The sequence below is a fragment of the Oncorhynchus kisutch genome, linkage group LG30 (assembly GCF_002021735.2).
Source record: "Oncorhynchus kisutch isolate 150728-3 linkage group LG30, Okis_V2, whole genome shotgun sequence".
Taxonomy (NCBI): Eukaryota; Metazoa; Chordata; class Actinopteri; order Salmoniformes; family Salmonidae; genus Oncorhynchus; species Oncorhynchus kisutch.
In genome coordinates, this window is record NC_034203.2 from 7,501,624 (window position 1) to 7,789,981 (window position 288,358).

General features: G+C 42.9%; 7 protein-coding genes across 10 annotated transcripts in view; 5 read left to right on the forward strand and 2 right to left on the reverse strand.

Annotated features, from left to right (window-relative positions):
- Window positions 1-6,379: 6,379 nt before the first annotated feature.
- Window positions 6,380-172,648, forward strand: LOC109875388 (low-density lipoprotein receptor-related protein 8). Its single transcript, XM_031810710.1, has 18 exons — window positions 6,380-6,498; window positions 7,437-7,559; window positions 79,687-79,809; window positions 103,318-103,446; window positions 123,735-124,130; window positions 130,283-130,405; window positions 130,875-130,997; window positions 138,395-138,514; window positions 139,260-139,385; window positions 141,288-141,459; window positions 143,942-144,175; window positions 144,703-144,821; window positions 151,117-151,256; window positions 161,481-161,622; window positions 162,680-162,832; window positions 164,756-165,052; window positions 167,273-167,341; window positions 168,701-172,648. Exons 1-18 carry the CDS (start codon window positions 6,432-6,434, stop codon window positions 169,045-169,047), a joined length of 3,003 nt encoding a protein of 1,000 aa, XP_031666570.1. The 5' UTR covers window positions 6,380-6,431; the 3' UTR covers window positions 169,048-172,648.
- Window positions 172,649-174,086: 1,438 nt separating this feature from the next.
- Window positions 174,087-216,475, reverse strand: LOC109874631 (KN motif and ankyrin repeat domain-containing protein 1). Of its 3 annotated transcripts, XM_020466629.2 has the most exons (11): window positions 200,482-200,698; window positions 199,793-199,911; window positions 187,992-188,141; window positions 186,178-187,800; window positions 184,163-184,238; window positions 183,574-183,936; window positions 183,247-183,331; window positions 179,302-179,521; window positions 178,931-179,073; window positions 176,781-176,981; window positions 174,087-175,623 (listed from the first exon to the last, which is right to left on the reverse strand). In XM_020466629.2, exons 3-11 carry the CDS (start codon window positions 188,008-188,010, stop codon window positions 175,525-175,527), a joined length of 2,829 nt encoding a protein of 942 aa, XP_020322218.1. In that variant the 5' UTR covers window positions 188,011-188,141; window positions 199,793-199,911; window positions 200,482-200,698; the 3' UTR covers window positions 174,087-175,524. The 3 variants fall into 3 exon arrangements, with proteins under 3 accessions (XP_020322218.1, XP_020322216.1, XP_031666571.1); XM_020466627.2 differs by lacking the exons at window positions 199,793-199,911; window positions 200,482-200,698 and adding an exon at window positions 216,392-216,475; XM_031810711.1 differs by lacking the exon at window positions 199,793-199,911 and having other exon boundaries at window positions 200,482-200,679.
- Window positions 210,648-213,640, forward strand: LOC109874633 (angiopoietin-related protein 3-like). The gene is made up of 7 exons (XM_020466630.2): window positions 210,648-211,360; window positions 211,713-211,823; window positions 211,940-212,063; window positions 212,229-212,342; window positions 212,417-212,512; window positions 212,676-212,948; window positions 213,159-213,640. Exons 1-7 carry the CDS (start codon window positions 210,845-210,847, stop codon window positions 213,368-213,370), a joined length of 1,446 nt encoding a protein of 481 aa, XP_020322219.1. The 5' UTR covers window positions 210,648-210,844; the 3' UTR covers window positions 213,371-213,640.
- Window positions 215,265-223,530, forward strand: LOC109874632 (phosphoglucomutase-1). Its single transcript, XM_031810713.1, has 11 exons — window positions 215,265-215,635; window positions 216,409-216,571; window positions 216,843-216,989; window positions 219,636-219,761; window positions 220,978-221,168; window positions 221,638-221,792; window positions 221,981-222,096; window positions 222,203-222,338; window positions 222,681-222,864; window positions 222,959-223,093; window positions 223,233-223,530. Exons 1-11 carry the CDS (start codon window positions 215,378-215,380, stop codon window positions 223,320-223,322), a joined length of 1,701 nt encoding a protein of 566 aa, XP_031666573.1. The 5' UTR covers window positions 215,265-215,377; the 3' UTR covers window positions 223,323-223,530.
- Window positions 223,531-237,629: 14,099 nt separating this feature from the next.
- Window positions 237,630-259,368, reverse strand: LOC109875139 (tyrosine-protein kinase JAK1). Its single transcript, XM_020467358.2, has 25 exons — window positions 259,080-259,368; window positions 258,497-258,701; window positions 256,369-256,492; window positions 256,041-256,191; window positions 255,766-255,929; window positions 255,415-255,619; window positions 255,091-255,237; window positions 254,781-254,963; window positions 253,795-253,952; window positions 252,725-252,839; window positions 252,258-252,447; window positions 251,659-251,762; window positions 251,263-251,418; window positions 250,666-250,753; window positions 250,099-250,226; window positions 248,875-249,010; window positions 248,652-248,803; window positions 248,238-248,388; window positions 247,998-248,092; window positions 247,309-247,501; window positions 247,069-247,193; window positions 246,575-246,747; window positions 246,144-246,261; window positions 245,633-245,743; window positions 237,630-240,792 (listed from the first exon to the last, which is right to left on the reverse strand). Exons 2-25 carry the CDS (start codon window positions 258,696-258,698, stop codon window positions 240,667-240,669), a joined length of 3,495 nt encoding a protein of 1,164 aa, XP_020322947.1. The 5' UTR covers window positions 258,699-258,701; window positions 259,080-259,368; the 3' UTR covers window positions 237,630-240,666.
- Window positions 259,369-260,050: 682 nt separating this feature from the next.
- LOC109875106 (leptin receptor gene-related protein-like) lies at window positions 260,051-266,657 on the forward strand. Its single transcript, XM_020467297.2, has 4 exons — window positions 260,051-260,179; window positions 262,410-262,485; window positions 262,771-262,957; window positions 266,119-266,657. The coding sequence occupies exons 1-4, from the start codon at window positions 260,164-260,166 to the stop codon at window positions 266,221-266,223; spliced, it is 384 nt and encodes a 127-aa protein (XP_020322886.1). The 5' UTR covers window positions 260,051-260,163; the 3' UTR covers window positions 266,224-266,657.
- Window positions 266,658-270,889: 4,232 nt separating this feature from the next.
- Window positions 270,890-288,358, forward strand: part of LOC109874657 (cAMP-specific 3',5'-cyclic phosphodiesterase 4B) — a 115,763-nt gene continuing 98,294 nt past the window's right edge. The window contains exon 1 of one of the 2 annotated variants that reach the window (XM_031810507.1): window positions 270,890-271,151. The gene's annotated coding sequence lies outside the window, so the exon portion shown is untranslated. Of the gene's footprint in view, window positions 271,152-271,212; window positions 271,347-288,358 lie in introns of those variants that run through there. The other variant, XM_031810508.1, reaches the window with a different exon arrangement.

Here is a 288,358-nt window from a genome sequence, read left to right on the forward strand (position 1 = left end):
CACACTCCTGGGCCAGACTACACTCTATCATAGGACCTACTGAAGAGATGAGTCTTCAATAAAGACTTAAAGGTTGAGACTGAGTCTGCGTCTCTCACATGGGTGGGCAGACCATTCTATAAAAATTGAGCTCTATCGGAGAAAGCCCTGCCTCCAGCTGTTTGCTTAGAAATTCTAGGGACAATTAGGAGGCCTGCATCTTCTGACCGTAGCGTACATGTAGGTTTGTACGGCAGGACCAAATCAGAAAGATGGGTAGGAACAAGCCCATATAATGCTTTGTAGGTTAGCAGTAAAACCTTGAAATCAGCCCTAGCCTTAACAGGAGGGAGGCAAGCACTGGAGTAATATGATACATTTTTTGAGTTCTAGTCAGGATTCTAGCAGCCGTATTTAGCACAAATGGAAGTTTATTTAGTGCTTTATCCGGGTAGCCGGAAAGTAGAGCATTGCAGTGGTCTAACCTAGAAGTGACAAAAGCATGGATAAATTTTTCTGCATCATTTTCGGCCAGAAAATGTCAGATTTTCGCAATGTTACGTAGAAGTAAATAAGCTGTCCTTGAAACAGTCTTGATATGTTCGTCAAAAGAGAGATCAGGGTCCAGAGTAACGCCGAGGTCCTTCACAGTTTTATTTGAGACGACTGTACAACCATCAAGGTTAATTGTCAGACTCAACAGAAGATCTCTTTGTTTCTTGGAACCTAGAACAAGCATCTCTGTTTTGTCCAAGTTTAAAAGTAGAACATTTGCAGCCATCCACTTCCTTATGTCTGAAACACAGGCATCCAGCGAGGGCAATTTTGGGGCTTCACCATGTTTCATCGAAATGTACAGCTGTGTGTCATCTGCATAGCAGTGAAAGTTAACATTATGTTTTCGAATAACATCCCCAAGAGGTAAAATATATAGTGAAAACAATAGTGGTCCTAAAATGGAACCTTGAGGAACACCAAAATGTACAGTTGATTTATCAGAGGACAAACCATCCACAGAGACAAACTGACATCTTTCTGACAGATAAGATCTAAACCAGGCCAGAACTTGTCCTTGTAGACCAATTTGGGTTTCCAATCTCTCTAAAAGAATGTGGTGATCGATGGTATCGAAAGCAGCACTAAGGTCTAGGAGCACGAGGACAGATGCAGAGCCTCGGTCTGACGCCATTAAAAGGTCATCACAAGTGCAGTCTCAGTGCTATGATGGGGTCTAAAACCAGACTGAAGCATTTCGTATACATTGTTTGTCTTCAGGATGGCAGTGAGTTGCTGTGCAACAGCTTTTTCTAAAATTTGAGCGAAATGGAGTCAAGGTTTGGCTTTTTAAAGAGAGGCTTTATTACTGTCACTTTTAGTGAGTTTGGTACACATCAGGTGGCCGTTTATTATGTTCAACATGGGAGGGCCAAGCACAGGAAGCAGCTCTTTCAGTAGTTTAGTTGGAATAGGGTCCAGTGTGAAGCTTGAAGGTTTAGAGGCCATGACTATTTCATCAATGTGTCAAGAGATATAGTACTAAAACACTTGAGTGTCTCCCTTGATCCTAGGTCCTGGCAGAGTTGTGCAGACTCAAGACAAATGACTGTCATTTCTCTTTGCTTATTTGATCTGTTCTTGCCATAATATGGACTTGGTCTTTTACCAAATAGGGCTATGAGAGAATGCCAAGAGTTTGCAAAGCTGTCATCAACGGAAAGGGTGGCTACTTTGAAAATGTAAAATATAAGTTGATTTGATTAACACTTTTTTGGTTACTGCATGGTTGCATATGTGTTATTTCATAGTGTTGATGTCTTCACTATTATTCTACAATGTAGAAAATAGTACAAATAAAGAAAAGCCCTTGAATGAGTAGGTGTGTCCAATTTTTGACATTATAGCCTTATTCTAAAATGTATTAATTGGCAACAATTTCTAAAAACCTGTTTTTGCTTTGTCATCATGGGGTATTGTGTGTAGATTTAAGAAGGAAAAAAACATTCCTTCATAAATCTACACACAGTACCCCATAATGACAAAGCAAAAACAGGTTTTTAGAAATTGTTGCCAATTTAGTAAAAATAAATAACGGAAATATCACATTTACGTAAGTATTCAGACCCGGCCTCCCGGGTGGCGCAGTGGTTAAGGGCGCTGTACTGCAGCGCCAGCTGTGCCATCAGAGTCCCTGGGTTCGCGCCCAATCTCTGTCGTAACTGGCCGCGACCGGGAGGTCCGTGGGGCGACGCACAATTGGCCTAGCGTAGTCCGGGTTAGGGAGGGCTTGGTCGGTAGGGATGTCCTTGTCTCATCACGCACCAGCGACTCCTGTGGCGGGCCGGGCGCAGTGAGCGCTAACCAAGGTTGCCAGGTGCACGGTGTACCCTCCGACACATTGGTGCGGCTGGCTTCCGGGTTGGATGAGCGCTGTGTTAAGAAGCAGTACGGCTGGTTGGGTTGTGTATCGGAGGACGCATGACTTTCAACCTTCGTCTCTCCCGAGCCCGTACGGGAGTTGTAGCGATGAGACAAGATAGTAGCTACTACAACAATTGGATACCATGAAATTGGGGAGAAAAAAATTAAAATTAAAATAAATAAAAAAGTATTCAGACCCTTTACTCAGTACTTTGGTGACGAACCTTTGGCAGCGATTACAGCCTCAAGTTTTCTTGGGTATGATGCTACAAGCTTGGCACATGTGTATTTGGGGAGTTTCTCCCATTCTTCTCTGCAGATCCTCTCAAGCTCTGTAAGGTTGGATTGGCAGTGACAGCTACTTTCAGGTCTCTCCAGAGGGGTTCAAGTCCGGGCTCTGGTTGGGCCACTGAAGGACATTCAGAGACTTGTCCTGAAGCCACTCCTACGTTGTCTTGGCTGTGTACTTAGGGTCGTTTTCCTATTGGAAGGTGAACCCAGTCTGAGGTCCTGAGCGCTCTGGAGCAGGTTTTCAACAAGGATCGCTCTGTACTTTGCTCCCTTCATCTTTGCCTCGATGCTGACTAGTTTCCCAGTCCCTGCCGCTGAAAAACAACAATTGAATTTTCCTTGTTTTACTATCCTTTTGAGAACTTCTGGTCCCCACAAGGATAATAAAACCAGACACACACACACACACAATATATTATGTAGTGCCTCCTACTTAATTCTTTGTGTGCCAAATGCATTTTCATTCAATCTTGATTCACTCTCGGCGGCAAATTGGTTGAAAACTAAATTCCGTCTGCGTTATCTTCAGTAGATGAGATTCCAATTTGATCTAGTGAATTTCTGACACTTACAAATTCCAAGTGATTTCACAACATTGTGCCATCTTTCATCCTTGGTTGTGCTGTGGCCAGCAGTTCTGTTCTATGAGTGGGGTTACAGGTTTGAGACTATTTATATTTAGGTATACATTTGCATATTTTTGCATCCAAACTTTGCCTGTGGTGTTCCCATGCCTATTACATAACTAAGCATTACACCTTAAACCTAACAGTGATTTTTTTTTTTTTTTTAACACTTAAATTACTCAGACGGTGACAACAAGTGTAACATCATCTTTGTCTGAGAATGATTATAATTCACTTATCCTTATATTGGGCTCTCGAGTGGCGCAGCGGTCTAAGGCACTGCATCTTAGTGCCAGAGGCATCACTAAAGACCTTGGTTAGAATCCAGGTTGTATCACAACTGGCCATGATTGGGAGTCCCATAGGGCAGCACACAATTGGCCCAGCGTCATCCGTGTTAGGGTTTGGCCCGGGTAGGCCGTCATTGTAAATAAGAATTTGTTCTTAACTGACTTAAAAAAAATACAAAAATATTGAAGATCATGTGCATGTACCTTTCAAGAGGTCTAGAGTACAGTCCTCCAGTATTTCTCAGCTGGCAAGGGAAGAGATGCCTCTTGCCCATAGCCCTGTGGAGAATGAGACACCCCTAATCAGTGATATTCAGGCCCCCAATTTCTGCTTCTGCTCACTGGGGCGAGAACAGGTTTCCATGGAGGTCTTGAAGTCAGTTATTGTATTTTTCTTTGCCAAGCACTCTGCTCTGTAATCTACTCATTTTTTTTTTTTTGTAGCACTAGAATATAAGTTCCGCTTCAGTTCATCTCCATTAAAATGACGTATTATGCTGTCAGCAATGGTCGTGCCCTAGATTTGACTGACAGCATCGTTTGTTCTGTAGATACGGATTATTGCACTTTTTTGCCACAGTGCAGCAACCTTATTGTGTTGGGCAAGACCAATAACATTTTCTTGGTGGGTAATGAGGGGAAGTAGTAGTGCTGTTCACTCATATGTGGCCATTACCTAGCTGTATTCGAGGAATATTATTTTGCATAATTGTTTGGTGAATAGTCTACTAAGACTAGGGTTGTTAAAAGGATATGGACGTGTCAAAAGGGAATCGATTCTGTAACTATGCACGCAGGTGGGGACAGCAAAGTCACTTAGGGACTCGCAGACCCTTTTTAAAAGATGCCCAAATTGAGTGTTTTTGGTAAACAGGTCTAGACGTGTTTTGAACACCTGCAGGTGCAGAATCATTTAACCTTTGTAACCTCATTTACGACACCTTCTGTACTCCCTCCACTCCTTCCTTCAGTTTTTCAAGGACAAGACACCAAAATAAACTCACCATTGGCCGATCATTCTCCCTCTCTTGGCCAGATCCTCTATCACGTCAACCTTGACTTCCACTGCTATGCCGATGACGCCCAGATCTACCTCAGCACCAAATCTCTCCTCAACCCACCTCTGACCCACATTGAATCCTGCCTCTCTGCGATAAATACATGGATGCAGCAAAACATCCTCAACCTCAACAGTGATACAATGGAACTCCTACTCCTCGGCATCAAGTCCACCCTCAACAAAGCTAAGACCCTCACCATTGATGACACCACTGTGTCTCCCTCCCCCACACAGGCAACGTTGGCGTCATTCTAGACACCACCCTCTCTTTTGACCACCACAAGACAGATGGTCAAATCCTCATTCATCCACCTCCGCAACATTGCCAAAGTCAGGCCCTCCCTCTCCCGTTCTGCCGCTGAAACCCTCATACATACATTGATCTCCTCCCGCCTTGACTAATGCAACTCACTACTCTCCGGCATCAACTCAAACTGCTCCAAATGGTTCAAAACTCTGCAGCTCACCACACTAAGTCTTGGCAGCACGTCGCCCATGTTCTCCGTGAACACCACTGTCTCTGTCTCTCAACACATTGATTACAATATCCTCCTTCTTACCTACAAAGCCCTTCACCACCTTGCCCCTCCTTACCTCTCAGACCTTCTTCTCCCCTACCAACCCACATCCCCAGGTCAAAGCTCCAAAGCTTCAGCGACAGGGACCTCACCAGGGTTGCTCCTAGGCTCTGGAAGTCCCTCCTTTCAGCCATCTGTGACTCTGAGTCCTTCACCATCTTTCAGGGTCCTAAAGCCCCCCCAATCTCGCCCCTTACCCTAAACCGTGTTTGCATCTAAACCCAAATCCTACCCTCCTCATACACAGATACAGTACGTCACACTCGTTCCCTTTCTTGAGCCGACCCCTCTCTTTGTTTTTTGTTTAGTCTGATGTTATATTTTGACTCCTGTTTTTTATTTTATTTCTACAATTGTAAAGTGATTTTGGGTCCTTAAAGTGCTAAACAAGTCCCATGTATTATTTGTATAACTATTTTCCTCTGCCTAGCACCTTCCTCTACCTCACTTAACTGCCTATCATGCCCCCCCAAAGAATCTGGCTGGGTAGATGTGATTGTGTATATCTCGCTCGCTCTGTGTGTGCGTGTGTGTGCCCCAGGGAAGTGTTTCTCTCGCTTAAATATTTATGTGTTGGCCTACATACAATTATTTTTCAGAACATATTAAATTTGACATTCAATTAATGATTTTTTTTTAAATGGTGTATTATTGTGGTAGGAGGAACCTTAATTTTGGTCTGTGTTTTCCAGGGGACTCCAATTAGTAAAATATATTAATTCAACCTTAGACCTGTTGTTCAGGTGAAAGCTTTGTTCTGAAGGTCCACTGTGAAGTTAATAATTTAAAACTTTGGAAATATATTGCTTTCATCTATTGCAAATAGAATAGGCTATTGTAGCCTGATAACGTTTTTTTCATGAGTTCTTGGTCAATGCATCTTCATCTTTTTCTGCCTACTGGCGCGTGTAAAACAAAGTTCAATATTTTCGGCAATTCCCGCCAATGTTTTGACTCGGTGAAGAACATTGTAAAAAATTATTATACTCGACAGTAGGACTGAGCATAATTGAAAAGACTGCTTTATGGTTATTTTTACGAGCACAATTCCCGCCCATACACGCCATCGTCACTGATTCAAATTGCCAGAGAGGTTTTAGTTCGGTGAAGTACCACTGTCGCATCGCTAGAGGAACGGATACTAGGTCAGGCTTTGTTTGTGGATGAGCTCCATCACCTCCTCCCAGAAATGTGGACGGATATAAGGAAACTACTGCTCTTTCATTTGTTAGCCCTGAAACTTCATTCCTCAAAAGGTTTGTCCTATTTGCTTCGATCCTTAAAATGAAGGTAATCGGTTGAAAGTATGCCGGTAATGAGCTAAACGGAGAGGGATCCAGCCTAACGCGGTCTCCTCCGGATGATAGCGAATGATTTCATGCGCTAGCCTACTGTTGCAACGATGTGGGAGAACCACTCATTGTTAGTGGAAAACTGAATGAAAATATCACAATACAAATTGTGGTAATTTAAACTGTATGTTTTATGAAAATTTATGGGAAAATGTATGGGAAATGTGTGCGTCAGCGTTTACTTGGCAATGTTGACATGTGTTCCTTGGATGTGAGAGCATCCATATAATTACAACATAGGTGGTAGTAGCCTAGGCTACATTAATCTTTGTTTCATTGTAACGATACGATGGTTAGGCCTAACGTGCGCCCACTCCCTTTTAAAATGCTATAATTATAAATGACAGAATCGGTCCTTACAATCGGTCCTAACAATGGGCAAAGACATCAGGTCAACTTCTAGTTTCGATTTACATTTGGTTGAGTTGTCAATGTCAACTAACGTGAAATCAATGTGAAATAAACAAACAAAAAATTTACCATGTCATTGCATTTAGGTTAAAAGTTGTGTGAAAAAAAAACGAAATTCCCTTACATTGATTACTTTTTTCAAACCCAATCAGTTTTCCACGTTGATTCAACGTCATCACATTTCTTTTTGTTTGTTGAAATTACGTGGAAACAACGTTGATTCAACCAGTTTGCCAAGTGGGTTATGTGTCTATTGTAGCAAAACAACAGCCCAAAGTGACGCTCATAACGGAATCCTATTTCAATACTGACTGACTGGCTGAATATGCGGCATATCATAGGCATTCATTAGCAAATTACAGTTTGAGCCCATGTGTTAGGTGGATGGCGGGATGTGTGCGTATTATTTATGTTTTTTTCCAACATTGCAGGAGCAGAGGCAGAAGAGTGTGAGGATGGTCAGTTTCAGTGCAATAACAAAAGGTGTATACCGACCATATGGAGGTGCGACGATGATGACGACTGCTCAGACAACAGCGACGAGGAAAACTGTGGTAAGTAAAACAATTCATAATAATGTCTGACATTGCCTTAAAATTGCCTACACGTGACACTTAGGCAACTTTTCAATAAAAAAAAAACACACATGGACACTTGAGAAACAGACCATGACTAGGCTACTCAGAATAATAGTGACTTTTTGGCACATTTGGTGGCGGTGGCGAACTGTGACTATAGGACCATCAGAGGGATCAAAAATCTTCCAATACCTTGTATCAAACTCAAAAATCAAGAAGAAAACATAGCATCATTTAATGTGCCCAACATATCTTCTGTAGATGGAACATTCTAGTTATAGTGAAGGAGGAACAATGCTTTTTGACATTATGAATGAATCAAACAGGCCTGGCCGCGCTTTGGGGCTGCCGCACAAACAGAGATAGAACAGGCATGGACACAACATGTGACACACAGCATAAAATAATTGGACCAGCAAAACAAACAAACACACTTTTTACACAACCTATGGTAGGCCAACACCACTATCACCAAAAGTGACAGCAAAAGTGTCACATCTAAGGTGACAGGCTTGTGGTGCTGAAAGGACAGGGACCGTAATACCTGTGCACTCCATAGCGCTGAAGGAGAGACAGTTTTGGTCAAACAAGACAACAGGGAATCCTGCCAAAAACTAGCTCCGACTGGGATGATTATTTTTTTGAACTGTCATCAAACTCAGATTTCCAACTCAGGAACTCGGGCCTCTTTCTAGAGCTCCGACCTCAAGATCACTGATGTCATGATTTTGACCTCGTTTTTATTTTTTGAGTTCCCTGTTGTCTTGAAAGCACCAATAGACATTTCATTTCCATTAGAATATTTTTTAACAGACCCACCAATTACAAGTGATTGGTTCATTGCACTGTCACTCCAAAATTCTGCTCTAATAGAGTTTAATGGCAGAGGCCTTCTGTCTAGCTTCTGAAGGCCTAGCCAATGGCTAGCTGAGCTAGATTCTTCTAACCATAGACCACCAATGAAAATAAATCCTGATTGGATATAAATCAGTATTAACCCTTGTCTTTCCAACACAAACTGAAGCGATGAAATCAGAAGATCATACAATTGATTGTAAAGATGAAATAGAAATTAAAACAACATTTTATTTGACATTTATTTATAAATCCTTTGGCCTTCTCTGAAGGCTTTGAAGGGGCTCCTTATTCCACGCTATTTTTTAGACTATGGTGGTTTGGTCTCTTTCTATCACCAAAGAAATGTATGCCTATGTCAGATGATGTTAAAAACAAGTAACGTTAATTCTACTCTCCACAGTAGCTATGTTGAATCGGGTGGCTAGTGCCTTGCATGTAAACCATTCCCCTTATTGTTTGAAAGAACAGGTGGATAGGGAGGGACCCATGGCATACAGTTGGGGGAATAACACACAGAGGGGACCGGTGCGACATCACACCTGAGTTGGGACTCTCGAGGGGCCTGTCATGCCAAACAGTGTCCACCTCCCAGAAAAGTGTCCTCCCTGCATCACAATGGGAATCGATATTCTATTAGCGTCCGTATTAGCGTCCGTTGCTATATCAGCGGTGTGTGATGACCTAATGCGTAGAATTTTGGAGATCATTACAGCCACAAACATTTTTTTAAATCCCCGCTCTGTAAACAAATCAGATTTCTGTGACAATTTAGCTGCTTAAACAATTTTTGTTGAGCTAATAAGATGAAAACTACTTTTGGGTACCTTGTTAACATGTCATCAACCTGAAATCTATGTCTTAAAAGTGGCTATGTTTCGGAAATAGCGAAGGAAACGTCTATTCGCTTGACACGTTAATATTGCTTACCTTACAGATCACAAAGTCAGCTAATTTCCACTCCATTCATATGCACATCGATTTGATTCATACTCTGGCTTGTCTGGCTGGCATGTTTTTATTTTGAGCTTGTCTTGTCTACACTGAAACTCTATTATGATAAAAAAAAAAAATCTATATATCTCGCATGGCTCATTAGTACACCCTTGTGGTTGAATATATATGTACCTACTGTCTGTCCTAGGCCAAAAATGAATAATGTTAAACTAACAAATTACCATCAAGGGCTATGTTACAATTTACAACTGTGAACAACTTGTGAAACAGTGAACAGCTTGTGAAACAGTGAACAGCCTTGTGAAACAGGTGCGTCAATCGACTCTAGGGGGTTAAGAGAAGGGGACCGAGATGAAAACAAGCAAACACACAGGTTACAGGTAGATCAGGTATTGATTGATTTAAGTGTTCGATTAGACATGCAATAATGTAAATGGCAGTCAAAAAAGAAAGGATATCTGTCTGTAATTTTTTACACCAGAGGGGTTGATGAGTGCGGTAAGGAATGGGAGGAGGTCTCCAGAGATGGAGAAGGGATGGGATGAGGTCTCCAGAAATGGAGAAGGGATGGGATGAGTGGGCAGATTGTTCTGCAATCAGATGTCACTAGATGCAGAATTTCGTCTGGAGTGAGAGGAGAAAGAGTTGAAGGATGATGGAAGAGACAGAATCAAGAGACAGGAGGTGCTACTGCTTCCTGTCACTTGTAATCGACAGGCAGCCAGTCTCGAAAGAGGGGCTTGAAGCTTGCTCAAGCTGGTCATCGTCTTGTCTCCTCGCCGTCTTGAAACATGGCAGAACCCCTGGAGATCAAAAGCAGAGTAAAGGGAAAATAGGTGGCTGGATGAAAAAGCAAACACAAAGGCTACTTCATTTTCAATATCATGGTCCTGGTTAAGTTGTCAAAGTTGCCTATACCTCACCACGTCAAGGTATAGGCTGTGAGTTTTTTCGTTTTTTAAATGAAGTCCCTTAACCCCCTACTCTATTTTTTCAGTGTTTGATCTGATGGGGCTCAGGTAGGTGTAACAATATGGTGATGACCCCACTCTGCTGTGTAATGGGCTCCGGGACACCTCTGTCATATCATTTACACAAATCTATTGCTTTTAAATTGTTTAACTTGGATCAAACGTTTTGGGTAGCCTTCTACAACCTTCCCACAATAAGTTGGGTGAATTTTGGCCCATTCCTCCTGACAGAGCTGGTGTAACTGAGTCAGGTTTGTAGGCCTGCTTGCTCGCACATGCTTATTCATTTCTGCCCACAAATCATCTATAGGATTGAGGTTAGGGCTTTGTGATGGCCACTCCAATACCTTGACTTTGTTGTTGTTAAGCCATTTTCCCACAACGTTTGAAGTATGCTTGGGGTCATTGTCCATTTGGAAGACCCATTTGTGACCAAGCTTTAACTTTAACTTGACTGATGTCTTGAGATGTTGCTTCAATATATCCACATAATTTTCCTTTCTCATGAAGCCATCTATTTTGTGAAGTGCACCAATCCCTCCTGCAGCAAAGCACCCCTACAACATGATGCTGCCACCCCCATGCTTCATGGTTGGGATGGTGTTCTTCGGCTTGCAAGCCTCCCCCTTTTTTCTCCAAACATAATGATGGTCATTATGGCCAAACAGTTATATTTTTGTTTCATCAGACCAGAGGACATTTCTCCAAAAAAGTCTGATCTTTGTCCCAATCATCAGTTGCAAACCGTAGTCTGGCTTTTTTATGGCGGTTTTGGAGAAGCGGCTTATTGCTTGCTGAGCGGCCTTTCAGGTTATGTCTATATAGGACTCGTTTTACTGTGGATAAAGATACTTTTGTACTGGTTTCCTCCAGGATCTTCACAAGGGCCTTTACTGTTGTTCTGGGATTGATTTGCACTTTTCGCACCAAAGTACGTGCATCTCTAGGAGACAGAATGTGTCTCCTTCCTGAGCGGTATGACGGCTGCGTGGTCCCATGGTGTTTATACTTGCGTACTATTGTTTGTACAGATGAACGTGGTACCTTCAGGCATTTGGAAATTGCTCCCAAGGATGAACCAGACTTGTGGTCCACAATTTTTTTCTGAGGTCTTGGCTGATTTCTTCTGATTTTCCCATGATGTCAAGCAAAGAGGCAATGAGTTTGAAGGTAGCCCTTGAAATACATCCACAGGTACACCTACAGTTGACTCAAATGATGTCAATTAGCCTATCAGAAGCTTCTAAAGCCATGACGTAATTTTCAGGAATTTTCCAAGCTGTTTAAAGGCACAGTCAACTTGGAGTAAACAATTGTTGGAAAAATTACTTGTGTCATGCACAAAGTACATGTCCTAACCGACTTGCCAAAACTATAGTTTGTTAACAAGAAGTTTGTGGAGTGGTTGAAAAACAAGTTTTAATGACTCCAACCTAAGTGAATGGTAACGTCCGACTTCAATTGTACATGTGCCTAACAAGTTGGAAGACATTGGTTGTTGAAATACTAAAGTTTACGTACATCTCCACCCTGTCTTTCTCTCTGTTTTTCTGTTTTTCTCTGTTTCTCTCTCTCTCTTTCTCTCTGTCTCTCACTTGTATCCTCTTTCTCACTTACTTTTGTTCTCTGTCAGTCTGTTTCTCTCTCTCTCTCTGTCTCTGTCTCTGTTTCTCTCTCTGTTTCTCTCTGTCTCTCTCTGTCTCTGTGTGTGTGTGTGTGTGTGACAACTAGTTAAGGGCAGTTGGTGTGACCATAATTGCTTACTATTGCTTAATCCATTTGTTTGATCTGGGTTAACGTATAGCTAGATACCTCAATATGACATAGACATATACTGTAACTAAATGTATAGCTAGCAACATGTAGATGGCTAAGTATTGAAAAATGGCTGTACACTAAATCCTTCCAGTGATCTAATAATAGTTAACTACTTAACGTTTCCCTGAATTGTGAATTTCTCTGCCCCCATACGAATGTTGCGCCTCTTGTCGAGATCACTGGTACCTTCATAGTACTTTTGGCTGGTTAGAAAATAAAAGGAAAACTCCTCGAGGGATGCCATTAAAGTGCAAGCTACATACAAACAGAAAGGAACAATAACAGTTAGCTAGCTAGCTAACGTTAGCTAAATATAACTTTCTGGCTAGCTAGCTGACTAGGCAGGCTGAGTAGCTAGCAATGTCAATATTTATTCTTATTTAACGATATTTTCTTATATAATGACAGAGTACCAGTCAAAAATTTGGACACACCTACTTATTTAAGGGTTTTTCTTTATTTCTACTATTTTCTATATTGTAGAATAACAGTGAAGACATCAAAACTATGAAATGACACATGGAATTATGTAGTAACCAAAAAAGTGTTAAACAAATCAAAATGTATTTTCTATTTGATATTCTTCAAAGTAGCCACCCTTTGCCTTGATGACAGCTTTGCACAGTGCAAGCTGTCACCAAGGCAAAGGGTGGCTACTTTGAAGAATGTAAAATATATTTAGATTTGTTTAACACTGTTTTGGTTACTACATGATTCCATATGTGGTATTTCATAGTTTTGATGTTTTCACTATTATTCTACAATGTAGAACATAGTAAAAATAAAGAAAAACCCTTGAATGAGTTGGTGTGTCCAAACTTTTGACTGGTACTAGCGACATGTGGTAAAGAAAGTTTTGTCTATCCAGTCTTTTCAGTCTTCTGAAGCAGTAGGTAGCAAGCAGGTAGTCACCCTCAAAACACTGTCTTTGGAGAGCGATTTTAAGTTAGTAAATTTGCGCTGACCGAGCGAGCGCTTATGAGGTGAAATAAAACTAGAACTGTCCTCCGCGTCCTCCGTCCTCCACGACCGCTACAGAGGCAAGCAACGGGCGCTTTGGTTCATTACGTAGGCCGGTCAGAATTTTGCCTGTTCTAGAAACTGCCCTAGCAACAGAAGCTAGAGCTCATCGAATCCCCTTGTTACGCGGGGGGTGGGGACACTTTTTTTTGTCAGGTGGACACTATTTGGCATGATGGTCCCGATTTGTGTGCAGGTGATTTAACTCCTTCTGTCGAGAGTTCCTGGCTATTTTTCATTTAGGGCAGTGGTGCTATGTTTGGTTCTCAGGCCTCAGGGGCAATTTGTGGTGGAGGCATGAACGATGATTGGACAGCACATCTTCCCATCTCTTCCCACCCACATAGAGAAACCAGCTGACAGATAGTATATAGCAGCCTATGAGAGCCTACAGAGCTTTGATAGTTATCCAGAATCCTGTCAGACTCCCTCAGAAAAAAATAATAGAATTTCAATCCCCTTGCTCTTTGTGTACCCAGCCCGTGTCCTATATTTTCAGGAGGAGCACAAACAAAAACATTGGTTGTACTCTTGGCATGCGTTTCTCTTTTGTCTCTCTGGGTTAATTGTGGCTCAAGAGAAATTCCTACTGGTACCCACTCTGTGCACAACTCTCTCTGTCTCCCTCTCTTACGAACACGTACGCGCACACACACACACACATTTTCACTATCTTTCGCTCTTCTCTCTCCTTTGTGTCTGTCTTAAGGCTTCTGCATGCTTTCGGTTTGGCGTGCTTGCGTGCTGCCTTAAAAGACCTTTGCTTGAAAAATGAGAAAAAGCAGCAAGAGTACTGTTTGTCCAGGATACACTTCCTCCAAATCGTCCCAATGAATCTAAAATAATTCAATAAATCTTTCATTAATTTGGACGTTTTTGCCGAGATCTTAGTTGTGCAGTTTTACATCTATTTCTCAAGTTTAAAAAAATGTGCATGAAAACGAGTCATCAATCGTTGAATGACAACAAACACTTAATTGGAAAATCCCTACTGTTGACCAATGGCCAAGGGGAGACGAAGGGGTGTAGAGTTAATCTAGAAGCCTCCACTTGTAGTGTGCATGAACAGCTGAAAAAACCCTTGCCGAAGACCAAAACAAACAAAAAAACGTCACAAACGGTTTCCGAATTGATTCGGACGGGAAGCATGTGGACGCCTTTACTTACACAGATGGACACACGCATACCAGTGGTGGCTGCTGAGGGGAGGATGGCTCATAATAATGGCTGGAATAGAGTATAATGGCTGGAATAGAGTATAATGGCTGGAATAGAGTTTAATGGCTGGAATAGAGTATAATGGCTGGAATGGATTCCATCCGCTCCATTCTGGCCATTATTATGAGCCCTTCTCCCCTCAGCAGCTTCCATTGACCCACACACACACACACTTTGTAGAGCATTTAGATCTATTGTGGCGATAAAGCCAGTCTCCGGAGGCCGCTTGGTATCCTTGCCCCCTCGTCTCTGACAGTGACACCAGCAGGTTGAGTCCTCAGGCCTCAGTGAAAACAGGTCATTTGGAGCTTCTCTCTTCGTCTCCCTAAAAGATTAATGTGTCACTGTTCCACACCCGCGATACTGTGTGGGACATTTTTGTTATCGTTTTTTTTGTTCTTTGTTATTTTCTATTAAAGATTAAGGGCATCGGTCTGGGGGACCCATTTTCTCCTTCTTTACTGTCCAACAGGGCTGGTGGCTTCAATTCCTTTTCAGTTCTGTCAATTCAGGAAGTAAACCACATTTTTCTCATAGAGGAACATTGACATTTCTGTTTACTTCCTGAGTTGACTGGACTGACATGTAATTGACTTGAATCCTGCTGTACAACGGAATGTTACGTTTGGGTGGGTTGCATTTTGGAAATGCCCGCTTTGCAAATACTTCTGGAAGTTGTATTTGTCACTTGCTTCGTAAACAACAGGTGTAGACTAACAGTGAAACACTTACTTATGGGCCCTTCACAACAATGCAGAGAGAGCGAAAAAATAGAAGTGATAGAAAAATAATAACACAGGGATTAAATACACAATGAGTAACGATAACTTGGCTATATACACAGGGTACCAGTACCGAGTTGCTGTGCATGGGTACGAGGTAATTGAGGTAGATGTTTACATATAGGTAGTGATAAAGTGACTGGGCAACGGGATCGATAATAAACAGTAACAGCAGCAAATGTGAGTCAAAATAGTTAGTGCGAAAAGGTTCAATGCAGATAGTCCGTGTAGCTACTCGTTAATTTAAATAATGGCTTGGGTGTAGAAGCTGTTCAGGGTCCTGTTGGTTCCAGACTTGGGGCACCGATAACACTAGAGTTCCAAACCTCTGCCAATAACAGCTAGTTTTCAGTTTTCCCCTCCCAACTCAGACACTACTCCCAGACAGTCCTAGTAAAATTCTTGCTTGAGAAATCGCTCTTAGCAAAATAAGCTATTTTTATTTATTTGGGCAAATTGTAATGGAAAAAATCACAGTAAGGTACTTAATTGTAACACAGAAATGAGTTGATATTGAGATAAATGCATTAGTATGTAGAAAGTGTTTACGTCTAAACATAAGATGCGTTTACTGTATGGTGTAAAGAAAGTAATGACAAAGGGGTAATGTGGGGCAGAGGAATATAAATGTTTCCAATAGGGATGTGCATCTTTCCCTTTCAAGATGATTCGATACGTATCTATACTGAACAAAAATATAAATGCAACATTCAATGCAACATTCAATTATCTGGCAACAGCTCTGGTGGACATTCCTGCAGTCAGCATGCCTATTGCACGCTCCCTCAAAACTTGAGACATCTGTGGCATTGTGTTGTGTGACAAACCTGCACATTTTAGAGTGACCTTGTATTGTCCCCAGCACAAGGTGCATCTGTATAATTATCATGCTGTTTAATCAGCTTCTTGATATGCCACACCTTTTCAAATGGATGGATTATCTTGGCAAAGGAGAAATGCTCACCAACAGGGATGTAAACCAATTTAAACAACATTTGAGAGAAATAAGCTTTTTGTGCATATGGAACATTTCTATGATCTTTTCTTTCAGCTCATGAAACATGGGACCAACACTTGACATGTTGCGTTTATATTTTTGTTCAGTGTAGATACAGTTGAAGTCAGAAGTTTACATACACTTATGTTGGAGTCATTAACATTTGTTTTTCAACCACTCCACAGATTTCTTGTTAGCAAACTATAGTTTTGGCAAATCGGTTAGTGCATGACACAAGTAATTTCTCCAACAATTGTTTGCAGACAGATTATTTCACTTATAATTCACTGTATCACAATTCCAGTGGGTCAGACATTTACATACACTAAGTTGACTGTGCCTTTAAACAGCTTGGAAAATTCCAGAAAATAATGTCATGGCTTTAGAAGCTTCTGATAATAGGCGAATTGACATCTTTTGAGTCAATTGGTGGTGTACCTGTTGATGTATTTTGAAGGCCTACCTTCAAACTCAGTGCTTCTTTGCTTGACATCATGGGACAATCAAAAGAATTAAGCCCCAAAAAATTGTAGACCTCCAAGTCTAGTTCATCTTTGGGAGCAATTTCCAAATGCCTGAAGGTACCACGTTCATCTGTACAAACAATGGTATGCAAGTTTAAACACCATTGGGACCACGCAGTCGTCATACCGCTCAGGTCTCCTCGAGCTCAACATACTTTGGTGCGAAAAGTGCAAATCGATGCTAGTTTCGGTTTTACGAACATTTGTTATCGTGCTGTCCGTCACAACAATTCTTGGTTGTCCAAAAGTCATCTGTTCTTTTGACCAATCGATTGGTCTACATTTTTTAAACGTGTATTTTGCCATATATAGACACACCCTTTGTTTTAATCAAATTATCCATATGCATTGAGCTAGTTTGATTCTTTAAGCACACTGTTTGATTAAATAAGACACAAATGACTCAAGAGCGAGCCAGATATCAAGATAACCAGAATTTAAAAAACTTAACCTGACCCAACCACTCTCCTGAAAGGATCAGTAATAGGCTACACGAGGAGTCGGCAACCTTTTTCATGGGGAATGCCAATTTATCTTACCATTTCTACTGATCTGATCTGATCTGGTTTTCATATGCACATTTTCATTAACAGTTTAATTTAATTTATTACAACTTCGTATCGCAAACTAATTGTCATGTGGTTAATCAAAATTCAATCTAAAAATAAATGAAAATGAATCAAACCTAAAAAGTTGCTTCTATTGCCATTACAATCTATGTAAAAATAGTGTACATAAAGCCAACAAAACAAAAACATTGCCATCTGCAGATAGAAAATATCCTGATTAAAATAAATATCCTATGAATCACATTGGCTACGCATGGCCAGTCTGTAACAAACTGTAAACATTTTATTCTCTTAGGTCCGGCTAAAGCTCGGCCAGCAAACTTGCAACATTGGATAAAATATTCTGGGCCCTCGAGTTTTCTGCACCAGTGAGCTCAGGACAGACACAGCTGTATGCTATTTGTGCAAGGGATAACAGGTCATCAGGTATTTTAGGACGTTTCCACTGGATCAGAGCATTACATTTTTTTCCATTTCACGCTGAGTGGTTATTGAAAGGGAGAGACCTGGAAAGATTTGTTAAATATTTTGAGGAACTATTGTCATCCTCAATGGATGTAAAAACTATGCTTTCTTGCTGTTTGAGGTGAAGAAAACATTACTTTGAGAAGCTCTACAGCTCATTAGCGGTGATGCTTTCAGCCAGTCAGAAATACTTTCAGATCTCCAAATCGGCACGTTTATATTCCTAAATTTGCGTGCAGGCCAGGTAGCCTATGGGCCTACTACTATGTGTAATCAGGTCCGCGTCCTTACTAAACATTGATAGGAGCACTCCAAACAAAAGACAATGACAAAATTGACAAAACTTGTAAATGGAATGAAATAAACAAAAACGTGTTTCTCGTTTCTCACGTGTAGGATTAGTTGTTTACTCTGCAAACAACATGTCCACTCTGACAATGGGTAAGGTAAAAGACTGGAAAAATAATATATTGATTGAACAGAAATTACCGTAACCAAGCAAACATTGTAGATGACAAATTATAGGAATTAATGGTAAAAGTACTACTGTTGATATACAGTATTTAATGGGGAATTGATAGACACAAATGCAAACAATTCCCACGATGAAGTTATGAAATAATGACTGAGCACAAATTGGCGGGAGAGAGTGCATTCTGTGCACATCTCTCTCCAGAGCCACACTCCCCTTCTTCTTGGACTGTTCCATCCCTGCGGCCTCCGCAATGGATTAATCTCGGCCTCCGCAATGGATTAGTTCACTGAGATCAGTGTGAATCAGACGGGTGTCTTGTGTGCCATAAAAAAACAACAACCTATATATATATATATATATATATATATATATATATATATATATATACATATACACACACTCCGGTCAAAAGTTTTAGAACACCTACTCATTCAAGGGCTTTTCTTTATTTGTACTATTTTCTACATTGTAGAATAATAGTGAAGACATTAAAACTATGAAATAACACTTATGGAATCATGTAGTAACCAATAAAGTGTTAAACAAATCAAAATAAATTTGAGATTTGTCAAATAGCCACCCTTTGCCTTGATGACAGCTTTGCATACTCTTGGCGTTCACTCAACCAGCTTCACCTGGAATGCTTTCATGGAATGGGTTTCCATGGCTGAGCAGCCGCACACAAGCCTAAGATCACCATGCGCAATGCCAAGCGTCGGCTGTAGTGGTGTAAAGCTTGCCGCCTTTGGACTCTGGAGCAGTGGAAACACATTTCACCATCTGGCAGTCAGACGGACGAATCTGGGAAAAGGCTAATGGTCCAAATGCAAAGTGCCAACTGTTTGGTGGAGGAAGAATAATGTTTCGGGGCTGTTTCTCATGGTTCGAGCCCTTCCTGGTTAAATAAAGGTTAAATAAAAAAAATAGGCCCCTTAGTTCCAGTGAAGGGATATCTTAGCTCTACAGCATACAATTACATTCTAGACGATTCTGTGCTTCCAACTTTGTAGCAACAGTTTGGGGAAGGCCTTTTCCTGTTTCAGCATGACAATGCCCCCGTGCACAAAGTGAGGTCCATACAGAAATGGTTTGTCGAGATCGGTGTGGAGGAACTTTACTGGCCTGCACATAAGCCCTGACCTCAACTCCATCGAAGTCCTTTGGGATGAATTGGAACGCAGACTGCGATCCAGGCCCAATCGCCCAACATCAGTGCTGGACCTCACTAATGGTCTTGTGGCTGAATGGAAGCAAGTTCCTGCAGCAATGTTCCAACATCTAGTGGAAAGCCTTCCCAGAAGAGTGGAAGCTGTTATAGCAACAACGGGGGGCCAACTTCATATTAATGCCCATGACTTTGGAATGAGACTTTGAACAAGCAGGTTTCAACATACTTTTGGTCATATTGTGAATATAATAGCTTGCTTTAACTCCGGTAAAACACCATTTTCAACAGCGCATTGGATAACAATAACGTAGCAAATTACATTGGTTGACACTAAACTAGTAAAGCCTAATATTGCCTTAAGCCATTTTACAAGCATTTGAATGCTGAACGTGCAGATATGCAAGATCAGGAATATACCTATTTTTGGTCAGCGCTTGCTGCGCAGTTTGTCTCGGCTACTACTGTAGCATGGGGTTGTTCAGCATGCAAAATGACTTGTAGATCAATGACTGTCAACGCAGTTACGTGCTTAGATCGACACTGAAGGAGAGGAAGCATCAGTTATCACAAAATATGTCTTTTCGGAAGGAAGAGAAAAAGTCATATGAAAAAAATAAACACTTTAGTGAACAGGCGATTCGCAATGTTTGAATCGATTTTCTGACATGCATGCTAGATTTGGATTGGTTTGGCGTCTTGTGGACTGATGCACTCTTGTCTTAAACATTTGGACCGTGGACCGATCTTTATAGGTGAATTGTTACATCCCGTAGTTTCCAACCTATTTTGTGCAGAAGGAGAGAATGGGGAGAATTGAGATGTTTCAGAGAGCAAAGCCATTCCAGAAACTACTGCCCTATTATTTGGAGTGATTCTTACTAATGTTCTGGTTAAAGAACTACTGTGCTGCGTCTCACACTATGCCCTAGTCAGGTCAGTACACATTTCACAATACACTGTAGAATCATGTTTGAAAAATGTGTGTGTGTGCGTGTCCAGCATTGTGCATTTATACTGTATAAAGTGCTGTGTGTGTATGTTGGAGATTGAGTCAAATGCTATGAAAACTGTGAAGGAATCTGTTCTGTGTTCCTTTGGCTTGAATAAGGCATTGCATTTCTTAGGAATATGGCCATTCCCTTGGGTAGACAGACAGGTGCGTTCTCAAACCAACCATCTGATGGTGGTACTGATGCTAGTCTGTCACTGTTCCTGGTCTCCATCCCCCACCATCTTCTCCACCACTACACCATCCTCCTCTTGCTACTCCATCCCCCACCAGTCCTCCCCCTAAGCACACCCCACTCTCTCTTAATCCCATGCCCTCCAACTCTCATCCTAGCTCCATAGACCCCACTGACTGGCCCCCCTCACAAACCCTCACACACTGACACACACACTTGCATGCATAATCTCACACACTCAGGCATACGTGCGCATGCCCCAATCACACACACACACTGGCATTAGGGGCACATTTTGCACTCACAGCTTATTTTTCTGCTTATGAAAAATTATGAAAACATTCAAACAATCAATTGAGTTAATATGCAATACCACAACACCATTGTGATATGCTCTGTTGTTACGTAACTTAGTTATTCCATTCTCGGCCAAACAGAATTTTATAATGCAGAGACACTCTTCTCATCTTCTAACAAGTGGACAGCACTGTGGATCGCACAAAGGAATCCTGTATAGCGTTCTTGAAGTCATATTTGTGCCAACCCTGACATGGTGCCTAATATAGCAATATCTCCCAGGATGCGTCCCAAATGATACCCTATTCCTTTTGTAGTGCACTACTTCTGTCCTGGGCCCACTATAAAGGGAATAGGGTTCCATATGGAACGCTGAGTTTGTCTCTCCCATGTATTCTTTTAAAGCGTCCCTTGAAAATCGCGCTGGCCGCACTCTTTTCCCTTTCTTTTATTGGGTTGTCATCCAGATGGCAGATTATACCATATCTAGGCCTATTCCAACAACAATAGGCTACTCATGAATATAACATGTTTTGATATCGACACCAGGAGAGGGAGGCTCTCCATTGTCCGTGTCAGGTTGAAACAGTTCTGTTTGTCTATAAACAGACATTTACATTTTTTGTCATTTAGCAGATGCTCTTATTGTGAGTAACTTACGAACCAGTAAATTCAACTATGGTAGGTAAAAGCAACCACATATCACAATCAGTCTCAAGGCCATCAGACTGTTAAACAGCCACCACTAACATAGAGAGGCTGCTGCCAACATACAGACTCAAATCTCTGGCCACTTTAATAAAGGTATCACTAGTCACTTTAAATAACATCACTTTAATAATGTTTACATATCCTACATTACTCATCTCTTAGGTTTATGCTGTATTCTATACCATCCATTGCATCTTGCCTATGCCACACAGCCTGGTCTATTGACTCTATTTTTATAGCTAAGATAAAACCAGGCTTGGCTTTTGGAGGCAAAGTGGGGTAAAAAAACCTTAAACGCTCTCTCACTCGCTCTCTTCTTACCCCCTGTAGCGTTTATTTCTTCTTTCTTCATACCAGGTGTGCATCCCAGATGGTACCCTATACTCTGTATAGTGCACTACTTTTGACAAGCACTAGACCTATATAGGAAATAGGATGCTATTTTGGATGCACACCAAGTCTCCGATCGGATGTGGTCTCCTCTTATTCTGTGCCAAAACACTTCCTCCAATACCCACCACAATCCGCTTATATCAGGAAGTTATTTTGGGTGGGGGCACCAGTTTGATTGGCGGCAGAGGTTAGTCATGACTTTGGAGCTGCAGTGTTGATGTGTCCCAATGCAGCACTCAATCCCCGTTGTGCTTTGGGGACAAAGAGATGATTTATTTACCCACGTTGACAGTACTGTCTTCTGTTCTGACCGCAAAAATGAACGCTTTTTAGAAACGTATTGCCTTCTGTCATGTGGTTGGTTCCACGTTTGCAGTGTTATTTTCGGACAACTTAAAAACAAAAGCTATTCAGAATGTATTTCCACATCTATTTTTTCCTGAGTCATAATATAGACTGACAACAGTTCAATGGTTCAGGTTTGCATTGTCTTCTGACAGCCAAACAACTAAAAGCCTTTCAGAATGTATTTCTTCCTGTCCTGATAGTGTATTCAGACCCCTTGACTTTTTTCATATTTTGTTACGTTACAGCCTTATTTGGATCATATTATTTATGTGTTTTTTATTTTATTTTGTTTAAACCTTTATTTAACTGGGTCGCTAATGACTGGGACAGGTCCATAGATACAGAACAAAAATACTTAATGACTGGGTCTCATGTCTGGCAACCGAACCGATAGAACGAACGACCAGCCGACTTGGGCAGCAACCTTAGATTTGTGTCGGGACTATATCTCGTGTAAGGATGAAATAATATGTTATTTTATGAAAATATGTCAATCATTGTTTGAATATGTTGGTAACCCGTATAAAAGTGATGCCCTCGAAGCCAGGGTGTGTAGGATATATTGGCATTAAATCAAATCAAATCAAATTTATTGGTCACATACCCATGGTTAGCAGATGTTAATGCGAGTGTAGCGAAATGCTTGTGCTTCTAGTTCCGACAATGCAGTAATAACCAACGAGTAATCTAACTAACAATTCCAAAACTACTACCTTATACACACAAGTGTAAAGGGATAAAGAATATGTACATAAAGATATATGAATGAGTGATGGTACAGAGCGGCATAGGCAAGATGCAGTAGATGGTATCGAGTACAGTATATACATATGAGATGAGTAATGTAGGGTATGTAAACAAAGTGGCATAGTTTAAAGTGGCTAGTGATACATGTATTACATAAAGATGCAGTAGATGATATAGAGTACAGTATATACGTATACATATGAGATTAATAATGTAGGGTATGTAAACATTATATTAAGTAGCATTGTTTAAAGTGGCTAGTGATATATTTTACATCAATTCCCATTATTAAAGTGGCTGGAGTTGAGTCAGTGTGTTGGCAGCAGCCACTCAATGTTAGTGGTGGCTGTTTAACAGTCTGATGGCCTTGAGATAGAAGCTGTTTTTCAGTCTCTCGGTCCCAGCTTTGATGCACCTGTACTGACCTCGCCTTCTGGATGATAGCGGGGTGAACAGGCAGTGGCTCGGGTGGTTGTTGTCCTTGATGATCTTTATGGCCTTCCTGTGACATCGGGTGGTGTAGGTGTCCTGGAGGGCAGGTAGTTTGCTGGAGGGCTCAGAACGCACCCTTGTGGGGCCCCAGTGTTGAGGATCAGCGGGGTGGAGATGTTGTTACCTACCCTCACCACCTGGGGGCGGCCCGTCAGGAAGTCCAGTACCCAGTTGCACAGGGCGGGGTCGAGACCCAGGGTCTCAAGCTTGATGACGAGTTTGGAGGGTCCTATGGTGATAAATGCTGAGCTGTAGTCGATGAACAGCATTCTCACATAGGTATTCCTCTTGTCCAGATGGGTTAGGGCAGTGTGCAGTGTGGTTGAGATTGCATCGTCTGTGGACCTATTTGGGCGGTAAGCAAATTGGAGTGGGTCTAGGGTGTCAGGTAGGGTGGAGGTGATATGGTCCTTGACTAGTCTCTCAAAGCACTTCATGATGACGGAAGTGAGTGCTACGGGGTAGTAGTCGTTTAGCTCAGTTACCTTAGCTTTCTTGGGAACAGGAACAATGGTGGCCCTCTTGAAGCATGTGGGAACAGCAGACTGGGATAAGGATTGATTGAATATGTCCGTAAACACACCAGCCAGCTGGTCTGCGCATGCTCTGAGGGCGCGGCTGGGGATGCTGGCTGGGCCTGCAGCCTTGCGAGGGTTAACACGTTTAAATGTTTTACTCACCTCGGCTGCAGTGAAGGAGAGTCCGCATGTTTTGGTTGCGGGCCATGTCAGTGGCACTGTATTGTCCTCAAAGCGGGCAAAAAAGTTATTTAGTCTGCCTGGGAGCAAGACATCCTGGTCTGTGACTGGGCTGGTTTTCTTTTTGTGATCCGTGATTGACTGTAGACCCTGCCATATACCTCTTGTGTCTGAGCCGTTGAATTGCGATTCTACTTTAGGCCCTAGACGAAATCAAGGGCCAGCAAACCGTGCCAATATATCCTCCAAAAACAGGCTTTCGAGGGCATTATCACTTAAGTGCGCCACAGTTTTTAAAAATGATCCTTTAAACCACTACTACTAGTTTGATGGTTGTAGCCGTCAATTGTTCCATTAACATCACCCATATTAGCAAACGTATTTCATTTAAAACTTCACATTTCTTTAGTATATGCTACTTATCATAATGAATGACGGCCAGTACATCACTGGGGACAAGCTTCCTGCCATCCAGGACCTACATAATAGGTGGTGTCAGAGGAAAGCCCTAAAAATTGTCAGACTCCAGTCACCCAAGTTATAGACTGTTTTCTCTGCTACCCCACGGCAAGCGGTACCGGAGCTCCAAGTTTAGGACAAAAGTCTCCTCAACAGCTTCTACCCCCAAGCCATAAGACTGCTGAACAATTCATCAAATGGCCACCGGACTATTTACATTGACCCCTCCTCCCTTGTGTACACTGCTGCTACTCTCTGTTTATTGTCTATGCATTGTTCATGTGGATAATCTTGTGACAAAGCTTAAATTGAAATTAGGTTTCTATTTTTGTAATAAGGCATGCTTCCCGCTTATGGCTAGAAAGAAGCTTTTTAAGGCCACTTTTCTCTCTGTAATCGATTATGGTGACTTGTTGTATATGCATTTAAATATATATATATATTTCACCTTTATTTAACCAGGTAGGCTAGTTGAGAACAAGTTCTCGTTTACAACTGCGACCTGGCCAAGATAAAGCAAAGCAGTGCGACACAAACAACAACACAGAGTTACACATGGAATAAACAAACATACAGTTAATAATACAATTGATATGCGCAAATGAGGTAAGATATGGGAGGTAGGCAATAAATAGGCCATAGTGGCGAAATAATGACAATTTAGCAATTAGACACGAGTGATAGATGAGCAAAATATGAATGTGCAAGTAGAGATACTGGGGTGCAAAGGAACTAAATAATAAATAACAGTATGGGGATGAGGTTGTTAGATGGGATATTTACAGATGGGCTATGTACATGTGCAATGATCTGTAAGCTGCTCTGACAGCTGGTGCTTAAAGTTAGTGAGGGAGATATGGGTCTCCAGCTTCAGTGATTTTTGCAATTCATTCCAGTCATTGGCAGCAGAGAACTGGAAGGAATGGCGGCCAAAGTAAGATTTGGCTTTGGGGGTGACCAGTGAAATATACCTGCTGGAGTGCGTGCTACGGGTGGGTGCTGCTATGGTGCTATGCTGCTATGCAGTGAGCTGAGATAAGGCAGAGCTTTATGCATGCAACCTCCTCCATCTTACAGAGACTGGACTCTGTTTATCATGCATCCTTGCGCTTTATTACAAATGCCAAGTCACTCACCCACCGTTTCACATTGTACCAAATGGTAGGTTGGACCTCACTTTATATGCGCAGAAAGACACATTTGTATGTGTTCGTCTTCAAAGCCCTTTTTGGGTAAACCCTCTTTAACACTGTAGTCTGGTCTCCTTCACCACCAGCAGTTATCATACCTGGTCTACCTGGTTTGCCACTTAAAGTCCCCAGGACATTCACAGTATTTGGCAAGACTGCAGGCAGTCTTCTTCTTGTGCACCGGACGCATTGTATAATCTACAATCCATGCTTCGTCTAGATATGTTAGTGCCACTGAATGAATTTAAAATATTGATGGGAGACTATGTTACGGGGGAGTGTAAATGCTTTTTTTTAGACTGGATCATGTTGTTGTATTGTATTGTTGTATGTTTTAATTCTGTAATGTATTGATTGTTGCTGTCTTTCTTGACCAGGTCTCCCTTGAAAAAGAGACTCTGGGTCTCAATGGGCATTTCCTGGTTAAATAAATGTTAAATAAAAAAAATAGTCACTTCCCCCCTACCTACATCTACAAATTACCTCAACTAACCTGTACCCCCGCACACTGACTCAGTACCGGTACCACTGTATATAGCCTCGTTATTGTTATTTTTATTGTGTTCCTTTTTATTCTTGTTTTTTACTTTAGTCTATTTGGTAAATATATTCTTAACTCTTCTTGAACTGCACAGTTGGTTAAGGGCTTGTAAGTAAGCATTTCATGGTAAGGTCTACACTTGTTGTATTCGGCGCATGTGACAAAGTTTGATTTGATTTTGATTTGATCTTACAAATCACCAGCAGAGGGCGACCATTTTCAATCCATTTTCACACTCACTCTGGGCGATAATGCTTACAAAATGGATCATAACTCTAAAAGTAGCAGAGATCCCACTCTGGAACTTTGATATGTACAACAATATATAGAAAATGTACCAAATAATTTTTGGGGATTTTTGTTTGTATTTTTCAATATTCAAAAATGTTTGTAATTGTTTTCTATTGAAATCACAATACTACTCAATACTCTTCACACAGATCCAGTGGTAAAGTCTTCTATGACACCAGTGTTTGCTTTGTAGCACCTACAGATGAAACATTGTGGCATCCTAAATGAGGCCTGGGTAAGGCCAAAATCTCATAAATATGCCACCTTTGATAAATAATTTCTCAATTTCGCATTTAGATACAAATGTCAGAATTATGTCAACAATCCTTCCTCCAAAGGACCATTCATTGGGTAAATCTCATGGAAATCCCCAAAATAGTGGTATTTTCTCGCCTTGGATTCGTGAAGAATCAGTCAGTATTGTTTTCTGAAAGCGATTAATGAGAAGCTTTCCAAAATGTTTTTACACTTCTTTCCCCATTTCCCTACAGCGTCATCATGATAGACAGCAGGTATTGATGTGGGTTGGTTCAATGGTTCATGGAACCCTTGTACATCCAATTTTTTGGTGCTATTTAAAAAAGTGTGTGTATATATATATATATATATATATATATATACAGTGGGGCAAAAAAGTATTTAGTCAGCCACCAATTGTGCAAGTTCTCCCACTTAAAAAGATGAGAGAGGCCTATAGTAATTTTCATCATATGTACACTTCAACTATGAAAGACAAAATGAGAAAGAAAATCCAGAAAATCACATTGTAGGATTTTTTATGAATTTATTTGCAAATTAGGATGGAAAATAAGTATTATAAGTTAAAGCTTAGTCGCAAATGGGTCTTCCAAATGGACAATGACCCCAAGCATACTCCCAAGCATACTCCCAAAGTTGTGGCACAATGGCTTAATGACGACAAAGTCAAGGTATTGGAGTAGCCATCACAAAGCCCTGACTTCAATCCTATAGAAAATTTGTGGGCAGAAATGAAAAAGCATGTGTGAGCAAGGAGGCCTACAAACCTGACAGAGTTACAACAGCTCTGTCAGGAGGAATGGGCCAAAATTCACCCACAATTGTGGGAAGCTTGTGGAAGTCTACCCAAAACATTTGACCCAAGTTAAACAATTGAATGGCAATGTTACCAAATACTATTTGAGTGTGTGTAAACTTCTGATCCACTGGGAATGTGATGAAAGAAATCAAAGCTGAAATAAATCATTCTACTATTATTCTGACATATCACATTCTTAAAATAAGGTAGTGATACTAACTTTTACTGGGATTAAATGTCACGAATTGTGATAAACTGAGTTTAAATGTATTTGGCTAAGGTGTATGTAAACTTCTGACTTCAACTGTATATTTACCTGTATGAAAAGGTAATTTCTGAATTTTGTTTAGACACATATCAGACAATGTTTCTATCCCAATGGTATCTTTGTCAGGTGACAAGTTGCAGAGTACATTTTTCAGGTAACCTTGTGGTCTTTAGCATACAGTTTGTGTGTGTGTGTGTGTGTGTGTGTGTGTGTGTGTGTGTGTGTGTGTGTGTGTGTGTGTGTGTGTGTGCACATGAGAAGATGGATATAATCCCATATAGGCCTACCGAAGGTAACAGTAAGCAAGCAGGCTTTAACTAGGATTTGTTTTATGTTTTTACAGTTTCACGTATCTATCACCTACTATTCCCTGCTTGCAATTTTAAAGCCCCCTCACATTTTTAAGAAAAGAGCAGAGAACCCACTATTTTGAAATCCTATTAAACTCTATTAATGATTCTCTATAGGCTAATGATGTCGGGAGAGAACTGCTTCACTGTTCAAATTTAAAGCCTCCCTAGGATTTTCACTGCGAAACAACTTAGAAGAGAATACTGTGGGAGAGAATACTGGTTGAAGGGAATTTCTGTGAGGATAGCGTTTTTGAGGACAATCCAACCCTCTTTTCTCCTTCAATTTGCCTCCTCTCCTCGTTCCCTCCCTCTCGCCCTTCATCCTCTCCCTCCCTCCTTCCTTACATCTTCTCCTCTCCTTCATATTTCACGCTCCAGACCCTAAAGGCATACTACAGTTGAAGCCATCTCTCCAAGTCTCTTTCCTTCCTGCTGTTGCCACTGTGTGTTGTCAGTGCTCAATGGCGCTCCACTAACATTCTGTTCCTCCCCTGCCTGTCGTAAGCCTTGGGGATGCTGTGAGACTGAGACATACCGACAGGGTTCTTTTTATACTTGCGTCATAATGTGAGTCTCTCCTGTGTGCTGTCATCCACCATACAATGCAATGCAATAGAGAGAGCCATAGACATCACAGTCAATACATGAGTGGTCGTATTCAGCTTCATCATTTTTGATATTATTTGGAATGGTGTGTGTCTCTGAATCTGCGTGTCTGATGTCTATGTCCAAATACTTTTTTTTTACTCTCTTCCAAATACTTTCTGCGAATAATCAGTGACAGTGATACATCTTGTTTGAGCTTGCCTGGCTCAATGGGACCATTGGAATAGTCACAACATTGAAAAATCCCACCCCTCGGGCACTCCAGGCAGGTTTAATCAAACACTCAAAGCATTTGAAAGGAAACAGGTTGGATGTGTGTGTCTTACGTCTAGGCACGCGCAGGGATGTGAGACAGAGTACACGACAAAGAGATGGATTTGACGGTAAAGTGGATGTGTAAGTGAGAGAAGTGTGATGTTGGAGAAAGGAGGTGGGGTGACAACTAGGGATTGAGGTGGAGTGATGGAGACTGGGTAAGAGAACAGTCATAGAGAGACATAAGAGTTCGGGAGGTTTGTGTCTCTGACAGCCGCTTTTTTAAAATCATCTCTGTATTTTTTTTTGCAGATGTATGAAAATGATAATCCCTCAATGGAATTAAGTGTTTTCATTGCCCCTCTCATTTCAGCTATTCAGAAACCAGGCTGTCGTAAATAACAATTTGCTCTTCACCAACTCGTCTGGATGAGTAAATGTTGAACGAAATAGCCTATAAAACACAGCTGAGTTCTATACAGTGTTAAACAGAATGCCTGTCTTTTCTTATGCCTGTGGGAATCTTTTTCCACCTAAACAAAGAGGTTGCTCAGTCAGTCCTACCGAAGGAAGGCTTTTAGAGAACACAATAAATTGGACTTCTCCTGCAGTATCTCCAACTACTCTGTTCCCAAGTCAGTCTGGCCAAAAAAAGCCAGCAGTAACTCGGCCCAAGAGATCTGCGTTAGCTCTGTCTTGGGGTCAGTCATCTGTACCTGTTGGTCATTTCCTCGTAAAAGGACCCATGAGCACCAACATGTGAAGTTTATAGGAAGATGTTAAGTCCCCTATATGGTCCTGGACCGGTTCCTAAATGACATTTTGGTGTACAACGCACTCTGTGAACGTCGTATGGTCCCCAAGGGTTACAGTGCCAGAAAGCTCCATCTGTGTGCTCTCCACTGCCACTCTCCCAGCGAAGCTGACTTGAAGGTCATCACCGGGGCCAAGCTTCCTGCCATGCAGGACCTCTATACCAGGCGGTGTCAGAGGAATGCCCTAAAAATTGTCAAAGACTCCAGCCACCCTAGTCATAGACTGTTCTCTCTGCTACCGCATGGCAAGCGGTACCGGTGCACCAAGTCTAGGTCCAAGAGGCTTCTTGAGGCGGAAGAAACGCACACCTATTTAGGCGTGGTGCTGGCTAGCGGAGTGGAAGACTTAAAAGGAAATAAAGGAGAACCCCGCACTCTAGGAGCTCAGATGCAAAAATATTTATGTCCAATGTTTCGACCGACAGGCTGTCTTCATCAGGGTATAATGACAAACACTGCGAGATGACTCATTTATATAGTGTCAAAAGACACACACAGGTGTCTGTAATCATGGCCGGGTGTGGCCTGATATCATTGGTTAATTCTCATATCTTAAAATAGCATACAAAAAAACATAAATGGATAGCGTACGATCATAGATACAATTTGGCTACATAAGCCTACAAACATTTACAATAGCAAAATCACAATCGTCACAAGAATGGCTTCAGATCAAAGTCTACGTTGAGACCGAAGGGAGCAAGGGTCTTTAAATTAAAGATCCAGGCAGCCTCTCGTTTTAAACAATAAAGGTCTCCCCCTCTCTTAGGGAGGGTGACACGTTCGATGCCAAAATAACGTAGAGACGAAATCCAGTGGTTTTCTTCCAAAAAGTGGGCCGCAACAGGGTGAGTCGAGTTTTTGCACCTTATGGTGCTACGATGAGATACGAGATACATACTTTTAATTCACGCTTTGTTGTGGTAAATCAGAGTTTACCAATTGATCTCTGAGGTTTCTGCCCCGCTAGAATACGACACATTATCAATACTATCATCCGATCTTAGAATGTGCCAATGTTTGAACGATTCCCTTAATTTGTTCAGAGCACTTTGAATAGCGCGTAGTTAGAACACAATAATGCTTATTTTTCAGAGGCTTCTTAACAGCTTCTACCCCCAAGCCATAAGACTCCTGAACATCTAATCAATTGGCTACCAAGACTATTTGCATTGCCCCCCCCCCACACTCTTTACACCGCTGCTACTCTCTGTTGTTGTCATCTATGCATAGTCACTTCAATAACTCTACCTACATATACATACTACCTCAACTAACCGGTGAAACCGCACATTGACCCTGTACTGGTAACCCCCTGTATATAGTCTCGCTGTTGTTGTTTTACTGCTGCTCTTTAATTACTTGTTACTTTTATCTCTTATTCTTATCTGTATTTTTTTAAACTGCATTGTTGGTTGGGGGCTTGTAAGTAAGCATTTCACTGTAAGGTCCACACCTGTTGTATTCGGCTCATGTGACAAATACAATTTTATTTGATTTGAATTAGCCACAATAGGAAATCGTAGTAGTCACAAAACACAGTTGCAGTAGAGAACAGTGCAGTAGAGTAAAGAAAAGTAGATTATAGTTCAGGGTTTCTGTGTTGCACCGGACATTTGATCAGAAGCATTTTAATTGATCAAATTATTTGAGAAATTTACTGGACCCATTTGCATTGGGAGGGTAACCTGGGTTATCCACTAGGGTTGGTCAGTATCCAGATTTTCATACCGTTTCTGTACCATTCCGGGTTATACGGTGTGTATGTGTGTATGTATGTGTATATATATATATATACACTACGTGACCAAAAGTATGTGTGCACCTGCTCATCCAACATCTCATTCCAAAGTCATGGGCATGAATATGGAGTTTGTCTCCCTATTGCTGCTATAGAAGTTGGAAGCACAGAATCATCTAGAATGTCATTGTATGCTGTGGTGTTAAGATTTCCCTTCACTGGAACTAGCCCGAACCATGAACAACCTCCCCAGACCATTCCTCCACCAAACTTTACAGTTTGCACTATGCATTCGGGCAGGTAGTGACTCCAGGTATACTCCAAAACCTACATTCATCCATCTGACTGCTAGACGGTGAAGCGTGATTCATCACTCCAGAGAACGTGTTTCTACTGCTCCAGTGTCCAATGGCAGCAAACTTTACAACACTCTAGCTGACACTTGGCATTGCACATGGTGATTTTAGGCTTGTGTCTGGCTGCTCAGCCATGGAAACCCATTTTATGAAGCTCCCGACGAACAGTTATTGTGCTGACGTTGCTTCCAGTGGCAATTGGAACTCGGTAGTGAGTGTTGCAACCGAGGACAGACGATTTGTACGTGCTACATGCTTCAGCACTCGGCGGTCCCATTCTTTGAGCTTGTGTGGCCTACCACTTTGCGGCAGAGCCATTGTTGCTCCTAGACGTTTCAACTTCACAATAACAGCACTTACAGTTGGCCGGGACAGCTCTAGCAGGGCACAAATTGTACGAACTCCCTTGTTGGAGAGGTGGCATCCTATGACGGTACCACATTGAAAGTCACTGAGCTCCTCAGTGAGGCCATTCTACTGACAATGTTTCGCTATGGAGATTGCAAGGCTGTCAGCAACGGGTGTGGCTGAAATAGCAGAATACGCTAATTTGAAGGGCTGTCCCTATAAATATAAATCATTTTGGGGAGGGACTCGCAAAACAATTTAGCCAACAGGGATCTTGATCCAGGAGGGGATTGAATGTCTCTGCTAGGGGCCCACCCCCCCCCCCAAAAAACAAAAAAATGGTGACCATTTGCCCACTGTCAGTAACATCGCCATACTGCTGTCAGGTCAAGACCGTGGTGATGACGACGAGCACACAGATGAGCTTCCCTGAGACTGTTTCTAACAGTTTGTGCAGAAATGATTTGGTTGTGCAAACCCACAGTTTCATCAGCTGTCCAGGTGGTTGGTCTCAGACAATCCCGCAGGTGAAGAAGTTGGATGTGGAGGTCCTTGGCTGGCGTGGTTACTCGTGGTCTGCAGTTGTGAGGCCGGTTGGACATAATGCCAAATTCTCTAAAACGACGTTGGAGGCGGCTTATGTTACAGAGGTGAACATTCAATTCCCTGGCAAGAGCTCTGGTGGACATTCCTTTAGTCAGCTTGCCAATTGCACGCTCCCTCAAAACTTGAGACATCTGTGGCATTTGTGTTGTGTGACAAAACTGAACATTTTAGAGTGGCCTTTTACTGTCCCCAGCACCTGTGTAATGATCATGCTGTTTAATCAGCTTCTTGATATGCCACACCTGTCGGGTGGATGGATTTTCTTGGCAAAGGGGAAATGCTCTCTAACAGGTATGTAAACCAATTTGTGAACAACAAAGAGAAATAAGCTTTTTGTGCGTGTGGAACATTTCTGGGATCTTTTATTTCAGCTCTTGAAACATGGGACCAACACTTTACATGTTGTGTTTATATTTTTGTTCAGTGTAGATTATGGTTATTCATCTTAACATGACATGCAACTCGAGGATGCAACAACATGCGTTATTTTTATCGAATTCCAATGCGCACTTTGAAGATGTTAGAATAACTGTCCACATTTACTTTCCCTCAGCCAACAAGACGAGTTACAAACAGCAAAATCACTAGCCGTTGTCAATCTACTATCCCCCATTTGTAGAAACGTTTACCATTTCTATTGGTCAGCTTGTCTTTCTGTACCAGAAAGAAATAGCCTATTCCAAACAGACTCTGGGACAGTCGTGGGACGATAGATCCCAAATTCATACAACCAGTAGGCCCAGGCTACATAAACCAAAACTTTAAAAAAGCAATGCAACAGTTTAGCTTAAAATGTTCTTCAAATATGAGCAGGGCAGCACAAGCCAGTAGGCTACGCGCGAATGTTCGTTCCATAATACAGGAATACAGTTGCCAAAAGCACACCACACATGCGAGCAGTTTCATGTTACAGAGATGAAAATATCCATTTGAAATTTAGAAAGAGGATAGATCTAAAGATGCAACAACTAGCATGGGTTGTTAATATGACTAGGATTGTGTCTTTGGCTACTGGACAATAAAATAACATTGATTTGAAAACCAATAGAACATGAGAGAAATAGGCTACTGGTTTCAATGGCAAATGGAAGTCTTAAAAAGAAAATATATTTTTAATCGTGGCCATTAAAACTGTTTTTAACACGGGATTGCATTTTGAATTGTTTGCGCAACGATTGGGCTTATAAAAGCATGTTTCACTCCAGCAGCAACGAACGAGCTGTGTGAGTAGCTGTAGCAAGGGGCTCCCGAGTGGCGCAGCATATGCATCTCAGTGCTAGAGGCATCACTACAGACCCTGGTTCGATTTCAGGCTGTATCACAACAGGCTGTGATTAGGAGTCCAAGGGGTAGGCCGTTATTGTCAATAAGAATTAGTTCCTAACTGACTTGCTTAGTTAATTTAAAATAAAAGCAGCAGCTCTTGTGCTGTCTGACAGATTTTCAGCTCAAATATAGGCTTTTTATCTGTTTGCTTTTTCATAACGACTAATGAAAATAAACACGCGCCAATTTAGTTCCACGAAATTATGCAAATTAACCTATAGGCCGATAAGCATGACCGATCAAATGTATTTACATCGACTGTTTTTCTATTAATTAATGGGATTTTTTTTCTTCTCTCGAAACATTTAGCCGGCGCCAATTTATTTAGAGGCTTTTCATATTTTTGTATTGGCCAAAAGCCGGGTTATTACCGGCTAACGGAAACCCTGATATAGTTCAGTGGAGTACTGTAGAGGGGAAACTCAAGGTATCATGTCATAGCTGACACCCCATTCTTTCTGCAGACATTTTTGAATCTTAATTCGGACTAGATATTTAGGAGCTTTCGAAAAACGTGGTCACCTAAAAAAACCTAAGGGGGATTTTACTGTCATTCTGTAACCAAACTTTGCATCGGCGCTGTTCCCCAAGTAAATATTTTTTAGGACATTTTCAGTGGCAATTGTTAAAAGTAGACTGCTCCATGTAGGTGTATGATTTGTTAAACTTTGCAATCAATGGTTTTTGCTTGGCATACATTTTAAAGTGAAAAAGTAAGTATCAACGTCACTCTGTTACCGTGGGATTTCTCTGTGTGAAAGAGAAGCTCTCAGAGGTATGTGTCAGTCAGTATCCTTGTGAGTCTTGCTATGTGTATCTATGTGAGTGTGTCTATCATGTGAGTGAGTCTGTGGGTAAGTCTGTGTGTACATGTTCATGCATGTGTGTGTGTGTGTGCGCACGATTGTGTTTGTGTGTGTTTGTCTGTACTTGTGTCTGTATGTCGTGTTCAACCCTGGACTATTGGCACTGTGTCCGAGTTAGTCAGTCCTCTAATGTAATCGTTAAGGAATCCGCGGCTTAAGTCCAGCTATTATCTCAGATTAGGGCGTGATGCTGCAGGGAGATTAGTGTGTCCTCACAGAGAGAGGAAAGGGTATTAATAGGGGTGGCAGGGGCAGGCATCACAAACAACAACTTTCTCACTCACTCACTCACTCACACACACAAACACACAGACACAGACAGACACGCACTAGGGTTTAATAGCGGAAACTGGGGAAACCGGGTTACTGCCCAAACCCACAGTCGTTTCCCGGGATAAATAACTGCGGAAAACCGGTAAAATAGAATACATTGTTTCTATGAACAGCATGACGTGAAATAGAACTGTTAAATTAGGTCTATATGCGATGTCAAAATCTGGCTTCTCTGCGGTCTTCTTTGCTCTGCTATCAGCATGATCGATCAGGGTGGGGACAGACAGCGCATCTCAGTATGGAGCGCAGTTCACAATGCACGTATCATCTCATTAGCTGGAAACGTTTTTTCTTGTGACAGGTATGCTACATTTTCTGCAGCATAGCCTATGCTACAGTAATATTAGGACTAATACTGTATATCTAAATGCATGTGTAATTTATACATCTCCATCTTTCTTTCAGGGATCATTGCAGCTACAGAGTTTTAAAACAGCCTATCACTCGAATAGGTGTTTCTTTAAATCAAATTGCATCCAAAAAATATTAATATAGACATACAGGATATACAGTGTATTCAGAAAGTACCCTGTTAGAAAAAAAGGTGCTATCTAGAACCAAAATGAATGGAAAGTAAAACACTAATATACTCTTGAGTATAAAAAACATTAAGAACACCTGCTCTTTCCGTGACATAGACTGACAAGGTGAATCAAATCAAATTACATCCAATTGTATTTGTCACATGAGCCGAATACAACAGTGAAATGCTTAATTACAAGCCCTCTTAACCAACAATGCAGTTTTAAGATTTTTTTAGTTTTTAAACTAGAAATAAAAGTAACAAATAATTAAAGAGCAGCAGTAAAATAACAATAGTGAGGCTATGTACAGGGGGTACCGGTACAGAGTCAATGTGCGTGGGCACCAGTTAGTCGAGGTAATTGAGGTAATATGTACATGTAGGTAGAGTTATTAAAGTGACTATGCATAGATAATAACAGATAGTGGCAGCAGCGTAGAAGAGGGGGGGGGGGGGCAATGCAACTAGTCTGGGTAGCCATTTGATTAGATGTTCAGGAGTCTTATGGTTTGGGGGTAGAAGCTGTTTAGAAGCCTCTTGGACCTAGACTTGGCGCTCCAGGACCGCTTGTTGTGCGGTAGCAGAGAGAACAGTCTATGACTAGGGTGGCTGGATTCTTTGACAATTTTTAGGGCCTTCCTCTGACAACACCTGGTATAGAGTTACTGGATAGCAGGAAGCTTGGCCCCAGTGATGTACTGGGCCGTTCGCACTACCCTCTGTAGTGCCTTGCGGTTGGAGGCCGAGCAGTTGCCATACCAGGCAGTGATGCAACCCGTCAGGAGGCTCTCGATGGTGCAGCTGTACAACCTTTTGAGGATCTGAGGACCCATGCCAAATCTTTTCAGTCTCCTGAGGGGGAATAGGTTTTGTCGTGCCCTCTTCATGACTGTCTTGGTGTGCTTGGACCATGTTAGTTTGTTGGTGATGTGGACGCCAAGGAACTCCACGACAGCACTGCCGATGAGAATGCTTGGTCCTCCTTTTCCTGTAGTCCAAAATCATCTCCTTTGTCTGGAACATATTCCAGTCTGATCACGTTGAGGGAGAAGTTGTTTCCTTGCACCACACTAAGGTCTCTGACCTCCTCCCTATAGGCTGTCTCGTCATTGTCAGTGATCAGGCCTACCACTGTCGTGTCATCGGAAAACTTAATGATGGTGTCGGAGCCGGTGTGCTGAGGATCAGTGTGGCGGATTTTTAGTTACCTACCCTTACTACCTGGGGGAGGCCCGTCTGGAAGTCCAGGATCCAGTTGCAGAGGGAGGTGTTTAGTCCCAGGGTCCTTAGCTTATTGATGAGCTTTGAAGGCACTGTGGTATAGAACGCTGAGCTGTAGACAATGAATAGCATTCTCACATAGGTGTTCCTTTTGTCCAGGTGTGAAAGGGCAGTGTGGAGTGCATTAGAGATTGCATCATCTGTGGATCTGTTGGGGTGGCATGCAAATTGGAGTGGGTCAAGGGTTTCTGGGATAATGGTGTTGATGTGAGCCATGACCAGCCTCTCAAAGCACTTCATGGCTACTGACGTGAGTGCTAGAGGTCGGTAGACATTTAGGCAGGTTACCTTAGTGTTCTTGGGCACAGGGACTATGGTGGTCTGCTTGGAACATGTTGGTATTACAGACAAGGAGAAGTTGAAAATGTCAGTGAAAACACTTGCCAGTTGGTCAGCACATGCTTGGACTACACAACCTGGTAATCCATCTGGACCTGCGGCCTTGTGAATGTTGACCTGTTTAAAGGTCTTACTCACATCGTCTACGGAGAGCATGATCACACAGTCATCCGGAACATCTGATGCTCTCATGCATGTTTCAGTGTTAATTGCCTTGAAGTGAGCATAGTCATTTAGCAAGTCTGTTAGGCTCGTGTCACTGGGCAGCTCTCGGCTGTGCTTCCCTTTGTAGTCTGTAATAGTTTGCAAGCCCTGCCACATCTGATGAGCGTCAGAGCCGGTGTAGCACGATTCGATCTTAGTCCTATATTGACACTTTGCCTGTTTGATGGTTCTTCAGAGGGTATAACAGGATTTCTTATAAGCTTCCGGGTTAGAGTCCCGCTCCTTGAAAGCGGCAGCTCTACCCTTTAGCTCAGTACGGATGTTGCCTGTAATCCATGGCTTCTGGTTGGGGTATGTATGTACAGTCATTGTGGGGACGACGTCAACGATGCACTTGTTGATGAAGATAGTGACTGATGTGGTGTACTCCTCATTACCATCGTGAGAATCCCAGAACATATTCCAGTCTGTGCTAGCAAAACAGTCCTGTAGCTTAGCATCTGCTTCATCTGACCACTTTTTTATTGATCTAGTCACTGTTGCTTTTCTGCTTACATTTTTGCTTGTAAGCAGGAATGAGGAGGATAGAATTATGGTCAGATTTGCCAAATGGAGGGTGATAGAGAGCTTTGTACGCGTCTCTGTGTGTGGAGTAAAAGTGGTCTAGAGTTTTTTTCCCTCTGGTTGTACATTTAACATGCTGGTGGAAATAGATTTAAGTTTCCCTGCATTAATGTCCCCGGCCACTAGGAGAGATGCCTATGGATGAGCGTTGTCTTGTTTTCTTATGGCCGTATACAGCTCATTGAGTGAAGTCTTAGTTCCAGCAGTGGTTTGTGGTGGTAAATAGACAGCTACGAAGAATATAGATGAAAACTCTAGGTAGATAGTGTGGTCTACAGCTTCTCGTGAGATACTCTACCTCAGGCGAACAAAACCTCAAGACTTCTTCAGATAGCGTGCACCAGCTGTTGTTTACAAATATACATAGACCGCCACCCCTTGTCTTACCAGAGGCTGCTGTTCTATCCTGCCGATACAGTGTATAACCCCCCAGCTGTATGTTATTCATGTCTTCGTTCAGCCACAACTTGGTGAAACATTCGATATTACAGTTTTTAATGTCCTGTTGGTAGGATATACGTGCTTGTAGTTCGTCCACTTCATTATCGAGTGATTGTACGTTGGCCAATAGTACCGATGGCAAAGGAAGATTAGCTCTCTTCGCTGGATCCTCACAAGTTACCACTATCTCCTTCCCGGGAAACCTCTGTCTCTTTTTCCTGCGAATGACAGGGATGAGGGACTGTTTTGGTGTCTGGAGTAAATCCCTCTTGTCCGACTCAGTAAAGAAAAATTATTTGTCCAGTTCAAGGTGAATAATCGCTGTTCTGATGTCCAGAAGCTGTTTTTGGTCATAAGAGACTGTAGCAGCAACATTATGTACAAAATAAGTTACAAAACGAAATAGCACAGTTGGTTAAGAGCCCATAAAACGGCAGCCATCCCCTCCGGCACCATCTTGCTCCAGGTGAAAGCTATGATCCCTTATTGATGTCACTTGTTAAATTCACTTCAATCAGTATACACGAAGGGGAGGAGACAGGTTAAAGTAGGATTTTTAAGCCTTGAGACAATTGAGACATGGATTGTGTGTGTGTGTGTCATTCAGATGGTGAATGGGCAAGACACAAAATGTAAGTGCCTTAGAAAGGGGTATGATAGTAGGTGCCAGGCACACCGTTTTGTGTCAAGAACTTGCAATGCTGCTAGGTTCAACAGCTCAACAGTTTCCCATGTGTATCCAGAATGGTCCACCACCCATAAGGACATACAGCCAACTTGACACAACTGTGGGAAGAATTGGATGCAACAGGGGCCAGCATCCCTGTGGAACACTTTCAACACCTTGTCGAGTCGACAAATTTAGGCTGTTCTGAGTGCAAAAGGGGGTACAACTCAGTGTTAGGATGTTGTTCCTAATGTTTGGTAAACTCAGTGCATGTATCAATGTCCTAGCCTACCTCTTCAGGCAATAAATTCAATGCAGTATTAGCCTTATTTTTATCTAAGGAATGATGGGTTAGCATGCATAAGGTTCTAACTTTTAGCCTCTGCACTGTTCTTTTGCTCAATATGCACCTGCTCTCTGCTGCCCTCTCTCATTCTTTTAGGTCTTGTGGAGTCCAGGAAAAGTTGGACTAGAATAGCTTGTTGGATTTTTGTTGTTGTTGCCGTTCTTATACGAATAGAGCATTGGAAGAAAGATGCAAGCTTACTCTACAGCAGAATAACTGATGATTTTGAAAGAAGAGTGAGAACGCGTGAGGTCCTGTAGCAGTTATTTATGCAGACCCATAACCATTCAATCTTTGTGAAGAGACGTGAACGCCGTTTGCATCTTATTCTAGTCCCATATTACTCAAGCATGTCAAATCCAAATCAAATCAAACTTTATTTGCCACATGCCCCCGAATACAACAAGTGTAGACTTTACCGTGAAATACTTACTTACAAGCCCTTAACCAACAGTGTAGTTCAAGAAGAAGAAAATATTTACCAAGTAGACTAAAATAAAAAGTAAAATAAAAAGTAACAATGTCATTGTGTCACCGAAACATATTTCATTTAACTGTTGAGCGCGAGGAAGGAAGGAAGGAATGAATGAATGAAGCAACAATAGGCGACTAGAGAGAGAAAGAGGACGTAATAAGCAGGCCAGAACCTTAGGGGAAATATTATCAAAGGTTAATGCGTTGGCCTACTAAATATAACAATTTAAAATAGATAAATAACATCATCCATATAATGTACAGTAATACAGTCCACACTTGCTTCAGTTAGTTACCCAAGAGGGTCAATGGGCTTTTATGTTTTTCTGTCGTGCGTAATGTGCGATGACCTTTTCCTGGAATGCCACAGGATTTTGTTCCAACTAGTAGGCACCGCTCCTGGCTAACTGAGCTACACGTTTTTTTTGCTACAGAGGAATATGAATATGCATTATGAGTAGTGATCAGTTGATTAAAACAAAACAAAAAAATGAATCTGTCCCAAATAGCTAATCCTAATTGATCAGTTAAGTGATTGCTTCGATTCAAGAAACCTGGTCTCTGATTCAGAGGGGTTGGGTTAAATGTGGAAGACACATTTCAGTTGAATGCATTCAGTTGTACAACTGACTAGGTATCCTCCTTTCCCCTTCCAGATCGGTTAAATCAAAAACATGAAGTATCTGCTGCACTCCAGGACTAGGCTTGCCTACCCCTGGCCTTTCATATGTAGCTTGTTGGATAACAGCACAATCTTTTGGTCTTTTTTGGGCTTGGGCTCATTAAAATGAGCACACAAACGGACCGTCGCGCACACACATGAACAGAAATGTGTGCGTGCGCACACACACGCTGGCACAGCTTAGCTCCCTCTATGCCCTTTTCACTGTTCACCCCCTTTTGTTGGTGGGAATGGGAGTTTAATTGCTTCATTAGCCTTTTTTTAGCCTTGAATGTCAGTGCCCTCAGACGTCTCTGGCATTCTTTAAAGGACACAATTTAAAAATGTATTTGGGGGTGGGGGTTATTATGGAGTCACATGGAGGAGCTACACGTTCCCTTGAAAAACATTGCATTTCGGTTCTGCTTTGCTTCAGTATTGAAACAGCACTGTAAATTGTTAATAATACACAAAAGCTAAAGTGTAGATTGGTTGTGATTGCCTATCCTAATAGCCGTCGCCTGGAACTCGGCGGTGACAAGGCCCGTCAAAGGTTTCGTAGCTGACAGGGGCCCGTTTATTGGTTTGTGTCAGACCACAACTAACTTTCTATGAATTGCCTCAAAAGCCTTGTGTTAATGTGTTCCTATTGCATCGCAAAACCATTAGTCAAACCCCAACACAAATGTTTCATGTATTGGCAGCTTGGTGTTGATAGAAGGTTGTGGAAATGACATTAGTACCAGATGTGCTATCATTTCCATAAGTGCTACTCGGATGTATCTCCCTTGGAGGCACAGCGGGACTGCTAGAAAGTAGGAACACTTTGCCAAATGATAAGTAGACAGAGAACAGAAGCTGGGGACAAGGCCCAATAGACACGTCATGTCAACTCCATTACACGACCTGACTGTCACAGCTCATTTTTTATTTAGGTTTGTGTAGCATACCTGCTGTGTGCCTCTAGGCTGTATCGTATAGTGCTAGACTGCTACTATAATGTTTAAGAAATCATTAACAAGTTAGATTTCCCTATAGCGATAGATACAGTAAATGTATTTATATTGTTTTTCCAATGTCGAAGCAGTCTACTGGGTGAGCAGCAAGGTTAAGGTCAGAGAATGAGATCGATAAGACACATGTTGGATCTGGGTTAGTCGCTGTAGAGCGAGTCTGCCTGTTGGGGAGACTCCCGAGTCTGAACCACAGGGATACAGGCAGACAGCTTCTGTCAGCCCGATTGGGCCTAACACAAGAGGGATGTTTGCACACATACCAAATACTCAGCTTTTTGCTCCTCACTCAGAACTCACTGCTAGTTGATGTTCCGCTGCGGGGAAAACTTGTTTCTTTTGCCTCAGCTGGCATTCTCGTTAATCCACAGCAGAACAACCGCGAGGATGGATGATCCGATTGGCTGTGTGTTGTTTTGATGGGCTTATTTGGTTTGCGATTGGTTGATTTCATTTTTTGACTTAATTCTAGGAATAGAACTGCATTCGGAATCAGAAGCACTCCCTCGGAGTAAATGGTACAAAAGCTGCCCCGCTTTGGTGTAAGACTTCATTCATTGGCCCATTTGTGATGGTTAAGTAAAGGGTCATCAATCAAAGCCAAACCAGGATTTTTTCACACTGGCAGTCAGGAGTCATGACCGCAGTCAAATTCCATGTGACCGTTGAGCTCCTTTTATGCACTCAGGACATGCGTTTGTAGTACCCTAATGACTATTGGGTCGCTAATGGCCTGGTACTCAGGGCTCTATTGTCCCTCTAAACACTCTGACATCAATGCAAATGCTGTCGAACTTCACATCAAACACTTCTCAAAACATTATCATGCTTTTAAAACTCACCTCACTGTGATGATCAATTTGAAGAAGTTCAACAGCAGGTTGAAACTGAGTGGAAAACATGGTCGTTGTGGATGTTGTTTTGATGCCAAACACAACGAAATGGACAGCGTTTTCTAAATTGAGGATTAATTCAAAACTATCCATAGGCATAAATTCCAAGCCCGAAAAAAAAACCCAGAATAAAAACGATGATTGCGCTGTTATACAATACATAGCATATTGCATATTACACATGGCCCGAAAAACATAAAACAAAACTGATTTTAAGATGTATTTGGTACATAATTGGTCTAGCCTATACTCCAAAATGAAACACATTTGAGTAATCGCCTTTGAGTGTGGAATGTATTACTTTGCATACTGGATGGACTGGTTACCTTATACTACACTCCCAAATGTCTATCCATGAGTTTGGGAGAGAAAGTATAGCCTTAGGCGATGCTGTTGGTTCATTGATTGTTCAGGGCGGCTTACAGTTAGCTTACAATTTATAGTGCATTTGTATGTGATTTTTAATAGCCTAGTAATAAGGAATTGTTGTATATTTTCATAATTAATAGGCTGACACAGTTCCTTTTAATATATCTCACCACCATGCATTCCCATCGCCTCTCTCTTTTTCCCCCTTTCTCAAGCACATAGAGGCGCTTAGTGAAATACGTTTCGCGAAATACGTTTCGCGAAATCACAGTTTAGTGAAATACGTTTAGTTGCGAAATCATTACGCTATCGATGTTCCTGAACAGATTTCATTTGGTTCCCCAAATGAAGCACTAGGTAGTTACAGGAACAGGGTTGGAGAGCCCCGTGGCATAAAGAGTTTGGGCAGAATATCACCTGTCGGTCAGCGAGAGCATGCTCCTCAAACAGTGTTTGATGTGTGGAGTGAAATAAGTCTTCTTAAATGTATTTCTCAGCTGCTCATATTAAGCACAGCTCCTCTATAAAACCGAAGTTGTCTATCTGGCATCACTGAAAAACAGACCTGTGGGTAAGTACAGGTGTGAAAGCCTGCTGCCGCCATTAGTTGTTCGAGTGCAAACGGATGACATGCCTTTTTCCCCCTGCCCCTGTTTCTGCCCATTTGACGTTTCTTCCCATTCTGAAATTGAAACTAGTTTGACATCTTAGTAAAGACGAGATTAAATCGAGAAGTCTGATGGGTGAAAATAGGATCACTTGATGAGAGAACAGCTGTGCAGCCTGAGGCAAGGAGCAGAGCACATGCTTTTCTTCCGGCTTTCTCAAGTCATCAGTAGACTATAGTTGCATCATGCAGCCCATATATGTTTTGATTTCTAAGACATTCTTAGGTTTGCATCATTCAGAACAAAAATTGACAAGTAACTCTCAATCTAGTTTATAGGATCTGTTTCAAATGATCACTTTTATGCTCAACATAGGCACTTCATATGCACAGATTCTCTGGAATGTGAAAAAATATCCTTTCTATATTATTCAGCGAAGTTCAATTATAATCTCCTTACTATAAAATCATATAATATAAAATAATGGTACAGGACTTATAAGCATATCTTGTCTGCTAAATGAACAAGTCTACAGCCTATGGCATGGAGCATAGCCAGATATAATACAGTAGAGCAACTCATATTTTATTCATATCATGTTTCTTTAGACCTGACTAAAGTAAATAATGGATTTATTGTGATGGTGTATATTTTTTGTAATCTTTATTTTATTATTTAAAAAAAACGTTTACCCGTTTTTCGTGGTATCCAATTGGTAGTTACAGTCTTGTCTCATTCCTGCAACTCCCGTACAGACTCGGGAGAGGCGAAGGTCGAGAGCCATGCGTCCCCCTGAAACACGACCCAACCAAGCCACAATGCTTCTTGACACAATGCCCACTTAACCCGGAAGCCAGCCACACCAATGTGTCGGAGGAAACACGGTACACCAGGCGACCGTGTCAGCGTGCATGCGCCCGGCCCAACACATGAGTCACTAGAGTGCAATGGTACAAGGACATACCTGCCGGCCAAACCCTCCCCTAACCTGGACGACGCTGGGCCAATTGTGCGCTGCCCCATGAGTCTCCCAGTCGCTGCCGGCTGCGACAGAGCCTGGACTTGAATCAAAATCCCTAGTGGCACGGCTAGCAACTGTGATGCAGTGCCTTAGACCACTGCACCACTCGGGAGGCCATGATGGTGTATATTAAATTGATTTATTAGACTTTTTAAATGTAATGTTACAAAGGCGTACATCAGCGGCTTGAACGGAACTTGTATAGGTAGAAGTCTGGAGATGCTAAACTTGCTTATGTTAATTAACGGTCAGTTACAGAGAGACCGGCAGTTTTTTGCATGACAATAACCAGCTGACAGAATATCATGACCGCCACAGCCCTACCAGTCACAATAGCAGCTCCTTCAGCTGGAGTGTCACCATAGAATTAGAACTACCCATGAGGGGTGCATTCAAAGTACCATGGTCTGAAAGGCTTTTCCCGTTCTAGTAATTCTATTCCTATAAACTTGTGTCCCAAAAGGCACTCTGTATTCAGACCCCTTGACTATTTCCACATTGTATTACGTTACAGCCTTATTCTAAAAAATATTTTTTCCCCTCAGCAATCTACACATAATAACCCATAATGACAAAGTCAAAACAGGTTTTTTAGAAATGTTTACAAATTTTTTAATGTTAAAAACAGAAATACTTTATTTGCATAAGTATTCAGACCCTTTGCTATGAGACTCAACATTTAGTTCAGGTGGATCCTGTTTCCATTGCTCATCATTGAGCTGTATCTACAACTTGATTGGAGTTCACCTCTGGTAAATTCAATTGTTTGGACATGATTTGGAAAGGCACACACCTGTCTATAAAACCAAGCTATGAGGTGGAAGGTATTGTCGGTAGAGCTCTAAGACATGATTGTGTCGAGGCACAGATCTGGGGAAGGTTACCCAAAAAATCTGAAGCATTGAAGTCCCCCAGGAACAGTGACCTCCATCATTCTTAAATGGAATAAGTTTGGAACCACCAAGACTCTTCCTAGAGCTGGCTGCCCTGCCATACTGAGCAATCGGGGGAGAAGGGCCTTGGTCAGGGAGGTGAACAAGAACCCAATGTTCACTCTGACAGAGCTCTAGAGTTCCTCTGTGGAGATGGGACAACCTTCCAGAAGCACAACCATCATTTCTGCATCTCCACCAATCAGGTCTTTATGTTAGAGTGGCCAGATGGAAGCCACATGACAGGCCACTTGGAGTTTGCCAAAAGGCACCTGAAGGCTCTCAGACCATGAGAAACAAAATGGTCTGGTCTGATGAAATCAAGATTCAACTCTTTGACCTGAATGCCAAGTGTCACGTCTGGAGGAAACCTGGCACCATCCCTACGGTGAAGCATGTTGGTGACAGCGTCATGCTTTTGTTGTGTTTTTCAGCGGCAGGGACTGGGAGACTAGTCAGGATCGAGGCAAAGATGAACGGAGCAAAGTACAGAGCGATCCTTGATGAAAACCTGCTCCAGAGCGCTCAGGACCTCAGACTGGTGCGATGGTTCTTCTTCCAACAGGACAACAAACCTAAGCATACAGCCAGGACAACACAGGAGTGGCTTCGGGACAAGTCTTTGATTGTTCTTGAGTGGCCCAGCAAGAGCCCGGACATGAACTCGATCTAACATCTCTGGAGAGACCTGAAAATCGCTGTACAGCAACACTCCCCATCCAACCTGACATAGCTTGAGAGGATATGCAGAGAAGAATGGGAGAAACTCCCCAAGTACAGGTGTGCCAAGCTTGTAGTGTCATACCCAAGAAGACTCTTGGCTGTAATTGCTGCGCAAGGTGCTTCAACAAACTACATCAAACACCTGTTCGAAAAAACTATGTGGAGATATGGGATCAGAGCATGACAATGTTCTATTTCACACTGAGGCTTGGTGGTTATCGAGGGGGAGTGATGGAAAGATTTTTCGCATTGAGAGACTAACTGTTATCCTTAACAATGGGATGTAAAAAAAAATATCTGACTTGGTTGACTTTCTGTGTATTGAAAAGAAAATGTGTCTCCTTGCCTATTTGGAAAATGAACAAGCTGAATGCAAGCATTCAAGGGAAATACAAAAACATTCTACAGATGAGTGACCGAATCAGTGGATTCAAAGGAAAGAATCTTATTGAAGAGAGTCTTTCAAAAGCGAACCATGCCTCCTTCCCTCGGCTGTGCATGTTTCTAACAGAATACAGCATCAATAAGTGTCCCGCACGAGTGATTTCTGCTCACCTCCAACGCTTGGAAGAGCACTTTGGGACCTACTTCCCAATCTGTTTGACTGTCATCCTGGCTAAGTTGACAGGCCACTTTCTAGAGCTCCGACTTTCTGACCTGAAGATCACTGACGTGCTCTCGTCTGCATTAAAACTAAATATCGATCCAGGTTGGATGTGACAGCAGAGATGAGGTGCGCACTGTCGACCACGCCCCCTGACTTGTGAAGCTCCGATGCGACGTGCATTAAGCACATCCATCTCATTAGTGGTGGTGAGAAGTTACATTATTTCAGACTAATTTGCATTTAACTGTCAAAGCCTCACATTAAAAGTATGTGATGGTGAGTTGAAAAGATAATCAGAAATAATGTTAGAATGGTTTTCAATTGACTGCCATAGCATCAAATAAAAAAATTAACATAGGATGTTAATTACATAATTTTTAAAATATGGTTGGGGTCTCGAGATTTTTCAAATATCAAATTGTGGCCGTGGGCTAAAAAAAATTGGGGAACCCCTGGCCTATATCTCCAACTTTTTGAAAGTGGCAACTTTAGGACAATTGTACCTTCTTCGGCTATTAGAATATTTTGTAAATAGTCTACTGTTCATAACTTTAATTTGTCTTAAAGCTTTTATAATAGGCTTAGTAGAAGGATAGGTTATTGGCCATTTGGTTTTTAACCTTTCATGGAGAGATTTTTCCACCCTGCACGGATCATTTATCTTTTAATAAGCTTAAACTGATTAAACGTAATTTAATAATTAAACTTGATTAAGTCATTCAATTTTTCTACATGCCATTGATATTGTTTGTTCTCTCTCATTATTAGTCCCTGCTAGCTTAAGTTTTTAGGATGGAACTCTGTTAGATGAAAGCGTATTAGCCCAGTCATATTCATATTGAATGGAGAGACAAGGAATATAGCCTACACTTTTAAAACAGCTAGACACAATAACGAGTGTCTGTTGTAGCCTAAACTTTTTTTTATTTTTATTTTTTTTACAAGGCCCATGCATCCGAGAGAGAGGGAGACAATATTTTCTGACTGGAGATTTTGTGCAGATTTGGTGGAATTCTCCACTCTGTCTAGCCTACATTCCTCTCTTGCATTATGTAGGCCTATAAAACATAGGCTATTTATTGAAATAGGCTATAGTAAATAGGAAAAGGCAGATTACTCTTAATGTCACTCATGTTCTGCCCTGCTGTGTGCTGCCCGGCTCTGTTTTTAGACCTACTGTGCGGCACCAGTCAAGTTCAAATAGGCTAAACCATCATCTGTCACATCACAATGTCACCATCGACTATGGCTGTCAATTATTCTCGATAGAAGATACTATGGTAATATGGCCCACCACTAGTTCACTATATAGGGACTAGTGTGCCATTTGGGACATAGCCTAGGTGTCACTGACTCCCACAGAGGGCTGGATTAGAATAGTAGAAGCCTGTATGGTACGGTTACTCTGCTCAGTCACTCCACTCGGCTAAGGTTACTCTGCTCAGTCAATCCGCTCGGCTATGGTTACTCTGCTCAATCGCTGGGCTGGCAGTCAGTCAGAGCCATGAAATCACACCGTCTGCCCACTCGTCTCCTTACCCCATAACCAACCACAGCACGGAGGCGTCACTTCTTGCCTGGCCTCGGACGCTACAGGTAATACATTCCTCAAAAGTGTGATCGAGAGACGTTGAGAGAAAGTTGGCTAGCTGTGAATATGTTGATGCTTTGTCACAGGCTAATGGTATTAGCCTTAACTGTCAAGACGGAGATTATGGCTAAGTAGCGATACACTATACATAGACATTTTCTTCCATGTTTGTTGTGACTAAACTGAATAACAACCACAACTCTTATTACAGTAGTTTGGGTAGTTATTACCCTATTAGTAGAAATGGCAATAATAGCAGTCTTTGGCTTTGGCAATGGTAGTGGTCGTTGACGCAGTAGTAGCCTAGCATCAGTAGTAGTATTAGTAGCACATAATGACACAAATACAGTTTTAGTGTATGCGTAGTAGTAGCCTAGCGTCAGTAGTAGATTTTGTAGTACCAGCAATAATATTGCTATCTGGTGAGTTGAAAGACAATTTTTTCAGGGTTACAAACCGAAATCTGTCTTTTCGCTATACAGACATTCAATTTAGTTTATTCGGCATGTTCTTTGGAATTTTCTGAATGGATTAACAATTCCATATTGAACGTTGCATGGGGATGAATTACGGGCTTGGTTTCTTTTTTGTTGTGTCCCGCAAATGCACATGTACAAATGGAACACTAGAGTCAAAGCAAATTAACATTGTCTTCAAGATAAAATTTAATACCAAATAGTTTCACAGTATTTAATTTTTTTTGGTGTTCTCTGGTTAAAGAGGGAGTTTTGACCTCCGTTCGAGTTGTGATCAAAGCTGAGCTGAGCCCAGCCCGGAGGTGGATTGGTTTTAATGCAATGTTGCTGGCCACTGTACTCTGGCAGCTAGGAACACACACACACATAGAGAAATTGAAACACTGCACAAACACACACAATACGCATGGAGAGGCACAAAAAGAGGAAGGACACACACAGTGTGAGCTCGTTCTATTGATCGCTGCACCCTCCAGTACCCATCCCACAGAACGGGTTCGGACATGTTAGGGTCCCCCTTGAATCCGACGCTGATCACAACAGAAAGAGGGAATGAGAAAAGAGAAAAAAAGAAGGTGGAGGTGGACAGAGGAGAGAGAAGCCAAGAGGGGAGATGAATTTTAGAGAACATTTTAGAGCCCTCGATCTTGGCGGTGTAGAGAAATATTTGCATTTTTAGGCCAATTTCCTGAAATTCTACACATTATTCTATGGAGCTGAGAGAAGATGTTGCAGGTTTTAAGCTAATTTCCTGGAATTCTATGCATTTTGCCATGGATAATTCTGTATTCTTTTGCTCAAATATAACAAAATCAATACTGCTAAATTCAGTGGTTTTGGAATTTTCAATTTTCCCTGGCTGTCTAGCTTTTATTTTGGTGATTGTTAGTTCTCAAAGATTATATTATATTTTCTACATACAGTATCAGTCAACATTTTGGACACACCTACTCATTCAAGGGTTTATCTTTACTTTTACTTTTTCCTACATTGTAGAATAACAGTGAAGACATCAAAACTATGAAACAATACATATGGAATTATGTAGTACCAAAAAAGTGTTAAACAAATCAAAATATATTTTAGATTCTTCAAAGTAGCCACTAGTGATGCACCGATATGGCATTTTTGACCGGTGCCGATCTCCGATATTTTTCTTGCCAAAAATAACGATACCGATAACCGATATTTAAAATCTTAGCGTTCTAGTACAGTTAAATAGTTAACCCACACACATGGACACAGCGTTCTAAGGCACTGCATCTCAGTGCAAGAGGGTCACTACAGTCCCTGGTTCGAATCCTGGCTGTATCGCATCCGGCCGTGATTGGGAGTTCCATAGGGCGGCGCACAATTGGCCTAGCGTTGTCTGGGCTGTCATTGTAAATAAGATTTTTTTCTTAACCGACTTTACCTAGTTAAATAAAGGTTACACACACACACACCACACTGACCAAAAAGTTATTTTGTTGGCATTTACGTTTGTCCCCATTACCAGCAAAACCTAATCAAAACCTATTTCTTTTACTTACTTGCTGTGCTGTTTCATTTTTCATTTGTTCAGTCGTTTCATTCTCAACCAGGATTTCTATGGAACACCGTTTGGGTCTTTGCGTGTCAAAAAAGATACACGTCAAATAATAGCTAGCTAACTATATAGCTAGGTGTCATCTTCTAAAATAACCCTAATATATAATTTATACCCTAATTTATTTTATTAATGGTGGTCTGACCCATCTATGTGAAGCTAGCCACAATAAGGATTAACCACAATAGTGGACTTTGCGGTTAGCCCTGAAAATTAAAGAATGGCATAATTCTACTTTGTGTATTCATTTGAATCACTGTCAAGGACATACTTTTATTTTAAAGGCAAACCGGTGTACCAGTGCTCGACCAGTCGGTGAAAGCCAACATCATCCACGACAGAGAACGGTTGATTGTCAAGGGCAATGAATTCCATTATCTTGGGTTTAATGGATTTTGCCTTTTGAGTTGTCTCGCTGAAATGTTCTTACTCTTTCAAATGACTGCTCGACTTGTTGACTGCTCGATCCACACAGCAGACATTGTGTGGGCTAGGTTAGGAATTTTGTGTTGCATGTGTAGCGGCAAATTTTACGTGCTGTTATTACGTGATTTACCTACGTTATATAGGTATGCACGGTAGCTTTGACATCGGTTTTTAACATTGGCGTTAAACTAGACATTGGGCCGATACTGATGTTGCCATTTTTTAGCTAATATCGTCCGATTCCGATATGTTCACCGATATATATTGCATCCCTAGTATCCACCCTTTGCTTGATGACAGCTTTGCATACTCTTGGCATTCTCTCAACCAGCTGAGGAGTGAGGAATGATTTTCCTTCACTCTGCGGTCCAACTCATCCCAACCCATCTCAATTGGATTGAGGTCGGGTGATTGTGGAGGCCAGGTCATCTGATGCAGCACTCCATCACTCTCCTTGGTCAAATAGCCCTTACACAGCCTGGAGGTGTGTTTTGGCTCATTTTCCTGTTGACAAACAAAATATAGTTCCATTAAGTGCAAACCAGATGGGATGGTGTATTGTTGCAGAATGCTGTGGTAGCCATTCTGGTTAAGTGTGCCTTGAATTCTAAATAAATCACAGAACGTCTGGGGGTGCTTTGCTGGTGACACTATCACACCTCCTCCATGCTGACAAAGACACAGTGGTTGGAACAAAAAATCTCAAATTTAGACTCATCATTCCACCTGTCTAATGTCCATTGCTCGTGATTATTGGCCCAAGCAAGTCTCTTCTTCTTATTGGTGTCCTTTAGTAGTGGTTTCTTTGCAGCGATTCAACCATGAAGGCCTGATTCACGCAGTCTCCTCTGAACAGTTGATGTTGAGATGTATCTGTTACTTAAACTCTGTGAAGCATTTATTTGGGCTGCAATCTGAGGAGCAGTCAACTCTAATGAATTTATCCTCTGCAGCAGAGGTAATTCTGGGTCTTCCTTTACTGTGACGGTCCTCATGAGAGCCAGTTTCATCATAGCGCTTGATGGTTTTTGCGACTGCATTTGAAGAAACTTTCAAAGTTCTTGAAATATTCCGTATTGACTGATCTTCATATCATAAAGTAATGATGGATTGTTGTTTCTCTCTGCTTATTTGAGCTGTTCTTACCATAATATGGACTTGATCTTTTAGCAAATAGGGCTATCTTCTATATACAGTGCCTTGCGAAAGTATTCGGCCCCCTTGAACTTTGCGACCTTTTGCCACATTTCAGGCTTCAAACATAAAGATATAAAACTGTATTTTTTTGTGAAGAATCAACAACAAGTGGGACACAATCATGAAGTGGAACGACATTTATTGGATATTTCAAACTTTTTTAACAAATCAAAAACTGAAAAATTGGGCGTGCAAAATTATTCAGCCCCTTTACTTTCAGTGCAGCAAACTCTCTCCAGAAGTTCAGTGAGGATCTCTGAATGATCCAATGTTGACCTAAATGACTAATGATGATAAATACAATCCACCTGTGTGTAATCAAGTCTCCGTATAAATGCACCTGCACTGTGATAGTCTCAGAGGTCCGTTAAAAGCGCAGAGAGCATCACGAAGAACAAGGAACACACCAGGCAGGTCCGAGATACTGTTGTGAAGGATACAAAAAGATTTCCCCAGCTTTAAACATCCCAAGGAGCACTGTGCAAGTGATAATATTGAAATGGAAGGAGTATCAGACCACTGCAAATCTACCAAGACCTGGCCGTCCCTCTAAACTTTCAGCTCATACAAGGAGAAGACTGATCAGAGATGCAGCCAAGAGGCCCATGATCACTCTGGATGAACTGCAGAGATCTACAGCTGAGGTGGGAGACTCTGTCCATAGGACAACAATCAGTCGTATATTGCACAAATCTGGCCTTTATGGAAGAGTGGCAAGAAGAAAGCCATTTCTTAAAGATATCCATAAAAAGTGTTGTTTAAAGTTTGCCACAAGCCACCTGGGAGACACACCAAACATGTGGAAGAAGGTGCTCTGGTCAGATGAAACCAAAATTGAACTTTTTGGCAACAATGCAAAACGTTATGTTTGGCGTAAAAGCAACACAGCTCATCACCCTGAACACACCATCCCCACTGTCAAACATGGTGGTGGCAGCATCATGGTTTGGGCCTGCTTTTCTTCAGCAGGGACAGGGAAGATGGTTAAAATTGATGGGAAGATGGATGGAGCCAAATACAGGACCATTCTGGAAGAAAACCTGATGGAGTCTGCAAAAGACCTGAGACTGGGACGGAGATTTGTCTTCCAACAAGACAATGATCCAAAACATAAAGCAAAATCTAAAATGGAATGGTTCAAAAATAAACATATCCAGGTGTTAGAATGGCCAAGTCAAAGTCCAGACCTGAATTCAATCGATAATCTGTGGAAAGAACTGAAAACTGCTGTTCACAAATGCTCTCCATCCAACCTCACTGAGCTCGAGCTGTTTTGCAAGGAGGAATGGGAAAAAATGTCAGTCTCTCGATGTGCAAAACTGATAGAGACATACCCCAAGCGACTTACAGCTGTAATCGCAGCAAAAGGTGGCGCTACAAAGTATTAACTTAAGGGGGCTGAATAATTTTGCACGCCCAATTTTTCAGTTTTTGATTTGTTAAAAAAGTTTGAAATATCCAATAAATGTCGTTCCACTTCATGATTGTGTCCCACTTGTTGTTGATTCTTCACAAAAAAATAGTTTTATATCTTTACGTTTGAAGCCTGAAATGTGGCAAAAGGTCGCAAAGTTCAAGGGGCCGAATACTTTCGCAAGGCACTGTATGTAACCGGTGTGAAATGGCTAGCTAGTTAGCAGTGGTGCGCGCTAATAGCGTTTCAATCGGTGACATCACTCGCTCAGAGACCTTGAAGTAGTTGTTCCCCTTGCTCTGCAAGGGCCGCAGCTTTTGTGGCATGATGGCGCGATGGGTAACGATGCTTCGTGGGTGTCAGTTGTTGATGTGTGCATAGGGTCCCTGGTTCGAGCCCTGCGAGGGGACGGACGAAAGTTATACTGTTACACATACACCGGATAGGTGCAGTGAAATGTGTTGTTTTACAGGTTCAGCTATAGCAGTACAGTGCCCTTGGAGTAAATTAGGGTACTTTACTCAAGGGCACATTGACACATTTCTTCACCTCTTCGGCATGGGTTTTCGAACCAGCAACCTTTCGGTTACTGACCCAACGCTCTAACTGCTAGGCCTGACCATTGGTTTCAAAGGCAGGATAAACCCCTAGTGACAACTAAAGCTGGGTGACGGTGAGCAGGAGAGCACAGGACTACTGCAGTGCCATTGATTTTGGAGGGGATGTTTTTGGTGTTTTTGTTGTGGATGCAGATGTTGATTGGACAAGAATGGCACGTTCCTGAGGATGCACTGGTTCGGTTGAGGTTATATTATATTGAAGATGTACTGTAGGTTGCCGACTGCTGCTATCTTCACCAGGTCTCTCTTGAAATGTTATTTTCATCTCTATGAGACTTAAACGTTTATAAAGGTTACACTGAAAAGGAGGTCTATGTATAGTAATTTGGACTATATCATAAACCTACGCTACAGTACATAGAGCAGAACACGATTCAGGCTTGTTATATGTCCATCTCCATAGTGTATAATCCTTGGCTGTACATTATGGCCATAACCCTGTCATCATCGATGGGGAGCATAAAATAGGGCTGGACGGTATACCGTATTTTACTATATACCAGTATTGATGCACGACCGGTTTTTACTTTACCTTTGAATGTTTGAATGGTTTGTTAAATGTGATACGCCGTGCGTAACATCCATTTTTTTATAATATAATTTACTTGAGACATCTCTCACCGCTCTCTCTCTCTCTCTCTCTCTCTCTCCATGCCGCTTTCCACACAGACCTAGCCCCACCCTGTCACTCAAGGAGCACATTTTTTGTTGCTCGACCAAGAGACACTTGCTTTCAGTTTGTGTGGTCAATGCAGCACATGCAACAGTGTTGATGACAACGATGCTGTCTCCACTTTGCGTCGTAATATAAACGTATAAGCATTCTATAATTTCACTGTTATACTGAACAAAAATATAAACGCAACACGTAAAGCGTTGGTCCCATTTTTCATGAACAGAAAGAAAAATAATATTTTTTCTCCGTATGCACAAAAAGCTGATTTGTCTCAAATTTTGTGCACACATTTGTTTACATTCCTGCTAGTGAGCATTTAATCCATACACCTGACAGGTGTGACTTATCAAGAAGCTGATTAAACATGATCATTACACAGGTGCACCTTGTGCTGGGGTCAATAAAAGGCCACTCTAAAATGTGCCATTTTGTCACACAACACAAAGCCACAGATGTCTCACATTTTGAGGGAACATGCAATTGGCATGCAAACTGCAGGAATGTCAAACAGAGCAGTTGGCAGAGAATTTAATGTTAATTTCTCTACCATTAGCCGCCTCCAGCGTCTTTTAGAGAATTTGGCATTACATCCAACCGGTCTCACAACCGCAGACCACGTGTAACCACGCCAGCCCAGGACCTCCACATCCGGCTTCTTCACCTGCGAGTTCGTCTGGGGAGTATTTCTGTCTGTAATAAAGCCTGTTTGTGGGGAAAGAATAATTATGATTGGCTGGGCCTAGATCCCCAGTGGGTGGACCTGGCGCCCAAGTGGGTGGGCCTATGCCTTCCCAGGCCCCCCCAATGGCTGCGCCCCTGCACAGTCATATGAAATCCATAAATTAGGGCCTAATACATTCATTTCAATTGACATATTTCCTTCTATGAAATGTAGCTCAGTAATAGTTTGTGTTTTTTTTGTATTTTCTTAGCAGGTTGTGGCTAAATCGTGTTAGCTGCTAATGCTAATTGCTAGATAGCTGGGTAGCTAGCTAATAAATATACTGAGTCAGAGCAAACGTACCTAGCTATACAGCCTGATACCAGTGATGGTGTAGGCCTAAATCAGTATGTTGTTTGTGTAACAGTATCTTATAAACCAAAAAGGATTAGGTGAAGCATGAATATGTTAGCTACATGAAATAGCTAAGAGAAAACATTTAATGTAACCAAAGATTATAGGGTCCCCTAGGAAACACTTAGCAACACTTTGGTTTATACCCTATCACAATAGCATTTTCATTCATTGTCATGTCAAACAACACTGTATTCTAAGTGCCCACAATTATATTTGAACTATATAATTATAATAATCATTATATTTCCATGATTCCAACAGTTCACCCAAGTGTTTTGATCTAAATTGCAAGTCATCTCGCAATTGCATTTAGTTAAGAATAACATTTGGTTAAAAATAAGGCCTCGATTTCTTTTGCCAATATCGTGCAGCCCTACGTGGCAGTGTGGAAATGACCTCAAATGAGTGCAGGAAAAGCGTACATTTGTGAAAATGCTGAATATTTTGAGATGTATGTGTTTCCACCCTAGGGTCATGCACTACTCATAAAGCCAATTTAGAACTTGTATTGTAGAACTGGTACTTGTATTCAAAAACATAAAATACCGTCATACCATCAAAAATGAGAAAAATACAGTGCTTTGATATTTTGTCCATATGACTCAGCCCTAGCAAAAAAAACAATGGATGTCTGTCTGCAGTGTTTCCCCTGCCCACATTATTTTCCAGGCAGGGTGCCCAAGGCCCCCAACTAAACATCCAGCGCCAATTTAACCAAACATTTCAATTCAAACCAATTGAATGTTGAATGTTGAAGAAAAAAAAAACACTCTAATCAGTGTCCTCTCAGAAACAAGGGGTGGGTTTAGTAACAAAAACTCATGTGGCCAAATGCTGTGCTTTGTAGTAGGTCGTCTTCTCCTAGTTCCAGGCTAGTAGTAGTTCCCCTTTCACCTGGGAAGAGGGCGAGCCGAGCAGAGCATCTTTAGGGGAGGGTCTGATACAGTGGGAACAGATGTCTACCTAGTGCTGGGGAACATCTGGGACGCATGATGTACCTCTAGTCTACTGCCCTAGTTCTAGGCTATTTGAAGTGTCTGTTTGCTGTCTCTCAGTCATGATTGGAGTCTCCTGTTGACAGAAAGCGATACTATTGCCAAGTCAACCTACTTGCTAGCTTAAAGGTGTACTGTAGGTGTGTAGATGCCAAACATCATGTAGGCTCAATGTTTGACACTGGTTTTTAATCCCTCCTTCCCTACCAGAAAGTAGTTTGAAACTAGTGAACCGTGAGATACTGGATACTGAATATTAGACACACACTTTTTCTATTGCAGTCACATGAAGGACTGGGGGACTGTTTAGTGTTTATGGAACAGTTTATGAAGCAGGTTCCCTCCTGTGTTAGTTGAGGTCAGTGGAGATGCCAACACTTTGATGTACTACCAATGTGCTTGGCTTTTAATGAATCCACCTCGGTTTATGCTTCAGAAAACCATCAAAGCTGTGATCAAAGAGCATCATATGCAGCGTACCGGCATGGAATTATAACACCAAACATACACATTTGCATCCTCTGAACATTTTCACACGGACAGATGGACACGTGTACTGTGGGAGCACACACACAGAGGCGCACAGTCACATGCATGCACACACACGCACATGCTAACACAGGTACACACACACACCTGCAAAGTGGTGTGATGTAGGATATTTATGCAGCGTGACAGTTGTGAAAGGGCATGTGTAAGGTTAAATTACTGATCATTGAGATGGAGTAGCCTAATAAATCAGATTCTCTCCAGCTCATTACTAACAACAATCCTACAGACCCTACAGTACATATGCTAGGCCTTGGCCCCTCGACCACCAAAGTTTCCCCTCGGTACAGATCTACGATCGGCTAAATCTGTCTAAGCTAAATCCTCTAGGGTCCAATGCCCATTTTCCCTTTTCATTCCAACAGATTAACTGAGCAACACAATAACTGCAGACAGACAGACAGACAGACAGACAGTGCTGTGTTGCTCTTGCTGAATTTCATCATAGCCCTAGACACTGTGATGCAATAATGTTTCACACTGGTGTATCTGTACGGTATTGCTTTGTTGTTCTAGCTGCATCGTTGCCCTAGAATCTCTTCAGACAGCGACGAGGAGAGGCGTTTTGCCATGTTCAGTGTGCTCTGTAATCTCTGTCTCTCTGCGAGTGTGAAGCGCAGCCCAGGCATGATCTTGTCATTGCATATCTCTGGTGTATTCGGTACAAAGGGCATGGCTCTGTTCACACAGAGTCCATCGTCACTGAGAGATGTATTTTCAAGTATTGGGTGTTTACTTGTTCTTTGGGGTATTGCCTGGGTTATTGAAAAGCACTTTGCCTATGTGTGTGTGTGTGTGTGTGTGTGTGTATGTTAGGGCTGCACCGTTAATCGTATTTCAATGAAAATTGTGATTATTGAAATACTCAATATCCATATTGCAAGAGGCTGCAGTATTTTGATACGCCACTTAGCCGTCTGTAACGCCAGTTAGAGTTACTCCGTCGCTCCTCTTTTGGAGGCTTCCCAATCACACACACACACACCAAGCCCCGCCCCCTGTCACTCAAGCAGACAGTTCCTAATACTCGAGATTCACTCTGCATGCGTTGATGGTATGACCAAACAATATATTTTTTTACCCAACAAGATCTACATAGCATTCCACTTTTCTTCTTAATATAAATTCACCTGTTCTATTATTTTTACTACTCGTTTGTGTAATTTGCTATCTGCAAAACATTAGCAGTTGGAATTAGCAAGCTGCAAATGTGCCTAAGAAATGTGCGGTAGCACCTAATGCTCCTATCTATTTAAATCGAATTTGGGTGCCCTCGGAAATACTGACCAACACTTTGGTTCCTACTGTCACAACCATCTCATCCCTTACTTTTTAATTTGTAGTCATGCCCAGCAAAACTGCATTCCAAGTGCCCACTGTATTCCAAATGTTTTGCCCATATCGTGCAGCTAGGGTTGCCAACTTTTTCATTACCAAATAAGGGACAAAAGGTGGCGTGCCAGTGCACGGTGCCACGGAGGTGTGGGTATGGTGTTGTGTGAATGAATTAATATACCGTGTATATTCTTATTCAATTGGAAAGGCAAAACATTTGTTATTCCATTTAGCCTAAAGCTTTACTAAAACTGTATCATTATGTAAACTTATGTGAATAAACCTCAAAATAAATTATTAAAGAAATCACAATTTGGACCTTTACAGCAAAAAAACAACGACTTTTCAAATGCAAAAGAGGAAAAGAGGGGCATGAGTCACTCACCAAGTCTACATATTTTTTGCTGCTCTTGACTGATTCCAGCAGTCCTTTCTCCTCTTGCAGAGCCAGAGAGAAGTCATCACATGACAAATCACAGTTCCCAGTCATTTGAAGTTCATTTTTGATCAGCTCTGTGCTACATCGGTTTCTTGAGTCTGACCATTTAATGGTCATCAGACAGAAAATCTTCTCTACAAAGGCATTTGAGTCTGGCACACTGAGGACAAATGAGACAATCCTGAACATGTTGATCAAGTTGGCTTTCCCTAGGTTTTGGAAAACTGCCACCTACTCACTGGTGGATTTTGTGGTATCCTGTCTGGCTTTCTGTATTTCCTCTCGGCTAGCACAAAACTCTTCATAGAGTTGGTCCATACTGACTGTCTCTGTCATTTTGAGGGCAACCACCACCTGCTCCAAGTCAGTGACGGAGAGCTCCTCATAGAGGCCGATCAGTTTCACCATTACATGTTCTGGTGAGAAATCAAACCACTTGTCAATGTATGTAATGACAGTGTCATAGAACTTCACAAAGTCCTGTTGCTGCTTGGACCTTTGTGCTGACAATTGTTTGCATCTGTGATGCAGAGCGTTGTTTCATCCAGATTTTTTACGAGTTGGTCAAAAACACACCCACTTTGTGGAAAATGCACAGATAAATCTCAGCAGTTTCCGTTTTTTCTTCATACTATTCAGTGCCACGGGACAGGTTTCCCTAAGGGACCTGAAGTATGATGTAAGAGCTGGCCAGCTTTGCTGGAGACGATCGACAGCTGGATGAAGAGAGAGCCATTGTGTGCAAACATGTCACAGAATTTCACGCCACTCAGTGTCGGGAAGCAGATACTGATAAGTGGCTGTAGAGCTGTAAAACAATTGTCTCAATATCCACGGACCGCTGATCGCAGGCGTGCTTGCAGGCATTATGAGCTATGTGAGCTGGGCAATTAGCTTTCAGAATGCGATTGTTGGCACTGCTCAATAACTGGTAAACGGAGAGGTGTTTTCCAATTATGTCAGTTTCCACAGTAGACGTCACGAAGAATGCGTCACGATGAATGAGCCGATATTGCTAGCACCTTTAGCTAGCCTGTGTAAGGGGTGCGTAACTGGTGGCAGGGAAGTCAAACGCAGGAGAGCAGAACTTGGTGAATAGCCGGAGCAGTTTAATATATAAAACTAACGGCATACAAAACAACAAACACATGGGTACAAAACCCGTAGCGCACCAGTAACACATAGCACACGTACTTACATAATAAACAATTCCTGACAAGGACATGGGGGAAACAGAGGGAAAATATACAACATGTAATTAGGAAATTGAAACCAGGTGATTGTGAAAACAAGACAAAGCAAATGGAACATGTTGGTGTGTGTGTTTGCGCACGTGTGTGTTTACGAGCAGCTAGCTTATGCTCATTGGCAAACAGCAGCTGGCCCCTAAAGCAAGTGCCTTAATTACACTGCTGCATTTTAGCTGGTGGCAGATTTTATCTGAAATGGGGATTTTAACCCGCGGGCGGTATCGGTGTTATGGTAATTCACGTCTGGAGTAGGCAATGGGGAAATGCATAATAACTACAGTCAATGTTCATTGTTCCAGCTATCTGGCTTTTCTTCAGTCTTTAGGGTCCCTTCTGTTGATTGGGGATTCAGCCACTGACTGCTTGGATTGTTCGTATGCGTGTGTGTGTCTAACTCTGTGCGTCTCTCTCTTTCTGTGTGTGTCTACTCTGCGTTATTGCAGTCATTCTCTGAGAGCACAGTGGAACAGTAGATGATCACTCGAAAACCAGGGCGAAAGGCTAACCTCCCATTTCCAGTTACAGTGCTTTATATAGCCGACCACCCGACACGGTGATCCGTTGTGACGACCATATATGTTAGGGCATAATGCATCAAAGTAGAGGAGAGACTGACTGCATCGCTACTTGTCTCTGTGAGAGGTATTGATGTGTTGAAGGCACTGAACGGTCTGTTCAAACAGCTAACACACATCTCAGACCCCCCATGCACAACCCACAAGAAATGCCACCAGTGGTCTCTTCACAGTCCACAAGTCCAGAATAGACACTGGGAAACACTACATAGAGCCATGACTACATGAAACTCTTCCACATCAAGTAACTCAAGCGAGCAGTAAAATCTGATAAAAAAAACAACAACTGATAAAACAACACCTCACAGCTTCAATGTAGACTGTGAAGAGAGAGACACACACACACACAAAACACTCGGCAGCAGCTAATGGGGATCCTAATAAATACTAAGCATCGTCCGTTGCTTTCCTCTGAGGTGCAATAGAGTGGAGTTGACTCGAACTCTACATGCACAGTGTAAAATCTATACATAACCCGCAAGACAAGCCACCAGGGGTCTCTTCACAGTCCAGAACAGACTCTGGAAAACATGCAGTACTACATAGAGCCATGACTACATGGAACTCACAGTGTAAAACCTGTGTCAAGAAACCAGATCTGGCAACGAAACCAAACTTAACAGGTTCTCTATTACTGGAAGGAATTGATGTACATCGTTAATGCATAATGTTGTGCTTATACGGCATTGTGAGACTTGTCACAAGCATGTATGACCTCTTATAATGTCTTATTATCATCTCATAATGATCCTGACGAGCTAAATACCAGCCATTTGTGTTCAGTTGAAAATGTCCTACATAGAGACCATTTTATAAACCCAAGCCTTACAATGAGACATCATAAAGACTCGTGTGGATTATTTAAAATTAAAATAAATTTTAATTGCCTTCCTCACCATCTTAAATAAGCATACCCCATTCAAGAAATTTAGAACCAGGAACATATATAGCCCTTGGTTCTCTCCAGACCTGACTGCCCTTAACCAACACAAAAACATCCTATGGCGTTCTGTATTATCATCGAACAGCCCCCGTGATATGCAACTTTTCAGGGAAGCTAGAAACCAATATACACAGGCAGTTAGAAAAGCCAAGGCTAGAAAAGCTAAAGCAGAAATGTGCTTCCTGCAACACAAACTCAAAACAGTTGTCACCTGGTTCACCAACTACTTCTCTGATAGAGTTCAGTGTGTCAAATCGGAGGGCCTGTTGTCCGGGCCCCTGGCAGTCTCTATGGGGGTGCCACAGGGTTCAATTCTTGGACCAACTCTCTTCTCTGTATACATCAATGATGTTGCGCTTGCTGCTGGTGAGTCTCTGATCCACCTCTACGCAGACGACACCATTCTGTATACTTCTGGCCCTTCTTTGGACACTGTGTTAACAACCCTCCAGACGAGCTTCAATGCCATACAACTCTCCTTCCGTGGCCTCCAATTTCTATTAAACGCAAGTAAAACTAAATGCATGCTTTTCAATCGATCGCTGCCCGCACCTGCTTGCCCGTCCAGCATCACTACTCTGGACGGCTCTGACTTTGAATACGTGGACAACTACAAATACCTGGGTGTCTGGTTAGACTGTAAACTCTCCTTCCAGACTCACATTAAGCATCTACAATCCAAAATTAAATCTAGAATCGGCTTCCTATATCGCAACAAAGCCTCCTTCACTCATGCTGCCAAAAATCATAATCAGTCGACCTCTGAAACATACCCTTGTAAAACTGACCATCCTACCGATTCTCGACTTCGGTGATGTCATCTATAAAATAGCCTCCAACACTCTACTCAACAAACTGGATGCAGTCTATCACAGTGCCGTCCGTTTTGTCACCAAAGCCCCATACACTACCCACCATTGCGACCTGTACGCTCTCGTTGGTTGGCCCTCACTTCATACTCGTCGCCAAACCCACTGGCTACAGGTTATCTACAAGACTCTGCTAAGTAAAGCCCCGCCTTATCTCAGCTCACTGGTCACCATAGCAGCACCCACTCGTAGCACGCGTGGGGCAAAAAAGTATTTAGTCAGCCACCAATTGTGCAAGTTCTCCCACTTAAAAAGATGAGAGAGACCTGTAATTTTCATCATAGGTACACTTCAACTATGACAGACAAAATGAGAAAAGAAAAAAAAATCCAGAAAATCACATTGAAGGATTTTTAATGAATTTATTTGCAAATTATGGTGGAAAATAAGTATTTGGTCAATAACAAAAGTTCATCTCAATACTTTGTTATATACCCTTTGTTGGCAATGTCAGAGGTCAAACGTTTTCTGTAAGTCTTCACAAGGTTTTCACACACTGTTGCTGGTATTTTGGCCCATTCCTCTATGCAGATCTCCTCTAGAGCAGTGATGTTTTGGGGCTGTTGCTGGGCAACACGGACTTTCAACTCCCTCCAAAGATTTTCTATGGGGTTGAGATCTGGAGACTGGCTAGGCCACTCCAGGACCTTGAAATGCTTCTTACGAAGCCACTTCTTCAATGCCCGGACGGTGTGTTTGGGATCATTGTCATGCTGAAAGACCCAGCCACCTTTCATCTTCAATGCCCTTGCTGATGGAAGGAGGTTTTCACTCAAAATCTCACAATACATGGCCCCATTCATTCTCTCCTTTACATGGATCAGTCGTCCTGGTCCCTTTGCAGAAAAACAGCCCCAAAACATGATGTTTCCACCCCCATGCTTCACAGTAGGTATGGTGTTCTTTGGATGCAACTCAGCATTCTTTGTCCACTTTTGCTCACCGTACTTGTGATCATTTTGACCCCACGGGGTGAGATCTTGCGTGGAGCCCCAGATCGAGGGAGATTATCAGTGGTCTTGTATGTCTTCCATTTCCTAATAATTGCTCCCACAGTTGATTTCTTCAAACCAAGCTGCTTACCTATTGCAGATTCAGTCTTCCCAGCCTGGTGCAGGTCTAGAATTTTGTTTCTGGTGTCCTTTGACAGCTCTTTGGTCTTGGCCATAGTGGAGTTTGGAGTGTGACTGTTTGAGGTTGTGGACATGTGTCTTTTATACTGATAACAAGTTCAAACAGGTGCCATTAATACAGGTAACGAGTGGAGGACAGAGGAGCCTCTTAAAGAAGAAGTTACAGGTCTGTGAGAGCCAGAAATCTTGCTTGTTTGTAGGTGACCAAATACTTACTTTCCACCATAATTTGCAAATAAATTCACTAAAAATCCTACAATGTGATTTTCTGGATTTTTTCTTCTCATTTTGTCTGTCATAGATGATGAAAATTACAGGCCTCTCTCATCTTTTTAATTGGGAGAACTTGCACAATTGGTGGCTGACTAAATACTTTTTTGTCCCACTGTATCTCTCTGGTCACCCCCAAAACCAATTCTTCCTTTGGCCGCATCTCCTTCCAGTTCCCTGCTGCCAATGACTGGAACAAACTACTTAAATCTCTGAAACTGGAAACACTTATCTCCCTCACTAGCTTTAAGCACCAGCTGTCAGAGCAGCTCACAGATTACTGCACCTGAACATAGCCCATCTATAATTGAGCCCAAACAACTACCTCTCCCCCTACTGTATTTATTTATTTATCTTGCTCCTTTGCACCCCATTATTTCTATCTCTACCTTGCACATTCTTCCATTGCAAATCTACCATTCTAGTGTTTTACTTGCTATATTGTATTTACTTCACCACCATGGCCTTTTTTTGCCTTTACCTCCCTTATCTCACCTCATTTGCTCACATCGTATATAGACTTATTTTTCTACTGTATTATTGACTGTATGTTTGTTTTACTCCACGTGTAACTCTGTGTTGTTGTATGTGTCGAACTGCTTTGCTTTATCTTGGCCAGGTCGCAATTGTAAATGAGAACTTGTTCTCAACTTGCCCACCTGGTGAAATGAAAAGTAAAAATGTGCTTAGAACAGGTAATAAATCATTGTACCTGTTGAGCAATTATGCCCTAACTGTTCTGTGTACTCTCTACTCTGTATCAAGAGCTGTATCATGTGTTCTGATAACAAATGGCCGTAGTCCACTATCTGATTCACCGTAGCTCCTCTGTGTCAGCCTCCACTGTCTGGCCAGTATATAAGTGCTGCGACACAGCTACTATTTTCTACTGCCCAGACTCTGTGTATCTTTATGGGCAGTTCATTTGATAGCCTCTTTCCTTAATGGGTCTCAGTTACGGTGTTTTGTCGTATCGTCATTGTATTATCCATAGCCGATCATTGTTTTTTTGATTATTGATTCAATTTAGTCTAGTGTGTGTAGTTATGATGGATTACTACTGTGAGAGAAGTGACTGCAGCGGTGTCACCTAAGTGGAGGTGCTACACTTTGGTGGATGAGATACACACACACACACACACACACACACATACACACCAACAGAAAGTTGGTCCCCAGTGCTGTAATGATTTTGACAGAAAGATACGGATCATCAGTATAATGACGCCTCTGTGTTTTTACTGAAGCCAAAAGAGACTGTTGACTAGGCAATCTGAGTATCATCAGAGCTGTGGGAATTTGTCCTCATTAATCTTCAATAATCTCCCTTTGAAACACTAGGTCTGCATGCCAAATGGCACCCTATTTCCTACATAGTGCACTACTTTTGACCATTGTCAAAAGTAGTGCACTACATAGGGAAAAGGTTGCAATTTGGAACACATCCCAGTTGTCTGAGTAATACTTGTTCTTTTCTGTTTGGTCCCTTTGAAAAAAATGAGTCTTTTACTGATCCAACTGGAGCTTGGCTGTGGATGAATACAATTTTCTGGGCAATGAGTGTTTGTGCGTTTGCGCGCGCTTGAAGATGAGGAAGCATTTAGACAGTGTGGGGGTTTGATGCTCTAAATTCCAGTATAGTTTTATTTTACATAACAAAGAGTATGTAATGGTGTGTGTGTGTGTGTGTTTAATTAATTGACCTGCTAGTTTTGTGTTTTACTGTAAACTCACGCCTCTAGTTTTCTCCCTTGAGATCTCTCTACAGAGGCTGCCAGCTCTCTCTGTGCTCTGCCCCATGGCCTGTGAACTCACATTACATCATGTTCTTGATCTCTCGGCCGTGGTACTTGATTAAGATAACAGAACTGTGAAAAGAATATGAATAATACTGTATATGTATCAATAGCCATTAAAAGCTGGTCGAATTGAACTGAGCTAGGGCTTTCATGTTCTTGATCTTTCAGCTGAGGAAATACACTGAACAAAAATATCAATTCAACATGTAAAGTGTTGGTCCCATGTTTCATGGGCTGAAATAAAATGTCCCAGAAATGTTCCATATGCACAAAAAGCTTATTGCTCTCAACATTTGTGCACACATTTGTTTACATCCTTGTTAGTGAGCATTTGTCCTTTGCGAAGATAATTGTCTTGATAATCCATCCACTTGACGGGTGTGGCATATCAAGAAGCTGATTAAACAGCATGATCATTACACAGGTGCACCTTGTGCTGGGGGACAATTAAAGGCCACTGTAAAATGTTCCGTTTTGTGTCACACAACACAATGCCACAGATGTCTCAAGTTTTGAGGGAGCGTGCAATTGGAATGCTGACAGTAGGAATGTCCACCAGAGCTATTGCCAGAAAATGTTATGTTTATTTCTCTACCAATGTCGTTTTAGAGAATGTGGCATTATATCCAACCAGCCTCACAACCGCAGACCACGTGTAACCACGCCAGCCCAGGACCTCCACATCCGGGTTCTTCACCTGCGTGATCATCTGAGACAGGCCACCAGGACAGCTGATGAAACTGTGGGTTTGCACAACTGAAGCTCATCTGCGTGCTCGTCGTCCTCACCAGGGTCTTGACCTGACTGCATTTCGGCATCTTAACCGACTTCAGTGGGCAAATGCTCACCTTCTATGGCCACTGGCACACTGTAAATGTGCTCTTCACAGATGAATCCCGGTTTCAATTGTACCGGGCAGATGGCAGACAGCGTTGTGTGGGCGAGCAGTTTGCTGATGTCAACGTTGTGAACACAATTGCATTTTATTGCTGGAAGTTTGATTGCACAGAGATACCGTGATGAGATCCTGAGGACCATTGCCAAAGTTGAATCTACATAAAGTTCTTCATACATGAGTTGTCATGCAGTCAATATGCTGTTCTGACCTTGTGTGCAAAGTCAAATGGCACGGACAAATCAATACGAATTCAGCAATGGAACCAAAAGCTCAAATACGGACAGCATGGGAAATGAGCAGAGCATGGAAATCAGCATGAAAATCATACAGTACAGTTGAAGTAATTTTGCCAACTGCCGCCATCACCTCATGTTTCAGCATGATAAAGCACGGCCTCATGTTGCAAGGATCTGTACACTATTTCTGGAAGCTGAAAATGAACTGCATACTCACCAGACATGTCACCCATTGAGCATGTTTAGGATGCTCTGGATCGATGTGTACGACAGCATGTTTCAGTTCCCGCCAATATCCAGTAACTTAGCACAGCCGTTGAAGAGGAGTGGGACAACATTCCCCAGGCCACAATCAACAGCCTGATCAACTCTATGTGAAGGAGAAGTGTGGCGCTGCATGAGGCAAATGGTGTTCACACCTGATACTGACTGGTTTTCTGGTCGAGGGCCCTACCTTTTTGTTGTTGTTGGTATCTGTGACTAACAGGTGCATATCTGTATTCCCAGTCATGTGAAATCCATAGATTAGGGCCTAATTTATTTATTTAAATTGACTGATTTCCTTATATGACCTGTAATTCAGTGCAATCTTTGAAATTGTTGCATGTTGCGTTGATATTTTTGTTCAGTGTAGATAAATAATATAACATGAATGAAAAAAATAGCTTTTTCAATGGTATATGCTTGGACTGATTCTGAGAGAATTCTCAGTTTTCAGTCCATTGGGCAATGACTACTATAGTGTTGGGTATGACAGCAGCTGAAAATGTGTCTCCCTGGATAGTGTGTAGATCATGGTTGAGTGGTATTGGATGTGAGGCTGACCAGACCAGATAAGGTTTCAGCTGTTAGGCTGTGTATGGTACTCCCTATCTCCCCTAAATGTTCACTCGGATAGCGTGACACCTTTCCTAATGGCTAAAGATGCAGGTGACAGAGAGTAGTGGCAGCTTGTGTATCCTTTTAGTTGGGAGGCACCTAGTGCAGTGCTGCAAGACAAATATTGGTCCTTCAGGTTACAAGATTTCCATTCATTTAAAGGGATAGTTCACCCAAATTACAAAGTTAGTTGTAAGATTTTGTTCCCACTTGAATGTAGTCTATGGGGTTAGCAACAGTTCAGACTGTTTCTTTAACACTCAATTACATGATTAGATGTTACTTAGAGGGTAATGAATGGCCATTTGGAACACACTAATGTTGCCTCTCGTTCCATTAGTTTTTTGGTCAATAATGCAAAAGTAGCAATTGGTGTCAATGGGTAGCCCAAAACATTTGAACTATGGATTACAGTCACTCCTGAGAGGATAGTACAAAACAGGTTGTCCTAGCTTACTTTGACCAACAACCAGGAAATATATGATTTTCTGGTTCATTTAAAAAAAATCTAAAGTTAGATATGTGTTTTTGGTTGTTGCGTCAATTAGACCATACCAATTTCAAACGTATCTTTCTAACAAATAAAAAGTTATAACAGAATATTTAGACTACTTAGCTGGCTAACTCCTTGATCTTGCTTTGTACAGTATTATGCCCCTCTGGCCCCTAGACTACTTTCAGGGTAAGGAACCATCTTATGTTGCAATTGGGGTGAACTATCACTTTAACATGAGAAATATTGATTCATTATCGAGAAATGACTACAGAAGTCTACTTGATTGGCTTCTGTGTGAATTTTGCAGAGATGCACACACATACAGTATTACAGAGAAATGAATCCTCTTAACACATTTTAAAACCCCAACTGATGTGTTGCGGAATCATTTTATTTTCCTTCTCACTTTTTAATGAAAGCGGGATTTGGAGGCAGCTGAGGAAAATAGTGTCACCGCATGACCCTTTCTAGAGATTTTGAAAACAGCAGTGAAGGAGAATTGAAGCAACTCCCCCGCCGCCTAATACCAGACTCTCCACAAATCCCCCCCCCCCTCCCCCGTTATTTCAAACAAAAGGTTATTCAAGGAGAATCTAAGGCATCTTGAATTTAGACTCTCTGGCAGTTGTAGTTTAACTGGATGGCGTTTCATCAATGTTGCACTGGTGTTATGCTGCCGTTTCAGAGCTGTAGATGGTTGTCGAGTTTTAGATGTTGACACACCGAACTGCTATGACTAACTTAACTGATGTGCCATCTCATCTGGCTCCAGGCTGCCTACTGCTCTACATTGGTCCGCTAAATCAATCATTCACTTCATCCAGGTATTTGTTTTTGTTGCCAGCCCAGTACATACGGTTACTTATCTCCTCTCGCCAATATGGCTAGTCTGTCCTAACTGATGTTAGCCAATAGAGTCTAATGTTTAGTCCCTGGCTGCTGGTGGCTCTATATCGGTCAGTTAAAACCATCAATCATTCCACCCATCTCTGTGTTCCTATACTCTACAGCGCAACCTGTCGTTTGCTCTCTCTCATCGCTCCATTCTCGCAGAGCTTCCAGAGATGTGACTTGATCTTCTGTCTACTGGTGTGCAAGTTGTGAGGCGTATTGTGTGGCGTGATAATAGACACACAGAGTTGACACAGAGTAAGGTAGCAGCATAGAAAGCCGCAGTTAGGCTGAGGGCAGCCGCGTGGAGTGGGTTTTAACGGTGCTAAGGGGCAGGGATGTGAAACTACCGGAACTGTACTGAACTATGGGTGTGTCTGTATTAAGCTTGGGCAATATACCATCTATCCAGGTATTTCGAAATACTGACGGTAAACATTTTAATACCGAGAAGGGAAAAAATTAGATAATAATAGAAATAGCGCCCCTTGTGTGCACATCCGGTAATACTGTATACCCCGGTATGGTACAGAAACAGTATGACAGCATGAAAATATTGATATACCGCCCAACCTCAGTTTGTGTGTGTGAAAGAGAGCATTTGTTATGTGCGTGTGTGTACTGTGTATTTGTGTTTTATGTATTTGATGTGGTTTCTTTGTGTGTGTGTCCGTGGAGGAGGAGATCAGGGTAACCTAAGTTCACCATAAATAGAAAATGTGCAGTGAAACCTGAAAGGAGATCAATAAATCAAAGGCTACTCCCAAATGTCAGTGTGGCTCAGAGGGAGCATTGTGCTTTTTTCCCCACTCACATATCCTCTGATCATATCTGTCCGGTGAGCTACAGTATGACCACATTCTGATCAAATGGCCAAATGGCACCCGATTCCCTATGTAGTGCACTACTTTTGACCAGGGCCCTCTGGTCAAAAGTAGTGCCCTACATAGGGAATCAGGTGCCATTTGGGACACATCCCTGATCTCTGTAGGCCATGATCTACTGAGGAGGAATCACATGGGTTAAAGCTCGGGGTCTTAAATCAGGCTTAGCTGCTGAACTTATAGGGGATAATTATAGGCCACGAATGGTTCTTACCGAGGACCGGGAGTATTTCCTAACGACATGACTGGAAAATGACCACCAATGACCTCATAAACAAGGGTCCAAAGTTTTGCTTAGTTGGGTCACTTGGTCTTGAAGAAATCCTGGCCCTAGCATGTTATGGCATTGTATCCAGTTTACTGATGTCTCTCTGGGATAGAAGTGCTGATGCCCCTATTCAGCTATTCAGTAGACCAATGGTGTGTTATCATTGTGAGCATTGTATTGAATCTTGGTTCAAATGGGTAGGCATGCTCCAGGACTCAAGCTAACGAATGTTCAAATGCACAGCAGAAGCAGCGGAGAAGATAATGTCACCTGAGTCCCTGGCTGTGTTTACACAGGTAGCTCAATTTTCCCAATTATTGGCAATAGTTTGAGTGTATTTTATTTTTACAGGGACAGTGCACATTAATCACCGTTTCAGTCAAAGTGCTGGTTTTAGCCAGCCGGCAAATTTTCAACAGCAGTGTCACACCCTGGTCTTAGTATTTTGTGTTTTCTATATTTATTTGGTCAGGCCAGGGTGTGACATGGGTTTATTTTGTGTTGTGTTTTTGTATGGGGTTTTTTCGTAGGTTTTGGGATTGTGGCTTAGTGGGGTGTTCTAGCAAAGTCTATGGTTGCCTGAGGCGGTTCTCAATCAGAGGCAGGTGATTCTCGTTGTCTCTGATTGGGAACCATATTTAGGCAGCCATATTCTTTGAGTGTTTCGTGGGTGATTGTTCCTGTCTTTGTGTTTGTTGTCACCAGATAGGCTGTATTAGGTTTTCACGTTCCGTTTGTTGTTTTTGTATTGTCATGTTTATTTCGTAATTAAACATGTATCGTATTAACCACGCTGCATTTTGGTCCGACTCTCTTTCGATGGAAGAAAACCGTAACAGAATCACCCACCACACCAAGACCAAGCAGCGTGGTGACAGGCAGCGGCAGCAGGAGCAACCAAGGTTGGAATATACGACTTGGGAGGAAATAGACAGGTGGGCGGCCGACCCAGAGAGAGTGCCGGAGCCCGCCTGGGATTTGCTGGAGCAAGGTGAAGAGGGCTATAGGAGAATGGAGCGAAGAGACAAGCACGGCGGCGCAGAAGGAAGCCCGAGAGTCAGCCCCAAAAATGTATTGGGGGGGGGGGCTCAGGGAGAGTGCGGCAGAGTCAGGGTTCAAACCTGAGCCAACTCCCCCTGTTTATTGTGAGGAGCAGCGATCGCAGGACTTCTGGACGTGGGAGGAGATATTGGACGGAAAAGGACCCTGGACACAGCCTGGAGAATATCGCCGCCCCAAAGAAGAACTGGAGGCGGATAAAAGCGGAAAGGCGCTGGTATGAAGAGGCAGCACGGCGACGCGGATGGAAGCCCGAGAGTCAGCCCGAAAAATGTATTGGGGGGGGGGGCTCAGGGAGAGTGTGGCAGAGTCAGGGTTCAGACCTGAGCCAACTCCCCCTGTTTATCATGAGGAGCCAAGGAGGAGACCAGAGCCGGTGTTGGAGGTGAGTGAAGCAGAGACTGTGAAGGAGTTAATGGGGAAAGTGGAGGAGAGAGTTATGAGGGAGTTGCTAGGTTGGTGCTTTAGATACGATATTCGCCCGACGGAGCGTGTCGGGGTTTTGATGGCACCTGGGTCAGCGCTCCATACTCGTCCTGAGGTGCGTGTTAGTCGGCTGGTGAAGAGTGTGCCAGCCTCACGCACTGGGCCTCCTGTGTACCTACCTAGCCTTGCACGTCCTGTGCCAGTCCTGCTCTCAGCCTCTCCAGTACACCTTCACGGTCCGGTCCATCCTGTGCCACCTTCACACACCAGTCCTCCGGTGGCAGCTCCTCGCACCAGGCTTCCTGTGCGTGTCCTCGGCCCAGTACCACCAGTGCCAGCACCACTTACCAGGCCTTCAGTGCGCCTCGCCTGTTTAGCGCTGCCAGAGCCTTCCTCCTCTCCAGCGCTGCCGGAGTCTCCCGCCTGTCTAGCGCTATCAGAGCCTTCCTCCTCTCCAGCGCTGCTGGAGTCTCCCGCCTGTTTAGCGCTGCCAGAGCCTTCCTTCTCTCCAGCGCTGCCGGAGTCTCCTGCCTGTTCAACGCAGCCAAAGCTGCTAATCTGCATGGAGAAGCCAGAGTTGCCAGTCTGCATGGAGCAGCCAGAGCTGCCAGTCTGCATGGAGCAGCCAGAGCTGCCAGTCTGCATGGAGCAGCCAGAGCTGCCAGTCTGCATGGAGCAGCCAGAGCAGCTAGAGCCGCCAGTCAGCCAGGATCTTCCAGATCCGCCAGTCAGCCAGGATCTGCCAGTCAGCCAGGATCTTCCAGATCCGCCAGTCAGCCAGGATCCACCAGTCAGCCAGGATCTTCCAGATCCGCCAGTCAGCCAGGATCCGCCAGTCAGCCAGGATCCACCAGTCAGCCAGGATCTTCCAGATCCGCCAGGATCCGCCAGTCAGCCATGATCTTCCAGATCCGCCAGTCAGCCAGGATCCGCCAGTCAGCCAGGATCTGCCAGAACCACCAGCTAGCCAGGATCCGCCAGTCAGCCAGGATCTGCCAGAACCACCAGCTAGCCAGGATCTGCCAGAGCCTACTACCTGCCTGAGTTTCCTCTCAGTACTGGGCTTCCTCTCAGTACTGGGCTTCCTCTCGGTACTAGGCATCCTCTCAGTGCTGAGCTTCCCCTCAGTGCCGAGCTTCCCCTCAGTGCCGAGCTTCCCCTCAGTCCCGAGCTTCCCCTCAGTCCCGAGCTTCCCCTCAGTCCCGAGCTTCCCCTCAGTCCCGAGCTTCCCCTCAGTCCCGAGCTTCTACCTCAGTCCCGAGCTGCCCCTCAGTCCAGTGGGGTCCTTGGTGAGGGTTATTAGGCCAAGGTCGGCGGCGAGGGTCACTAATCAAAGGACGCGTTACAGGGGGACTAAGACTTGGTTGGAGTGGGGTCCACGTCCCGAGCCGGAGCCGCCACCGTGGACAGACGCCCACCCGGACCCTCCCCTATGGGTTTAAGTGTGCGGCCGGGAGTCCGCACCTTGGGGGGGGGGATTCTGTCACGCCCTGGTCTTAGTATTTTGTGTTTTCTATATTTATTTGGTCAGGCCAGGGTGTGACATGGGTTTATTTTGTGTTGTGTTTTTGTATGGGGGTTTTTCGTAGGTTTTGGGATTGTGGCTTAGTGGGGTGTTCTAGCAAAGTCTATGGTTGCCTGAGGCGGTTCTCAATCAGAGGCAGGTGATTCTCGTTGTCTCTGATTGGGAACCATATTTAGGCAGCCATATTCTTTGAGTGTTTCGTGGGTGATTGTTCCTGTCTTTGTGTTAGTTGTCACCAGATATTTATTTCGTCATTAAACATGTATCGTATTAACCACGCTGCATTTTGGTCCGACTCTCTTTCGACGGAAGAAAACCGTAACACGCAGTCCCTGGGCAGGTTATTAAAAACAATTACAATATATACAATCGGTGAGCACACGCAGAGCAACATAAGACAAGCAAGACAGAACAAAAAGCAACAAGACAAGAATTGATCAACAGATCTGATCTGACTGGTCAAAATACAGTTAGTAGCAAAATATCAAAATTGAGCTGCCTGTATAAACACAGCCACCGTGTCTCTTCGCAACAGTCTTCTGTGTCCAGGTCAATAAGTAATCCACTACCACTGAGCAACTGTCTGTCTGTCTCCACTTTCTTCCCTGATTGAATGAGTAAAACCAATACAATAGGAATTGATCAATATGGAATTTTTGTCACAGTTGGTTCAACTGGCTGAATAATTACCCTTTTCTATTGCAGTTCAATTGGAACCACTGGCTATTGGGTGAAATAGTATTGGGAAATCCAATTGTTTACCATTCAGTGAAATCAATGAAATGTATTTATTAACCAGTTTTAGCCTACATCAGTGGTTGTCACAAAGTGTGCCGCAACTAGGGCTACTGTACAGCGATTGGGTTTCAAGCAAAAAATATTTTATGTATGGGAGTAGGTTAGCCTCAAATGCCACAAGATGTCAATCTTTTGTGTGCGTTGCATGAGATTCAGCAAATAAAAACAAATCCCAGTTTTTTCCCCCCAAATTCCTGAATTTCCAAAAAACTGGAAATTTTGGGAAAGTTTACTGGTCAAACTGGTGGGCGAGGTTATCTTCTTCACTGTTAAACCAATCGAGTGTCATGGAGTGTCACCTTGCAGTGGTGTAAAGTACTTAAGTAAAAATACTTGAATGTACTACTTAAGTAGCGTTTTGGGGTATCTGTACTTTACTATTTATATTTTTGATGGCTTTTACTTTTTTCTTCACTAGATTCCTAAAGAAAATTATGTACTTTTTCTTCCATACATTTTCCCTGACACCCAAAAGTACTCTTTACATTTTGAACACTTAGCAGGACAGGAAAATTGTCTAATTCATACACTTATCAGGAGAACATCCCTGGTCATCCCTACTGCCTCTGATCTGGCGGACTCAATAAACACAAATTATTTGTTTGTGTTGGAGAGTTCCTCTGGCTAGCCGTAAATAAATTAAATGTCGTCTGGTTTGCTTTAAATAAGCAATTTGAAATGATTAGTACTTTTACTTTTGATACTTAAATACATTTGAGCAATTACATTACATTTTTGATACTTAAGTATATTTAAAACCAAATATTTTCTGACTTTTACTGAAGTAGTATTTTACAGGGTGACCTTCACTTTTACTTGAGTCATTTTCTATTAAGGTATCTATACTTTTACTCAAGTTTGAAAATCGGGTACTTTTTCCACCTTGTTATTATTATTATTCCGGATGTAAACCACTTCAGAGACCAAGCTAGCAAACGTGCCGTTGTTCATCCGCTATAACGTGCCGTTGTTCATCCGCTATAACGTGCCGTTGTTCATCGCTGTAAACAGCGACGCGCACGTCCAAAAGCGGAAGTCGCGTCACACTGCTCTCCGATTTCTGACAATGCCGCTGAGAGTGCCTAACAGGAGCCATTATGTTTCCTGCTCAGACAACACTTCCACAATTTACTCTAGGCTAATGAGGCCATTTTTCTTCTGTTGCTCAAAAGAATGTGCTTATTGATGCATTACCTATTAAAGGGATAGTTCACTCAAATGACAAAAATTTCATTGTAAGCAATGCATGCTTTGGTTAAGTTGGCCTGGCACTGTTTCCACATGATAACGTTTTTACAATTTGTGGCACAAGTCCCATTCAAGTCATGGGACTTTTGTTAAATGTTAGCATGTGGAAACAGTGCCAGGGAAACTAAACCAAAGCATAGATTTCTGTCATACCTTGTCCATAGACTGCTTACAGGAGAAGAAAACCAATGGGGAGAGGAGGGTGTTGCTGTGTGTGTGTGCCTCTGTGATGAACGCAACCGTCATCACGGCTGTGCACATCACAGCACTCAATGATAACAAAGGCGTGAGAAAAATGTGCGTGTGAGTCAGGGTTTCCGTTAGCTGGTAATAGCTGGCTTTTGGACCATTTTTTAACAAATAGAAAAGACGATCAATTAAATTGCCTCTGGCCAATTGTCCGGGAGAAAAATAAAGGATCCCATTGCAAAATAATGCTTTTTAGCCTATTCATTGATGGAAATACCAGTCGATGGAAATACATTTGACTGGTCATGCTTATCTGCCTATAGGTTGATTTGCTTAATTTAGTGGAATTAAATTGGCTCGTGTGTACAGTATATTCATTATGTGTCTTTATTTATCACACACGTACAGCATACAGACACAGAGCTTTTGAGCGGAAAATCTGTCAAACAGCGTGAGAGCCTCTGCTGCAGCATCTCCAACGGCAACGGAAGGCAGGCTTCATCAGCACGACACACCACTCTGCAATGAGCTGGAGGCAGTGTGCATTTTGAAAACATATACTTAATTGTTTGAAACCTGAGCGACTTAATACATATTATGAGGCAGGTCTTACCTTGCTTCAAAGTAGCCTTTTTGATCTCCTCTCTTTCAAAATTTCTAACAAATATATATATATTTGAATCTCTGTCACATAAAACCGCTTGCGTGTGTGGTGCACTTTTTCCCGCCTAATTTCATTGTGGAACGAACATTCACGCCTAGCCTACTGCCTTGTGCGCGCTGCTGCGCTTATAATGTGAAGAAATAATAGTTTATCAGCATTTTAGTAGCCTAGGCCTACCGGTTGTATGAATTTGTGATCTATCATCCCACAACTGTCCCTGAGTCTGTTTTGAATTGGTCAGCTTTCTCGACAAGCTGACCAATAGAATAGGTCAACTTTTCCACCATGGGGGATAGTAGATTGACATATGCTTGTGATTTTGCTGTTTGTTACTCGTCTTATTGGCTGAGGACAGTTGTTGTAACATCTTCAAAGTGGACAAATTCGCACTTCGTTGCATCCTCCACTTGCATTTTTATTTATATATGAATTACCATAATATAAATGTGATTTCTGTCATTCAGAGCACCGTGGGTGGACACCCTAATCAGGTGACGCACCCAATGTATATGGGTCTGGTAGATTTCTCAAATGTCCGGTAAATGAAAATGTTGCCGGTCAAATGTCTGGTGCCACATTTTCCTGACTGAAACTCTGGTGGGTGTGTTTGTTTGCATGCGTGGGTAGGAACTTAATTGGTTCCTCTCCCTGGTGTAGTCATGGCCCTGCCTGATGCTAGAACCTTTGTGGGCGTTGAAGTGTGTGTGTGTGTGAGATAGAACTGTAGTAGGAGGGTCTTTGGGGTGGGCCCCTCTGGCCCCCCTCCCAGAGGTTTATTCTCACTTCATCTGTTGACTTGACCTCGAGCTGAATTCCTCGCTCTTCCCTAGTTCCACAGCTGGCCTGCCTTATCAGAGACTAACTGTTGCCCTTCGCCTCCTTCAATGACTTTCCATACACATCCCTTATTCACCCTTCATTGACACAGATCATACATGTAACGTAGTCAATAAGTGATTATATAGTGGCAGGAATAAATATATTTCAAGTTAGAACCCAACACTAGATTAACCTTCTTGGTTCTAATCTCATTTTGGAATTGGTAAATCTCTGTGTCATGCTGCACTCTTAGGACCTCATTCATTTCTCTATTGCTCTGGGTCTGTATCACCGTTTCTCCACTCATCTCATTTGCCTTGCTCGCTCTCTTACCTCTCTCTCTCTCTGTCTCTCTCATATGGGTCTAACATTTAAACCTAGCCTAGTTAAAAAGGAGAGAGTCAATCGAAACAGATGGCACAAGCTGGCGTTAGTCATCTGCGTCAATCATCTGTTCGTTCCACACAGCACCAAAAAACGCGGTTATGACGGTTAGTTTATTTTCATGACGGTCTTCAACCATAATCGTTGGTTCCGATTATACGGTAGTTGTGCCAGCCCTACTTGTGGACTAAGGGAGGGAATGGGACAGAGAAGGGGAGGTGGGACAATTGAATACCCAGCAGACAAAGGTCTTTGTCTATGCTTTTACAGTGTTTCTCTTTGTTATTCCTAACAGTGTGAACGATTTGGCTTCCAACCCAGGTTTCCTGTGTACCACTTTATTCTTATCCCGCTGAGCTTAAACTTATCGTTAGCTCGGGGAGGCAACACATTTTCAGCTATTTTTCACGCAACGGTTGTTCCGAACAGTCCAACAGTAGGATATGCACACAGCAGGGCATTACATCATTTTCTTCCTCAGATGAGCAAAAACTGGTTGAGAGAGCGAGAGCGAGAGAGAGAGAGAGAGAGAGAGAGAGAGAGAGAGAGAGAGACTCTCTGCTTCATCTTCACAACTGTGAAGAGAAACAACAACCCCAAAATATAATCCTACCTCTTGAAAAGTAGTGGCCAGTGTAATGACACCAGGAAGCTAGACTGAGAGTCTCTTACGGTTAGATTTTATTAGACGAACTGCACTGCCAGTCCCATTGCTGTTGGAGTAATGGCCCAGGGAAATGGAATGGCTCTGACCTCTGTATTGGCTGTGTTTGCATTTTCGTTGCCATGCGTGTGCCGTCACTACAGGTGGCGAACACTTTCTGGCGGTAATACAGCCAGTCTGCTGGGTCGGCTCATCTCCATGGTGATCTGCAGGGCTGGGCTAGGCTGTACTATGTGTTAATCAGACCTGGTTTCAAGTACCATTTGAACTACTAAATTGTGTTTGATTGAGCTTGCCTGTTGCAATGGAACCAATAGAAAAGTCCCCAAAAAGCATTTGAAAGATTTCAAATAGTATTTGATCCCAGGTCTGGTGTGAGCAACTTCTGTCTGTATGGGTCTTCCTTTCAGTCTTTTCTCCCCACTAACATTTCCATTCAGAAAGAGTAAGACCTTTGCTTTCTATCAGTACATGGCTGCTACAGTCATCGTCTATTTCGATAACCATGTCTGGAACAAAGAAAACTAAGCTTCAGTATAACCTGGAGCACACAGCATTTAGCATTCAGCATCCACTTGTCTCCGTGTGGAAAGACCTAGAGCTAGGATTACACTTGATGCTCTCAGAGACAGACAGAGGGTAGGAGAGAATGCGTGATGAGTTAGATAAGAGTTGGGGGGGAGGGGAAATGGTAATGAATGAATGACCAGTGACACTGTCTTCCCAACATCCCTCTCTTCTCTCCCTCCCTCTCTCTCTGAGCAGCCAGGAAGACGTGTGCCCCGGCAGAGTTTGCCTGTGCAAACGGTCAGTGTGTACCAGGCCGCTGGCGCTGTGACGGGGAACCAGAGTGTCCCGACGGCTCAGATGAGGCAGACGCCACCTGTAGTAAGTCTGAGCTGACTTGGTCGACTCAACGCTAATTGCTTCCTTCATTCACAGTCACCCAGCAACACTCACTTAACTCAAACACTCAACGTTTCCCCATTCTGTCATTCCACCACTCCATTCCAAGTGTACCAAGCTATCCATAGTCACTCAACCAACCACCCTAAACTCAACTCAACCACCCTTACGTGATCACCCAACCATCTATACTGAACAAAAATCTAAACGTAACATGTAAAGTATTGGTCCCATGTTTCATGAGCTGAAATAAAAGACTCCAGAAATGTTACAGTATCAAGCTTCAGGTAAGACGCAGATGCAGACAGTGACAGAAGTTAAAGTGTATTACTACTACAGGGGCAAGCAAAACGACAGGTCAAGGGCAGGCAGAGGTCAGTGATCCAGATAGGGTGCAAAAGGTCCAGAACGGCAGGCAGTCTCAGGGTCAGAGCAGGCAGTCTCAGGGTCAGAGCAGGCAGGCTCAGGGTCAGAGCAGGCAGGCTCAGGGTCAGAGCAGGCAGGCTCAGGATCAGAGCAGGCAGGCTCAGGATCAGAGCAGGCAGGCTCAGAGCAGGCAGTCTCAGAGCAGGCAGTCTCAGGGTCAGAGCAGGCAGGCTCAGGGTCAGAGCAGGCAGGCTCAGGGTCAGAGCAGGCAGGCTCAGGGTCAGAGCAGGCAGGCTCAGGGTCAGAGCAGGCATGCTCAGGGTCAGAGCAGGCATGCTCAGGGTCAGAGCAGGCAGGCTCAGGGTCAGAGCAGGCAGGCTCAGGGTCAGAGCAGGCAGTCTCAGGGTCAGAGCAGGCAGTCTCAGGGTCAGAGCAGGCAGGCTCAGGGTCAGAGCAGGCAGGCTCAGGGTAGGCAGAAGGGTCAAGAAAACACAATAAAAACAGGAATTAGAACAGCCAGGAGCCAGGGGAAAACAACTGGTAGGTTTCACGAAACAAAATAAACTGGCAACAGGGGATACACTGGGGATAATGGGGAAGATTGGCAACACCTGGATGGGGGTAGAGACAAGCACAAAGACAGGTGAAGCAGATCAGGGTGAGACAAAAAGCTTATTTCTCTCAAGTTTTGTGCACAAATTTGTTTACGTCCCTGTTAGTGAGCATCCCTGTTAGTGAGCATTCTCCATTACCAAGATAATCCACCCACCTGACAGGTTTGGCATATCAAAAGGCTGATTTAAACAACATGATCATTCCTCAGGTGCACCTTATGCCATGGACAATAAAAGGCCACCTTAATTGTGCAGTTTTGTCACACAGCACAATGTCATTGATGTCTTATGTTTTGAGGGTGCATGCAATTATGAGATCCTGAGGCCCACTGTCGTGCCATTCATCCTCCACCATCACCTCATGTTTCGGCATGATAATGCACGGCCCCATGTCGCAAAGATCTGTACACACTTTCTGGATGCTGAAAATGTCCCAGTTCTTCCATGGCCTGCATACTCACCAGACATGCCACCCAATGAAAATGTTTGGAATGCTATGGGTCGACGTGTATGACAGTGTGTTCCAGTTCCCGCCAATATCCAGAAACTTCACACAGCCATCGAAGAGGACTGGAACAACATTCCACAGGCCACAATCAACAGTCTGATCAATTCTATGCGAAGAAGATGTCAGGCAAATGGTGGTCATGCCAGATACTGACTGGTTTTTGAATCCACGCCCCTACCTTTTTTTTAAGGTGTCTGTGACAAACAGATGCTTATCTGTGTTCGCAGTCATGTGAAATATAGATTAGGGCCTGATGAATTTATTAAAATGGACTGATTTCCTTATATGAACTGTAACTCAGTAAAAAAAAAATGTTTGCATGTTGCGTTTATATATTTGTTCAGTATATTTACCCATCCAGTGCTTCAGAATTTACCCTACCTTCTCTTCCTCTCCACTCTATCCCTCTACCTCACTCTGCTCAGCGAGTCATTGAGCGTAATTTCCAGAGATATTGGTACCAAAGTATCATTCATAAATAGGTCCAGAGGGAAGATGAGGTCCTAACCAACTAACATTCCAGATCATCATACCTCTGCATTTGAGAGGCTAATAGGCCAGGCCGATTTAATTACAGGTCTATTCTTCACACTCACGCCCCATTTGAATATTATGCAGCTTCTCCCCACTCCGATGCACCAGCCAGACAGTCAGCATCTAATTTGGCTCTTGAAACCTAGACCCGTCGTTTATAATTTCCCCTGCTACTCCACTCAGGCACCGGTTCAGCCACCTCCCCCTCACGCATCCAGCCAGGGCCCTTGCCTCGGCTCGCTTCCCCTCGCCCACACACTTCCATTACACCAGCGTCTGATGTTGGAGAGAGGCAGAGGTGTAACCTGATTAATGCCAAGCTCTTAGAGTAGGAGGGGGGAAAGGGGGAACACTTTCATACTTCCGTTTAGGCTGTGTCAGACTGACTGAGACTGTGCTCATCCGGGAGGAGGAGAAGGGCGGGGGAGACGTTTTTCGGCTTGTCTGGACTGAGCTGGGCCACAGGTGTGGGAATTGGGAAATGGGAGATCAAAGGGGTTCTGAACTATTCCGTTTCCCCATCGCAGTCGGTTTTCCTCTGAGTCATGGGAAGCAGTGTGGACTTGAGACAAGATCGTTATCTTGTCTTTTCAAGCAGATCATTTAGAGGAATGACATTAAGATGTTATTCTAAGTTTATCTGATTTGACATTTATCCGTCAGCACTTGTTTCTCTGGTACCAACCAGAGTTGTAGACGAGACCGCCTTCAGCGAGTCCAATTCAAGAGGGACCAGAGCTATTCAAGTCTGAGACAAGATGGAGACTGGAGCCTTTCAAGTCCAGTTCAAGACAGAGACCACAGCTATTTCAGTCCGACTCAAATCTGAGAACTGAGATATTCCAGGGGGAACCAAGATGGGTTCTACTCCGTGTCAAGACAGAGACCAAAACTATTAGTTTTATCAGAGTCAAGACTGAGACTACAGGTATTCCAGCTGAGTCCAGACCAAGACCAAGGGGGGATCAAGACATAGACCATAGCAACCTGAATACTACAACACTGGCACCATGTTTTCATCTTGTGGTTGGTGAACCATTGGTTGATTGCACAGGCCTACAAAGTTTGTCATTGTGTAGTAGGTGGTCATTTTTTATATGTGTATATTATAAATTCATCTAATGCGACTCGTAATAAGACTAAGCATTTAGGCTATTAGCCTGTTTATCCGACTCCATAACGATAATTAGCATTTTGCAAGAGACTATGGTAGAGTTACAGTAATAGGCAAGGAAGAAATGTCTGAGCATGGAATTCTAAATCCAAGTGTATTTAATTACTTTGTTAAACAAATGGATTCACATACAAAGCATAAAGTTTAAGTCACAATGCATTAACACGCATTACAAGGCACAATTCTAGGCATGGTCAGAGAGAGAGAGAGAGAGAGAAATGATAACCTGAAAGGCCATGCCACAAAAGTCCATTGGGTGGAGAGAGACAGAAAGAAAGAGTATCTCACTACAGCAGGTCAGGAACAAATAAGAGAATGAACAATGAATCTTAGACCCTTTTATAAGCATCTGAGTTGATTGGATTCAAAACCTGAGTTGTTGACCAATAGTATTTCTGTAAAGTTATCTCCAGTCAGATATCAGAGCTACATGATGTAACCTCTGCTTCTCAGAGGTGTGACAGTGGGGGTTGGCAAAACTAACACAGAGAATGATGAATTCCTAAGACAACACAGCAAATTCTTGAATGTAGTTGATAAGAGTCACTTCTGGGGCTGGGCTGGCCTACAATAGTGCATGTTATTAAAAATGAATTTGAATACAGAAAGGGAATTGGAAAAATATAATTTATATTTGACATTTTTTTCTCCTAATTTTGTACCGCTTTATCAGGTAGTGGGCCGGTATCTCATGAACAAAGAATGAAGAAAGGAGATACAGATCACGAAAAATCATATATTTCTTATATTCATGTAGCATTTCAGTCAATGGTAAATTCTTTGGGATTCATGCCCAAAGATTTTGTCAGAAAAATTCAGTCTTTGGGCCTCTTTATCAACAGTGTTTTTTGTTGTTGTCTCACTATGGGATATGCCTGGGCGTGACCACAAGCTCGAAGTAAACAATCAAACCTTGTCTGTTGCAAGGCTAGCTAACCACACAAAGGGCTATCTCTCGCCGCAAGGCTTAATCTAACCCATGTAACTCGATGCAAGGCTAGCTACACCAAAGAAATCACGGTTAGCAGTGTGCTAACTAGCTAGATTATTAACCGCATGGCGAACGCTAGCTAGCTTACACTTTGCATGAGGAATACACTTTCTCAGAGCCATGGAGCCTGCTGCCCCTACACAGGGAGAACCTAGCCGGCCTCCAGCCCCAGAACCGGCACACTCGTGCCATGCAGGGCTATGATAGCAGTACGGATGTAATGATTCACCAATACGTATTGGTCCCCGGTTCAAATGTTTAAGATGAGAGTGCATCGATCCATGGGACCCAAAACTGATTCAAATGTAGCATGCATGCGTCATAAAATCTCTGTAAACATTACAAATCGCCAGTTCATACATTTTTTTCTCATATGACTTTCTTTCTACCTTCCCGAAAATACCTCTCATCTTTTGTGACAACTGATGTGTCCTCTCCTTCAGTGTTGAACTAAGTACGTAACTGTGTTGACAGTCATTGATCAACAAGACATTTTATTATCAACAACCCAAGCATTATCAGTAGCCTAGTCAAATTGCGCCCTGTGCCAGAAAGAGGTAGGCTGTGCTTCACCTTCAGCATTCAAATGTTTGTAAAATGGCTTGCGCAATATTAGGCTTTATTGGTTGAGTGACAACCAATGTAATTTGCTAGGTTATTGTCATTGAATGCGCTGTTGAAAATTTACTAGGGCTACATACAGTGTGGAGAACAAGTATTTGAAACACTTGCTGATTTTGCAGGTTTTCCTACTTACAAAGCATGTAGAGGTCTGTCATTTGTATCATAGGTACACTTCAACTGTTAGAGACGGAATCTAAAACAAAAATCCAGAAAATCACATTGTATGCTTTTTAAGTAATTAATTTGCATTATATTTTATGACATAAGTATTTGATCACCTACCAACCAGTAAGAATTCCGGCTCTCACAGACCTGTTAGTTTTTCTTTAAGAAGCCCTCCTGTTCTCCACTCATTACCTGTATTAGCTGCACCTGTTTGAACTCGTTACCTGTATAAAAGACACCTGTCCACACACTCAATCAAACAGACTCCAACCTCTCCTCAATGGCCAAGACCAGAGAGCTGTGTAAGGACATCAGGGATAAATTGTAGACCTGCACAAGGCTGGGATCGGCTACAGGACAATAGGCAAGCAGCTTGGTGAGAAGGCAACAACTGTTGGCGCAATTATTCGAAAATGGAAGAAGTTCAAGATGACGGTCAATCACCCTCGGTCTGGGGCTCAATGCAAGATCTCACCTCGTGGGGCATCAATGATCATGAGGAAGGTGAGGGATCAGCCCAGAACTACATGGCAGGACCTGGTCAATGACCTGAAGAGAGCTGAGACCACAGTCTCAAAGAAAACCATTAGTAACACACTATGCCGTCATGGATGAAAATCCTGCAGCGCATGCAAGGTCCCCCTGCTCAAGCCAGCGCATGTCCAGGCCCGTCTGAAGTTTTGCCAATGACCATCTGGATGCTACTACTGGGGCTACATACATGCTACTACTAGGGCTACATACATGCTACTACTAGGGCTACATACAGTGCATGGTTGCATGAGGCTACAAAAAGGTTGTAAATGTCTATAAACATGACTATGAGCATATACAGACTATGAACAGAATAGTATTCCCCCTGAAATTATACGTGAGTTACACCAGGCCTAACGAGCTAGCATTACTAGCTCACATCTCGGCTTAGCTGGCTAGCAGTAGCGTGACGCACATGAACATTACTCTATAAATATTACAAACACGGTAAATATCTGAACTGCCTAGGCAACACCCAACTGAATATGCAATGACACGTCACTGTACTTATACAAGTCAAATACAGATACTCTTTAGGAATAGTCCATTCTCTTCTGACCACGATCTCACTCTAATGGCAAGAGCGGGGTTCAGTGAGGTGCTCCGGGAATAGCGGAGCATTATTAGTGGATACAAGTGGGGGGACTTGTAGGGGTGTTGGGAAAGTACAACAAACTACTAGTTCGGGGGTGCTGAAACTGCTTACTAAGGGTTGGCCTTTTCAACACAGTGTGTAGTCCACATGATGGTGTCCAAATTAGGACTTCCTAATGGCTGCTGTGGTGTCAGGTAGTAGATCCTCACAGCTGGCTCTGAGAGCAGCTCCTGCTGTCACGGTTGCATTAAAATGGATGGAGAAGTGAACGACTAAATAGTGCCGCGAGAGCCAGGAAACCTGTTCACATCACCATAGTGAACGTCTCTTCATTAAAATAACATTTTTCTCTCATCTCCTTGTTGAACTGATCAACCTGCTGTGTCAGAAGCACATTATTAGCGAACGCTGTGAACTGATTTTGATGGACATTCAGTAGAACTTTGAGAATTAATTAATAGCGCCATTTAGCAAGAAACCTTGACCTGACATACTACAAATCGTGCATTTAGTGTGCATTTCTCTTATGTTGGTGCCAGACAGAGACCTGTTTGCAGTGATAGTGGAGCCTCTGTTTTACATCTGCTAATGCTCATTAACATACAGCCCACACACCTTCCGTCACGCTCCAATTACGCTGAAGCTTGATCAGCTGAGGCATGCTGCGTGTCTTCTCTCTCTTTCTATTTAGTTTTCTTTTATCTTTGCCTCATTCACATCCATAGACACACACACTGAGATAGATAGAGACAGGCCCTAGATCTGTGCCAGCCCAGATCATTGTAGCGCAATGAGTGGGCTCGCAATCACACGCTAAAGGCTTTGGCCAAGTGGGTTACTCAAAAGTATTGAGAAATGAATGGCTATCTGTGGAGGTTCACGTGAAATGCCAGACCTCATTGATTTCCTAGCGAGGTAAGGTTGAATCACGGAGGACCATCAAAACATGTATACTTCCCTTCATGTATACAGTGGTTCCTCCTTTAAAAGTTGCGAGCTTACACCGCGGGACTTAGAGGTACCCAGCTTCACAGCTTCATTGCTCCAGATCACCACAAGGGGGAGTTATGTATTTGGGTCTCAAGCTTTTTATATGACCAATCATATCGAGTGGTTCCAATGACGAATTTGACGCGTGCCACCCGTCCCTGGTGACTTCAGCAAAGGTGGCTGACAAAACATTACGGGGAAGCAAATGTACGTGGTTATAACGTCATAATGAGTCAAGCAATACATGTACAATTGAGAGGAATATGTTAGTTAATGTAGAGACAAACGATTGTGCATATTATTTTGTTAATTTACAACAACAAAAAATCTCTATTTTTTTCAGCCATATCCATTTTTTTAAACCTTTTATTTAACTAGGCAAGTCAGTTAAGAACAAATTCTTATTTTCAATGATGACCTAGGAACAGTGGGTTAACTGCCTTGTTCAGGGGCAGAACGACAGATTTTTACCTTGTCAGCTCAAGGATTTGAGCTTGCAACCTTCCGGTTACTAGTCCAACACTCTAACCACTAGGCTACCTGCCGCCAATACCAGGTATATCAAACTCATTCACTATAGCAAGCAGGGAGCAGGTTTTCAACCCTCAACATTTTAGCCCGGAGTTCAGCACACAATCGACTGTGCCCAAATGTATTAATTGGGGTTGGGGCCGATTGTGGCTAAAAACACTTTATCAATTGGAATCTTTAACGTGGAAAGGTGAAAATATATTATTATTAGTTTTTCACAAGCATAGCAGGATGTTCTATTAGCTGAACAATAGACTATTCAACCTTTACTAAATAATTGTCTAAAGCCGAGCTAGGTGTGAACCACCCCTCCCCGACTTGAGCTAGGTGTGAACTAGAGGTCGACCGATTAATCGGAATGGCCAATTAATTAGGGCCGATTTCATAAAGTTTCATAAAGTTTTCATAACAATCGGAAATCGGTATTTTTGGGCTCCAATTTGCCATTTTCTTTTTTTTACACCTTTATTTAACTAGGCAAGTCAGTTTAAGAACACATTCTTATTTAACGGCCTAGGAACAGTGGGTTAACTGCCTCGTTCAGGGGCAGAAAGACAGATTTTCACCTTGTCAGCTCGGGGGATCCAACCTTGCAACCTTACAGTTAACTAGTCCAACGCAAAAACGTCCTGCTTCTCTCGTTGCACTCCACAAGGAGACTGACTGCCTGTTACGCAAATGCAGTAAACCAAGGTAAGTTGCTAGCTAGCATTACACTTATCTTATAAAAAACAAACAATCATAATCACTAGTTAACTACACATGGTTGATGATATTACTAGATATTATCTAGCGTGTCCTATGTTGCATATGATCTGACTGAGCATACAAGCATACAAGTATCTTAAGTATCTGACTGAGCAGTGGTAGGCAGAAGCAGGCGCGTAAGCATTCATTCAAACAGCACTTTGGTGCATTTTGCCAGCAGCTCTTCGTTGTGCGTCAAGCATTGTGCTGTTTATGACTTCAAACCTATCAACTCCCGAAATGAGGCTGGTGTGACCGAAGTGAAATGGCTGGCTAGTTAGCTCACGCTGATAGCGTTTCAAACTTCACTCGCTCTGAGCCTTGGGGTGGTTGTTTCCCTTGTTCTGCATGGGTAACGCTGCTTCGATGTGGTGGCTGTTGTCATTGTGTTGCTGGTTCGAGCCCAGGGAGGAGCGAGGAGAGGGACAGAAGCTATACTGTTACACTGGCAATACTAAAGTGCCTATAAGAACATCCAATAGTCAAAGGTTAATGAAATACAAATTGTATAGAGGGAAATAGTCCTATAATAACTACAACCTAAAACTTCTTACATGGGAATATTGAAGACTCATGTTAAAAGGAACCACCAGCTTTCATATATTCTCATGTTGTGAGCAAGGAACTGAAACGTTAGCTTTCTTAGATAGCACATATTGCACTTTTACGTTCTTCTCCAACACTTTGTTTTTGCATTATTTAAACCAAATTGAGCATGTTTCATTATCTACTTGAGGCTAAATTGATTTTATTGATGTATTATATTAAGTTAAAATAAGTGTTAATTCAGTATTGTTGTAATTGTCATTATTACAAATATATTTTATTTATTTAGATTTTTATTAAATCAGCCGATTAATCGGTATGGGCTTTTTTGGTCCTCCAATAATCAGTATCGGTGTAGAAAAATCATAATCGGTCGACCTCTAGTGCGAACCCCCCCCCCCCCCCCCTCCAACTTGCAACAAATCATTTTCAGGACTATCTAGGAAAAGCAGCGGAGATGCACAATCGGTTTCTAAGAAGAGGCTTTTCTCCACAATGTGGAGGAAGCTCTAAATTTGGCATTGGGGAAAACACGAGATGAACTGCTACAAAAAAGACCCGCGAAAGCTAAAGAACACTCTGGAATGTTCACAGCTACATATACTTTGAACTCGCGAAACTGCGGTCAAGAAACATTGGCATGTTTTATCATCGGACCCAGCTTTGCTTGCTGAATTTAAGAATCCACCACTTATTGTATATAGGAGAGGTCGCAATTTACGCGATTTTGGTGCATGCCAACTGCCAGCCACAAAAGAAAATCAGCCAGGCTCCATCTTCCAAATGGTAGCTATAAAGGCAGAGGTTGGCAACAGTGCAACAATATGATGAAGTGTGATTATTTCTTCCACCAACATACAAGAATACAAAATAAATGACGTTATCACGTGCTCCACCACCCATGTTATCTACATTATTAAATGTCCATGTGGGCTGTGCTATGTAGGTAAAACCTCTCGTTCTCTCAAACAGAGAATCAGTGAACATAAAAGTTCAATTATATTTTTTACCTTTATTTTACTATTAAGAACAAATTCTTATTTTCAATGAGAGCCTAGGAACAGTGGGTTAACTGCCTGTTCAGGAGCAGAACGACAGATTTGTACCTTGTCAGCTTGGGGATTCGAACTTGCAACCTTTCGGTTACTAGTCCAACGCTCTAACCACTAGGCTACCCTGGCGCCCCTAGGAGAAACGACAGGGATTATCCAGTCGCAGTACATTTTAATGACCTAAAACATGACATTTCAACCTTTTAGATTTTGTGGCATAGAAAAAGTTAAGATAACAGACAGAAAAGGTGATATAAATAATTGTAACGGTTCTCTTGGGGTGAAGTAGAGGTCGGACCAAAAGGCAGCGTGGTGGTTATTCATTGTACTTTAATAAAGAAACTGTACATGAATAAACTAACAAAACAACAAACGTGTGAAAACCTAAAACAGTCCTATCTGGTGCAAACACAGAGACAGGAACAGTCACCCACCAACACATAGTGAACCCCAGGCTACCTAAATATGGTTCCCAATCAGAGACAATGACTAACACCTGCCTCTGATTGAGAACCATATCAGGCCAGACATAGAAATAGACAAACAAGACATCCAACATAGAAATACCCAAAACCTAGAAAAACAAAACATAGACTGCCCACCCAACTCACACCCTGACCATACTAAATAAATACAAAACAAAGGAAATAAAGGTCAGAACGTGACAATAATGCTCTGAGTAAAACAGAATGTTTTGGGATTTTCACCCTCCAGACAGTATTTCCTAAAGATATTAATGATGAAATGCCTATGTATGTTATGTTATGTAAATTTGAACATGAATTATGCCCCTGTTTCAGATTACTCTGATGTTTTTCTTACTCTGTTACCAATGATTTATGAAAACTTGCTTGGTAGGTCAATGTCCTCATTGTGGTTTTACAGACGTGTTTAATACGTTTTATGTACACACTTTATTTTAATATTTATGAAATGCATAGGGTTATATTTGGTAGCACTTATTTGTTTTTCCTTTGCCTCCAACCCCTTTCGATGCGTGGAACGGATGTGGGTGTGGCCAGGTCTGCATAAGTACTCCAAACTGTTACATTTCTAACTCAAAACAGCATTTCTTCATCGATATCTTTATGCTTTCATTAATCTTCTGGATCTTGTTTTTTTCTGTAGCAATTTTGAGCAAATTGCTCAAGGGCCATGGTTGAATCGTCTCTGAAGATGGCGTTATTGAATATCTCACCAGCTTTGATCCATGCCCGGGCCTGCAGGATGCAAAGTTCTTTGTTTTTCAGACAAATTATTGGGTCGAAACTACAGAACTCTAAAAGTAGAGCTAGAAAATTATCATACACTACAGTTAAGGAACAATGGGAAAGTAATTCTGCTTTGAAAATGTATAAACTTGTAACCAAATTTTTGGGAAAATGGCCCTTGAATGTTTTGGTACCTACTGGAGAGCTCTTCTTTGTCTACACCCATTCAGCATCGTTCACACCCTCTTAAGCTTTAGACCACACCCATCTCTGAGGATTCACGTGAGACTATGTACTAAACAATCAAAGATTTCAAGACTAAAGGCTGGTTTATACTACGGGTGTGTTCGTAATTTGATCCGAGCGGTCTGCCTAACAGCAGTCAAGCACCCAAGCTAACTGGCTAACGATGGCTAGCTTACTAGCTACTTGAGAGAACAGCTCACTCTGACCATTTTAGTTAATTTATTTGCAAATTATGGTGGAAAATAAGTATTTGGTCACCTACAAACAAGCAAGATTTCTGGCTCTCACAGACCTTCTTTAAGAGGCTCCTCTGTCCTCCACTCATTACCTGTATTAATGGCACCTGTTTGAACTTGTTATCAGTATAAAAGACACCTGTCCACAACCTCAAACAGTCACACTTCAAACTCCACTATGACCAAGACCAAAGGGCTGTCAAAGGACACCAGAAACAAAATTGTAGACCTGCACCAGTGGGAGCAATTATTAGGAAATGGAAGACATACAAGACCACTGATAATCTCCCTCGATCTGGGGCTCCATGCAAGATCTCACCCCGTGGGGTCTAAATGATTACAAGAACGGTGAGCAAAAATCCCAGAACCACACGGGGGGACCTAGTGAATGACCTGCAGAGAGCTGGGACCAAAGTAACAAAGCCTACCATCAGTAACACACTACGCCGCCAGGGACTCAAATCCTGCAGTGCCAGACGTGTCCCCCTGCTTAAGCCAGTACATGTCCAGGCCCGTCTGAAGTTTGCTAGAGAGCATTTGGATGATCCAGAAGAAGATTGGGAGAATGTCATATGGTCAGATGAAACCAAAATATAAGTTATATTTTGGCAAAAACTCAACTCGTCGTGTTTGGAGAACAAAGAATGCTGAGTTGCATCCAAAGAACACCATACCTACTGTGAAGCCGTTGCTTGATATGACACACACCAGCCATTTTAGAGTGACAGCTAATGCACAGCTAGCTTCATTGTAGAAAAGAGTACTACTGCACAGTCAGTATTAAGTATTAGCTTCCTGAATAAACCTGCAATACCTGAAGACACATCCTTCACACGATACGAATCTTCTCTATCGATCGACATCGGATTTCTTAAACCTCTTGCATTATTTCCTAATTTTGGCCCATTTAAATTACATAACCACAGAGGATTATGGATCGTTCTCTGAGGAGGGAGTTTAATGAAAACAGCCTCATCCAGTCTCTTTGTAGATATTGAGTTTCAACTCCATTGAGATTTTCCACTGTTAGGGGGAATGAGTAATAAGGCTTTGCCACACTTTATTGACTTAATAACAGAGAGGATTTTAGTTACGTAAATATGTGCATTTCAGTCGGGTGGGAGGGTGTGTGCGCATTTGGCAGTATGTGTGTGTGAAGATTTCTTTCTTTGAATGCACTTTACTGTAGTTAACGTTTTTTCAAGGTTCACACTCTGTGTACTGTAGATACATGTATCAGCATTAGCGTTTGCCATTATATTAACACGTGCCTTCCCTTCCTGTGTACTGAGCCTTCATGTGTACTGAGTCATGCCACATACCGCATTATGGCCTGCATTGAACCCAGGTGATACTCATATTGTGATATACAACAATGTGAGCTGGATAGGCTACAGTAGTATGCTAACGCTAGCTATGCTAAGGGACTGTACGATTTTATACTTCTTATGCAACGATGTTGACGTCCCAGACAAAATTTCCACATCATGGGCAAATTGTTAGGTCTTGGCTCATTCAGTGTGACAGGGTCTAGGGTCTACCAATTAAGTATCACTACGTGCTGTTGTAGTCTCCAACAAAGTTCTGTCTGTGTCCAAAAATGTTTAGCCTTTTTTGTGTAGTGTGGCTGGTGTTATGAGCCGATGCCTAGGAACACGTCTGGCAATAAGTATACACACAATAATATTATTATTGTGAATAATCAGATTAATCTAATAGTTTGATTTCAACATTTACACGATTTTCCTAATAATGTTGTTTACATGACATCTGAAATCAGTCTATCTGATGGGATTTTGATCAATGCACAAAATTCGGCAATCAAAAGAAACATTCTACCATAGCGACCATGTTATTTTTGGGAAGCCTATTTGGCTCTGAGTTCAGATATGTAAAGTTTGTATTTCAAAACTCTTTCTCAGATGCATGCTTTCAGTTTTTCTGAACTCACTTCACTCGCAGATAAGAGGGAGGCTTGTGCTGTGGGTGCTGGCGCATGCGTAGATCAAATACACCGCTGCTTTAACGATGTGCGCTGAGGGTCGGGAAGCAAGTTCAGGGAGTGAGTGTTTTAATAAATAGATGCAACATAATACAAAACAAGAAACACAAACAACGCACAGACATGAAACAGAAACAATGACGACTGGGGAAAAAAACAAAGGGAGTGACATACAGTTGAAGTCAGAAGTTTACATACACTTAGGTCATTAAAACGAATTTTTCAAACACCCCACAAATGTCTTGTTAACAAACTATAGTTTTGGCAAGTCGGTTGGGACATCTACTTTGTACACGACACAAGTCATTTTTCCAACAATTGTTTACAGACAGATTATTGAAATTATAATTCACTGTATCACAATTCCAGTGGGTCAGAAGTGTACATACAATAAGTTGACTATGCCTTTAAACAGCTTGGAAAATTCCAGAAAATTTGGTCATGGCTTTAGAGGCTTCTGATAGGCTAATTGACATAATTTCAGTCAATTGGAGGTGTACCTGTGGATGTATTTTAAGGCCAACCTTCAATATCAGTGCATCTTTGCTTGACATCATGGGAAAATCAAAAGAAATCAGCGAAGACCTCAGAAAAAACATTGTAGACCTCCACAAGTTTGGTTCATCCTTGGGAGCAATTTCCAAACGCCTGAAGGTACCACGTTCATCTGTACAAACAATAGTACGCAAGTATAAACACCATGGGACCACGCAGCTGTCATACCACTCAGGAAGGAGACACGTTCTATCTCCTAGAGATTAACATACTTTGGTGCGAGAAGTGCGAATCAATCCCAGAACAGCAAAGGATGCTGTAGGAAGCAGGTTCAAAAGTATCTCTATCCACAGTAAAACAAGTCCTATATCGACATAACCTGAAAGGCCACTCAGCAAGGAAGAAGCCACTGCTCCAAAACCGCCATAAAAAAAGCCAGACTACGATTTGCAACTGCACATGGTGACAAAGATCGTACTTTTTGGGGAAATGTTCTCTGGTCTGATGAAACAAAAATAGAACTGTTTGGCCATAATGACCATCGTTATGTTTGGAGGGAAAAGGGGGAGGCTTGCAAGCCGAAGAACACCATCCCAACCATGAAGCACGGGGGTGGTAGCATCATGTTGTGGGGGTGCTTTGCTGCAGGAGGGACTGGTGCACTTCACAAAATAGATTGCATCATGATGTAGGAAAATGATGTGGATATATTGAGGCAACATCTCAAGACATCGGTCAGAAAGTTAAAGCTTGGTCGTAAACGGGTCTTTCAAATGGACAATTACCCCAAGCATACTTCCAAAGTTGTGGCAAAATAGCTTCACGACAACAAAGTCAAGGTATTGGAGTGGTCATCACAAAGCCCTGACATCAATCCCAAATAAAATTTGTGGGCCAAACTGAAAAAGCGTGTGCAAGCAAGGAGACCTACAAACCTGACTCAATTACATCAGCTCTGTCAGGAGGAATGTGACAAATTTACCCAATTTATTGTGGGAAGCTTGTGGAAGGCTACCAAAAACATTTGATCAAAGTTAAACAATTTAAAGGCAATGCTACCAAATACTAATTGAATGTATGTAAACTTCTGACCCACTGGGAATGTGATGAAAGAAATCAAAGCTGAAATAAATCATTCTCTCTACTATTATTCTTATAGACATTTCACATTCTTAAAATAAAGTGGCGATCCTAACTGACCGAAGACAGGGAATTTTTACTCTGATAAAATGTCAGGAATTGTGAAAAACTGGGGTTTAAATGTATTTGGCTAAGGTGTATGTAAACTTCTGACTTCAACTGTAGGTGCTGTTGAATTCTAGCTATTTTGAAGAAAAAGCCAAAAGAGGATTTATTCAGTGAGATTTGGCACTCTTTTGGTGTAGGCATCTGTCACAATGAATCTACAGATGGTGTTTAAATCAGATTTCTGACAAATCTACCGCACAGCCAACAAAGTAACTACGGTGCTGGAAGATTATACGAAAATGGAGAAAAAAAACCTCACAGTGCGCTTAGATCAGATGCCAATTTCAGTAAGCAATGTTCTAAGCTTTCAGTTAAAGCAGCTGAGCAGAAATCAGACTTATAAATTCTAACCACTGTGCCAGATGATCAATGCTGTGTAGACATTGTGGATGATGGTGCTCAGTCATCTCTCTCTAAATCACAGACCATGTTCCTGTTTGATTGATTCCTTCCTTCCTTCCTTCCTTCCTTCCTTCCTTCCTTCCTTCCTTCCTTCCTTCCTTCCTTCCTTCCTTCCTTCCTTCAAGTAATCACTGATTGGATCTGTGAAAAGCAATGCACCGGAAGCTTTGATCGATGCTTTTCCTTTGAAATCTAAATCTGTTCAAACCAGCCATCAGAAAGGAAATGCCGCCATTTTGCAAACCCTAACAGGGCCCATCACCAAGTCACATTCACTTAGAGGCAGTGTGTGTTGGTGTGACTCTGGCCTGAACGTGTGAAGGTCGCTCGGTGGTGAGGGAAGCAGCTGGTGCCCAAGGGAGGCAGGTTGAGTGGTGGGGCCTGACGTATCCGCCAACTGCCCCCTAGAGAAACGCTGACCTGGGCCCTGGGTGTTATAGCTGCAAAACAAGGTAGCCTAAGTACTCAGAGAGCACAGTATGCCACTGATATATTTACTAATACAATAAAGAGGGAGACAGAGAAAGTGAGAGAAGAGAGGAGAGGAGGCGATAACAGAGCGAGCAAGACAAAGGGCAAATGAGATGAGTGGATTTTAGTGGAGAAACGGTGATACAGAACAAGAGCAATAGAGAAGTGAATGAGGTCCTAAGAGTGCAGCATGACACAGAGATTTACCAATTCCAAAATGAGAACCGCTCAATAGCAGGAAGAGAAAGACGAAGGGAAGGAGAGATGAGGAAGGAGTGGGTGACACATGGGGAGAGAGAAAGAGAAAAATGGAGGTTGTGATACAGACACGCACTGCCAAATGACCTTTTCAATTCTTATCCTCAAGCAAAATCAAAGCCCTCCATACTGAGCGGCAGAGCGGAGAATAATGAAGGGAGGAGAGAAGGAGGGGTGAATGGGCGGAGACCTGGATGAAGGCCTTGTGTTGAATCAGAAAAGCAAAGATACGGTGGCAAGCAAGAGAGAGAGAGGGTGAATGAGAGAGTGAGAGTGACAGAGAGAGAAAGAAAGAGTGGATAGAGCTGTTCTATCCTCTAACCGATCGCCCTTTGATGAACTACACACTTAATCCCCCTTCGACGCACACAACTGAATCAAATACCAACTGCGTGCCAAAGTGGCTCACGACACTTAAACAACAAGGTAGTGATTGATTAGATTACGCTAAACCCCGGTGACTTCCACAAGCTGCCGCTAAAGTTGTGGCTAATGTGTTTTGTTGGAGAAGGGGGCCATATAGGCCTCGTAAACAACAATTACTCAGAGGCAGAGTGACATTTGTGTCTCAGTTGTTTACCGCTGGAGTGACAAACGAGGACTCAACGTTATGACATGGGAGCTGTAAGGAATTCCTAATCTGTCGTAAAGGAGTTGCCTCATTGAACTTAATTTGAAGTTCACTGAAGTTTCTATGACGTGAGGGAAGTGTGGCTTTCGTTTTGGTTTATATGTCCACATTTGTCGGTAAAGTATGGTGTGTACTTTTAAGCAGTCCATTTTGACCCATAGGTATCTCCTTTCACTGTTTTATGTTGTAGATGGATAAATCACTGATGTGATTGGTCAGTTTCTTCTAACTGGAACAAACTGTTTAATTCACAGTCATTAATCTATTAATATTATATGTACCCCACTGAAAAGAATGCTGGTGACTAGTGCTGTGTTTTTACTGGTGATCAGCAGCACCAGCATAAATTGGTCACCAGCATACCAGCATGAGTTGGTCACCAGCATCACCAGCTGGTCGGCCAACCTCACCATCTACCTGGAGGCCAGGTCATCTGATGCAGCACTCCATCACTCTCCTTCTTGGTAAAATAGCCTTTACACAGCCTTGAGGTGTGTTGGGTCATTGACCTGTTGAAAAACAAATGATAGTCCCAGTAAGCCAAAACCAGATGGGATGGCTTATCCCTGCAGAATGCTCTGGTAGCCATGCTGGTTAAGTGTGCCTTGAATTCTAAATAATACAGATAGTGTCACCAGCAAAGCACCCCCACACCATAACACCTCCTCCTCCATGCTTTATGGTGGGAAATACACATGCAGAGATTATTCGCTCACCCACACCGGTCTGACAAAGTCACGTCGGCTGGAAACAAAAATCTACAATTTGTACTCCAGACCAAAGGACACATTTCCACCGGTCTAATGTCCATTGCTCGTGTTTCTTGGCCCAAGCAAGTCTCTTCTTATTATTGGTGTCCTTTAGTAGTGGTTTCTTTGCAGCAAATCAACCATTTAGGCCTGATTTACACAGTCTCCTCTGAACAGTTGATGTTGAGATGTGTCTGTTACTTGAACTCTGAAGCATTTATTTGGGCTACAATTTCTGACGCTGGTAACTCTAATGAACTTATCGTCTGCAGCAGAGGTAACTCTGGGTCTTCCATTCCTGTGGCGGTCCTCATGAGAGCCAGTTTCATCACAGAGCTTGATGGTTTTTGCGACTGCACTAGAAGAAACTTTCAAAGTTCTTGAAATGTTCCGTATTGACTAGAGGTCGACCGATTTATGATTTTTCAACGCCGATACCGATTATTGGAGGACTAAAAAAGCTGATACCGATTTAATCGGCCAATTAAAAAAAATATATATATTTTTTATTTATTTATTTGAAATAATGACAATTACACGAATGAACACTTATTTTAACTTAATATAGTACATCAATAAAAATCCATTTAGCCTCAAGTAAATCATGAAACATGTTCAATTTGGTTTAAATAATGCAAAAACAAAGTGTTGGAGAAGAAAGTGCAATATGTGTAACGATCGTCTTCGGGAGAAAGAGAGGAGGACCAAAGCGCAGCATGGTTAGTGTTCATCTTTTTTAATAAACAACTGAACACTTCAAAAAATACAAAACAACAAAGTGACAGACACACAAAGACTGAAAATAAACACCCACAAAACCCAGGTGGAAAAAGGCTACCTAAGTATGATTCTCAATCAGAGACAACTAACGACACCTGCCTCTGATTGAGAACCATACTAGGCCGAACACAAAAACCAACATAGAAAAACAAACAGACTGCCCACCCCAACTCACGCCCTGACCACACAAAAACAAAGACAAAACAAAGGAACTAAGGTCAGAACGTGACACCATGTCAAAAAGCTAACGTTTAAGTACCTTGCTCAGAACATATGAAAGCTGGTGGTTCCTTTTAACATGAGACTTCAATATTCCAAGGTAAGAGGTTATAGGTTGTAGTTAATATAGTATTTATAGGACTATTTCTCTCTATACCATTTTTATTTCATATACCTTTGACTATTGGATGTTCCTATAGGCACTTTAGTATTGCCAGTGTAACAGTATAGCTTTTGTCCCTCTCCTCGCCCCTACCTGGGCTCGAACCAGGAACACATCGACAACAGCCACCCTCGAAGCATCGTTACTCATCGCTCCACAAAAGAAAAACAACTACTCTAAGTCTCAGAGTGAGTGACGTTTGAAACGCTATTAGCGCGCACCCCGCTAACTAGCTAGCCATTTCACATCGGTTACACCAGCCTAATCTCAGGAGTTGATAGGCTTGAAGTCATAAACAGCTCAATGCTTGAAGCACAGCAAAGAGCTGCTGGCAAAATGCACGAAAGTGCTTTTTGAATTAACTCTTACGAGCCTGCTGCTGCCTACCACTACTGCTCAGTCAAATTGCTCTATCAAATATCAAATCATAGACTTAATTATAACATAATAACACACAGAAATACGAGCCTTTGGTCATTAATATGGTCGAATCCGGAAACTATCATTTCAAAAACAAAACGTTTATTATTTCAGTGAAATATGGAACCGTTCCGTATTTTATCTAACGGGTTGCATCCCTAAGTCTAATTATTGCGGTTACATTGTACAACCTTCAATGTTATGTCATAATTACGCAAAATTCTGGCAAATTAGTTCGCAACGAACCAGGCCGCCCAAACTGTTCTGCCTGACTCTGCGTGCAATGAACGCAAGAGAAGTGACACAATTTCACCTGGTTAATATTGCCTGCTAACCTGGATTCTTTTTAGCTAAATATGCAGGTTTAAAAATATATACTTCTGTGTATTGATTTTAAGAAAGGCATTGGTGTTTATGGTTAGGTACAGTCGTGCAACGATTGTGCTTTTTTCGCAAATGCGCTTTTGTTAAATCATCCCCCTTTTGGCGAAGTTTAGCTGTCTTTGTTAGGAAGAAATAGTCTTCACACAGTTCACAACGAGCCAGGCGGCCCAAACTGCTGCATATACCCTGACTCTGTTGCAAGAGAAGTGACACAATTTACCTAGTTAAAAGAAATTCATGTTAGCAGGCAATATTAACTAAATATGCAGGTTTAAAAATATATACTTGTGTTTTGATTTTAATCGGTCGACCTCTAGTATTGACTGACCTTCATGTCTTAAAGTAATGATGGACTGTCATTGCTTATTTGAGCTGTTCTTGCCATAATATGGACTTAATAATGTGGCCTCTATCAACCCTTGATACAGTTTGGAAATCAACTTTAGAGGTTTGTCAGACTGCCTTAAAACAGTTCCAAGAATTTACCTCTGTGCTGTCACAGACTGGTCTTCCCTGGCTTCCTGACCCTGATGAGACCCCTGTCACCATCTGATCCTGCTCAGATGAGGCATGACAAAGAAATACCTTGGTGTACATTTATACATTATATTAATGAATAGAATCAATGATTCAATCATTTAAATTACCATAATTCCCAGATCCCAGACCCCAGACTGTAGCCTACCCATCAACTCAAGATGGCATTTTGTATCCATTCACTGATTGTAATAATGTAATGCAAAATGCACCTGAGCTCCATAGACTGGTCTTCTGTTCCCCGGAAGACGTGGATGTCGAATATGGCAGCCCCCCGCACCTCTCTGATTCAGAGGGGTTTGGTTAAATGCAGAAGACGCATTTCAGTTGAATGCATTGTTGTACAAATGATTAGGTATCCCCCTTTCCCTGGCTGTCTGACCCTGTAGGGACACATGTCACCATCTGATCCTGCTAACACACAATGAGCATAGTGTGACAGTGAAGCTTGTAGAGCGGTCTATACCGTGGCAGTGTGAAAAGTAGAGAATTAGCTAGGGAAACTGACAGCTCAATAGCGTTACGTTACTATACAGACTAATAAAAACTACCACTGCGCTGAAAAACGTCAGAATATAGTTTTTCAATCGTTTGGCAGTTGGTTTCGTCATTTGATTCAGGTCTATTGTGATTGAGCAAAAAATATAGCTAAAGTTAGTGAGCTAGCTGTGTCAGCACAAACTGTGTGGTTCGTGTGGTCTTTTTTTCAGCAGGGTAGATACTTTTCTTGTTACCAATTATGTGTTGCGGTTTTATTCGGCATGTCTCACTTTAAAGGGGGATTTTAACCAGCCGTGGTTAAAAATACTATCCGTTTTCCTTTAAAAAAAAATTGGGATTGAGCTCGTCTGGGGATCTGAAACTAATGGAATCGTCCCAAAAGTGCAAACCCTGCCCATCGGTCACTCAGGCAGGCCCAATCAATACTTTTAAAGTTTTAAAAGTATTGTCAGGAAAACAAATACTATTTGCATCCAGGTCTGATTTGAACTGTCATCGAGGTTAAACCTTGTAAAAGCAAGGTGACACTATTTCTTAGCCTGCCTCCGAGTGCTCCTGGCTCTGCAGTACAGCCCCTCAATGCAGACAGAGTCAGCCTGTCTGGCTGGTGGTGGGTGATGGGGAGCATAAGAGAGTAACTTGGCCCGGTCCGCTGGGCAGAATAAATGGCAGCAAACGATCAGATAGCATGAGTTACAGGCAGATTTACTGCTACATTACGCTGGGCTAGCAGCTCTCTGTGAATTGTGGTTTAGGTACAAGAATGCTAGCTTGCTTGCTAAAGCCCTTCCAACGCTGTACAGTGCCTTCAGAAAGTATTCATACCCCTTGAGTTATTCCTAATTTTGTTGTGTTACAGCCTGAATTCAAAATGGATTAAATATGTTTTTTTATCATCTATCTACACGCAACGTCCCATAATGACAAAGAGAAAACAACATGTTTGTAGATACAGGAATATATCATTTACGTAACTATTTAAACCCCTAAGTCAATATATTAGAATCACCTTTGGCAGCAATTACAGCTATGAGTCTTACTGGGTAAGTCACTAAGAGCCATCCACACCTGGATTGTACAATATTTGCCCATTATTATTTAAGAAATTCTTCAAGTTTTGTCAAATTGGTTGTTGATCATTGCTAGAAACCATTTTCAAGTCTTGCCATAGATTTTCAAGCATAAAACTGTAACTCGGCCACTCAGGAACATTCACTGTCTTCTTGGTGAGAAACTCCTGTGTAGATTTGGCCTTGTGTTTTAGGTTATTGTCCTGCTGAAAAGTGAATTCATCCCCCAGTGTCTGGTGGAAAGCAGACTTAACCAGGTTTTCCTTTAGGATTCAACAAAAAAGATGAACGTGGTACATTCAGGCATTTGTCATGCACAAAGTAGATGTCCTAAACGACTTGCCAAATGTATAGTTTGTTAACAAGAATTTTGTGGAGTGCTGGATTTTTTTTTTTAATGACTCCAACCTAAGTGTATGTAAACTTCTGACTTCAACTGTAGATACTTCTCCTGTTTGCTTTTTACCACCATGAAATAAATAATTGTATTTCAAATTAAAATACATTATGCCATTTCAATTATGTATAGTACATGTATACCATCATACCCTTAATCATTTTCGTTAATCGTTAATGCTTTTTTTTGCCTTTTTTGCGCATTAGGTGAAAATCCGAGACCCTGCTAAACCAGCCCTCCGCTCGACTATGACAAGCTAATAAAGGTTGTGACACTATTAACATCTAACACACTCGAAAACAAGACCAAATCAAATTACCACCAGATTTTTTTTCTTCGTTGATTCGATTCGGGGGCGACTGTGAAAAACGGCTTAAATCCAGCCGGCTGTATGCAGAGATGTATAATTAACGACAGCAGGGCTTGATACTAAACGCTGAGTAATCTGGATCAAACGGCGCCCGTGCCAAATACACCAACCAACAGATTGGGCTGGAAAGAGGGGGAGATGGAGGAGACTGTGGGGGGACCAGTGTTCTCGTTCACACTGCGGCCTACTGTACATTTGCTGTATTAAATGTTCTTGTCATGTCTCTAGGGTTGAGGCTAGAAAACAAAATATGTTGGCTGAGTGGTTGTGCTTCTGGATGTGTGTCAGTGACATGGGGATGTTGTATTGTTTATAGACAGTATGTCCATGAAGATACTAGGGCTGAATTCTATTTAGACCCCTCGCCCCTTACATACACCCTAGACATTCCTGTAGTTATGAGTGGATTGGATAGAATTCCATATCGCCACCTAGCCTCTACAACCTAGACCTAGGATTTGATAGATATAAGCATCATGTTGATAGCTTCACCATTGCGTTTTATAGGCCCAAGGGGATACAAGGGCTCGTTCACTCTCCAGATACACAAATCTGGTATTATGGTGATGAGCAATGTAGCAGTAACTCGGTGGCCAAATTACTTACACCTACTCAGTCGCCTCAGGTCTGCAAAGTGGAGTGAGTGAGGGCAGCAGGGGGAGGGTGTTGGAATGGAACGCAGCCTAACAAGTCACCTCTGCCTTCCCTCCCTTCCTCCCTCCCCTCCAGGCAAACAGACGTGCCCTCCGGAGAAGTTTGACTGCGGCGGCTCTACCAACAAGTGTGTCTCAGTGTCGTGGCGATGCGACGGCGAGCGGGACTGTGAGAACGGGTCAGACGAGGAGGACTGTGCCGCCGGTGAGTGTAACGGACAGCTGTCAATTGAAGGCCATAGAAACGACTTATTGGCAGAGACAGGTGTCCTCACGCTAAGGACAGGCAGCAGTCCAGCCCACTGATTTTTTAATGGAAAACTATGTTGAAAATATAAGGGGGAAAAAGCATTTATAAAGTGTTCTGCTCAGTTGTCTTTTGAGACATAAAATGAATCAATAGGATGCATTACCTGTCAAACCGCGCCCCAGCCAAACCCGAACGACACTGAGCCAATTGTGCACCACCCTTACGGAACTTCCAATCACTGCCGGATGTGATACAGCCTGGATTCGACCAAGGGACTGTAGAGATGCAGTGCCTCAGACCGCTGCGCCACCCGGGAGTGTTTCCATGACATAGACTAACCAGGTAGTATGTGCCAGGCGCACTAGCTTGAATGTGTCAAGAACTGCAACGCTGCTGGGTCTTTCATGCTCAATTGTTTCCTGTGTGTAATCAACAATGGTCCACCACCCAAAAGACATTCAGCCAACTTGACACAACTGTGGGAAGCATTGGAGTCAACTTTAGCCAGCATCCCTGTGGAATGCTTTCGACACCTTTCGAGTCCATGCCCTGGCAAATTGAGGCTGTTCTGAGGGCAAAGGGAGCGGGGTTAAACTCAATGTTAGGAAGGTTTTCTTAATGTTTTGTACACGGTGGATATCTGGCGCTAATGGTGGAATGATAGCGTTTCACAGTATTACTTACCCACCAGTGTTGTGATTGGCTGTGACATTCGCCTATTGACTTCTCGGTTGGCTGTTCTGACTTTGTGGAAATCACTAATTTCCTGGTTCTAAACTTTTTGCTCCATTTCAGTTTATGTGAGAAAACAACCACTGAATCACCAGCATTAAACAGCTGTAAAAATGACATTTTTTGGTTATTGAAAAGATACAGTGCCTTCAGAAAGTATTCACACTTTGACATTTTCCACATTTTGTTGTGTTACAAGGTGGGATTTAAATGATTTTAATTGTCATTATTTGTCAACGATCTACACAAAATATTCTGTATTGTCAAAGTGTATGGTAAAATACAACCATTTTCAGGTCTTGCCATAGATTTTCATGCAGATTTAAGTCAAAACTGTAACTCGGCCACTCAGGAACATTCACTGTTTTGTTGGTAAGCAACTCCAGTGTATATTTGGCCTTAAGCTTTAGGTTATTGTCCTGCTGAAAGGTGAATTCATCTCCCAGTGTCTGGTGGAAATCAGACTGAACCCGTTTTTTTTCTAGGATTTGGCCTGTGCTTGGCCTCCATTCTGTTTATTTTTTATCCTGGAAAACTCGCCAGTCCTTAACGATTACAAGCATATCCACAACATGATGCAGCCACCACTATGCTGTGGTACTCAGTAATGTGTTGTATTGGATTTGCCCCAAACATAACACTTTGTATTCAGGACAAAAAGTGAATAGCTTTGCCACATGTTACTTTAGTGCCTTGTTGCAAACAGGATGCATGTTTTGGAATATTTGTATTCTTTACAGGCTTCCTTCATTTCACTCTGTCAATTAGGTCAGTATTGTTGAGTAACTACAATGTTGTTGATCCAACCTCAGTTTTCTCCTATCACAGCCAGAGTTAAATACTCTGTAACTGTTTTAAAGTCACCATTGGCCTCACGCTGGAATCCCTGAGCGGTTTCCTTCTTCTCCGGCAACTGAGTTGGGAAGGACCCCTGTATCTTTGTGGTGACTGGGTTTATTGATCCAAAGTGTAATTAATGACTTCACCGTGCTCAAAAAGGGATATTCAATGTCTGCTTGTTGTACAGCTAGCAAAAAGTGCCCTAATTCGAGAGGCATTGGAAAACTCCCTGGTCTTTGTGGTTGAATCTGTGTTTGAAATCCACTACTCGACTGAAGTACCTTACAGATAGTTGTATGTGTGGGGTACAGACATGGGGTAGTCATTCAAAAATCACGTTAAACACTATTATTACACACAGAGTGTGTAGACATAACAGCTTTATATTTTGAATTAATTTGTACAAATAACTCCACTTTGACATTATTGGGTATTGTGTGTAGTAGGCCAGTGACCCAAAAAATATTAATTTAAGCCATTTTAAAGTCAGTACTGACTGAGCATGTATGCCATTCTGCGGCAGTACCCTTGTCTTAGAATTGGGTTTAAACAATTGTCGCCATGTTACAATTCTATGTATTTTATATACAGTGCCTTGCGAAAGTATTCGGCCCCCTTGAGTTAATACTTTGTAGCGCCACCTTTTGCTGCGATTACAGCTGTAAGTCGCTTGGGGTATGTCTCTATCAGTTTTGCACATCGAGAGACTGAAATTTTTCCTCATTCCTCCTAGCAAAACAGCTCGAGCTCAGTGAGGTTGGATGGAGAGCATTTGTGAACAGCAGTTTTCAGTTCTTTCCACAGATTCTCGATTGGATTCAGGTCTGGACTTTGACTTGGCCATTCTAACACCTGGATATGTTTATTTTTGAACCATTCCATTGTAGATTTTGCTTTATGTTTTGGATCATTGTCTTGTTGGAAGACAAATCTCCGTCCCAGTCTCAGGTCTTTTGCAGACTCCCATCAGGTTTTCTTCCAGAATGGTCCCGTATTTGGCTCCATCCTTCTTCCCATCAATTTTAACCATCTTCCCTGTCCCTGCTGAAGAAAAGCAGGCCCAAACCATGATGCTGCCACCACCATGTTTGACAGTGGAGATGGTGTGTTCAGCTGTGTTGCTTTTACGCCAAACATAACGTTTTGCATTGTTGCCAAAAAGTTCAATTTTGGTTTCATCTGACCAGAGCACCTTCTTCCACATGTTTGGTGTGTCTCCCAGGTGGCTTGTGGCAAACTTTAAACAACACTTTTTATGGATATCTTTAAGAAATGGCTTTCTTCTTGCCACTCTTCCATAAAGGCCAGATTTGTGCAATATACGACTGATTGTTGTCCTATGGACAGAGTCTCCCACCTCAGCTGTAGATCTCTGCAGTTCATCCAGAGTGATCATGGGCCTCTTGGCTGCATCTCTGATCAGTATTCTCCTTGTATGAGCTGAAAATTTAGAGGGACGGCCAGGTCTTGGTAGATTTGCAGTGGTCTGATACTCCTTCCATTTCAATATTATCGCTTGCACAGTGCTCCTTGGGATGTTTAAAGCTTGGGAAATCTTTTTGTATCCAAATCCGGCTTTAAACTTCTTCACAACAGTATCTCGGACCTGCCTGGTGTGTTCCTTGTTCTTCATGATGCTCTCTGCGCTTTTAACGGACCTCTGAGACTATCACAGTGCAGGTGCATTTATACGGAGACTTGATTACACACAGGTGGATTGTATTTATCATCATTAGTCATTTAGGTCAACATTGGATAATTCAGAGATCCTCACTGAACTTCTGGAGAGAGTTTGCTGCACTGAAAGTAAAGGGGCTGAATAATTTTGCACGTCCAATTTTTCAGTTTTTGATTTGTTAAAAAAGTTTGAAATATCCAATAAATGTCGTTCCACTTCATGATTGTGTCCCACTTGTTGTTGATTCTTCACAAAAAAATACAGTTTTATATCTTTATGTTTGAAGCCTGAAATGTGGCAAAAGGTCACAAAGTTCAAGGGGGCCGAATACTTTCGCAAGGCACTGTAGGACCACTACTGTGTGACATTAAAGTGTTTTCTTCTTAGAGATCCCTATCTTCTCCATATCTGGCTTTTTGGTGTTTCTTTTCTCCGTATGCTTATCTTCTGACGATGGAGGACACGACAGCTCGGTGTGCAGCACTTGAGATTTCTCGGGCATCGCAAATGGCACCGTATTCCCTACATAGTGCACTACTTTTTGTCAGGGCCTGTCAAAAGTAGTGCTCTGTGTTGGGAATAGAGTCCCATTTGGGACGCATCCCCTATCGATGGAAACGGGGGCTAATGAATAAATCAGCTCTGCTGAGAAAATAAATAGACTTTGATGCACAAATCAAAGGTTGCAATTCAATATCAAGTATGAGAATCAGTGTGTATAGAATTTGCCCTTGGCGGCCGGCAAGAGCTTTGGTATCTTCCGTGACTTATCGCAATCATAGCGGTAGGAAGAGCCACCCATTAAACTTGACCCAGCTTTCCATGGTGCAAGCGCCAATCCATCAACAATGGATGATGACATCGCCCTCCTCTATACCTAATCACGTGCCACCCTGGTGCGTCTCCACACACTCATACACACACCCCGTCGTGACTACACTCCTGCCCTACTTTACACAGCAGCGTGAAGAATTGACTTCTCCTTTTCTCTCGTGCCCTCTTCTCTCCCGCATGTCGGGAAAAATTGATTGAAGCGAAATAACCACGGGAGGCTGAATGTTTGGACTTTGAAGATTGTGTGCCGCCGTGGCACGCGCACAGAAAGCTACACTTGGAGAAACCCTGTCTTATTTTCCCCAGATGAGGGAAAGAGCAGAGAGAAGGAGAAAATAATGCTGTATGTTTCCCTGGTATCATTTGAGTCCACAAGGTTCTTGTGTGTCTGTGTGTTCTTATTTTTAACTAGGAAAGTCAGTTAGGAACAAATTCTTATTTTCAACGATGGCCTTGTTCAGGGGCAGAATGAGAGATTTTTACTTTGTCAGCTCGGGGATTTGATCTTCCAACCTTTTGGTTACTAGTCCCACACTCTAACCACGAGGCTACCTGTCACCCCCAGGCTACCTGCTGCGTGACTTCACAGCGTTCGCTCAATTTATATTTAATCAAATTGTAAATCAAAACAACTATTTACTCCTCTCAGATATGGTCTGTGAGCATGCATTTACTACAGTACATCATAGAACATTCAAAAATAGACCTGGTTTCAAATACAATTTGAAATCTTAAGTTTTTTTTATTTAGCTAGATGGGCATGGTTTTTGTTTTTATTCTACTGGTCCCATTACACCACGCAAGTACAATCACGCCAAATTCAACCGTATTTGAACCAAGGTCTGTGTAAAATACATCTATGCCACTTTGCCCATAACGCTCCTTTGGCTAAAGGAGCTAATGGTTGACTGAAAATGGCACACCCACTAGCATTACGAGATCCCACTGACTTTCGCTGTAATACCTTCTTAAGTTTTCAGCTGTAGTCAGCCCGGCTCCATTGAGAATCCTTCTAGCCTGTTCTAATCTCTTTCTCATTCTAATTTCTCCATTGACCCCTGCAGACTAAGCCTCTCAGTGATGACTTCAGGCCAGTGGCCACTGCCTCCCCTAGAGCTCAAACACTGCTGGGCTTGTAGAGTATGTAGTATGGCATCCATATTAGGATTTCCCTCAGTTGTCAGACGGATCTCACTTTATTGTCAAAACTCCGTCAGTTGTCAGTTTTCAGACAAAAGTCCCTCTCGGTCTTGGCAGTCAAGTTTGGTCTGAGGACTGAGTACGGAAGGACTTCAGAATACGGATGCTGTAATATTAGGATTGGGAGTTATACTGGTCGGGTAATCTGATGCTACAGTAGATCTTCGATTTAATAATAGGTATCATTTCTACCGTTTCTACATTGCTACAATACTGTAGGGGCCTGAGTTTTTCTGACCAGGTTCTTCCAATGATGACCTGCCCACATGGTCAGGGAAATCAGTGATTGTAAATAGCCTAATACAGTAGTGTAGCCTGTAAACCCTGAGTGAATCCCGAGGACATGGAGAGTATGACCACAGTGATAACGCACCTGGTCTGTAGTAGATGATAATTGATTGCCTGCCGGCATCGGTCGGAGACATACCGTGTTTTGAAGCTCAAATTAAATACGTCCGAGGGCCTCAGATCTTTAATAGTGTGTATGTGTTTTTGGTTTTGCTATCGTTGTGGGGACCAGAACCCCTCACAAGGATAGTAAAACAAGGATCATTCTTTTAAGTTTAGGGATAAGGGTTTGGGGTTAAGGTTAAGGAAAATATGATTTTGAATGGTATCAAATGTTTCGTCCCCACAAGGATAGTAAAACAAACGTGTGTGTGTGTGTGTGTGCCTGGAGATATGCTAAATATATGGAATTACCACCGGCAGCTCTGATAATGCAATTCCGTCTGACTGACAATAAAGTTTTAATTGAATTGAATTAAAGATCTTATGATTAACAAGACGTGGTGTGATCATAACAACATACAGGAACTCAAGTCTTCTGTTCACCTGACTTAGAATTCCTCCCAATCAAATGTCGACCGCATTATCTACCAAGGGAATTCTCTTCGATTATAATCACAGCCGTATATATACCCCCCCAAGCAGACACATCGATGGCCCTGAACGAACTTTATTTGACTCTATGTAAGCTGGAAACCACATATCCTGAGACTGCATTCATTGTAACAAAGCTAATCTGAAAACAAGACTCCCTAAATTCTATCAACATATCGATTGCACAACCAGGGCTGGTAAAACCCTGGATCATTGTTACTATAACTTCCGTGACGCATATAAGGCCCTCCCCCGCCCTCCTTTCAGAAAAGCTGACCACGACTCCATTTTGTTGCTTCCAGCCTACAGACAGAGACTAAAACAAGAATCTCCCATTCTCAGGTCTGTTCAACGCTGTTCCGACCAATCTGATTCCACGCTTCAAGACTGCTTCGATCACGTGGATTGGGATATGTTCCGCATTGCGTCCAACAACAACATTGACGAATACGCTGATTCGGTGAGCGAGTTCATTAGAAAGTGCATTGACGATGTTATACCCACAGCAACGATTAAAACATTCCCAAACCAGAAACCATGGATTGATGGCAGCATTCGCGCAAAACTGAAAGCGCGAACCACTGCTTTTAACCAGGGCAAGGTGACCAGAAACATGACCGAATACAAACAGTGTAGCTATTCCCTCCGCAAGGCAATCAAACAAGCTAAGCGTCAGTATAGAGACAAAGTAGTCGCAATTCAACGACTCAGACACGAGGTATGTGGCAGGGTCTACAGTCAATCACGGATTACAAAAAGACAACCAGCCCCGTCGCAGACCAGGATGTCTTGCTCCCAGACAGACTAAATAGTTTTTGCTCGCTTTGAGGAGAATACAGTGCCACTGACACGGCCCACTACGGCATCCCCAGCCGGGTCCTCAGAGCATGCGCAGACCAGCTGGCTGGTGTGTTTACGGACATTTTCAATCAATCCTTATCCCAGTCAGCTGTTCCCACATGCTTCAAGAGGGCCGCCATTGTTCCTGTTCCCAAGAAAGCTAAGGTAACTGAGCTAAACGACTACCGCCCCGTAGCACTCACTTCCGTCATCATGAAGTGCTTTGAGAGACTAGTCAAGGACCATATCACCTCCACCCTACCTGACACCCTAGACCCACTCCAATTTGCTTACCGCCCCAATAGGTCCACAGACGACGCAATCGCAACAACACTGCACACTGCCCTAACCCATCTGGACAAGAGGAATACCTATGTGAGAATGCTGTTCATTGACTACAGCTCAGCATTTAACACCATAATACCCTCCAAACTCGTCATCAAGCTCGAGACCCTGGGTCTCCACCCCGCCCTGTGCAACTGGGTACTGGACTTCCTGATGGGCCGCCCCCCAGGTGGTGAGGGTAGGTAACAACATCTCCACCCAGCTGATCCTCAACACTGGGGCCCCACAAGGGTGCGTTCTGAGCCCTCTCCTGTACTCCCTGTTCACCCATGACTGCGTGGCCATGCACGCCTCCAACTCAATCAGCAAGTTTGTGGACGCACCACAGTGGTAGGCTTGATTACCAACAACGACGAGGCGGCCTACAGGGAGGAGGTGCCAGAAAAATAACCTCACACTCAACGTCAACAAAACAAAGGAGATGATTGTGGACTTCAGGAAACAGCAGAGGGAGCACCCCCCTATCCACATCGAAGGGACAGTAGTGGAGAGGGTAATAGGTTTTATGTTCCTCGGCATACACATCACAGACAAACTGAATTGGTCCACCCACACAGACAGCGTTGTGAAGAAGGCACAGCAGCACCTCTTCAACCTCAGGAGGCTGAAGAAATTCGGCTTGTCACCAAAAGCACTCACAAACTTCTACAGATGCACAATCGAGAGCATCCTGTCGGGCTGTATCACAGCCTGGTACGGCAACTGCTCCGCCCACAACCGTAAGGCTCTCCAGAGGGTAGTGAGGTCTGCACAACGCATCACCGGGGGCAAACTACCTGCCCTCCAGGACACCTACACCACCCGATGCCACAGGAAGGCCATAAAGATCATCAAGGACAACAACCACCCGAGCACCTGCCTGTTCACCCCGCTATCATCCAGAAGGCGAGGTCAGTACAGATGCATCAAAGCAGGGACCGAGAGACTGAAAAACAGCTTCTATATCAAGGCCATCAGACTTTTAAACAGCCACCACTAACATTGAGTGGCTGCTGCCAACATACTGACTCAACTCCATCCTCTTTAATAATGGAAATTGATGTAAAAAAAAATATCACTAGCCACTTTAAACAATGCTACTTAATATAATGTTTACATACCCTACATTACCCATCTCATATGTATATGTATATACTGTACTCGATACCATCTACTACATCTTGCCTATGCCGTTCTGTACCATCACTCATTCATATATCTTTATGTACATATTCTTTATCCCTTTACACTTGTGTGTATAAGGTAGTAGTTGTGGAATTGTTAGGTTAGATTATTCGTTGGTTATTACTGCATTGTCGGAACTAGAAGCACAAGCATTTCGCTACGCTCGCATTAACATCTGCTAACCATGTGTATGTGACAAATAAGATTTGATTTGATTGACTCGCCATTCAGAGAGGCGGCAGGAGAATTGACTTCAAAGGAGTTTAAACACACTGTCTCTGTGTTTGGTATTCACCAGGAGAAGGTGCGTTAAGGTGCATTGACAATGACTGGCACATAATAATACATGCCCTTCCTCGCAGCCAGCCAGTTAGCATCTAGATACATTTTACATTACATTCAAGTGATTTAGCAGACGCTTTTATCCAAAGTGTGCATTCATCTTAAGACAGCTAGGTGAGAACCACATGTTGTAGTATTTTTTTTTTCCTCAATACAGAAGTTTTCAGCGAAGTCGGTGCTAGAAGGAAAAGACAAGTGCAATTTTTTTATTCTTATTTTTTTTTAATGGGGTTTGGGAATAAGATTTCAATGTTTTATTTAAGATACTCTTTGAAGATGTAGGTTTTCAGTTGTTTTTGGAAGATGGGCAGGGACTCTGTTTTCCTACCTTCAGAGGGAAGCTTGTTCCACCATTGGGGTGCCAGGACAGGCGAAGAGCTTTGACTGGGCTGAGCGAGCACTTGACCCCCGGTAGGGGTGGGGCCAGAGGTGGCAGAGCGGAGTGTTCGGGTTGGGGTGTAGGGTTTGAGCATAGCCTGAAGGTAGGGAGGGGCAGTTCCCCTTGCTGCTCTGTAGGCAAGCACCATGGTTTTATAGTAGATGCGAGCTTCAACTGGAAGCCAGTGGAGTGTGCGGAGGAGTGTGGTGAAATGGGAGAACACCAGGCGGGCTGCAACGTAAATTTCAAGGGTTTGATGGCACAAGCGGAGAACCCAGCCAACAGGGAGTTGCAGTAGGCCAGACGGGAGATTAAAAGTGCCTGGATTAGGACCTGCGCCGCTTCCTGTGTGAGGGAGGGTTGTACTCTACGGATGTTGTAGAGCGTGAACCTGCAGGAGCGAGTCACTGCTTTGATGTTTGCAGAGAATGACAGTTGTCCATGGTCAAGCCAAGAGTTCTCAACTGTGATGGAGAGGTCTTGGAGCGGGTGGGCCTTCTCCGGAAGAGCAGCTCTGTCTTGTTTAGCTTGAGGTGGTGGGCCGACATCCAAGCTGTGATGTTGGCCAGGCACGCAGAGATGCGTGTCACCACCTGGGTGTCAGAATTGGGGAAGGAGAAAGGTAGTTGAGTGTCATCCGTATATCAATGATAGAAGAGACCATGAGGACATGACGGAGCCGGGGGCCTAGAACCGAGCCCTGGGGAACACCAGTAGTGTGAGCATGTGGTGTAGACATAGATCCTTTCCACGTCACCTAGTCAGAGCGGCCTGCCAGGTAGGATGCAATCCAAGAGTGTGCAGAGCCTGAGGACGCCAAGCCCTGAGAGGGTGAAGAGAAGTATCTGATGGTTCAAGGTGTCGAAGGCAACGGATAGATCTAGGAGGACAGAGGAGAGTCAGCTTTGCCATGTGGAGATCCTCCGTGGCACAGAGGAGAGCGGTCTCGCTTGAGGGATCCATCTTGAAACGTGACTGGTTAGGGTCAAGAAGATTGTTCTGTTTCGGAAAGATACAGGACTAAACTGTGATAGACATTACTTGCATTTTGAATCTATCTTATAAGTCTGTCTTTTACATGGACATGTGTAGGTGTTAAACACACACACACACACATAGACACTAGACACAAGCAGCATACACACAAACACACTCTAGGAGTTCTTTCTGGGTGACACAGGGTTAGTAAGTAGATATTTGTAATAGTATAAAAATAAGCTTGTTTTGTTTTGCTTGAGTTTCACGCTTTACCGACAATGGCCCCAAAATACATGTCAATAATTGACAAGAGTACGTGGACCGGCTATGGTTTAATCCTGCTTAGAGAGAACTACAATAGTATGCACACGCACACAAACATACACATTCCAACAACCTTGCCCTCCATGCCAGAGTCTGGGGCCTTGAGACGCTAGAGACAGTTGTGCTCCCTCTTGGAAGCCATCCCAATCCTAGCAAAGCTCTCTGCACTTCATCCAGTCAGCTTAAAAAAGTCAATTGCATCAAGGAGTTTCGCTAATGGAGTCATCCACATGTTAAATAATGCATTAAGTCGAATCCTGCCCTCCGTCCATCTCTTTCTTTCTCTCTTCCTCACTCACTCTCTCTCTCACATTACATAACATTAAGCAGGCAGCAGTCCCCTAAAGAGAAAGTTGAGCTCCTCTGTCCAGTCAGCTGTAGTAAGGTAAATGTGCTGCTCTGTACTCACACACACAGGCTCTGAGGTCCTCTCACAAGCAAGGAACACGGCTGTCGCATGGGATCTCTGGGTAGTAGAGTAGGGGAGTGTGTATGACATGGTGATGAGCAATTAACCAAAATGTCAGTAATTTTTGTGGGTTTAAACTAATTGACTACATTTTGTTTGTTTTATTCTGTGAGTGTAACGTTCTTCGTCGGGCGAAAGAGATGAGGACCAAAATGCAGCATGATGATTATCCATTTTAATAGAATACTTTAACAACGAACAAAAACAATAAACCAACAAAATGAACGAAGACGAAACAGTCCCATAACGTGAACACAAAACCAGGAACACTAAAAACAAGAACAATCACCCACACCCCACAATACAAAACAGGCTACCTAAATATGGTTCCCAATCAGAGACAACGACTAACACCTGCCTCTGATTGAGAAACATATCAGGCCAAACGCATCGAAACAGACAAACTAGGCATACAACATAGAATGCCCACTCATATCACACCCTGACCAAACAAAACATAGAAACAAACAACGCAAACTATGGTTAGTGTGACAGTGAGCCAATTAACAGGCCAATATTCTACATAGTTTTGCACATCTTGATATATTATCTTGCACTTCACGAAATATCGCCAATGTCAAATATCATGATTTTAGATTTAATCATACCGTTTATCGTCCCAACTCTAAAGGCGACTGAACAGAAAATCACCTTGTCTTTGAGGGTATAAAAAAATTGTGGATTCGGCTATTTCAGCCACACCTGTTCCTGAAAGGTGTATAAAATCAAGTGCACAGCTATGCAATCTCCATAGACAAACATTGGCAGTAGAATGGCCTTACTGAAGAGCTCAATGACTTTCAATGTGGCACCATCATAGGATGCCACCTTTCCAACAAGTCGCCTTTGTCAAATTTCTGTCCTGCTAGAGCTGCCCCGGTCAACTGTAAGTGCTTTTATTGCGAAGTGGAAACATCTAGGAGCAACAACGGCTCAGCCACAAGGTGGTAGGCCACACAATCTCATATAACGAGACCACCGAGTGCTGATGCGCGTAGTGCATAAAAAACATCTGTCCTCAGTTGCAACTCTCACTAAGGAGTTCCAAACTGTCTCTGGAAGCAACGTCAGCACAATAACTGTTCTTCGGGAGATTCAGGAAATGGGTTTCCATGGCCGAGGAGCTGCACACAAGCCTAAGATCACCATGCGCTATGCCAAGCGTCGGCTGGAGTTGTAAGGACAGATACTAGGAGATGAGAAGCAAGTACAGGGAGTGAATATTTAATGAGAAAACAGACAGGAAACAAAACATGAACAGCGTCTGGACAAGGGACACTTAACGATATTAATGCTGATTCGGGAAAGAGTCACCATTAACGTGATGTGATGGAGCATTAACGTAACGTGATGGAGTCCAGGTGAGTCCAATGAAGCGCTGATGTGTAATGATAAGCAGCCTGGCAACCTCAAGAGCCAGAGAGGGAGAGCGGGAACAGATGTAACAGGAGTGGGGGTGTAAAGCTCGCCACCATTGAACTCTGGAGCAGTGAAATGCGCTCTGGAGTGATGAATCACGCTTCACCATCTGGCAGTCTAACGGACTAATCTGGGTTTGACGAACTAATCTGGGCTACCTGCCCCAATGTTTTGTGCCAACTGTAATGTTTGGTGGAGGAGGAATAATGGTCTGGGGCTGTTTTTATGGTTTGGCCTAGGCCCCTTAAGGGAAATCTTAACGCTAAAGCATACAATGACAATCTCAACGATTCTGTGTTTCCAACTTTGTGGCAACAGTTTGAGGAAGGCCCTGTTTCAGTATGACAATGCCCCCGTGCACAAAGCGAGGTCCATACAGAAATAGTTTGTTGAGATCTGTGCTGAAGAACTTCACTGGCCTGCACAGAGCCCTGACCTCAAACCCATCAAACACCTTTGCGATGAATTGGAAGGCCGACTGCGAGCCAGGCCTATTCACCCAACATCAGTGCCCCGACCTCACTAATGCTCTTGTGGCTGAATGGACAGCCAACACAGCTTTCGTAAGTAATACTGAAGTCGTGCACAATTATCAGTTTCTATTTAGGTTTATGTCGCCCATTCATTGTCAGTTAGAGACACAGTAGCGCCTTGGGACCTAAAAGCATAATCAAGGCTCTAACTCCCCCTTGCGCTGGTCTGGAGCAATGAAGCGGTGACGCAGGGTACCGTACTAAACCACAAATTACTTCTAAGTCCCGTGGCATAAGCTCACAACTTTTAAAGGAGGAACCATTGTAGTATGCTTTTTTATCTCAACAATCCTGTTTGCGTCCCAGATCATATCTAGGAGTTAGTTTAGCCAATTTATCGACTTCGTGTTACATAAATTGGAAAGTTCTAGTAACTTAATATTCCCTATTAATTCCAATTCCTGCTTATTCCGTCTTGAACCAGGAATTTATCAACCAGGATTTCTGTAAAACCCGGGGATTTATTTGTTGCAACCCTACAGTACACAGTTAAATAGTCTCCCAATCCCTGACAACAGCAGTGACTTGGGTCTGGGATTAATGACAGACTCTCTTGGTAACTTCAAAAATTGAAAATAAATTGTTCCAGGGAGGTTTCTCTCCAGAAAATTCTCCCAACAAATCACGAGGCTGAAAAAAACCCCTCTCTATCTCTCACTCCATCCATCATACTCCTGGTAGCAAGTTGTACGTGTGGTCATAATAATACTGACATCACTGTGGAAAAACAATCCCTCCACTCTTTCCTCTCTTCCTCTACTGTATTCTATATCCTTTCTCTATCTCTCTCTCTCTCCCCCACCTGTATTATCTCTCTCCCATCTCGTCTATTATCTCTCTTTTTCTCTCTCCTCAATCTCCCCCTTCATTGTCATCCTCCTCTCCCCAGCGTCCACTTCTCCCTCTCCATTATCACACTGTTTTGCTGTGTAAATGTGTCTTTGGCATTAGTCGAAAGGTCATCTGCTGAGTCGTTCCCCGGTGAAGGGCTGGCCTCTCTAAACCGCCTGAGATGTGGGTTGTGTCCCAAATGGCATCCTATTCCCTATGGAGTGTACTACTTTTGACCAGAGCCCCGTGCACTACCAAGAAACTAGGCTGCCATTCAGGATGTAACTTGACCTTCCTGTAGAGAAGGCCTATGGAGGACTCGATGGGTAGCACTTTGCTCTATGGTCCTTGGGGAGTTAGTATTTCTATGAGTAATAGTGTGACAATTGTGCTTAGGGTTCTAGTATCTATGAATGCCATCTGTTAGAGTCAAATGTCGCTTAACCTCATGACATGGATTGATGTGAGTAGGGGTAAGGTGGATGGATGGAGGCAGCCGTCTACCCCCCCCCCATCACTGCGGCTCCTCGTCCAATCAGAGATAGAGAACCGGGTCACACCACAGCCACGCCCTTCACGTTTGGCTGGCTGGGGATGATGTCACATTCCGATTGGATCATGATCCTTCAAAGTCAAGAACATGTACAGGAATTAAAGTTACTCTGAGCCCATAGTCAAAAGCCAAGGGAAGTCTGTCAGAAGTCTTTAAATGTTTTTACCACAGGCCCCAACTGAAATGATGTCTCTTCCGATGTAGCAGGAAATGCTAATGTATTTCACTAATGGGCCTCCCCATGTGTAATATGCATGTTTATCGAGTCTCCTTAATAATTTAACTGCAAATTAGTTGATAAGTGGGGCTAGGTTGCGCATGATGTGTCTGTGTGTACTGATTCAGTGTGTGTGCACACGCACGTGCATGTGTGTATTTGTACTGATAAGACACGGCAAATTCAAATGGAACGCTGTGGTTTAATATCGATGAAGATTAGATGAAGCCTGCAGCTCAGCCGAATCCCAAAATATGATTAGTTTAGTGTGTGATAATCCTCATCTGTGGCCTTAGCTAAATTAATTCATTAAGCAGTGTTTGTGTGTGTGTGTGCGCGGGTGTGTATGTGTGTGTGTAATGGAACACACATGGTGATTTGCACATATGGGTGTAATAAACAGGATGATCATGGTGTTCTGTTCCCACATTCCGCAAGAGGAGGTTAATTTACAGCAGTCAGCTTGATAATAAGCGGTTATTAGAATGAAAAAATAAGTCTCTCTTTGATTCTCTCTTCTTTAGCTACTGGTATGGTCTGGTAAGCCTACTCTGAAAAAAGCAAGTCATGTCCTGTAATGAATTTTCAGTCAATAAATGCGTGAGAAAATAACAGCACTCGAACATCTGAATTGGCTTGTTGCAGGTGCGTGGGAATAACCCAATGAAATCTTTGAGGAATGAAAAACCCGCACACTGCTCTTGCCAGTATCACTAAGATTGTCATAATAAAGTAGGCCCTTAACCAGACTTAACTCAATGGGAACAGATGTTATTTCAATGTTCTCTAACACTAGAACCGCTGGGCCTCGAGGGACCCCTCTTCAAGCTAACCAGCAGTCATTCTGACTGCAACATCCTAATAGTATAATTAATACAGTTCATCAAATCAAATCAACGTTTATTTGTCACGTGCGCCGAATACAACCTTACAGTGAAATGCTTACTAACCAGTAGTGCAAAAAACCTCTGAAACCGCCTGGTGTAGAGGTCCTGGATGGCAGGAAACTTGGCCCCAGTGATGTACTGGGCCTTACGCACTACCCTCTGTAGTGCCTTGTGGTCAGAGGCCGAGCAGTTGCCATACCAGGTAGTGATGCAACCAGTCAAGATGCTCTCGATGTTGCAGCTGTAGAACCTTTTGAGGATCTCAGGACCCATGCCAAATCTTTTTAGTCTCCTGAGGGGGAATAGGCTTTGTCGTGCCCTCTTCACGACTGTCTTGGTGTGTTTGGACCATTCTAGTTTGTTGGTGATGTGGACCTCTCAACCTGCTCCACTACAGCCCCGTCAGTGAGAATGGGGGGGGGGGGGGGGGGGGGGGGGGGTGCTCGGGCCTCCTTTTCCTGTAGTCCACAATCATCTCCTTAGTCTTGGTTACGTTGAGGGATAGGTTGTTATTCTGGCTCCACCTGGCCAGGTCTCTGACCTCCTCCCTATAGGCTGTCTCGTCGTTGTCAGTGATCAGTCTACCACTGCCTACCACTGTCTTCTGCAAACCTCATGTATGCTATTGCTAAAATAATCATTTGGTTGTGTTCATGAAGCTGTTAGGTAATATTAGAATATAATGATTATTTTATTTCAAATAAGAAAATAGCATTTTCATTAGTTTGTTACTGTGGGCTATATGTAAAAACACAACCTAAAAACTGTTCAATACATTATATTAGTGGAGTGCCTTTGTTACAACTATGAAACTGAAAGAATATGTGTTGGAACACATAAACAGCTTATTTTTTGTAAAACAATTTTTTTACAAAATACCCCAACCACAAAAACGTATGGTCGGCAAAACGCAAAGTAAAAAGATGAAAACATCAGTAGCCTAAACATCACTATAAGCGCCAAGTGTGCTAGATAAATAGTGAAAATCAGCACAATAGCAATAAGGGCATTATAATGAATATACAGTTGAAGTCAGAAGTTTACATACACATCGGTTGGAGCCATTAAAACTCATTTTTCAACCACTCCACAGATGTCTTGCTAACAAACTTTAGTTTTGGCATGTCGGTTAGGACATCTACTTTGTGCATGACACAAGTCATTTTTCCAACAATTGTTTACAGACAGATTATTTCACTTATAATTCACTGTATCACAATTCCAGTGGGTCAGATGTTTACATACACTAAGTTGACTGTGACTTTAAACAGCTTGGAAAATTCCAGAAAATGATGTCCTGGCTTTAGAAGTTTATTTTAGGCTAATTGACATCATTTGAGTCAATTGGAGGTGTACCTGTGGATGAATTTCAAGGCATACCTTCAAACTCAGTGCCTCTGCTTGACATCATGGGAAAATCAAAAGAAATCAGCCAAGACCTCAGAAAAAACATTGTAGACCTCCACAAGTCTGGTTCATCCTTGGGAGCCATTTCCAAATGCCTGAAGGTACCACGTTCATCTGTACAAACAATAGTACACAAGTATAAACACCATGGGACCACGCAGCCGTCATACCACTCAGGAAGGAGACACGTTTTATCTCCTAGAGATGAACGTGCTTTGCTGCGAAAAGTGCAAATCAATCCCAGAACAACCGCAAAGGACCTTGTGAAGATGCTGGAGGAAACCGGTACAAAGTATCTATATCTACAGTAAAACATGTCCCAAATCGACATAACCTGAAAGGCCGCTGAGCAGGGAAGAAGCCACTGCTCCAAAACCGCCATAAAAAAGCCAGACTACGGTTTGCAACTGCACATTGGGACAAAGATCGTACTTTTTGGAGAAATGTCCTCTGGTCTGATGTAACAAAAATAGAACTTTTTGACCATAATGACCATTATTATGTCTCTGAGGACAGGGGATTGCATGCAAGCCGAAGAACACCATCCCAATCGTGAAGCACGGGGATGGCAGCATCATGTTGTGCGGTTGCTTTGCTGCAGGAGGGACTGGTGCACTTCACAAAATAGATGGCATCATGAGGAGGAAAATTATGTGGATATATTGAAGCAACATCTCAAGACGTCAGTCAGGAAGTTAAAGCTTGGTCACATATTGGTCTTCCAAATGGACAGTGACCCCAAGCATACTTCCAAAGTTGTGAAAAAATGGCTTAAGGACACAAAAGTCAAGGTATTGGAGTAGCCATCACAAAGCCCTGACCTCAATCCCATAGAACAGTTGTGGGCAGAACTATAAAAGTGTGTGCGAGCAAGGAAGCCTACAAACCTGACCTAGTTACACCAGCTCTGTCAGGAGGAATGGGCCAAAATTCACCCAACTTATTGTGGGAAGATTGTGGAAGGCTACCCAAAACATTTGATCTAAGTTAAACAATTTAAAGGAAATGCTACCAAATACTAATTGAGTGTATGTAAACTTCTGACCCACTGGGAATGTGATGAAAGAAATCAAAGCTGAAATAAATCATTCCCTCTACTATTATTCTGACATTTCACATTCTTAAAATAAAGTGGTGATCCTAACTGACCTAAGACAGGGAAATTTTACTTGGATTAAATGTCAGGAATGGTGAAAAACTGAGTTTAAATGTATTTGGCTAAGGTGTATGGAAACTTCCAACTTCAACTGTAAGTGTCAATATGACAGCAGTCAAAAATAGTCAATTGTTGTCAGCTCGTGCTTACATGGTCTGCGTATTCACGCAATGGCATCAGTGGCATTTCATTTAGCGGTTATCCCTTGCCCTAACAGCTGACAGAAATCTTCACCACTCTGACTTGCTTGACACACTTCCCACAAACATGTCGCTTGCAGGTTACACAGATGTCTTGGGTTCTGTTCTTTGTGCATCTGGCCACCTGGCACTGTCTCCTCCTTGGGAGCTGTGTGCAATTTGGCTCGCGCAAAGGCTCGCGTGGAATCTTTGCTGCTGCCTTGGCCCTCATATGTCTCTTAAATAGCCCATATGCCAGACTGGGCACAGTGTTCTCGATGCACTGCTTGAACAAGTGTGCGTTGATAGCAGCCAAGTACACAGCAACGGGAGCGACGGGAGCCTCCTTTCACAGAGTACAGCCGTGCCATCCAAGTAGGCCAGAGTAGACTACTTGGATTGGTGGACTGATATAGGGTACAGAGCAGGCCCTACTGTCGGGAGGAGGAGCAGAGCAGGCCCTACTGTCGGGAGGAGGAGCAGAGCAGGCCCTACTGTCGGTAGGAGGAGCAGAGCAGGCCCTACTGTCGGTAGGAGGAGCAGAGCAGGCCCTACTGTCGGTAGGAGGAGCAGAGCAGGCCCTACTGTCGGGAAGAGGAGCAGAGCAGGCCCTACTGTTGGGAGGAGGAGCAGAGCAGGCCCTACTGTCGGTAGGAGGAGCAGAGCAGGCCCTACTGTCGGGAAGAGGAGCAGAGCAGGCCCTACTGTCGGGAAGAGGAGCAGAGCAGGCCCTACTGTCGGGAAGAGGAGCAGAGCAGGCCCTACTGTCGGTAGGAGAAGCAGAGCAGGCCCTACTGTCGGGAAGAGGAGCAGAGCAGGCCCTACTGTCGGTAGGAGGAGCAGAGCAGGCCCTACTGTCGGGAAGAGGAGCAGAGCAGGCCCTACTGTCGGGAAGAGGAGTGGGCAACATTGGAAAACCATTTAAATAATGTCTATAACTCCAGTTCTGTTTGTGATATTACGATTCTAACAACGGCATTGTGTTATATAGACTTATTTAGAAAAAGCCAAGGACAGAAGGGGGCATGTTTTTAAAATGGCAGAGTAATAAAAAAATGACGTTGATGAGCAGTGAAACTGACTGCTTTTAGCAGTTCTAGTGTTAATGGTTGAGATACAGTTGTGAATGAACATTAATTCGATGTGGGATTAACTCAACGCTTGGTTAAAGGCAAGATTAAAAAAATGTTCAATGTTATCAATGTTATCGACATTGATACAGTGCACCATTGAAATAATGTGGAAACAACGTTGAGTCAACATACGTACGGATGTACCAGTGGGCGGGCACACGCACATACACACAAACACACTTACACACTGTTTAAACTCTGCGGGTGGAAATGAGTCACTAAAATCCTAAATTAAATGTCTCCATTTGACGAATGACATTTTATTTGCATGCTGTATTCTTTCCCCCCCTGTCATTTGTCACACAGAACAGAATGCTTAAGACAGCAGCCCAGAGTCGTGTTCATTAGGGATGAAACGGGAAACAATTATCCAAACCGAAGTGAAACAGGGAGGTATTTTCTGACCTAAAAAAAAGGCTAATTTTCAAATCAAATATTGGGCCCTAAGATGGGCCCTAATGAACATAGCCCAGACCTAAACCCCCTTTAAGAATAAACCCAGGGCGACAGCAGCAGCAGGGAGAAACTCCCTGTAGCCTATATGAATATCAAAGCTCCGCTCTCAGTGAGTTTTCTGAGATAAAGAAGTGTGTCCCAAGTGACACCCTATTATGTACTGCACTACTTTTGACAACAGCCCCTAGGGCTCTGGTTAAAAGTAGTGCACTACATCGCGAATAGGGTGTCATTTGGGACACACCCAGAGACTGTAGGAGTGATGGGATGTCTGTAATTCTCTGACTCTTGACTGTGAGAGAGCGAGAGAATAGAGAGATAGAGGTCTACCATGGAGCGGAGGTGTGTGTGCTAGGTATTTCTGTCTTGTTGTGTGCCTTATATCACGATCAGCAGTTGATTTTCTCACTCTAGCTGACCTCTAGCTGACCTCTCTCCCTATCTCCCTCCCCTCTTCTCATCTAGACGCCAAGTCCTGCCCGAAAAGCGAATTCCAGTGCGCCAACCGCAAGTGCCTGGCACCTGTCTACGTGTGCGACGGCGATGACGACTGCGACGACGGTTCCGACGAACTAAAATGCTCCTCCCGCCACTCGCCAACGACGACCTGTGGTCCGCACGAGTTCCGCTGCAACACCTCAGAGTGCGTGCCTGTCATGTGGAGCTGTGACGGCGACCCAGACTGCCCAGACGGCTCTGACGAGTGGCCGGAGCGTTGTGGGAGTGAAGGGTCGCAATCGCGACGCAGGATGAACTGTACGGTGGAGGAGTTTCGGTGCGCCAACGGGGAGTGTGTGAGGCTGGCGTGGAAATGTGATGGGGATCCGGACTGCAAGGATAAATCGGACGAGGCGGATTGTCGTAAGTCAATGGAAATGTTTTTTTCTTCTCTCTTAGATACATATTAAGCCTTATTACACTGCATTATTCTTAGCCTCAGGCTCTCCTAAGCTCCAGCCTCAGACTTATCCCATATTCACACGAGCATTTCTAAACCATGGGCTAACAGACAAACACAACACAACCAATGTGACATTCTATCTATGTACAGTCCTGCATGGGCATTACATTTAAGCCCAAGTCCTACACACACCCACGACCGACGTTCAAGCCCTGTCCTCACTGCAGTAACTTCCTCCATTAGTTAGCTGCATGTCTCTGTCTGTCTCCCGCTCCTCGCTGCAGTAACTTCCTCCATTAGTTAGCTGCTTGTCTCTGTCTGTCTACCGCTCCTCGCTGCAGTAACTTCCTCCATTAGTTAGCTGCTTGTCTCTGTCTACCGCTCCTCGCTGCAGTAACTTCCTCCATTAGTTAGCTGCTTGTCTCTGTCTGTCTACCGCTCCTCGCTGCAGTAACTTCCTCCATTAGTTAGCTGCTTGTCTCTGTCTGTCTACCGCTCCTCGCTGCAGTAACTTCCCGCATTAGTCAGCTGCTTGTCTCTGTCTGTCTACCGCTCCTCGCTGCAGTAACTTCCTCCATTAGTTAGCTGCTTGTCTCTGTCTACCGCTCCTCGCTGCAGTAACTTCCTCCATTAGTTAGCTGCTTGTCTCTGTCTGTCTACCGCTCCTCGCTGCAGTAACTTCCTCCATTAGTTAGCTGCTTGTCTCTGTCTGTCTACCGCTCCTCGCTGCAGTAACTTCCTCCATTAGTTAGCTGCTTGTCTCTGTCTGTCTACCGCTCCTCGCTGCAGTAACTTCCTCCATTAGTTAGCTGCTTGTCTCTGTCTGTCTCCCGCTCCTCACTGCAGTAACTTCCTCCATTAGTTAGCTGCTTGTCTCTGTCTGTCTACCGCTCCTCGCTGCAGTAACTTCCTCCATTAGTTAGCTGCTTGTCTCTGTCTGTCTACCGCTCCTCACTGCAGTAACTTCCTCCATTAGTTAGCTGCTTGTCTCTGTCTGTCTACCGCTCCTCGCTGCAGTAACTTCCCGCATTAGTCAGCTGCTTGTCTCTGTCTGTCTACCGCTCCTCGCTGCAGTAACTTCCTCCATTAGTTAGCTGCTTGTCTCTGTCTGTCTACCGCTCCTCGCTGCAGTAACTTCCTCCATTAGTTAGCTGCTTGTCTCTGTCTGTCTACCGCTCCTCACTGCAGTAACTTCCTCCATTAGTTAGCTGCTTGTCTCTGTCTGTCTACCGCTCCTCACTGCAGTAACTTCCTCCATTAGTTAGCTGCTTGTCTCTGTCTGTCTACCGCTCCTCGCTGCCCCTGCTCTGCCTGTTTGGGTAACCATAGCAACGGCTCGGTTTTGTGCTGCTCCTCAAGCTAAGTACAGTGTGAACACGCCTGTACATACACATACATGCATGCGAAAACACTCAAATTCAGAGCAAAACTCATATACAGACATGTGTAACAGAACGAAATGGTACCGTAACCTCACTCCCCAGTTGAAACTGTTTCCTCTCCGCTATGGAATTGGTACCTTTTTTGGTGGCGCAACTGGCTAAGACATTGTCAAGCAGGCAGTCACGTGTTTACATTTGTATTATTGGCCCATCCACACTTTTCAGAGGACAAAAGTAACATTATTTTATTTATTTGTGTTTTTTATACATTATTCATATATTTTACATACATGATACTTTTATACACAGTATTACATGACAGAAATATAGTTTGATATGTACATTAAAAGGTACAGTGCCTTTGGAAAATATTCAGCCCCCTTGACTTTTTCCACACTTTGTTACATTACAGCCTTATTCTAAAATGGATTAAATACAAAAAAATCATCAGAGATCTTACACACAATACTTCATAATGACAAAGCGAAAAAACAGGTTTTTATTTTTGCAAAATAATAAAAAATAAAAAACATAAATACCTTATTTAAGTAAGTGTTCAGACCCTTTGCTTTGTGACTCAAAATTGAGCTCAGGTGCATCCTGTTTCCATTGATCATCCTTGAGATGTTTCTACAACTTGATTGGAGTCCACCTGTGGTAAATTCAATTAATTGGACATGATTTGGAAAGGCACACATCTGTCTATATAAGGTCCCACAGTTGACAGTGCATGTCAGAGCAAAAACCAAGCCATGAGGTTGAAGGAATTGTCAGTAGAGCTCCGAGACAGAATTGTGTCGAGGCACAGATCTGGGGAAGGGTACAAAACAATTCTGCAGCATTGAAGGTCTCCAAGAACACAGTGGCCTCCATCATTCTTAAATGGAAGAAATTTGGAACCACCAAGACTCTTCCTAGAGCTGGTCGCCCAGCCAAACTGAGCAATCAGGGGAGAAGTGCCTTGGTCAGTGAGGTGACCCAAGAAACAGATGCTCACTCTGACAGAGCTCTAGAGTTCCTCTGTGGAGATGGGAGAACCTTCCAGAAGGACAACCATCTCTACAGCACTCTACCAATCAGGCCTTTATGGTAGAGTGGCCAGACGGTAGCCCCTCTTCAGTAAAAGGCACATTTAAAAAAACATTTTTATTAAACCAGGCAAGTCAGTTAAGAACAAATTCTTATTTTCAATGACAGCCTAGGAACAGTGGGTTAACTGCCTGTTCAGGGGCAGAACAACAGATTTGTACCTTGTCAGCTCGGGGGGTTTGAACTTGCAACCTTCTGGTTACTAGTCCAACGCTCTAACCACTAGGCTACCCTGCCGCACCCAGCCTGCTTTGAGTTTGCCAAAATGCACCTAAAGACTCTCAGACCATGAGAAACCAGATTCTCTGGTCTGATGAAACCAAGATTGAACTCTTTGGCCTGAATGCCAAGCTTCACTTCTGGAGGAAACTTGGCACCATCCCAGCGGTGAAGCATGGTGGTGGCAACATGCTGTGGGGATGTTTTTCAGCGGCAAGGACTGGGAGACTAGTCAGGATCGAAGCAAAGATGAATGGAGCAAAGTACAGAGAGATCCTTGATGAAAATCTGCTCCAGAGCACTCAGGACCTCAGACTGGGGCGAAGGTTTACCTTCCAACAGGACAACGACCCTAAGCACACAGCCAAGACAACGCAGGACTGGCTTTGGGACAAGTCTCTGAATGTCCTTGAGTGACCCAGCCAGAGCCAGACTTGAACCCGATCGAATGTCTCTAGAGAGACCTGAAAATAGCTGTGTAGAAACACTCGCCATCCAACTTGACAAAGCTGGAGAGGATCTGCAGAGAAGAATGGGGAAAAACTCCCCAAATACAGGTGTGCCAAGCTTGTAGCGTCTTACCCAAGAAGACTCAAGGCTGTAATCGCTGACAAAGGTGCTTCAAAAAAGCACTGAGTAAAGGGTCTGAATACTTACGTAAATGTGATATTAGAAAAACATTTTTTTTATAAATTTGCTAATTTGCTAAAATGTCTAAAAATCAGTTTTTGCTTTGTCATTATGTGGATGGATGAGGGGGAAAAACTATGTAGTACATTTTAGAATAAGAAAAAAAAAAGTCAAGAGGTCTGAATCCTTTACGAAGGCACTTTACATGGTATACATGGTGTTTTCGGTCTTAACTATTACAGATCATGACGTTTTAATCCCAGCCCTCAGCTAATCTCAGCCAATCCAGCAGACCCCCCCCTCTTTATTACCATTTGCTTTCGATTTTTCAACTGTGCTGGGATGTCTTGCATCATTTCTGATTTCTACTGGTATTCACAGATTGTAAATGAAAACAAATATTTTTGCTAAGATTATTATTACATTCATTTATTGACTCTGGCTTTGCAAATCGTCCAGTGGTGCTCTTTCTAGGGTTTGTTTTAAGTGACTATTGTGATTTTTAAGCCACTGTGACCAGAAACAAGCTAGAAGGGGGCAATACCAGATGACTAAATTCTCACAATTACAACAACAGGGGCGGCTCGCAATTTTAGGGGGGTATGATTTTTGTGCACCTGTAACTTTCTCCCTCATCATTATTAACAATTCATTCAGGATGATCCGTAATCCTGGTAGCATCCAAATGGACATAGAAGTGTTTTGAAACATATTCTATTCTTATTTACAATAAAAGTGACTCTAAAATGACACAATACATTATTTACCATTCATTTCTATTGGGCACAATGTAATATGAAAATACAACCAAACCAAACAGCAAATGCATCCAAACAGTTTGTAGAGCTTAACAATCTTGATGTAATCCTTGTGTGCTAGGAATACATTTTTGACTACTTTACACATATACATACACATATAAGTGAATTTGTCCCAATACTTTTGGTCCCTTAAAATGAGGAGGACTATGCAGAAAAAGTGCTGTAATTTCTAAACGGTTCACCCGATATGGATGAAAATATACCTCAAAAATACCCTCAAATTAAAGCTGACAGTCTGCACTTTAACCTCAAAGTCATCGTATCATCTAGTGTCAGAAAGTGTATTTTGCCTGCGCTACAGACAACTACTGTATATCGTTCCGCTAATTCAGGACTTAAAAAAGAATATATATTTATATTTAACCCAGCTTTTTCAGGGGGTGCTGCAGTACCCTCAGGACCCTTACTTCACGCAGCTATGACCAGCCCTAGTTGCTAGGCAACCCATTAATGTCCTTGAGCGTTTAAAAGCCCTTGAATAATATCGAGGTCTCGGGTTTGACAAGAAAGCCAGGGCTGGGAGAGAACGATCATATCGCTCGCTGTGTCTCTGTGGCGCTTTTGGCCCACCACACAATCACTGGCTTGTAGCATTATTCAAAGTGACTGGTAACTCACACATATATATATATATATATATATATATATATATATATATATATATTTCACTGTTATGTGGCCCAGGCTTTTGAATAATAATGAGATCTTCAGTTTTGACAAGAAAGCCAGAGCTAGGGCGAATGACATCGCTTTGTCTCTGTGTGTCCCTTTTGGCCCCAGCAAGTTTAGTGGTGGCGTACACAGTTTTGCGGATGTTGTCGCAGGTGCAGCGAAATGGTTATGTTTCACGCTCCAACAGTGCAGCAATATCTAGCTATTCAATTCCAATACGCACATATTCCAAAAGTAAGTCATGTCAGAACGAGTTCAAGCTACACTGTTGTTATATTACGATGTGCACACATATCTATTGAGTTACTTGTGGTACATTCAGTAGTAGTACAGTGTACTGTATGTGTAAACTGTATTCTCTGTGTGTTGCCCATATACAGGAATCCCACAATGCAGTGTTTCCCCTAGCTAGATTATTTTCCATCCAGGATGTTACATCCTAGGTCCTGTTCAACCAACCTTTTTAAGGAAAGACAAATGAAGATTAAACAATGATAGGAGAAAAACAGCCACCCACAACTCTGTTGTTGTGTTGCAAAGCCACTCTGAGCTATCGGATTCTACTATTGGTACAGTATCTACAGTATGATTAAATAATGTGGAGAGGCATTCCCCAGCCGCAGTCTGGCCTGTGTATGAGAGTGTGTTTTCATGGTGGCGCAGCACTAGATTAGTGGGCCTTAATCAGATCCCACCGCTGCTAAATTTACATTTACGTCATTTAGCAGACGCTCTTATCCAGGGCGACTTACAGTAGTAGTGAGTGCATACATTTTCATAATGAATATAAATGAATATAGGAGAAACTGTATGTTGTTTATAGATCTCCTCCTTTTTACCTGTAGCCTAGTTTCAATGCTCATTTTCATCCAACTCTCTCTCCATCCTGTGTGTGTGGGTCCGTGTGTGTATCTGTGCGCATGAATGCATGTGGGTATGACCATGTGTGTGGGTATGTCCGTGTGTGTGGGTATGTCCGTGTGTGTGTGTGTGTGTGTATGTATGGGTATGTCCGTCTGTGTGTGTGTGGGTATGTCCGTGTGTGTGGGTATGTCCGTGTGTGTGTGTGTGTCCGTCTGTGTGTGTATGTATGGGTATGTCCGTCTGTGTGTGTGTGGGTATGACCGTGTGTGTGGGTATGTCCGTGTGTGTGGGTATGTCCGTGTGTGTGTATGTGTCCGTCTGTGTGTGTATGTATGGGTATGTCCGTCTGTGTGTGTGTGGGTATGTCCGTCTGTGTGTGGGTATGTCCGTTTGTGTGTGGGTATGTCCATGTGTGTGGATGTGTGTGTGCTATAGCTCTGCTGACGTGCCGCCCAGATGAATTCCAGTGTGGGGATGGCTCCTGTATCCACGGCACCAAGCAGTGTAACAAGGTCCACGACTGTCCTGACCAGAGTGACGAGTCAGGCTGTGTCAACGGTAGGAAGGCAGTTTCATGTCTGGGCTAGGGAATTAATGGCGACTGGGGGGTTGGACTCGGCTCCACTCTGGCCGTTTTACTCTGGCCTCCATCTCGGAGCAGGATATCGGTCACATGTCTGTCTGTGGCTGGCTGGATGGATGACTGAATATCTAGCTGGCTGGGTGGATGACTGGATAGCTGGCTGGCTGTGTGTGTGTGGCTGGTTGGCTGGCTGGATTTCGGGCTGAATGTCTGGATGGCCGTCTGTTTGGCTGGTTATCTGTCTGGTTGTTTGACTGGCTGGCTGGCTGTCTCTGTCTGTCTATTTATGTATCTGGCTGGCTGCTTGGCCAACTTCTTGACTGGCTGGATTTATGTCTGGCTGACCTTTTGTCTGTATGTCTGTGCCTGTCTGACTGCTTCTCTGTGTGTGTCTTAGTAAATAGTAATAGTAAAACTATTTCCTCGTCTCTCTTCCTGCAACAGCCACTAAGTGTGAGGGGCCCCTGAAGTTCTTGTGTAAGAATGGAGAGTGTATCGACAGCGCTAAGGTGTGTGACAACGTCAAGGACTGCAAGGACCGCTCCGATGAGCCCAAGAAGGAGTGTGGTAAGGACACATGCACACACACGGGCACACACACACACATTGTAAATACGTTGTTTGAATCCACAAATCACATTACAGTCAAAGGATTCAAACACCTCCAAGGTTTATTTTGTCTTATTATGCCTCTACTTCTTTCAACAACAAAAAAAGTTTCGTTGACAGTACATGGCCTTCAGATTACAGGCCTGCATAAGACAAAGGCAAAGCAGCTAGCAAGGTATTGACTGCTCTGTGTCAGCATTGCTGTAGGGAGAAAAGAGGTACATGTGAGAGAGGTAAAGAAACTGTCTTCGCCTGGCCTAATTGTGCCTCGTGTTGTAGCGCCTGGCCTAATTGTGCCTCGTGGTGTAGTGCCTGGCCTAATTGTGCCTCGTGGTATAGCACCTGGCCTAAATGTGCCTCGTGGTGTAGCGCCTGGCCTAATTGTTCATTTCCCTGATTGTTGTAGAGCTTACAGACAGTGAGACAGACAGTCTGTCCCAAATGGCACCCTATTCTCTACTGTATATAGTGCACTGCTTTTTATTTTGTCTTATTATGCCTCTAATTCTTAAGAAAGAAAAAAAAAAGTTTCCTTGACAGAGTAATTATTCTCCTCTTTGACTGTGCTTTTTTGGTTTCAATTGCATTTCTTTAACTTATTTGGCATGCTTGCCCTCCCAAAGTTGTTGAATTATTGTGCTTAGTAATTGTGCTTAGGGTTTGGGCAGTATCTAGATTTTCATACCGTTTCAGTATTATACCAGGGTATACGTTATTACCAGAAGTACACACTAGGGCCGCTATTTATTTTGAAAATAATGAAGTATTATAATTGTTATTTTGTATTTCTTGGGGGGGGGGGGGGGGGGACAAAACAATTTAGGCAACAGGAACCTTGATACATGATGGGATTGAATGTCTCCGCTGTAGTCAAGAAGCTTGATCTTCACATCTAGCCACTTAGCTAGGCAAGTTAGCAAATCAAATGCATAGCTGGAGCCCTGAGGTGGATACAATTCATTTGACACATCTTAGATTTACTATAGTTATACTTAACTTATCGTTAGTCATAAGCAGTGGCGTAGCACGCACCCCTGTTTTGAAAATCATACTGTCTGTATTCCGATATACCCCGGCATACGGTATAAACGGTATAGCGACCCAAGCCTAGTTGTGCTAGCAAGGTTCATCCTCCTAGCAGAGGAAACCAGGTTTTTGGCTAAAATGTCCTTGTACTGGGTAAAAAAAAGGGCCCCGGGACTAGTGGAAACAAAACAGCTCCATAACATCATAGATCCGCCACCCTATTTTACAGTACGTAATGGGGTTCTTTTCAGCTTATGCGTTCTCGTTTCGGTGCCAAACCCACCGCTGGTGTGGGTGGCCAGTACGGCATCGGTAAATTAAAGTAGGTTCCTCTGGAAATGTTTTTCATGTGGGTGTTGAAGGAGAGAGCGGTCAGAGTCAAGTGTAAGAGCGCGCCGTCTATTTTAACAATGGGGTTGTTAAATAATAATAATTTATGTTTTGTATGAAATGTAGGTTCTGCAAGTTTAATATTTAATAGTTGAGTATCATCAGCATAACGATGAAAATTGATTTAGATTTTGTAAATTACATCTCCTAGGGGTAACATGTGCAATGAAAACTATAACGCTCCCTAAACCGACCCTTCAGGTACGCCGTATCTGAAACTGGTTATGGGCGAGGATTCATCATCTAATTGCACAAATTGGAGTCTGTCTGACAGATGGGAGGGAAACCAAGAGTGCGCCTGACCTTGAAGAGCAACATTTGTCTCTAGGCGCCTGATGAGAATGTGATAGTCAAAAGCTGAGCTTAAATTGAGAAGCATTATTATAGAGAGAGTGTCGTGGTAATAAGTAATAACAAGTAATAAGGCATTAGTGACTTTTATACGGGTGGTGAGGTCAAAACCAGACTGATAGGATTCATAGATCGACTTTTGAAAATCTATAAATTGCTGGGCCATGGATTTCTCACGGACTACACACCTCCAAATCCCTGGAGACAGGGAAGAGAGGAAGGGGAGGTGAAGGGGGAAGGGGAGGTAGAGGGGGAAGGAGAGGTGAAGGGGGAAGGGGAGGTGAAGGGGGAAGGGGAGGTAGAGAGGGAAGGGGAGGTAGAGAGGGAGGTAGAGGGGGAAGGAGAGGTGAAGGGGGAAGGAGAGGTAGAAGAGGAAGGGGAGGAAGAGAGGGAGGTAGAAGGGGAAGGGGCGGTAGAGGGGGAAGGGGAGGTAGAGGGGGAAGGAGAGGTGAAGGGGGAAGGAGAGGTGAAGGGGGAAGGAGAGGTGAAGGGGGAAGAAGAGGTAGAGGGGGAAGGGGAGGTAGAGGGGGAAGGGGAGGTAGAGGGGGAAGGGGAGGTAGAGAGGGAGGTAGAGGGGGAAGGGAAGGTAGAGGGGGAAGGGGGGGTAGAGTGGTGGTGTAAGGGTGAGATTAAAGGAGTGAGAAGAGGGTGGAGAGAACATAAGAGAGGGAAGGGCAATGGAAGGGCAAGGAAGGAGAAAGTATGAAACCGAAACAGAAATCCCAAAGGGAGCTCCTATCCCTTCTCTCGTTCTCTCTTTCTTTTTTCTGTCTCTCCGTCTGTCTCGTCTCTTTTTAACTCCTTTTCTCTCTTCTTTTTTTTCTCTTCCCTTCCCTTCCTCCCCCTCTCCCTTTCTCCATCTCTCCCCCTCTCCTGCCCCCATCTCTCTCTTTCTCTGCCCCTCCTCCTCTCTCTTCTCCTTTTCCTCTCTCTCCTTCCCTCCCTCTCTGTCTCTCCGACTCAGGGTCTCATCAGCCTTTATTGCAGCTCATTAAAAGCGTGTCCACAGACACCTAGCTCATCCCTCTGCTCGCTCAACCCTTCACTGGCAAGATGTTCCCCTTAAAGCGGAGCAGCCCAGCAAACACACTCATGTTTATACAGCATACGGTAGACACACCAAAAGACAGATGCCGTAAACCACACACACGCACACACCTACATACTCACACAAACATGTATACACAGACACGACACACACGCACACACATTTATAAGCATATTTATAAGCACGCATACACAAACACACACACAGCGGCCAGGATAATGGGCCCCAATTTGCTCCAATTTACTCCTCTCAACCTTAACGCTGAAAAAATCAAGCGGAGTGTATTTCTCGGTGCGCTCAGGCGTGTGTTTTTATGTATTTGATATTTTACCGTTCCATTAGAAATAAAAGCCTATTACCACAAGTATTGATTGAATGCTGTTTCCTGATACAGCCTTTCTCATTTGAACACGGGCAGCTGCTGCTTTTATCTCCGGGGTGAGCTTATGAGGAGCGCCGATGGAGGGAGGGAGATAAAAAAAAGGGATAGGGAGAGAAAGTGTGTGTGTGTGTGTGTGTGTGTGCACATACAGGTAACTGCCAAAATAATGGAAACACTTGAGTAAATGAGGGATACAAAGTGTATTGGAAGCACTGGCTTCCAAGCAGGTGTGATTCTCAAGTTAATTAACGTCCCATCATGCTTAGGGTCATGTATAAAAATGTTGGGCAGGCCATTATTTTGGCTACCATGGCTATGCCCCCCATAGGATGACAATTCCCCCATCCACTGGGCACGTGTGGTCACTGAAGGGTTTGATGAGAATGAAAATGATGTAAACCATATGCTCAGTCGATCTAAACCCAGCTGAACACTTATGGGAGATTCTGGAGTGGTGCTTGAGACAGCGTTTTCCACCACCATCAAACAAATCAACAAATTAGGGTATTTCTCGTTGAAGAATGGTGTCACATCTGTCCCATAGAGTTCCAGACACTTGTAGAATTTATGCCAAGGTACTTTGGAGCTGTTCTGGATCGTGGTGTCCCAACACCTTATTAAGACACTTTGTATTGGTGTTTCTGTTATTTGGGCAGTTACGTGTGTGTGTGTGTGTGTGTGTGTGTGTGTGTGTGTGTGTGTGTGTGTGTGTGTGTGTGTGTGTGTGTGAGACAGGATGGTCCTTTTGAGGCTACTTGAGTGTGAAAACTGTGACAGCTTTCCAAACCAGCTCTCGTGAATAGAGAGGGATGATTTAGAGGTCACCTCCCAAATTGAACACCTTTCACACACACTAGGTGGAGACTGGCTTCTCACAAATTGATTGTGATGTGTCTTTCTTCTTTTCCTTGGGCTAGCCCAGGGCCTCCCAAACCTTTTTGGCCCACGACCCCATTTTGATATATGAAAATTCTTACGACCCCAACCATATGAAAAAAAAAAAGAATGTAATTAACAGCCTATTTTTACTTTTTATTTTATTTGGGGCTATGGCAGTCAATTGCAAAACATAGCATCTAATAGCATTTCTGATTGTCTTTCCAACTCACCATCACATACTTTTGTGGGGCAGTCAATTACAAATTCGTCTGGCATAATGTCTTTTGTCTCAACACCACTAATGAGATGGTCGACAGTGTGCACCTCATCTCCGCTGTCACATCCAACCTGGATCGATATTTATTTTTTGGTTTTAATGCAGACGAGAGTACTGAATCCAGCTTCACACAGATAAGAGCCGGCAAAAGGGTAGCCTACCATGAGTTGTATGGTGCTTTCAAAACAACCGGGAACGAGGTCAACTCATGACGTCAGTGTTCTTTAGGTCGGAAAGTCAGAGCTCTAGAAAGAGGCCTGAGTTCCCGAGTTGGATTGCCATTCAAAGTGATCAGTTCAGTGAGCGCACTGAAGTCTGAGATTTCCAATTTCCCAGTTCTGAGTTCCCAGTTGTTTTCATGCTCAGAGGGAGACGGCAGGGTATTCCCTTTGAGTCAGGAACCAAAACTCCACTGTAGTGACCCATGAATGCGTTGTCTGTAGCATTCGGTCACGACAGCCGTTTGATTCCACTTACTGGCATGTCAACTGATCCAGAATCACAGTCAAACGGATTGGGAAGTAGGTCCGCCCCAAAGTGCTTTCCCAAGCGTTGGAGGTGAGCAGTCATCACTCGTGTGGGACACTTACTGATGCTGTTTTCTGTTATTTCCCCCCCCTCGATAACCACCAAGCCTGTGTGGAATAGAACATCATCATGCTCTGGTGTCATATCTCCACATAGTATTGCAAACAAACACATCTAGCGCAGTGGATGTAGTTAGATGTAGTTTACAATCGAAGTTACCTGCTGCAGTATCTCGGAGTTCTGTGCCCAGCTCTTTTGCCGCCAATTGCTCTCGGGGTATCATACAGTGCGTCCATATGGCAGAGGGAGACTCATTCATAACTAGAGTGCAGAGGCCGTGATAGATGGAGCCCCATCTGTGAAAAAGCATTCGATCCCATATGGAATCTGTTTATCGTCAACAAATTCAAGGACATTTAGGCCCTCGCCATTTGGAGAGCATAAGCTGGGGAGGTTTTTGAGTCATTGACTCAGTTTCCTCTTGATTGCTAGCAATAGCGTCAATTCTTCGTTTAACAGTGTTATCTGACTACGGTACTGATCTGAGTTTCTGTGCCTTTGCCTCCCCGCACAATTTTTTCACCATATTGTCACGCCCTGACCTTAGAGAGCCTTTTTATTTCTCTATTTGATTAGGTCAGGGTGTGATTTGGGTGGGCATTCTAGTTTTCTATTTTCTTTGTTGGCCCGGGTATGGTTCCCAATCAGAGGCAGCTGTCTATCGTTGTCTCTGATTGGGAATCTTACTTAGGCAGCATGTTTTCCACCTGAGTTTGTGAGACCTTGTTTTTGTTCAGTTACTGTGTAGCCTGCAGAACGTTACGGTCGTTTATCTTTTTTTTTTTGGTGTTGATCTAAAATAAATAAATAAAGATGTATGCTTACCACGCTGCGCCTTGGTCTCATTCCGACGGCGGACGTAACACATGTCAATTGCGGCTGGTAATATCAAAGTCTCTGCAGTAGTCTGTGGTTTCATAGTGTAGCCATTCACCGTGGGACGGTCAAGTGCGGCCTTTTCCCATGATGTAAGGTGGCTCTGTGGTTGAATTTTGTCTTTTAGATTTGAAACATTTTCATTTAGATTTTTAAGGTTAACCCAATTACAATGATTTTGAGATACAAGTACGATATTATGATACACTACATATACAAAAGTATGTGGACATCGATCTCTGGAGTGGTGAATCATGCTTCACTATCTGGCAGTCCGACGGACGAATCTGGGTTTGGCGGATGCCGCTACCTGCCCGAATGCATATTGTCAACTGTAAAGTTTGGTGGAAAAGGAATAATGGTCTGGGGCTGTTTTCCATGCTTTGGGCTAGGCCCCTTAGTTCCAGTGAAGGGAAATCTTAATGCTACAGCATACAATTACATTTAGACGATTCTGTGCTTCCAACTTTGTGGTAACAGTTTGGGTAAGGCCCTTTCCTGTTTCAGCATGACAATGCCCCCATGCACAAAGCGAGGTCCGTACAGAAATGGTTTGTCGAGATTGGTGTGGAATAACTGGCCTACGCAGAGCCCTGACCTCAACCCCATCGAACACCTTTGGGATGAATTGGAACACCGACTGCGAGCCAGGCCTAATCGCCCAACATCAGTGCCTGACCTCACTAATGCTCTTGTGGCCGAATGGAAGCAAGTCCCCTCAGCAATGTTCCAACATCTAGTGTAAAACCTTTCCACAAGAGTGGAGGCTGTTCTAGCAGCAAAGGGGGGGCCAAGTCCATATTAATGCCCATGATTTTGGAATGACACATTCGAAGTCCACATACTTTTGGTCATGTAGTGTATCTACTGTATATATTGTTTTTACATATAGTATATCATGATTTTGGAAATTCTCCCACAACCCCATTTTCATATCACGCGACCCCTAGTTTGGAAACCGCTGGGATACGCTGTTATTCACTGATCTGCCGTTATTGGTGGAAAGCATTTTTCAGCCATCCTTGATTGTTTAATTGGTGATAAATTCATCTTTATTGTGTTCAATCCTAATTCACTTACTGAATGCTTTCATTCATTCCCTCCCTTCTCTCGCTCAGTCCTACTTCAAAACAGTGAGGGAACATGTGAGTGCAACTTGACTGGCAGCTATTTGATTGGGTTTTTACCGAAGAGGAGAGGAGAAAGCTGGGCATTGTGGAGGATCAGAGATGCTGAGAAGCTTCCAAACGAATTATTGAAGGGCACTCCATAGGATGGTGTTCGGAACTCGAGGGAGATTCCGTGGAGTAGAACTGAGCAAGTGGGCTGAGCGACTGAACAGAGACTGAGAAATGGAATTGGGCCACTCTCTCAGTTACTGTCATGGTTGTGTTCGCTTGGACACACACCAGAAAAAGTGTTAAGTCCAAGTAATCCATCGCTGTTTCAGTCCGTTTTCTATTGTTTGGTGCTGAATGGACATGACCCAGGTGCTAAAAGGCCTCTCTTAGTGGTTATATCTGACCTCTGTCTCCCAGGACTCAACGAGTGCGCGCTCAACAATGGCGGCTGCTCTCACATCTGCCTGGATCGACCAATCGGCTACGAGTGCCATTGTCCCACCGGGTACCAGCTACTGGACAAGAGGACATGTGGAGGTGAATATTGAGAGCGTGCACACACACATACGACAGAATACAGATGCCAACACACACACAGAGACACACACAGTACAGTATAGACACACGCACATAAATAGTACCGTGACCTTCATACCCCCTTCTCGAAATTCCATTCCTTTTTTTATCAGTATAATTTCTCCATCTCACTCAAAGTTAGACTGCTATCTGTTGGAAGAAATGTGAAGACTTGAACCCACAGATACGGTCTCATGTTTTCACCTCTCCTTTTGAATTTCAATTTCTCTCTTCAACGTACAGCTTTTAAGCCACAGAATTGATTGATCACCTTTTATTTTACCAAGCGAGATCTGGTCGGCCCAAGGTGACAGCTCTTTGCCCCCCACGTTAAATTCAGAACTGCACCCACATACAAACACACACATTATGTTATTCTGTCCTCGTGGGGACCTAAAATGTGTTTCCATCCTAACCTTAACTCTAACCTTAACCCATAACCCTAAACCTAACCACTAACTCCTTACCCTAACACTAATTGTAACCCTGAACCTAACCCCTAAGCTTAAAATAGCCTTTGTCCTCTCATGGGGACGTGGGAAATGTCCCCACGAGGGAGGATTGTTCTTGTTTTTGTTTCTATCCTTATGGGGACTTTGGGGGATTTTAGGTCCTCACAAGGATATAAGAACCAACCAACCAACATACACACCTCCACCATTAGAGTCCTGTGTGATTGATAACCCCCTCTTCCATTCCACCCCAGACATTGATGAGTGCGAGAGCCCCAACGCCTGCAGCCAGATCTGCATCAACTACAAGGGAGACTTCAAGTGTGAATGCTACCAAGGCTATGAGATGGACCCTGTCACCAAGACCTGCAAGGCAGAGGGTGAGTGACAGCGGGAGGGAAGGGAGAGAGTGAGGGTTGAAGCAGAGGGAGGAAGTGATCAAGGGAAAGAGAGAGAGAGATGCATCAAGTATGAGTGCTATGAAGGCTATGAGATGGACCCCGTCACCAAGACCTGCAAGGCAGAGGGTGAGTGACAGCGGGAGGGAGGGAGGGAGGGGGAAATGAGATGAACCCCAAACCGATCCCTAGCCCATACCCTTTAAGCACTCATGTGGAATTGGATAGGTGTAAGCAGTATGGTTCAAATTCCACCTAGACTGTCAGATAGCAAGGTGGAGCTTTCACCGTTGTTCATATCCATTCTCCTGAGATCTAGTGCCTATGGATGTGTGGCACAGGAGCTGGAGAAAAAAAATGGAATATTTATACAGAAAGATCATAAGGTTATATCCGCTCTCTGTTTGCTGCATCAACACGCACCCAAGAGGTTCAATTAGGTGTTTCTGTATTTCAGGAAAGAAACGACACCCTTAGCACCCATATAAAGGTTTTAATGCCATATTGTTGTTTTTTTGATAACAAAGAAGCACTTACGTTTTCCTCTGAATTATCTTGTTGCTCCTCATTGTTTTTTCATACACCTGGGTTGGAACGTAGTTCATCTAAAACACCTAACAAGTGTCAGTATGACTACTGATTCACACGCACACGCACGCACACACACACACTCTCATACTTACACACACACAGCCCAGCCATGCTGAATGATATTAGTGAATTTTAATGAGAGTAATATCACAGCAGTCGACAGGCTTGAGGGACCCGCTGCTACTTTAGTCACACTCCTTCACTCACTCATTCACAAACTCACTCATTCACGCACTCATTCACTCACTGACACACACACACACCACTGCTTCTTTAGTCGGTGAATCAGTGCTGTGTGTAACTCTCCCACTCCTTCCAATTAGGAAATGCTTTTTTAAGAATGTAAACATGGCCTCTTCTCTCCCCTTCCCTCAATTCCTCTCTCTCTTCAAGCTTTTGGAGATTATTTTCTGAGGAGGCAGGAATTACAGAAATGACCCTCTTGGCATTGTTATTTTGGAGAGGTACTCATGTCACGCTATTAGAAATAATTTGTTGTAATGAGCTAAATTGCTGTGACTCACCTTGGTACCCTGAGGGCATGTGAGCGTAATTAGATTGATTCAGAATGTAAATACGTCACTCAGTCGCTAAAGCTAGATAGGAAAGTAGTGTGGTTTAATTAGATGTTTCTTTATCCTGCTCCACTAGCTTTTGAGTTTTTTTGTTGGCAAGCGTATATACAGTGTGCACTTGCGTGTCATGTACGTCATGTGGACTAGGCTATTTCAGCCACACCCGTTGCTGACAGGTGTATAAGATCTAACACACAGCCTTGCAATCTCCATAGACAAACATTGGCAGTAGAATGGTTTACAGCTGTGAGTCTTTCTGGGTAAGTCTTTCTGGGTAACGCTACTTAACAGCTTCTACCCCCGAGCCGTAATGAATCAAATTTACTATTTGTATTTTACACTGCTGCTACTCACTGTTTACCCCTTCCTACATGTACATATTACCTCATTTACCTTGACTAACCTGTACCCCCACACATTGACTCGGTTATTGTTACTTTTTTACTTTAGTTTATCTAGTAAATATTTTATTAATACTTATTTCATTCAAACTGCATTGTTGGTTAAGGGCTTGTAAGTAAGCATTTCACTGAGTTCTACACCTGTTGTATTCGGCGCACGTGATAAATAAAGTGAGATTTGATTGGAAAAGTCAAGCGGTGTGAATACTTTCTCACTCCTTCCGTAGAAAGAGCCCAGGAAGATAGGCCATAGAATATGAATTCTGGCCATAGAATATGGGCGAAATAAGTTGACCTCTCCACTTTCCCTTCTACAGGGAAGTCCCCCTTCCTGATGTTCACCAACCGCCATGAGATCCGTCGGGTGGACCCAGTGAAGAAGGATTACAGCCAGGTGCTGGCAACCCAGAAAAACGCTGTGGCGCTTGACATAGACGTGGCCAATAACCGCCTGTTCTGGTGCGACCGCTTCCACCGTAACATCTACAGGTACTGGTTCTGACACAATTTACAAAATTCCTGAAACTTTCCCCAAGTTCACAGGTTTTTCAGAGATCCTACTTGGAGGATTTCCAATTGAAGCATTGCCTCCTGATTCCCACCTGGGAACTTTGAGGGGAAAAAATCTGACCCCTTTCCGAATAGTTAACCTATGAACTTTGGGAAGGACAATCACTCGCTCCCTCACTCACTAATGTCCTTATGCAATCACCTCTTAGGATTGCTTTGTTTTTGAAAATGTTTCGTCTTGAAAAATAAATATGTTTCAAAAGTTGTTCATCTGAACGCATTTCAACACAGATGGATTGGATTCATATGGATTCATCTAGTGGATTATGTACATTCTTATATTATAATTTTTTTCCTACTTGGGTGGGAGCCAGTCACATTTAATGAACTCATTTGTTTTATCCCTCATACCTCTCTAACCTCTACCTGGTGTCTCTTATCCCACATGGGAGTGTTCTAATTGGGACAGTATATCAGAGAACTGGAATCTATATGCATTACAAATACTCATCTCCCCTGTTGTAAAAGTGCCCAGTCATTAGCTTGTAGGACAGCTCCCTGTGTGGACAGCTGCTATTCTGGATACAGTGTCTCACCTACAGAGACTGACTGTGAGATGAACCCTTTGAAATTAACACAAGGTTAATTTATTTCGTTAAGCCATGGCCAGCCACAAGTGTCACTCTGTTACTGGCACCACTAGGACCATCAAACCAACACAGATTACTGACCTGTGCACTAGAGGTCTTCACGGGTCCAAATAGTTAAGTCTGTTCTGAAATGGATCTTTGGCTTTCCCACCGGACCCGATATACAGGTAAAAAAAATTTAAACTGACCCGCTCAGAATGAACCGAGGGCAGTCAGACCCGTTCTGAAAAGGCCTGTTGATAATAAGACACAAACAGACCCATGCTGGTTCGGATCCCAGAGACCCATTCAGATCGGATCACAGAGACCCATTCAGGTCGGATCACAGAGACCCATTCAGGTCGGATCCCAGAGACCCATTCAGGTCGGATCCCAGAGACCCATTCAGGTCGGATCCCAGAGACCCATTCAGGTCGGATCCCAGAGACCCATTCAGGTCGGATCCCAGAGACCCATTCAGGTCGGATCCCAGAGACCCATTCAGGTCGGATCCCAGAGACCCATTCAGGTCGGATCCCAGAGACCCATTCAGGTCGGATCCCAGAGACCCATTCAGGTCGGATCCCAGAGACCCATTCAGGTCGGATCCCAGAGACCCATTCAGGTCGGATCCCAGAGACCCATTCAGATCGGATCCCAGAGACCCATTCAGATCTGAGAGTAGAACGAAAGAGCGAAAGAAACCGCCGACTGGGTGCTGCCATCAATAAACAAGCAATATTGTCCGAATGATCCACAGTTACATGTCCTTAAAAATTGCGTATAACAACAACAAACATATGTGTTGTGTTTCGATGTGTAGCATATTCAAAATGTTATAGCCTATTGTTTTATTGGTTTTTACTTTCCTGAAACATGAATTGCTCCCCTCGGAGATTTAAGCACTAAATTCATCAGGGCATTGCTTGCATGTAGGCCTATAAGCTAAGGCATCCACTATATGATATTAATATTGCAAAAAACATTATATAAAGGAAGAGAAGCTTACTCCTAGCCCTAGAGAGACCAAGAGAAAGATAGAGATATGCCAGCAATATGTTCATAATACCAACATGCGTCCGCTATACAGCTAAAGCATACAAAAGGAAGCTAACTTTCATTTTTCAATCAGAATTTTTTAAAATAATATTATATTGTTAGATTAAAGGAGTAACTCTGGTAGGCCTAAAACATTCTTCCTCACCTCAAGTTCAACTGTCGGAGCCAGTTGGAGGGCTGCAGTAGCTAATCCTACTAATAGCCACACCACGTCAAACCTTGGCAACTTTATTAGGGTAGTATCAAAAGTAAGTCAAGTTATTGTTTATAGGGAAAACATAAACAGGTTATTATATTGTGGCATTAAATGAAGTTTTGCATCTCGCCTTTTTTGGTTTTTCCTTTTCATGTTTTGAGAGCGAGTAGCCCTAGTAACCCTACCGGTAAATCTATTATGTTTCGGCAAACACAACATTACAGTTGGAACTTAATTTGTCAGAAGAAAATGGCTCAACAGAATGAAACAAAACACTTGTTGCATATTTAAAGAACTGATTTGAATAAAAGACGGCTAATTAAAATCATACAATGTAAAATAACCTTTATAAAAGTGTCTTCGGCAGGGATATAAATCTCCTCTGGCAGACCGTTACCAGTCTGACGTTTGCTCAAGTTTAAATCCCCTTTAAAATTGACACAGGTTATCTATCTGCGTTGAATCCTGGCTCTTACTTTCGAGGTAGCTGGTGCAAGTCTTTGAGTGTGATTCACAAGCTTTTCTTTTTACACCCCTATCTATTATCCATATTCACATGTCCCCCTCTCTCCCACAGTGCTCTGATCCCGGAGGCCAGTGTCCCGTCCCAGCAGGTGACCCTGGTGGACTCTGGCTCTCTCCTCTCCCCCGAGGGCCTGGCCCTAGACTGGGTCCAGCACAACCTCTACTGGACTGACTCGGGCCACAAGACCGTCTCGGTGGCCTCGGCATACGACGGCCTCAAGAGGAGGGTGCTGGTGGACACGGAACTCAGCGAGCCCAGAGCCATAGCCCTGGACCCCCAGCACGGGTAAGTGTGGGGGTTTGTGGTCATGTTGGCGCAACCACCTCGTGAATCAAGAAGGCCAACAATGCCATATTGAAAAGACAAGAGCACAGGTGAAAAACGAGCTTCTGCTCTGGCAGAACTTCCACCAATAATATATAATGTCCACTGCGCCACAGAGTGTTACAGGCACAGATATGACCTCACCAGCTGTCAGCACAGTCACTGTACCTGTGATATGTTTTAACATTGTGTCATTGTCGTCAATGAGGACGAACGAACATGAGTTGGACACCGATGTGAATGTTTGTCAGTATGTAGAGAGTATGTCTGTCTGTGTAAACATGCATACAGCAGTAAACGGCTTGATTTCGTGTTGGTTTCCCTAGACTATCATAATATATGCCATTTAGCAGATTCTTTTTTCCAAGCCGACTTAGTCATGCAGGCATACATTTTACATAATGGTGGTCACGGGGATCAACCCACTATCCTGGCTTTGCAAGCGCTCTACCAACTGATCTACAGAGGACCACCATTCCTCTCCCCAGGTTCATGTACTGGTCTGACTGGGGCACCCGGGCCAAGATTGAGAAGGCTGGGATGAATGGGGTGGACCGACAGGTCTTGGTGTCAGATAACATCGAGTGGCCCAACGGCATCACCCTAGGTAAGAGGGCGCGCACACTCTCACACAGACTCACATATATGGTCACATATATACACGTACATAAACACAAACAGATCCAGACACACGCACTCACACACACGGGAGGGGGAGGGGAGGGGGGGAGTTTACACAACACCACTTTTAGGTGAGCGCCTTACAGTGGGTTTTCACCAACAACAAATTCGGCATTAGAAGTTCTGCCCCCAGCGAGATATGCGGGGGATTGTAGGAAGGTAAGCGGTGAGAATCCTGCTAGCGGAGTGGTAGAAAAAGTTCAGCTCTGCTCTACTTTATGCAAATTTCCTCTATATCTGTGCGCCTTAGAAACCTTTTAACACTAGAACCGCTGGGCCTCAACCTAATGAGCAGTCATTGTAACTGCAACATTCTAACAGTGTAATTAACACATTTCATATATGCTATCGCAAAAATAATAAGGCCTTGGGTAACGTTAGAATACTATTATTATTATTATTATTATTATTATTATTTTATAACAGAATTTTCATTGTGTTATGCAGGCTTTTTGTAAAAACACAACATTCAAGTCTTCAATACATTGTTTTCATGGAGTGCCTTTGTTACAACTATGAAACAGAAAGCATATGTGTTGGAACACGGTAACAGCTTCTTATTACGACAAAATAAAAATCACCAATCACCGGGACGCATGGTCAAATGATGAAAACATCAGTAGCCTAAACATTATGAGTGCCAAGTGACCTTGATAAATAGTGAAAATCAGCACAAAGGCATTGAAATAAAAAATGTATTGGTCACATACACATGGTTAGCAGATGTTAATGCGAGGGTAGTGAAATGCTTGTGCTTCTGGTTCCGACAATGCAGTAATATCTAACAGTTCCACAACATCTACCAAATACACACAAATCTAAAAGGGGCGAATGAGAATATGTCCATATAAATATATGGATGAGCGATGGCCGAGCTGCATAGGCAAAGGTAACGATGTACGCTGAGAGTCGGGAAGCAAGTTCAGAGAGTGAATACATTGAATTAATAAATTAACAAAACAAGTACAGCACACCGACATGAGACAGCTACAATGATGACTGGGGAAGAAACCAAAGGGAGTGACATTTAAAGGGCAGGTAATTGAGGAGGTGATGGTGTCCAGGTGAGTGTCATTATGCGCGTAACACTGGTGACAGGTGTGAGCCCTAACGAGCAGCCTGGTGACCTAGAGGCCGGAGAGGGAGCACACGCGACAGCAAGGTGCGATAGATGGTATAAAATACAGTTGAAGTCGGACGTTTACATACACTTAGGTTGGAGTCATTAAAACTCATTTTTCAACCAGTCCACAAATTTCTTGTGAACAAACTATAGTTTTAGCAAGTCGGTCAGGACACAAGTAATTTTTCTAACAATTGTTTGTAGACAGATTATTTCACTTATAATTCACTGTATCACAATTCCACTAGGTCAGAAGTTTACATACACTAAGTTGACAGTGCCATAAAAATGATGTCATGGCTTTAGAAGCTTCTGATAGGCTAACTGACATAATTTGAGTCAATTGGAGGTGTACCTGTGGATGTATTTCAAGGCCTACCTTCAAACTCAGTGCATCTTTGCTTGACATCATGAGAAAATCAAAGGAAATCAGCCAAGACCTCCACAAATCTGGTTCATCCTTGGGAATAATTTCCAAATGCCTGAAGGTTCCACGTTCATCTGTACAAACAATAGTACGCTTGTATAAACACCATGGGACCACGCAGCTGTCATACTGCTCAGGAAGGAGACGCGTTTTGTCTCCTAGAGATGAACATACTTTTGTGCAAAAAGTGCAAATCAATCCCAGAACAACAGGACCTTGTGAATATGCTGGAGGAAACAGGTACAAAAGTGTCTATATCCACAGTAAATCGAGTCCTATATCGACATAACCTGAAAGGCCGCTCAGCAAGGAAGAAGCCACTGCTCCAAAACCGCCTAAAAAAGACAGACTACAATTTGCAACTGCACATGGGGACAAAGATTGTACTTTTTGGAGAAAAGTCCTCTGGTCTGATGAAACAAAAATAGAACTGTTTGGCCATAATGACCATCATTATGTTTGGAGGAAAAAGGCGGAGGCTTGCAAGCTGAAGAACACCATCCCCACCGTGATGCACGGGGGTGGCAGCATCATGTTGTGGGGGTGCTGCAGGAGGGACTGGTGCACATCACAAAATAGATGGTGTCATGAGGAAGGAAAATTATGTGGATATATTGAAGAAACATCAAGACATCAGTCAGGAAGTTAAAGCTTGGTTGCAAATAAGTAACCCCAAGCATACTTCCAAAGTTGTGGCAAAATGGCTTAAGGGCAACAAAGTCAAGGTATTTGAGTGGCCATCACAAAGCCCTGACCTCAATCCTATAGCACATTTGTGGGTAGAACTGAAAAAAAGCGTGTGCGAGCAAGGAGGCCTACAAACCTGACTCAGTTACACCAGCTCTGTCAGGAGGAATGGGCCAAAATTCACCCAACTTATTGTGGGAAGCTTGTGGAAGGCTACCAGAAACATTTGACCGAAGTTAAACAATTTAAAGGCTATACTACCAAATAGTAATTGAGTATATGTAAACTTCTGACCCACTGGGAATGTGATGAAAAAAATTAAAGCTGAAATAAATCATTCTCTCTACTATTATTCTGACATTTCACATTCTTCAAATAAAGTGGTGATCCTAACTGACCTAAGACAGGGAATGTTTTACTAGGATTAAATGTCAGGAATGGTGAAAAACAGAGTTGAAATGTATTTATTTTATTTTACTAGGCAAGTCAGGTAAGAACAAATTCTTATTTTCAATGACAGCCTAGGAACAGTGGGTTAACTGCCTGTTCAGGGGCAGAACGACAGATTTGTACCTTGTCAGCTCGGGGATTTGAACTTGCAACCTTCCGGTAACTAGTCCAACGCTCTAACCACTAGACTACCCTGCCGCCACTAAGGTGTATATTAACTTCCAACTTCAACTCTATTAATGATATGAGTAATGTAAGATATGTAAAAATTGTGTGGCATTATATAAAGTGGCATAATTTAAAGTGACTAGTGATCCATATGTTAAAGTGGCCAGTGATTGGGTTTCCATGTAGGCAGCAGCCTCTCTGAGTTAGTGATTGCTGTTTAGCAGTCTGATGGCCTTGAGATGGAAGCTGTTCTTCAGTCTCTCGGGCCCAGCTTTGATGCACCTGTACTGACCTCACCTTCTGGATGGTAGCGATGTGAACAGGCAGTGGCTCGGGTAGCTGTTGTCTTTGATCTTTTTTGCCTTCCTGTGACATCGGGTGTTATAGGTGTCATGGAGGGCAGGTAGTTTTTCCCCAGTGATCGCGTTGTGCAGACCGCACCACCCTCTGGAGGGCCTTGCGGTTGAGGGCGGAGCAGTTGCCGTACCAGGCTGTGATTACAGCCCAACAGGATGCTCTTGATTGTGGATCTGTAAATGTTAGTCAGGGTTTTGGGTAACAAGCCAAATGTCATCAGCCCCCTGAGGTTGAAGAGGTGCTGTTGCGCCTTCTTCACCACACTGTCTGTGTGGGTGGACCATTTCAGTTTGTCGTTGATGTGTACACCGAGGAAGTTAAAACTTTCCACCTTCTCCACTGCTGTCCCTTCAATGTGGATAGGGGGGTGCTCCCTCTGCTGCTTCCTGAAGTCCACGATCATCTCCTTTGTTTTGTTGACGTTGAGTGAGAGGTTGTTTTCCTGACACCACACTCCGAGTGCCGTCACCTCCTCCCTGTAGGCTGTCTCGTCATTTGTGGTAAATTACGTTGAGTGAGAGGTTGTTTTCCTGACACCACACTCCGAGTGCCCTCACCTCCTCCCTGTAGGCTGTCTCATTATTTTTGGTAATTGACGTTGAGTGAGAGGTTGTTTTCCTGACACCACACTCCGAGTGCCCTCACCTCCTCCCTGTAGGCTGTCTCGTCATTTTTGGCAATCAAGCCCCATACTGTTGTGTTGTCTGCGAATTTGATGATTGAGTTGGAGGCATGCATGGCCACGCAGTCATGGGTGAACAGGGAGTACAGGAGTGAGCACGCACCCTTGTGGGGCCTTAGTGTTGATGGTCAGCGAGGTGGAGATGTTGTTTCCTACTTTCACCACCTGGGGGCGGCCCGTCAAAGTCCAGGACCCAATTGCACAGGGTGGGGTTGAGGCCCAGGGCCTCCAGCTTGATGTTGAGCTTGGTGGGTACTATGGTGTTGAATGCTGAGCTGTAGTCAATGAACAGCATTCTTACATAGGTATTCCTGTTGTACATGATGGGATAGGGCAGTGTGGTGGCAATTGCGTCGTCTGTGGTTCTGTTAGGGCTTTATGCAAATTGAAGTGGGTCTATGGTGGCCGGTAAGGAGGTGGCCGGTAAGGAGGTGCTACGGGGTGGTATGGTGGCAGGTAAGGAGGTGCTACGGGGTGGTATGGTGGCCGGTAAGGAGGTGCTACGGGGTGGTATGGTGGCCGGTAAGGAGGTGCTACGGGGTGGTATGGTGGCCGGTAAGGAGGTGCTACGGGGTGGTATGGTGGCCGGTAAGGAGGTGCTACGGGGTGGTATGGTGGCCGGTAAGGAGGTGCTACGGGGTGGTATGGTGGCCGGTAAGGAGGTGCTACGGGATGGTATGGTGGCCGGTAAGGAGGTGCTACGGGGTGGTATGGTGGCCGGTAAGGAGGTGCTACGGGATGGTATGGTGGCCGGTAAGGAGGTGCTACGGGGTGGTATGGTGGCCGGTAAGGAGGTTGCCGGTAAGGAGGTGCTACGGGGTGGTATGGTGGCCGGTAAGGAGGTGATATGATCCTTGACGAGTCTCTCAAAGCACTTCATGATGACAGAAGTGAGTGCTACGGGGCGGTAGTCATTTAGTTCAGTTATCTTTGCCTTCTTGGGTACAAAAATAATGGTGGCCATCATGAAGCATGTGGGAACAGCAGACTGGGATAGGGAGCGATTGAATGTGTCTGTAAACATACCAGCCAGCTGGTCTGCACATGCTCTGGCATTATAATGAATTATAATGGATGTGTCAATATGACAGTAGTAAAAAATTGTCAATTATTGTCAGCTCGTGCTTACATTGAGTGCGTCTTTGCGCAATGGAATCAGTTGGATTTAATTGAGCTGTTATCCCTTGTCCTAACAGTTGATACATTCTTCGTAACTGTCACTTGCTTGGCACTTTAACATACCTTTGTTTGCTTGTATTGCTTAATAGTCTCCGGTTTTTGGCTGTGCAGGTGCCTTATTTTGCACAGAGGAAGGGTTCTCCCATCTCACTTCGTTCATGGTGCCCGACTGGGCTTGTTTTCTTTGCAATAGTTGTTCGCCAATGACAATGAGGTGAAGAAATTGTCCATGGTGAAGTGAAGAAATTGCCCATGGTGACATTTCTCCCCTTGCCAACAACATAAGGTTTACAAGCCTCATCACCGCATTCTCCTATACTCGCTCACCTTCTGCCCGATGTGAATCTTTGCCCAGGTGTTGAAAGCTGTTCAGCATGTACAGTTACGCATGCTCTCACTGTGTAGCCTACTCCAAGGTCAGAGTAGACTGATAAGACTACTTGGATTCGTGGACTGATATAGGGTAGATTAGAGATTATGATTAGAGTATACCAATGCAATAGAATGGCCCGCCCTGTTCTTCATTCACAATTGGTGATTACATCATTAGGCATCGTTCGCTTCCCCTCGCTCATCAACTCACCCATTCTCCCTTTCTCCCACATCATACTTTACCTCGTATATTTCATCTGTTGTTATATGGGTTCAAATTAGTTTTGGGATACTTTAGGATCAGTATCGAGGCAGTTATCGGCGTGATTATCAGCTGGGGAGAAGGAGCGGAGCAGGCCAAACTGTGGGGAAAAGGAGGGTCAACGGGGGAAAACCATTCAAAAAATGAAAGGTTATAACTCCACTTCTGTGTGTGATATTAAGATTCTAACACTGACGATGTGTTATATAGACTTATTTGAGAAAAGTAGCAGTCAAAATAACTGCGTTTAGCAGTTCCAATGTTAACAATGATAATACAGTCCATTTGTAAAGTGCTTTTCCTTAGTTTCTTGCCTTGTTTTGGTTTGTTTTTCACTAGTTTTGTTTCATAGTGAACTTTTACAGTTAATAACTCATCTCCTTCGAGTTGAAACTTCTTGATATAACCCCAATTGATTGTTTGACAAAATATTATAATGAACAGTGTTTTCTGAGCTTTATGTCTGCCCAAGTGGCCATCAATGTGTGCGTGTGTGTGTGCGCGCGCGCATCAGATGTAGCCAACAGACGTCTGTACTGGGTGGACTCCAAGCTGCACCTCATCTCCAGCGTGGACCTGAATGGGGCTCACCGCCGGACACACCTGTCCTCTTCAGAGAGACTGGGACACCCCTACGCACTGGCCGTGTTTGAGGTGAGAGAGTGTGTGTGTGTGTGGTTTTGCCGGTGTGTGCCGCTCTAATGGGAACATCTTGCGAGTGAAGGGTTGAGCGAGCAGAGGAATGAGCTAGGTGTCTGTGGAAATGCTTTTAATGAGCTGAAATAAAGGCAGATGAGAAGTTGGAGACACAGATAGAGGGTGGAAGGGAAGGAGAGAGGTAAAAGATGAAAAGAGAGGGGAAGGGGCAGAGAGAGAACTTTATTCTGGAAAAATAAAGTAATAAAAAAATGATCTATGTGGGTTAAGATGGGAAATGAAGGCCTGACAATTGTCTATTCAATTATATACTTTCAGTTAGGGTTGCATATTATAGTAACTTTCCCAAAATTCCCAGGTTTCCCAGTTGGAAGATTACTGGAATCAAGAAGGAAAGAGCAGGAAATCAAAAATCCTACAACCAGGATTTCTGGAAAACCTGAGAATTTTTGTAAAGTTACCAGACATTTTGCAACCCTTTTATCCGAGGATCAGCCAGGGTGCACAATAACTATTTGTGTAACGCCAATAGTTATACAAGCTACAAAAGTTAAAGGGGTAGTTCACCCAAATTACAAAATAACACATTGGTTTCCTTAAAGGCCCAGTGCAGTCAAAAACTAGTTTTATATACATTTCCATACTATGAGGTTGGAATAATACTGTGAAATTGTAAAAGCAGAAAATTGTAAAAGCTGAAAATTCAGCCTGTTTTGGTGGGATGGAGCTTTGGTATGGTGTTAATAGACAAATAAGAAAGAATGTTCCAAACCTCTCTGCCAATAACAGCTAGTTTTCAGTTTTCCCCATCCCCACTCAGACATTCCTAGCTAAATTATTTATTGAGAAATTGAGCTTTGCCAAGAAGCTATTTTTGTTGTTTTTTGACCATTTATTTGAATAGAATCACATTAAGGCACTTAATTGTTACCCAGAAAGTATTTGATATTGATATAAAAGCAATCTATGGGCTAGGTATGTTTACCTGGCCACTGTTTCAAATGCTAACTTTTTTGCGCAAATATATTAGCATTATTAGCATTTTCGCACATCATGTCCAAATCATCCATAAGTAACTTCATTGAGTTACACAATCAACTTGTGATTTTTTTTAACCCTATTTCGAGGTATCCAATTGGTAGTTATAGTCCTGTCCCATCGCTGCAACTCAAATCAAATCAAATCAAATTTATTTATATAGCCCTTCGTACATCAGCTGATATCTCAAAGTGCTGTACAGAAACCCAGCCTAAAACCCCAAACAGCAAGCAATGCAGGTGTAGAAGCACGGTGGCTAGGAAAAACTCCCTAGAAAGGCCAATACCTAGGAAGAAACCTAGAGAGGAACCAGGCTATGTGGGGTGGCCAGTCCTCTTCTGGCTGTGCCGGGTGGAGATTATAACAGAACATGGCCAAGATGTTCAAATGTTCATAAATGACCAGCATGGTCGAATAATAATAAGGCAGAACAGTTGAAACTGGAGCAGCAGCACAGTCAGGTGGAAGTTGAAACTGGAGCAGCAGCATGGCCAGGTGGACTGGGGACAGCAAGGAGTCATCATGTCAGGTAGTCCTGGGGCATGGTCCTAGGGCTCAGGTCCTCCGAGAGAGAGAAAGAAAGAGAGAAGGAGAGAATTAGAGAACGCACACTTAGATTCACACAGGACACCGAATAGGACAGGAGAAGTACTCCAGATATAACAAACTGACCCCAGCCCCCCGACACATAAACTACTGCAGCATAAATACTGGAGGCTGAGACAGGAGGGGTCAGGAGACACTGTGGCCCCATCCGAGGACACCCCCGGACAGGGCCAAACAGGAAGGATATAACCCCACCCACTTTGCCAAAGCACAGCCCCCACACCACTAGAGGGATATCTTCAACCACCAACTTACCATCCTGAGACAAGGCTGAGTATAGCCCACAAAGATCTCCGCCATGGCACAACCCAAGGGGGGGCGCCAACCCAGACAGGATGACCACAACAGTGAATCAACCCACTCAGGTGACACACCCCCTCCAGGGACGGCATGAGAGAGCCCCAGCAAGCCAGTGACTCAGCCCCTGTAATAGGGTTAGAGGCAGAGAATCCCAGTGGAAAGAGGGGAACCGGCCAGGCAGAGACAGCAAGGGCGGTTCGTTGCTCCAGAGCCTTTCCGTTCACCTTCCCACTCCTGGGCCAGACTACACTCAATCATATGACCCACTGAAGAGATGAGTCTTCAGTAAAGACTTAAAGGTTGAGACCGAGTTTGCGTCTCTGACATGGGTAGGCAGACCGTTCCATAAAAATGGAGCTCTATAGGAGAAAGCCCTGCCTCCAGCTGTTTGCTTAGAAATTCTAGGGACAATTAGGAGGCCTGCGTCTTGTGACCGTAGCGTACGTGTAGGTATGTACGGCAGGACCAAATCAGAGAGATAGGTAGGAGCAAGCCCATGTAATGCTTTGTAGGTTAGCAGTAAAACCTTGAAATCAGCCCTTGCTTTGACAGGAAGCCAGTGTAGAGAGGCTAGCACTGGAGTAATATGATCACATTTTTTGGTTCTAGTCAGGATTCTAGCAGCCGTATTTAGCACTAACTGTAGTTTATTTAGTGCTTTATCCGGGTAGCCGGAAAATAGAGCATTGCAGTAGTCTAACCTAGAAGTGACAAAAGCATGGATTAATTTTTCTGCATCATTTTTGGACAGAAAGTTTCTGATTTTTGCAATGTTACGTAGATGGAAAAAAGCTGTCCTCGAAATGGTCTTGATATGTTCTTCAAAAGAGAGATCAGGGTCCAGAGTAACGCCGAGGTCCTTCACAGTTTTATTTGAGACGACTGTACAACCATTAAGATTAATTGTCAGATTCAACAGAAGATCTCTTTGTTTCTTGGGACCTAGAACAAGCATCTCTGTTTTGTCCGAGTTTAATAGTAGAAAGTTTGCAGCCATCCACTTCCTTATGTCTGAAACACATGCTTCTAGCGAGGGCAATTTTGGGGCTTCACCATGTTTCATTGAAATGTACAGCTGTGTGTCATCCGCATAGCAGTGAAAGTTTACAGTATGTTTTCGAATAACATCCCCAAGAGGTAAAATATATAGTGAAAACAATAGTGGTCCTAAAACGGAACCTTGAGGAACACCGAAATTTACAGTTGATTTGTCAGAGGACAAACCATTCACAGAGACAAACTGATATCTTTCCGACAGATAAGATCTAAACCAGGCCAGAACATGTCCGTGTAGACCAATTTGGGTTTCCAATCTCTCCAAAAGAATGTGGTGATCGATGGTATCAAAAGCGGCACTAAGGTCTAGGAGCACGAGGACAGATGCAGAGCCTCGGTCCGATGCCATTAAAATGTCATTTACCACCTTCACAAGTGCCGTCTCAGTGCTATGATGGGGTCTAAAACCAGACTGAAGCATTTCGTATACATTGTTTGTCTTCAGGAAGGCAGTGAGTTGCTGCGCAACAGCCTTCTCTAAAATTTTTGAGAGGAATGGAAGATTCGATATAGGCCGATAGTTTTTTTTATTTTCTGGGTCAAGGTTTGGCTTTTTCAAGAGAGGCTTTATTACTGCCACTTTTAGTGAGTTTGGTACACATCCAGTGGATAGAGAGCCGTTTATTATGTTCAACATAGGAGGGCCAAGCACAGGAAGCAGCTCTTTCAGTAGTTTAGTTGGAATAGGGTCCAGTATGCAGCTTGAAGGTTTAGAGGCCATGATTATTTTCATCATTGTGTCAAGAGATATAGTACTAAAACACTTGAGCGTCTCTCTTGATCCTAGGTCCTGGCAGAGTTGTGCAGACTCAGGACAACTGAGGTTTGGAGGAAAACGCAGGTTTAAAGAGGAGTCCGTAATTTGCTTTCTAATAATCATAATCTTTTCCTCAAAGAAGTTCATGAATTTATCACTGCTAAAGTGAAAGTCATCCTCTCTTGGGGAATGCTGCTTTTTAGTTAGCTTTGCGACAGTATCAAAAAGGAATTTCGGATTGTTCTTATTTTCCTCAATTAAGTTAGGAAAATAGGATGATCGAGCAGCAGTAAGGGCTCTACGGTACTGCACGGTACCGTCCTTCCAAGCTAGTCGGAAGACTTCCAGTTTGGTGTGGCGCCATTTCCGTTCCAATTTTCTGGAAGCTTGCTTCAGAGCTCGGGTATTTTCTGTGTACCAGGGAGCTAGTTTCTTATGAGAATTCTTTTTTGTTTTTAGGGGTGCAACTGCATCTAGGGTATTGCGCAAGGTTAAATTGAGATCCTCAGTTAGGTGGTTAACTGATTTTTGTCCTCTGGCGTCCTTGGGTAGGCAGAGGGAGTCTGGAAGGGCATCAAGGAATCTTTGTGTTGTCTGTGAATTTATAGCATGACTCCCGTAAGGACTCAGGAGAGGTGAAGTTCGAGAGCAGTGCGTCCTCCGAAACACAACCCAGCCAAGCCGCGCTGCTTCTTGACACAACACCCACTCAACCAGGAAGCCAGCCGCACCAATGTGTCAGAGGAAACACCGTACACACCTGGCAGCCATGTCAGTGTGCATTGCGCCTGGTGCAGCCACAGGAGTCGCTAGTGTGTGATGGGACAGGAACATCCCTGCCGGCCAAACCCTCCCCTAACCCGGAACACGCGGGGCCAATTGTGCGCCGCCCCATTGGTCTCCCGGTCACGGCCGGCTTCGACAGAGCCTGGACTCGAACCAGGTTCTCTAGTGGCACAGCTAGCACAGCGATGCAGTGCCTTAGACCACTGCGCCACTCGGGAGGCCTTAAGGATGATTTTGACATGAAGCACAAACATGCTAATATACTGTAGGTACCATGTCCTCCTAATTCAATATCTAGACAATTTTTTTTAATGTCTTTTAAATATCATTAGTTTCCGACTTGACTGTTCCCATTACCCTCCCCATTACCCTCCTGAGAACAGAAACTCCAGAAGTAGAGACAGTAATTAATGGCTCTACACAGACGGAGCGATCATTACCCTGGGCTGCTATCTTCTCCTAAACAAATATCAACACACGTTAGATTTTTTTATTTTTTACTGTGTATGTCTTTCATTGCTTGACTGTCCTTATTGACCTATGCAGACTAGGGACCCCAGACGGAAAGACATTCAAGTCATTGAATGGTGTAACGCTGACTGATGGAGCTATCATTAGCCGGGTGCTGCTGTGCCACGCAGCGCTTGATGTCTGTGTTTCGTCTCCCACTGCTGTGTGCGCGGGTGTGTGTTTAGTCTATGACTGCTGTGTGCGCCGGTGTGTGTTTAGTCTATGACTGCTGTGTTTGTTTTGTCTTCCCCTCTGGGACGACAGACTGTGCGGAATAAACAGAGGAGTTAGTGGAGAGGAGAGGGAGCTGAGAGCTGCCCAGAGCTCTGTTGTTGTTAGTGACACACACACTGCAGGCAAGGGCCACAACATTGGCACACACAGATGCAAGTGCGTGGGCACATATACACACACACACACACACTGCAGTCAGGGCCACAACACTGGCACACACATGCATATTGATGTACACACATACAGATTATTGCACGTACACACAGATTCTCGTATGCACACACACACTGCAGGCACAGCTATGACACACTGGCATCCACCCAGATTAAAGTTTTACTGCTGGCCCTAGTCATATCGCACACAGACAGGCTTGCAGCTGGGTAACGGGTGGGCCAGAGGGAAGTGTCTATGTGATGTGTGTGTGCTTATGCATACACAGCATGTGTTTGTGCGTGGTGCATTTGCTTGCTCCCAAGTAGGGCTGCGGTGGTCATGAAACTTTAGAACGTCTACATCGGGGATCATCAACTAAATTCAGCTGTGGCACAACTTTCTATTTTGCAGATGGTCAGGGGGCCGGAACATATTTACTAATAATTTGGGGACTGAAAATTGACGGCAAGAAGCCCAAACAGATATAATATTAGACTAAAACATAACAATTTTATACCTTGCTTACATTTGTATACCATCACATATACTGAACAAAAATATAAACGCAACATGTCAAGTGTTTGTTCCATGTTTCATGAGCTGAAATGAGCAATTCCAGAAATGTTCCATATGCACAAAAATATTATTTCTCTCAAATTTTGTGCACAAGTTTGTTTACATCCCTGTTAGTGAGCATTTCTCCTTTGCCAAGATAAGATGACAGGTGTGGCATATCAAGAAGCTGATTAAACAGCATGATCATTACACAGGTGCACCTTGTGCTGGAGACAATAAAATGCCACTCTAAAATGTGCAGTTTAGTCACATAACACAATGCCACAGATGTCTCAAGTTTTGAGGGAGCGTGCAATTGGCATGCTGACTGCAGGAATGTCCACCAGAGTTGTTGCCAGAGAATTTTATGTTAATTTCTCTACCATAAGCTGCCTCCAATGTCGCTTCAGAGAATTTGGCGGTACGTCCAAACAGCCTCACAACCGCAGACCACGTGTAACCGCGCCAACCCAGGACCTTCACATCCGGCTTCTTCACCAGCCACCCAGACAGCTGATGAAACTAAGGAGTATTTCTGTCTGTAATAAAGCCCTTTTGTGGAGAAAAACTCATTCTGTTTGGCTGGGCCTAGCTCCCCAGTGGGTGGGTCTATGTCCTCTCAGGCCCATCCTGAGGCTCTCAGGCTCACACTGCGCCGCTGCCCAGTCATGTGAAATCCATAGATAAGGGCCTAATTCATTTATTTCAATTGACAGATTTCCTTAAATTCACCGTGCATTTTCTTTCATTCTGAGCACCGTAGGTGGACGCTCGGCTTGGGCAATATACTGTTTATACCGTATACCGGGGTATTCTGAAATACCGCCGATATGAAATTCAATAGCGTTTAATTTTTTTTTACTGTAACTCAGTAACATTTTTGAAATTGTTGCATGTTGCATATTTTTGTTCAGTATATCTCTCTATTATGCGTGGGAATACTTTGGAACAGATTTCCAAAATTAAAATCACTTGGAGCTGATATGCTGGGGTTTTTATATTATTTTATGTCCAACAATAAAAAAGAAAAAAAGAAAATGATTGATTACAAAAAATTTGCAGAAAGCTTGGGGGGTTAAATCAAATCCTGCAGGCCACCAGTTGAGGAACCATTTTAAAAAGTGTAAAAAATCAATTTAATAAACACCATCACAATAATAAAGCCATCACAAAAAAATCCATGATTTATTTTAGGCAGGTCTTAAGAAATATTATGATATGAATAAAATATATTTCAGAAGAGCATATTCTGGAGTTGGCCTTGTGTTACTGATCTGGCTATATGCCTTGCCACTGGCCTAGGCTGTAGGCTAGTTCATTTAGCAGACAATATTTGCTTATGCCATTATTTCATATGATTTTAGAGTAAGAAGAATACAATTTGAACATAGCTGAATTAAATAAAGGATATTGTTCCCCAAAGGATTTCTGAGCGATTGCGCACATTGAGCAGCTGTTGAGTGATTATAAAAAGTGCTAATTTGAAACAGGTCCTATATGCTTAATATAGAGTTATTCAGCTACTTTAGTTGTGATACAAACCTTAGAATGTATTTTAAATCAAAACATATATGGGCTGCATGATTCAACTAATTTGAAAAAGTCAACAACAAAATGTATGGCCTCTGTTTATTGCCTCAGTAGACTGCACACGGTTGGGCATCAGTCTCATTCACAAGCGATACTATTTTCACCTATCAGACTATTCATCAATTGAATCTTGTCTTTACATATACAAAATAATATGTGTGGAATTTGTTTCGATCTACAATGGCCATTATCAAACGGGACATGTAATCCGTGTGCTCATATGCCAAGGTTGAGAAATAAATATAGTAGCCTAGCAATATAGCTGGGATCCTCCTCTTTTGAATAGAGGCAGTCAAAATATATTTTTTTCACACGTGATTGCATATAGAAATGTTGCGCAATTCCTGGGTTTATAAGAAAACGTAATTCATTCCTCGCATTGACCAGCTATTTGAGGAACTGGCTCTCGCTACGTGACAGGTGATGATGCCCTGTTCCCAGAGAGCTACCCTCCTGAAGGTTTTTGCTACCCTCCTGAAGGTTTTTGCTCCAACCTCAGATGTTACTCACCTGATTCAGCTTGTCGACCAGCTAATTATTGGCTTTGCATCCAAAATGCGTCCAAATGTCTGCCATTGTGTTTGGCTTTGACTTTGAAACAAGATCCACAACGACCATGGAATGTTTTAATTTGGAACGGGACCTCTAACTCCCATCATATATCCTCGTCATTCAGATTACTCATATTCAATCGTGTTTGATTTTCGATTTTATTTGCATTGATGTCGGAGTGATTAGAATGGTAAAAAAAAAAGACTGCAGAGTACCAGCCTATTTGCGACTTGAGAGCCGTTAGCAAATCGGGCTATTAACGGCCGTCAGCGCCATCCATTTACAGAGCGCAGTTTTGGAGTAGTTACCGTGACTCAACGGTCACGTGGAATTTGACAGCAATCATGACTCGTGACCACCGATGTGGCGGTAACACAATCACCGTTACAGACAAGTGTGTGTCACTTTCATCTCTCATTGGGACTGTCACAGCCTGTTTAGCCATTGTGGTTAATGACACCTACCCCACTGCCTTATTCCACTGTGGTTAATGACACATACCCCACTGCCTTATTCCACTGTGGTAATGCCATATACCCCACTCCCTTATTCCACTGTGGTAATGAAATATACCCCACTGCCTTATTCCACTGTGGCAATGACATATACCCCGCTGCCTTATTCCACTGTGGTAATGACATATACCCCACTGCCTTATTCCACTGTGGTAATGACATATACCCCGCTGCCTTATTCCACTGTGGTAATGACATATACCCCACTGCCTTATTCCAATGTGGTAATGACATTATACCCAGCTGCCTTACTCCACTGTGGTAATGAAATATACCCCGCTGCCTTATTCCACTGTGGTAATGACATTATACCCTGCTGCCTATTCCACTGTGGTAATGACATATACCCCACTGCCTTATTCCACTGTGGTAATGACATATACCCCTCTGCCTAATTCCGCTGTTGTAAGGACAATTACCCCGCTGCCTTATTCCACTGTGGTAATGACATACCCTGCTGCCTATTCCACTGTGCAAATTCCTAAAGAGACTCCTAACTCTCCGCTCCTAACATTGCTGGTGGATTGGAACGGAGCGTTTTAACAGCCCAATTGAATCCACAGTAAGAGCTCTACTTTTAAAAGTGCAAATCCTCTGTTGCATTGGTGCAGTAAGTAGCTAAAATGGAAAATATGTTCTTATTGAAAGCTGCTACAATCTTAAGACCAGTAAGAAAAAGCTTCTGCGGGAGGGTGGTTAATAATACATTCCTTATTGTCCATTTTGTGAGAGGAGGAAATGTCTTTCTACTCTAACTGACCATGTTTGACAATGTTAGCTTTTTGTTAAACATGCTCTACTTCAGTTTTATTAAGTGGATTGTAACTCACACACACACACGCACATTCCCCCTATACACACTTCTGTACCACAGGATGTGCTGTCTCGCCGCCGCACTCTAATGGGGATTAAGCCCATGGTTTCCACAGCAACCGTGGAACGATGCCAGCTCCCCTCCGCACAGCATCTTCCCGAAGGCTGATAACGTTAGGGGAATGTTCCCGGTAAACAGACAGGATATAATGAAATAAACAACCACAAGGTGACGTCTGGTTGCAGTCAGAGTTTGTTTAACCTCCCAACGGAGGAGCAGTGAGAATGCTCACCCTTTACGGTAGCACTGATGAGATCTCGGCAAGGATTTCTGCAGAGAGGGCGATAGCTAGACAGTTTTAACTGTAAAAGTACAGCTTATATTCACGTAACATCGCTTGAGAAGTCAGTCTGTCTGTCGTTCTCTTTTGTCTGACAATCAAATGTGTTTTTACAACAGCATGTTCCAAAAGTCCTTACTCTGGCTAGCCGCTCTAAAAGTCTTGTACTAGCTAGCTCAGCCTTTTATAAATCAGGCGAGAGAGACGACAAACTGCTGTCTGTCTACTGCATTCTTTTTTACAGATACCTATACACAATGCTAATTGACATAAAAAAAATTGACTGTGCTTTCATTGGCTCCCCTCCCTTTCTCCTGCCCCTTATCTGTCCACCTCCTCTTACTTTTTATCCCTCTCTCCTTCCCTCTCCTCCTTTTTTCTTATTCCCTCTTTCCATCTCTCTCCCCCCTTTCAGGACCGTATCTACTGGACAGACAGGGAGAGGGAGGCGGTGTACAGCGCTAACAGGCTAACCGGCCGAGATGTCAGCACACTGGCCGAGCACCTCAACGACCCCCACGACATAGTGGTCTTCCACCCACTCCGACAGCCCCAAGGTGTGTGTGTGTGTGTGTGTGTGTGTGTGTGTGTGTGAGAGAGAGCAAGTAAGAGAACAAAAAATAACTTGTTTTCTCTGTTCTGTCGGTGTACCTTTTTGTGTGTGTGTGTGTGTGTTTGAGAGAGAGAGAGAGAGAGAGAGAGAAAGAACAAGAAAGAGCTTGTTGTCTGGTTGTTTATCTGTGTCCCTAGTGTGTGTGTTATGCAATGCTTCTAGTACACTTCTCCCTATGACTGTACACATGTCCTTACCTGAGTACACAAGGTGTGAGTCATTCTTCCTCTGTGATCCTTTGAGACACACACACACACACACACACACACACACACACACACACACACACGGCAGGAAGCCTAGCGGTTAAGAGTGTTGGGTTGGTGGTTCGAATCCCTGAGCCGACTCTGTCGATGTCCCCTTGAGCAAGACACTTAACCCTAATTGCTCCCGTAAGTTGCTCTGGATAAGAGTGTCTGCTAAATTACTAAAATGCCATATAACACACAAACTACACTAGTTCCACCTGGTCTTCACAGATTGATCCCTGGTCTCATGTAACAGACCCATCACATTATTACATTAAGAAGCTAGTATTTACAAAGATCAAATGTGCCATGTGTATCTTAACAGTGCAGTTACACCAGAAACTACTATGTAGTTTCATGTTTTTATTATATGAATAAGTGAACAGTTTGCCTGGATTATCAATCATTCAAATGTATTTTATAAGTCCCTTTTTAGCAACCGCAAAGTGATTTACAGATACCCAGCTTGAAAACCCCAAAGAGCAAGCAATGCATAGGCCGACTAGCAAGGAATTCCTCAGATCTCCCCTGGCACGTTGGTTATTAGCCTATCTAGCTTGGTGTCAAAGTCAGCTAGAGAGACTCTCCTTACCCCAATGCGTCCGAGTCTCTGACTGTGTGTCTCTTTGGCTGCGTTTACACAGGCAGACCAATTCTGATATTTTTAGACCAATCAGATCAGCTCTTTTGCCAATAACACGGCCTTTTGTATTTCTGTCTCTGACTGTGTGTTTCTCTATTTCCCTCTCTAAGGCCCAGACAGCTGTAACTTGGGCAGTGAGGCCAACGGTGGCTGTGAGTACCTGTGTCTCAAAGCCCCCCAGATCACAGAGCACTCTCCCAAGTACACCTGCGCCTGCCCCACAGGACAGGACCTGGGGCCCGACATGCGGGGCTGTGTGCCAGGTGAGAGTGTGTGTGTCAGTGGGTGGCTGTTAGTGGAGGCTGGTGGAGGGAGAAAAGGGGTGATGGGCTCATTTGGTACCATCCATTCATTCCAACCATTACCATGAGCCTGTCCTCCATTTCAAAGTGACACCAGCTTCCACTGATGTGTGTGTTTTGCAGACCCCCGATATCCGATCTGGAGTGAGGAGTCACGACCTCTGCTGCTCGGCTACTGCGTAGCAACCTATCAGTGCCAAAGGCCTTGGTCTGCCCTAGAATGCCTATGTAAATTACGATCGGCAGAATGGCGAAAATGTGTTTTTAGAAGCCCATTTTGGTTTATTATATCAAGTTTGATCCCCACTGTGAATTATTTTTAAGTTCGCTACAATATTTAATTAAATATTGATCCATTCTGACTACTACATTTGTCGTAACACAGAACCACATGCTGACAGACCAATCACAGGCCGGTAGGCTACGAGGAGGCTCGCCCTCATGCAAGCTCTTTGCACATGTCTCTCAGGCAGGATTAAAATGACTACATCGACCATGATCCTTTGATAATTCCGGTCATTTTCTCTATGATCCTTAGCAATTTTTTGGAGCCATTCAGCCCCATACAGCAATATGGCTCGCTTTAAATACAAAAGTATGTGGACATACTCAAATTAGTGGATTCGGCTATTTCAGCCACACCCATTGCTGACAGTTGTATAAAATCGAGCACACAGCCATGCAATCTCCATAGACAGACATTGACTTTCAACATGGCACCGTCATAGGATGCCACTTTTCCAATAAGTCAGTTCGTCAAATTTCTGCCCTGCTCGATCTGCCCCGGTCAGCTGTTAAGTGCTGTTATTGTAAAGTGGAAACGTCTGGGAGCAACAACAGCTCAGCCGTAAGCTCACAGAGTGCTGAAGCACATTGCGCGGTAAAAATTGTCTGTCCTCAGTTGCAACACTCACTACCGAGTTCCAAACTGCCTCGGAAGCAACGTCAGCACAATAACTGTTTGTTCGGGAGGTTCATGAAATGGATTTCCATAGCCGTGCAGCCGCACACAAGACTAAGATCACCATGTGCAATGGCAAGCGTAGGCTGGAGTGGTGTAAAGCTCACCGCCATTGGACTCTGGAGCAGTGTAAACACGTTCTCTGGAGTGGTGAATCACACTTCAGTCCGACAGAGAAATGTGGGTTTGGCGGATGCCAGAAGAACGCTACCTGCCCCAATGCATAGTGCCAACTGTAAAGTTTGGTGGAGGAAGAATAATGTTCTGGGGCTGTTTTTCATTGTTTGGCCTAGGCCCCTTAGTTCCAGTGAATGGAATTCTTAACGCTACAGCATACTATGACATTCTAGACAATTCTGTGCTTCCAACTTTGTGGTAACAGTTTGGGGAAGGCTCTTCCTGTTTCAGCATGACAAAGCGAGGTCCATACAAAAAGGGTTTGTCGAGATTGGTGTGGAAGAACTTGACTGACCAACACAGAGCCCTGACCTCAACTCTATCAAACACCTTTGGGATGAATTGGAATGCCGACTGCGACCCAGGCCTAATCGCCCAACATCAGTGCCCGACCTCACTTATGCTCTTGTGGCTGAATGGAAGGAAGTCCCCCGTAGCAATGTTCCAACATCTAGTGGAAAGCCTTCTCAGAAGAGTGGAGGCTGTTATAGCAGCAAAGGGGGGACAAACTCCATATTAATGCCCATAATATTGGAATGAGATGTTGGACGAGCAGGTGTCCACATACTTTTGGTCATGTAGTGTACTTCCGGCACCATCGGGAGTTTTCCATAGTTGAGGTTTGATTGAGTAAAACTCTATTATGATGATCTTACTGTTCTAATCTTGTAAAACAGCTACATATAGTTGATATGGCATACATACAAGGATGTAATGTAACTAATTGTATTTCCTTGTTCTTTTAGTAAATGAGACTATTACCACACCGTCGCCATTCCCCACCGGCTCGGTAGCCATCATCACGGCAAGTATCGAGGAGGACAAAGAGGACTCCCATTCCACTTCTGGGTTGTCCCAGGCAGATGCCGGGGTCCGCCACCTCACCCCCGCCCCCTCCAGCACCCCAGAACTCCTCCTCATCGCCAAACCTGGGGCAGAGGTGAAGGAGAAAGATGGCCGGCGTTTGGATCACACCACCTCCACTACAGTAGGGTCTGGGGACACTAATGTCATCAAGGAGGACAGCAACCTCTCTCACCACTGTAAGTAGCCATCAATGTGTGTGTGCAGGTCTGTCTGTGTGTGTACCTGATATGTATCTGTGTGTACTATGTTTAATTGACATGAATTTGTTGTAATTACCTACAGTTCTTGAGCAAGATCGCAATATTTAATATTTCAGAAACCAGCTCTTTGTAGACCTGTTGATGTTCTAGCCCTCCTGTCAGATTTGGAACTGGTTAGGACAATGAGGGAAAGGGGGACAAGTAATTACCTACAGCTATTAGCATGGAAGTGGGATTTCCAGCAGTTTACAGCGATACAATGATCAGTTCACCTGAATTTTACATGATCATATTTCAGAAACCATCTATTTCCTGGACATTATGGGAGCAAATGCCACTCTATTCCCTATATGCACTACTTTTAACCAGGGCATATAGCGCACTATATAGGGAATAGGGTGTCATTTTGGGCACAGCCAGAGTGTGTTATCTGATGAAGCTTAGCCTCTTCCACCACCTCTTTGTCTCCTGACAAATACTGCTTCATTTCCAAACCAGGGTTTCTGTTACCTGGCAAAAGCCCCCCCAAAAGAGTGTTGCCCAATGCAAAATAATGCTTTTTATTAATTGATAGAAATACCAGTCGATGGAAATACGTTTGATCTGTAGGTTAATTTGCATACTTTTTCATAATTCAATTGGCCTGTGTGTGTATTTTCGCTAGTTGTCATGTATGTTATTTATTCAACACAACAATCACACACGCACAGCATGTAGAGCCTATTTTGAGCGGGATTTCTCCTGCAGCTCCTCAACATGTGCTTTTATAAGCCCATTCATTGCGCAACAATTCTAAATGCAATCGCCTATTAATAACAGTTTTGGTGAACAATTAAAAAGAGCTACTATTTTGTTTTCTGAACTGGTAATTGAAGCTCACCTCCCCATTCACCATTCAAGTGCAGACGACAGGCTATCAGCGAGTCACCCACCGCTTTGTAATGTGAGCTGGAGACAGTATGCGTTCTGAAAACATACTTAATGGTTTGAAACCTGCATGTTTTATTTCATATTATGATGATGTCTTGCCTTGCTTCAAAGTTGCTTATTGCCAAAAATCTGACCACAGAAACGTGGAGGCAATTATTTTTATTAAGACTTCATTGTCGGCATGTGAATTTCAAGCTCCGGGAAGCTTATAATTATCCTACCATTGCTACCGATCTGCGTGCCGTTTATGATTTTCCTATGCGCATTTTTCGTTTCTCAAAATCATTGTCATGTGGTTAATTGTAAAAAATCTGAATTAAATTGATACCAATCTAAAAGTTAAAAAATGCAACTCATTTGAGATCTCCAGCCTCTGCCATATGGACACATTGATACGCCGCGATCCATTGGCAGCTAAAGAAACGAGCGCATAGAACTCACAGCCTATTGGCCAATGCAGCAGTAGGCCTATAACTTCCATTGCTCTTTCACACCGAGGATGGGTGACTATTGAGGGGGAGATTGTTGAAAGAAAATTCAATAGTCTACTCTGGGGAACTATAGTTTTAATATAATATAATTCGCAATGGGTGTTATTAAAACAGACTTCGCTGACTTACTGCGTGAGATGAAGAAAAAATGACTTGGAAGCTCAGGCTTATTAGTGGGGGTGATGTGGTGAATTAAGAGAATCAGAAATCCAACATCCCCAAATGGTCCCTTTCCTAAGTTGTTTCATCTTTAGATTCCCACTCTTTCTAAATTTTTAACTGAGATTTTCATCTCTCTCACATATGGAACCTCTCTCATCAGGTGCGCTGTTTAGAATGGTGTTTTCCTGCGAATTTCATTTTGGCAAATGTTAGAAACGGACGTTTTATCGGTTATTTCATGACAGGGAGTTCCATGTTCTGTTAAGATGAGTTACCATAATCAAAATGGGATTCCTGAGCACCGTGGGTGGACACCCTAATGGGTTACAAACCCAATCCATATGGGTCTGGTAAATTTCTCAAATGGCCGGTAAATTACAATCTTCCCGGTCACGTTGTCTGGTGCCACATTTTCCTAATGGAAACCCTGTTCCAAACGCACACACACACTTAATAGCAGGGCTAACCACGCTCTCTCTCTCTCCCACTTTTATTTTCTTCTCTGACACTCCCTATCGGTTTTTCTCACTCTCTCTCTCCTATGTCCCTCTCTTGCTCTGTCACTCCTATGTCCCTCTCTCTTTCTCTTGCCTCCATGCCGCCTCCTCTGTAGCTGGAAGTGAGCATTTTCTCCTGGGGGAGAACCTGACAGTGGCAGTTCTGGGAGTAGTCATCCCTATAGGTAAGTACATGTCCTCTATCTGTACCCCCACAGGGGCTGCGTCTCCTGTCTGACCGGCTATATTTAGTCTCCCTACTATGCCTGGGTTCAAATAGTATTTTAAATCGTTCAAATACTTTTTGTTTGCCCCAGCCGCCTAGAGTGCCAGATGGAGGGTCCATTAAGCCAGATATGTTCAATCAGGCATAGATAAAAGTAGTTAAAATGATTTCAAGTAGTATTTGAACCCAAGCTTGCTATATTTAGTCTATTGTCTACACTATCCACTGATCCTGGTTCAGTTTGGACCAGAGGGACCATGCCTAGAGACATGGCCACTCAGAAACCATTGTGTGTCTGTGTCTTGACATTCTGCCACTGCATATCCATTCATTTATTGTGTGTTGGGTGCGTTGCAACCAAAACAACCATGGTGGCAGGCGGGTTTGTTTGGATATATTATTGCAGGCAGTCAGAAAACACGCATTCCAAATGGAATAATACTGACTGAAACAGTGGGGGAGTACATGGATTTGTTCAATAAGAAACACTTATTTATTTTTTAACACAACCCTATGCTACTCTTCTTTTCTGGGGCGCTGACCGCATATTGAAGGCATTTGGGAAATGCCAGTCTCTCCTGCCCTTCTAATGACAAGGGTGATGGGCACACAGGTCAGCAGGTCATCAGTCTAAATAACCCAGCAATTTTTGTGGTTGCCCCCCTTCACCTGGCAACGCCTCTCCTCTGCATTAAGTATATAAATATAATATAAATATTATATTGAAGTAGCAAATTAAGTCATGTTAGCTTCCAGACACACTTCTCGCTCAATACTTAAATGTATTAGTCAAATATACAACACCAAAAGATTATAGTAAATTCTCAGTTTAATGAGCTTGCTGGAAGCGTGCTGGACAGTTTGCGGTTCCTCTGTTACAAACCGTACTTCACTGCCCAAAAGTCCAAATTCCCACTGTTTTTCATGAATACTGCCTCAAGCTCAGTTTTGCCAAGATCTCTCAGAAATTTCCCATCTGGCTTGGCTTGGGGTCATGGGTACACATACCCTAGTTGGCTCCAGAAGTTCTGTGACAACTATATGGGTACCTGCCTACAAACCATGCTCTTCGAAGTTATGAGATTATTCCCTGATCATAATGTCAATTGATCCGCCAAGCCTAGCACAGAAATCCCCAGCAAAAGGCCAGTTCACTCCGTCCCCTCCCCCTCTGTCCACCTGCATGTCTTGATTTGCTATACTTCCGCTCTGTGCTTGTCATCTCACGATGCTCATGGTCCGACAACATTAACACTCCTCCATCTTCCCCGTGTCCCCCCATCCCTTCCCCCTGCCACTGTGTGTTAAACGCATGCAGTTCCTATTGTTGCCACAGTGGTCTTCGGTCTGCTCTGCACTGGCGTCTACCTGGTTTGGCGGAACTATCGTGTAAACTCTACCAAGAGTATGAACTTTGACAACCCCGTTTACCGCAAGACCACAGGCGAGGGCGAAGAGGACGAGATTCACATCGGACGGACGGACAGTGGCATGAGCGGCCAGCACGGGCATCACCCGTACCCAGTTGGAGTGGGGTGTGGCGTAGTCGGCGGGGGCGGAAATACATGCCCTCAGTTTATCGCTCTACCACTGGGTGGCAGTATGCCCGACCCGGGGACTCACTGGTACACGGAGCAGCCTATGCTGTCCACTACGGCTAAGTGAGGTGGGCAAAGTGGGAGGATGGAGACTAGACTAAATGGCTGCTCAGGGGGTTAATTTTCAAGATGGCTGCTGCTCAGGCGCACACACATACACACATGCACACACACACAGTACCAAGGTCAGGGGTCACTCACTGAGTCTGTTCAAGGGATGGACATATGATGTTCTCATCACATCCAGCCATTCGGGACCATGCTGTGCCAATTCATCACACAAAATTGACAGTTTGACACTTTCTAAGGTTTATTTATGTTATATCAGAGTTGGGGTTGGTTCGGTTTGAATTCCTGTCAATTCAGTTCTTGAATTCTCTATGAATCAATTGAATTTAGATCACTGGACTTGAGTTGCAACTGAGTCGACACCAATTCTGGATGTTTTTCAATCACTTTTGATCAATTTCAGCAGTATCGAGCGGTGCTATCTGTCTCACGTTTAAGGCCGAGAGGAGTTCCAAAAGAGTCATTTTGCCCTTGACGTTATAAATCTATGCTCTCCATTTTATATCCCTGGTGGATCCTCATTCTCTGGCTTTTTAGGGGGAGGTTTAAAATGAGGGCAGCACCTTAGTTGATGGGACAATCTGTATAGTTTTAAGCTATTAATTCAACACGTTTTATCGTTCACCTCACGATTACTAAAGATGTCATGGTGTTTTGTTATTCTGGTCAGGGCTTTTGTCTTGGAGTGGAGTGAAAGGTTTGAGAGAGGTTGTTGTGTGTGTTTGCATGTAGGTGTGTGTACCTACTGTCTACAGTTCTTCTTTGACGTTATCCTTATTGAACCTAAAAGGCTACAAGAGGACAAGCAGGGCAAAGGGTCGTTGAGAAAGTTTTGTGGCAGCTTTTGGATCCAAAAGAAAGCGTAAGGCTTAGCCCAGAGTAGCCTTTGTAGTAATTAACGGTAGGCTGGATTTTTAGGCCCAGTGAAGACGTCTAGCTAGTGGCTAACAGTATCCGTGTTAAGGCTTTTGTGTGTGTCTACGACATGTCTCTAGACAATTAGGATGCGGCAAGTATTGCTGGTCAAATCTACATTTCATTTATACTCAGGCTGACTGTCTGTAGATCATCACTACGGTGAAAACGGTTCTACTTTGACCCTGCCACAGTGTCCATTGTCACGAGTAGATAGAGCCACTGGCGCTACATAACCATGACAATAAATTCCAAACGCCTGATTGACAGCTAGCTAGCTTGCATTAGCATACAGAATATACATACATTTAATATTATGGACGACTGTATTTGCACCCTTGTCTCTTTGCCGTTGGGAGTGAAGACTCCAAAGATTCTCAACAACAACAAAATCCTGGTTAGCAATTGGTAGACAGCTTAATTCAACCTGTAATCAAACTGACTTTAGCTGAGCTGGCTATCTAGTCAATCTAATTCCAGACTAGGTGTGAGTATGAGAAATCAAACAAACAAATATTAATCTCTTCTCAGGAGAAAGGCAGCTTCCTCCTTGTTTTCTCATTTATACGAAGGATAGAATGTAAGTCACTATCACGTGACAATATAATGCTCATGATGTCAACTTTGTGTTTATACAAACAAACCAAGTTTGTAAATATAATATAGATGATATCACTGCAACAACATGTTAATAGATGGACTAAAAACCAGCCTTTAGGTATGATAATGAGAACAGAGTTGGCTAGAGCAGAATTAGCTAGCTAGAAGGCTAATGTTTAACTAGGCTAAAGCAGAACCAGATATGGCTAATGGCTACCAGGCTAATGCTTAGCTAACAGTTTGAGAAAAGCAATTAGAGGGTTGTTGTACTGAGGTGAATCGTTTAGGCTATTATTCTCCTCTTTTTAGCTGTTTTCCATGGCCACAGGTGAATTTGTCATCTGTTATTGTTGATTTTATTTCCCCTTTATCTACTCTCTTTGTCAGTACAACACACACACAGAGTCTCTCACCCTTAAGAGATCACACACAGGGGGTATTCTATTAGTATCCCCATTAGCTGTTGAGATAGCAGCAGCTACTATTCCTGGGGTCCGCACAGAACATGAAGCATGACATAATACAGAACATTAATAGACAAGAACAGCTCAAGGGCAGAACTCCATAAATTGGACGGAACTACAGAAACATTCACTTACACTAGGAAGATACTATTTACACGCAGCATGCATACTCACTCGCCCTTCACAAACACAAGCATTACACTTACCCCAAAGACTGACAGAAACACACACACACACACACACACACACACACACACACACACACACACACACACACACACACACACACACACACCAGACATGCTAAACACAAACATCCATGCCCCTGTCTTCATTCTTTGAGAAGATGTCAATATGAGCTCTCATATAGGAGGCACTCAGTCAGTGGGAGGTCGACTGCTGACAAAAGGCCCCTGTCAGCTATTTTGGTGGCCGACATCACTGTGGCACATTTTTTAGGTTGCTTCCTAAATGGCACCCTATTCCCTTTATAGTACACTACTCTTTTTATTTTATTTTTTATTACCAGGACCCATAGGGCTCTGGTCAAAAGTAGTGCACTATGTAGGGAAAAGGGTGTCATTTGGGACACGGCCTTAAACAGTAATGAGGTTCAGTCAGGTTGGATTCTCCTGTCAGTAAACACAACTGTCTTTTGTCCACGTCTCCTTTTGTCCTGTCCCGCACATTGGTGATCCGCTCAGAAAATAGAAATTTCTGAGTCCCCTCCATTGTAGTATTGTCGATCACGGTGATGGGATGAAATAGGATTTGGTAAGAGCCAGATTGAATAGGTGTGTGTAGTGGGGGTGGATATGTGTGTGTGCCTGTGTGTGTGTTTATGCGTGTGTGTGAGTATTTGTGTTCATTTCACAGCCATATTGGAAATGTTTTGTACACTTTGTTGCCCAGCCCTCTCAGAATGCCTTCTGTATTGTGTGTGTTGCATGAGAGAACGTGTGCGTACTCGTGCGTGTGTGTGTGTGTGTGCGCATGTTTGTCAGAACGAGTGCATGTGAGTATGTATGTTCTTGGGACCGGGGTAGCTGCGAGGGTGTTTTTTGAAATCATGATTTGTAAATACATTTTCATATTGCAAACCAGTTTTTGATAAAGTATTATACAATTCTGTAAAAGAAAAATATGTACATAAGATTTTAGATAAGAATAAAGTGTTGATGACAGTATATTAATTTATTTGTATAAAAGAGCACTGCATTCCCTGATTGTACGAAATATGAATTTTCCGCCCAAGTGTTTTGTGTTGTTAGTTGGTCTTGCTTCATTTGTTAACCTTTTCTCTTTCCAAATGTGTACTTCTTTATCAGTACAAGTAATACAACGTGGTTCCTCCTCAATATCTTCCAGTATCTCATTGTTTCTCAAGTTTTATAATATTGAATGATTTGTTTTCTGGTGCCTTTTTCTCTCTCTCTTTTTTTGTTTGTTGTACTGCTGTTTCGCTGTGGGAGATGGGTTCTTTTCAAGCAACTTCTGTAACATGCAAATAAGAACATCTGCACCCAGAATTGACAATAACGGTCTCGCTCACCTTTTTATTATTTCATGAAGTTGTTCTTAAATATCTATATATTGATATATAAAACTTTATTGCAAATCTCTTCCTGGTGTCTTTAAAAAAAATCTCCCATCTCCTTCTCTTAATATTTGTATCTTCATATGTTTACAGACATAATTTCTGTCAAGAGCACCTATCGAGACACCCAAATACATTAGACTGACCAAGAATCTCTGGGACTTTCGGCACGGTCTTATGTGGACTGCGTCTGCACTGTAGTTATAGAGTAGTCCATTTGCGATGCCTTCTGTTAAAATGGCGTAGCTGGCGGAAGACACTGGACATTACAGGTGTGTATTCAAGAGCGGGGAGTGAGAGCGTCCGCGAGCAAACCAAGTCACAGACTCCGCATCGTTGCTAACTAGCAAAAATTGTCTCATTCCACGAGGATGCTAACTTTTGAGGCAGCCATTTTGACAGCCCGAAAAGTTAAAATCGCCATTCATCTGCATAGTTCCTTTATGATCCCCATTTAAACAGGAAATTATGAAGGATGCATAGGGAGCCCAGTTGAACTTTGGGCCAGACAGGGATACGTCACAGATGTTGGTCCTCCAGACTAGAGCCCAGATGGACACCTTAAATCCGAGCCCCGTGAACACTGGTTGGGGATGAGGGAGAGGATGGAGCTCTTCATCCTACTGTGACAGTGATGCATCACACACACACACCAGATACCGTATGAATATAAATGACATGCACTATGTCTCTCTTTATATTTATGTGGTTTTGCAGTTGTTGCTGGATTCCGTAACAGGGATGGAAGTGTGTGTGGTTCTGTGTTGGTGTGCTTGCATGCTTATGTGCGAGCGGGCGTGTGTGTGTGTGTGTGTGGCTGTAATAGATACAGTATATTGCTGACTCAGTCTCTTCTTTGTGTGATGGGGATGCAACACTGCAGGCGTGGGGTCAGTGTGACAGACAGCAACAGGCATCCTGGGGATCCCATGGGGAATTGTGGGGCTTTGCTGCCATGGCGATAAAGCCAACCACGTGCACACACACTCTCTCTTTCACTATCACACACACTGACTCTATCTCAGTCTTATTTCTCACACACAATTTCCATCTCTCCATGCAGCCAAGCCTCACACATACATACACATACCAGCATAGAGAAAGAGACCTACTGGTCCAGTACCAAGAATTCATATAATCTATTATGGCTGACAGGGCATTGTATTTCAAAGTGTAAGCGCAAGGTGGATTACTTTGAATGCTTGTATGATTATTATAATACTAGTAATGGATTGGAGCTTTTCGTAAATGCTAAAAGCATTTTGGCATTTCATGGGGGCGGACTCACCTTATCCAGATGCACTGCTACCAATGAGTAGCACTCACCAGAAAAAAATTGTGTGTCATATTACAACGGGATTGTATACCTCCTAATCCCGTACATACAGAATGTACGTGTCTGAATTGAAAGACATTCAGCCAGGACAGCATTCATTGCATGCATGCAGTTATAACAGAATGGAAAAGTAGCGCCATCCGCTGGCCATTTATGTCATTACATAGACAGAGTACAATGGATGTCATGTGTTTTGCCCCATATCAATGCAAAATCATTGGCAAAAACATCAGACATTTAATTAAAACTGTCATATGTCAGCAATTTTGCTTAGCTTTAAGAGTAATGCATACAAAATGAGTAGAGAAATCCACTGTATGGTTTGTCTATAATGGATTTTGATAATAAGGAAACAAACTTTACGAGTATAGCGCACTGATATTTTAAAATACATGCAACATTTTGCTGATAGTGGGAAACAGTTCAATCCAGACAAGCATCAATGTAAATGTACTGCCTATTTACTGTAATAATTATCTCTAGCTGAATGAAATGCCCAGAGGGTAGTGGTGCAGACCTGAATACCAATTAGATTCGATTTCTCTGAGATTTCTATATTATCCAACACAGTTACTCTCTTCCCTGTTGCACATGGTAGAGATGGTGTAAGGCAGAGTCAAAATAATAGATATTAAAAATAGAAGCCCCACTGTACAATCACAGAATAAAGGCCATGTGAAGAGATGTAAAGGTGTTGACACACAGATAGAACATTGTCACTCCCCTAATGCCATACAGGGGATAACGACACTGAAACGTATACAGTACCAGCAGAACAATCAACCCATCCACCCATTGGTGGTCCAGCATGTACTGTAATAATGCATTTTCTAAAATAACACTGGGATAGACGGCTCGAGGTCTCAAGGGCCGCAGTTTGGCTGTTTTTTAAAATGTTTTTAAATCTCCCATTGTGGAACTCGGCTGACGAGTCCACTTTGCTATTTGCCCAGGTATGAATAGACACCTGGATCTATTTTAATAGGCAAGGACAAAAACCAGCAGACAATAATCGCACTCCAAGTTTGGAGCAGTGCAAGCCTGCCACAATAACACTTCCACTAGCACATAAGAGTCTTAAAATCAAATGTTTTCCTGTCCAGGAACAGGAAGTGGACTGAAGAGCTAACTCCAAGCATGGTTGGGAATAGTGAATGATATTGACCTCCCAACCTGAACCTTAGTGGCCCAAGACGGAGATGAGAAGAGAGACGGGCCACCTCCGAATCAGACGGGCAGAGGTGAGGGATCTTCGGCTGTGTCTGAAATGGCACTCTATTCCCTACTGTATAGTGAGTGCACTACTCTTGGCCAGAGCCTAGTACTTGAAGTCAGTGAGAAATGCTAACATGACATGCTGAGCTCAGTAAGTGGTGAGTGTTGGAGAAGTCAAGTGACAGCCAAAAGGCTACCAACACAGTTTTCTACCATAGCTTTTAGATGTACTTAGCTAGTAGTCAAAAGTGTACTATATACAGTAGGGAATAAGTTGCCATTTAGGATTGGACATTCCTTGCACTGTGGCGTCTTTGACCTATCCACGGGAACAAGGGGGTCAAGGTCTCAGAGAGATGTCCCAGCATGTGTGTGGTGGGCCTGGATGAGGGCTGTGATGTCACCGTAGGACCCCTGCTGGGCCACGAAGAGGGCCGTGCGACCACGCTGGAAGAGGAAAAGAGGCGGAAGAAAGCAGAGAAGGTCAACACTTGAGGTATGCGCGAAGGCAGTGTTTCCCAAACCTCTGCTCGAGTACCTCCATTTAAAAATATATATATTCCAGTACTAACACAGCTGAACTAATGAAGGGTTTGATGATCAGTTAACCAATTGAATCAGGTGTGCTTGTACTAGAATACATCAAGTAAGTGGAATGGGTGGGGGTACTTGAGGATAGGTTTGGCACACACTACTAAGGTATGTAACCATGCTAAACGACAGTGATATAGACAAAATGAGAGATAACGGTAGAGTGCACATTCCCGGGTGAATTAGAATTTATACAATTAACACTTTTGCATCTAGGATAGTGTCAATTCAAGGCAGGAGGCCCTTCATCGTGAGAGCTTTCCGCTCCTCTTTTTAGTGAGCTAAGCGTGACTGCCTGGCTAACGCTCTGCTAGCTCTCTGTGGATTAATGAAGCCTATTGTAGAGGCAAACCTCACTGGGCTACGACGAGCTAATCGCTGAGTCAAGGGATGCCCCCCAAATGGCACCCTATTTCCTATTTAGTCCACTACTTTTGACCAAGGCCCATAGAGAATAGGGTTCCACTTGGGACGCAACCAAGGTATTTGGGCTTTCAAATGCTTCAAATAGCCTAAGCTGCTCTTTCAGCAAAGGCGCTAATTCTAGTGAGAAAAGAGGGCTGACATCCTGTTCACATTGAATCTTATAATGGCAATACTTGAGGCACTCTTATCCCCCCCCCAGGGGTGTATTTTGTATACTTGTCCACTAGGTGGTGTAGGGTCTGGGTGTTAGATGTATTGCTTACTCCTGAAGTCGTGGTTAGTAACTGAGGGCCTGCAGGGGGGTGGGGGATTGTGTGGTTGTGTGTGTGAGCATCCATATCTGTGTTTGTGTGTATGATAAAGTGCATGGCACTGTTAATCTGTTTCTCTTCCTGAGTTGTCCAACAGGCACAATGAGAGCCAGTGACATACTGCAGGCATAGACTTCCTGTTAGCACCAGATACCAAATCCTGACCTACTGCACAGGGCAAAACCTGTTTAAGATGCTACTACACACTATGCGTGGAGTGTGTGCGTCTATGCACATGTGTTTGTGTATTCTCTAGTCTATCCATCCAACACTCACCTGGTCTGTGAGGCTGGTGTCACACTCGGCCCTCTCCAGCAGAAGCCAGGCGACGTGTGTGTGGCCCCTCTCACAGGCACACATGAGGGCCGTGGCCCCCTGGCGGTCCTGGACATTGGGGTCTGCCCCGCAGCGTAGCAGCAGACGCACCATCAGGCCCCGGCCATGTCTCACTGCTAGCATCAGAGCTGTCTGACCCCCCTGGAGGGAGATAGATAGGGAGAGGAATGAGGAGGGCCAAGCGGAGAATCATCTCAATATGCCGAGCTGAAACTGACTGGCCATAAGGAAGTTGTGGCAAATTCCTGGTGGGATGGTTCATCTTTAGGCCAGTCTTATGGGAGAATATTTGACTGTGTGTTTAAAAGAGAGAGAAACAAAGTATGCAGACTAGGCCTATGGTGGTCATGAAATGTTGTCCGCAGGTTATTGTTATGCAAAAGACTTCCGGTCTCATGGTAATTGACCGTTAATGTCTCCGCGCATATAAGCCGTTGATGTCTTTGGAACATTTGACAAAGTTGAATTAATCCATTTAATATACACCATCACAATGAATCCACAATTTATTTTAGGCAGGTCTAAAGAGACATTATGATGTGAAGAAAATGTGTTTCAAAAGAACAGAAAATTAGTTGGCCTACTGTATTATATCTGGCTATGCTCCATTCCATAGGCTGTAGGCTGGTTCATTTAGCAGACAAGATATGCTTATAAGTCCCGTGCCATTATTTTATATTATATGATTTTGTAGTAAGAAGAATATAATTGATCATAGCTGAATGAAATAGAAAGGATATATAATCCCATTCTGGAGAGAGTGCGCATATGATGTGGATATGTTTAGCCTAAAAGGGATAATTTGAAACGGGTCCTATAAACTAGATTTTGAGTTATTTGGCAACTTTAGTTGGGTATGATGCAAATCTTAGAATGTCTTAGAAATCAAAACATACCTATGGGTATGCATAAACTCTTAATATGCATACGGGTGTTTTAAATGAATCATCACCTTATAGAAAGCGCTGTCCATTTCGTTGTGTTTGGCTTTGAAACAACATCCACAGCGACCATGTTTTCCACTCCGTTTCAACCTGCTGCTAAACTTCTTCAAATTGATCACAGTGAGCTGAATTTTAAAAGCATGATACTGTTTTGATGATAATAGTCTTTGATGTGGTTTTTTGCATTTATGTCAGAGTGGGTAGAGGGACAGTAGAGCCCTGAGTACCAGGCCATTAGCGACCCGATGGTCGTTAGCGAGTTGGGTACTACCAACGCATTTCCAGAGTGCAGAAGAGAAGATTACCGTGATGGTCACGTGGAATTTTACTGCGGTCATGACTCATGACTACCGGAGTGGCAATAATACAGCCACCGCAACAGCCCTAGGCGTGGCCCGTTAAGACATGTTATTATGGTTTTTGTGTAATTTGTTTTTTGATCAATCATGGAGAAGATTGACGCTCTCTCTGTATGTGAGAGTAGATGAGAGGACAGAGGTCCAGGCAGCGGGAGAGAGCTCACGATAACCTCCAGTCTTCTGTAGCCATGCCAGAAACATAAGGGCATTCCTGCTCCAGTACCTTAGCCTGGTTAAACCAGACTGAATGCTGCTCTGGAACAATGGTGAGCACAGTGTTCATTCTGGTGTAACCAGGCTACCGGTTTCTCCCGCTGCTCTCAGTGGTACAGAGGTGATTCATCCTAACCCAGGCTGCAAGCTGTAAAGGTCAACTCAATATCTCCTCTCTTCAAAGCAGAGCTATAAGCCTCTTTTTATCAAAAGCTATTTTACCCTCTCTGTGAGCAGAATGACAGACCCTTGGTGCGGATTCATATGGTTTATAGTTTATTGTCTGCGGCATGGAAATTGAAATATATTATTATTCAAAACAAGTACTCGCTGCACAGGTCCAATTTACTGTACATGACTTTGATGTTTCATAGCTATAACCATCATGGTAACTCTGTAACACCCATTGTTGGAGCCATTCTTGTCTATTGCTTTGTGTTATGGAACTCTTTGGACAACACACAGTTATACATTTGGAATACCAAGATACTTGATCGTATAGTACATTATGTGCCATACAAGAGTGTTAGGAGGAAGTATAAGGTGTGTACTTGGCAGTTATAGAGGTAGTGACCTGGCTGGCTCGAGCGTTGACGTCCCCCAGCTCCATGAGCCTGCGGACCACCTCCATGTCCCCAGAGCCATCCGGGGCCGTTAGGGAGGCCAGCATCACCGTTGTGTACCCTGCCTTGTTCTGGAGGTCCACCTCACACACACCTGTATGGGGAAGGACAAACACACACATACGGTGTATTGGAATGCTCAATACACAATGCCAACTTGTTAGATATGGAATCGTAAGTACAAATGTATAATAATTTAGATACACATAATTCCATACAATAAGTGTTTATGCTCACTAACTCACTCACTCACTCACTCACTCACTATCTTACCTTAGATTTCCCCATAGCTGTGTAATAACACAAACACAGTGGTACCAACCTGTGTCCAGTAGCAGGCTGACGATGGGGTAGTTGGCATGGGATACGCTGTAGTGCAGCACTGTGTTGCCGTTGTCGTCCGCCATGTTAACAAGGAAGGGGAGGAGCGAGGGCGTGGCCTTCCTCACCTCTCTGAGGTACACAGACACGGTATTGGCCAAGGAGTCCTCTTCAGCCGCCACCCGGAACCAATCTCGGAACAGCACCACCAAAGCCTGCCTCTGGGGAGCAGATTAAATTTGACCGTTTTTCTCCCCAAAATGGAGGGTAAGCTAGTCCTAGATCTGTATCTGAGGGCAACATCTATTCATAATGCTTGGATATTTCCCGAGAGAAAATGCACTAATGAAAGTGTCCGTGCTGACCACCCTACAACATAGCCTTAACAACATCCAGCATGCTTTATCTGACTTTCACCTACTACTCAATACCAACAAAACGATGTATGCTCTTCAACCGGAACCTACCTGCCCTCCTAACATTCTCACCCTGAACGGGTCTGAGCTAGAGTACTGTATGTCGACACTTATAAATATCTTGGTATATGGCTGGACTGATCACTCTCATTCCATACCCACGTCACCCACCTTAGGTCTAAAGTTAAATCCAGAATTTGGTTTCCTCTACTTCAACAAAACATCCTTCACTGCTATCCCACACTGCCATGCGCATCCTTGTAAAAATGACTGGCCTGCCAATCCTGGACTATGGCAATGTAGTTTACAGGCTTGCCCCCAAAACCTCACTCAATAAACTAGACGCCATTTACCACACTGCCAACCGCTTTCCCACTGGGCACAGACATCAATTCATTGTCTATTCCACATTGGTTTAATTGAAATGACGTGGAAACAACATTGATTTAACCAGTGTGTGCCCAGTGGGTTGTTTACCAGTCCCCCTTTCAACACTCATCACTGTGACCTTTGCACCCTGGTCAACTGGCCCTCATTACATACAGTACACGATGCCACCAATTTATTTACAAGTCCCTCATAGGCAAGTCCCCCCTCTACCTCAGCTCACTCCTCAACATCTCCACTACTAATAGCATCCTGCGCTCTGGTACTGTAGATACAGTGCCTTGCAAAAGTATTCAGACCCCTTGGATTTCTGTTACAAAGTTGGATTAAAATGGACTTAATTGTCTTTTTTTGTCAACAATCTACACAAAAGACTCTGTAATGTCAAAGTGGAAGAAAAATGTTTTACATTTATTTTTATGGTTAATAAAAGTCATTGCATACGTATTCAGCTCCCTGAGTCAATACATGTTAGAAACACCTTTGGCAGCAATTAAAGCTGTGAGTCTTCTTGGGAAAGTGTCTAAGAGCTTTGCACACCTGAATTGTGCAATTCTTCAAGCTCTGTCAAGATTTCGGGGATCATGGCTAGACAGCAATTTTCAAGTCTTGCCATATATTTCCATGCAGATTTAAGTCAAACCTGTAACATGGCCACTCAGGAACATTCACTCTTTTCTTGGTAAGCAACTCCAACGTAGTTTTGGCCTTGTGTTGTGGGTTATTGTCCCGCTGAAAGGGGAATTCCTCTCCCAGTGTCTGGTGTAAGGCATACTGAAGCAGGTTTTCCTTAAGGATATAGCCTGTGCTTGGCTCCATTCAGTTTCTTTTCATACTGGAAAACTCTCCAGCATTTGCCAATGTCAAGCATACCACTATGCTTTAAAATAAGGAGGCAATTACTCTGTGATGTGTTGTATTCAATTTGCCCCAAACATAAGGCTTTGCATTTAGCCCAAAAACTCTATTCCTTTGCTGTGTTATTTTTTTGCAGTATTACTTTAGTGCCTTGTTGCATACAAGATGCATGTTTTGGAATATTTTTATTCTGTATATTTGTATTGTTATTTTCACTCTGTAATTTAGGCAATTATTGTGAAGTCACTACAATGTTTTTGATCCATCCTTAGTTTTCTCCCATCACAACCATTCAACTCTGTAGCTGTTCTAAAATCACCAATGGCCTCATGGTAACATCCCTAAGCAGTTTCATTCCTTACCTGCAGCTCAGTTCAGAAGGACGACTCTATCTTTGATGTGTCTGGGTGGTTTAATAGATATTCCACAGCATAATTATTATTGGCACATTTTACTCCTGAAATAATTTAGGCTTGGCTAAACAAAGGCTAAACAAAGGCTAAATACACTGAACAAAAATATAAATTCAACAAAAATGTTACTATTGTTACAGTTCATATAAGGAAATCAGTTAGTTGAAATAAATGCATTAAGCCCTAATCTATGGATTTCACATGACTGGAAATACAGATATGCATCTGTTGGTCACAGATACCTTAATTTTTTTTTGCCTCATGCAGCGCCACACTTCTCCTTCACATAGAGTTGATCAGGCTGTTTATTGTGGCCTGGGGAATGTTGTCCCACTCCTCTTCAACGGCTATGCAAATTTGCTGGATATTGGCGGGAACTGGAACACACTATCGTACACATCGATCCAGAGCATCCTAAACATGCTCAATGGGTGACATGTCAGCTTCTAGGAATTGTGTACAGATCCTTGCGACATGGGGCTGTGTATTATCATGCTGAAACATGAGGTGATGGTGGTGGATGAATGGCTCGACAATGGGCTTCAGGATATCGTCACTGCGTCTCTGTGTATTCAAACTGCCATCGATAAAATGTAATTGTGTTTGTTGTCCGTGGCATATGCTTGCCCATTAAGTCTGCTGTGTTGCCTTGGACTTTTCATACCATAACCCCACCGCCATTATGGGACACTCTGTTCACAACGTTGGCATCAGCAAACCGCTCACCCAAACGACGCCATACATGTGGTCTGCAGTTGTGAGGCCAGTTGGACTTACTGCCAAATTTGCTAAAGAGACATGGGAGGCAGCTTATGGTAGAGAAATGAACATTACATTCTCTGGTGGACATTCCTGCAGTCAGCATGCCAATTGCACACACCCTCAAACCTTGAGACATCTGTGGCATTGTTGAGTGGAATCTTATTGTTCCCAGCACAAGGCGCACCTGTGTAATGATCAGCCTCTTGCTATGCCACACCTGTCAGGTGGATGGTCATGGCAAAGGAGAAAGGCTCACTAACAGGGATGTAAGCAAATTTGTGCACACCATCTGAGAGAAATAAGCTTTTTGCGTGTATGGAACATTTCTGGGATCTTTTATTTCAGCTTATGAAACATGGGACCAACACTTTACATGTTGCATTTATATTTTTGTTCAGTGCAACTATGCAACAACTACATTTTTTGTTAGAATTTCTCTTCCACTTTGACGTTAGTATTTTGTGTAGATTCTTTACAACAACAAAAAATACTATTAAATCCATTTGAATCCACTTTGTAACACAATTAAATGTGGCACTGTATATCACACAGGTCATTCCCAAAGCCCGCACATCCTTCAGGCGTCATTCCTTCCATTTTTCCGCCGCCAATGACTGGAACGAGCTGCAAACGACCCTCAATCTTGACACATTCATCCCACCACACTCCTTCAAAAACATATCAACTGAGCTGCTATCTGATCAATGTACCTGCTGATCATTAAGTCTGCTGTGTTGCCTTGGACATTTCTGCTCCCACTGTATACTGTGTTTTTATTTATTTGTTGTGTTATTTTGTGTTGTCCTGTTCACTGTTGCGATGTTATGCCTCTTGGCCAGGTCACTATTGTAAATGAGAATTGGTTCTCAATTGACTTATCTGGTTAAATATAGGTGAAATAAGAGAAAGAAAGGAGGTGTATAACTATCCTCTTCCGTTCAATAAATGAAAAGGGATGCGGTCACAAATTGTGCTCACCTTTTTAAGACACTGTGTTTGGTAGCCTAGTCTATCTTAACAGATATTCACAGAAGCTTTCGAATAAAACTTGTGTAATTAGGTTGTGCCTATATGCCTATGTTTAAGTGTATTGCTGTACCATATGCGTACCATTTCATCATTGGGGTTATCCATGTTGTCCATGTGATCTTTGAGGAAATTACACGCTGCTATGAACTCTCCATCTACAGTGTCCCTATGAGGAAAGACAATCATTAGTCCCATGAGTTGGATTGCCAGCAATATTCATATACTCTCACTAACATCAATAAATTATAATAAATATTGTGTTTTTTGACATAGTCTGGGAAAAAAATTGGTCACTCGTCAAAATATGACAATTGCTAAATAAATATGCCCAAATGTTAACTGGCACATCCTCAAATTGTATAATTCATGAACAAAAAGATATTTAAAGATATACTCAGTTCCCTTCACCTGTCTTTCAGTTCATGTTTGGAATCTCTGTTTGGGTCTGGTTCTGCCTCCATAGGTTCCTCTTTGTTGGTGTCTTTCTTGGCCTGTGTTTCTGGTTCTCCAGCTTTCAGATTTTCACCACTATCTGTACGTGAGTCTGGTTGTACATATGGAGTAGTCTGGTCCATTGGATCGGTTCCTTCCATCATCTCTTGACTTGGGTCTCCCTCTTTCAGGTCTCCATGGTTGGAACCACCATGTTCTGCAGGTTTCTCTACCATCTCCCCAGGGTGGAGTTGTCCTTCTGGCTGTTGCTGTAGGTCGGAGATGTCCACATTCTCATGGCTCTTACTGTCCAAATCCTCATTTGGTGTTGTTTCAAAGCTAAACACAAAAATATTCAGACACTAGTGTCATTATGAACCAATGTGCTTTGCCCATTATAGCCATCATGATGGTTTTTATACTGTAGCTGAACGCAGACGGTACAAAATTAGTGTTGCTGCACAGTGAAATCTTCAGGGTTAGCCATAAGTTGGTCATAAATTCAAAGGGCGATGCTCAAGTTAGTTATTTGTCAACAATAAACAGCAAGAGCCTTGTGTCTTACCCGCTGTTCACACCCGTAAAGTGGAGGTTCTTTGACATCTGAGCACTGCCATTTCTCCTCATGATAGATTTTGGGGCTAAGAGAGAAAAAAAGACGAGGACGATTGTATTTTAAGGCCGGAGCTGTTAAATCACACGCTCCCACTTTGAAAACAAAAACAGCTAAACAACCACAACAACCACAACTGAAGGCTAAATGAACCCTTTATAAAAAGCTACAGAATTGTAGATGCTTTGCTAAGTGGGACCAACCCCAGTATAAGAGGACGATGAGGTGGCCAACAAGACATAGACAATGAGATAGAAAGTCTGTAGGCATACTCCATTTTACATGGTTGGTAACCTAATCACAATGGGAGGCATTGATAACGATCAATTCAAGTGAAACTCTAGTCAAAAACAATCTGTTGGTATTAATTGTTTCATCTTTTGAAAAATATTGTTTTTGAGTGGAGTTTTTTTTTTTCAAGTTGGATGATAACTATATATAAACTGCATTTCGGTTCATTTCCCTGCTTTAATGAAACAAATGGGTCTGGTGAGTTCTTTCCATAGCAGCTTCGAATTGTTCTTTGCATGAGAACAAAATAGTTTCCCTGTAATTATGACCAAAACTGCTCTCATTTTAGAAGAAAGGAAGAAATGGGAAGTACTGGTGCTGGTTCAGTCTCCTAGGACTAAGTCAGGGCATTCCAGTATGGCAAAAACGAAAATCCTTAAGTACAAACAGTAAGGAAGAGTTACAGTCATCAATAAAAAACAACTATCATGCATAAAGCCAGACAAACTACAACCATCAATTTACACTGCATAGCAAATTGTGGGTCTCAATTTGAGAAAGGAAAATAAAGTTGTCTGAAAGTGGTCTCTTTTAAATTGGCAATGGAATTTGCGCACAGTGAATTTCCGCCATTGACTCGCATATCGGGCCTGGTCTTTCAGGATAGATGGAGAAATAGCTCAAAGCTATGAGTGAAATGTGCTGACATGACGTGAATGGAGTAAAACAAGAACCCTGGGAATGGATTGTGTTACAGTTAGACTCATTCCAATGAGTCGGAATATATATATATATATATATATCTAATAACTTATGAAAGACAGAAAAGAGCCCTGTACTATAAAATAAACATTGGAATTCACTTTTTTAAGGAGTCTGGGAAAAATTCAGAGTGCCAGTAACTAGGTTTCCATCCAAATGGCGACAGATTTTCTTGCGAATATAAAAAAAAAAAATGCGTGAAGAAAGTATGCACATTTTCCCACCAGTGATGTGTTTCCAACAAACAGACTTGTTGTGGATAAAAAAATCATTGCGCGATGACGTAGTACACACAAAATTGTTTTTTTTTCACTTACGTTTTCATGTTTCCATCGCATTTTCAACTATACCCAGATTTTTGTCACAAAAACTGTTGTGTTAAATAGCAAATGTGCCTACTATGGTCTTGGCACGTGCGCTCTAGCCAACAGCTAGTCTGTGCGGGTAGCCTAGTATACATGATGAGAGTATCATGGATAGCCTAATATTTGTTTTTGTCAAACGGCAGTCAAGCATCTATCATGTCACTAGATAGAATAAGAACCTTTTTATTGGAAAGGAGCATCAAGATCATCATAAGTTATTTAATTTCCTCTGTAGCCTAATAAACTGAATGGTGTCTTGCGTCGTAGTTGGGGACCACACACATTGCACATGAAGGCGTTTCCACCGCCATTTCTCGTATAATTGACATAATTGATTTTACCGACACAAAAAGATCCCGCCATGTCGAATGAAGAAATGAAGAAATTTCTGTGACAAAACTTACTGTTTCCATCACAGCGGTCGTGATTTTTGTTGTTAGTGCGGTATGACTTTACTCGCATAAAAACTGTGGATGGAAACATGGTTAATGTAGACTGTACATTATTGTCCAGGCTTTTCCTGGACTAGAACGCACTTTCAATGGAGATTCTCCATTGAGCATGCTAGTTCTGGAAATCAACCCAAAGTTCTGTGACGATAAACCATACCTCCTTGAAAAGCCTCTCCGTCACTGGATCCATTGTTGTAGTAAGAGGAAAGAGTATGAACCAGACTCATCATCTCCTCCTGTAGCGAATTGACCTTGGGGTCTGGGTGCTCCAGGGCCTTGCCCCCCTCTGTTGCTGTCCCCCCACACAGACACCCCCACTGCTGTTCCAGGAGAACCTGGATCCTATTCACGTGGAGGGCTGCCACAGGTTGCTCCATGCCACCTGGGGAGGCTTCTTTCTGCGGCATGTTGTCCGTGGTTACTGCCAGGCCTGGTTCTCTGTCAAAGCGATGGAGCACCATTTCTGAATTGTGTTGACCAGCTTGGGCCTCCATCATGGAAGAGCTAGCTGAAACCCAAATGTGATGATCTCCAAGGCCCTCGATCTGAGTGCCAGAGTTTTGTCTATTTCTTCTGATGGCCACTGCATTGGTCGACAAAGATTCTCCTTCATTAAACATTTCTCGACTGGACGCACCATGCGCACCTGCCAAAGACCGCCTAGAATAATTATCGGTCTCTTCATCATCTTGGTCCACTGGGACTCTCTCCGCTCTCACCCAGCCCTCAGTGTTTCTGGTGAGCTGCTTCATCCTCAATTCCTTCCTCCGGCCCTCCTCCTGCTGTTCTCTCAGCAGCAAGGTGGCGTTCTGGAGGTCCAAGCTGCTCTCATGAAGCCTTTGCTCCAGCATGGCCACTTTGGCTTGCAGGGATGTCACTGTAAGAAGCTCGTCTAGGTCTGTGCTCGTCCTCCATTCGTGTGTCTGGTTAGAGTCGTCATCGGTGACATCGTTGTTGTGGGTGAAGAGATGACTTTCTTTCCTGGGTCTTTTGAGATCAGAGGTCGCATAAGAGGCGTTTTTGGCCCCGTTGACCAGGCTTTGGGATCTGGGTCGGGGATTCAGTCCGAGACGGAACCTCTCCCTCTCCTCCTGCAGGATGCAGATCTGTGCCTTGAGCTCCGGGATAACCCGGACCTCCTCCTCCAGCTCGCCAACACGCTCCAGGGCGTCGGTGAGGCGGCGGAGGGTTCCAGAAAAGTCCTGGTTTGACCGAAAGTCGGATGAGCAGTCCAGGGAGTAGAAGCTGTCTTCTGTGGACATGTCCCTTCCTCCGAGACGGTCTCTGGAGCTTTGGAGACTGGTCGGGTTTTCAGTTGACTCGGAATCTTTCCTCAGCAGGACGGTGAGAGGTAGGCTGGAGGCCCGCAGGAGATTTGGCCTGATGTGCTCCCCCAAGGGCTGCTCATCAAAGGCTCGGATACTGGCCTCCATCTCAGCCACAGACTTATACCTTCCAGAGGAGGCTGACGACCTGCCATCATAAGCCCAGGAGCCATAGTGGGGGTCGGCTAGGCGAGACCTGGGGGCCAGAGCTCCAGTGGAGCCCCAGGGGGTAGGCCGATAGCCAAGCCCAGAGAGGTTGAGGTGTCTGGGGAGTGTGTTGGGCCTCTGCCCCCTGCTCCGGCGCTGGATGGGGACCCTCTTTATGGTGTGGCCCTTCTCGATGTCGTCAACGTACTTGAGGAAGTCCAGGTCCAGGTGGAAGCCATAGGGCGTCTCCACCGAGTACAGAGGAGGCTTCCCCTTTACCCTATTCTCTGGGGCTTTGGGCCCATTTCCTAAAAGAGTAATAGCAGTGTTTCAATACCTGTTGCCATAGTATTGACACATAATAAGCACTATAGTATGTGGATCATACCATAAACCATATATTTAGGAATAATCTAACTTACAGTTATAGATAACCAACAATTTAAAAAACATTGACAATTTTTGTTGATACATTTCATATGTTTTTAAAGGCTGTTACCATTTTGCTTGTCCATCATTTGCAGGCTTCAGCTGTGAGCATTGTTTGTTGGCACATTATCTGGTTGTTGGTAGTCTGAGTGTCTCTTCCCTCTTGCCAACTTCTACAGGAGTTGTGACTCTGTTCTTGGGGTGTAAATCAGGTGATTGCCTGGCAAGAGAGTGAAAACGTTCATTTTTGTACCTTAAGCATGTTAACCACAATTCATTTCTCCATGATTCAAAATAGGGAGATCACATCTAAGATCACATCTGAGTCAGAATAACTAGAACTCTTTAAAGAAAAGAAAGACTTGCAGTTTAAACTGAATTCAAATTATACTGGTGAGAGCAGTGTGCAGGTCTTAAAAAAAAAAAGGTATCCATGATTTAAATTGAAATTATTAACTGGGTAGTTCGGGTCCTGGATGCTGATTGGCTGTAGCAGCATTCCAGCCGTGTGTATATCAGACAGTGTACCATGGGTATGACACAAAAATACTTGTTTACTGTTCTAGTTATGTTGGTAGCCGATTTATAATAGCAATAAGGCACCTTGGGAGTTTGAGTATATGGCCAATATACCGCTTTGCGTCATGCCTATGAACAGCCCTTAGCCGTGATATAGTTAAGCTATGGAAATTACACACAATAATTGCTAATTACAAATGTAGTTACTACATAACCTTCCGTGACCTTCCAATACATCATTATTGCATTATGGCCCTACTGGTAGACTTGTGCTTAGGTTCTAGTATTTCCAAATGAAAAATCGCCCTAGGGTTTCAAGTAGACAGCTTATTATGAACTTGTGGCACTAGCCTTCACTTTCATCTCATTCATATATTATTTCTCTTTCTCTCTCACTCACACATCAGAGTGAACCCTCCCGGCTTGCATACAACAGCGGTAGACCTGATGTTCTCTTGATTATAGCCCTTATTCCAAATACAGATCTCAAAATAACTCAGACTGTTGAGACCAGTAGCCATGGAACCCAATACACTCCTACATATAAAAATAAATACAGACAGCCATTGTTCTGACTAATTTCTCTTCTACTCTCTCGGCCTCCCACTTTTCTCCCAGTGCTTTCTCTCAAGTTTTTCTCTCTCTTCTCATATATTTCTCTCCTCTTACTTTGTCCCCTCTCTTCTCCTCTTTCACTATCTTTCCTTATTCTACCTTCTCCCTCCTTATCCAACCTTCTCCCTCCCTATCCTACCTTCTCCCTCCAGGGTAGCCTAGTGGTTAGAGCGTTGGACTAGTAACCGGAAGGTTGCAAGTTCAAACTGACAAGGTACAAATCTGTCGTTCTGCCCCTGAACAGGCAGTTAACCCATTTGTTCTTAACTGACTTGCCTAGTTAAATAAAGGTAAAATAAAAAAGTAATCCTACCTTCTCCCTCCCTATCCAACCTTATCCTACCTTCGCCCTCATTATCCTACACGTCTCCCTCCTTATCCTAACCTTCTCCCTCCTTATTCTACCTTCTTCCTCCTTATCCTACATGTCTCCCTCCTTATCCTAACCTTCTCCCTCCTTATCCTACCTTCTCCCCTCTTGCCTCATCTCTCCCCATCTCTTATTTTACTTTTTCTCTTTCCTGACCATTCATATATATCCCTCTCGCTCTTCTTTTACTCTCTTCCCAAGCTTCCCCTTCCTCCCTCCCTCTCTCTGTCTGTCCTCCCCCATCTCCCCCTCTCAAACCCTAACCCCCACCCGCTCTCTGTCTGTCCTACCCCATCTCCCCCTCTCAAACCCTAACCCCCTCCCCCTCTCTGTCTGTCCTCCCCCATCTCCTCCTCTCAAACCCCTCCCCCCTCTCTGTCCTCCCCCTCTCAAACCCTGACCCCCACCCTCTCTCTGTCTGTCCTCCCCCATCTCCCCCTCTCAAACCCTAACCCCCTCCCTCTCGCTCCTGACCACCAGGCTCAGTGATTGCTAGACTCTCTGGCCTCTTGGGGGACCACAGTGACAGCCGCACGCAGCCACAGACCCAAACAATGTCAGCTATGCAGTAAACAGAAGGGAAAAAAACACTGACTGAACAGCTCCGCTGGAAAAGTAGCCCAACACACACACCCTGATAAGCACAATAACACACAGTAACACACACACACACTGTACACATGCTCCATACATACTAAGCATAGATTCACAAAGATCACTCACATACATGTGCATACTACAGTACAGTACATATCCTGTGTCAATGGTATGTATTGACATATACAGCTCTTGTTACACACATACAAGCACATGACCTGTGCCATGTAACCCACAACAATTCACACACCACCTGTGACTTGTTCTATTCCCCTAGCTACACACTGCTGGCACCAATTGCACCGATATAAACAAATGAAAAAATTACAGGGAGATGGTCGATAGAGACATAGAGATGATAGATACATTGTCCTGCCAGGCATTTTCACAGAGATGAAAGAAGTCTTTCAACACCTAACTAAGCTAAGCCTTGCCCACAGCGCTGATATTTAGTCTGAAGACATGGAGCCGTGACAGCAGAGGGTACACTGTACAGCATAGGACACGTGTATCCATGTTCAAAGTTGACTTTTGACAGAGCACTAATATCTTCAGGAGGGAAAGACAGTGACATGTTAAGAAGGAAAGAGAGGAAGCCCCTTTGCTTGTTGGAAATGTCAATCAAAACAACCTGTCTTATGAGTTAGTGAAGTGTTCCCTGCAACACTCTAAAACCTCTGAGATTGTAAACTGTATGTACAGGTAACTACCAAAATACAGGAAACACCAACATAAAGTGTCTTGTGGCATTGGGCCACCACCAGCTTCAATGCACCTTGGCATAGATTCTACGAGTGTCTAGAACACTATTGGAGGGTTGCGACACCATTCTGCCAGGAGAAATTCCATAATTTGGTGTTTTGTGGATGGTGCTGGAAAACGCCCTCTCAGGCGCCGCTCCAGAATCTTCTATAAGTTTTAAATTGGGTTGAGATCTGGTGACTGAGAGGGCCATGGCATATGGTTTACATTGTTTTCATGTTCATCAAACCATTCAGTGACCACTCGTGCCCTGTGGATGGGGGCATTGTCATTCAATGGGGGCAAAGCCATGGTAGCCAAAATATTGGCCAAACTAACGACCTTCCCAGTATTTTTAAACATGACCCAAGTATGATTGGATGTTATTTGCTAAATTAACTCAGTGTGTTGAAGCATTCAATGCGTTAAATATACTTTGTAGCACTCATTTACTTGAGTGTTTCCGTTATTTTAGCAGTTACATGTAAAACCTTCGCTGTGGTGTAAAGCTATACTGACAAATATATTTTATTTATCCTTTATTTTACCAGGTAAGTTGACTGAGAACACGTTCTCATTTGCAGCAACAACCTGGGGAATAGTTACAGGGGAGAGGAGGGGGATGATTGAGCCAATTGTAAACTGGGGATTATTAGGTGACCGTGATGGTTTGAGGGCCAGATTGGGAATTTAACCAGGACACGTGCCATGGGATCTTTAATGACCTCAGAGTGTCAGGACACCCGTTTAACGTCCCAAAATAAACACAACATGCAACAATTTCAATGATTTTAAAGAATTACAGTTCATATAAGGAAATCAGTCAATTGAAATACATTCATTAGGCCCAAATCTATGGATTTCACATGACTGGGTAGGGGTGTTGGCAGGGCTAGAGCCATGGGTGTCAGAATGAGTTTTTCCCACAAAAAGTCTTAATTACAGACAGTTTCATCAGCTGTCTGGGTGGCTGGTCTCAGACGATCCCACAGGTGAAGAAGACGGATGTGGAGTTCCTTGGCTGGTGTGGTTACACGTGATCTGCGGTTGTGAGGCCCGGTGGACATACTGACAAATTATCTAAAACAACGTTGAAGGAGGCTTATGGTAGAGAAATTAACATTCAGTTCTCTGGCAATAGCTCTGGTGGACATTCCTGCTGTCAGCATGCCAATTGCACACTCCCTGAAATCTTGAGACATCTGTGGCTTTGTGTGGTTTGGCACAAATGCACATTTTAGAGTGGCCTTTTATTGTCCGCAGCACAAGGTGCACCTGTGTAATGATCATGCTGTTTAATCAGCTTCTTGATATGCCACATCTGTCAGGTGGATGGATTATATTGTCGAAGGAGAAATGCTCACTAACAGGGATGTAAACAAATTTGTGCACGAAATTTGAGAGAAATAAGCTTTTTGTGCATATGGAACATTTCTGGGATCTTTTATTTCAGCTCATAAAACATGGGACCAACACTTTATATGTTGCGTTTACATTTTTGTTCAGTATACATACATAACTGTTACTATTGTAAGGACCTTAACCCAAAACCTACAGATCTCGTCAAGAGGTTCAGACCTTGACAGTTGACAGTTGATGGACCTGGGTTTGAGTCCTGGGCGGGGCTACCACCAAATTTACTGCATTGGTGTCAAAAGTGGAATGACACCCGTGAGGGACTTATAGAGAAGCATTGGAACATATAGAGAAGCATTGATACATGCTCTCCCAAAAGAAGGGCGTGACATAGCGACCTTAAAGGGGAATTTTACTTTGGCTCTGCCACGGCATATAGACATTACTATATAACAACATTCTGTTTTTGTCATAAACATCACAATTATCCAAACCAAAAGCATTTTCATTTTACTGGTAGAATCGGAAAGTTTTGACTTCCTGTGTATTTGTCTGCTTATAGTGAACCACAAAGTCTGGCATTCATAGCGAATGCAGATACTGCCCACCGCTTCTCCTTCACCCAAATCCAGACAGCTGATGCCCTGAAAGAGCTGCAGAATCTGGATCCCAACAAATCAGCTGGGCTAGACAATCTGGACCCTCTCTTCCTAAAATTATCTGCCGCCATTGTCGCAACCCCTATTACTAGTCTGTTCAACTTCTCTTTTGTATCGTCTGAGATTCCTAAAGATTGGAAAGTGGCCGTGGTCATCCCCCTCTTCAAAGAGGGAGACACTCTAGACCCAAACTTTACAGACCTTTATCCATCCTGCACTGCCTTTCTAAAGTCTTTGAAAGCCAAGTGAACAAACAGATCACCGACCATCTCGAATCCCACTGTACATTCTCCGCTATGTTTCCGAGCTGGTCACGGGTGCACCTCAGCCACAGTCCTAAACGATATCATACCACCATAGATAAAAAACAATACTTTCGACTCTCAACAGCCTTGGTTTCTCTAATGACTGCCTCGCCTGGTTCGCTAACTACTTCTCAGATAGAGTTCAGTGTGTCAAATCGGAGAGCTGTTGTCCGGACCTCTGGCAGTCTCTATGGGGGGGCCACAGGGTTCAATACTCGTGCCGACACTTTTCTCTGTATATATCAATGATGTCGCTCTTTCTGCGGGTGATTCTTTATCCACATCTATGCAGACAACACCATTCTGTATGCATCTGGCCCTTCTTTGGACACTGTGTTAACCTGTCTAGGACTGGGGTTCTGCTCGTTCCGCTAGCGGAACCTCCTGCCAACAGCCAATGAAATTGCAGGGCGCCAAATATAAATCAACATGAACTCATAAATCACATTTCTCAAACATACAAGTATTAGGCACCATTTTAAAGATACAATTATCGTTAATTCAGCCACAGTGTCTGATTTTTAAAATGCTTTACAGCGAAAGCGCCACAAACGATTATGTTCGGTCACCACAAAGTCACAGAAAAACCCAGCAATTTTTACAGCCAAAGAGAGGAGTCACAAAAAGCACAAATAGAGATACGATTTATCACTAACCTTTGATGATCTTCATCAGATGACATTCATAGGACTTCATGTTACACAATACATGTTTTGTTCGATAAAGTGCATATTTATATCTCATTTTACATTGGTGTGTTATGTTCAGTAGTTCAAAAACATGCTGTGATTTTGCAGAGAGCCACATCAATTCGCAGAAATACTCATTATAAATGTTGACGAAAATTCAAGTGTTATGCATGGAACTTTAGATACACTTCTCCTTAATGCAACCGCTGTGTCAGATTTCAAAACTTTACGGAAAAAGCATACCATGCAATAATCTTGAGTATGGAGCTCAGAGCACAAACCAGCCAAAAGAAATATCCGCCATGTTGCGCAGTCAACATTAGTCAGAAATAGTATTATAAATATTCACTTACCTTTGAGGATCTTCATCAGAATGCACTCCCAGGAATCGCAGTTCCACAATAAATGTTTGATTTGTTCGATAAAGTTCATCATTTATGTCCAAATAGCTTCTTTTGTTAGGGCGTTTGGTAAACAAATCCAAACGCGCGTTCAGGTCCAGCTGAACGTCAGACGAAAAGTTCAAAAAGTTATAATACAGGTCGTAGAAACTTGTCAAACTAAGTATAGAATCAATCGTTAGGATGTTTTTATCATAAATGTTCTATAATGTTCCAACCGGAGAATTCCATTGTCTGTAGAAAAGCAATGGAACGAGAGCTACCTCTCATGTGAATGCATGTGACTGAGATCGAGGCTGCTGCCAGACCTCTGACTCAATCAGCTCTCATTCGGCCCCCCTTCATAGTAGAAGCCTGAAACAATGTTCTAAAGACGGTTGACACCTAGTGGGGGCCTTAGGAATTGCAAAGTGATCCATATCCCACTGTGTATTCGATAGGGGCTGAGTTAAAAAACTACAAACCTCAGATTTCCCACTTCCTGTTTGGATTTTGTCTCAGGTTTCTGCCTGCCATATGAGTTCTGTTATACTCACAGACATCATACAAACAGTTTTAGAAACTTCAGAGTGTTTCCTATCCAATACTAAAAATAAGAATTTGTTCTTAACTGACTTGCCTAGTAAAATAAAGGTAAAATTAAAACTGTAAACTCTTCTTTCAGACTCATATTAAGCACCTTCAATACAAAATTAAATCTAGAATCGGCTTCCTATTTCGCAACAAAGCCTCCTTCACTCATGCTGCCAAACACCCTCATAAAACTGACTGTCCTGCCAATCCTTGACTTCGGCGATGTCATTTACAAAATAGCCTCCAACACTACTCAGCAATTGGACGCAGTCTATCACAGTGGCATCTGTTTTGTCACCAAAGCCCCATATACTACCCTCCATTGCAACCTGTATGCTCTCTTTGGCTGGTCATCGCTACATATTTGTCACCAAACCCACTGGCTCCAGGTCATCTATAAATCTTTGCTAGATAAAGTTCCTCCTTGTCAGCTCACAGGTCACCATAGCAATAACCACGCGTAGCAAGTGCTCTAGCAGGTATATTTCACTGGTCATCCCCAATGCCAACACCTCCTTTGTCCGCCATTCCTTCCAGTTCTCTGCTGCTAATGACTGGAACGATATGCAAAAATCACTGAAGCTGGAGACTTATATCTCCCTCACTAACTTCAAGCATTGGCTGTCAGGGCAGCTTACAGATCGCTGCAGCTGTACACAGCCCATCTGTAAATAGCCCATCCAACCAACAACCTACCTCATCCCCATATTTATTTTTTGTTTTTTTTTCTGCTCTTTTGCACACCAGTATTTCTACTTGCACATCCTCATCTGCACATCTATGACTCCAGTATTAATTGCTAAATTGTAATTACTTCGCCACTATGGACTATTTATTGACTTACCTCCTTACTTCATTTGCACATACTATAGAGATTTTCTATTGTGTTATTAACTGTATGTTTGTTTATTCCATGTGTAACTCTGTATTGTTGATTTTGTCGCACTGCTTTGCTTTATCTTGGCCAGGTCGCAGTTGTAAATGAGAACTTGTTTTCAACTGGATTACTGGTTAAATAAAGGTGAAATAAAAATAAAAAATACTGAACACCATTGCCAGTGTACCAAAGCCGGAAAGGACTATGTACCATAAGGACTATAAGGACCATAAGGACTATGGCTGTGTTTACACAGGCAGCCCAATTCTGTTTGGTCACGACCAATTAGTGAAAAAACAAACAGATCAGTTCTGAAAAAGATCTAATGTGATTAAGACCACTTAGTGGGAAAAATATCAGAATTGGGCTGCCTGTGTAAAACGCAGCTAGTATGGCTCAGCATAATACAATGTAGAACACCTCTAGGTTTTCGCTCCAACCCCAGTTGTAACTAACCTGGTTCAGTTTGTCAACCAGCTAATTATTAGAATCAGGTGTGCTAGATTAGGATTGGAGTGAAAACCTCCAAGAACAGGTTTGGAGAGCCCTGATGTAGAATCACCATAAAATAAATATGGATCTTTTCTGTTAATCTTCAAATGTGTCTGCCTTTATGGATTCACAAAAGATAGTCATATAAGCTGTAAATGACTCTGATGCATCAAACAGATGCATTTATTTACAAATGTTTATTTGTGAAAATCAAAAATACAGGGGAGTGTACGCTATTTAACGCTAACTCAAGGGAACTGGGTATTCCACAAGAATATTATATGGTAAAAGTAACATACCAAATAAATTGTATGAACAGTGATGTACTGTTCAGTGTGTCTGAGTGTGTATCAGGTGTAGAGACACACAAGTGCAGAGAAATGTAGCTACAGATTGTTACACAATATATTGTGATTTACTCAAAGATGTTTTGTCAACATCTTGTCTATTTCAAGTCTTCTCTCATTGATCTAGACAAGTGGGTGTACACCCCCAAAATGTTGACACAGACCTGTCTCGGTAAATGAGAGAAGACTTGAAATAGACAAGATGGCAGCGTGGCACATTGTCTAAATACAACAGTAAATTGCTGTATTATTGTTTCTCCTCACTGTTTGCTAGTAAACTGTTTGGATTTTTTATTTATTTTACCTTTTATTTAAGTCGGTTAAGAACAAATTATTATTTACAATGTCGGCCTACCCCGGCAAACCTGACAATGCTGGGCCACTTGTGTGCCGCTCTATAGGAATCCCAATCACGGCCGGATGTGATACAGCCTGGTAACGTTTGCTGGTAAACCTAGCTTTAGTTGGCTGGTTGTAATGTTGTAGCTTGCTGTTTAGTAGCCATATCTACAACTTAAAAGAGAAGAGGTTTTACAATCAAGATACAAAATATCTCCAATTGTAAATCTCTTCTATTTTTTAGTCATAGATATTGCTACCAGTAGTTGTTTAGCTAGCTACATAACTAAGTTAGCAAACAGACAAGTAATTGTATGTTCTCCCCACTGTAACACAGTAGTATGTCAGCCAGCAATACAGTATGGGTTTCAGTAGATAAACTACATTTTGCTAGGTGGCTTGCAGGAAAAATAACTTAGCTAGGCACCGTATTTGTCATCTGCACTCTTGGTGCTGGCATCAGCTATAGCTAAACGTTAGCTACCCAACGCTTTGTTTCGAATACTCTTCTCTATATTCCGTTTTAAACATGTATGGTTGAATGTCACCATGTAGCTAATAGTACATCAAAAAAGTGCTCCATGTTGATAAGCGGGATCACTTGAAACCATTGCGATCTGGACAGTTCTTTCGGTTTTGCTCAAAGGATTGTGTTGTTAGTGTTGCCCTCCTTTAAAAAAAAAATGCCTTGTGGGGGAGGGTCAGGGGCCAGAATACGAATCAGTGAGATGAAACACATCTCGCTGTCCTAGAAATGCCTCAGACATTATGAAAACAAGCCCAGATTCCCCCAGGGTGAAATTCCCCTTTAACCCAACACCTAGCAACCTCGATAAGAGATTCAAGCCTCTTGGCTTAACGGTACGCTACCCCCTGAATTGTCCACACTATGGTGCATAGCTACATACAACACTTTATCTGTGGTGTATTGCTACAGACATAACCATAACTTCTACTGTCGTGTACATGTAACCGGCAGGATATGAACCCAGGACTGCCGCGGGAGAAACCGACGTCTTGACCATTTAGACCAAAATGAAATTCTCTCTAGGGCAAAGGGCTAGACACTGATTTTTAAGTCACAGGTGGGATACCTTATCACATGACCATGAGCAACCATGACCAACTCATGTCCGTTACACATAGCTAGACATTCCAGCGTTGAGTCACATCAACACTACAGCAGCTGTTGCTATGATCATCTCAATCTCTCAACGGCATCATGATAAAACAGGCAGGCATTGATACGAGGTGTGTTATTTGTTTTGAGATTGTGCAAACACAGTACCTGATTGGTTTACATTCATGTTAGTAGGGTATCAGTGGGTACGTTTATGGTAATTTTGAGACAGACAGAGAGACAGTTTGAGAGAGAGACAGCTACACACTCACTCACTCACTCACACAAACACACACACACTTATTCCCCACCGTCTCACCACAGAGGATAGAATATAGCACAATCGGTTACAATCCTACCCTAAACCTCTCCACATTTCCATGGCACAAATTTTAATTGTCACTGCTTAGAGCGACTGGCCTACCTCACAGGAAAGCCATTTGGGAGAAACAAAAGGAAAAATATTCACTTTCCCCACATAAGCCCCATCCAACTGTAACCTACAGTAAGCTACCTCAAATATATTAACTTCTGTACTTTTAGCCTGATCCCAGATCTGTTTGTTACCTTGTCAAGTTTTATGGACCATAGCAGCACAAGCAGATCTAAGACCAGGTTAGAGTACTTGGAGCTTTCACTATGTTCATATTTTCGGGACTTTTCTAGATCAAGGTCTTAGAAGAAGGAAGTCTCAATATTTTTTCGGCTGACAATTTCAGGGCTTTGTTTCTTCCTGTTCCCACCACTGCCCTGTCCTGGGGATAAATGCAGCCTTCTTCCTCACACAGCCTCCTCACATCATTATAAACTTTGCAATCCAGACATCTCCGTCCACAGCATTCTTGACTACAAAACGACAAATTAAATTTGAACACATGACACTTAAAACGGTAGCCTCACCAAGAAGACATGTTTTAAAACATTGAGGCCTCAAGAAGATATGTTCTAAAACATTGAGGCCTCTGCTGCAGAATATCACATTTCAGATATTAGTTTGGGCTGAGGGACAAACAACTGACATGTAATGGGCACATACACACATTGTTTGGATTGTTGTTCCTGGAACACCTCGAAGTTAGCCTGGTCCCAGATCTATTTGTGCTGTCTTGCCAACACCTATCGATGTGACAATGACCATAATTGGCCAGCACAAACACATCTGGGACCAGGCTACCTTGACGTTGTTACATCAGTTGCTACACTTAAACCAAGAGTTCAGAGTTTTCAGCCTTGGGAATTGGGCTCTGATATAAGGTTTGTGAAGAATGTTGTAGAACATGAACATGAAGACTACCAATTTTTTCAGCTGTTCCTGGACTGATTATTCTGCTAAGATCAGATGATTCTCTCTCTCGTTAACTGTGGTGGTGACGTGTATGCAGTTTATTTGTGATGCACTTTTTCCCAAACCCAAAGTGCTACTTACACAAAGTGCTGTGGACTCGAGAAAGGCTCTGGCCGACAGTAGTACACTATATAATGGAATACGGTGCCATTTGGGACACACTCTACAACTGGAGGGGGCAGTGACTTGGATGAATTGGATATCCTATGGCATCCTGTGGGCCCTTCTCAAGTTCTCAATAACCATTTACATGTATGTATACAGCATGTGTCTGTCTTTAACTCCCTCTCTCTCTGTTCTGTTCTTTAAAAAAGGGATGTTTTCTTCCTCCAGTATGGACATGCTGACTGTGTGGTTTTTCCAGCACACAACCTCATTCCTTGTCTTCTATTTGGACTTGGTTTAGAAACCAAAGCCAACTTCTATGACTCCCTCTACAACTCCCTCCACCTAACCCCTCGTTCTCTCCTCCCAACTCTCTCTCTTTCTGTGTCTTTGTGTCTTACACACATGCACGCACACTCACTTTCTCTCTATCGCTCCATCCAGTTTGTTCTGTCCTGGTGTCTCTCCAACAGCAACAGGGTCTCAATCTCCGCTCCGTGTGCAGGACATAAGTCCATAGGATAAAAGCTGCCAGTGGGGCTTTCACGCAGGGAGGAAAAACAGCATTGTATTTTAAATGCTTGGGCCAAAACAGTGAGTGAGTGAGTGAGTTTATATGTGTGTGTGTGAGGGGTTGAGAGGTAATGCATGTGTGATAGACAATCGATTTTTAGAGGTCACACTCTTAGGGGAAAAAAAGGTGCTATCTCGAACCTTAAAGGGTTATTTGGCTGTCCCAATAGGAGAACACTTTGAAGAACCTTTTTTGGTTCCAGATAGAACCCTTTTGGTTCCAGTAGAATCATTTCCACAGAGGGTTCTAATTGGAAACCGAAAAAGGGTTCTACCTGGAACCAAAAAGGGTTTTCTTATGGGGACAGCTGAAGACCCCTTTTTTCTAAGAGTGCAGATGTCTATCAGATGGTCATTAAGTGCACTAAATCCAACCTGTATGCCTGATTTGTTCAGACTACTAAATAACACTTTCCTATCTATTCAGTTCTAAGATTAAAACAACCCATTCTTATTTGAATGACCAACTTCTACCCACGGTCAATAACAGCGCATTCAACTAGCAGAGAAATAGAAGAAAAAGCTACTTTCTCTTACCTTTAACAATTCTGGTGTTCTCCACTGTAACCTGATGTGAGGGTGTCAGAGTATCCACTCCAGTCTGAGTTCCAGTACTTCTCCAGTCACTTCTCTCTCATCTCAGCCCTGCCTGTCTGTCTCTCTCCTAGAAGGAGGTACCATCAGGGAGAGTGGGATGCCGTGGCTGCTTGGCAAATACCTCTTTAGAATCCTCTCATAGCACAAGCTTTGTTGTTGTGTGTAAAGAGCAGAGTGGGGAGGGGTTTCAGAGCATAACTTTCTCCCTCTGTCCAATGAGACTGCGGGTGGGGGCCCACACAGAGCGGCCACACCCATGTCATAGGATATCGACCAATAGGAGCATGCAGGTGGGGCCCCTTACTCAAAGCAGCTCACCCCAGACCCTGGCAGCTGGTAGTGGGTTTTCAAAATAAACTCCCCTAGGTAGTCAGTGAGGGTACTGTGTGCAGTGTTCCCTCAAAACACACAGACACACAGTTATTTTTTCACTCAAGTAATGCATTTTTATACATGAAAATACTCACACCACACACACACACACAGTTCTTTTTTAACTCAGCAAATGGCACTTCATATGCATGGACACACATACACACAGGCAACTAGTGCAAACTTATCCTCTGTTATGTTGACTGTGACCACCCTTTATAATCAAGAAAATAACAAGGAGGCAGAGATGTGGGGGGCAATTCACAGGGGTTAATGCACAGGACATACCTCTTATTCCTCATGAGTTCTCTTTGCCCCCTTGACCACCATCCAGTCTACCCCCTCTTCACAATGCTACAATCGTCCCCTTGTCGTAAGGCCATTATTGTCAAAAACCAGCCCTTGCGACCCCTCCTTCCACCAAGGAGCCCTATGACCCATCCTTCTACCAAGCTACTGTTTGCTAGAGCAATTAAGAGGTGTGTGTGTGTGTGTGTTGTTTGTGAAGTGGGGCAATCTTCTTAGGCCAAGATAAATATAATCCAAGCAGCAATAGAGGAAGAATGTACCCCTAAAAAAAAAACAGAAATATTCCAACAAGTTTGCAGCCTGTGCACAAACTAACGACACATCTTATTGACTTACTCAAAATAACATTCAGAATTCCATTAAGCAGAAAGAGATGCCCACAGAGCCATAACCACAGCATTTCACATTCACAGTGTTCATAACATGGATGGAAAAGGAATTAGCGAAGAAAGGCTCATTTTCCATTACACACACAGACCACTGACTCCGAAAGGGATTGTGGTTTTACTGAGGGCAAAAAAAAACATTTTATTGGACAAAAGCACTGCTGACTGACCACATACTGCAGTGTACACAACAGAAAACTCAGAGCTGCTTTAGTTGGTTATGGCAGCTACAGTATAAAGAGAAGAAATCATCCTAAAGTATTTAAAAATGTATTGCATTGGAAGGTACTTGGACATGATTTGCACATGAAGTGTGAAAATGCAAATATGCACTGAGTATACAAAACATTAAGAACACCTGTTCTTTCCATGGCATAGATTGACCAGGTGAAAGCTATGATCCCTTATTGCTGTCCCTTGTTAAATACATTTAAATCAGTGTAGATTAAGGGGAGGAGTCAGGTTAAATAAGTATTTTCAAGCCTTGAGATAATTGAGACATGGATTGTGTGTCCCATTCAACAAGACAAAACATTTAAGTGCCATTGTATGGGGCATGGTAGTACGTGCCAGGCTCACCTGTTTATGTCAAGAACTGCAACCCTGATGGGATTTTCACACTCAACAGTTTTCCTTATGTATCAAGAATTGTCCGCCACCCAAAGGACATCCAGCCAACTTGACACAACTGTGGGAAGCATTGGAGTCAACATGGGCCAGCATCTCTGTGGAACGTTTTCGACACCTTGTATGTAAGAGTCCATACTCTGATGAAGGGGGTGCAACTCAATATTAGGAAAGTGTTCCTGATGTTTGGTATACTCAGTGTAAGTACCAATTGCATTGGATTTGTGCCAGAAATGCTAAAACGTTACCATTTGAAACAGTGGCCAGGTAAACAAAACCAAAGCATGGACTGCTGTCATTCCTAGTCCATAGGCTGCTTACAAGGTAAGGAAACCAATATGTCATTTGGGTGAACTATCCCTTAAGTGCTAATGTAGGCTAGTTGAAGATCATTATCTTTTGATTATCTTTTGATTTATGTAGAGGTTTTGTTTTTACCTGTACAAATCCTTGTTCTGTCTACTGTACATGTATTTTCAATGTAAACTTTCCCCTTTTGCCTTGTTCATCTTGTTCATTTGCCAAGAATGCCCTCTAGTGATGAAAGTTGATCATCACATAAAGTTGTAACTAAGGTTAGTAGTTTAAAAATATATATCTATATAAACAATATCCCAAGGTTTGGTGTAGAACAGTGGTTCCCAAACGTATTATAGTCCAGGATCCCTTCAAACATTCAACCTCCAGCTGCGTACCCTCTCTAGCACCAGGGTCAGCGCACTCTCAAACATTGTTTTTTTTTGCCATCATTGTAAGCCTACATGAATTAAACATAAGAATGAGTGTGAGTTTTTGTCACAACTCGGCTCGTGGGAAGTGACAAAGAGCTCTCATAGGACCAGGGCACAAATAATAACATAATAATCATAAATCATGTTGCTCTTTATTTAGCCATCTTACATTTTAAACCTTAGTTGGTCATCACCAAAGTCCATTTGATGTCACAAAGCTGTCCAGTACTTTAAAAATATCCTCACCTGTTGTCCTGGTTACCAGTGGTTTGCAGAAGAGGGTGTATTCCTTATTTGGCGCTCTGCAATTTCACTGGATGTTGTCAAATCTATCCCACTAACCAGATTGGCGTGTGAAGGGATCACTAAGAGGTCAATTGACCCCCCATAAATGTAACGGACATATACCAGGAGCTGTGCCAGGCCCGCCACATCTGTTGACTCATCCAGCTGTAACACATAGAATTCACTAGCTTGTATGCGAAGCAGTAATTGTTGCAAAACATCTCCTGCCATGTCGCTGATGCCTCTTGAAACAGTGTTGTTTGATGAAGTCATTGTCTGTATAGTTTTTTGGGCCTTTTCCCCCAGTACTGTCCCAGCCATATCCGCGGCAGCAGGAAGAATTAAGTTCTCCACAATAGTATCGGGTTTGCCTGTCCTAGCCACTCAGTATCTCACCACATAAGACGCTTCTAGCCCCTTCTAATTAATGTTATTTGTTGCTTTTATACATGTCTTACTACTCGAAAGTCATCTTAATTCTCACTCAAACTCCTGTCGCTTATTTTTCTAATTGGCATGTTTCGTTTCTAAATGTCTGCGCAAGAGTGAAGGTTTCATCGAGTTGTGAGATAGTACTTTTGCACACATAACACACTGTGGCTGAGGAAAGGCACTACTCCCAATATAAGTGAACCCCAAATCAATGCAGTTCTCATCATATTTGCACCTCTTCGATGGTCCAACACCCCTGTCTGTTCGGTGCTTTCCCAGGTAAGGGGGCAGTAGCTTTTCGTCTGCATCAGATTCACAACTGTCAGTGTCCATGCTAGCTGGGCTAGCAACAAATGTAGAATTACTGATGCTAGAATTGGATGTGCTCATGGAAGCAGAACAACGTGTGTCATTGACAGGTGCAGGTGTAGTACTTCTGGTAGTAGAGCAGGTATGTGTCTCTATGGACACGGGCCTTACTTTTCTTTAACCATTTATCAATTTTCGAGCAATCAGAATGAGCAGGAGGTTAGTAGAATTCCCGTGAGAGAGTAACGGTTAATGTGATTGGATGTAAATTATTTGACTAGGCTACCTGTATTTGACATTGTGTTGTTATTTCGCTGAACACTACTGTAGATGGTTTAATTATATTTTTGGCAGTGAAACAAGGCTACTCAGGCGAGAAAAACACCTCACCCAAATGCATAGCCCCGTTGGAAAATCTAAATGGACTGTTATTTGGTGTACCCCCGTTTGGGAATAGCCGGTGTAGAAGATGTTCAATCGGGGAGATTGTTGCTTTTACAAGGTTTACATGTGATACTGGTAACACTTTACCTAACGCCTGCAGATATAATGCTCTATAACTTATTTTAAGCATCTATAATATGAGCCTTTATAATTGAGGCTTTAGGTTAAAGTGTTACTGTGATGATATTTGTGGGTAACTTTTCAACCCACATTTAGTCAGTATCAATAGCATAGTGTGAAAATAGAAAATAGAAAACTGAAAATAGAAATTCTATTGGAAGTTATACACAATCAATAGGTAGGTGCCATTGGGTTTGACAGTCCCAGCAGACTCCTAATTTGATGTGCATTATGTAACTCTATGCTACTGTAGGCCACTGTGTCTATCGGTTACATATTGACTGTGTTGGTATAGTCCTCTATGATGTGGATGCCTCCCCTTGATCGGAAGTTCACAGACCCTAAAACACAGCTGGCCTTTTCAACAAGAAGGACCAATCACAACTTCTTTACTAGAATCCACACCCACAAAAGTATTATGTATATGTACTGTATGTGACCAAATCTGTGGCCTTGTGGTTACTTAGGCACACTGAGACTGGAAGCATTTTAGGAATTACAGTTGAAGTCGGAAGTTTACATACACCTTAGCCAAATAAATTTAAACTCAGTTCTTCACAATTCCTGACATTTAATCCAATTAAAAATTCCCTGTCTTAGGTAAGTTAGGATCACCACTTTATTTTAAGAACGTGAAATGTCAGAATAATAGTAGCGAGAATTATTTCTTTCATCACATTCCCAGTGGGTCAGACGTTTACATACACTCAATTAGTATTTGGTAGCATTTAAATTGTTTAACTTGGGTCAAACGTTTCGGGTAGCCTTCCACAAGCTTCCCACAATAATTTGGGTGAATTTTGGCCCATTCCTCCTGACAGAGCTGGTGTAACTAAGTCAGGTTTGTAGGCCTCCTTGCTCGCACACGCCTTTTCAGTTCTGCCCACACATTTTCTATAGGATTGAGGTCAGGGCTTTGTGATGGCCACTCCAGTACCTTGACTTTGTTTTCCTTAAGTCATTTTACCACAACTTTGGAATATGCTTGGGGTCATTGTCCATTTGGAAGACCCATTTGCGACCAAGCTTTAACTTCCTGACTAATGTCTTCAGATGTTGCTTCAATATATCCAAATAATTTTCCTACCTCATGATGCCATCTATTTTGTGAAGTGCACCAGTCCGTCCTACAGCAATGTACCCCCACAACATGATGCTGCCACCCCCGTGCTTCACGTTTAGGATGGTGTTATTCAGCTTGCAAGCCTCCTTCTTCCTCCAAACATAATGATGGTCATTATGGCCAAACAGTTCTATTTTTGTTTTATCAGACCAGAGCACATTTCTACAAAAAGTACGATCTTTGTCCCCATGTGCAGTTGCAAACCGTAGTCTGGCTTTTATATGGCGGTTTTGGAGCAGTGGCTTCTTCCTTGCTGACCCGCCTTTCAGGTTATGTCGATGTATGACTCATTTTACCGTGGATAAAGATACTTTTGTGCCTGTTTCCTCCAGGATGTTCACACGGTCCTTTGCTGTTGTTCTGGGATTGATTTACACTTTTCACACCAAAGTACGTGCATCTCTAGGAGACAGAATGTGTCTCCTTCCGGAGCGGTATGACGGCTACGCGGTCCCATGGTGTTTATACAAGTGTACTATTGTTTGTACAGATGAACGTGGTACCTTCAGGCATTTGGAAATTGCTCCCAAGGATGAACCAGACTTGTGGAGGTTTACAATTATTTTTCTGAGGTCTTGGCTGATTTCTTTTGATTTTCCCATGATGTCAAGCAAAGAGGCACTGACTGAGTTTGAAGGTAGGCCTTGAAATACATCCACAGGTACACCTCCAATTGACTAAAATTATGTCAATTACCCTAACAGAAGCTTCTAAAGCCATGACATCATTTACTAGAATTTTCCATTCTGTTTAAAGGCAGAGTCAAATTAGTGAATGTAAACTTCTGACCCACTGGAATTGCGATACAGTGAATTATAAGTGAAATAATCTGTCTGTAAACAATTGTTGGAAAAATTACTTGTGTCATATACAAAGTAGATGTCCTAACCGACTTGCCAAAACCATAGTTTGTTTAACAAGAAATTGGTGGAGTGGTTGAAAAATGAGTTTTAATGAATCCAACTTAAGTGTATGTAAACTTCTGACTTCAACTGTAGATATAAAGTGCTGTAAGTAAACTCAACAAAAAAAGAAACGTCCCTTTTTCAGGACCCTGTCTTTCAAAGATAATTCGTAAAAATCAAATAACTTCACAGATCTTCATTGTAAAGGGTTTAAACATTGTTTCCCATGCTTGTTCAATGAACCATAAACAATTAATGAACACGCACCTGTGGAAAGGTCGTTAAGGCACTAACAGCTTACAGAGAGTAGGCAATTGAGGTCACAGTTATGAAAACTTAGGACACTAAAGAGGCCTTTCTACTGACTCTGAAAAACACCAAAAGAATGATGCCCAGGGTCCCTGCTCATCTGCGTGAACGTGCCTTAGGCATGCTGCAAGGAGGCATGAGGACTACAGGGCCTGTACTGTGAGATTCATAAGTCAGCGCTACATGGAGACAGGACCGACAGCTGATCATCCTCGCAGTGGCAGACAACACCTGCAAAGGATTGGTACATCCGGACATCACACCTGCGGGACAGGTACAGGATGGCAACAACTGCCCGAGTTACACCATCAACGCACAATCCCTTCATCAGTGCTCAGACATTCCGCAATAGGCTGAGAAGATGGATTGAGGACTTATAAGCCTGTTGTAAGGCAGGTCCTCACCAGACATCACCGGCAACAATGTTGCCTATGGGCACAAACCCACAATCTCTGGACGAGACAGGACTGGCAAAAAGTGCTCTTCACTGACGAGTCGCGGTTTTGTCTCACAAGGGGTGATGGTCGGATTCACATTTATCGTCAAAGGAATGAGCATTACACCGAGGCCTGTACTCGGGATGGGATCAATTTGGAGGTGGAGGGTCCGTCATGGTCTGAGGCGGTATGTCACAGCTTCATCGGACTGAGCTTGTTGTCATTGCAGGCAATCTTAATGCTGTGCATTAGAGGGAAGACATCCTCCTTTCTCATGTGGTACCCTTCCTGCAGGCTCATCCTGACATGACCCTCCAGCATGACAATGCCACCAGCCATACTGCTCGTTCTGTGTGTGATTTCCTGCAAGACAGGAATGTCAGTATTATGCCTTGGCCAGTGAAGAGCCCGGATCTCAATCCCATTGAGCACATCTGGGACCTGTTGGATCGGAGGCTGAGTGCTAGGGCCATTCCCCCCCCAGAAATGTTCGGGAACTTGCAGGTGCCTTTGTGGAAGAGTGGGGTAACATCTCACAGCAAGAACTGTCAAATCTGGTGCAGTCCATGAAGAAGAGATGCACTGCAGTAGTTAATGCAGCTGTTGGCCGCACCAGATACTGACTGTTACTTTTGATTCCCCCCCCCCCCCCTTTGTTCAGGGACACATTATTCCATTTCTGTTAGTCACATGTCTGTGGAACTTGTTAAGTTTATATGTCTGTTGTTGAATCTTGATATGTTCATGCAAATATTTACACATGTAAAGTTTGCTGAAAATAAACTCAGTTGACAGTGAGAGGATGTTTCTTTTTTTGCTGAGTTTATATGTCAAGGATCAAATACATATTCACCTGTCTCTGTGTACCCTTTCCATTTTCCTCACACGTTTGCAAAGACAATAACAAATCAAATCTGTTTGTCCTCTCATATTGAATAAGCTATTTGGTATTGCCAAGATTTCAAGTCAGTCAATAGAGTCAATGTCCGTGTGATTGTGAACCTTATAGTGTCATTGCCTACTCTTAAATAAATCTCCCTGTATTGATTGTCAAGTCATCCCTAAAGCCATCATCCACTGTGAATAAGATATGCGTTGTCTCAGGGACAATGATGATGTTGTATTTGACCCTGAAAGTTTGACTATGCCATTTTGAGTTATGAGTCGCTATTCATGAGTGATGAATAAGAACCACATGGTTCCATTGCACCAGGCAAGCTTAATAAATAATCCCTATGCAGTGGTTTAAAGATGAATTTACCCATAAAATGCTTTTGGGAAACCGGGCCCTGGGCTCTTTTGCGGGACAGAAATGTTCTCCTGAGTGTTTGTTTGAGCCTGCATGGAGTGCCAGATAGGCAGGGTTTTTCACTTTTGGGACCATTCCAATGCACCAGACAAGCTCAATTTACTGTTTGAACATATAATAATAATAATATATTTAATTTGCGAGTAAAATACATGTCGGATAAAAAATGTCACGACAGGCCTGATGGCTTTGGTTTGGTTACCATGAGCCAACAAACAAGCAATATGTGTCTACTGTAGATCATCTGGTAAAACTGTTTGACTAGTTGATTGTAAAATTCCCCTGTACACTCATATAGCATGCCAATTTCCTGGCCACATACAGTTAAAGGAAAAACAACTAGTTATCAACTGTCAAACTTACTGAATCTTTAGGCCCAGTGCAGTCAAAATTCTGATGAAACTAACACTGTAACCGTGTGAATAACACTGTAAATGTGATCAGTGTTATTTCCTAATAGTTGCTGGTTGATAATACAGTCTACGCAGGACATTCTAATCAGCAGGTTTACATTGACGGGAGATTCGGCTTTCAATGGTGACATCACCATACGGTAAAATAGTTAATAAACCAATAACAAAGAGAGTTCAAAACCTCTCTGACAATAACAGCAATAACAGCTAGTTTTCAGTTTCCCCCTCCCCATTTAGACCACTCCCAGACAGTCATAGAAAAACTATTTCTCAAGCAAGAATTTATCTAAAAAGCTGTTTTTCCAATTTGGATGGAAATCTATTAAACATCAAATACATATTAGAGTTTAAAGATCAATTGGTCAAATCAGGTTTTCCTCAACGAGACAATTTTGAAGCCTAATTGAGTGTTTACAGAATGCAAGACCACAATTAGCTATGCAAAATGGCTACACTGTATAGTTGTGACGCTTTACAAATTTTGGCAAAATTCCACCCTGATTGGGGAGAGTAGCTGCTCCTGCATCACCACCCTTAGCGGAGCTGCCAACAGGTTACTGTTTCTACCTTAGGTTACTGCATCACTATGAGAATTTTTGAGTATCCTTTGGTTGGTCAGATGTTGCTTCAATAAGACCTGTTTGGTCGAAATGCGTTGCAGTAATATAATATGGCCATCTGGTCCTACTTGTATACTGTATATTTTTGTAAATAGTTCACAGCATCACACTCGTTGCCTTTTTGTATTTTTTTTGTATTCCTTTGGTTCCACAGTCAAAAGACGACAACAACCAAAAGACTGTTGGCAACCATTACTTGTAATGCCTGTCCTGTTATTTTTGCGGTGCAACTACATAGGACATCCATTTTGCATAGCCAATTGCGCTTGATTTTTTGGGGGGTTCTTACGTAGACTATTAAAAAGCATGATCTGACACACACCCAAAATTTTTTGGGAGGTGCTGACTAAGGAAGAGTAAACTGTATAAAAATAAAGTCACACACTACTCAGCTAGCACATTTTGGATCTTTGGAAGTTGTGGGAACGTTTGTTTTTAGTTTCACATTGGTTGTGGGAACAGAAGCCATATGTTTAATTACCGGAATGTTGAATGTTTTTTAATTGTTCTGAGAACAGAAGTGAAAATTACACCTGTTCTTGGAACATTTATTTTTAGGGTGCAGGGAGATTCTGAGAACGTTTTTATCTGGTTCCTTAAAAGTTTTATTAACGCTCTGAGAATGTAAATTATATTTTATTTTGAGGGTTTTGAATAACTTCCTTAAACCTTACACTGAGATGAGAACCAACAACAATTTATTTGGGAATCCATGATGATTCACCGACTGGGACACTGAAGTGGACATTTTGGTATAGCCATTTGATGGTGGCTGCTGGTACCAGGCTGGCACACCAATGTGTTTTGAACTGAACATTCCAATTGATTGCATCACACACAGCTGCCCACTCAGTTCTTTTGTTTAGAATTTCAGAATAGAACACTGACATAACTAAAATAACTGACTCCAGTCATTTCAAACAAAGCCTACAATCAAAGGGTTAAGCTCTTTTGTAAACTGGACTCGTGGATGCTGCAGCCATATTTACAGAAGCAACTGCACTTCAGTTGAGACTAAGGCAGTTAATAATCTACCTCATCCAAGGCAGCCTATATAGTTTCCCAGTACTGTGTCCTGTGGCGTCTTTTCAAGGGAAGAGGGGATTCAAGTGGCCGGCTGGCCAGCTCTACCAACAACACGAGACGGTCTAAAGACAGAAACAACCAACATCATGAAGCTAACGCTAACCTTTATGTTCGTACTTGTGGCTTCTTGGACAATGGTCCTCTGCACCAAGGAGGAGCCCATGTCCGAAGACCCTCCCCTCCTTCAGGTTCCCGCCGTCGAGGCCCGCTCCCGCTTCGCCGCTCTGGACGACGTGCGTCTCCTGGCCAATGGTCTCCTCCAGCTTGGCCACAGCCTCAGGGACTTCGTCCAAAAGACCAAGGGCCAGATCAATGACATCTTCCAGAAACTCAACATATTCGACCACTCCTTCAACCAGCTCTCTGTGCTGGCCAGTGAGATCAAGGAGGAAGAGGAGGAGTTGAAGAAGACTACAGTAGTACTCAAGGCCAACAACGAGGAGATCAAGAGCCTATCGCTGGAGATCAACTCCAAGGTGGAGAGCATACTGCAGGAGCGTAGCCAGCTTCAAAGCAAGGTGGGCGGGCTGGAGGAGAAATTGAGCGGCCTGTCTCAGGGCCTGGTGCCCGCCGAACAGCTGGCTGAGATCAGCACACTGAAGGTGAGTCACCCCAAACTGACCTTAACCCATGGGGAAATGCTGTTTTGAATTGAGCATGGGGTTAAAGCTGATTAACATTCTCAAAAAACTCACAAAATATCCATGTAGAATATTGGTATGGTAAGAAACCAAGGTAAAGTTTACGGGGAATTTTTACATGATTTTCAGACACTTCAACAAACCTCAAGAAGGTAAATGAACTAAAGTCGCCTTTGGTTCTTTTACACACAGTAGCGATTAGCCTACTCCATTTTTCTTGAAGTGTAACAGCACAATACTACCAGATAGACATATTGTACCCAATGATAAATATGTCTGGAGAAATTACCCTGTCCCATCATGTGTCCCTCAGGATGTGATCCACACCCAGGAGAGAAGCATTGCTGAGCTGCTGAAGGCTGTGAGAGAGCAGAGCGACCAGCTTGTTCAGCAGAGGAGCAAGATCAAGACTCTGGAGGAGAAGGTAGTTGCTGCTATAGTGCAACAAATGATATAGCTTGAGCCTTACAGTCTTCCAATCGTGACAGCAGGCAATTGACTACATTTTAATAGCATCACATTATCCCTTCACATTTTTAGCTCACCTTTAACCCTTCCGTGCAAGAGACCATTGAGAAACCATCTGACAACTTCCAGTCTGTCACACCGGACCTCACTGGGTATCTGACCAACACCTCTGCAAATGGCAGCTTCGACATGACAGGTAAGGTGGCTTAAAAGAGTCATGATCATTTGTTGATTTCCCTTTAGCTCATTCTTTGGCAACAGTTACCGTTTTAGAGGGGCCCTACAAAACACAATGCTTGAGGGATTGATCCATCACCCCTTAGTGCTGCTGATTGACTGTGAGTGTGGTTGTGTGCTACAGATCTCCCATCAGACTGCTGTGAGCTATTTACCAGGGGTGAGAGAGCCAGTGGAATGTACACCATCAAGCCTAACCAATCCGAGCCCTTCATGGCCTACTGTGACATGGATCAAGGTAAGACAGACAACGAGTAGTGCCAATGCTGTGTACTAATGTATATTTATTGATTAAGTATTTCCTTTCTGCAGATGGAGGGGCTACTATAATCCAGAGAAGGAAGGATGGGTCCGTGAATTTCGATCAGAATTGGGAGAAGTTTGAAAACGGATTTGGAGACTTTCAAGGTGAGGGATCAAGTTGTGTGGTGCAACGTGTATTTTCTCATGACCAGTGCACCAGACCAGACTACTCATTACTTTTATTAAAGCACTGATGCTGTCATCACCTCGTGTGCCTGTGTGTGTGTGTGTACAGCACTGAGCCTTGTTGATTTGTCTGTGTTACCAGGGGAGTTCTGGCTGGGTCTGAAGAAGGTCCACTCCCTGGCTAGTCAAGGTGACTCTTTCCTGAACATCCAACTGGAGGACTGGAAACAGGGCAAACGCTTCATCGAATACAACTTCTCTCTGGATGGACCAGAGGCCCACTATACTATCCACCTCTCACAGGCATCCGGAAATCTGCCTGATGCAATGAGCAACCATACCGGTATGAAGTTTTCCACTAAGGACCGGGACAATGACAACCTTGAAGACTCACACTGCGCTTACACCTACACAGGTACAGTAGTGGGGACTGGGGAGGATGACATTTTATGGATGCATGGTTTATCGTAAGGCTCAAGTACAGGGTTTGTTCTGAATTAAGTTATTTATTGAAAGATTTTCATATAATTTATGAAGAATATGGTTTGATGGAACATTAGTTTGAATGGAGTTTGCTGTTTTTCACACCAGCATCAAGTTGAACTAATCCTCTGGGCTTTCGCAGGTGGCTGGTGGTTCAACGCTTGTGGAGACACCAATCTGAACGGGAGATACATCCACGTGAGATCCAAGGGACGTTCAGTGTGTAGGAGAGGAATCCACTGGAAGCCCACCAGAGGGGCCTCCTACTACCTCCGATCCACCCAGATCTCCATTCGCTCCACCCCCACCACTACAGCCACCTCAACCTCCTCAGAAACAGGCAACTTCCGCTGAGAACAAACACAAGACGTATGGACAGAAATAAGACATTGACCAACCTTTGGCAAAGATACATGTGACTGACAGTCCCTGACAACAAGGCCTTAAGGAGATTTAGGAGGCCAGTTTAGTCAGGTCTCTTCTGTCGACTGCACAGTGGGACCACGTTGATTAAATAGACTCTAAGCCACTGTTTATCTTATAGCTAATCTAAAAATAACTTGCTTCTCTTCAGCATTAAAGGCTTTGGGGCACAAGGAACCAAATGAATTGTCAAACATTTTATACTCCGTTTAGCGTTCTAATTTTTGGGCTAAATTGATTGATAACATCCTCCTATTGTTACATGCATTTGTGGAATCCTATAGAGTTCTTGTTTAAACATTGGAAACTATGAATTAATGGTGGGCGGTATCCATACCTGTGATCTGCGCACAAACCTCGTAAATATGCAAAACGTACATAATTATTTAGTCAAATTTGTGTTAGACGTGCAGATCTTAAGTCTGAATATAACCAGGTATGAAGTGGTGAGGAATTGGATGGACAGCACACAGGCATCCACCTTAATGACAGAAGTTATCACCAGGATCTTAGTCACATTGACTCGCAGCACATCTGTACTGTAAATATTGTATTTTTGTTACACATTTTTACAGTTCTGGAAAATAAATCATATTTATGACACTTCTGGGTGTGGTTCTGAATAATTACCCTCGAAAGACTACAACGGTATTTCGACTATGCCGAAAGACTAGCGCAAATCATTTGATTTCTAAATAGCTAATCAGCAGAAACATGGTTATCCAGTTGAAAGATTGGAATGTCTATATGCCTATCTATGTCCACGTCTATCTATAGCCGTTAGTAGCTATACCTGTAAATATACTGTACCCTAAAACCCCTCTCTATTCAAGCCTTTACACAGTGTATTGTTACTACTCAATTAAAATGGACTTGAATGGACTTATCAAAGGTTATGGGAGGGATGGGAGTGTCATGATTGGCAGAATAAGTTTAGCCTGGGTACCAGTCTATTTAGCTAACACTCCTCTCCTTGTACTTCGTGTCTTGTTTCGCAATGACACAAAGTGCCAGGAGTGGCTCGAACAAGTTGGCCCCTTTATGTAAACACAGGGATGGCCTTCGGTGAGGGTATGACAACATGGTGAGTGTCCGACGGTTACTTCCCCTGTACACACTGTTCAGCCTTGACCTGAAAAAAATAGCCGATATCTCACCGATCTCTGATGAAATCAGACCTAGAATTGATATTTTCTTACCAAGCTAATGAGAGGACATCGTGGGGCAGCAGAGCCCTATAGCACAAGTAGTTTGTCCCCCCAAAAATGGTGCACCTGTACTTTAAATCAACTTTCAACTGGAAATATTGTTTTGTCTGACTGGAGGGTCACAAGACAAGTGGAAAGAAAGACCCCCGTAATGTTGGCGATGCAGCACTAGCAAAACAATATCCGGCATTAGCCCTATGAAGCGGCAATGCATTCTACTCTCAGAGAAGAAGTTGACCTTTCACACTGGTCTGCAACTAGTATTACCAACACATCTCAATCCTGTGCATCAGCAAGTCAATTCAAATCAAAACTGACCCCGGAATCAGTGCTCGGGGAATCTCTTACTTGGAGACAACATCCACCTCTCAAATATCATTGTCAGCATAGCTGCAGAGTACAGAGCCTAAACCACATGGCACTCCCACCTACTGCCTGGAAGGACCACACAGGGTCTGCTGCAGCCCTGACAGTGATCCCCCTGTAAATGTGCAAACTAAGGAGCGTCTTCAGTTACCATCTGTCTCTGCACACACATTAGCCTGCCTGGTTTATTTTTGGACCCATAACTACCCCCTTACCAGCCTGTGAAATACTGGGAGTGGCTAAGACTTTTCCCTCCCGTTACGCCTGTACACCCTTTTTAACTGTCAGGGGATCACATCTACACAACAGGTTACCCCTCTTTCCTTGTTTTTTGGTTGTTTTGTTTTTGTACCACATTGAAACAATGGATGATAGTCCACTGCAAGTTCTGACTCTACCCACAGCCCCTTACCCAGACCAGAGACCAGGTACTAGTGGTCTGAGAAAGAAGGTGTTTGTCTTCCAGTCCAAAAGGAACTACCTTCAGAACTTCATCCAGAGTATATATTCCTCCATCGATCTGCTAGACCGCCAGGGGTCCACAATGGTAGTTGGAGGAGACGGACGCTACTTCAATCAAACAGCCATCGAGGTCATTGTTCAGATGGCAGCTGCGAACGGGGTCAGTGTTACCTGTCACTGTAACCTGTCACTACGTGGGCGACTGTGTATCAGTGTCACCTTTTCCAAATCACTGGTTGGTGGTGTTACCTATTTGACACCACGTGGCCTATCCAGGGCATGCAAACATTAGTAACGGATTAGAGGTGTCTGAAAATATGCCCGGATGAAATTAACAAATTAACAACTGGTTGTTTTATATCTTTGAATCACACACTGTTTTAAGAAAGACTGTCTACATATGCCACGTTCATCACAGTTGTTGAATACTTAGTCGAAGTTGGTCTGGAAAACAAACTTTCTTAACTGAGGACTCACTGTCTTGAAATAGATGTGTATTTAAACTAGCTTTGTTGTTGTCCCAGTGCCAGCACTAATGTGGCCCCGAGGTGCTGGGTCATAAAATTAGAGAACCTCGGACGCTTTTGCAGATGAGGGTATTTTTAGGGGGATTAAAAGGAAGTTGCACATGATGACACCTGCACCTAATGTGTTTCCACCGCTGTCATTTCTATGGCCGTCCTAAGTATAACCACCAGCAACCATAGCTTATGGACTTCTCATGTTAAAATCCAGAAGTAAATATGGAATCAAATGAAATCTATACCGTCAACGTGAGGCTTTCAGTCATAAAACGTGTTCAACTCCAAGCGATAGTGGCTTGTTTCAAAATAACTGCTCAAATATGTAACCGCGACAGATACGCTAACCTGAAAGTCAACTTTACAACACCCCTGCCAAAACATACACAACTGACCTGTGTCATCTTGGCAGGTTGGACGGCTCGTGATTGGTCATCATGGGATCATGTCCACGCCAGCGGTTTCCTGTGTGATCAGAAAGTACAAGGCCATCGGCGGTATCGTCCTCACAGCCAGTCACAACCCTGGGGGACGCGAAGGAGACTTTGGCATCAAGTTCAACACTGCTAATGGAGGTACTGTAACTAGAGAAGAGGGGACAGGAGGAAAGGGTTAGCCAAGAGTGTTACAAAATGAAATAGAGACATTTCACACGTATCATGCTCAGTGATGCAGATATGACACAGTTGATACCATTTCAGTCTATATTAACAATTGAAAAGACTAGAGCAGCACAATTAAGATCAACACAAATGAGTGCCCTTGTGTAACACAAGACATGAAGTTGAATGTGTATTCAGAGGATACTACAGCATTAAGTCTTGCTTCTGTTTGAACCCAACCCAGGCCCAGCCCAGGATGCGGTCACCAACAGAATCTTCCAGATCAGCAGAACCATAGAGGAGTATGCCATCTGCCCAGAGATCCTGGTAGACTTGGCTACCCTGAGCAAACAGACGTTTGATCTGGAGAACAAGTTCAAACCCTTCACAGGTGAGCACAAACACATCACTCATAACCTGACATGAGAATTGTATTTATTTTTATTTAACCTTTATTTAACTAGGCAAGTCAGTTAAGAACAAATTCTTATTGACAATGGTGGCCTACCAAAAGGCAAAAGGCAAAAGGCCTCCTGCGGGGATGGGGGCTAGGATTTAAAAAAATCTAATTATAATATAGGACAGAACACACATCACAAAAAGAGAGACAACACAACACTACAAAAAGAGAGACAACACAACACTACAAAAAGAGAGACAACACAACACTACAAAAAGAGAGACAACACAACACTACAAAAAGAGAGACAACACAACACTACAAAAAGAGAGACAACACAACACTACATACAGAGAGACAACACAACACTACATACAGAGAGACAACACAACACTACATACAGAGAGACAACACAACACTACATAAAGAGAGACAACACAACACTACATACAGAGAGACAACACAACACTACATACAGAGAGACAACACAACACTACAAAAAGAGAGACCTAAGACAACAACATAGCAAGGCAGCAACACATGACAAAACAGCATGGTAGGAACACAACATGGCAGCAGCACAACATGATAGCAGCACAAAAGATGGTTCAAACAATATTGGGCACAGACAACAGCACAAAGGGAAAGGTAGAGACAACAATACATCACGCAAAACAGCCACAACTGTCAGTAAGAGTGTCCATGATTGAGTCTTTGAATGAAGAGATTGAGATAAAACTGTCCAGTTTGAGTGTTTGTTGCAGCTCGTTCCAGTCGCTAGCTGCAGCGAACTGAAAAGAGGAGCGGCCCAGGGATGTGTGTGCTTTGGGGATCTTTACAGAATGTGACTGGCAGAACGGCCGTTGCATGTGGAGGATGAGGGCTGCAGTAGATATCTCAGATAGGGGGAGGGAGGCCTAAGAGGGTTTTATAAATAAGCATCAACCAGGGGGTCTTGCGATGGGTATACAGAGATGACGAGTTTACAGAAGAGTATAGAGTGCAGTGATGTATCTTATAAGGAGCATTGGTGGCAAATCTGATGGCCGAATGGTAAAGTACAGCTAGCCTCTCAAGAGCACGCTTACCTGCCGATCTATAAATTACATCACCGTAATCTAGCATGGGTTGGATGGTCATCTGAATCAGGGTTAGTTTGGCAGCTGGGGTGAAAGAGGAGCGAATACGATAGAGGAATCCAAGTCTAGATTTAACTTTAGACTGCAGCTTTGATATGTGCTGAGAGAAGGACTGTGTACCATCTAGCCATACTCCCAAGTACTTGTATGAGGTGACTACATCAAGCTCTAAACCCTCAGAGGTAGTAATCACACCTGTGGGGAGAGGGGCATTCTTCTTGCCAAACCACATGACCTTTGTTTTGGAGGTGTTCAGAACAAGGTTAAGGACAGAGAAAGCTTGTTGGACACTAAGAAAGCATTGTTGAAGAGCATTTAACACAACATCCAGGGAGGTACCAGCTGAGTATAAGACTGTATCATCTGCATATAAATGGATGAGAGAGCTTCCTACTGCCTGAGCTATGTTGTTGATGTGAATTGGGAAGAGCGTTGGGCCTAGGATCGAGCCTTGGGGTAGGCCCTTGGTGACAGGCAGTGGCTGAGACAGCAGATGTTCCGACTTATACACTGCAGTCTTTGAGAGAGGAGGATAGCAAACCAGGCCAAAGACCCCTCAGAGACATCAATACTCCTTAGCCGAATGAAATGTGCTACCGTATCAAGAGCTTTGGCCAAGTCAAGAAAAATAACAGCACAAAATTGCTTATAATCAAGGGAAATGGTGACATCATTGAGGACCTTTAAGGTTGCAGTGACACATCCATAACTTGAGTGGAAACCAGATTACATAACAGAGAGAATACTAGAGACATCAAGAAAGCCAGTCAGTTGATTATTTACAAGTTTTTCCAACACTTTTGATAAACAGGGCAAAATAGAAATAGGCCTATAACAGTTAGGATCAGCTTGATCTCCCCCTTTAAATAAAGGACAAACCATAACTACCTTCCAAGCAATGGGTACCTCCCCAGAGAGGTTAAAAAGGTCAGACATAGGCTTGGCGATGATAGGGGCAGCAACCTTAAAGAAGAAAGGGTCTAAACCATCTGACTCATGTTTTTTTGGGGCCAAGTTTAAAAAATGTTTGAACCTTTATTTAACTAGGCAAGTCAGTTAAGAACAAATTCTTATTTTCAATGAGGGCCTAGGAACAGTGGGTTAACTGCCTGTTCAGAGGCAGAATGACAGATTTGTACCTTGTCAGCTCAGGGATTTGAACTTGCAACCTTTCAGATACTAGTCCAACGCTCTAACCACTAGGCTACCCTGCCGCCCCGGGGCCAAGTTTAAGGAGCTCAAGAGAACTGGAGAAATAAACTGGATGTTTGGTTCCTTGTTGGCTGTTTTAGAGGAGGCAATAAGAGAAAACTCACATATTAGAATTAAATCAAACTTGCACTATAAAAAACAAATGAAAACCACGACAGTCCAAGTTTGCAGTGCAAGATCAATGTGACTTTTTAACAACACTTTGCTTCTATTTTTATTCTTTGAACTGTTTCCCTACTTTGCTTACTGAGATGTACAACTGAAGAGATTCTTTGTCTTGCCACAGTGGAGATAGTGGACTCGGTAGAGTCTTATGCCAACATGCTAAGGAACATCTTTGACTTTGCTGCACTGAAGGAGCTGCTGTCTGGGGAGAATCACATCAAGATCCAGCTAGATGCCATGCATGGAGGTTAGTATTCTAGCGTGCCAGACTTCACAGCTACGGCGTCGACGTGTAGTTGGAGTATATGCAATATTCAGAGACACACTCGACTGGCTCTGCAAGATTAGGAGGTAAGAAGAAGACTGCTCTGTTCAGATGTACAGTACAGCAAAACCTATACTACAGTTATGCTGTTTCCACAAGCGCATATGTTGATATATAGCTTAGGTTTCATATAATCTCACATGGTGCCACAGTAAAGATGAGCAGAGCACGATTTGTGAGAGCAGAAGCCCAGTCGAGAATTCAGCTGTCGTATCTCACTATCTGTTACATGATCCAGTCTTTAAGGAGAGAGGGGTTACAGCTCCCCTGTGATAACACTGAAACCAAAGGCGGGACCCCCCTTTGCACAGGAAAGCCGATGTCCTTAGACTGCCAAATCGCAGAAGATCTTGACATGAATGGAATTTTAACAAGGTTCCACGTTCATGCCTACTCCCTCTCTCCAATAAGAAGTGAATGTCTATGTGGCTTGGAGCAATAAGCCGGTCAAACCAAGGATGTGTGCATGTTGATCTGACTTCAAAGCCTCTGAAATTGAGAGACCAAAGTTATGATGATGATGAGTAAATTGGATACTCTGGTATCTAAAATGTGGGCTAACAGTGTACTTGCCAAATGTTTTATCAGGACTGGGAAGAGGGTCAATATCATTAAATAATCCATTAAGAGAAAGGATACTCTTTCAATAAAATTTCCTTCCAATTCTCAATCACTATGGTTCCCCAAATGTCCCCATCACAGTGTCAAACAATCACTATTTAACTCTCAAATTCTTTGCCATGTCTTCGCCATAACCGCCAAAACCCACTTACAGAATTCCACACCTTGATCCTGTTTCTCTACTCTGTCAAAGACTGCGATTCCCCTAACTCTAGTCTCTTTCAACAGCCACACTATAAATCAGGCACTAGAGACTTGTCCAATTCAAATTCTCTATTTCTCTAATCCTGTCTCTTGGACCCCATGGCACTTGTCCCATTAAACTGTTTATTATTAAACGCGTGACTCTATCCCTCTTTCTGTCCCTCCCTCCCTCCCTCCCTCCCTCCCTCCCTCCCTCCCTCCCTCCCTCCCTCCCTCCCTCCCTCCCTCCCTCCCTCCCTCCCTCCCTCCCTCCCTCCCTCCCTCCCTCCCTCCCTCCCTCCTCTCTCTCTCTCTCTCTCTGTCTACTTCTCAGTGATGGGTCCCTATGTGAAGAGGATACTGTGTGAGGAGCTAGGCTCCCCTGCGAACTCTGCCATTAACTGTGTCCCCCTGCAAGACTTTGGGGGCCAGCACCCTGATCCCAACCTCACCTATGCAGCCGACCTGGTTGAGACCATGAGGGGTGGCCAGTACGATTTTGGAGCTGCCTTTGATGGTGACGGTGTGCGTGCTAAATCAAACAATAATTTGACTGTCTTTATAATAATGATCACCATTTTAAGTAATCATCTTTAATTTGTGAATTTCTCCTTTATATCGAAAAAAAAAACTTGAACCCCCCCCCCCCCCCCCCCCCCCAAGAAATATTAAAGTGCTTTAACAGCCAATGCTGACACAACAACTGAAAATCTACTGAGAAACGTTTTATTATTTTTCATCCAAGACAATTAAGGAAATGTTAAAATTAGTACCCATCAAGCATCCCAGACAGACTGAAGACTTCGATCACAACTTTAGGGTTAGATGCTTTGAATTGCATTTAGATAAATCACCATGCTGCTAAACCCTCTCTTTTTTTTATTTTTTTACTTAACCTTTATTTAACTAGGCAAGACAGTTAAGAACACATTCTTATTTACAATGACGACCTCGCTCTTGTCGCCTGACCTCTAACCTCTGTCTGGTTTTCCAGGACCGTAGCATGATTCTGGGTAAGCATGGCTTTTTCGTCAACCCCTCGGACTCGGTGGCTGTCATCGCTGCCAATGTCTTCAGCATCCCCTACTTTCAGCACACAGGGGTGAGAGGCTATGCCCGCAGCATGCCCACCAGCGCTGCACTGGACAAGTAAGGCCTCGGCCTGGCATTATCCAATGAGAAAATGAGCCATTGACCATTACTGCATTTCATCCTGTCTCAACGAACTTAAATATTGAATGTACAGATGTGTGCAGAATGATCATAAACCATAATCATGTATGATAACCAAAACAACAAAATGACTAAATCCCTCCCATTTCTCTGTATTTCGAAAGTGTGGCCAGGGCAACGAAGATTGAACTTTACGAGACCCCCACGGGATGGAAGTTCTTTGGCAACCTGATGGACGCAGGCAAGCTGTCACTGTGCGGAGAAGAGAGTTTCGGCACAGGTATCTCATCAGTGAGTCAAAATGTCAGGAACTATGTTGTAGTTACAAGAAACATGGCAAACGCTGCAAGAACCTCGAGCAATCTACACTGTTTCTATCATGTCAGGCGCTGACCATATCCGTGAGAAGGATGGACTTTGGGCCGTGCTGGCATGGCTGTCAATCCTGGCAACGAGGAAGCAGAGTGTGGAGGATATCATAAAGGACCACTGGCAGACGTTTGGCAGGAACTTCTTTACCAAGTGAGCAATGGACAGTGTGAATCACGGTACTGACCTCTGGTGGTCAAAGCATATCATTGCATACATTTGTTTCTTCTTCTGAATCTTCACAGACTTTCTCAGGGAGATGTAGTGAGGCTTGGCTACTGCTCAAGTCTGAATGAAACCGAGAGTTGTATAACACGCTGGAAAAATATAATCAAGCTGGGGGAAAAAAGACATTATGATATGAAAGCAAGTGTCAAAAAGTGGCAGTGTGATTCTCTTAGACAATGACAGAGGGGTTGGCCTCAGAAAGAGGAGACACATGAGCAACGTAGCCAAAGCTTCTCATTTCATCTTCTGCTGTGCTGCCTTGGGCAGGTATGACTATGAGGAAGTCGACCTGGATGCAGCCATTCAGATGATGGAGGATCTGGAGCTGAGGATACTGGGGAAGGCCTTTATGGGCCAGCGGTTCGCTGTGGGGGAGAAGCTCTACCAGGTGGAGAAGGCAGACAACTTTGAATACACGGATCCCGTAGACGGGCGCATCTGCAGAAACCAAGTGAGGAATGGAGGCGGCTATTTCGGGCGTGGACGCAGAATTGGACCTACATGTCACACTGGACTAATTCATCTTCATCTCTTCTCTCTTGCAGGGCCTGAGGATAATATTCACAGATGGCTCCCGGATCATCTACAGGCTCAGTGGTACAGGGAGTATGGGGGCAACAGTTCGGGTCTACATCGACAGCTATGAGAAAGACCCTGACAAGATCTTCCGAGACCCACGGGTAAGTCTAAGACCAGGCAAACGATTATTCAGAGATTAGATCTCACTTACCAAACTGTGGTGTTTCTAATAATATCATCATGGCCATGTAGCTAAGTGTATAACCTATGTGTGTGTGTGTGTGTGTGTGTGTGTGCCAGGTGATGCTGGAACCCCTGGTTACCGTAGCCCTGAAGGTTTCACAGCTTCATGAGAGGACAGGCCGCAGTGGCCCATCAGTCATCACATGATCATCCATTACCACCCCTGCCCTTCCTAATAAAAGCCTCAAACTACACTGTCTTTTCCCCATCCTACCTTCCCTGAGATTTTACCCTTCATCCAAAGCATCTTTGTGCGATTTTGTACTTTCAGATCAACTCCAACTATCACCACTCAGCTTCTTATTAATTGAGAAAGAGTGAACTGTACCAAAAATAAAACATTCTCAACTTTGTATTTAGTTGTTGGTGTCATTAGTGAAATCCCCATCGATCAGGGCTAGCCAACCTTGTTCCTGGAGAGCTGCTGTCCTGTAGATATTCACTCCAAAAACCTACAGGAGGGTATCTCTCCAGGAACAGAGAGTTGGAGAGCCCTGCCATAGATGGTATAGGTCTACATACAGTAGCATGGGAAATTCCCCAATAAATCGGTAATGAGAAGGCCTTGGTCTTTATAAATCTTGCATCATCAAAATGAAAGAAACATTCCATATCAAAACTATTTCAATACAGAAATATTGATATGCCTGTTCTGTCTTCAAAGTGAGATTTAAGATTAAGTGCTTTCTGTAATACTATCTAGAACTACCGTACTATAAATGGGTCGTTTTAGGTACACTACATCAAGTTGAGAAGTATGTAGCCTAGGCTAGGACTATTTGTTGGCTGTCTGGCTCCATCCAAAGCAGTTCTTCCCGACAAATTGGCTGACAACAGCTTCGAAACATATCAACTTGCTCCATTGTTCTCTTGGAAAGAATGTGTTCAAGTGTGCCTAGCTCCAATGCAATATTGTATCATGGAAAGCATGCATTTGTTGTAGGAAATATTGCCACAAACCGTTGACAAGTTGTGTAGCAACGAAAACATTACCTCAAAACTGCAGACAGCAGATCTAACAGTGAGTTTTTCTAACTTTTTTTACAGCTATGTTTTCTGTACCCATCATATCTTCAGATAATAGGTCATCCTACCTGTGTGTGCCTGTAAAAACGTTTTCACTGGAACAAGTGTGTATTCATGTCACCTTCAAATAACCTGTGAGCACTGAAAAGTTTTTTTTTTATGCAGGTAGAGGCAAAGCCAGTGAGTGACAACCTGCGTGAATGGGAGGCTAAAGTGGAGGGACTGAAGGACACCTTGTCGGAAGGTGTGATATGGCATGGAGTGTTCAGAGTATCCCGCAAAAAAGTATGTTGTTGATGATGATCAGCTACTGATGATGATGATTATATGGTGTCTATATAAGGTGTCTACACTTGGTGTCTATATATGGTGTCTACACTTGGTGTCTATATATGGTGTCTACACTTTATTTTAGAATCTTTCTGTTCTATAAGGTGTTACAGTTTAGTGAGGCTTATAGCTCTGTCCCCCCAACTGTCGAGTTCAGCACCGTCCCCTTCCACACCAATGGTGAGTTGTAAGCAATACTTCATCTATTGCCAAGATAGGGAAACAGTTTCCTTTTTATGACACTATCTGTTTTGGCTGAAGTGGACAAGGACGCAGGTAGGACCATGTATCCCCTGCCTGGGCAGCGAGTGGAACCCCAGCATCTCAATTAGCAGCATTCTACTCAGCGTAATGCAGTACTGCACATTTTTTTAATATAATAAAGTCACCAGAGAGCTAGGGTCGAACATTGGCAGGGAAATATTCATGTCCTTACAGTGTTTTTGTATGCGTATTTAATCAATAGAACTGCAGTTAGTTACATTTTGCTCGTGCAATTCCACTAGTGTTTGTCTTGCAAATCACTTCTGGTGCCTTGAGTCAGCCTATGCAGATTTGTCTGTCCCTAATAACGCGTAGAAGTGTTTATTAACAGCGGTTAGTATATAAAAAGCAGTACTATTTACATTGTTCATAGACCTATAGTATCCACTCTGATGTTGGTCTCCTCTCCTATGTCCCCTCTCCTAACCATGCTGTCCAACCCAGTCCTGGAGGGAGCAGCGAACCCAGAGGCTGCTGACATGCTCTGATCCAGCCCCTCCACCTATCAGTATTTTATAAATGCTTCTTTATTGGTTAGAGAGGAACAGAGCCTGGACTCTGCGACAGAGCCTGGACTCGAACCAGGTTCTATAGTGGCACAGCTAGCACTGTGATGCAGTGCCTTAAACCACTGCACCACTCAGGAGGCCCTGGGAGCTCATTAAAGCATTACAGTACGATGCTCCCCTCTCATCGGGAAGAGCAGGAAACCACTAAAAGTAAAATTCTTTAATTCTAAACAGAACCATTACTTTTCTCGTTCTGTTCCGCTGTTCCGACCAGAGTTTGAGAGCTAGACCAGAGCTAGCTAGCTAACAACCTTGTGTGAGCAGAGCGCCACCAAAATAAAAACACGTCTTACCTTTTTATTGATAATAAAGCCAATGTGAAACGTGATAACTATAGTATCCTTAACTATCTTTGAAAAAGTGAATCTATTCTTCTCTTGTTAAAAATCTCTCTCCCTAAATTCTGAATCATGCTTGTAACGTCTGTAGCTACAGTAGACTATGCATCGGAGGGAGGAGAGGGGCAGGTAGCCTATACACACACTGGCAAAGATTTTCAGAGCCAGCAGAGAGGCAGATATTGGAATACGTTAGGGCTTTGCATAGGCACTTCGTTGCGTTTTTTGCCGTAACGTAAAATAACATTATTAACCCGTTCCCGTGCTTATAAAATAATGGTTCAGTTCCGAAACAGTATAGATCAATTTCGTTCTAGGTTCTGGTTCTGTTCCTATTACAGTTTCTGGTTCTGTTCCCTGAACCTGTCAAGTGCTGTCAGAGCCCAATGCCTAAGTGGAGACTCATTGTAGACCACATCCCCCTGCTCCAGCACATAATTATGTTGATGGTCAGTGTGTACAATATTATGCACAACTTTTTGGTCATTTGTGGTACAGGCTTACTCCCAGGGTTACTCATTGCAAATTGCGGTATCCCCAGGCAGTGAATCTGAAGTAGTAGACTCTTCACACTGGTGCTTCTAAGTGACCTGTAATTTGGTTGTAGGCCGTGCCAATGTTGGTGATGACTCTCTTGTAGTAGATCAGTTGGGTTTCAGTAATGAATGGTCCTACAATTCCTGAATCAATCAAACCAACAGAGAAGGCCACCTTTGGTCTGTCTTTTCTCCCTCTTCGGCTCCTCCACCTCCCTCTCATTGGCTGTCACTCTGGCCTTCAGGGCTGCATTCTCTCCCTCCAGCTCCTCCACCTTGTTCTTCTGGAGCTGTAGTTCAGTCTTGGTGATGCTCACCTTCTCTCTAAGTGATGTCAACTCCTTTTTCTGCTCCTTCACATCCTGCTCACTGACTGTCACTCTGGCTTCCATTGGCTAACAGTTCAGCTGCTTGGGCTGTGTTCTCTGTCTTCAGCTACTCCACTTCCTTCTTGGCAAATCAAAGCTCAAATCGTTGGTCCTTTGCCTGGTCCTCGTTGTCCTTCAGTCTGGCCTCCATGTTCTTTAGCTCAGACTTGGTGACACTCAGCTCCATCTTCTGCTCCACTACCATGTCTCATCTACTTCAGATCTCAGGGGTAGGGGGGGGGGTCTGGCCGCTCATCTGTTTGTGGGTCGTCTCAGCAGCTTCAGTCTCTTGGCTCTCGATCAAACTCTCTCTGACCCCTCCACATGCTCCCCCTGAGTCCAACACCAACAGAGCTACTGCTCATTCGGAAATTAGGCCTCTTCAGAAACATTGACGTTTTTGAGGCTCAGTCCCCTTTTCTTTATACACACTCATGATGTAGTGAGCCAATGCATGAGAATTCAACACGTGTTTCTGACGTGAAATGTTGAGCAGACCTCAAATCATCAAAATCTTAATTTTGCACCAAGGGGGTAGGCTACTTGAGATTCCATTTGGGACAGAGTTTATTTGAACGTTCACGAGTTGAGAATGCTATAGCAAGAATTAGCATCTGGAAACCAAATCGCTGAAGAGATATAAACAACACATTTTTGATTGGGGGGGGGGGGGGGTTATTGGTGTGAAGATTGTGTTGGTTGCTTCACTGTCGGTCTCCAAAGAAGACATTTAAATACATTTCAAACCGATTTACCGCTGGTAAGGGCGGTGTGCCGCTAGTCTATTCTATTCTAAGATAGCCTTAGTTATCATATGCCATATCATACTGAATGGTGTCAATGCTCTGTTGCTGATGATAGTCAGGCCATTGTACATTATGACCGTTCCCCTGTAGGGAACAGACAAGCTGTGCAGTTGGACTCAAAGAACAGGTGAGAGAATGTCTCCACTTTCCATGTGCTCATCACTTTTATTTATATCCTATTTTTCCACTCTGTTCCCTTTATTGATGAGTTACTGTATTGAATTTGTTCATTCACAGTGTTCAAATCAAATCAAACTTAATTTGTCACATGCGCCGAATACAACAAGTGTAGACATTACCATGAAATGCTTACTGACAAGCCCTTAACCAACAGCGCAGTTCAAGAAGAGTTAAGAAAATATTGACCAAATAAACTAAAGTAAAAAATAAAATAAAAATAATAAAAAGTAACACAATAACATAACAATATCAAGGCTACATACAGGGGGTACTGAGTCAGTGTGGGGGGTACAGGTTAGTTGAGGTAATTTATGCAGAAGGGGTGAAGTGACTATGCATAGATAATAAACAGCGTGTAGCAGCAATGTACAAAACAAATGGAGGGGGGGGGGGGGGTCAATGTAACTAGTCCAGTGGCCATTAGATTAATTGTTCAGCAGTCTTATGGATTGGAGGTAGAAGTAGAAGCTGTTAAAGGAACCTTTTGGTCCTAGACTTGGCGCTCCGCTACCACTTGCCATGCGCTCCGGTACCACTTGCAGTGCAGTAGCAGAGAAAACAGTGTGTGACTTGGGTGACTGGAGTCTCTGACAATTTTATGGGCTTTCCTCTGACACCGCCTATTATATAGGTCTGGGATGGCAGGAAACTTGGCCCCAGTGATGTACTGGGCCGTACGCACTACCCTCTGTAGCGCCTTACGGTCAGATGCCGAGCAGTTGCCAAACCAGGCGGTGATGCAACCGGTCAGGATGCTCTCGATGATGCAGCTGTATAACTTTTTGGGGATCTGGGGATCCATGCCAAATCTTTTCAGTCTCCTGAAGGGGAAAATGTTTTGTTGTGCCCTCTTCACGACTGTCTTGGTGTGTTTGGATCATGGTAGTTTGTTGGTGATCCTCTACAGCCCCGTCAATGTTAATGGGGGCCTGTTCAACCTGCCTTTTCCTGTAGTCCACGATCAGCTCCTTTGTCTTGCTCACATTGAGGGAGAGGTTGTTATGGCACCACACTGCCAGTTCTCTGACCTCCTTCCTGTAAGCTGTCGGTGATCAGGCACTGTTGTGTCGTCATCAAACTTAATGATGGTGTTGGAGTCGTGTTTGGCCATGCAGTCGTTGGTGAACTGTGAGTACAGGAGGGGACTAAGCAAGCACCCCTGTTGAGGGTCAGCATCACAGATGTGGTGTTGAAAACCCTCACCATCTGGGGGTGGCCTGTCAGGATGTCCAGGATCCAGTTGCAGAGGGATGTGTTTAATCCCATAGTCCTGAGGTTCGTGATGAGCTTGGAGGGCACTATGGTGTTCAACGCTGATCTATAGTCAATGAACAGCATTCTTACATACAGTTGAAGTCTTACATACACTTATGTTGGAGTCATTACAACTCGTTTTTCAACCACTCCACAAATTTCTTGTTAACAAACTATAGTTTTGGCAAGTCGGTTAGGATATCTACGTTGTACAAACAACAGTACGCAAGTATAAACACCACGGGACCACGCAGCTCAGGAAGGAGACACGTTCTGTCTCCTAGAGATGAACGTACTTTGGTGTGAAAAGTGCAAATCAATCCCAGAACAGCTGCAAAGAACCTTGTGAAGATGCTGGAGGAAACACGTACAAAAGTATCTATATCCACAGTCAAACGAGTCCTATATTGACATAACCTGAAAGGCCGCTCAGCAAGGAAGAAGCGAGTGCTCCAAAACCGCCATAAAAAAGCCAGACTACGATTTGCAACTGCACATAGGGACAAAGATCTGGTCTGATGAAACAAAAACAGAACTGTTTGACCATAATGACCATCGTTATGTTTGGAGGAAAAAGGGGGAGGCTTGCAAGCTGAAGAACCTCATCCCAACCGTGAAGCACAGGGGTGGCAGCATCATGTTGTGGGGTACTTTGCTGCAGGAGGGACTGGTGCACTTCACAAAATGGATGGCTTCATGAGGGAGGAAAATTATGTGGATATATTGAAGCAACATCCCAAGACATCAGTCATGAAGTTATAGCTTGGTCGCAAATGGGTCTTCCAAATGGACAATGACCCCAAGCATACTTCCAAAGTTGTGGAAAAATGGCTTAATGACAACAAAGTCAAGGTATTGGAGTCACCCTGACAAAGCCCGGACCTCAACCCTATAGAAAATTTGTGGGCAGAAATGAAAAAGTGCATGCCAGCAAGGAGGCCTACAAACCTGACTCAGTTACACCAGCTTTGTCAGGAGGAATGGGCCAAAATTCAACCAACTTATTGTGGGAAGCTTGTGGAAGGCTACCCGAAACGTTTGACCCAAGTTAAACAATTTAAAGGCAATGCTACCAAATACTAATTGAGTGTATGTAAACTTCTGATCCACTAGGAATGTGATGAAAGAAATAAAAGCTGAAATAAATAATTCTCTCTACTATTATTCTGACATTTCACATTCTTAAAATAAAGTGGTGATCCTAACTGATCTAAGACAGGGAATTTTTACTAGGATTAAATGTCAGGAAATGTGAAACTGAGTTTAAATATATTTGGCTAAAATGTATGTAAACTTCCGACTTCAACTGTTGGTGTTCCTCTTGTCCAGGTGAGAGGGCAGTGTGGAGTGCAATAGAGATTGCGTCATCTGTGGATCTGTTGGGGCAGTATGCGAATTGGAGTGGGTCCAGGGTGTCTGGGATGATAGTGTTGATGTGAGCCATGATCAGCCTTTCAAAGCATTTCATGGCTACAGATGTGAGTGATAGTCATTTAAACAGGTTACCTTGATGTTCTTCAGCAGAGAGACTATGGTGGTCTGCTTGAAACACGTAAGTATTGAGGTGAGAGGTTGAACATTTCCTTGAAGACACCCGCCAGCTGGTCAGCGCATACTCTGAGTACGCGTCCTTGTAATCTAGCTGGCCCCCTGCAGACAGGGCAGCTGGTGGATGCGATGCGTCTTCTGGGCATTGTGATTGATAGAGAAGACTATGACTGACTTTTAGACGGACCGGGGGACACTTTTATAGGACTAGTTGAGGCGGGAGTGACATGTGTATGTTAACTAGTTTAAAAAGTCCTACTGACATTGACTACAGAGATCACAAATTTGTCCAGGACTGCTGGTGCTCTCATGCATGGTTCAATGTTGCTTGCCTCGACGCAAGCATAGAAGGCATTTAGCTCGTCTGGTAGGCTTGCGTCACTGGGCAGTTCACGGCTTGGTTTTCCTTTGTAATCCATGACAAGCGTCAGAGCCGGCGTAGTATGATTCGATCTTAGTCCTGTATTGTTGCTTTACCTGTTTGATGGCTTGTTGGAGGTCATAGCGGGAATTCTTAGCAGCGTCCATATTAGTGTCCCGTTCCTTAAAAGTGGCAGCTCTAACCTTTAGCTCAGTAATATGTTGCTTGTAATCCTTGGCTTTTGGTCGGGATATGTACGTACAGTCAATGTGGGGACGACATCGTCTATGTACTTATTAATGAGGCCGGTGACTGATGTGGTATGCTCCTCAATGTTATTGAACATATTCTAGTCTATCTGCTAGTGAAGCAGTCCTGTAGCTTAGCATCCGCTTCATCGGACCACTTCCATATTGAGCACGTCACTGATACTTCCTGTTTGAGTTTTTACTTGGAATCAGGAATCAGGAGAATAGAGTTATGGTCAGATTTGCCAAAGGAGGGTGAGGGAGAGACTTGTATGTGTCTCTGTTTGTGGAGTCAAGGTGGTCTAGAGTTCTTACCTCTAGTTGCACAGGTGACATGCTTGTAAAAATTTGGTTAAACCTATTTCAGTTTCCCAGCATTAAAATCACCGGACATGAGAAGCACCACATCTGGATGTGCATTTTCTTGTTTGCTTATGACACTATACAGCGTTGTATCTATCCCTAACATAGGCTAAGTAGATAATTATAGCCTATCCTGCCTAAAATTCTTAACCATCTAATAAGCCAAAATCGTAAATTTTTGTTAACTTCTTACAGGGGCAGTATTGAGTAGCTTGGATGAAAGGTGCCCAGATTAAACGGCCTGCTCCTCAGTCCCAGTTGCTAATATATGCATAGTATTATTAGTATTGAGAACATGAGAAGAAATCCAAACAGGAAGTGGGAAATCTGAGGTTGGTCGATTTTCAACCCAGCCCCTATTGCATACACAGTGAGATATTGGTTATGTTGCACTTCCTAATGCTTCCACTAGATGTCAACCGTCTTTAGAAACTTGTTTGAGGATTCTGCTGTGAGGTGGGGGTTCATAAGGGCTGTTTGAGCCAGGCTCTGAGGCGCGGTCACGAGAGAGTTAGCTCTCGTTCCATTGCTTTTCTACAGACATAGGAATTCTCCGGTTGGAACATTATTGGTGTTTTATGTTAAAAACATCCTAAAGATTGATTGCATACAACTTTTTGACATTTCGTCTGCAACTAGGGAACGCGCTTCATGACTGGATTTGTTTACCAAATGAGCTAACAAAAGTAGCTCTTTGGACATAAATGATGGACATTATCGAACTAAATCAAATATTTAATGTGGAACTGGGATTCATGGGAGTGCATTCTGATGATCATCAAAGGTAAGTGAATATTTATAATGCTATTTCTGACTTCTGTTGACTACCCAATATGGCGGATAACTTTTTGGCTGCTTTGTTGTCTGAAAGCTGTACTCAGATTATTGCATGGTTTGCTTTTAAATTTGACACAGCGGTTGCATTAAGGAGAAGTGTATCTATGTTTCCATGTCTAACAATTGTATTTTCATCGACATTTATAATGAGTATTTCTGTAAAATGATGTGACTCTCTGCAATACCCCCGGATGTTTTTGGAACTAGTGAACGTAAAGCTCCAATGTATACTGAGATTTTTTTATATAAATATGCACTTTATCGAACAAAACATATATGTATTGTGTAACATGAAGTCCTATGAGTGTCATCTGATGAAGATCATCAAAAGGTTAGTGATTCATTTTATCTCGATTTGTGTGTTTTGTGACTCCTCTCTTTGGCTGGAAAAATGGCTTAATTTTTCTGTGGCTTGGCTCTGACCTAAAATAATCGTTTGTGGTGCTTTTGCTGTAAAGCCTATTTGAAATCGGACACTTTGGTGGGGTTAACAACAAGATTACCTTTTAAAATGGTATAAGATACATGTATGTTTGAGGAATTTTAATTATGAGATTTGTGTTGATTGAATTTGGCGCTCTGCACTTTCACTGGCTGTTGTCATATTGATCCTGTTAACGGGATTTCAGCCCTAAAAGGCCATCTTTAATTTAAGCATTTCTACACTACTGGGGAGCCATCGGTCAGCAGAACCAGGAGAGGCTCAGATAGGTTATCTGGTCTGTCTAACACCTCCTGCGGCCTCCTGCGGCCTCCTGCGGCCTGCGACGCCGGGACACCCTGGGGGCGGCCTGCGACGCCGGGACACCCTGGGGCGGCTGCAGCGTCTGCAGACAGGGCGGCTGGTGGATGCGATGTGTCTTCTGGGCATTGTGATTGATAGAGAAGACTACGACTGACTTTTACACAGACCGGGGGACACTTTTATAGGGCTAGAGGAGGCGGGAGTGACGTCATCATAGGATAAATGATGGCGCAATAATTATGATAGTTTGAATTTGGAAAACTCCTGTCTTCAGTGATATCATAGTAGCCCTTGGGGTTCAGATAGGCCCAGTCGTATTGGATAGAATGTCACAGCCCCACCCGCTTGTGGGAAAACAACAATTGGCTCAACAAAAACTTGACCTTTTTCAAATGCAATTTTCTTGTCTGCTTGTCAATTACAAAACTACATTTAAGAAAAGTACAACATTGCCTGTCATAAGATTTCTCACTACTAAAAAAGTAACATTGTAGGGCTTCCCTCATGCCCCTTTTCATGTTGGAGCTAGCAGTTACGTGAGTGCTAGCTGGTACCTACGGGAACATTAACCTAGCCAAGACCGACAACACAAACAAATGGACTATAAAGCTACAAGTAGTGAGTGGAGTTACAAACGGACTATAGGCCTACTAAACAAGTTACGTCTTTCCTGTGATTAAATGTTTTCCACACACATAGCTATGTGTAGCCTACTTGGACACCAGATCCCCACATTTCCCACTCTCCCACGCTGAATAGCCTGAAGCCACAAGGCTCTTCTCGCAGGCTTTATTTCCCCTACGTGGGGAGCAATGCTTAGGTTGGGATGTTTGACCTGGTTACACCAGAATGAATCAGTTAGACAGGCCTTTGCTATCCATAGGCAGGCATGTTTTTTCACGGGACCTCCTGTGTGTACACGCTTGCACATTCACCATTTTTTAAATTGGGTTTAAAAGTATAGACCCATAGGCAACTCCTGAGTTTGGGGAAGCTTACAATTTATCCTTCCATTTTTACCGATCTGCATTAGTTATTGATTATTTTATATGCACATTTTCGTGGAACAGTTTCATTTCAATAATAACTTTTTTGTTTCTCAAAATCATTGTCACGTTGTTAATCATAAAAATCTCAAGTAAAATGTTACAAATTGAAAAGTTAAAATTCTACTAAGGTGAGAGCACCAGCCTCATTGATACACTGGTGGCTGAAGAAATGAGCGCATTGAGCTCAGAAATAGCCTGTAGGCCTATAACTTCCATCGTGACGATGCCTAAAGCAGACAAATAAAAACAGAAAATATCCCGGTGGAAATTCTGGTTATTTCAATCACATTCATCTTTCTACTCCATCTCCCTGCCTCCCTTTGACTTGAGCTATTGCTAGTGAATTGCAACAATGCATCAAATCATCAACTGGGGCCGGCCGGAAGCTGTCGCTAGCGAACTTGCAACATTGTATCATGTAGCCTATTCCGGGTTTCTGTGTCAGTGAGCTCGGGGCAGACAGCTGTTTTTTATGAAGTTTCCACTTGATATATCAGATCATCAGATCATAATATTTTGTTCTTTCACACTAAAGCTTTGTGATTATCGAGGCCGGGTGTGTTGGAAAGAAACTATAATTCGCAAACTATGATTCGTAATTGATGTACAAAGAAATAGACTTTGTCTCCAATGCGAAGTGAAGAGAAAATTACTGAGAAGCTCAGCTTATTAGTGGTGGATGTGGAGAGTTAAGACAATCAGAAATCAGACATTGCCAAATGAGCACTTTCCTACATTTGTACATGTTTTTATGTTTTTATTTAGACAGGAGGAATTATATAATTTGGGCAAAACATCAATTTACTTTAGGAGAAGCCAGCATCCTAACAGAGCACTGTCCACATGCCAACTTTCATTTCCAATTCTCAAGAGGCTGAAACCAGAGCTCTGTATATAATGACGAGATGCTCATGTCTCTGCCCTATCAATGGAAGTTGTGAAAGTATACAAAACCTTTTTTGATATACTCAGAGGACCATTATTAGCATGTTTTAACCACTCCTATATAAATGGTAGATTATCAGACACGCAACAAGAAGGTCTGATATCATTATTACTGAAATAGGACCCAAGTGGTGTATATTCATCACGTGGACTGGGATATGTTTCGTATTGCGTCAGATAACAACATTGACGAATACGCTAATTCGGTGTGCGAGTTCATTAGAACGTGCGTTGAAGATGTCGTTCCCATAGCATCGATTTAAAACATTCCCTAACCAGAAACCGTGGATTGATGGCAGCATTCGCGTGAAACTGAAAGCGCGAACCACTGCTTTTAATCAGGGCAAGGTGACTGGTAACATGACCGAATACAAACAGTGCAGCTATTCCCTCCGCAAGGCTATCAAACAAGCTAAGCGTCAGTATAGAGACAAAGTAGAATCTCAATTCAACGGCTCAGACACAAGAGGTATGTGGCAGGGTCTACAGTCAATCACGGACTACAAGAAGAAAACCAGCCCAGTCACGGACCAGGATGTCTTGCTCCCAGGCAGACTAACTTTTTTGCCCGCTTTGAGGACAATACAGTGCCACTGACACGGCCTGCAACGAAAACATGCGGACTCTCCTTCACTGCAGCCGAGGTGAGTAAAACATTTAAACGTGTTAACACTCGCAAGGCTGCAGGCCCAGACGGCATCCCCAGCCGCGCCCTCAGAGCATGCGCAGACCAGCTGGCCGGTGTGTTTACGGACATATTCAATCAATCCCTATACCAGTCTGCTGTTCCCACATGCTTCAAGAGGGCCACCATTGTTCCTGTTCCCAAGAAAGCTAAGGTAACTGAGCTAAACGACTACCTCACTTCCATCATCATGAAGTGCTTTGAGAGACTAGTCAAGGACCATATCACCTCCACCCTACCTGACACCCTAGACCCACTCCAATTTGCTTACCGCCCAAATAGGTCCACAGACGATGCAATCTCAACCACACTGCCCTAACCGATCTGGACAAGAGGAATACCTATGTGAGAATGCTGTTCATCGACTACAGCTCGGCATTCAACACCATAGTACCCTCCAAGCTCGTCATCAAGCTCGAGACCCTGGGTCTCGACCCCGCCCTGTGCAACTGGGTACTGGACTTCCTGACGGGCCGCCCCCAGGTGGTGAGGGTAGGCAACAACATCTCCACCCCGCTGATCCTCAACACTGAGGCCCCACAAGGGTGCGTTCTGAGCCCTCTCCTGTACTCCCTGTTCACCCACGACTGCGTGGCCACGCACGCCTCCAACTCAATCATCAAGTTTGCGGACGACACAACAGTGGTAGGCTTGATTACCAACAACGACGAGACGGCCTACAGGGAGGAGGTGAGGGTCCTCGGAGTGTGGTGTCAGGAAAATAACCTCACACTCAACGTCAACAAAACTAAGGAGATGACTGTGGACTTCAGGAAACAGCAGAGGGAACACCCCCCTATCCACATCGATGGAACAGTAGTGGAGAGGGTAGTAAGTTTTAAGTTCCTCGGCATACACATCACAGACAAACTGAATTGGTCCACTCACACAGACAGCATCGTGAAGAAGGCGCAGCAGCGCCTCTTCAACCTCAGGAGGCTGAAGAAATTCGGCTTGTCACCAAAATCACTCACAAACTTCTACAGATGCACAATCGAGAGCATCCTGGCGGGCTGTATCACCGCCTGGTACGGCAACTGCTCCGCCCACAACCGTAAGGCTCTCCAGAGGGTAGTGAGGTCTGCACAACGCATCACCGAGGGCAAACTACCTGCCCTTCAGGACACCTACACCACCCAATGTTACAGGAAGGCCATAAAGATCATCAAGGACAACAACCACCCGAGCCACTGCCTGTTCACCCCGCTATCATCCAGAAGGCGAGGTCAGTACAGGTGCATCAAAGCTGGGACCGAGAGACTGAAAAACAGCTTCTATCTCAAGGCCATCAGACTGTTAAACAGCCACCACTAACATTGAGTGGCTGCTGCCAACACACTGACTCAACTCCAGCCACTTTAATAATGGGAAATGATGTAAAATATATCACTAGCCACTTTAAACAATGCTACCTAATATAATGTTTACATACCCTACATTATTCATCTCATATGTATACGTATATACTGTAATCTATATCATCTACTGCATCCTTATGTAATACATGTATCACTAGCCACTTTAACTATGCCACTTTGTTTACATACTCATCTCATATGTATATACTGTACTCGATACCATCTACTGTATCTTGCCTATGCCGCTCTGTACCATCACTCATTCATATATCTTTATGTACATATTCTTTATCCCCTTACACTGTGTATAAGACAGTAGTTTTGGAATTGTTAGTTAGATTACTTGTTGGTTATTACTGCATTGTCGGAACTAGAAGCACAAGCATTTCGCTACACTCCCATTAACATCTGCTAACCATGTGTATGTGACAAATAAAATTTGATTTGATTTATAAAGATCCAGTTCATTTAAAAAATTGGAGACCTCTTACACTTCAGTGTTGTGATGCAAAAATCATAGCAAAATGCTTGGGGCATAGAATTAAAAAAGTATTGTCAGATATTAATCTAGGTGTAAAATAGTAAATAATGGCTACATCTCAGAAAGTTGTAAACTATATCTAGAGAAGTAAAACAAGGTTGTCTACTATCGGCATATCGATTTATTGTTGCTATCGAAATGTTAGCTGTTAAAATGAGATCAAACAATAATATTAAGGGATTAGAAATAAACAACCAAGTTGGCTCTTTTACAATGGGGGTCAATGGGAAAGAATGTTTGTTTCCCCCAATTTGCTGGGAGTGGTCGAGGGGAATTCCTTATGACGTGATTATTGATTCAGAGTTTTGGCAGGATGATGCAATAGTAACCGTGCAATTCCAAACACATAAACTAGGAAAATGTACACAAAACACAGCGGAATATGAAGTGGATAATCCCATGTGGGACGATGAGCCTAAAATGAAGAAAATCGGCCCAAAATTGTAGGAGATATTCTTGCAGATTAGAACCCTTTGCGTATTATAAAATAATATTGAAAGTGCATGCCTTAAAGATGCAGGCCAGGCTTAAATCAGATCAGCGGTAAGCCGCATTAGCCAACAAATGCATTGCTTTTGTTTAGGCGCTATCGGAGGTATAACTGCGTTAAGAGGTGTCAAATCCACAAGGGTCCCCTGCGTTACCTATCGCCATTGGACACACCTAGTCGCATCATGAGTAGAAATCCCATGCAGCAGTTTGAACACTGGAATGTGTGAAATAATCTACTCAATTGGGCTCACAGATTTGACAGTTCTAACACAGTTAACTGATTAGCCTAGTTAAATAAAGGTTAAATCAATTATGGGGTGAAAGCTATTGAAGTTTACTACAGGCTTTACTCTGTTGATCTATGTGTACACACGTGGGTAGAGTGGGATTTTTGGAGTAGCGGACAACTTTATTAACATGATATCATCACCGGTCCCACTCCCATTGACTAGGGGGCAATAGCAACGTTTTAATATTTTAGTCTTTCCATTTTGTGAAGGCAAGGAACTATTGCCTTCCCTTGCTAGTGGTGGCTAGCTGGCTTTAGCCTGGCTAAAACATTTCAAGCTAGCTTGCCTTTTTACCTTCCCACATCTCCATGTGAAATAATCCGATTTATAATAAAAAAAATATGCCCTGGCAAATATTTGTATACTTGCCGGTGTAACCTAAAACATTATCCCAGTTTGATATGCTGCTTGTGTATTCATTCCCATATCAGCTAAAAATAGAACATCATGTTATGGTAATAGAGAAAAATGCACATGGCTAGCTAGTTGACTACAGCAGGTTCTACCATTTCGCAATAGCCTGAATCAATAGTTATTACTTCTAAACTAAAATGCCTTTTGGGGTGGATTCTTGTCGTGTGGTTTACTGTTTGAACAGTCACTGAGAATATATTTCAATGCAAAATGGGCTACTGTGATGATGAATAGCCTCTGTAGCCTACAGATTAGATCAAGGAACCAAGCAACAAACACTACCCCCACAGCTGCGGAAGGAATGATACAGTGTGTCTCAATTTTCAGGTAGTAAATAGTATGTTGACTGCCGGAGCGTATTATAAGGAGCCATCCCTTTTTTGCAACACTCTGAATCTTGTGCCTGTGTAGAGCTTGTAGTAAGATTTACACCAAATAATGTATATATACACACTAGATGACTGACAGGGGGCACTCCCCCACCATTGTAAAAAAATAGCTTGGAAGCTATAGAATAAATTTGTTGCCACATTTATTCTATTACCGACAAGTTGATGCATACTTTAAGTATATTATCTGAGCTAAACATACAAATGTTAATGTCCCCGATACAACAAGAAAAGTACTTAAATACATGCAATTTTGTCCTTGAAACAATTAATTGAAATACTATAGAATTCCTATGGAGGACTGCTTCTTCTGGGGAGTGCCAATATACCCAACCGGTGGCTTCAAAGCCTCTCATTGGCCAATGCATAGCATCAGCAACCCAGGGTTTATATACATCATTGGTTACACCTCTGACACCGGCTAAAAAAAAGTTATCTGTTTGTCGGCTAATGCAAATTACCGCCTCAATGTCTTTCATCCTTACAAAATGAACTAACTCAGTTATCCAAAAGGGTCCTATTTAACTTACAATGTGTATCAAGCTTGTAAAAAGAAAGGAACAAATACTGTACTAAAGAACATAGTGAATGACAGCAGCATGCATTTGAAGGTCAGAATACATTTGAGTTACTGAATTTGTACAGTATGTGGAAAAGTAAAAACATCAAGCCCACATCTGGGCAATGTGTTTCTGTATTGTAAAGAAATGTAGCTTTTGTCCTTCTGTGCTTTCTGTCTGTCAGTGATGGTTAACGTCTTTCTGTGCGTTGGTCTGTCGGTGCATGTGTATGTTGATCGGTTTGTCTGTGCTAGATTACTTCTATTTTTATGTCTGTAGTAGTCAATGTCAGTCTGTCTGTGCTAACATGCGTCTGTCTGTTTCTGTTAACTGACATTAGACTGTCTGTCAGCCTCTCTGCCTTTTCATCCATCCATCCGTCTATTTGGACAGATGCGTTTGCTAAATGGCATACACACTGTGTGTTCAAAACATTAAGAACAGCTGCTCTTTCCACGACAGACTGACCAGGTGAATCCAGGTGAAAGCTATGATCCCTTACTGATGTCACTTGTTAAATCCCCTTCAAACAGTGTAGATGAAAGGAAGGAGAAAGGTTAAATAATGATTTTTAAGCCTTGAGACATGGATTGGGTATTTGTGCCATTCGTAGGGTGATGTGCAAGAAATGTAAATGCCTTTGAACGGTGTATGGTAGTAGGTGCCAGGCCCACCGGTTTGTGTCAAGAACTGCATCGCTGGGTTTTTCAAGCAGAACCTGTTTTCCGGGTGTATCAAGAATGATCCACCACCCAAAGGACATCCACACAACTTGACACAACTTTGGGAAGCATTGGAGTCAACATGTTCCACAGGGATGCTGGCCTGCTTTCGACACCTTGCAGGGTCCATGCCCTGACGAATTGATGCTGTTCTGAGCGCAAAAAGGGGGTGGGGGGAGCAACTCAATAGTAGGAAGGTGTTCCTAATGTTTTGGTATACTCAATGTATTTTATATTATTGTATATTTCCATCTATGTGTGAGCTCTAGCAGTTCAGACAGCCAGTCTATCTCCTCTGTGCCTCTCGTCCAGCAGCGTCTCCAGCTCTGTGATCAAGCCTTTGAACTGTATCCTGTTCGCCGGGTCAAACTCCCAACACCTCCTCATCAGAGAGTACACCTGTGCACGCACACGCGCACACACACACACACACACACACACAAAAAAAAGAAAGGGAGAGAGATATGTATGAGTATGTCGCACGTCACTCCTTCACAGGAGAGGCATTTGAAAAACAATTCTCTCCATCAAAATGTTTTTTTTTTTTACAGAAATGCCTTCGGGAACAAGTGAACTTTCATGTGCCTTAATAACAAACTTGTATGCCATCTGTAAATAAGAATAGAATTGTTAAATTACAAGCCTAGTTGGTTTAGCCACAGAAAAGTACAGGAACCTTCCCGCTAGCCATGATTGGCTGAGATAATGGATGGGCTGGACATGCCGAGAGATGGGTTCAGATTGGTCTGCCATGTGGCATGCTTCGGTCTATAACTTGAGCTGCTCAGTAAGTAGATAATCCTTGCTACTGAAGCTTTTTTGAAAGATATGTTAGCCATGTAGAACTGCAAAAGCGTTGCTACTGCTCTCAACAACATTGCTGCCCTGAATTTAGCAGGCACTATCGACAAGGATCAGTGGGGAAAATTTGTGATGGACTACTTTCTGCACACGGTCAGTGTGAACCGGAGTGACTTGTCACAACGGGCCAAACATGCTGAACAAACAAAACGAAAAAAAGACACAGGACGTCTTACTTCGTTAAAGGGGTTCCGCCATGAAGCGTTCCTGCATGTATATGGGTAAGTCTAGCTGCATTTTCAGATATCATACGTTTCTAATTTAGGCAGAAAGTCGTTTTCATTGCAAGTTATTAAAGAGTATGTATTGTGTATTATTAGCTAGCTAGCGAACCTTAACTTGATTGCTAGCTAACATTGAACCTAGTTGGTTAGCTTTAGCTACTTACAGATTCATACTACTGCATTTTATGCGTGGTGGCTAGCTATGACAATCTGTTTGTATTGCTAGTATTGTATGTATTGTACAAATTTCCAGCTTATTTCTCTCAAATGTTTTGCACAAATTTGTTTACATCCTTGTTAGTGAGCATTTCTCCTTTGCCAAGATAATCCATCCACCTGACAGGTGTGGAATATCAAGAAGCTGATTAAACAGCATGATCATTACACCAGGGGCGTAGCCAGACTTTTTTTGGGGGGGAATAGGCCTAGAAAAATTTGGATAAGCATTTTTTCTACTTATTTATTACATTTATTTTGTGCACCATATACACTGCTCAAAAAAATAAAGGGAACACTAAAATAACACATCCTAGATCTGAATGAATGAAATATTCTTATTAAATACTTTTTTCTTTACATAGTTGAATGTGCTGACAACAAAATCACACAAAAATTATCAATGGAAATCAAATTTATCAACCCATGGAGGTCTGGATTTGGAGTCACACTCAAAATTAAAGTGGAAAACCACACTACAGCTGATCCAACTTTGATGTAATGCCCTTAATTAAAACAAGTCAAAATGCGGCTCAGTAGTGTGTGTGGCCTCCACGTGCCTGCATGACCTCCCTACAACGCCTGGGCATGCTCCTGATGAGGTGGCGGATGGTCTCCTGAGGGATCTCTTCCCAGACCTGGACTAAAGCATCCGACAACTCCTGGACAGTCTGTGGTGCAATGTGGCATTGGTGGATGGAGCGAGACATGATGTCCCAGATGTGCTCAATTGGATTCAGGTCTGGGGAACGGGCGGGCCAGTCCATAGCATCAATGCCTTCCTCTTGCAGGAACTGCTGACACACTCCAGCCACATGAGGTCTAGCATTGTCTTGCATTAGGAGGAACCCAGGGCCAACCGCACCAGCATATGGTCTCACAAGGGGTCTGAGGATCTCATCTCGGTACCTAATGGCAGTCAGGCTACCTCTGGCGAGCACATGGAGGGCTGTGCGGCCCCCCAAAGAAATGCCACCCCACACCATGACTGACCCACCGCCAAACCGGTCATGCTGGAGGATGTTGCAGGCAGCAGAACGTTCTCCAAGGCGTCTCCAGACTGTCACGTCTGTCACATGTGCTCAGTGTGAACCTGCTTTCATCTGTGAAGAGCACAGGGTGCCAGTGGCGAATTTGCCAATCTTGGTGTTCTCTGGCAAATGAAAAACGTCCTGCACGGTGTTGGGCTGTAAGCACAACACCCCCATGTGGATGTCGGGCCCTCATACCACTCTCATGGAGTCTGTTTCTGACTGTTTGAGCAGACACATGCACATTTGTGGCATGCTGGAGGTCATTTTGCAGGGCTCTGGCAGTGCTCCTCCTGCTCCTCCTTGCACAAAGGCGGAGGTAGCGGTCCTGCAGCTGGGTTGTTGCCCTCCTATGGTCTCCTCCACGTCTCCTGATGTACTGGCCTGTCTCCTGGTGGCGCCTCCATACTCTGGACACTACGCTGACAGACACAGCAAATCTTCTTGCCACAGCTCGCATTGATGTGCCATCCTGGATGAGCTGCACTACCTGAGCCACTTGTGGGGGTTGTAAACTCCGTCTCATGCTACCACTAGAGTGAAAGCACCGCTAGCATTCAAAAGTGACCAAAACATCAGCCAGGAAGCATAGGAACTGAGAAGTGGTCTGTGGTCCCCATCTGCAGAACCACTCCTTTATTGGGGGTGTCTTGCTAATTGCCTATAATTTCCACCTCTATTCTATTTGCACAATAGCATGTGAAATGTATTGTCAATCGGTGTTGCTTCCTAAGTGGACAGTTTGATTTCACAGAAATGTGATTGACTTGGAGTTACATTGTGTCGTTTAAGTGTTCCCTTTATTTTTTTTCAAAGAAAGCAGGTAGTCCTTGGCTCCGACAGTGTAGTAGTGTGGGCTCAATAGCATCTCATTAGTGTGCAAGATCTTGAGAATCAGCTGTACATGTGATGGAAAGGTGCACTGCACATGTGATGGAAGAGCGCACTGTGCATGCAGAGGGTTGCAATTCCATTGAATTGGGGATAGTTTAACCAAAATATGCCACAAGACCTTGAATTGCCTTGTGTATCCCACAAAAAAGTTCACTGTTATAAGCAAACTTTTCTGATGAATTTAAGCAAAATCCCCCAAATTCCAGGGCTTAACTTCCCATGGAAAATTTCCCGGAAAGTTTGACCCTTTGCAACCCTAGCTACCAGTACCATGTCAATGTGCAGATGGGTTGTTGCCTACCCTTACCACCTGGGGGCAGCCTGTCAGGAAGTCCAGGATTCAGTTGCAGAGGGAGGTGTTTAGTCCCAGGGTCCATAGCTAAGTGATGAGCTTTGAGGGCACTATGGTGTTGAACGCTGAGCTGTAGTCAGCAAACAATATTCTCATGTAGGTGTTGCTTTTGTCCAGGTGGGAAAGGGCAGTGTGGAGTGCAATGGAGATTGTGTCATCTGTGGATCTGTTGGGGCGGTATGCGAATTGGAGTGGGTCTAGGATATCCGAGAGGATGCTGTTGATGTGAACAATGACCAGCCTTTCAAAGCACTTCTTTGCTACAGACGTGAGTGCTACAGGGTGGTAGTCATTTAGGCAGGTGACCTTGGTGTTCTTGAGCACATGGACTACGGTGGTCTTTTCAAATCATGAAGATATTACAGACTCGGTCAGGTAGAGGTTGAAAATGTCAGTGAAGACACTTGCCAGGTGATCAGAGCATTCTGAGTATGGAGTCCTGGTAATCCGTCTGGCCCTGCGGCCTTGTGAATGTTGACACGTTTAAAAGGTCTTACTGACATCAGCTACAGAGAGCGTGACCACAGTCGTTCGGAACAGCTGGTGCTCTCATGCATGGTTCAGTGTTGCTTGCCTCAAAGCGAGTATAGAAGGTATTTAGCTCATTTGGTAGGCTTGCGTCACTGGTCAGCTCATGGCTGGGTTTCCCTTTGTAATCGGTAATAGTTTGCAAGTCCTGCCACATCCGACGAGCATCAGAGCCGGTGTAGTAGGATTCAATCTTAGTCCTTTATTCTTTGCCTGTTTGATGGTTGGTCGGAGGGCATAGCAGGATTACTTCTAAGCGTCCAGATTAGTGTCCCGCTCTTTGAAAGCAGCAGCTCTTGTCTTTAGCTCAGTGCGGATGTTGTCTGTAATCCGTGGCTTCTGGTTGGGATGTGTATGTATGGTCACTGTGGGGACGACGCGTACATATCCCAACCAGAATGTACATACATATCCCAACCAGAAGCCATTCATTTAGTCTTTCCCTTTAAATCGCCATAGAAACGGCCCCTCTCAATGCAGATTGATCGTGGTTATAGGCAATGAAAGTGAAGGACCTGGAGGTAAAAACTATGACGGTATCACGTTGATTTTGATTGGTCCAACCAGCAGAAGCACCTCTAAATAGTAACGTTTCTATTTAAATCAACAGTCAAGTATAAGTATATTAAGGTTATAATATTGTAGAGAACAATGTAATTATTCATTCTAGATAATGTGTAATGACAGTTTTATTTGCCCTAAGTTTTGACATTCATTTCATAGCACCCTCTTGAATTGCCCCATTTTTCTCTGCATTCTACAACAGTGAGTGAATGCCGTAAACATTGACTTTGATAGCCCAGCAACTGCTCGGAACCATCGGATGTGCAGGATGTTCTATTCCCACTCATTCCTATTGAGGATAGTTTAAGTATAGAATAACACTACTGAATGTGTATTTAGAAAGGGTACTATTATCTTTAGTTTGGAGCAAAGTTGCCCTTAGACGCTGATCTTGGGTCTATTTAGCATTTTCCCCACTAATGGTTAAGCTTAGGATTGGGGGATCGGAAGCTGATCCTAAACCTGTACCTCAGGGAAACCTTATCCCAGAGCTTTAGCTTTCAGATGAAAGAGAAGGAAAGACTACAGCCTTGGTGAACAGATGACACCACTTCCCGGAGTTCTCTTACCGTGTCTGGGCAGTGAGGTGGACATGGCAGCCTCTTGCCGTTTATCAGAAATTCCACCAATCGGGTGAGAGTCATCTTACCCTCGCTTGGACTAAGCAACTTCAAAAATACCTGTGAACAACCATGTCACATGATCAAAACCAAAACAGATGGCTGTACCTACACCCAAGTCTTTTCTCTCAAAGTATACACTCATGCACTTCTTCCCATGCATTTAAAAGGATTGGATTGGTGCAAGCTTGGGGAAGGAGTTTCCTCCATATTTCTTACTCTAGTCATTTTGTTTAAAATCCATGAAGTGCACACTTAGGGAGAAAGGTCAGAGTATTGAATTGCAGAATAATTTGATCCCATAACAGACAAGGGCTAGCTTGATGAACGAAGACATGAGATACAGTAAATGTTAAAATGTCTGACTCCTCGTGTTTTGTCAAATCAATAAAGTTTAACAAATTTGTATGAAACTATTTTCATAGTGAAGTTAGGCAAACACAGAGAGAAAGTTCTTTACCGGCTCAGGACTGCTGCTTGACTCGCAATAGGTCATCAGCTCATAGAGGGTCACTCCGAAAGACCACACGTCAGACGCAGGGTAGAACTTAGAGCCCACCAGGCACTCAGGAGCATACCTACAAGGCAACACATACTGTAGCAAAATGTTTTTCAAAAAAACCTGGAGATAAGCATTTCTTATTGTTCAAGTTGAGGTAGTCCCTCCCTTTTTTCAGTTTGATTTCTTCCGTTTGGTATCTACTTATCAATACAATGAGACCCAACCTGTCAATATCATTAGAGGTTTTAATCTGATCCATCACAGATAGCAACGATAGACTGGCTTCCAGGCTTTTAAATGGCATGTGACCTTATCTCTTTGTTTTGGGAGTGAACCATCAAGTTAAGTTCTGGGACCTGGCCTTGTCATTCTATTTCTATGTTTCTCACCAGAACACAGGGCTTTCGGTGTCCTCTTTGACAGTGTAGTAACTCTTGTCCTCCTTCATGCTCTTGGTCAGGCCAAAGTCTGCGATCTTCACTGTGCTCTCGTTCTCCACCAGAACGTTCCTGGCCGCCAAATCCCGGTGGATGAACCGCTGGGATCCCAAGTAATCCATTCCCTGAGAGACACACACACATTTTCACTTGTTTTTATAATTTGTATACTTTTGTAGCTATTTACCTGGCAGTCTTGTGGTTTCTAGGAGTCGTTGAAACATTCCAACACAACTTTCTCATATAGTACTAGCCACAGTTACCGACGATGTTCATTTCTTTTGAAAGTAGCAGAAAGTTTATATAAACAAGGACTGCAATGCTTTAGAATGTCCAACTCTCTCCATAATCAGAAACCGCAGTACATACATAAATACCTATAGGGGCTAGTTAAAACAATGAAATTCAATTTTTGGGATTATTAATAAAGATCCATACTACAATACCTGGCAGATCTGGAGGGCGTAGTTGAGAAGTCTCTTGAGGTCAGTCTGGTGTTTTCTTTTGGGAAGGTAGTCCTTCAGGCTCCCCGCTGGCAGGTACTCCATAATCAGCTTAGTGGTCCTCCCACCTAGACAAAGAAACACGATGTTCACACAAGTGTGTGTGTGTGTGTGTGTATTGTATATTTACATACAGTATACATTTAGGTGTGTATGTAGGAGTGCATGCATTGCCCTCCTCACCCTCCTCGCTACACACTCCTCTGTATTTGACAATGTTGTGGTGGTACAGTTCTCTCATGGTATCTATCTCTCTTCTCAGGTGGCAGGGCAGCTGGCCTTTGCTGTTTGGCTTCAGAGACTTGACCGCCACCAGCTCCCCTCGGCCGTCCCCATGGGGGTCATACTGACACAGCTCCACCTTACCAAAGTGACCCTGCACAGTAGACACACACAACACAAGAGCAATTCTAGAGCACATATTAACCCAAACAAGTACAGTTCATATGCATACCACACACACAATTACATACCTCAATCGTCACATTAAATGGTTATTACTAGGATGAAAAAAACTAAGCGGTCACCTTGCCACTCATATTTTGGGTTCTGATGGGGTAAGACAATGAAACTAAGCTCAAGGAAGCATTGGGGTGGTAGCCTAGTGGTTAGAGCGTTGGGTTTCTGGATCGAATCCCAGAGCTGACAAGGTGTTCTTTCGTTCTGCCCCTGAACAAGGCAGTTAACCCACTGTTCCCCGGTAGGCAACTGACTTGCCTAGTTAAATTAAATATAAGATATATTCTTCACGAATCAATGGCTATAATTTTAAAAAGTTTTAAAAAAATGTACGTACCAATCACAGATTGCCCCTTTAAAATGGGGACAAGCACCACAAAAGTAAAGTATACATGTATTAAGAGAGTCCCTACCTCTCCCAGGTTATCAATTTTCCTGAGGAACCTCGTATCAAACACAGTGGGGTCCACTTCCTGGATGGGCATCCTACCAGGTGGCAGGACTGGGTCTGGGGGAAGGGCCACACAGAGATAACCCTATGTATTACCCTATGTATTACCCTATGTAAACACAGGTGCACACATGCACATACACATGCAGGTGATAATAACAACAAGAACAACAGAGACAGATAAAAAGGTTTGTCCTCTTACTCTGCTCGGCCACCCCGGTGAGGTCCCTGACAATGGCCCTGAAGAAGGGCCTCCTCTTGGGGTCGTAGTTCATGCACTTGGTGATGAGCTCAGCCAGCTGAGGGCAGTCTGGGGTCACCAGGGAACACTGGGCTGAGTAAAACATCTCCTTCTTCTCACAGAGAGAAAGTGAGGAGATGGATCAGAACCAAGACTGTTCCAATACTGATTCCAATACCTTGCTTCTAAGTGATATGCTAGGTGTATTCAATGAAATAATTCAAGACCTCCCCTCTGAAATAGATATCTCTCCTGGGTAAATGAAGGACACATTTTTAAAAAAAGAATAGTTAGGCTATGTCGCAGGAGTCTGGGGGTGGTTGTGAGTGAAAGATTGTGTTGCTCACTGTCTTGTCAGGGGAAGTGTGGGTGTACCTCTATGAGTTTCTTGTCCTTGAGAGGAGCAACTCCCTCATAGCAGATCTCCCACAGTGTGGTGCCAAATCCCCACTTATCCACTGCAACACTCAGGGCCTGGCTGTTCCTCACACACTCTGGGGCGATCCATGGGATCCTCTCCACACACTCTGTAATACAACACAGCCTTGTCAGCTGGGGGGGACCCAGACACACAGAGACGCACACACCACACACACACCTTGTATGTTGAGTGAGGAGATGGAGACCCCAGGGCTACTCAGTTTGATGAAGGGCCCAGTCTCTCCCTCTAGGCCATCCCGCTCCACTAGGACGTTCTTAGCACACACATAGCCATGGACCAGCTTCTTATCCTCCTGTAGGGGACAGGAACACAGGGAAGAGTCAGGTCTAGACCCAGATAGATCTATGCAAGTTTGACAAACTACTACTACTGTATTGTCCAGGTTGGCACCAAGTTCCAAGACCATTACATTCTACATTAGATTATAGAATGCAATGTTATTATAATGGCACATTTCTATGCCCGATTCATACTATGGGGTCAACCTGAATCATACTGGACCGGCTCTGGTATTTTCTGTTCACATTGTCCTTTCTACCACGGTTCCAGTAATTGTAACTATGGGGAATGCATAACCAGGCCTCCATTTTGGATTTTCTTTTTTGCATGGACCAGCATAGGCTGGTCATGCTGGTGACCAGCCTTCTTTTTTTTTCTTCTTGTGCCTTCACTGTGTTTTCGCAGGTGACCAGCCTTCGCTGTGATTTCGCTGGTGACCAGCTTTCATTGTGTTTTCGACACTGGTAAAGTCACATGCTGGCTTGCAAAGTGATGTTCAATTCCTATCCAGTCAGAGTGGGGATGTCCAACAATTTTAACTTGTATTCACCCACAATGGCATTCAGAATGACTGCCAGTGTTAGAACAATGAATAATATGAGACAACCTAAACTGGAAAAACAATTTCAATAACGGGGTCAACAAGTCAACTAACAGATTGGATTAGTTTAGAAAAATGGCCGTTATTTATCTTTGTGTAGCATAAGATTAATTCATCAATTAATTTATCAACCAATGAACATGCAAAAACACAGATATTGAAACAAACAATTAAAACAATCGCAATAGAGCAATCTGGGAAATACGATAATGATGGGTGTGCTTTTGCAGACCAGATTGACCAGCATAGAACAACTTGGTCACCAGCATAAGCTGGTCATCAGCACACCAGCATGAGTTGGTCACCAGAATCACCTGCTTGACCAGCTATTCAGCCAGCCTAACCAGCGAGACCATGCTGGTCAGACCAGCTTGACCAGCATGGACAGGCTTGACATTTATGCTGGTCTATGCTGTTTCCCCCCCCCCATCAGGACAGCCCAGTACAGCTCGGTTTGGCCCTGTAGTGTCAAATCGCAACTGTGTCTCATCCCATCTCACCAGGTAGCTGAGGGCGCCGGTCAGTTGTTTGGCCACCTGGTACTTCCAGGAGGCGCTGAGTTCAAGACGATGTCCCCGCATGAACACATCCAGAGGACCCAGCGTCACATGCTCCTCCACAATGATATCTGAACAGCGACAACACCATACACACACACAGTTAGAGGTTCAAAAAAAGTCTAGCCTATTCCAGATAGAAAAGTATGAGTAGGTTGCAACTTAATAAAAATGTAAAAAATGATTATTTTGCTGTCAGAGACATTTTCCACAATATACGGTGTATGCAGACAATCTATGTCCTAACCTTCAGTGATGAAAACTAATCAGCAGTATTGGGTATCAACTTCCACAACAACTAAGAGCATGAAGCGGAGGGTAAACTTCTCCCTAGTTGTTGTCGTGCCGATATCATGTTGTCGGAGTGTGAAGGGTACACATGAACATGCACAGATATGCGAGTACATAGTCTTGCATGGCGCACATCTGCATTAACTTAGGTTCTTCCTGCGGCTTGTGGCATATCGCAGTGTCTCAGTTGAAGATTCAAAATAAGGAAGGATAACTTACTGTCATGGTTGCGAACACAGACACCGTGCAGCAGAGTGATGTGTTGATGGGACACCTGACGCATCATACTGACCGTTTCAAAGAAAGTCTAACGGAAAGAGCTCAGTGTCAAAGGTCAGAGTCAAAAGGAGAAGTCAAGGTCAGACATGGGTGGTGGAGGGAGGAGCGGTGTGTATGTGGGGTAGCCCTTTCCTGCAGTCAAATTACCTACTAGCCTCATGGGTGGAATGTTATTAATATTTTTCATAATTAATCAACTTTTTTTTTTTTAAGCCCAAAATCCTGTTTCTATGTCAAACGGTTTTGTTATATTTCAGTCTTCTGTGATGTATATAAAAGTGTAATATTGGGACGTAAACTCAAAATGTAGTACATTTCAACTCTATACCTGACATGGTAGAGGCGTCTTCTTATTTTCTAAGCCCATAACCATGAGTGTGATGTGTATACTTTTGAAACAAAAGTAGATTTGTTTAAGACTACCAAGAAACACTTTGTGTGACCCTGATTTAGGTTAAAAAAAGGTTAATGTGTATGCCAATCACATTCATTTACAAAGCCAATTTTTGTTTATACAGTATGTGTGTGTGTTCTCACCATAGAGATGTCTCTGTGTTGGGACCCTAGCACTTTCAGGACCACTTTCACCTCGTGGTAGGTTTGGGAACCCCACACATCCTTCTCTTCCTCACTCTTTATCTTAAATTTCCCAGCATAGATGTTAGTTCTGTTGCCACAGCCCAAGTGCTCCTCCTATATAGACATATGAGAGACACAAGACAGGGTTATGGACAGAATAGCATTATTTGTAGATCGAAGGAAATTAAATAAAAAAGTAGTATTGTCAGTGTAGGGCATCCTGTGCACACAAACATACTGTAAACATATAGTAAAGGCTAACATACAAACACACAAGCACATTCAAATCCACACAAGCAGACAGACACACAACCACATACACAAGCGCACACACACACACACACACACACACACCTGCACTATGTCCTCGTTGAGGATCTTGTGGAAGATGACATGACTCTGTACGGGGTACATCGGCTCCGCATCTCTCTTTGTCACTAGTAGCAGGTTAGACATTTCTGCAACAAAAAAAATAAAAGCTGAAATGGGAAACAATATAGACACACACACCAATCTTCTCCCTCTGACGTGAGAACAGGCGACAGAGCTGCCGAATTCAGGAAAACCAGTGTTACTGAGCAACATTTCCTGTTTGATAGTGGTATAAAGAGAATAACACATCCAGGTCTGGTGTATTGTATGGCATAAGGCGCCAAACCTCTGGGCAGGACCATGGTCAGGGATTAGGTGCCGTGGTGATACACTTTAGAAAAAAGGGTTCCAAAGGGGTTCTTCAGCTGTACTCAAACTTTTTTGATTCCAGATAGAACCCTTTTTTTGGTTACAGGTAGAAAATCCTTTTGGGATCCATGTAGAACCCTCTGTGGAATGGGAGTTGTTCCTGGAACCAAAAAGGGTTATTGTATGGGGACAGCCAAAGAACCCTTTTAGGTTCTAGATAGCACCTTTTTTTCTAAGTTTGTGTAGTATTGGGGCAGGGTATCATACCATACCTCTGGGCTGCGGAGGGCAGGCCTTGCGGAGCTGGAAGAAGACTCCGTCTGTGCTAAGTCTCTGGCCAATCAGCTGTTCCATCAGCTCCCTGAGAGAGGGCTGCCTCAGGGCTGTACCACTCAGGCCGTAGCCTTCCGGCCCCACCTCGATCTTAAAGCTACGGTACGGATGGCTATCGGTCTGGTCCACCTACAGCAGGAGAGCCAAGAAGAGGAGAACAAGTATAGAGAGTAATCGAGCCAATTTATTTAACACAGACCATTTTACAGCAACAAATTGTCACAATTCAGTTCAGTCAAATAATGGTGACTAACAAGATAGTCACTAACATGATAGCGCCGCCAGGTTTTTAAAAGTGAGAAAGCCTCACAAAAATGTTCAAATGTATCATTGTCTGAAAATGAGAGTGGCTGTATACATGTCTAAATGACTGTGGGTGAGGCAGATGGTGGAAGTGGTACTGTACTTCATTGCATTTGACAGTCAGGATGATGTGGTCATAGTCGATGCAGCTCCAGCGCAGCACATACATGCCCTCCTCCCTGCCCTCCTGACGCAGCTTGTGGGAGGTGTAGTCCATGCTGGAGGGGGAGGGGCCAAATTACATCATGGGAAAAGGGGTGGATCAACTCAGTTCTACACTAGTATAGCAGTATTACTGTATCACTAGCTAGGTTTCCAACCAATTGGCGACAGATTTTCATCCGAATATTCTAAAATATGCGCATTTTCCAACCAGTGGTGGGTTTCCACCAAACGGACCTGTTGCGAATAACAATCAGTGCACAGAAATCAGTGAAGTAGTGCACAGAAAATGTACTTTTTCACTTACATTTTCATGGACAGGATAAAAATCGAACGTTTTTTTTCTTCATATTCCACTCGACCAATAGTGGTCACAAAAATGGTTCTGTTAAATAGTAAATGTGCCTACTCTGGTCTTGGCATGTGTGCTTTAACCAACATATCACAGATACAGTGCAGGTAGTCTGTACAGATAGTCTACATGATGAGATAATTATGGATAAGAGCGAGAATATTTGTATTTGTTAAATGTCAGACAAGCATCGATCATCATGTCACCAGAATAAGACCCTCGATATTGATTGGAAGGAAAGGTGCATCAAGCTCATCACTGTGCACTTTCACCACCCTGTGAAGTTCATCATAATTTATAATTTATTATTTCATCTGTAGCTGAATAAATTGCATGGTTTCCCGAGTTATAGTGAGAGAACCACACACCATATCATCGCGTGACTCCAAGTTCACTTCGATATGATCCTACCACGTCAAACAAACAAATGATCTGTCAGAAATTATAAAATTGACCGAAACTTCCTATTTCCAACACGGCTGTCGTGATTTTTTTTTATCTATACGATGTGACCTTACTCACATAAAAACTGTGGATGGAAATGTGATTACTGACCAAGATATCTGTATAATCTGACAAATTGACAGTTTAACAAAAATGTTGTATTTTATGAATATTTAAATTTTCTCTAACCAATGAATGGGAATATTTAAGCTCACCTGATTGGACCATGACAGCCTTCCTGCAGGTTCTGTACCACAGAGGGAGGGGCCACATCTGTACACAGGAAGTGATGTGCATCCACTGTCAGACGGAAGTATCCATCAACGAGGGTGGCAAAAGACAATGCCTCTGCATGGAAACCCAGGCTCAGTTCCTGTGGTGGAGATAGAGCGACAACTAATGACAATGAAGGTGCATGTCCAATATGAAAGAGAAAATGGGTAATAGAGTATACACTGACGGAGTCTCATTCAAGATTGCTCACTCAGATATTCAGCATGATTGAATGTTTAAGTTTCCTCTGAAGCTTAAACCTGCAATATGTAACTTTTTGGGAGACCCCATCAAATTCAATGATTCCTGTTCTTAAATTTAGTTTTTGACTCTTTTGCTTTCGGTTTTGTACACCAGCTTCAAACAGCTGAAAATACAATATCTGTCACGTTCTGACCTTTATTTCCTTTGTTTTGTCATTATTTAGTATGGTCAGGGCGTGAGTTGGGGTGGGCAGTCTATGTTTGATTTTCTATGATTTTGGATTTTTAAGTTTCGGCCTAGTATGGTTCTCAATCAGAGGCAGGTGTCATTAGTTGTCTCTGATTGAGAATCATACTTAGGTAGCCTGGGTTTCACTGTGTGTTTGTGGGTGATTGTTCCTGTCTCTGTGTTTTGCACCAGATAGGGCTGTTTTTGGTTTTCCACGTTTATTGTTTTGTAGTGTTTGTGTTTATCTTTGTTTATTAAACATGAATCAATATAATCACGCTGCGTTTTGGTCCGCCTCTACTTCACCCCAAGAGAACCGTTACAATATCTTTCGTTATTGAAAATATATATTCACATCGGTTTAGATGGTACAATGATCTACACTATACATTGCTTGTTTTGTCACATTAACTGAAATTAGGCAAACTATTACAATTTTAGCAACCAGGATATGGCGATTTCTGCATATTGCACCTTTAAACCAATTAAACTTTACCATCTTTTTGTTGTCCTGCTTGTGGACAGTAACTGTGGAGCCCTTGATGTTGATGTGTGTAATCTCATAGAAATCAGAGAAGGTTTTCCAGTCATTTGAAACGTCTTGAGCTGGTTTGTTCTTCCAGTTGATGTCGGTTTTGTACTTTTTAGATTTTTTCAACTCTTTGGCAGTCCATGCATTCTGAGAAATAGATGAACATTAAATGTTTTTATCTCTTTATGAACAACATATCAGATGACATTTAGATAATAATGATACAATGTATGCCATAATTTACACATTCTAAACTACAAAATACTATACTCACATTCTGTTGCTTCCTCCGCCACTTGATCCCTGTATTTCCAGACACAAGGACTTGGTACTGGGTGGGCTGACCCTGGTTACAGGAAGTGGGTGTTCCTTCGATCTCCCCTTCGCTGTCAGTAACACGTAGCACTTCAGGCTTGTACATCTTGTAATGAGACAGGATACCATTATGTTAGGTACACATACAGTACTTTACACAGACTTTTAGAGTACCACCTGGTTCCGTCTTTGGCCCAGTGCCATTCTTTCTTTAATTAATAGCGTGTCTGCAAGCATGGTTATGCAGTGCATTATGGGTACTGTAATACATCTAGCTACACACCTCACAGCCGAACCCACAGGTCAAAGTCTCCAGCGTAGCCAAGTATTTGACCTTGATGTCATGGATGTTGACTTTGTTGCTCTTCACTGTCTTGTTGTTGAACTCGTTAAGGAAGTGCTGAAACACCCGGGAGATGCGGAGTCGTGTCAGGAAGTTCCGCTGCTTGATGATTTGGTTCATGCTCTCTGGGATGTATTTCTTATAGCTGGGTGGGATGGAAAGAGATTTGGTTGAGTCGGGGGATGTATGTGTGTGTGTGTGCATGAGTGTGTATAAGAAAGATGGTAAACCGACAGCAAGACAGTAACACCAGCTTAATTTTGAACCTCTTTGTGAGTGACGATTAGTTACCTGATCTGTCCTGCTAAATATGGGTTGACGATGTTCTTCTCCAAGGCATTGTGTGTGATAGACAACACTGCCACCCCCAGGCACTCATTCTCAATACAGTGGGCCTCCTCTTCATTCTGAGGGTTACGCACTGCGGCCCGCCCCTTCAGGAAGTCATGCTGACCCTGGGAAAAGCCAATGCACAAACACATGAATAAGGATATATGATTGTGTATGCTAGAATTCTACATTTGAGGATACAACTGTTTTAAAGTTTTTTTTGTGCAAAATTATACCTGGGCGAACAGATACTTCAGTGAGGCAGCCTCAAGGAGTGCCGTACCCCCTGATTCGGTCTTCGGCCCATTGCCGTTCTTTCTCTTGAGGGCATGTCTGCAAACACGTGGCACATTGTCATTCGCACCATGCCAGTTGGTGAAGTAGAACCTGGATAAAGAGACGGGGGTATTTCAATGACAGTATGAAGTTTTTGTAGGAAAGTTATTTTTATCTCAAGTTTGCGAATTTGCAGACCAAAGTGCTGCTGCAATCAAAAATGGTTACCTCTGCTTTGTTCCTTCAATATTTGTGACAAACTGAGGAGCAACATATCCTTAGGCTTACCTCATGCGATAGTGGAGCTTTAAGCAGGTGCTCTCCTCGATTTTGAACGTGTGATTGGGAGGGTACCAGATGTTCATGCCCTCGTCATACAAGGCAAACAGATTGAAGCAAAGAGGTGAAATGCCTAAAAAGAGAGAGATATGATTTCCCTCAACAAAGACCCAGCAAGTTGCTACCTTTCGTATTCATTATCCATAACACACATTCAGATGAGCAACTCAGGAGGGGGAAAAGAAGACTTGGAGTTTGAGTCTGAGTGAGAGATCTTAGTAAGACTTTTGGTCTAAGAGAGTTTACAGTGTGAGAGGGGTTTGTGTGTGAGAGAGAGCAAGAGACAGAGAGGGCGAAATAGAGAGAAAAATACACTGCTCAAAAAAATAAAGGAAACACTTAAACAACACAATGTAACTCCAAGCTTCTACACCTGCATTGCTTGCTGTTTGGGGTTTTAGGCTGGGTTTCTGTACAGCACTTTGAGATATCAGCTGATGTACGAAGGGCAATATAAATACATTTGATTTGATTTGATTTGAAGTCAATCACATCAAACTGTCCACTTAGGAAGCAACACTGATTGACAATACATTTCACATGCTATTGTGCAAATGGAATAGACAACAGGTGGAAATTATAGGCAATTAGCAAGACACCCCCAATAAAGGAGTGGTTCTCCAGGTGGGGACCACAGACCACTTCTCAGTTCCTATGCTTCCTGGCTGATGTTTTGGTCACTTTTGAATGCTGGTGGTGCTTTCACTCTAGTGGTAGCATGAGACGGAGTCTACAACCCACACAAGTGGCTCAGGTAGTACAGCTCATCCAGGATGGCACATCAATGCGAGATGTGGCAAGAAGGTTTGCTGTGTCTGTCAGCATAGTGTCCAGAGCATGGAGGCGCTACCAGGAGACAGGCCAGTACATCAGGAGACGTGGAGGAGGCCGTAGGAGGGCAACAACCCAGCAGCAGGAACGCTACCTCCGCCTTTGTGCAAGGAGGAGCACTGCCAGAGCCCTGCAAAATGACCTCCAGCAAGGCCACAAATGCGCATGTGTCTGCTCAAATGGTCAGAAACAGACTCCATGAGGGTGGTATGAGGGCTCGACGTCACAGGTGGGGGTTGTGCTTACAGCCCAACACCGTGCAGGACGTTTGGCATTTGCCAGAGAACACCAAGATTGGCAAATTCGCCACTGGCGCCCTGTGCTCTTCACAGATGAAAGCAGGTTCACACTGAGCACATGCCAGAGTCTGGAGACGCCGTGGAGAACCTTCTGCTGCCTGCAACATCCTCCAGCATGACCGGTTTGGCGGTGGGTCAGTCATGGTGTGGGGTGGCATTTCTTTGGTGTGGGGTGGCATTTCTCCATGTGCTCGCCAGAGGTAGCCTGACTGCCATTAGGTACCGAGATGAGATCCTCACACCCCTTGTGAGACCATATGCTGGTGCGATTGGCCCTGGGTTCCTCCTATTGCAAGACAATGCTAGACCTCATGTGGCTGGAGTGTGTCAGCAGTTCCTGCAAGAGGAAGGCATTGATGCTATGGACTGGCCCGCCCGTTCCCCAGACCTGAATCCAATTGAGCACATCTGGGACATCATGTCTCACTCCATCCACCAACGCCACGTTGCACCACGGACTGTCCAGGAGTTGGCGGATGCTTTAGTCCAGGTCTGGGAGGAGATTCCTCAGGAGACCATTCGCCACCTCATCAGGAGCATGCCCAGGCGTTGTAGGGAGGTCATACAGGCACGTGGAGGCCACACACACTACTGAGCCTCATTTTGACTTGTTTTAAGGACATTACATGAAAGTTGGATCAGCCTGTAGTGTAGTTTTCCACTTTAATTTTGAGTGTGACTCCAAATCCAGACCTCCATGGGTTGATAAATTTGTTTTCCATTGATCATTTTTGTGTGATTTTGTTGTCAGCACATTCAACTATGTAAAGAAAAAAGTATTTAATAAGAATATTTCATACATTCAGATCTAGGATGTGTTATTTTAGTGTTCCCTTTTATTTTTTTGAGCAGTGTAGAAAGAGTGAACAAAGAGGGCATAAACTATGATTATGTTACTGTATTAATGTCCATATATTTATTTGTATGTAACACTGACTCAGACTCACCACACTTCTTGGCTGCCTCTGTGCACAGCTCCTCAGCAGTGTAACAACCCCGGAGAAACTCCAGCTGGTGAGAGTCTCGCAGGTAGAAGTGGACCTCGAGGCCCTGTGGTAATACAGGGATTGGCGTGAACTTGCCCTTCCTCGTCCTCTGCATCTTTACCAACAGCTGCCTGCCCATGTCCATTGCCTTGTTTCGCGGCATTCACTAAAGATAATATTAAATGTTAAGAGGAAGAAAATATAGCCATAGTAGGCTACTATATGGCTTTAATATGTGCATAATATGTAATAGTGACTTTGATGTCATTTTAGCTCATATATTTAAAACCCGATTAATCCAAAATCATAGGCTACCTGAAAGTAAAGGTGAAAAAGTACAAAATCATACAAAATCTATAATTGATAACAAAAATGTTTATTGTTCATATTGAAATCCATGTGTATCTTCAAAAAGCAGAATGTTAAACTCGGAGTATGTGAATGAAGGGAAATCTGAATATAAACATCTTACTTACAGTATTACAGTACTTACAGTAGACCAGTGACAATAACCTATGATGAAACGCCCCATAATGAAACTCACCTATGTCTATTACTTTATGCCGTCCACGAATGTCTGGAAAAAATAACTTTCTCCTCCAGAACGGCCCAATATCAGTGTAGGCTACTTATATTATCCTATTATGATGATGTTTTTGAGCATGTATCATCGATAAGAGTTCCTGTGCAATGAAGTTGCTAAGTCTCGGCGGTGAGTCTTCCAAGCAAGCGTCAATTCCCGTAAACGCTGTCGTGAATCCACGCCCATGTAGTCGTCTATTGGTTATTTAGTAAATCAATAAAGTGGAAACAACAGTATGTTTTTACGTTCTGGAACGTTCAGCTGTACGGAAACGGTGCTGTACTGAACGGCCAGTTAAAAAACGGGGAGGGGTTGAGGGACACTGTCAGCATGGCCACCCACTTTTAAATACGTCAGTCATTGCTTCAGCCACACCACAAGCACCAAACCGTTCCGCAAAGTAGAAAGCGTTCAAGCGAACCCCAGAATTAACCATTGTTGGCAAGCAATAATGATTTCAGAACAACTATGACCTAATTATTATCCTTATACTTTCAAAAATACTAGTCGAATAAGACATGGGAGAGATTTATAAAATCCACTGCTGGGTACGGGCGACATGGGCAAATGTGTAATGGGGGGGGGGGGGGGGGAGAATTCTGGCAGGGGGAAATTTTCGGCACAACACCGGAAAACCATGCTTTGTTAGTGAGTGGCCACAAAGCTAGCTACAATGAAGCATGTGGGGCTAGTTTTATATTGTTCTTCATAACTTGTCTTGTTTTGACTGATTTCATGTCAATGCTAGCTAACTAACCAACACTGTAACGATGTATTTGAGAGACAAGTGTTCATTGTGCACATTTCTTTTTTGTTTTCAATAAACATTAGGAGACGAAATGTAGTTTACACGTTGTCAATCATATAAGCCAACCCTGTCTGAATTGACCCATTGTTGCGCACGCGTCGGTATTAGAAACAGCTCCTTTAAGAAAGTCAGTTTGACTCAAAGAAAAAGTTCAAAGGAGGAAATAGGAAGTCAGTCTCGAATGTCAACACAACAAACAAAGCACAAAGAAGAGGAACTGACAGAAAATTTAAGACAATGGCGGGTATTAAAGGTAAAAAATATATTTAAAAAAACATGTATTTGCTCTACAAAACTCTTTAACATGTTTCCATAAAAGGTTTTCCCGCCACTGGTAAATCAGGTGTAACATTGTCTGTATCGAGTCCACATACGACCACTTGTTACTGTCACATATCAAGTTTGATTTGTCGTGATACATTGACCGTGCACTCAGTGTTGGAAAATGTACTCAATTGTCATACTTGAGTAAAAGTAAAGATACCTTAACAGAAAATGACTCAAGTGAAAGTCACCCAGGAATTACTACTTATGTGTCAGGGAAAATATATGGAGTAAAAATTACATAATTTTCTTTAGGAATTTAGTGAAGTAAAAGTTGTCAAAATATAAATAGTAAAGTATAGATACTCCAACAAATGACTTAAGTAGTACTTTAAAGTATTTTTTACTTAAGTACTTTACAGCGCTGCATGCATGTTTATTTGTCCAGTATTGAAATATAACAAAAGGATACAAATTACTTGTGAATTTCCAAACATTGATGATTCAAGTATGATTTATTGGGCTACTTGTGAAATTATAAGCACATAATTCTCAATAGAGGGGAGTGGAAGCCAATCCACACTGAAAACTGTGAACCAACTCTTGCTTGAGGGACTACTGTTATAAGTTGTATATGTCATAACCCTGAGTATTTGAAATTATCTACTTAAATCCCTTGCCCTGGATGGGACATTTGACTCCTTAGATTCTACTGTCATGTCTTTACTATCATTAACTGAAGACTTTTAGTTTTTATCAAAGATTCTCTGTAATCAGCATTTCGTGATTAACTAATCAGGCAAATGTAATTCACTAGGAAGTCGGGGCACCAAGGAAAATATTCAGATTTAGAAAGTTATAATTTTCCTAATATAACTTTTCAGATTTTCATAGCTGATCAATAGTCTTCTGAATTAATAAATAATTTATTTTATCTCACGTTAGTCTCATTCCAAACGTCGTAAATTGTTGGTTATATGCACGAACCCAGTCTTCAGTATGAGTCATCCATACATCAATTGTCTTAAATCATTTATTTACTTACTAAGTAATTCACAGAAATGCATAAACAAACAGTAGATAGTTACAAGGAAATGATAACGAGTTTCCCTAGTGGGATTTTGCGGCTTGGTGTACAAAAGGAAGTTGGGGTCGACTGAGATAATTATAACAATTGAAATGCTAACCCTTTGCACATCAACGCTCACTCATTCGGGAATAATTGCAAATCAATATATATATATATATTTACGCTCAGTGTGTCGTCGGGATCTCTGTTGAAAAGTTTGTTTCGGTTGGAGAGTCTGTCCTTTCTCTGTCGTGGTTAGAATGGATAGTTCAGTGACATTCATTCATGTTATAGATGTTTCAGCGGTTGTCGTTCTTCACATTCAATGATACCAAATTCCTAGCTGCAGACTAGTAATTAATATCAAAGACTTGTTCTGTCGGTATCGATAGTCTAACCACGTGGGATGGTTAAAAGATTCAGCAGTCTACTCAAACCTTGTCCCTCTCGTTATCGAAATAAGCTGGTCTGCAACCTTTGTCCTCTCGCAATTGAGGGAAACAGGTCTGTTGAGAAATTCTCAAGGTGGGGGTTTCATTCGAAATTGCAGAAAAGGGCCTGTCCCAGGATGCCCGACCATAACTGTGCTCATGGGCGGTCTCTGATTTAGGTAAACGCAAAAGGGAATTGGAGTTTCCTTCATTAAACAGTCCAAAATCACATTACACAATTTTACAAACAGTATCATCCTCACTCATTCATCTTATACAGCAATTAGATGTAAACCTCATATCTGAGGTTATTATATAAACAGCGTTATGGTGATGTAGCCGCAGCATCTCCCATGAGCCCCACAAAATTGCACCAAACGGACCAGTTCGTAGCTGGATTCTTCACCGATCTTTTATACCTTCTCCAGAACATAAATGTTGTTCGGACCTCAAGTTCTGTGAGGTGGAAGAAATTCCTTTGTTCTCTATGAAAATCCTCTCTATATTGTTGCAATGAGGAGATAATCTCCTCCAGGAATTTACAACCTTTCTGACCACAGCAGCCTAGTTGTAGGAGACAGAGAGAGGGGGATGGTACTCGCTGTACCCAAAGAGGGCAACGTCGTGACACTACTGAATAGTCTACCACTCTATCTTGCTAAGTACCCTGTCTCTAAAGTTATAACTACCTCAACATTTATGTTTTTGTCATCCTATAGCACTGGTTGGGTTGTCCTTCAGTGGAGCCATTGGCTTGACACTCCTCCTGTTGAGCTGTGCTTTGGAGCAATATGGGTACGTATTTGCCCCCTTCCTCTGAAATCTGTGAGACACTCTTGCTAAATGGGACAAAATGTGGAAGTTAACTATGTAACTAACTGAGATGCAATGCCTATATTAGTGTCACGTTTCCCCCAAGGTGGTTAACCCTATTGGAGCAGTGATTAGTGGGTTTGCATGTGGGCTGGGTGGCCCATGTTCGAGACCCACAATAGGTGTTACACTGATGGCGTTTGCTATGTTCTGAATCTGTGACAAATAAACTAGATGAATGTTAACACAACTGATTTGTTTTCACAGGGTGTACTGGCCCCTCTTCGTCCTTTTCTTCTATGTACTCGCTCCTATCCCCACCTTTATATCCAGAAGGCTCAGTGATGACAGTGATGTGGCCAGCAACGCATGCAGAGAGCTGGCATACTTCTTGACTACGGGAATTGTGGTATCTGCGTTCGCGCTTCCCATCATAATGGCCCGGCGTGCAGTAGTGAGTCCTGATATTGTCAATGGCCAATGACTGTCATGTGTTGGGTTTAGTTGCTTTATGCCATGAATAACTGGTTCAGGGTCAGTTAAATTGTTGAATCTCATAATGGTTATAATGACTTGGATAGGGAGAGCTGAACTTAAATTACATGTAGTTGTGACAGGTAGATAGTACAAGTCCCGATGATACCCAATACTAGCTAAGGGGACTGAAGGTGGTTAGTACACCTGTAATATGTACAGTGCCTTGCGAAAGTATTCGGCCCCCTTGAACTTTGCGACCTTTTGCCACATTTCAGGCTTCAAACATAAAGATATAAAACTGTATTTTTTTGTGAAGAATCAACAACAAGTGGGACACAATCATGAAGTGGAACGACATTTATTGGATATTTCAAACTTTTTGAACAAATCAAAAACTGAAAAATTGGGCGTGCAAAATTATTCAGCCCCCTTAAAACCTCTTAAGCTTAGGGGGGGGCGCTATTTCATTTTTGGATAAAAAGACGTTCCCGTTTTAAGCGCAATATTTTGTCACAAAAAGATGCTCGACTATGCATGGAATTGATAGCTTTGGAAAGAAGACACTCTGACGTTTCCAGAACTGCAAAGATTTTCACTGTGAGTACCCCAGAACTCATGCTACAGGCGAAACCAAGATGTTTCTGCAACCAGGAAATGAACAGGATTTCTGAGGCTCCGATTTGCATCATCTCCTTATATGGCTGTGAATGCGACAGGAATGAGCCTACCCTTTCTATCGTTTCCCCAAGGGGTCTGGAGCATTGTGACGTATTTGCAGGCATATCATTGGAAGATTGACCATAAGAGACTACATTTTCCAAGTGTCCGCACGGTGTCCTGCGTGGAAATTGGTGCGCAAAACTCAGCTGCTGGTATTTTTCCATGGGATTCTGAGAAAAACCATGCTTCCACGAACGGCATATCAATGAAGAGATATGTGAAAAAACACCTTGAGGATCGATTCAAACAACGTTTGCCATGTTTCGGTCGATATTATGGAGTTAATTCGGAAAAAGATCGACGTTTTGGTGACTGAATTTTCGGTTCGTTTCGGTAGCCAAATGTGCAGGAGCGATTTGTCCTACACAAAGAATCTTTCAGGAAAAACTGGACATCTGCTATGTAACTGAAAGTCTCCTCATTGAAACATCTGAAGTTCTTCAAAGGTAAATTATTTGATTTGATTCCTTTGCTGGTTTTTGTGAAAATGTTATGTGCTAAATGCTACGCTAAATGCTAAGCTAGCCATCAACACTCTTACACAAATGATTGATTTTCTATGGTTCAAAAGCACATTTTGAAAATCTGAGATGACAGTGTTGTTAAGAAAAGGCTAAGCTTGAGAGCAGGCATATTTATTTAATTTCATTTGCGATTTTTAGAAATCGTTAACGTTGCGTTATGGTAATGAGCCTGAGGGTGTAGTCACGCTCCCGGATCCGGTATCGGTAGTTCAGAGAGGCCCTTTAAGTTAATACTTTGTAGCGCCACCTTTTGCTGCTTTTTTTTGTGAAGAATCAACAACAAGTGGGACACAATCATGAAGTGGAACGACATTTATTGGATATTTCAAACTTTTTGAACAAATCAAAAACTGAAAAATTGGGCGTGCAAAATTATTCAGCCCCCTTAAAACCTCTTAAGCTTAGGGGGGGGCGCTATTTCATTTTTGGATAAAAAGACGTTCCCGTTTTAAGCGCAATATTTTGTCACAAAACACTGTGAAAAACACTGTGAACAGCAGTTTTCAGTTCTTTCCACAGATTCTCGATTGGATTCAGGTCTGGACTTTGACTTGGCCATTCTAACACATGGATATGTTTATTTTTGAACCATTCCATTGTAGATTTTGCTTTATGTTTTGGATCATTGTCTTGTTGGAAGACAAATCTCCGTCCCAGTCTCAGGTCTTTTGCAGACTCCATCAGGTTTTCTTCCAGAATGGTCCTGTATTTGGCTCCATCCATCTTCCCATCAATTTTAACCATCTTCCATGTCCCTGCTGAAGAAAAGCAGGCCCAAACCATGATGCTGCCACCACCATGTTTGACAGTGGGGATGGTGTGTTCAGGTTGATGAGCTGTGTTGCTTTTACGCCAAACATAACGTTTTGCATTGTTGCCAAAAAGTTCAATTTTGGTTTCATCTGACCAGAGTACCTTCTTCCACATGTTTGGTGTGTCTCCCAGGTGGCTTGTGGCAAACTTTAAATGACACTTTTTATGGATATCTTTAAGAAATGGCTTTCTTCTTGCCACTCTTCCATAAAGGCCAGATTTGTGCAATATACAACTGATTGTTGTCCTATGGACAGAGTCTCCCACCTCAGCTGTAGATCTCTGCAGTTCATCCAGAGTGATCATGGGCCTCTTGGCTGCATCTCTGATCAGTCTTCTCCTTGTATGAGCTGAAAGTTTAGAGGGACGGCCAGGTCTTGGTAGATTTGCAGTGGTCTGATACTCCTTCCATTTCAATATTATTGCTTGCACAGTGCTCCTTGGGATGTTTAAAGCTTGGGAAATCTTTTTGTATCCAAATCCAGCTTTAAACTTCTTCACAACAGTATCTCGGACCTGCCTGGTGTGTTCCTTGTTCTTCATGATGCTCTCTGCGCTTTTAACGGACCTCTGAGACTATCACAGTGCAGGTGCATTTATACGGAGACTTGATTACACACAGGTGGATTGTATTTATCATCATTAGTCATTTAGGTCAACATTGGATCATTCAGAGATCCTCACTGAACTTCTGGAGAGAGTTTGCTGCACTGAAAGTAAAGGGGCTGAATAATTTTACACGCCCAATTTTTCAGTTTTTGATTTGTTAAAAAAGTTTGAAATATCCAATAAATGTCGTTCCACTTCATGATTGTGTCCCACTTGTTGTTGATTCTTCACAAAAAAAATCAGTTTTATATCTTTATGTTTGAAGCCTGAAATGTGGCAAAAGGTCGCAAAGTTCAAGGGGGCCGAATACTTTCGCAAGGCACTGTATCTAATAAATGCAATTATGACACTTTCACTCGTTGTATCCTATCTAGGTTGTGTTCATGTCACACAACAGAAAACATTTTCAGATGTTTTACAACAGAGAATGATTTGTTTGGTACCCAATGGACATTATCCTGTTCTCTTGCAGATCCAGTTGGGGGCCTGTGGCCTGGTGATGGCCGGCAACATTGTCATCTTCCTCACCATCCTTGGCTTCTTCCTGGGGTTTGGAGGGGGAGACGACTTCAGCTAGGAGCAGTGATAGACCGTCTGTGAATCTCTGGCCAAACAGAGCCACAATCCCAAATGGACCCCTAGACCCTATGCACTTGTGGAGATCTGAGAGGATTTGACAGGTGTAAGTAATATGGTAATAGCTCCATCTTGCCCTCTGATAGGCTTGCTAGGTGGAAGTTTCACCATATTGCTTATACCAGTCAAATGTTCTCTAATCTCCACAAGTGCATGCGGTGTAGGATCCAGGGGTCGATTTGAGATTAGGCAATGTGAAGACTGGATAGGTATAAGCATGTGGTGAAATATCACCAAGGGAAGAGTGGTTGTTTCTGGACCCACCTCTCTACAATTGTAATTGTAATTGTAATTGTAATTGTAATTATGTATGTATGTATGTATGTATGTATGTATGTATGTAATACAAAACTATAGTTTGTTAACACGAAATTTGAAGTGGTTGAAAAATGATTTTTAATGACTCCAACTGTATGTATGCACAAATTTCTTGTTAACAAGTTATAGTTTTGGCAAGTCGGTTAGGACATCTACTTTGTGTATGACACAAGTAATTTTTCCAACAATTGTTTACAGACAGATTATTTCACTTATAATTCACTGTATCACAATTCCAGTGGGTCAGATGTTTACATACACTAAGTTGACTGTGACTTTAAACAGCTTGGATAATTCCAGAAAATGATGTCCTGGCTTTAGAAGTTTATTTTAGGCTAATTGACATAATTTGAGTCAATTGGAGGTGTACCTGTGGATGAATTTCAAGGCATACCTTCAAACTCAGTGCCTCTGCTTGACATCATGGGAAAATCAAAAGAAATCAGCCAAGACCTCAGATTTTTTTTTTTTTAGACCTCCACAAGTCTGGTTCATTCTTGGGAGCAATTTCCAAATGCCTGGAGGTACCACGTTCATCTGTACAAACAATAGTACGCAAGTATAAACACCATGGGACCACGCAGCCTTCATACCACTCAGGAAGGATACGTGTTCTGCCTCCTAGAGATGAATGTACTTTGGTGCGAAAAGTGCAAATCAATCCCAGAACAACAGCAGAGTACCTTGTGAAGATGCTGGAGGAAATAGGTACAAAAGTATCTATATCCACAGTCAAACCAGTCCTATATCGACATAACCTGAAAGGCCGCTCAGCAAGGAAGATGACACTGCTCGAAAACCGCCAGACTACGGTTTGCAACTGCACATGGGGACAAAGATAGTACTTTTTGGAGAAATGTCCTCTAGTCTGATGAAACAAAAATAGAACTGTTTGGCCATAATGACCATCATTATGTTTGGCGGGAAAAGGGGGCGGCTTGCAAGCCGAAGAACACCATCCCAACCATGAAGCACGGGGGTGGCAGCATCATGTTGTGGGGCTGCCTTGCTGCAGACGGGACTTGTGCACTTCACAAAATAGACGGCATAACGAGGAAGTAAAACTATGTGGATATATTGAAGCAACATCTCAAGACATCAGTCAGGAAGATAAAGCTTGATCACAAGTGGGTCTTTCAAATTGACAATGACCCCAAACATACTTCCAAAGTTGTGGCAAAATGGCTAAATGACAACAGTGAAATTATTGGAGTGGCCATCACAAAGCCCTGACCTCAATCCTATCGAAAATTTGTGGGCAGAACTCAAAAGGCGTGTGTGAGCAAGGAGGCCTACAAACCTGACTCAGTTACACCAGCTCTGTCAGGAGGAATGGGCCAAAATTCACCCAACTTATTGTGGGAAGCTTGTGGAAGGCTACCCAAAACGTTTAACCCAAGTTAAACCGTTTTAAAGGCAATGCTACCAAATACTAATTGAGTGTGTGTAATCTTCTGACGCACTGGGAATGTGATGAAAGAAATAAAACCTGAAATAAATTATTCTCTCGAATAATATTCTGACATTTCACATTCTTAAAATAAAGCGGTGATCCTAACTGACCTAAGACAGGGAATTTTTAACCTGATTAAATGTCAGGAATTGTGAAAAACTGAGTTTAAATGTATTTGGCAAAGGTGTACGTAAACTTCTGACTTCAACTGTATATGTATGTATGTATCTGTATATGATTGCAACAACTTATAAATGCGTCATGCTTCAATGAACGTATCATATTACGGATATTGTTGAATGATTTTTGTTGTAATCACCACATTCTGTTACTATTCTTTTCAGGGAGTATTCTGTTTGAAAATGTATCTTGCTTATTTTAAGTATTAGCATTTCAAATGATCTACCCATACTCATTCTTGCAGTTGATTACGTGTGTACTTTTGTTTATGGTTGTATGTGTTTATCCGTATCTATTTTATATGATTTTTGGGTATGACTAGATAATCAGGTCAAGGTGTAGTCAATGTTTTTGTAGTTTGTCATTTTAAATATTTAGCTCCAAGACAAAAAAAAGCCTTATTCTAGGCCTTGATGCAAATGTTTACAGTAATACCAAACGACAGTTAAGAAAATAAGTTAGACACGAGTCACCCACCATGGTTTCTGACGAGTTTCTATGATTATTAAACGCATTATTAATTCTAATTGAGTAATTATGTTACACCCTTATTATTAAGTTACCAAATGTATTTTTGAATTACATGTGTAAAATGGGGTTTTGTGAACCATGGGCTATATTAGTACAGTAGATGAATGGTGAGTTTTCACATGGAATGTTACTACTATATATTTAGCTGTTTTTTGTTCTAACGAAGTGCCCACTTTTCTGTTCACCCAAAAGTGCCTAGTAAAATGTACTATTTTTACTGATTCAAAAAGTTTGAGTCACTTTTTACATTCTATATTGGTATAGCCTTCTGAGAGCCCATAGTGCATTATAGAATTATGTTTTGCGATATTCCAATTAATAACCGAATGTAACAACACCACGTCATACTGATTTAATGTTGCTAGAAGTATGCTATGTCTTGTTTTCACCGAAGTGTCAAATTAATTAACAACATTTCCGCATTATCTCATACCATGAAATTAAAAAAACGTTATTATACTATGTGTCTCATTAGCTATCATTCATTATGAAGTCTTTGTGTTGCACATACAAGTACTGTAAGCGTGAACCCCAAACTTAACAGCACTTTCAAAACACTAGAGAGCACTAGAGAGACCTGTATTGAAACTCCTGACAAAATCCTATACATAGTCTGTTTTCTAACATTAATTAAAGCACTATTGAAATATATTTCCCCTTTGCTTTTAATATGTCAATATATCAATGGCCATCTTTTGAGTCCATCTTTGCAGCTTTACATCACAAAGGGATTGACATGGAGAGAAAGATCTGAGACAGAAAGACAGAACAAGTGCAGTTTACTGGCACAGTCCCACCTGGCAAGTAGAGCAATCATTTTATTGAATCTTATTACTGAATCAGATATAATTAGACTAATGTATTAATGGTGCAGTTGTTAGTTTCTTGGAGATGTACTGCTAGCAGCATTTAATGCATTGAGTGCTGATTTACCTACAGTACGATTCAAAAGTTTGGACACACCTACTCATTCAAGGGTTTTTCTTTATTTTTTTAACTATTTTCTACATTGTTGAATAATAGTGCAGATATCAAAACTATGGAATAACACATGGAATCATGTAGTAACCAAAAAAGTGTTAAATCAAAATATATTTTAGATTCTTCAAAGTATCCACCCTTTGTGCAAAGGTGTCATCAAGGCAGTCTTGGCATTCTCTCAACCAGCTTCAACTGGAATGCTTTTTCAACAGTCTTGAAGGAGTTCCCACATATGCTGAGCACTTGTTGGCTGCTTTTTCTTCATTCTGAGGTCCAACTCATCCCAAACCATCACATTTTTAAGTTGTTCCAAGCGTAAAATTTCCAAGCGTTTAAGGCTAAATTTTTAAGGTTAGGGTTACCTTTAGGGGTTAACCCCAAATGTATAAGTTTAGGCATTAACTATGAATGCTTAAGGTAAAGGTTAAGATTTGGGATAAGCTTAAAACAAAAGTCTTAAACAACTTTCTATCGCTGGATTCGAACATGCAACCTTTGGAACCAGAGGCAGATGCTCAGGGAGCAGGATGAAGGAAGGATGAACAAAAAGAAGGGACACTGTGATGGCCACCCTTGGCACCAGTGACAACAGTTGCCTGGCAACAGCCTAGAAATCAAAGCTGTTTGGACTAGCCTGTCTAGCCTTGAACATAACTCCTCAAAGGTGTAACAGATGGTTATAGCCAGTACTCACTGCTCACAGTTGGCCGCCCAACAGTTACCATGCAGGTGCATGACTTTAGAGAAGTAGGGTGAAGGTGCCCCTAGACACTGATCTTTTCCCCCACTAATAGTTCATGTTAGGACCAGGGGCAGAGGAAGCTGATCCTAGATCTGTACCTGGGAGAAACTCCCCCTCAGGTGAGATATGCAGGGAAAGTTACTGTTAGGATACTGTGGGTGGCTCTGCCGTGTCAGAGGGCTAATGGAGTATTATGCAGTATAATGACTGCAGGAGATTTTGAATTGCCTGGCTAGATGGACTGCTGATGTGGATTGACTGAGATAGGCCTATTAGAATCATGAATGCTGATGATGTCAGTTTGATGTCATTTATTATGTAGGCTATTTGCCAGCATCAAAACTGGTACAAACAGAGAAAGAGAGGGCGCGCACGAGAGAGACTGAAGTCCATGAAGAATAAAATGAGCGCGTCGGGAGAGTGATCCTTCTGTAGTCTGTCAAAGCTAAAAGGGAGAGAGAGAGAACGAGGCGGACGCTGGAGAGCCAAGGGGCATATAAAGAGCACGCGGAAAGCAAATCAGACTAAACTCGAAGAAGCAAGCGACAGAGCAATCAGAAGGGTAGATAGTTACGCTGAAGTCCGGACCGCCTGTTCATACTTCATAAATACGTTAGTCATTCTATAACCCCCCCTCCTTGTGGAAAAGTGGACTAATCTCTGGGTAAGGCGTCTTTCACGTTCAATGCTTCTTTTTTTATGTAGGGAGAGATGGCTCAGTCAGTTAGCCTTTTGCCTCGAGAGAGGCTGAGGAGGATTTAAACATCTCTTAACCTTGACGTATCTACCTTATCTTAACTCACTGTTGTCCCATTCAAGTCGGAATTCAAGTTCAGAAGCGTAGTCGTGCTCCACTCACGTGAGTACGAAAGTGGCTGCCCCATGGAAACAACCCGCTGGGCACACACTGGTTAAATCAACATTGTTTCCACATAATTTCAATGAAATGTACGTTGAACTAACATGGAATAGACTTTGAATTGTTTTCTGTGCCCGGTGGGAAGTGTGTTTTTATCGTGCAGCCAATTGACTATTGCCAAGGTGTGGTTAAGTTGCTGTAGCCTACTGAGGAAAACATTTTGCAATGGACACTGAAAGAACAATATCTCAATATCCCTGCAATTCGGGGCGTTCCTGCATGTGGGCGTTTCTGCATGTGCAGGAAGCCCACCCCCCTCCCTCCGAGCATCCCATTGGTTCCTGCAGGATGCTTGTGTGACACATGATATTTTGTGTTTCCCATGATTGTCTATGCGAATTATAATGTGGGTCAAAGGGAAATAAAACGTATTCGTTTTTCGGGGGCAAAGGACACTGTCTACCGGTGTCGCCCCCACCTGCTGTGTACCGGAATCCTCCTAGCTAGCTAGTTGGTAACAACATAGCACACAGGTCTTTGCTCCCGCCTGTAGAACAACTGTCCTCTTTGACAGAACTGCTGAAACAGTGCCCGACAGGCGGGTGTGAAGGACACTGTCTACCAGTGTGCTAGCTAGATGCCTAACCGGCTTCCCACCTGCTGTGTACCGAAGTCCTAGCTTGCTAATTATCTAGCTAGCACCCAGTGTATTAAACGCCTCCCGAACAACTGCCCTCGTTAACAGAACTGCGGGAAAACAGTGCCCGACAGGCGGGTGAAGGACAACTGTAGACCTAGTCCTATCTAGCTAGCTACCATTGTCACCCCTGCCTCTTCTTCTGTGGGGTTTATCGGCAATTGGCATCCAATGTTGTGGTTCATTACTGCCACCTACTGTACTGGAGTCCTCACTTAAAAATGGACCAATAGAAGTAGAAGAGGGGCTCCTACAGATGCAGGAACGCCCTGAATTGCGGGCTGCAATTGCACCCTACACAACTCGCGTAACAACATTTCATTCCATAATCTTGTGCATGTTGACGTTTATTGGAATGAATCTTGTCCTTGAGGCGGAGCTGAGCGATTCTCACTAGATAGGCCAGCTGCAAAGTCAATTGGCTATATAGGCTATTTTAAATTCATGAAAATAAAAAATATTTTAAGGTTAGGGTTAAGCATAAGGTTAGGTATAAAATCTGATTTTATGACTGTCTGTGCCAGCTAGTCACTACCCTGCAGAGTTTTTTTCCAGTAGCCAACATGAGTCATTCCAATAATTGGTAACCTGCTAATCTTGTGTTGGCTTTGTTTGTTATTTTGCGCAACTCCTTCACCTAAAGTAGTGTAAATCAGTGCAGTTTACAGAGTAGGCTACCATTAGGGAGAAGAATGAGAGAAGCCAAGTTCATTCAAAGGTATGTGTGCATGGTGAGTGAAAGCGGTAAAGAAAGGCATTGTCTTATAGCAGATCACGTCACTCCTAGGTGATGCTTGTCTCTCAACCGATCTGTCTTGTAGGATGTCTTTGTTTTACACCTTGACCTAATCAGTTCCGCACGGGTGTATGTTGATTTCACCAGACCCGTTCATGACATGCAGGTTAAATTGGCAAATCCAACTGTGAACCAATAATTAATTAATTTGGGGATGGGTTGAAACACTAGCCTGCTGTTGCTGGCTAATGTTATTTTACCTGAAAAGCATACAGTGTGTGTGTATGTATAATTTTTTTTTTAAACGCTCGATATCTGTAGAAGTTGGACTCGTTTTGAGTCATACAAAATCATGCGTTCTCTACTCTGACAATTAATCCACAGATAAAAGGGGTACCTAGTTTTCTTTTTTAAGGTGCATTACCGCCACGTGGAACTCCAGTCAATCACCCACGTGAGTTTGTATGTTGAAATATGTTCTACCCCCTTGTGGCTTTGAGTCAGTGACTCTTATCATGGAGAGAAATTGGAGTGGCGGGACTTGCAGAACATCAAGCATCTAAAATATACGTTTTTTTTTTTGTGCCTGGCTATGCAGACGCCTGTTGACGTGCACAAGCAGTTTGGATATAATGATTGTATGCGTACATTTATTTCTCAATGCTCGCACACGCAACTAGGCCGGTTTACTCAGCATGTTATGTCAGATGCCATCACTCCTACGTAACGCTTGTCCCTCAACGGACCTGACAAAATTTTCTGGTCTGATTTAACCAAGATTGAACTCTTTGGCCTGAATGCCAAGTGTAACTTCTGGAGGAAATCTGGCACCATCTCTACAGTGAAGCATGGAGGTGGCAGCATCATGCTGTGGGGATGTTTTTCAGTGGCAGGGACTGGGAGACCAGTCAGGATCGAGGGAAAAATGAACGGAGCAAAGTACAGTGATCCTTGATGAAAACCTGTTACTGGACAATGACCACAAGCACATAGTCAAGGCAACGCTGGAGTGGCTGTGCAGCGACGCTCCCCATCTAACCTGACAGAGCGTGAGAGGATCTGCAGAGAAGATTGAAACTCCCCAAATACAGGTGTGCCACACTTGTAGCATCATACTCAAGGCTGTAATCACTGCCAAAGGTGCTTCAACAAAGTACTGAGTAAAGGATCTGAATACTTATGTGATATTTTTTTTGCAAACATTTCTAAACTGTTTTTGCTTTGTCATTATGGGGTATTGTGTGTAGATTGAGGATTATTATTTAAAAATAAATATAATAAGGATGTAACAAAGTCAAGGGGTCTGAATACTTTCCGAATGCACTGTACAATGCCTTTAGAAATTATTCATACCGCTGGATATATGCCACATTTTGTTGTTAGACTGAATTCAAAAGTTATTTATTTTCTACAAACAATACCCCCTGACGCAGTCAACCTGTTTTTAGAAATGTTTGCACATTTATTGAAAATATCAGGGGTGCGTGTGTAGCCCCCTCCTATACTCCTCTCGTTGCTCCAATGTGTACCTAACCATGAACATCAATACCTTTCTTAAAATCAATCCACCGAAGTACATATTTTTAAACCTGCATATTTAGCTAAAAAAATCCAGGTTAGCAGGCAATATTAACCAGGTGAAATTGTGTCACTTCTCTTGCCTTCATTGCACACAGAGTCAGTGTATCTGCAACAGTTTGGGCCACCTAAATTGCCAGAATTTTACGAAATTATGACATAACATTGAAGGTTGTGCAATGTAACAGGAATATTTAGACTAATGGATGCCACCTCTTAGATAAAATACGGAACGGTTCTGTATTTCACTGAAAGAATAAACGTCTTGATTTTGAGATGATAGTTTCCGGATTCAACCATATTAATGACCTAAGGCTCGTATTTCTGTGTGTTTATTATAACTAAGTCTATGGTTTGATCGAGCAGTCTGACTGAGCGGTGGTAGGCAGTAGCAGGCTCGTAAGTATTAATTCAAACAGCACTTTCGTGCGTTTTACCAGCACGAGTATACCGTATCACCCTTATAGGTCACTGCAAAATATGGAAGCTATACGTCAATGGGCTTTACAACCAGGGGTTGGAACCCAACATTTTTATATTGGATTTTCAGATCGCTTTGTTCTAAACTGAACCATTATTTTTTTTCCGTTCCACTGTTAGATCGACATCAAATAACTTCACCTATCAGTGTGGATAGAGCAGCTTGCTATGGAACGGGCAAGCCATAGCTAGTTGTTTACATGCATTGGACAGACCAGTGTAGGGTGCGAGGTGGGGAGAGCGTGTAGGAGGAGGCTTGGCTTGAAGCGCTGGAAATCTTGTTGTGACCTGCATAATCTGAATTAGTCCCACAGAATTATACCTAATGAAGGAACTTTAATTGTCTTTGAACTTCAGAGAGTTGGCTTAACGTTTTACCAGAGCTAGCTAGCTAACAAACTTGTGTGTGCAGAGCTGCACCAGAATTAAAATTAAAACATGTTTTACCTGTACTTAATAAATCCAATGTGAAACGTGATATCTATATAGTATCCTTAATTAGCATTGAAAAAGTTAATCCATTGTTCTAAAAAATCTCTCTCCCTAATTTCTGAATCACGCTTTGTAACATTAGACTACAGTAGCCTATGTTTAGGTGGGGGAGTGGCAGGTAGCCTACACACGTGCACACACTGGCAACATTTCCAGGTGGCAGGCAGCCACTGGAATAAGTTTTGAGTGATAGTGAGGTCTTTGCATAGGTGCTTGGTTGCATTTTTTTTGGCGGACTGGTAAACAATTGCCAGAACGTTATTAACCGGTTCCCATGCTTATAAAACAATGGTTTGGTTCTGGAACAGTACAGATCACTTCTGTTGTGATTCTGTTCCTCAAAATGGTTATTTTCTAGTTTTCGGTTCTGTTCCCTGAACCAATTTCAACCCCTGCTTACAACTAACAAGTACTGTTCAGGTGAGCTAAAATCATATTTTTATTATCTATATTGTAAAGCTGTAGATATACAGCTTTGCAGAAGTTTCCTAACCATTTCTTCTCTTGAGCAATGAAGTTGGCAACAGCATCTGCATGGAGAAGGAATGACAGGTCAGAAGTCTGTGTTTGAAAATCGGCGCCATTGTCACCGACGGACACCCTTCGATCCAGAAATAGTTGCGAGAGCAATGCCCAACCACCACTCATTACTGTGACTCTAGACATGTAGCAAAAGGTGTGTATGTGAATGGAATTGTAAATGGAATGTGAACATCATTAAGTAACAATAGCTTGCTAACAGGTGACATTAGGTAGGCCATTCCAGTAGTGGAAAAAGTAACCAGTTGTCATACTTGAGTAAAATTATAGATGCCTTTTAATAGAAAGTTGCTCAAGTGAAAGTCACCCAGTAAAATACTACTTGAGTAAAAGTATTTGGTTCTAAATATACTCAAGTTTGAAAAGTAAATGTAGTTGCTAAAATATACTCATGTATAAATCATTTCAAATTCATTTGAAACAGATGCCACCATTTTTCTTGTTTTTAATATGTACGAATAGCCAAGGGGTACACACTAACACTCAGACATCATTTACAAACTATGCATTTGTGTTTAGTGAGTCTGCCAGATCAGAGGCAGTAGGGATGACCATGTGTTCTCTTGATAAGTGGGAGAATTGGACCATTTTCCTGTCCTGCTAATAAGCACTAAACATGTAACAAGTACTTTTGGGTGTCAGTGAAAATGTCTGGAGTAAAAAGTTTATTTTCTTTAGGAATGTAGTAAAGCCAAAGTGGTTAATATAAATAGTAAAGTAATGTACAGATACTGCCAAAAAAACTACTTAAGTAATACTTTTTAAAGTATTTTACACCACTGGCTACTGAAACCTAACGTTACCTGATGTTTTTCTCAGTTGTTGGCATGCTTTTGCAGTGGCCACAACAAGAACACCTGTGGGTAAAAATACATGTTATTAGCAAGTAGCAGATCACTACTGGTAATGAGCTAAATGCCATTAATTCTAAACAGTGGCTTGGAAATATACTGGCATGGGTAAAGTAAGCATATGGCTAGCTAGCTAAAAAGCTAATATCAAACCACTCATAATTGCCAAATTTGCATTTAGACTGATAGCAATGTTGCCATTGTCTTGCGGCTATCAATAAGCGTCATAAACTCAGAACCAGTGAATAAACAAATCGATTAGGCTCCAGTTTATAATGTTTATAGACGGAGGCCAGTTAGATGCATTTAGCTAGCTATAACAATGTTAGCTAGGCTACATAATGTTACATACCATTCAGACGTGGGGTGGTCAAACGTTGTTTTCCAAACTCACATCTTCTTTGTCGCTAGAAGCCAATGGCTCGAACATGTGTGAAGACCTCAACCCTTCACATCGTCACATTTTTGTATTTTTCTTTATAGTTCTGAAACCTATAAACTGTCCCATCTCTTTTTTTTTAAATGTATTTTTTAAATAACTCTGAGCCCGAGTTATGAGCTTTTAAAGTTAAAGCTGAAACAACAGCATTCCAAAATATAGTTTTCGAATTCAATTGAGGCATGAGAGAGAAACAACTCCGCTTGATTGCCACTATGTATTATTTTTAAAACCGCAACTACTGGTATTGTTTAAATCATTACTCTAACAAATTATTATACTTTACAATAATGGATACATACTGAAGTGTATATTTGAATTGGAGCCAAAGTAGTGTATACTTCAGTGTGACTATGAACCGTCAACAACATCCTTCAAAATAAAAACATTTTAAAGAAAGATCTGTTGACTATACAACACTGGATGGCATGAAAGATGGCAAAAAGTATGATAATTCAAATTCTGCTTGCAGGAACGGATACTGGAGTTGCCGACATCTCTGCTGAGAGATTAGATGAAGTGAGTGTCATACAGGCAAAGTATAAAAACAATTCAATACTCACAGCACTACAAGATAATCACACATAACATACATATAACTGTAGTGAAGCAAGTAAAATGGTACAGTACTAGTGTGCAAAACCAGAGTGACTGGGTAGTGGCGTGTGTTGATAAACAAAAAGATCTGTAACAAACACAAACTACTACAGTAGATCATCATTCTTACCTTAGCTGAGTGCTCCATGGTAACGACCACGTTGAATCCAGCACAGGCCACTAGATTCATGAGCCTGCCCATTCCCTTCATCTTACCCTAAGGGGGAAAAACATGTTTCAGTGCTTTCAGTCATTATTTGGGTCCACAATAAAGTAAATTGTCATGGAGACACAAATGTTTTCAACACACACACACACACACACAGCGGCACTCTTCCGCTGTGTGTCTTCTCTCTATCTCTCACATGGTCTCAATGAATTAACATTAACTTGTTAGCTATCTAACTTGTTTTGTGGGATACAGGGATGAAAATGACCATGGCTAGTGAAATAGTCAGTGAAACATTTAGGCAATAGCAGCAACTTGTCTTCAATAGTACTGTCACTCCAACAACACTGGCTACAGCCTACCTACAACACAAAGAAGATGCAGGTAGTGAAGGCCTGATGGTTTATAAAGTCTAGCTAATGCATTGTGTTCTTAACCAGCTAGCTAGCATAACTTGCCTTGCTTGCTTCTCATTGAAGATGCTCCCATCCATGATCAGAGCATAGTTGCAGCTTTTCTCAAAGTAATGAAAACTAACTAGCTAAATCAAACTACAAGCAACATTCGCTATTTATCTGAGAAGTCAGCTTCAACGATGATTGAGGACTAACTATACTGAGCAAAAAATATAAAGTAAAGTGTTGGTCTCATGTTTCATGAGCTGAAATAAAAGATCCCAGAAATGTTCCATATGCACAAAAAGCTCATTTCTCTGAGTTTGTCCACAAAATTGTTTACATCCCTGTTAGTGAGCACTTCTCCATATCAAGAAGCTGATTAAACTGCATGGTCATTACACAGGTGCACCTTTTGCTGGGGACAATAAAAGGCCACTCAAAAGTGCAGTTTTGTCAACACCATGTCACAAGATGTCTCAAGTTTTGAGGGTGTGTGCAATTGGCATTTTGACTGCAGGAATGCCCACCAGAGCTGTTACCAGAGAATTTCATGTTAATTTCTCTACCATAAGCCGCCTCATGGCAATTGGCAATACGTCCAACTGGCTCACAACCGCAGACTACGTGTAACCACGTAAGATTCAAAGCAGTCTCAAAGCAGTCTCAAAGATTCAAAGCAGTAGATTGGTGTAACTATTGGTAGACAATCTACACCAATCCAATGCTTTTACATTTTTGAGGGAATTGAAGGCTAGTGGCCAGGGCTAGCAAGAAATGGGATGCTTTTTATATTTCTTTTCTCTCCATTCCCTTTATTGAAAAAGTACTGTATTGCATTTGTTAATTCACAATTACCACTGACCTTCAGTTTTTGCTTTTATGACAAAAATTCGAAGTGTCCACATCACCAATGAACTATCATGTTCCAAACATACCAAGACAGTCATGAAGAGGGCATGACAACACATTTTCCCCCTCTGGAGACTAAAAAGATTTGGCATGGGCCCCCAGATCCTGAAAAGGTTCTACAGCTGCACCATCGAGAGCATCCTGACCGGTTGCATCACCAACTGGTATGGCAACTACTCGGCATCTGACTGTGAGGCACTACAGAGGGCAGCGCGAACGGCCCAGTACATCACTGGGGTAAGCTTCTTGCCATCCAGGACCTCTATACCAGGCGGTGTCAGAGCAAGGCCCTAAAAAATTGTCAAAGACTCCAGCCACCCTAGTCATAGACTGTTTTCTCTGCTACTGCATGGCAAGCGGTACCGGAGCGCCAAGTCTAGGACCAAAAGGCTCCTCAACAGCTTCTACCCCCAAGCCATTAGACTGCTGGACAATTTACATTGACACCCCCTCTTGTACACTGCTGCTACTCACTGTTTGTTTGTTACATTTGTTTGTTACCTATGCATAGTCACTTCGCCCCCACCTACGTGTACAGATTACCTCAACTAGCATGTACCCCTGCACACTGACTTGGTACCGGTACCCCCTGTATATAGCCTTGTTATCCTTATTGATTACTTTTTATTTTAGCCTACTTGGTAAATATGTTCTTCTTCTTGAACTGCGCTGTTGGTTAAGGGCTTGTAAGTAAGCATTTCACGGTAGGTCTACACTTTTTGTATTCGGCACATGTGGCAAATAAAGTTTGATTTGATTTGAATACAAAGGTTCCTCAACGTAGCCTATTTTTAAAATCCCTTTCCATAACCCATAATTCGATAGGCAATGACTTGAAAAACTACAAACTTCAATTTCCCACTTCCTGGTTGGATTTTTTTCTCAGGTTTATGCCTACCATATGATTTCTGTTATACTCAGACATCATTCAAACCGTTTTAGAAAGTTCAGAGTGTTTTCTATCCAAATCTAACATGCATATATTAGCAACTGGGCCTGAGTAGCAGGCAGTGTAGTTTACTCTGGTACCTTATTCATCCAAGCTACTCAATACTGCCCCCCAAAGAAGTTAAGGGCTTGTAAGTAAGCATTTCAAGGTAGGTGTACACTTTGTATTCTGTGCATATTCGGTTGTATTCGGCGCATGTACCAAATAAAGTATGATTTGATTTGAATACAAAGGTTCCTCAACGGATTAAAAAAATCTCTTTCCATAACCACTCCACATGAAAGGGGAAGAAATTGACATCTGGTGAAAATGTATTTTAAAAAAGGAAAAAAAGGCCTACCTGATTACTACTTATCCCTTGTGCAAATAGCCTACAGCTGTGTCTGTCTGACTGGAGCTTACTGGGTAGGGCCCAGAATATGTTATACATTGTTGCAAGCTTCAAGCAGACCCAAGTTAATACAATATTTCAAGTTCCTTGCAGACAGGCTGTGCGTAGCCAATGTGATTATTAGGTTGTTTAATTTTAATCTGCATAGTTTTTTTTTCAGGCTTCATGTAGGCTATTTTTACATATTGGCAATAGAAGTTACTTTTTAGATTTGCATCATTTTCACTTAGATTGAATTTTGAATAACCACATGACATTGCTTTTGATAAATTAAACTGTTCCACAAAATGTGCATATGAAAATCATAACTGGCATGCAGATCAGTAGAAAAGCTACGATAACTCGGAAAAGGTTGCTGACTGCTGGTGTAGCCTATTACTGGCAACTTTAGGAGCATAATGGCAGAATCTTTGCAGTGGGACGAGGAGGGTCAGGTTGGGAACAGGTAAAAAAAATTCTTCTGGTTAGTCTATATTGATCTCTGGCTCCCTATTTGGTAATTTGTGTCTTTTTTTTATTGCATTGCTTAAAGCATCAGGCAAAGTAGCCTACATATAGTTGATTGTATTCAAACAAAGGGTGTGTCTATAAATACACATTTTAACATTTGGACCAATCGATTGGTCAAAAGAACAGATTGCTTTTTTGTTGTTGTTGGACAGCCCTAATTCATATCATACTGATGTAGGAAATTAATTTGAGCCAGTTTGCTACAACAGTAAAATAATCCTGCAGCAACATGACATTTGGATTCTAATTAATGGACTTTTTTGTAGGGGTTGATACATTATTTTTTTTGTTAGGGCAAATCAAGTCTGAAATTTCAAAGTGGTAATTATAAACTTCAAGTCTTTACAAAAAAAAACTCTAATCACTACATGTTTGCATTTCCTGCAAATTAAGATGTTACACATTTCAGGCTGTCGTCTGCCTTTTTAAATTACATGCATTTGCTTTCACCACTTTTTCAGAAAAATTACCATACGATAAGCATACCATAAGATATGGTAAAAAACCAATAGATACAGGTGCCTTAGAGCATGTTTGGCCCCTAGGAGAGGCATTACTGTTTTTGTCTTGTTCTATATCAATACGAAACCCTTTTCATGGAGGTTATTTCGGTAAAATTACAAATTTACCACTTTATTGATTTAATAGCAAGTAGTTTAGTGACTTTCAGTGTCCGAGACCAGAAAATATATACATTTATACTCATCCAGAGCTTGGCTTTAGCAATGTTGCTAGTTATCTGTAGTATATAGTTCCTTAAAATGACACACTATCTCTTTAACAAATGTGTGATGAACATATATTTAATGATGTATTAGAAAGAAGGGTATTCTCTTTCATTTAAATAACCGTACATTCTTATTAAAATTGAAATAATGTTAACATTATGTTTGAACCCAGATTGCCATTTCAGAGCCATAACTTTCAATCTGTGATTTTACAAACGTCTTAGGAATATGATACTCTAGGTACCTTTTTTTAAGATGAGGAGGACCTTTTATGGGTTGTGAAAGAAGAATTCACTTCCAAAACAGTTCTGAGATCTGGGATGTGAAAACTTTTGATGCTCAATATCTCAGAACTATGTTTTGTGCAGATACAACCTTTATAGTCCCATGTTCTCGATTTGTCATTATTTTTCAAAGTGGATACTGTAATAGCCAGAGGGCGGCTATAAATTAAATGCTTCATGATTCTGACTGTGATGGATGTCTGGCCAGAAGCCCCAGCTGATCAGGATGCCATGCTTTCTGTGCAGCTATATCAAGGGAGCCTGAAGATGATTGATGTCTGGAATTTCTACATTACTGTCTGATGAAGAATATATGTCAGGGGAGTGAAAATTAGATCCCAGATCCCTACTGAGCTTCTGGCTGGTCTCTGATATGGAATATCAAGCCTGTGGCACCTGGAGCTGATGCACCATTGTGTATGCAGTATCAAAACATATGCACCGAGGGAATAATGTTTTTAGACTTTGCCTAAAGGCCATCTATGTTGGATTTACACATGGATTAACATGGATGCACATTGCACACCTAACTCGGTTTCCTTCCCTAGCTGAAGCTTTGAGAAGTGCCTGGTAGGTCAGTCAAAGCTGCGCTCTGAATTATGTTCCCGTCTCTAGACATTTTCGAGGGGCCGAGCCCTGATTCAGTACATGTCATCTAGTGGAATTGACAGAAATTCCCCATCCCTGGTCTCCCGTTTTGTCATTTCCCCATTATCCCTCTGTCTGTCATCAAGACTCACCCAGAGGAGGGATTTTAATCCATCAGGCAACACACTGTCCACTGCCATTGAATGAAGGTAATTGACAAGCTCACCCAGATGATAAATGTTCCTAACCAATTAGATTTCCAGCAGTGGGTTGCTGGGTTACTGAGCTACAGCGCTCCGCGTAAGCGGGACGGGTTGGCACTAAAAGCGTATGATGAATTAGTCCCTACTGTAACTACTCCTCTCTGAGTGGTAGAGTGGAATTGCCAATTTTCTTCCAGAAAAGTGCTCTGCTAAATAGTTTTGGGGCCCAGAAAAGCTTATCTAGCCTAGCAGGTATGAAGTAGGGCTGTGTCGATTATGGAATTTGGGGTAAGGATTAATTGTCATGCAAATAGCACGGTTATGGATGTAATTGTCATTTTTGTAGAACAATGTTTTGAACTTGTAATGCACCATAATGCATCTTTGAAACTTAGCTACGACATACCTAATGAATGCAACACAGCTTTGGTGACACCGTCTCAAAAAACGAATAGTTCTGACCTCTTTGAAATGTTGGAAATGAAGCTTCTCCACCCAACCATGATGGTCTGCTCATAAAATAATGACCAACTTTACACTCTTCATGTAAAAAAAAAAAACTGCTATGGGGAAACTATCTTCTTTATCAAATTCATTCCCCACTTCTCATAAAATGAATGTGGTAATACAATTATGATGATTATTACATATAATTGTTGGTGACACAATTATACAACAATTGTGCAAGCCCTAGTAGGAAGCACATCCAATCTTCGTTCAGTTTCTGGGTGTGGCAACTCAATGGTCTACTGCAGAAAGGAATCCAAAACTGATCATATGTCCTCAAAATTGTTCTTGTCATTGGGAATGTGGAACTGTGTCAAGCATATTGGCTTGCTCTGGGACTCATGTGGAGGAGTCAAGTGTTAGTCAGCCTAGAGCGCCGTAGATTTACAAGGACAAAACGATTTGAGTGCCATTGTGGCACACATAGTTCCAAGATCATTGTCATTTACATCCTTAGTAGAATGTAATGTTATTGTCATGGAATGTTTGGTTCCAACATGGTCAACACTAGTTAACAACCCAGTATCTCTGGGTCTTCTGAACAGTCCTGTCTCTGACAGTGCCCCGGTGGAGTCTGTCTTGGCCAGGCTGTGCTATATACCGTGGCCATCATCTGTGATCTCATCTCGCAACTGCTGCTCTCGCTCTCTCTCTTTCTCTGTCTCTGTCTCTCTCTCTGTCTGTGTGTCTGCCTGTGGCTTACATCTCCCCGAGTCTGTGTGTTGGCATGTAGAGATGCATTTTGGAAACACTCATTGATGTCTATAACATTTATCTGTCTTTGGACTCATGGTTATAATGCCATGTTTTGAGTGGCCTACAAAGGTAATGTGTCATGACCCTTGCCTTTGTCTGTTGTGATGTGCGTTTCTGCTGAAATTGATTAGGCTTACATAGGATCAATGGTCCATGGTAAATTGAATTGACAACAACAAAAAATCAGCCAACAAGGTCAATTGGGATAAAATGTCCAATTAATTGTCTGGAGGCAGTTGACATTGGGATTGATAGCCTATGGTTATTTAGATATGTTGTTAATGTATTATGTATCACTCTTGCTGCTGGTGATTCTTTGATCCACCTCTACGGAGACGACACCATTCTGTATACTTCTGGCCCTTCTTTGGACACTGTGTTAACTAACCTCCAGACGAGCTTCAATGCCATACAACTCTCCTTCCGTGGCCTCCAACTGCTCTTAAATGCAAGCAAAACTAAATGCTTGCTCTTCAACCGATCCCTGCCCACACCTACCTACCTGCCAAGCATCACAACTCTGGATGGTTCTGACTTAGAATATGTGGACAACTACAAATACCTAGGTGTCTGGTTAGACTGTAAACTCTCCTTCCAGACTCACATTAAACATGTCCAATCCAAAATTAGATCTAGAATCGGCTTCCTATTTCACAACAAAGCATCCTTCACTCGTGCTGCTAAATATACCCTTGTAAAACTGACTATCCTACCGATCCTTGACTTCGGCGATGTCATTTACAAAATAGCCTTCACCACTCTACTCAGCAAACTGGATGCAGTCGCTCACAGTGCCATCCGTTTTGTCACCAAAGCCCCATATACTACCCACTAGTGCGAACTGTATGCTCTCATTGGCTGGCCCTCACTTCATATCAGTCGCCAAACCCACTGGCTCCAGGTCATCTATAAGTCTTTGCTAGGTAAAGCCCCACCTTATCTCAGCTCACTGGTCACCATAGCAGCACGCGCTCCAGCAGGTATATTTCACTGGTCACCCCCAAAGCCATTCCTCCTTTGGCCTCCTTTCCTTCCAGTTCTCTGAGCCATTGACTGGAATGAACTGAAAAAAATCACTGAAGCTGGAGACTCATATCTCCCTCACTAGATTTACGCACCAGCTGTCAGAGCAGCTCACAGATCACTGCACCTGTACATAGCCAATCTGTAAATAGCCCATCCAACTACCTCATCACCATGTTATTTATTTTGCTCCTTTGCACCCCAGTTCCGCTACTTGCACACTCATCTTCTGCACATCTATCACCCCAGTGTTTAATTTGCCATAATATAATAATTTTGCCACTATGGCCTATTTATTGCCACACTGTATATAGACTTTCTCTATTGTATTATTGACTATGTTTGTTTTTTCCATATGTAACTCTGTTGTTTGTCGCTTTGCTTTATCTTGGCCAGGTCGCAGTTGTAAATGAGAACTTGTTCTCAACTAGTCTACCTGGTTAAATAAATAAAAAATGAATACCAGCCTTCGACTTTTATAACATTAAACCGGTTTTCCAAGATACAATTATCAATATATTTGAAGAGAAATGCTTCTTTAGACAATGTTAATATTAAAAGATGTGTCTGAGTAATGTTTTAACCATCATAAGTCAATCATGGGATAACACTAAAACCCTTTTGTGGGGAAAAACTCATTCTGATTGGCTGGGCCTTGCTCTACAGTTGGTGGGCCTGGCTGCCAAGTAGGTGGGCCTATTCCCTCCCAGGCCCACCCATGTCTGCACCCCTGCCCAGTCAAGTGAAATTAATAGATTATGGCCTAATGAATTTATTTATATTGAAGGATTTGCTTATATGAACTGTAACTCAGTAAAATCTTTTAAATTGTTGCATGTTCCATTTATATATTTGTTCAGTATAATATGAACGCAATGGAACACAACGTATTTAACCTCCTTTGTTTTGGCTTCACAAAAGCAATCTTTGAATGGGTGTGCAATACCTTGACTGTGTGTTGGGCATTGACTCACCCTCTACAGGCTTCCTTTTTGCAGCTACTGTATGTCTTGTAACACACAAGTTGGACTTTTTTTTGTGTTTTTTTTGTTGCTTTACTGTAAACATACTAGGATTGAGGTCTCCTCATCTGATCTCCGTATTGTCTCCGACTAAGTTCTGAAACCCAGCGCCTATTGTGCATAGCAATGGATGTCTATTCATCCTAATGTTAGTTTTCTTATCAATTGCTTTGGTGCTTTTTTCACACGTATGTGGTGAATTTAGGACAAAACAACAAAATGGCAACACTTATATTCAAATCATTTTTATTGTGCATTCATTTTGTTTTGGAGACATCTTTCACCACATAGCCGTTGATTTAAAATATACGTTTGCAGTGAAATCCCATGGGAACGTTTAATTGAATCACCAAAACACAATATATTGATGCATTTTCAATTGTGTTGTTTTAACAACCAGTTTATCCAATAGCAAGATGCATGTTTCAAAATTGGCCTTTGAATGTAATATGCTACAGTACTGTAAATGATAGGACATTACACATTTCAAATTAGGCAATACACTTGCAGTACCTATCAAAATGTCCATAATTTATATCCAATGTGTGATCAAAGGCACTGAGGTCCCGGGCAGCCCCCACTAGGCGGGGGTTGCCCACGAGTTCTGTAGGCCCACCCATGCGCCTGTCATTGAAGCCTCCAAAAAGTAATAAACCTTTTTGTGATTGTGACTGAAAAAGTGCCTCTGGCCTTTTTAATATGTATTTTTTAAACGGATTTTGAAAGTATAAGGGGAATATGGGTGAACAAATGCCATGGTCAAGGTTACGACGACGCTAGTTCAATGGGTGGAGCTTACTCAGGTGTTCAAAGGCGCATATCAGACCGAGAACCTAATGTTTCTTCGGTAGTTATATTATGAGCTTTAGTTTTAGAAAATGATCTCTCTGCTGAAGAGACAGTTACAGGGATGGTAAAAACCTGCCATAGCAACGTAAGGGAAGCTGGGCAGAAAGGAGTGGTGCTTCAAATACAGCGGTTCTATAACATTTAATTGAGCCTCATTCTCCTTAATTGCCGGCCTCAACACGTTACGGAAACTGTATTGGAAGCTCTGGGGACAGGTCATCTGAATACTGGACTGCCAATAAATTGGCAGATAGAAACAGATTAGCATCTTTAGTGGACAACCGTTCTTGAGGGCTTGAACAAAGTGGTTTTCAATTTTGTTCTTTGGTGAAGCAGCATTTGAAAACAACAGTCCCTTATCTCTGGTATATCTTTGCATGCGTCATTCAAGACTGAGTTAACATTTCGTGCAGCGCAATGGAATACTCAGTATAGATGGTGGAAACATTTTGTGGTGGAAACAGACCTGGGGAGTCTCAAGTTGGACTTAATTAGATTTAATTTAATTTACCTTGAATATTGCAGCACATTTGTGTAGGGTATTAGCTAGAGAGAACCCACTGAGTTAAACAATAAATGGTGGCTGAATTTATCCTCAAGCCTCTCTCTTATCCTTTATCCTTATCCTTATGTTAGGCTATTTGATGTGTACTTTTGATAAAAAAAGTTCATGAGTAGCAGCTAAATACGGTATATTCAGTACATTCGGAAAGTATTCAGACCCCTTTTACTTTTTCCACATTTTGTTACAAATCTTCATCACTTCCCTATAATGACAAATCAAAAACAAGTTTTAATATATTTTTGCAAATGTATTAACCATAAAAAAAGTTAGACACAAAAGCCATATCTCAGACTGGCCAATAAATTTGAAGATTAAGGTGGGCTAAAGAACATACACTGGACAGACGAACTCTGCCTAGAAGGCCAGCATCCCGGAGTTGCCTCTTCACTGTTGACGTTGAGACTGGTGTTTTGCGGGTACTATTTAATGATGCTTCCAGTTGAGGACTTGTGAAGCGTCTGTTTCTCAAACTAGACACTCTAATGCACTTGTCCTCTTGCTCAGTTGTGCACCGGGCCTCCCCACTCTTTCTATTCTGGTTAGTGACCGTTTGCGCTGTTCTGTGAAGGGAGTAGTACACAGCGTTGTATGAGATCTTCAGTTTCTTGGCAATTTCTCGCATGGAATCGCCTTAATTTCTCAGAGCAAGAATAGACTGACGAGTTTCAGAAGAAAGGGCTTTGTTTCTGGACATTTTGAGCGTGTAATCGAACCGACAAATGCTGATGCTCCAAATACTCAACTTGTCTAA

Coding starts and splice junctions, on each gene's coding strand:
- LOC109875388 (XM_031810710.1), top strand. CDS start 6,432: ATGTGGACGGATATAAGGAAACTACTGCTCTTTCATTTGTTAGCCCTG. Junction 6,499..7,436: donor GAAACTTCATTCCTCAAAAG/GTTTGTCCTATT, acceptor CCAACATTGCAG/GAGCAGAGGCAGAAGAGTGT. Junction 138,515..139,259: donor GGACAAGAGGACATGTGGAG/GTGAATATTGAG, acceptor ATTCCACCCCAG/ACATTGATGAGTGCGAGAGC.
- LOC109874631 (XM_020466627.2), bottom strand. Junction 184,239..186,177: donor CGGAGAGGCTTTTCAAGGAG/GTATGGTTTATC, acceptor TTTCTCTCTTAG/CCCCAAAATCTATCATGAGG. Junction 183,937..184,162: donor TTTACGGGTGTGAACAGCGG/GTAAGACACAAG, acceptor TTTTGTGTTTAG/CTTTGAAACAACACCAAATG.
- LOC109874633 (XM_020466630.2), top strand. CDS start 210,845: ATGAAGCTAACGCTAACCTTTATGTTCGTACTTGTGGCTTCTTGGACA. Junction 212,064..212,228: donor TGGCAGCTTCGACATGACAG/GTAAGGTGGCTT, acceptor TGTGTGCTACAG/ATCTCCCATCAGACTGCTGT. Junction 212,949..213,158: donor CTGCGCTTACACCTACACAG/GTACAGTAGTGG, acceptor GGGCTTTCGCAG/GTGGCTGGTGGTTCAACGCT.
- LOC109874632 (XM_031810713.1), top strand. CDS start 215,378: ATGGATGATAGTCCACTGCAAGTTCTGACTCTACCCACAGCCCCTTAC. Junction 222,097..222,202: donor AGAAGAGAGTTTCGGCACAG/GTATCTCATCAG, acceptor CTATCATGTCAG/GCGCTGACCATATCCGTGAG. Junction 222,339..222,680: donor GGCAGGAACTTCTTTACCAA/GTGAGCAATGGA, acceptor TGCCTTGGGCAG/GTATGACTATGAGGAAGTCG.
- LOC109875139 (XM_020467358.2), bottom strand. CDS start 258,698: ATGCCGCGAAACAAGGCAATGGACATGGGCAGGCAGCTGTTGGTAAAG. Junction 256,192..256,368: donor AAGCTCCACTATCGCATGAG/GTAAGCCTAAGG, acceptor CTCTTTATCCAG/GTTCTACTTCACCAACTGGC. Junction 248,804..248,874: donor CTCCTCACTCAACATACAAG/GTGTGTGTGTGG, acceptor GTTGTATTACAG/AGTGTGTGGAGAGGATCCCA.
- LOC109875106 (XM_020467297.2), top strand. Junction 262,486..262,770: donor TGTGCTTTGGAGCAATATGG/GTACGTATTTGC, acceptor TTGTTTTCACAG/GGTGTACTGGCCCCTCTTCG. Junction 262,958..266,118: donor TAATGGCCCGGCGTGCAGTA/GTGAGTCCTGAT, acceptor GTTCTCTTGCAG/ATCCAGTTGGGGGCCTGTGG.